Raw genomic sequence first — 285619 nt, forward strand, 5'->3', positions numbered from 1 at the left:
ATCCTCTAGAACAGGAGTTAAGGGTGTTTGTAAACTACCATGCGGAAGCTGAGAACCAACCTTAGCGCTCTGCATGAACAGCAAGTGCTCTCCACCGCCTAGGCATCTCCAGCCCCTTGCACCTTATTCTCTGAGATTATTCATCAGATCTGGAGGCTCACCAACCGGGCTAAGCTGGCTGCCCAGAATGCTCCCAGGATCCTACTGTGTCTGTAACCCCAGATTATATGTAGGTGCTGGGGATCCACACTCAGGTCCTCATGGTCACGTGGCAGGAACTTTACCCAATCAATTGTCCTTTCAGCCCCTCTCTCTGGTTTTTTGTTTCTCCTCACTCCTCCTTCATGGTTGTTGTTGTCTTACTATGCAGTTCTGGCTAACCTCTAATACGAGACCCTCTTGCTTCAGACTTCTCAATACTGGAATTACAGTTTTTTTTTTTTTTTTGAGACAGGATTTTTCTCTCTCTGTTTAACAAACCCTAGCTGTCCTGGAACTAGCTCTTGTAGACAAGGCTAGCCTTGAACTTACAGAGATCTGCCTGCCTCTGCCTGTCAAGTGCTGGAATTAAAGGCCATAAATACATATCTGAACATGCCCTCCGCTCACCTGTGCAAAGACCTTCTAGCCATTCCTCTGCCTCATTTTTAAAATTTGTTTTTAAAGTTAACGTAAAGAGGAATGAGTTTCATTGTGGCATTTTTGTTAATTCTCTCTCTCTTTACTAGAAACTGAATTTAGGGTCTCACACATGCTAGGTAGACCCTCTACAGATAAGCCATGCTCCCAGCCCCTCACTGGGGGATTCTAGGCAGGTGCTCTACCACTGAGCCACACCCCAGCCCCTCACTGGGGGATTCTAGGCAGGGGCTCTACCACTGAGTCACACCCCAGCCCCTCACTGGGGGATTCTAGGCAGGGGCTCTACCACTGAGCCACACCCCAGCCCCTCACTGAGGATTCTAGGCAGGTGCTCTACTGGAGTAATATGCCCTGCTCTCTTTTGATTTCTTCTTCTTTGAGAAAAGATCTTACTAAATTGTCCAGGCTACCCTTGAACTTGAGCCTCTTCTGCCTTTGTATTCCAAGTGACTATGTTAAACATCCTCTTGAACTTCTAAGCCTACATCTGAGACTGGTCAACCTTATTTCCTAAGTACCCCAGGGTCTCCCTTTCCTTCTTTCCTTTGTTCCCTCCCTCCCTCCTTCTCTCCCTCCCTCCCTCCCTTCCTCCCTCCTTCCTACCTTCCTTCCTTTGTTTTTGTTTTTCAAGACAGGGTTTCTCTGTAGCTTTGGAGCCTGTCCTGGAATTAGCTCTTGTAGACCAGGTTGACCTCGAACTCACAGAGATCCGCCTGCCTCTGCCTCCTGAGTGCTGGGATTAAAGGCGTGCGCCACCACCACCCAGCTCCCAGGGTCTTTCTTTTGCCTCTTCTGTCAGCAATCCCATTCCTTCCCCTTACTGCCGCTCCTGTCATGGCCTCCTCCCCACCATTTACCTGTAACCCTCTGGCCTTGCCCAGCTAGGGCCATGCGTGTGCCCACTCTGGGCCCAGCATAGGGTTTGGAAAGCAGAGGCGAATCGACCAGGCACTCTCTTGTCAGGTGATGTCTTGTTCTAGCTCCACTGATGCAGAGGGTGTGGGTGGCATTTTCTCAGTAATCGATAGGACACCAAGCAAACATTGTTCTAAGAAGAAGGAGGCCTGGCAGTGCGGGCACATCCCGGCCACTTGGGAGGCTGAAGGTAGAAGGATTGCATGTTCAAGGTCAGCCTGGGCAACAGCATGCCAATGCCAACTTGAGCAATTTAGCCAGACTGTCTCAAAACAAAAATAAACAAGGGATTGGGGATGTAGCTTAGCTCATCTAGCATGCGCTAAGCTACATGCTATACTTTCTAGCACTGGGTAAAAGTAAATTAATTAAAAGGATCAGGAAGGGAGCTGAGGAGATGGCTTGGAGGTTAAGAGCACTGGCTGTTCTTCCAGAGGTCCTGAGTTCAATTCCCACAACCACATGGTGGCTCACAGCCATCTGTAATGAGATCTGGTGCCCTCTTCTGGCCTGCAGGTACACATGCAGGTAGAACACTGTATACGTTAAAAAAAAAAAAAAAAAAAAAAGGATCAGGAAGCTGTGGACTCCCAAGATAGGAAAGCCGTGGGATGGAGGAGAGGACTTCTTATCAACGTGGGGACCATCTGCTCACATTGCATCTATGGTCAGCCAAGAAGCAGAGAGATGCCAGCCGTGGAGGTGCACACCTTTAATCCCAGCTCTTGAGAAGCAGAGGCAGGGGATCTTAGTGAGTTTGAGGCCAGCCTGGTCTACAAAGTGAGTTCTAGGACAACCAGGAATGTTACACAGAAAAATTCTGTCTTGAAAAGCAAAAAAAGAAAGAAAAAAAAAAAAGATGGGAAAGCCGTGGGAGGATGAGAGGCCTTCCCAAACTTGGGGTCTATCTGGTCATAGCCGGTCAGGAAACAAAGCAATGCCAGGCGGTGGAGGTACACACCTTTCATTCCAGCATTTGGGAGGCAGAGGCAGTTGGATCTCTGAGTTCAAGGCCAGCCTGGTCTACACAGAGAAAAAAACAAACCAAGAACAACAAAAAGAAGCCGAGAGACAAAGCTGCTGGCACTAAGCTCACAGTCTCTATCCCCCAGATCTGGGAAAGGTGCAGCCCACACTTAGGGCGGTCCTTCCCACCTCAGCTTGACCAATGTAACTCCTCACAGTCAAGCTCAGAGGTTGTGTCTTCGGTGAATCTGGACGCAGCTGAGTTGAAAATCTGTAGTGATCATAAACATCAAAGACCATCTTTCCCCCCAGCAGCTCCCTCGGGGGTGTTCAAAATTTCCACAGACAGACTGGATTCCCGTGTCTTCCGAACAAGGTCCCATAAAGCAGAAAGCTGACTTTTGGGGCTGGGGAGCTGGCTCAACAGGCAAAGGGGATTGCCACCAAACCCTGAGTTTTGGCTCCATTTGTACATGGTGTAAGGACAAACCAACTTCGGCAAGTGAAGGTAGGAGACTGGAGAGATGGCTCAGCGGTTAAGAGTGCTTGCTTCTGGTGCAGAGGATTGGAGTTCGATTCCCAGGACCCACTTCATTTGGGTCACAGCCTCCAGTAACTCCAGCTCCAGGGGACCTACAACGTCGGACTTCAGGCATCTACACTGCACGTTTCCCTACACGGGCACACACACACACACACACACGATTAAAATTGAATAAATGTTTTAAAATATTAAAATGGAATAAAATAATAATAAAAAGAAAGCTGGAGTTTGAAGATGTGAGGATGAACTCGGGGTGAAGATCCTGGACATGCTGGAGTGTCCCCATCTTGGGGTGTGGCGGGGAAGGGAGGGAGACAAGGACAGGGAGATTATTCCTAGAGACACAGAGTCCTAGGTGCTAAGGAGGATTCAGGATTGGCAGGCTTCTCAGAGGTGCACGGGGTAAGAGCCAGCAACAAGTAGACTGAGGGTGGGTGGGTGCTACCTGGTCCCGTCCCCAAGCGTCTCCTGTGGCTGGCCTAGCTGACAACCGCTGACAGAGGCGGTTCAATCTAGTCCAAGCTGTCTTCTGCTGGCTGGAAAAGAGATGGGGTGGAGGGGACACGGGGAGACGCTAACAGGAGAGAGGGGACCTCCCAGTCGAGCGATTGGCAGCGTGCTCCTGAGTCGTCCCCCACCCCACCCCGCTCCCCATATCCCGCCCCCGCCCCGCCCCCGCCACCATCTGCTCGGGATTTGCTATCCCGAGACTCCAGGCTAGGGGCTCCGCAGGCAGCGGATCTGGTCTGCTAAGGGCCCTGGTGCTGCCGGAGGATCCGACGCCCTTCCAACCTGCTGCGCCTCCTGTAGCGGCTGCCTGCGTTCCCGCGTTCCAGCCCCGGGTCGGGTGCTGATGGAACCGCGGTGATGTTCACTCTGGCCAGGCTGCTGGATTTCCAGAAAACCAAATACGCAAGGTGAGCAGCGGAGCTGGGGGCGGGGGTGGGATGGGGTAGGCAAGGGTCAGGGCTCTGAGGCCCCTTTTCCTGTCCCCACTGCTTGGGGAACTGGGCTTGATGCCCGGCTAGAACAACCTAGGAACCAGGCAGTATCGTCTTCATAACGGAGTGGAAATTGTTATCCCGCTTTTGCGCGCGGCGCCCCGGATTCTCCGCGTTTCCTTTCTCCCTTAGGCGAGGCGCTTCTTCGGTCCAGAGCACAGTTTCCATATTTGCGACCCGGTGAACATTAGGGAGCACGGGAGGTTAAAATGAGAGGATCCTTAGAAAGCACTTTGCGATGCCAGCAGGGCGGGGGAACTGCTCCATCCCTACGGGGCTCCGTGGGTAACATTTAAAAAGGGTTTTGCACGTACCTGGTGTCTACTCTCAAGGCAAGGCAGAGGAATAGATAAGTCCCCTTTTCAGGCGGAGAAACTGAGGGTCAGAATTCAGGAGGAGAGATGCTTATCCCAATCTCTGGGGTTCAAGATGACCCCTGGTTTCTTTTTCTGTTTTGTTTTGTTTGGGACAAATCTTACTATGGTAGCCCTGGCTGGCCTGAAGTCCTCTTTGTAGACCAGGCTGCCCTTTGACCTCACAGAGATCTGTCAGGCTCTGGAGTGCTGGTCATTCCTTATCGTTTTTTGTTTTGTTTTTCGAGACAGGGTTTCTCTGTGTTGCTTTGGAGCCAGTTCTAGAACTAGCTCTTGTAGACCAGGCTGGTCTCGAACTCACAGAGATCCAATTGCTCCTGCCTCCCGAGTGCTGAGATTAAAGGTGTGTGCCACCACTGCCTGACTCCTTATCGTTTTTTCGAGACAGTCTTGCTATGTATACCAGGCTGGCCTTGATCTAAATGTGTAGCCAGGCTTATGTTGAACTTTAATTCTCCAGTCTCAGCATCCTGAATGCTGAAATTAGGGCTGGAAGTCCGCATACCACACAAAAGTATATATTAATGGATACTGTGTATACATGATTTCAGGATGTAGTCCATCTGAACACATTATTTGTGAGATATTTTGCACTCTTTGTAGAAATCTGAAGTCTTCAATATCTAGTGTGCATTCTGATTTGATTTGACTGCCTTGAAAGATTGTTATTATATCTAATATTTTTTATTATGTGTGGGCTTTGTGTGCCCCAGCACACTTGTGGAGGTCAGGCAGCATCGTGTTATTGGTTCTCTCCTTCCAACTTTATGTGAGTTCCAGGGATTGAACTCAGGTCTCTATCTAGGCTTCTCCTTGAACTGCTGAGCCATCTTGTCATTCCCTTCATGTCCCCCCATAACCCAGGCTTCCCTGAAACTCACTATGTGTCCGGGGTCAGCCTGGCACAAGTGGCAATCCCTCTGCCTCAGCCTCCCGACGGTTGGGATTACAAGTGTGTGTTAGCATGCCTGGTAGCCTCTGTGGTGGCTGGAGAGGTGTGCCTTTGAGAAGGGATCAGATCTTAAGAGATAGAACTGTTTCACTTGAGTGAGTGCTCGTTCTCAGAGACTGGATGAGCTCTCCCCAGAGCTGGTTGTTACAGTCCCCTGGGCTTGCCCCTTCTGCACTCACGTGCAGATTTACCACCCCCGAACTGAAGCCAGCAAACGGACTTGGATGTTCCAGTCTCCAGAGCCTCTACTCTCTGTATCCTAAGATGGCTTCTAACTCACAGCTGAGGACGACCTCAGATGTCCCATCGCGCCGAGTGCTGGGTGAAGTGTACACCTACACACCCAGTTCACGCAATGCTGGAGACGAAGATCAGTGCCTTGTGCACAGTGGACAAGCACCCAGAGCTGTTCCCCTAGCCCAAGAACCTCTAACCCTTTCAGCTAGCCGGTCTCAGGTATTCCGTTACGGCAACAGAAAACAGACCAAGGGGCTGGGAAGAGAGCTCAGTTGATGAGGTGCTTGCCCCTCAAGATTGAGGGCCTGAGTCTGAACCCCAACACTCGAGCTAGAAAGCCAGATGTGGTGATGCCCTTGAAATCCCTGTGCCAGGGAGGTGGAGACAAGTGGCCCCCTGGAGCTTGCCAACGGTCCAGCATCTAATCAGGTAGACTCTAAGTCCCAGAGAGAGACCCCTGACTCCAAAACAAGGTGGGAGGCTCTGGAGGAAGGAGTGACCCTCTGGCCTCCACATGAACACATGTGTATATACTACCTTCCACGAATATGCATACATCCCCCCCCCCACACACACAAAGATAATGGGCAGACTTCGATAAGGTCGGGGAAGGCACAGTGGGTGTTTCTTAGTTCTACTAATGTTATCTCCTTCTTTTTTAAATTTTGGATATCTGGAGATGCTAGAAGAGGAAGTTTGGGTTCTTTTTATCTTATTATAATCTTTAAATTACATTTGTGTGTGGGGGGATGTGTGCCATGGTATTCACGTTGGGGGGGTGTCTCAGAACAGTGTGAGGATGTTTGTTCTCTTCTTCCACGACATGAGTTACAGAGATTAAACTGGGATTATCAGGCTTGGCAACAGCGCCTTTACCCACTGGGCCATGTTGGTGGCACCTGCTTTGGAGTCCCAGCTGTCTAAGAGAGAAGACAGATGAAGCTTCATTCCTTTGGCGATTTTTCAGTTTTATGGTCTGTATGGAGATGATAAAACCTATCTTTCTTTTGATATACAATTTTTAATCTGTTACACAGCAGGATGTATCCTGAAACTTAGTTCTTGGGGTTTTTCGTTGTTCGTTTTGTTTTTGAGACAAGGTCTTTTTCTCTAGACCGGGCTGGCCTTGGACTTTCAGAGATCTGCCCGCATCTGTCTCCCCAGTGCTGGGATGAGGGTCTTGCACCACCATGCTCTGAGGGCACACTTGTTCTCACTGTGACCAATAAGCCCTCCTCCCTAGACTGAGTCAGCTTTGGGTCCTCTCACACGGGGCACAGGGACATCTTTGGAGATGTCTACAGAAGTCTGTATCATGTGGCCACGGCTAAGGCTCCTTCTGCAGCAGTGTTGTCTCAGTTCAGTCAAGGCCACGGGAGGCTGCAGGTTTCTGTTTTGCCTGGTGGTCGTTAGACAACATGAACCAGCGATGGGCTGTGGCATCTTATTCACACTTTGAACTGGTTTGCCCTCTTTTTTAAGCTCCAAGCTTGCTGGGTTCCAGACTCACACGTGCATGCACGCATGTTTGTTAAACAAAGGAAGAGCAGTGCAGCTAGCCTTTGGGAATCCATCCGTAGCCAAGCTTGCACCGAAGCAGGGCCTTGAGCAATCCAGCCCCCTTTCTTCTGAGTTTGATCCACAGGACTCACATGATGGGAGAAGAGAATTGACTCCTTCGTGTTGCTCTCTGACCTCCCCACAGGCATAGTGCTACATGTACCCCTCGGCCCTCACCTCACACAGATAACTGTAATAAAAAAAACCCAACTAACCAGCAAGTCAGCTTGACCTGCTACTTTCCTTGTTTGTAGTAATTCCTTGCAGATTCAGGAGGATGAGGGAGGAGAATTGTTAGTTTAAGGTAGCCTGGGATCAATTGTGAATCCCTCTGTCAAAACGAAGCAGGAACAACAACAAAGAAAAACCAAACCCAACCCAAACCCAAAGAGCCCAGCTTATTTCCAAGTCCAGTTTAATAGCTGTCTGGAAACCCATATCATGGTTGTGTGGTGGTTCCTTTCATTCTCCCGCGCATGTGGGTTTTGGAACATTCCACTCCCGAAATGGCACTTGGGCACATCTGTTCAACTGTGTTCGGGGGACGGTTCATCTGTGGCCTGTATTACCCATTGTCGGCTCTGGGCACGGGCAGGCAGGTCCTGTGGTTCCCAAGTTCCAGGTCACATAACAAGCTACCCAGTGTGCAGTGACCAGGTCAAATGGCCCCACAGCGGAGTTCTTGCAAGGGACTTGGATTTCCTCCTGAGGTCACACAGAAACAAAGATAGGGTTCCAGTTTGTCCCACAGAGGGGTCCATGGGAAGGCTTGGAGCTGGTGCTTAACTCCATCCTTGCTGTGTTGTTTTGCCTGTCAGTGGGACTACTGGATGAGGTTGGTAGCGTCTTTGCGGCCCTGCTCAGGACTACTAAGATGTGGGCAGGGTGGGGGCATGCGGATTACTGGGCGGAGCACTTGCCTAGCATGCATGAAGCTTTGGGTTCCATCTGCAGCCCTGCATACACTGAATTTTATGGCTCATGCCTGCAATCCCAGCACTTGGGAGGTGGAGGCAGGTGAATCAGAAGTTCAGTGCCATTGTTGGCTACTCTATGTTGAGTTTGAGGCCTGCGTGGATTACATCAGACTCTATCTCAACAAACCAACCAACCAAACAAACAAACAAACAAACTGGAAAGACTCATATTCCAGTCAGAATTGTGGAGTTGTGGAAAGCTGTAAGTTCTAGAAGTAGTTTCCGGCTGGAAGATGATGGGTGAGATACCTGTGGTGTTTGAGATGAAGACAGGTGTTGCCAGGTATTGGTTGTTATACTTTTTTTGTGTGTGTGTGTGTGTGTTTATAGAACTGGTCACTGAATCTAGGGGCCTTGTACCTGCTAAGCAAGCACTCTATATATCTTCAGTCTCTTTTATTTTCATTTCATTTTGTGGTGCTGGGGACATACCATAAGCGTTGTTTATGGCCAGAGGTGCTCTACCCCACAGCCATATGCTTACCTTTTTGGTGTGTGCATTCCTGGGGCTAGGGGAGGGGTGTCAGTGGACAGGTGCACGTGTGCACATCCCAAGTGTAAAGGTCAGAGGACAACCTCTGCTGTTGGTCCTCAGGTGAGACAGGGTCTGAGGTTTTGGCATGTAGACCAGGCTAGTCCGGTCCTTGAACCTCCAGGGATTCAGTGATCTCTGCATCTCATCTTATTGTCCCCACTCCTGACTTTTCATGTGGGGTCTGGGGATCTGAACTCAGGTCCTCATACTTGCAAGGCAAACACTTTACCGACTGAGCCCTCCCTCCAGCTCTTTGTGACTTGAGTCTTGAGGCAGGGTCTACCTAAGTTGCCCAGGCTGACCCAGAACTCATTCTGTGGCCCAGGTAGGCCTTAAACATTCAGCGCTCCTGTCTCAGCCTCTAGAGTGGCTGGAGGGGTAGACCCGGGTCCCTGGGCTCTGCTAAAGTGGTGGTTGTTTATGTTGCTGTTGCTTGCATTTTTTTTCTATTTTCAGAGCAGTTTGGACGTAGTTTGTAGAAAGTTACTCTGTCAAGGTCAGTGGGGCTGTCTGAGAAGTTCTTTCTTCTTGGCAGGCCTGTGGGGCTTCAGCTGGTTTCTGTGTGTGTGGAGAGTGGGAGACGGGAGGTGGAGGTCATTTGCTTGTTTTCCTGTGTTATGGCAGATGGCCCTGCACAGGGTTTCTTGGGATCCAGATGAGAGGCTCGCTATCCATCACTTGTCGACTCCCCCCGACCCCGTCTGATCTTGCTAGTCATCCTGCTGCGGGCACATTGTCTTCCCCTTTGTGGGTGTGGGTGTGTATACTTGCTTGTGTGTATGTGTGAACATATGCACACATGTGGAGGCCAGAGGATTTTGGATCCTTGCCTTTCGCCTTGTTTGAGACTTGGTTGCCACTGAGAACGTTAGCTGCTCCCAGGCTTCTGCAGAGTCCGCTGTCTTGGCCTCCCATCTTCCTATAGGATTGCTGGTATTCACGGTGTGCTTTGCTGCACCCAGCGTTAGGTGGAGTCCAGGGTCTGAACCCAGGTCCGTATGCTTACAAGGCAGGTGCTTTGCCCACTGAGCAATCTCCCCAGCCCTGGTATATTTTTGAAATCCCCATTTGGTTTGCTTAAGCTGCTGCTTTGGTTTTCTGCTTCCCCCGCACATCACACCCACGCCAACCAATGACAATGGCAGTGCCAACCACAGGAAGAATAGTCTCCATAGCAGAGCACGTGCCCCATGAGACACAGGGGCTCGGAAACAGGCTTGGAGCTGCCCTTGCTACCCGTGCTTGGGTGGGAATTAGCGAGGCCCTCAGAACATGCAGTCTGCAGGTCACCTGCTTCATGAATTCACACTGCCTGGCATCTCCTGCTCTCTCTTGCGTTCATTCACTGCCTGGCATCTGTAGGTCACCCCCTTCATTCACTCTTACTGGCCAGACATTTGTAGGGTGCAGCAAGTATACAAATGGGGAACCACATACTGTATTCTTGCTCTGTAGCCCAGGCTGACCTGGATAGCTTCATCTGCTTGCTTCAGCCCCCTGAGTAGCTGGGATCACATCTCTCCACACCATGCCCTGTTAATTAACTTTTGTTCTTGATGTCACTGCGCCAAAATTATTCTGCTATTTATATAAACAATTTTCTCTTATATTTGAATTGTTAACAGCCCCAAACCTGAAACTCTGCTGTCAGATAAAGTAACACGAACGACCTGTGACTTTATCTTAACTAGAAACCATTGAATTAACTAAACTGAGAAAGGCTGCATCTCAGCTACCTTGGCCACATTTTCAGGGCACAGGATGTCTGGGGCTGGTGGATCCTATTCTGCATAGAAGAAATCTGGAACATTCCAGTTTTTGCAGACACTTCTTTTGGAGAGCAAGAGGATTAAAATGTACATGAAACTTATGATTTGTACCTGGAAGTCTGAGGCAAGAGGATTGCCCATTGGAGGTCAGCTTGGGCTGTACAGTGAGACCTTGTCTGAAAAGGGGAAGGTATGGGCCTCATGCATATTAGTCATGGGCTCTACCAATGAGCTTTATTTCCAAGGCAGTATTGAAAGTATTTAAATAAAGATAGTTTTTTTCTTTGATAATATGATTGGATCTTGGGAAATGGAACAACTCTGTGCAGAGTTCTGTATCATTTTAGTTGCTGGTGTGAAGAACGGGGGCTGGTTCTTTGATACCTGTATTAGATCAGAAGTGATCTATGAGTACTATGGTGTTCGCAGACTCTGTGTGCCCACCTTTTGGAAGTGATGGGCTGAGAGGACAAGAAGAGGAAGGTCCCTTTGCCCTGGAGTCTTGGAACATGATACCTTCTCAGGCAGGAACCCGGGGCACTTGTGGCACTCAGGGTATGAGTCTGTCACAGAAGTCAGTCTGCGTTCTTTTCAGTGTGTGTGTGTTTGTGTGTGTGCAGGTGCACGTGCAAGCATGTGATGAGAGGTCAATGTTGTGTCCTCCTCAATCACTCTCCATCTGTTTTTTTTTTTTTTTTCGAGACAAGGTTTCTCTGTCTAACAGCCCTAGCTGTCCTGTAATTTACTTTTATAGACCACGCTGACCTCAAACTCACAGAGATCCGCCTGCCTCTGCCTCCCAAGTGCTGGGATTAAAGGTGTACGCCACCACCGCCTGGCTCCATCTCGACTTTTTAGACAGGGTCTCTGACTGAATCTGAATCTCACTATTTTTACTACACTGACTGACCAGTGAACCCCAGGATCTGCCTGTTTCTTCCTCCCTCTAGTACTGGGATTGCAGGCATGTGCGACTTTGAACAACTTTCTATGTCGTGGCTGGGGATTTGAACTCAGGTCCTCATGCTTGCACAGTCAACAGCTTACCCACTGAGTCATTACCACAGCCCTCCACTCCAAATGGGCCATCTTAACAATTTTAAGAAGTGTGTGTGTGTGTGTGTGTGCCCGTGCGCACCAGAGCGCACACGTGTGAAGGGGGGAGAGAGAGAGAGAGAGAGCGAGAGAGAGAGAGAGCAGGAGAGCATGTGGTTCTCTCCACCATGCTTCTCGTGTGACCGTGCTGAGCATGCAGCTTGTGTGGCCTGCACAGACAACTCGACAGTTCTGTCTCTACCTCCAGTCTCACGGCAGGAGTGCTGGATGACATATTTGCATCTCCACATACCTTTTTGCGTGTTTGTTTTTTTAAAGGCAGGCTCCATGGATCACACTCAGGTGGTCAGGCTAACACAGCCAGCGCTTTTACCCTATGAACCATCAGGCCAGCTTTGTCTGCATCATTTTTAACGGCTCAACTCAGTGGCAGTAAGCACGTTCACCTTGTACTGCTACTACCTGCTTCTAGAACTTTCCATCTTTTTGACATGAAACTCTGCAGTCATTAAATGCTAAATCTCTGTTCTTCACCTCAGCCTCTGGCTCCCATCACTCTTTTTTTTTGTATTGTGTCCATCCCCCACCCCCATTTTCTTAACTCTTTAACCTCTGCAATGCTGGGATCGCAAGTGTGTGCCAACACACACAGCCTACTTTATCTCCCTATGATTTTAGCTACCTTGAGACCCGCACAGCAGTGGCATCGTGCAGTGTTTGCACCTGACCTGAGTACATGTAGTTCTGGCCTGGATTCCCTGCCTTTTTAAAGCAGAGGTGACATTCTACCATAGAGCTGTATCGGCAGCCATCTTTTCTTTGTAGCAGTAGGTACGTGGATGAGCCTGGAGATGTGGAGAAGCTCTTCCTGGGCCTGTCTAGTGTCCATTGACTCTGGAAGGCTGTACTGGTAGTGATGGATGTCACATCCCCAGTGATTCCCAGTACTCAAGGACCCTTGGACAGTTTTATCTGCACCAGTGGCAGTTGGTCCCCTATATCCTGACCTGCAATGCCCTCCATGGACCGGAAACTTTGGTGTTTACGGAAAATTATGTCTGCTTGCAACATGATCTCTGTCACCTCCTGTTGTCCCTGCTTCTCCTTTTCTTCCTCCACCTCATCTTCCCCCTTCTCCTCCTACTCTTTTTTTTTTAAATTTTTTTGAGACAGGGTCTCATGTATCCCAGGCTAGCCTCAAATTCATTATATAGTTGAAGATGATTTTGTTTCTTTTTTTAAATATTTATTTATTATGTATACAATATTCTGTCTGTGTGTATGTCTGCAGGCCAGAAGAGGGCACCAGACCTCATTACAGATGGTTGTGAGCCACCATGTGGTTGCCGGGAATTGAACTCAGGACCTTTGAAAGAGCAGGCAATGCTCCCAACCGCTGAGCCATCTCTCCAGCCCCTTGAAGATGATTTTGATCTGATCCCCCTACCTCATATACTTCTTCCTGAGTTCCCTGAGTTCTGAGAATTCTTTGAAAAAAGAAAAACTGAGTATGGAAGCTGGGCGGTGGTGGCGCAGCCTTTAATTCCAGCACTTGGGAGGCAGAGGCAGGCGGATCTCAGTGAGTTTGAGATCAGCCTGGTCTACAAAGTGAGTTCCAGTATCGTCAAGGCTACACAGAGAATCCGTCTCAAAAAACCAACCAACCAAACAAACAAACAAAAAACACCTGGGTGTGGAAAACAAGACTTTCCATATACTGGGCAAACTACTCCTTTTTAAACTTAAATCACTTCCAAAATTAAAAAAAAAAAAATCTGTTGGTCTGTCTGTCTCTCTCTTTGCGTGTGTGTGCATGCGCGCATGTGCGTGCAGAAGACATAGACAAGAGCATCTTTTGGGAAGGTCTGTCTTGTTTCTGCCATGCTTCATACTCTAGGCTAACTGGCCTGCCTGCTTCTAGGCAATCCTCCTGTCTCTGCTTAGTGCCTCTTCTTAAGGCTAGGCTGGCCTAACTCACTCTGTAGACCAGGTTAGTCTGGAACTCAGAAATCCGCCTGCCTCTGCCTCCCCCAAGTGCTGGGATTAAAGGTGTTTGCTACCATCACCCGGCTTACATGTGACTTTGTGTGTGGTCTTCAGGATTGTATGGCCAGTGCTTTTGCCTATTGAGCTATCTTACCAGCCACTCACTTAAAAAAAAAGATTTATTTATTTTTATGTATACGATGTTCTGTCTACATGTACACCTGCATGCCAGAAAGAGGACACCAGATCTCACAGATAGAGTCACCATGTAGTTGCTGGGAATTGAACTCAGGACATCTGGAAAAGCAGCCAGTGCTTTCAACCTCTGAACCACCTCTCCAGCCCCCAGTCATTTTTTAAAAGACAGGCTTTTAACTAAGTTGCCTAGGCTGCTCTTGAACTCACTCTGCAAGCCAGGCTGTCTTTGAACTCATTCTGTAATCAGGCAGGCCTTAAATGGTGATCCTCCTGCCTCATCCTTCCAAGTGGATGACTTGACAGACACGCATCACCAGGCCCAGTTAGACCTGAAGTACTGCAGACACCACATACATGGGTTCTCCACACATCATGGGTCCTCATTATAATTCATTTTTCCCCCTTCCTCTATAGCTCTCCACCTAGGCTGATGCATGTGTCTTCATATGCTTGCATGCATGCGTGTGGGAGTGCTTGTGTGTTGCGTGTAATGTGTGCGTGTTGGGGGTGGCGTGAGTGTCATGGCACATGCGTGATGAGAGGATGACTTCAGATATTGACCCTCACCTTCCATGTTGTTTGGGGCAGGGTCTCTCGTTCTCTTCTGTGTACTCTGGACTGCCCTACCCGAGAGCTTCTGGGGATCCCCCCATCTCTGCCTCTCATCTCACCATAGGAGCGCTGGGATTAGAGATGTATGTATCACTGCATCCAGCTTTGAGTCAGGCTTTACGTGAGTGCTGGGGATCCGAATTCAGCCCTCATGGTGGCGCAGCAAGCGCTTGCCCCGCTGAGCCACCTCCCCAGCCCTCCTTGATTCATTTATAACAGCAAACCCCAAGCCTTAGCTTGGAGCCCAAAGGTTAAAGACTGGGTCCCATAGACTGTGCCTATTTTCGTTGTTGATCTTAAGTAACTGGTCCCTAAATTACCCACACACTGGTACATGTGGCTACAGATTTGGGTCTCCCAGACCACTTGACTAATATTTAGTATGTTTATATTGTGTGGTGTTTGTGTGTGCATGTGTGTACACATAAGTGCCATGGCCTTCATGTGGAGATCAAAGGTCAACTCTCAGGAATCCGTTCTTCCTCCTGCAGGATCCAGGGATCAAACTCAGGTCGTCAGGTTTGGCAGCAAGCCCTTTTATCCCCTGAACCATTTTGCTGGCCCACATTCATTTTGACCATTTATTGTAACTGTGTACAGATGAAGAGCTGGGATGGGTTCCTAAGTCAAGGTAGCCCCTTTCTGTCCACTGTATCTCAGATCCATCCACAACCCAGACTGCCATGTTCTCAGGCTGAGGGTCTGAGCTCTGCAGCCCTGGGATCTGAGGACAGATTCCACCAGGCACCATGGGGCAAGAGGACAAGTGGGGAGGTCAGGGCCCATGGGGATTCTGCAGCCTGGATGTTAATAATTACCAGCGATTGCTCCTTCAGTTGGACGATTGTAGCTGGCAGTGTTGGTGCGAGAGAGGGAGGGGAGAGGCTGTGTCATGCTGTGAGTTGTCTGACCCACAGGGGGCAGCACTAAGAAGATGCCCACGGGAGGCTGGAGAGATGACTCAGTGGTTAAGAGTGCATACTGCTCTTGCAGAGAACCTGAGCTCAGTTCCCAGCACCCACGTAAGGCAGCCCATAATTTCAGCTGCGGGGGATCTGATGCCCGCTTCTGGGTTCTGGGGACACCTGTACTCATGTCCATTCGTCCCCAAATATATTTAATTTGATAATAATGATGATGATGTCATTCAAGGGGCTAATAAGATGCCTCAGCAGGTAAAGGCTCTTACTGCAAAGCCTAATGACCCGGGTTCAATCTCTGGTATCCACGTGGTGGAAGTCGATAGCTAACTCCTGCAAGTTGTCCTCTGACCTTCACACATGTGCCAAGGCACACATGCAGCCCCTCCACAAATAAATAAGTAAATAGATGCAAGAAAAATTTTAGAGCCAGGAGGTGGTGGTGCATGCCTTTGATCCTAACACTCAGGAGGCATAAACAGAAGGATCTCTGAGTTTGAGGCCAACCTGGTCCATAGAGTGAGTTCCTAGACAATCAGGGATATACAAAAAAACCCTGTCTCAAAAGCCCAAAAACAAACAAACAAACAAACAAACAAGCACATTCATGGGGTTGGGAAATGGTTCACTGGTACAGTGTTTGGTGTGTATGATAACCTGAGTTCAGATCCCCAACTGTCATGTAAAAACCAGGTTGACACATCTGTAACTCCCATACTGGGGTCGGGGTAGAGACAGAGACAGGAGGTTTCTGGGAGCTTGCTGGGCAGCCAGTCTAGCTGAAACAGAGAGCTGCGGGTCCAGTGAGAGACCTTGCCCCCCAAAAAATAAGATGGAGATTGATGGAGGGAGACACGTGATGCCTCTAAGTGCCACAGCACACATGCGTGAGCACCCATAAATAAACATGGACATGTGCACACACCACACATTTGGACAGCTTACAGTCCACCATTGAAGAATGCCATGACAGGAGCTCAAGGCAAGAACCCAAAGCAGAGACAGCACAGAGACAGTGCTTACTGGCTCACAGTCAACTTCCCTACGCAGTCCATTCTTCCCTCGGCAAAGGGACAGCTCCACACTGATTCTCTCCAATCAACTTGCATTAAGAAAATGCCTCAGAGACATGGCCACCATCCAATGTGATGGGAGCAGTTCCTCATCCCCTCTTCCCAAGTGTCTCTAGCTTCTGTCAAGTGGACAAAAACTAAGCCGAGAAGCTGGTAAAGTGCTCACCACGATAGCTTGAGGAACTGAGTTTAGTCTCTAGCGCCCGCATACAAATCTGGACATGGTGGCGTGTGTTTATAACCCAAGTTGGCAAGGTGGAGGCAGGCGGATCCCTGGAGTTCCCTGGCTAGCCAGGCTAGCCTACTCAGGTGGACCCCAGTCAGTGGGAGGTCCTGGCTCAAAAATCAAAATGGACAGCTCCTGAGAAGCAAGACTGAGGATTCACATCTGGCATACACACGTGTGTCTTTACACTCAAGTGCATACACACACACACACACACACACACACACACCATTCACCATTTTCCTGAGAAGCAAGACTGAGGATTCACATCTGGCATACACGCGTGTGTCTTCTTCACACTCAAGTGCATACACACACACACACCATTCACCATTTTCCTGAGAAGCAAGACTGAGGATTCACATCTGGCGTACACACGTGTGTCTTTACACTCAAGTGCACCCACACACACAGTAACTCTCTCTCACACACACATCATTCACCATTTTCTTTGTGAACAATTAGGTTTACCAATTATAAATCTAAATTTAAAATATTTATTTATTTACTTGCTTATTTATTTAATTTTGAGACAAGGGTCTCATTATGTAGCTCTGACTGTTCTGGAACTTATCATGTAGACCAGGCTGCCTCAAACTTAGGGAGATCCACTTGCTTCTGCTGCTGTGCTGAGAGCAAAGGTGCACACCACCAAGCCCGGTTAAGATTTATTTTCAAAATTATGTGTGTGTGTGTCCACGTGAATGCAACATCTGCAGAAACTGGAAGGCTGTTGGATCCCCTGGGGCTGCAGTCACAGGCATCCATGAGTCGTTCAGTCTGGGTGTTGGGAATGGAACTCGGGACCTCTGGGAGAGCACTGACTCTTAACCCCTGAGCCATCTCTCCAGCCCCTCTGTCATTGTTGAGATGGGGTCTTACACTGTAGCCCATGCTTGCCTAGAACTCACTATATGTCCCAGGCTCTCCTTCACTCACAGCCATCCTCCTGCCTCTGTCTCCTGAGAGCTGGCACTTCAGGCATGAGTCACCTCTGTACCTCATGTGTTCATGCCATGAGCAATTGCTGAGTGTGCCCGGCACAGTTGTAATCTCAGCAATCTCAGAAGTGGAGGCAGGAAAGTAGTGTGTGTCAGACCAGTCTCGGCTTGGGCCAGCCAACCCAAACCAACACAGAACAAAACGATCACTTGTCCGTGCCTGTGACGGTCAGGCTCTGTCCTGGCTGCTGGGCTCCAGGGCCAAGACAATTTCCTGCCCTCCCACAGTTCGCATGAGCATTTATGTTTGGCTAACAGAGCTGAGAAGTGGGGTGGGGTGGGTGCAGGGAGGGGTGGGTGTGGTAGAGCATGAACTGTGATGTCTTCATGGGCTACAGGGAGAGGTGAGGAAAGGTAGAAATGGTATACAGTAGGTGCCAACTAGTGGCAGACCAGTTTAGAGGGCCGCTGGACATGCTAGTGGAGCTGTCATTTCAACACTGGTCATAGTGTGCCCTCACCTCCCTCCTTCCTGTCCTCTCTGTTTCCAAGATAGGGTCTCGTTATGTAGCTCAAAATCACCTTGTAGCTCAAGCTAGCTTTCAACTCACCATGTAGCCCAGGCCAACCTCAACTTCATGATCCTCCTGCTTCAGCTTCTGGAAGGCTGTGATGATCTACACCACCGTGCCTAGTCGTTCTCCCTTCTCCCTTTTCTGTTGGTGTGTGTGTTATATGGATGGATGAGTGGATGAAGTGTGTGTGTGTGTGTGTGTGTGTATGTGTACACATGTATAGAGGCCAGAGGTGTGTGTATGTGTGTATGGATGTATGGATGAGGTGTGTGTGTGGATGTATGTGCATGGACATGTATATGTATGTGGTATGTGTATGTGTACATGTATGTGTGGGGTGTATTGTGTATTTGTGTAAACATGTATGTGGAGGCCAGAGGTGAACTTGTGATGTCATTCCTCACCTTTATTTTGTAACAGACTCTCATTGGCTCAGAACATGCCACACAGACCAGGCTGGCTGGCCAGGGAGCCCCAAGGGTCTGCCTGTTCTCGCCTCTTTGACGCTGAGGACATCCTTGGCTTTTCTTTACATAGGTCCAGAGAACTGAACTCAGGGCCCTGTGTTTGAAAGGCAAGCACTTCACCAATCCATCTCCTAGCCCTCTTTTTAAAAGCATTTTTAAGTTATGCATATGTTTGTGTATGTTCATGTGTAGGTAGTATATGTGGGTGCTGGTGCTTATGAAGGCCAGAGGTATCAGAAGCCCTGGAGCTGGAGTTACAGATGGTTGTGAACCACCTGATATGAGTGCTGAGACCCAAACACAATCTTAACCATTGAGCAAGCCAACCTCATCTTATTATCTATCTATCTATCTATCTATCTATCTATCTATCTATCTATCTTCTATTTATTTTTGGGAGAGGTTGGGAGAGGTTTCTCTGTGTAGCCCTGGCTGTCCTGGAACTTGATTTGAAGACCAGGCTACCCTCAAACTCATAGAGATCTGCCTGCCTCTGCCTCCCGAGTGCTGGGATTAAAGGTGTGCCTCCACCACCGAGCCTCGTTTTTGTCTTTTGAACACGTGACTGTAGCCCAGGTTGCCTTGAACTCACTTTTAAGCCAGGGTGGTCTTGACTTTTTGTTTTCTGAGACAGGTCACTGGCCTCATGTGTTTGGACAGGATGTCATGGTGGTTGGAGCATGTGGAGGAGAGCTGGTCACAGGAAGTAGAGAGAGACAGGAAGTGACCAGGAATAAAATCCTCTGAAGGACCCACTCCCAGTGACCTACTTTTCCCCAGATATATCCCACCTCCAAAACTGTCCATCATCTCTCAGAATAGCAGGCCATCTGGAGACAACACATTCAACACATGAGCTTGTGGGGACAAATCATATTCAATTCATAACGGAGTTCGTATAATGCAATATTATCTTTAAATTGTCTCAGGCTGTTTGGGCAGTTATTCCAAAATGCCAAAGACTGAACAACTAATGAACATCTGTTTCTAGAATTTCTTCCCTGGGGAAATGGGAGTAGTGCCCACCCCTCCTCGTAAGGTCCCAGTGACAAGTCAAAGTCTGAATCCATGGGTTCTCTCTGGAGAAATCTATGAGTTTATTGGACTTGCTTACAGTACATGGCTAAGGTTGCTTACAGGAATGTGGGATACCCCCAAAGCGCCCACATCAGACAATCTTTGCCAGCACGGATGGTGGCTTTTCCTTGCCTGTACAGATAAAGTCCCTTCAGTTAACCTCCCAGCAGGTCTACCCCAGCAGCTCTAGGACACAGAAGCCACTTGTAATTAGGAAAGAATGGCATCCGAATGACAATGAGGAGCAGCTGGAAGCTCAGGTGAGTGTCCAGTGATCCCTTGATGAGGGGATGCCAATCATGGTGGACTGGTGCAGCGGGCACAGCTCATCTGATGAAGGTAGTGGCTGTTTGCTTGAGGACCAAGTTTTACAACAGAAATTGAAGTCATAGATGGTGTCTCACATTTGTAACATCAGCACTCGGGATGTGACCCGGAGTTTGTAACATGAGGTAGATCAGGTATTCAAGGTCATCCTTGGCTATGTAGATTCAAAACCAATTTGGGCTATGTTGGACCCTGTCTCAAACACCAAAATAAAAATCAGCCACAATCCGAATAAATCGGAAATTTCCTCGAAGTGCCAGGAACTTTGAATTTGAGATCAGACTCCCAGCATGATCTGTGTTTCCCAGATTTCCGATGTCCAAATAGTTCTTGTGCCCTCACATAGTGCCAAGGCTGGAGAGAACTGGTATCCTCTGAGGAGAGCATGAATTCCACTGATGAGGCTCACACTCCTGACTTCATTGTCTCGGAACCCTTCCTCCTGATGCAATCTTATCCAGCTTGTACCGTATGAATTTGGCAAGGGGGCGTGAGCATTCAGCTCACGACACTGGGGCTCACCAGATTTTACAATTTCACTCGAAGGCCATCTGCCAGCTGTCTCTTCCAGGAGGGTTGGTTGGACCCAGGGTCTGGTCTATGAGCAGGCATTGATAGCCCGTTGGCTTCTGTTTGCTCAGAACTCTTCCTCAGTGCCCCTCCCTGCAGGATATTTGGGGAGCATTCAGTTGCTTTGTAAGAGGTCTCCTCATTTGGAATTTTGGAATAATGGGGTTGTTTCTCTGGATTCCAACAAAGCTGCTCTCTCTCTCTCTCTCTCTCTCTCTCTCTCTCTCTCTCTCTCTCTTCATGTGTGCATGAGTGTGCACAAGCCTGAGGTCAGTGTTTTGTGTCTTCCTCAGTTGCTCTCTACCTTATTTTTGAGGCAGAGTCTCTCACTGAACTTGGAACTCACTAATTTGGCTGGACTGACTGTCTCTATGCTCCTTTCCCCCAACCTAGCTGGGGTTACAGATACACCCTGCCTCACTCAGTTTTTTCATGGGTGTTAGGAGATTTAAACTCAGATATTCATGCTTGTGTGACAAGCACTTACCATCTTGGCCATCTTTCTAGTCCATCTTTTTCAGACAGAGATTCATGAGGCCCAGGTTGGTCTTGAACTCTCAGTGTAGGTCTTGACTCTGTTTCTCCTGTCTTCATTTCTGGAGTGCTGGGATTATAGGTATGTGCTACTATATCCAGCTATCTATCTATCTATCTATCTATCTATCTATCTATCTATCTATCTATCTATCTATCTATCATCTGCCTGCCTGCCTGCCTGCCTGGTCGTCTGATCTTCTGAAGTCTGGGTTTACCAGTTGAGGCTGGCCTTAACTTAGAGCTACCAGCATGCCTGGGTTTATTCTTTGTTATGTAGCCCAGGCTGGTCTCAAACACTATTTAGCTGAGAATGGCTGCTGATACTTCTTGGTCTCCAGAGTGGTAAGATTACAGGCAGGCATCCTGACACCCAACTTCTTACTTTTAATGAATTCGTATTTAATTAACTATGTGGCTGGTGGCTCTATAGCAGCACAGATGTACCACCCGGGGCTTAATGATATTCACAATTGACATTTTTGAAAAGAAAAGTGGAGTGCATGATGCATTTCATGCACAGCTCAACAGGAGACAAGACATCGATGCTTCCAACTACGTTACATTGATCGTTGGAGATAATGGTCAGCTCTTTTTGAGTATCCTGTTGCCTAGCAACCTCACATCCACTGGTCCCTCTGGCCATTAGTTATCAAGATCAGAATCAATTCTGTCAGTCATTAGGGTGCTGCAGTTTCCTGATTACCCCTTCCAGTAGTTTCTCTTAATAAAGAGGACCCTGTCTGCTTCCCCAGCTGTTACTTCCCTTACCTTTCATTGAGTATTTCAAAGTGGTTGAATCCAAGAAAAAGCCAAGACTGTATTTCAAAGAAAGATCTCAGAGGGAAACAAATCGATTCGAATGCATTTGGAGCATGGATATCCTTAGATGTAGGGATGCTACAGCTCTGTGAACCCCTGCGAGGGAGGGAGGGAAAGATGAGGGAGGGAGAAAGAGAGAGAGAACACAATTTGCTCCAGAATGTGTGAGTCTCCCAGGGAATCTATTTGTGGCTACCTTACTTGAGAGCCAATGCCTGGATTCTGTGGAGGGAGGGGGGTGAAATTGGACTGAAAACAAGCTGTTCCATGTATCAGAAAAAACTGTATTATTGTGTGTGTGTGTGTGTGTGTGTGTGTGTGTATAGGGGTGCAGCACATACATGTAGAGGTCAGAGGATAACTGTCCAGAGTTGACTCTTGACTTCCACCATGTCGGTCCCAGGATTAAATTAAAGAAGTTAGGTTTGGAGGGAAGTTCTGTTACCCACTGAGCCATGTCACTGGCCTCTGTATTTTTATTTGACACAGGGTCTCACTACGTAGTTTAGGCTGGCCTCAAACTAGTGATCTTCCTGCATCAGCCTCTTGAGTGCTGCGATCACAGGCATGTGTCATTGCATGTTGTGTTAACTAACCTCCCTCCCTCCTTTCCTCCCTCCCTCTCACACTCCCTTCCTCCTTTTTTCCTTCTAGACAAGATCTCAGGGATCCCAACCAGTCTCAAACTACCTATGTAGCTGAGGGTGACCTTGAACTCCTGATCCTCCTGCCTTTACCTCCCCAGTGCTAGGGTTACAGGCATGCACCACCATGCCTAGTTTTTTGTAGTTGTGGTGGGCTCCAACCGTGACCCTCAAGCATGTTTGGCGAGCACTACCCACCTAACCTCGTCCCTGACCGTTTGTGTACACGTCTTGTAAACCTCTCACATGCGTCTCAGGCTGACACCATAGCTTGGAGCTGTGGTTTGCGAATCTGTGCTGTGGCGTGGTGTCAGGGTTTTTCTTTGCCGGACTGAACTCTGTAGGGATCTGGACTTGGGGTCTTCAGAGCAGAGCACAAAGACCAACTGGGATGGACCCTCTCTTTGGAGCTGTGGGTGAGGCTGCTGGTGTGTACAGGCTAGGGAGCAGGACCTAAGTCTTGCCCTAAGTGAAACTCCCCTGGGTGTACCATTAAATCAGCAGAGCTATATTGGTGGTAGGGCACACTGCTTGCTGATTGCTAGTGGGGTAGGGGGAGAGTGAATGGACTGTCCTGTGTGCACCTCTGTGTTTCCGTCTGTAGAATGGTAGCGCCAAATTATCCTCCCAGTGGAGGAACTGTCTGTGACATGTTCCTGAAGGAGCTCAGCAGGGGGATTCCCATGCCTAGTACTGGAGCTTGAACTCAGGGCCTGCTGCAGGCTAGTCAAGTACCCACTGCTGGTTCATGCCTCTAGCTCCTCACTGGGGGATTCTAGGCAGGCGCTCTACCACTGAGCCACACCCCAGCCCCTCACTGGGGGATTCTAGGCAGGGGCTCTCCCACTGAGCTGTACCCCCTGCCCTTTTTACTTTTTATTTTTAGACAGGGTCTCATTATGTTCTCCAAGCTGATCTTGAACTCCCTTTGCAGCTCAGGCAGGCCTGGAACTTGCTATCCTTCTGCCTCAGCCTCCCAAGTAGTTGGGGGTGGCAGGCCTGCAGCTCTTGGCCTTTGCCTGGCCGTTTTGATGCCATGAGGAGTCTCAGGTGGCACACGCCCAAGGTCTGTTTCCCAGAGACGGAGCCAGGTCACTGTGAGCCTGTGGGAGGAGCTCTGAATATATATGAATGGACACAAAGAAACTGCCTGGGGCTCTAAAGAGAGGGAGCACTGCCTCCCAGGGCCCCACTTGTTCCTGGCTGTCCTTGGCCTCTGTAGGACTGACAGACAGAACTCCCTTTGTCCAGGAGTCTGGGCAAACCTCTTTAGTCTCTTGTCCAAGGGACTCAGGGTCGCCACTGGCAGGCACCAGCCCAGCGGGGGAGGGGCGATGACTGGAGTAACTTTCTCCATCTCTCTGGGGACCTCCACACCCTAGTGACAGGCTGGAGAGAGAGAGAGAGCCTACAGAAGCTGAGGCAGGGTCTCCCAGTCCCCCTCAGCCTCCTCTCTCCGTCAGTTCTGACCCCGTTCGGCTTGGTCAGGCTCCCATTTTTGTCTGTGGACGCCAATCTTCCATTGAAATTAATGGGAACACACCGGGTAGTACGCAGGCCACTCCGCCTTGCCCACTGCTCACCGTATTTCTATGTCCAGCCCTGATTTTTTCCAGATGTGGCCTGGCAGGTCCCCGTGTGGAGTTCCCATCTTTTACTCCCCTGCTCCTGTGGATGGGCATCCAGGGGGTTTCTGACAGTGATTTTAGCCAGCACTGAGCCCACCCAGCAGAAAAAAAAAACAAACTGGGCCTTTGTTTTTTAAAGTTATTTATATCCCCTTCGTGGTGTGTGTGTGTGTGTGTGTGTGTGTGTATGTGTGTAAAACACTGCCCCTGGAAGTGAGACATTTTATTTCAGAGCAATGGAGCTCATATAGCTAACAAATGGAAGTCAAAGGACAACGTCTGGGGGCCAGTTCTCCCCTTCCACCATGTGGGTCCTGGGGAATTGAACTCAGGTCATCAGGCTTGGCTTCGAGCTCCTTTATCTTTCTGACTTTTAGCCACCCTACCCCCTCCCAACATGTATATATTTTTTCTATCGGGTCTTGAGCACTGATTTAAAACCTGTATTTTGGTAATTAAAATGTGTCTGGCTTATTAGATTTTTGTTTTCTTTTTCTCTTTCTTTTTTTTTTCTTGTTTTTTTTTCTGAGACAGGGTTTCTTTGTGTAACAGCTCTAGAACTCACTATATAGACCAGGCTGGCCTCGAACTCACAGATCCTCCTGCCTCTTCTTTCCCAGTGCTGGGATTAGAACCATGCACCATCACTGCCCAGCTAGCGTCTATTTTTAAGTCTCATTAAAGTGCCATGGGTGTGGCTCTGAGGTAGTTGGCGTGAGGGTCTACCCGAAGTACCACCATCAATCACTATCAATTAACCAATGAATCAATCAATCAATAGGGCTGGGGTGTGGCTCCGTTGGTAGAGTGCTTACTTAGCATGTCAAAAGCCCTGGAATCCATGTCTAGTGCTGCGTTAACCAGATGTGGGTGGCACATGCCCAGCATCCCTAACCAGGTGTGGGTAGCACGTGCCCAGCATCCCATCTTGGGCAGCAGATGCAAGGATTGCTGTGATTTCAAGGCCAGCCTGGGCTATCTCTAAAAACTAGTGTATCTCTCGTCCTCTTTGCGTCTCGTCTTTCCCCAGTGTAGCTGGCAGTGAGGTCTGCCTGGCTTTCCCTCATAGCTCCTGCTTTTCCAGGTCAGCAAAGTGGCCTTGCCACTTAAAGACTGTGTGACTACCAGGCATAGTGGAGTACACCTGTCATCCTAGCACTGGGGAGGTGGAAGCAGGAGGCCTGAGCATCCATGGCTAGCCTGGGCTATGTAGTGCTATCCTATTTAAAAGCAAAACATTTAGGTTGTGGTTTCACTTGTCCTTACCTTGATGAATCGACTTCTCAGATGTGTCTGAAAAGACGTTACCTCCACGGTTGGGACTGGGGAGTTTGTTATCTTGTAATGTACTAGCTGTGCAAGCACGAGGACCTGAGTTCCGGCACCTGAAGCCAGGTTCAGAGTGTGTGTGCTATAATTCCAGTGTTGGGGAGACGGAGAATTCTGGGGCTCCCTAGTCAGCCAGCCTAGACTACTGGAAGAGTTTCACGATAATGAGAGACCCTGTCTGATAAACAAGTGGGGCCAGAGGACAAAGGGGTTGATGTGGTAGCATGAGAATCTGAGGTCAGAGTGCCTCAATCCAGGTAGAGCTGGACACACTAGTGTGTATCTGTAATCTTGGCGCTTCTGTGACAATATGGGAGGCCCAGAGAATCCCTGGAAGCCTCCAGGCCAGCTACCATGGCTAACACCATCTCAAACAACGAAGAGGACCTGCCTCAAGCAATGTGGAAGGCGAGAACCAGTGATGGAAGCTATCTACACATGCACGTGCACACACACACACACACACACACACACGAATGTAATGATTTTTTTAAGAAGCAGTTGGGACACACTGCTTGCTCGGTCACCTTCTGCGATCTGCTTGGTGATGGAGAGATGGAGTCATGGATAGTTTGTTTGGGAAGTCTCTGTGCATAGAAGAATTACAAATTGTCCACAGTCAGTAGGGATCATTCCCACAGGTTTCTCAGATGTACTGTTTTCCAACAATCCTTGCCCTGCTCTAGGATATTGCTCTGACTTTGCCTACACCTCGACACTTCACCTTTAAATATGCCAACCTACTTTCTCCCATATGCCCAGAACACTCTTCTCACTCCCCAAACCAAACTTTTGTTTAATCCTGGGACCTAATACCTGGTTACTCACCATGTTCCTCCTCCCTTCAAATAATTCTTAAGATCAAGCTGTCATTGCGGATCTGGCTACTGTGATACAAATGTGCACTTGTGTATTCCATTTTCTATGTGGCCTTTTGAGTTGGTTTCTTTCATTTAGCATAGCTTTTTGGGGGAGAGCTGCAGATTGAACTCAGGACCTTGTGCATGCTAGGAAGTACTCAGTGGAGTGCGCCTGTTGTCCTAGCCTAGTGTTTTTAGGTTCCCCTGAGCTATAGACTATGATAGTCCATAGTTTCCTTTCTTTTTATTTTATTTATTGTATTTGTTTGTATGTGGGGGTACACACCTGCCATGGAAACCTGTGTGGCAGTTAGAGGACCCCTTGTGGGAATTGGTTCTCTGTATCTACCATGTGGGACCCAGGAATCAGCTCAAGTCATCAGGTTTGGTAGCAAATGTTTGTTTGCGCCTCAGCAGCAGCCCGCCTCTGCTGCAGAAGCAGCTATGTCATCACTGCTGCAGCAGCCCATCTCTGCTGTGGAAGCAGTTACATCATCACCTTTTGCCAGGTGTCTTCTCACATGAGCTATTTATGCAACATGTGCACCCTTGCCAGGCACAGCTCTCCTCCCTCTCTCTCTTGCCTCTCTTCTTCCTCTGGTCTTTTCCCTGTTTTCTCTGTTTGTCTGTCTGTCTGCCTGCCTGTATCTCTTGTGTCCCAACATGGCTTTAACTCTTTTGTTTTCCCCCTTCCCCTCACCCAACAAACCTCTTTCACTAACTCTGTTGCTCATGGTATGTTTGCTTAGTGGCGTAATTGGGCAGGGCTTTCTGAGAGGTACCCATCTTGTCTTTCTTTTTTTTCTTTCTTTTTTGATTTTTTGTTTTTTTGTTTTTTGAGACAGGGTTTCTCTGTGACTTTGGAGCTTGTCTGGAACTAGCTCTGTAGACCAGGCTGGCCTCAAACTCACAAAGATCCGCCTGCCTCTGCCTCCTGAGTGCTGGGATTAAAGGCGTGCACCACCACAGCCTGTTTTTTTAACCCTTACAGCCACTTCTCCGGCCCCTCTCATGTATACACTCGCCTGTGTGCATGCAGTGGACTGTACATGTGACCATGAGCTAACAGAGTGACTGCAGGTGTCTTCCTCAGGACCTCCATCTCACTTTTCTGATCGTCTCATATTGAACCAGGAGCTCACCGAGTCTGCTAGACTGGCTGGCCAGGAAGGGCCTTCAGCATTCTGTACTCAGCTGCCAGTGTCTGGCCTTGGATTCTGGCTCAGTTTGGGAGTCTGCCAAGGGGCTGCAACCACACGGCCATCGGGGCTTCAAGGCTGCCCACAGAATGGGAAGTCTGTTCTCCAGAGATGGGAGAGAAGGGCTCAGCCTCCGCCTTTACTTTATCACAGGCCTGCTAAGAGTGCTGGAAATTTCTAGCTATCTTTCTTGGTTTGTTAGTTTCAAACAAGGTCTTTGTTATGTAGCCCAGGTTAGCCTTGAACTCCTAAGTCTGCTGCCTCTTCCTGCCCAGTGCTGGGACTAGCGCACTCAGCTTCCTGTGGTCTTGGGGGTGCTGCTTTGATGGTCAGTTTGGTTCTGAAGCAGCTATTTCTGATATAGTTTGTCTGTTAACATCAGAACTCTGGGGCTGGGGTGGAGAGTGACTTGGGAGGTCAAGTGTCTGCTGCACAAACACAAGGACCTGCATTCAGATCCCCAACACTGCCAGGCATGGTAGTGTACATTTGTAACCCCAGTCCTGGGGAGGCCAAGACTGGTGGATCCCTGGAGCTCACTGGTAACACCGAAGCCAAATCCGTGGCTTCAGGTTCAGTGGGAGACCCTGAGAACTCGGAGGAGAAGGTGAAGAGATTGAGGAAAACACCCAGTGTCAGTCTCTGACGTCCACGGGCACTCAGCACACATGGGTTCAGGGAGGAAGGATTTATTCCAGCTCAAGTTCAGGGCGCTCCCCGTCATGGCAGGCAGGTCAAGGCAGCAGGGCTTGAGGCAGCTGGTCAACTGTACCCACGATCAGGAGAATGGAGAGAGACAATGTTTGCTGCTGCTTACTTAGCCCCACCCCACTTTCGAGACAGGTTCTCACTGTATCTGACTGAGCTGAACTTCTCTGCGTAGCCTAGGCTGGCCCCCAACTCCCAGGGAAGTGCCTGTCTCTGCCTACAGGAGGGTTGGGAGTAAAGGCATAGCCTCTTTCTCCATTTATCCAGTCTAGGATCCCATCCAGGGAATGGGTACCACCTACATTGGGCGGGCCTTCCCCCCTCGGTTATTAAAGTCAAGATGATGCCCACAAGTATTGCTGGAGGCCCGACTCTCGGGTGATTCTAGACTCTGTCAGTTCGTCAGTTAGCACTATCATCGTGCCTAGCACACACAAGGCCTTGGGGTCCTGCTCCAGCACTGCAAAATAAAAGGAATTACACAGAAATAAAAAGGAACAGGGCTGCGGAGATGGCTCAGTTGGCAGGTCCAGTGACAACTGTGGACTGGCATCCAGTTCTCAGCACGCACATTCAAACTGGGAGTGAGATCAACCTCTCCATACATGTGTGGGCACACACACACAAAGTGAATAAACAAAGCACCTCCTAACAAAGCCACCGCAGCATGCTGAGTCAATGGAACAACCTGGCAGTGAAAGGAGCTTGTCGAGCATGGCTGCTGGAGTTTGAGCCCTGGCACCCGCAAGATGGAAGGAGAGAACCAACGCTGTTGTTTGCTGACCTTCACACAGACACCTTGATTCCAAGTCTCTCTCTCTCTAAAAATAAGGAAAGAGTATATAACAACACAGGTGAAGCTCGATTGCGTTATAATAAATGTTAAACCTGGCTTAAAGGCTGTGCATTGGGGTAAAAGAGAAAAAACAGTTGAGGAATGACTAAAATGATCTTTAACAAGGATTGTTTTTTCACTGTTGGGGATAGAAACCAGGGCCTGGTACATATTAGGCATGTGGTCTCCTGCTAAACCACACCTCCAGAACCTCACTGGCAGGGTGGGGGTGGGTGGGGAGTGGGGGGGTAGGGTGGGGTGGGGTTTCCAGGCAGGTGCTCTATTACTGACCCCACCCGCACCCCCTCACTGGGTAGGGTTGGGGATTTCAGGCAGGTGCTCTATTGCTGACCCCACCCGCACCCCTCACTGGGGTTCCAGGCAGGTGCTCTATTGCTGACCCCACCCGCACCCCCTCACTGGGTAGGGTTGGGGGTTTCAGGCAGATGTTCTATTGTTGACCCCACCCGCACCCCCTCACTGGGGGTTCCAGGCAGACACTCTATTGCTGACCCCACCCGCACCCCTCACTGGGGGATTCCAGGCAAGTTCAGTACCATGGAGCTGCATCCTCAGCCCTAAGGTTTCTTTCAGCACAGTCCATTTTTCTTTGGCAGGCACAATTCCTCTCTGGTTCATTTGCATAGACTGTTTGCTATTCCAAGCACAGCTCCCTTCCACCTAAGAGCGCTTTGTACTGTACTGACTCAGCCATTGCTTTTCTGAAACCGGGTCTCAAGTAGCTCAGGTTAGCCACAAATTCACTGTGTAGCTCCGGCTGCCCTTAACGTCCTGATCCTGACCTGGGGTTACAGGCAAGTGTTGTTATATCCAGCTGCATTATTTTCGTGTGATGGTGACTCCACGATCAAAACAATCTTTTCAAACCCCCAAAACCATGTTACAAAATAGGGAGACATTTTTATGTATACAAATGAAAACCCAAAAAGTGAATTTGTTGTCCTTTAAAATGCCCGTCTAGGGTTTTTTGAAGAAAAACACCAGGTCACAAGGAGTTAAGAGAAAAATCCATGGGTCTGTGGGGTGGTGGGAATGGCTTCCTGGACCTTTGCCAAGCCATGCTCCCCCCACCTTCAAGCCTTTCTTTTTTCCCCCTTCATCACCCTCCATTCAATAGCTGCAGCCTACAGGAGAGACAAGGGGAGTTTTGTAGAAGACAGAAATAAATAAATAACGGCCTGCCCCAGGTCGCCACGGCAACCATGACATCACCCTGGACCACATGGCCGGCACCATGGGTGGCTTGCCTGGAGTTAAAGGCGGAGGAGAGCATAGGGTGGCTCCTGGTGACAGGTGCAGGACCTCTTCCCCGCAGAGGGTGATAAGCTTGCTACCCACCTTCAGATCAGCTGGTGGCAGCATCAATTGTCACTGCTTCTTGGGGGTTTTGACAGAGCTAATGAATGCACCTTCTGCAGCAGGGGCCGGCGTCCTCTGTCTGCGTGAATGGAGTAGCTGACACTCAGGACTTGGGCACACAGTTATTCTTGCAGTTCTTGGAGGGCTGACTTCCAGGATCGAGGTGTGGGCAGGCTTGTTCTTTCTAGTTCTGAGGTCTCCTCTTCTAGGTTCTGGGACCTTTTGGTGACTTGGAGACATGTTATTTCCATCTCAGCCTCTGTGACAGGAGGCCATCGCTTCCCTGAAGCTGTCTTATATGACATCCTTTTCTATATTGTTCTGGGCCTTCTGAAAAATTATATTGTTGGTATTAGGACTTGAACCTAGGGTCTTGCATATGTTGAGCCACATCCCAGCCCCTCACTGGGGGATTCTAGGCAGGTGCTCTACCACTGAGCCACACCCCAGCACCTCACTGGGGGATTCTAGGCAGGTGCTCTACCACTGAGTCATACCCCAGCCCCTCCCTGAGGGATTCTAGATAGCAGCTCTACCATTGAGTCACACCCTAGCCCCTCCCTGGGGGATTCTAGATAGCAGCTCTACCACTGAACCACATTTCCAAACCTGTTTGTGCTTTTAGTCAGGACCCCACTGAGTTGCCCAGAGCTAACCTCAGCCTCACTTCTTGTCACCAGCAGCTCTCAAACTTGTGACCCTCCTATCTCATCTTCCTAACTAGCTTGGATTATAATAGGCCTGTACCATCAACATTGCATGCATGTCTGGTTTTCTTTTTTTCTTTTTAATTTAATTTAATTTTTTACGTGTATGAGTGTTTTGTCTGCATGTGTATGTCTCAGATCCCCTGGATCTGGAATTATAGACAGCTGTGAGCTGTCACATGGGTACCAGGAATTGAACTCGAGTCCTTTGGAAGAACAGCCAGTGCTCTTAACCGCTGAGCTAACTCTCCAGCCCCCGCATGTCTGGCTTGCAATCTGCCCCTGCCAAGGCACCCAGATCCTGGCATGGGAAACACTGGGAGTTGGTTGTTACGGCCGAGAAGCCCTGGGACTTTCAGCCTGGCATCTTAGTTTTCTCACCTGTCTGATGAGCTCAGCGCTGCCCTGTCCATGTAACAGTGGGATTGCGTGACCAGGACTGTGCAGTCGGGGTGGATGCTATGGAAGAACGGTGATCAGAGCAGCGAGTCACGGGAGCCGACATGGCGTCTGGAGCCATCGAGGTATCGTCATAAATCAGACACGGGAGCACCAGAACCGGCAACCTTACTCAGCCTTCGTCCCTGACTTGCCACACCAGCATTCCAGAAGCTAGCCTACAGAAGGCAGCCAATAAATGCTCTGTGGACTATGGTAGCAGAGACCAAGCTCGCAGAAAGTCCCCCATCGAAGCTCCAGCGTATTTACCAGCATGAATCCAGTATACAAAAATGTTCAATAAATGGTCCCTGACATGGAGACAGCGTAGAGAGGGTGCTCCACAAATCTCCATCTACTGTATCAGGAGAGTGCTGGCATACAGAAGATACAAAATCAATGTTCCAGGGACCTCACCTTGATCTAGCAGGTACTCAGGAAACCTCAAAGAATCATGATACACAGAGGTCTCTTTGTTCTGAGCTCTCCATTTTGGGGGAATGCACAGTTGTCATTGAGGTCGTGTGTGTGTGTGTGAACATGCATGGGGACCCCAAAGGAGGATCCTGGGTAGTTTTCTCTACCGGTCTCTACTTTGTTACCTCAAGACAGGGTGTATATAACGGTGTATATAACGGCCAGCGAGATGTCAGGATCTGTCTGTATGTCCTCTCTCCGCCCCAGTGCTGGTGTTATAGGAGTTACAACCACACCCAGCCTTTTTACATGAGTGCTTGGGATTCAAACTCAGCAAACACATTTCCGCCCTGAGCATTTCCTCAGCCTGTGGAACTGGGATCTTGATGTCTTTGGGTGGCATCTGCCTCCCCCTGGTGGAGGATGCTGGGCAAAGCCCCAGGGGAAACTTGAGAACCTGCGTGCAGAGAACATTGCATAGCTCGCTGCTTCTGTTTTTTGGGCAGAGAACCAGGTGTGCACAGGTGTTTCTATCTGTAGATTGGGGACACCTCTTCCTGGTCCCACCGACTCACAGGTGTCAACCAGGATAACTGAAGTGCCCCCCACTCTCACATCACGGTAGAGCCAGGCTCAGAAGCCAGCTGGGCTGGACCACGTTTTTTGCCACCTGGTGATGTCACTTCTCTGCTCCAAACTGTGCTGTGTGAGACTAAGGTGAGGCAAAGACATTTTGAAGATTTCACACACCAACACACAAGAAATGTTTATTATTTTAAAATGTTTATTTATTTATGAGACAGGGTCTCAATATGTAGCCCTGGCTGTTCTGGGACACCCTGTGTAGACCAGGCTGGCCCTGAAGTCACAGAGATTTACTTACTTCTTACTCTTAAGAGCTGGGATTAAAGGCATGAAGCACAAATGTTTATGTGTGTGTGTGTGTGTGTGTGTACTGCTGGTATTCAAAGAGGCTAAGAGGGCATCAGATCTCCTGGAACTGGAGTTCCAGGGGTTGTAGACTACATGATGTGGGGTGTTAGAATCTGAACTTGGGTCCTCTGCGAGAGCAGTATGAGCTCTTAACCCCTAACCCATCTCTAACTCCAGGAGTTTTTATTCTTAAGAGAAATTTAACTCTGAGAATATGGCTCAGTTGGTAGAGTGCTTGCACGGTTTGTGTTCCATCCCTGGCGCCATGGTGCACGTCTGTAATCCCAGCACTCAGAATCCTCCTGCCTCTACCCCCCCCCACACACATGCGGGACTTACACACGTGCACTGATTGCATCAGTTTATGAGGTGCTAAGAACTTATGGTGGTACTAAGAACTTTGCCCATGCTAGGAAAGCACTCAGCCAACTGAGTTGTATCCCCATCCCCAGTAAAGAAACATCACATTTAGGATCAGACATGAAACACTTGGCAGAAGAAGATGTTTATTACCTAGGGCTGAGGAGATGGCTCACTAGGTAAAGCACCTGCTGCACAAGCATGAGGACCTGAGTTCAAATCCCGGAATTTATGTAAATGGCAGGTGCATGCAATGGCAGAACTTGCAGTGGGAAGTTGGCATGTGGCTGAGAGGGGCAGACTCCAAGGCTCACTGGCCAGCCAGCTCTGAAATGATGAGCTCTGGGTCTAGTGAGTGACCCTGTCTGAAAAAAAGGAGAGGGGTACGATTGAGGCAGACACTCGGTGTTGGTTACTGGCCTGTGTGTACGAATACAAAAGTAAGCACCACACAAACACATACATGTAATCAAAAACCGTGAATACCCAGAAAAGGAGACAGAAGGAAGGAGAGAGAAGGAGGGAAGTTGCGTAGGTGAGAATCTGGAGTCTGGCTTCCTCATCCAGTCTTTCTGAAACTCTTTCTGCCTCTCATTGCAGGTTTATGAATGACCGAGTCCCAGCGCACAAGAGGTACCAGCCCACAGAGTATGAACACGCAGCCAACTGTGCCACCCACGCTGTGAGTTGACTTACGGGGTACTGACATGGGGACCCTTCAGGGTGAAGAAGGCACTCTTCTCAATCTATTGTGTATATTATCTGTGTATATACGTAGGTGCGTGCAGGTGCCCACAGAGGCCATCAGAGGGCGACAGATCCCCTAGAGCTGGAGTTTGGCAGGTGTGAGCTGCTCAGTGTGGGTGCTGGGGTTGAACTCAGGTTCTCTAAAAGAGCACGGAAAGCTGGACGTAATCGTTCAGCACTTTAGTCTCAGTGTTCTGGAGGCAGAGGCAGGAGGATCTCTGTGAGTTCAAGGCCAGCCTCTACATAGCAAGCTCCAGGACAGCCATGATGCAGGTGTGGAGAGCTGAGGACAATTTCAGGTACCAGTTCCCACCTCCCACTTTGAGATGGTCTCTGTTGGACAGGTGTAGACCAGGCTAGCTGGCCCATGGGTTTCTGGGAATTCTGTCATCTGACTGTAGAAATGCTGGGATTGTGTAGACATGCCAGGACCATGTGACCCAAACCACAGGAATCCGAGTTTAGAGCAGCGAGGTGTTGAGGAGGAGGACCAGGAATGAGAAGATAGAATGCTGAGATCCTCTCTCTCTCTCTCTCTCTCTCTCTCTCTCTCTCTCTCTCTCTCTCTCTCTCTCTCTCTCTCCCCACGAGGCAGAGTTTCTCTGTGTAACAAGTCTGGCTTAGATCAGGCTGTCCTCAAACTCAGAGATCCCCTGCCTCTGCCTCTCGAGGTCTGAGATTAAAGGTGTGCGCCACCACCATATCTCACATAGTATTTGCAGAAGGAAATGGGACAGAACCAACAGAGACCTATCACGCAATGGGGCAAAGTCAGCAGGGAGCTGATCAAGCAATATTTCACAAATGAGACACAAGGTATCTCAAGTAGTCCCAGACTGAGCACACAGTGGCCTTCGGATGATAAGAACAGCCCTTTCCATGGGGGAAGATTTAGATTCCCAGGATCTGAAATTGCAGCTCCCCCAAGACACAGCCCCCGGGGCCATTACTGACTCTGCCAAGTATGTTCATGGTTTTAGATTGGGAACTATGTTTCTTCTCTGTATATCAGTGCCCTAGGAAAGTCTGGCTTTGGTCTGGCTCCTGACAACTGCATCTGGTTTTATTTGGGTTCTCAGGATCAAAACTCCAGTTCTCACACTTGATGGAAAGGGCCTTACCGTTGAGTCACTCACCCTGTCCATGATGCACAAGTTTTAATTTGTAATCTTAATTTTATGTCTATGGGTGTTTTGCCCGGATGTATGTCTGTTCCCGGAGTGCATGCGTGGTGTCCACAGAGGCCAGACGATGAGCTCAGACCCCCTAGAGCTGGAGTTACAGACAGCTGTGAACCACTATGTGGGTGCTGGGAATTGAACCTGGGTCCTCTGGAAAAACAGCCAGTGCTCTTAACTACTAAGTTGTCTCTTCAGCCTCCAATAGGTACAGTTTTTATGTCTTATGGATCAGTTAACGTTTTTGAAAAATTAAAATAGACCCCATTCCTCTGAAATGAAACATTTCACTTCTTTAGTGGTGCTGTTAGCCCACAGGCTTGGTGGGCACCATCTTGGTATTGGGTAGCATGATCTGGAGAAAAGGAGGGAGTCAGTGCAGAGATCTTGGGGCTTGGTACTCCTGTGGCATTGTTCAAAAGTCTGAGCCTGGCCAGCGAAGAGGGCTCAGTTAAATGCTTTCTACACAAGCACGGGGACCTGAGTTCAGTTCCCAAGGCCTACATGGTGGAAGAGAACTGCCTATCTCTGATCTCCAATAGTGCACTCTTGCAGCGCTCATACACGCGTGCACACACACGCGTGCGTGCACACACACACACACACATTAAAATGTTTCAAACAAACAAGCAGGGTAAACAGTGCCTCAGGAAGGTTGCCTGAGGTTGACCTTTGACCCTCACACACATGTGCAAGGAAGTGTAACTTTATATTAAGTCATATAAAAAGCCTGCTGTGCTCCACATCACACGCCCCCTCCATCCCACGCACAAGGGCTGGGCCTAGGGGGTGGGGAAACCGCTCGGCAGCTGAGATCATTCGCTGCTCTCGCAGAGGCTCTGAGTCTGTTTCGCAGCACCCATGTCACGGGTGCCGTTTTAAGATAGCCCGCACGTCTTAAAATCATCTGGAGGTCCAGCTCCTTGGGACTCAGTGCCCTCTTCTGGCGTCTACTGACTCCTGTACTCATGTGAATAACCCCACCCCCACCCCCACGACACCCGTATACCCAAACTTAAAACTTAAATGCCTCTTTAGGAAATATATCTATTTTTTAGAAAAAGGCTGGCCCTGTTCTGTCTTCTCTCCCTCTAGTTCTGGATCATTCCTAGCATCCTCGGCAGCTCCAACCTCTACTTCCTGTCCGATGATGACTGGGAGACCATATCTGCTTGGATCTATGGCCTTGGCCTCTGTGGCCTCTTTGTGGTATCCACCATTTTTCACACCGTCTCCTGGAAGAAGAGCCATCTCAGGTACCCCCGTCCAACCCTCGGAAGGGCACATGGACGTACACTGTATACACGCATAGTCAGAGGCGAGCCAGTATTCACATTAATGGGTGTCGGGAGGTACCCCCACACATCCCCACAATGGCAGGCAGCCTGGACAGCTGTTGCTCTGGTCCCTCACAGCTGGAGAGACTGAGGCTGGAGGGGGGTGTCTACAGGGTGGGGTGGGAATCTCAACTCTGCCTCTCAGTCTCTCCCACTGGGGAAGACAAGGCTGTCCCCTTGTGTAACACCTGATTCTGTGTTACACTCGGTACAGCTCGTGTGCCAGGCAAGGGCCTAGAGATTGAAAGAACACACAAGAGACCTGGGTCATTCGAAAGGAGATCAGCCGAAAGCCGTTTATTCAACCTTGGGGAAATCCTTACCTAGCTGCCCTCCCACAAGGAATTCCCCCCCACGCAAGTGGGAAATTGCCACACCCAAGATGGAGTAAACAATGCCCTACAGCTAATCACCAGGTGGGGCGGAGGGAGCACAGGAACAAACAGAATGTTTTAGCTGGCTGACCAGAAACTGTCCTCAAGATGAACCCCAGGAGCAGGGGTACACGCATGGGCCCTACACCCACGTAGTGAGGTGGGTGCTCCCATGCTTCCCTGCCACACAGGGGCTATGACCTGCCGCCTTCTCTATCTGCCCTAGGATGGTGGAACACTGCCTGCACATGATTGACAGGATGGTCATTTACTTCTTCATCGCGGCCTCCTATGCTCCTTGGTGAGTGCCAGCACCCACCCCCACCCCGCCCTGCTGGCTTCCTTTTTCCTGCTTGAATTTCTGCCTGCATTCCGGTGGGTAATTGGTGACCACACAGACAGCGGAGTAGGTGGAAAGACGTACTCGTCCTTTTTCTTGTGCCAAGAAATACCCACTTATTGCCAGCTTCTCACGTATCCTTCAAGGGTTGCTATAGGCAAAAAAGAGCAAGTGTATACATCTGTGTATGCAAGTACTTATGTATACATTAGCATATATTAACATATATTTACAGATATAAATAGATGTCAATGACTATAAATCTATAGACACACTTGCACATATATGCAGATATGCATGTGTTTTTTGTTTGTTTTTTATCATTAATTTTTTTCGTGATGGGGGAGAGAAAGAGGGAGAGAGAGATGGTCTCAGGTTACCTAGGCTAGCCTTGAATTCCCTATATAGCTGAAGCTGGCCTTGGATTCCTGATCCTTCTGCATCCACTTTTACGATGCTGAGATCACAAGTGTGTAATACGGTGCCTGGCTTTTATATGTGTATTGAAAGTATTACTTATTGCTAGGTGTGGTGGCACACACCTTTAGTCCCAGTACTTGGGAGGCAGAGGCAGGTGGGTCTCTGTGAGTTTGAAGTCAGCAGGGTTACATAGTGAGACCCTGTTTTTTTAAAAAAACTCATTTTAAGATATGTTTATCTTTTTTTCCCCCTGTGATGCTGGGAATCAAATCAGTTCTCTGTCACAGAGAAACACTGCCTCTCTATGTTTCATACCTGTATTGTACATTATAAAGTGTTTATTTAGACAAGTGTGTGGCATGTACTGGCTACCCCAGACTTTCGGAGGCCGAGGCGGAGTTTGAGGTCAGCCCTGGCTGTATAGTGAGCCCCTGTCTCGAAAACAAAATAAAACCCAAAGCATCTATTTATAGTTTTGCCTTCTGCCTGTTTTCCTTTCGTGTGCACACACGAGCGTGTGTGTGTTGTACATGTGTCTGTAAGTGTTTTATGGGTGTTGATTCAGGCATCATCCCCTCGTTCATTCTTCACCTTGCTATGAGGCGGGATCAGGAGCTTGGATGACCACATTTCTTCCATACAGAAAGCAGAGAGCTACTGTGATGTGGGTGGAGCTTAGACTTTCTTTCACTCGTGCTAAGTAAACATCTGTCTCCCACACCTCTGCTGAGATGGCTTCTGCTCTGCCGTGTTGGCAGGTCAGAAACATCTGACTTCAGTCTCCTTGATCTGAGGCTTCAGGACTAAGGATCTGATGCCCTCTTCTGGCCTCCACTGGCATCTGCACTCAGTGCACCCCTCCACCCTACCCCATATTAATTTTAACAATTTTTAAGAGTTTTCTCCTCTAAGGAATTCATCCCAGAGAAGAGTTGAAGGCTCTGCACCACCAGTGTCTTACTGGCTTTTCTAAGCCTCTTGGTAAGGGGCTCAGGTCTCTCTGCATCTACATGGAATCCATCTTGTTGCCTTGCCCTTGCTTCAGACTGTGATAAGGAAGAAAGCATTTATTTCAGCTGGTGACTCAGGAGTACAGCCCTGCATGGCAGGAATTGAGGAAAACTGGTGGCACCCATACTGGAAGGGTCCCCCAACATCGGTGACCATAATTAAGGTCACCACGCACAGCCATCCCCAGAGGCCCTTCTAGGTGATTCTGAGAACTCATCGAGTTGACAGTTAGCACTAATCACCTCACTCACTATTCTTTTTAAAAATGTATTTATTTTTATTTTATGTGCATTGGTGTTTTGCCTGTGTGATACACCTCACATGTCTGTTAGTGTGTCGGATCCTGGGAATTGGAGTCACAGACAACTGTGAGCCACCATGTAGGTACTGGGAACTGAACTCAGGTCCTCTGGAAGAGTAGATAGTGCTCATAAATCCGGCCCTGCTATTCCTTTTGTTTTTATAAAGATTTGTTAATTTTTTATTTTAAATTTTATAAACTTTAGTATGAAAACTTGCAAAAATAAACTCACATGCCCAAACTGGCCATATCCTAAGTCTGCATATCTCGATGACTTATATGGTTAGAGTAGCCATCTTGGGATGGAGGTTGTGGCGCTTCCCTTTGGAGTTTGCACTTTCATTATCAAATATATTCTTATGCACGTATCTGTCACCCAAAACAAAAAGTCCACGACCGGGTCAGAACCAGAAAAGCTATAGGCTCTCTCCTCTTTCCTAACCCGTCACCTGCACTCAGCGCCTTCTCACCCTCGTCTTCAGCCCTGTTCTCTTTTCAACAAGCTCTGCTGGGCCCACGTGTCCGTTCATTTACAGACATACACATATGATTGTACAGGTGTTTACTTATTTTAAATTATGTGTCTGTGTGAGATGTTGTGTGCATGTGTACCACATATCATGGTTACTTGTGGAGGCCAGAAGAAAGTGCCAGGTCCCTTGGAACTGGAGTTACAGGTGGCTAATGTGGGTGCTGGGAACCGAGCCTGGGTTCCCTGCAAGAGCAACGAATCTCAGTGTCTCTGTCTCTCCTCCCCCCACCTCTGAAGATGGGTCTCACTATGTAGCCCTGGATGACTTGGAACTCACTGTGTAGATCAGGCTGGATCCCATCTGGGTCTGCCTCCCCAGTGTTGGGACTAAAGGTGTGTGCCACCATGCCTGGCACAGCAAATAGTCGTAACTCTCCAAACTCCAGCTTGCTGTTCTTGACTGACCTCATCCCTCCGACGTAGCTTCCGGGGATTCCCCATGTTGGTTCTGTCTATCCTCCTATTTTTAAAATGACCATGAATAGGGCCTTTAAGATGACTTAGCCAGGAGCAGGGGTGCATGTCTTTAATTTCAGCATCCAGGAGGCAGAGGCAAGTGGATTTCTGAGTTTGAGGCTAGCCTGGTCTACAGAGTTAGTTCCAGGTCAGCCAGGACTACATAGAAAGACCTTGTCTTAAACAAACAAGCAAGCAAGCAAACAAACAAAAACTAAAACCCCAAATAGATGACTTAGCAGATTGAAAGAAAAGGTGCGTGCACACAGCCCTGACTTCTGTAGACAAACCTGAGTTCTCGCCCGGGAAGCCACATAGTAGAAGAGAACCAACCCTCAATCCTCTGACCTCCACACATACACTATGGCAAATGGGCACATACGCACACATACACACACAAAGTAAATGTTAAAAAATTAAAAACCTGGGCTGGAGAGATGGCTCAGTGGTTAAGAGCATTGCCTGCTCTTTAAAAGGTCCTGAGTTCAATTCCCAGCAACCACATGGTGGCTCACAACCATCTGTAAAGAGGTCTGGCGCCCTCTTCTGGCCTTCAGGCATACACACAGATAGAATATTGTATACATAATAAATAAATATTTAAAAAAATTAAAAACCTACAGATGTACTCAAAATATTATATAAAATTACAAGAGTTGGGCATGGTGGTATGTATTAGGGTTCTTTAGAGAAACAGAACCAGTAGAAGTTATGTATATAAAAGTTTTGTATATAAAAGGGGCGAACTTGTGTGTGTGTGGTGTGTGAACATGTGTACATACACTCATGTGAAGGACAGAGGTCATGTGAAGGTTAGGCATCTCCCTTGTTTGAACTCCACTTTACTTTTTGAGACTGAGCCACAGGGACCCTCCCATCCCGCCTCCCTGTCACTGGGGATTATGTGTCCTCGTGCTTGAGTGACTAGCATTTTGCTGGCTCAGTCTTTCCAGCTGTGAGGTTTGCTTTGGTCTGGGTCTTTTGTCACGCGTTTAACTCAGACTGGCCTGGAACCAGCGACTCTCCTACCTCAGCCTCCTGACTGCTGGGATGACAGGCATATGCCATGGGTCTAAATTTGACAATTCAGTTTGCACGGCATTCTGTCCCTCCGAGGTGAGAGTCCTTGTCCTATCTGGGCAGCTATTGGGGATTGGGCTGCTCTGGAGTCAGCTTCCTGTGATAGGCTGGCCATGGAGTGCTTGGCCTTGGTGGCCCCCATCATGCTCTGCCCTTGGCTTTCTCTCTCCCAGGCTGAATCTCCGGGAGCTGGGCCCCTGGGCTTCCCACATGCGCTGGCTGGTCTGGATTATGGCCTCTGTTGGTACTATCTATGTCTTCTTCTTCCATGAACGGTAAGTCAGGACTAGGGGATCTCAGTTTGGGGAGGTGATCCTTAATTCTTCAGTACCAACTGCTCAACAGCCTCAAGCAGGTGAAGCCCCAAGATGACCCCCAAATTGTGAGGACATGGCCTTGCCCGCATCCTAACTTGAGGACCATGGTTGTATACCAGGTGCCATCCCCCAGAGGGACAGATCTGAAGCAGTGTGTGTGTGTGTGTGTGTGTGTGTGTGTGTGTGCGTGCGTGTAGGGGCCAGAGTTTAATGCTGACCACTGAGCCTTAGATCTTCTGTCTCTTACACCTCCCCCCCCCCCAGAAATGAGGTTACAGATGTGTGTGAGAATGCCTGGCTTTTATGTGGGTGTGGGGCTTTGAACTCAGGTCCTCATGCTTGTACAGAAAGCCCTTTACCAATGAAGCCATCTCCCCAGGCCTTGAGTGCCTCCCCTTCACCCGCTCCGCAGATATCATAGTAGGTGTTAGGAAGAGGGCTCTATTGCTGAAGCTCCTGTTGTTCAAGCATGAAGTACGGAATTCGATCCCCAGAACACACTTCAGTAGCTGGGCACAGTGAGTGCCCATCATCCCACTGCTGAAGAGGCAGAGACAGGAGGATCCCTGGGACTTGCTGCTCAGCCAGTGCTGGGTCCTGCCTGACATATTCATCCATGCTTCGGGGCGAAGAGTGTGGATTAAGAAAGAGACAAGAGACAGCAGATAGAGTTGGAGGGCAACCAGTGGATACCGTGGTCGGCCTCATGTTTATTTCTCATAGCCCTTATTTACCCTGATCCCTAAAGAAGGCAGAAGACAAAAGACTTCTTCACCAAGATACAAAGAACAAACAAAGTAATTACCTTTTGTTTTTGTTTTTTCAAGACAGGGTTTTCCTGTGAACAGCCCTAGATGTCCTGGAACTAGCTCTTGTAGTCCAGGCTGGTCTCGAATTCACAGAGATTCTCCTACCTCTGCCTCCAGAGTGCTGGGATTAAAGGTGTGCGCCGCCGCCGCCGCCGCCACCTGGCTAGTAATTACCATCTTAATACTCAAAACATCAAGTAACCACACCCGAGGTCAAACATCCTATAGTAGCCACACCTTAGGTCAAACCTTCCTTAACACAACCTTGAAGGAGCAAGAACAGGTCTGAGCTCTCTGATCTTTAGTTAGGGTTGAGCAGATCCACTTCTGTGGGCTCCCATAAGCCAGCTTACTCTACTTGGCAAGGTTCACGTCAGTGAGAGACCCTTTCTTAAGGTGGGCAGCACCTCAGGAATGACCCTTGAGGCTACTCTCTGACTTCCATACATATGTGCCCATGCTTCACACATATCTGGCCACACATGAGCACACACATCAAAACATTTTACTTCATTTTTATGTGTCTGTATGCATGTGTGTAGTTGCCCAAGGAGGCCAGAAGAGGGCGTCAGATCCCCTAGAGCTGGAGTTGTAGGTGGTTGTGAGCTGCCCATTGTGGGTGCTGGGATTTGAACTATATGTACTCTTTTTGGTTTTTCGAGACAGGGTTTCTCTGTGGTTTTGGAGCCTGTCCTGGAACTAGCTCTTGTAGACCAGGCTGGTCTCGAACTCACAGAGATCCGTCTGCCTCTGCCTCCCAAGTGCTGGGATTAAAGGCCTGTGCCACCACCTCCCTATATGTGCTCTTAACTGCACATATATCCTATCCAGATTCTTCCTTATGGCATCATAGGTTACTTGACCCACTCAGTGAACTATATCACCGGTCACCTGCCTTCCCTAGACTGTATTATCAGATAATGGGGAAAGGCTTTAAGAGGTCATGTACCCTGAAACCTTTTCTTCTGCTATGACACTGGACTGACAGTCATTAAGTGGGGAGGAGAGAGAAACCAGGGAAGCAACAGAAAATAACAAAGACCTGCAACCGCAGAGCCCAAGGGGCTCCAGGAGACAAACAATCCAGAATGGCATAGGGTTCGGTTCATCTAGCAGTCAGCACAACTGAGAATGACTGTTTGGGTCCTGTGGGAGAAGATGCTGGGATTAATTAGTAATGTCTGCCGTAGGCCACATATTGACAGTACCCATGTGCTTGCTATGTTTAAATTTGCAACCCATGTTCTACCTACAGTGTATACTGTAGAAGCTCAGAAATGGGCTCAAAGAAGAAAAGGGACTTGTCGTATGATTTGTGCAAGGTCACATGACTTCCATTACCCGCTGATGTTGCTGGGCAAAATATGAGCTGAGGAGTTTTACACAGAGAAAATCTCCTCTTCTTGCTGTGCTGGTCTTCAACATCAGAAAGTGGGGTGCCCTGTCCCTACTTGGAAGCTTGTCCTGAGATCACATGATCTGTCTCCCCAGGTACAAGCTTGTGGAGCTGCTCTGTTATGTGGTGATGGGCTTTTTCCCCGCCCTGGTCATCCTCTCCATGGTAAGTCACACTTGCCCAGCAGGAGGACTCCGATCACATGTGTGAGCTGGACCTGCCTCTCGAGACTGTCAATCAAGCCCCCTCCTCTGGCAGCAGGGGAAATGGGCTGAGTAGGTCTGTGGGTTTGCCTGACGGGACAGAGAACATGGAGAGCTCCCCTGGGAGCTGCAGCATATCTTGTGCCTAATTCCGAGGTTAGGTCTCCATATACCACGAAGGTGACTAGACAGCTCAGGCAAGTCACTGACCATGGTGCCCGGGACACGGTGCCTGCTAAGAAACACTGCATGTCTCAACTGCTGTGTGGTTAATATTCAGTGACAATACTCTTGAGGACTAGGGAAAACGTTATTGTGTGTGTGTGTGTGTGTGATGCCTTAGAGGTAGTTTCAGTACCACTCAAATGCTTTAGATTAATTTTTTGATGCTATGATCAAAAGCAACTTAGAGGGCCGGACTGGAGAGATGGTTCAGTGGTTAAGAGCACTTGTTGCCCTTGCAGAGGACCTGAGTTTGGTTCCTAGCACTTACATAAGGTGGTTTACAAACACTTTAAACGCCATGTGATCTGATGCCCTCTTCTGGCCTCCATGAGCACTACACACAAATGGTGCATATACTCCCCTCCCATATACATATATATAAAACTAAAAATGAAATGATTTTTTTTTGTTTTTTTGAGACAGGGTTTCTCCATAGCTTTTGGCTCCTGTCCTGGAACTAGCTCTTGTAGTCCAGGCTGGCCTCGAACTCACAGAGATCTGCCTGCCTCTGCCTTCCGAGTGCTGGGATTAAAGGCGTGTGCCACCACTGCCTGGCTATGAAATGATTTTTAAACAGCAGTTTATAAAAGAAAGAGTTAATTTGGATCACAATTCCAGGTTACGGTCCATCATTGAGGGGAAGCCAAGGCAGGAACTTGAAGCAACTTGTGACATCCACAATCAAGAGCAGAGAGAAATTCATGTGTGGCTAGTATTCAGCTTACTGCCTCTACTGTCATATGGTCCAGGACTCAAATCCAGAGAATGGCGCTGCCCATTCTTAGGCTGAGGCTTCACACATCAGTTAGGACAATCAAGACAACCTCCCACGGACATACCCACTAAACTACCTGATCTAGACGTTTTCTTGTGACTCTCCTTTCAGGTAATTCTAGATTGTCGAGTTGGCAGTTAAAATTAAGCACCGCACAGGAGCTTTAATCTCTAAGAGACGTTTTTATTTTTTTGAGAGAGGGTCTCCGATAGCCCAGGCTAGTATCAAACTCATTTATGTAGAGTAGGGTTGCAGGCAGGTGCCACTTGCCCAGTCTCCAAAAGACTTTGTTTTGTGACTGTTCAAGCTGTAGAAAGACAAGGATAGTGGAACCCAACTGACCTAAAGATGAGTAGGTCCTGTGTGTCAGTACAGATGAAGGGCATGAGTGTGGCGTCCAGCATCACCTTTGGCAGCTCACAAACACCTGTAATTCCAGCTCAGGGTATCTAGTGCCCTCTGCTGGCCTCCTTGGGTGCCCACATACTCATGACATACACACACAAACAAGTAAACAACTTTTTAAAGTAAAAAATAATCTTAAAATAAAAAGCTGGACATGATGCATGCATTTGTAATCCCAGCACTGGGAAGAATCTCTGAGCTTATTGGCCAGTCCGTGTAGCCTTACTGATGAGCTCCAGGCTAGTGAGAGACCCTGCCTCATAAAACAAGGTGGATGGTCGGGGGCTGGTGGTACATCTCTTTACTTGAGAGGCAGAGGCAGGCGGATCTCCGAGTTTGAGACTAGCCTTGTCTACAGCGTGAGCTCCAGGACAGCTAGGGCTACACAGAGAAGCCCTGTCCCAAAAAACCAACCAAACCAAAACAAAACAAAGCAAACCAAAACCGAAGGTGAATGAATGGTGTCCTGAGGAGAAATGCCTGAGGCGGATTTCCGTCCTCAATATGCGTGCACACATACTACAGAGAGGGGGGGGGAGAAGGAGGAGGAGGAGGAAGAAGAAGAAGGAGGAGGGGGAGGAGGAGGAGGAGGAGAGAGAGAGAGAGAGAGAGAGAGAGAGAGAGAGCACGAGCACACTCCCCCCACCAGGAATCCCGTTTTTCCTCTATTGCTAAAACTCCTCCCCCTGAGAAGATGTGCACAACGTCTACCCCTCCTTGGGTCCACCAGAGTCTGCTCTAGCTTACTGCAGGGCAGTGTGTGAGGGATTATGGGCAGGAGCATGGACGACTTGGAAGCAGCCACACTGGAAGGTTTGCATCACCATGCTTGATGACTCCCTGTGGCTATGGAGATGGAGTCCCCTCCATAGCCCCCACCCATATCTTCTAGTCCTTCTCAGGAACCCCAAGGCCGTGTGCAATTATGGATGAATTGGGAGGGATGGCTAGATACTCAGGTGAGGCTATGACCTCCCCTGCCCCCTCTTTCCAAGAGGGGGTATCAGCATTCAACAAGCCCAGCTGTGACGATCTTGGCAAGCAGGCCCAGCTAAAACTTCTGGAGATGGCGGCAATTTGGCTTGGAGGACAGCTCTGTGCAACATCCTCCATCCAGGTCATGGCATCCCCTTCTGCTGTCTGTCTCTATGGGCTTGGCTACTTTGGGACAGTCACGTTTTGTGGTAGCTGTCCTTTCGTGCCTGGCTTATTTCACTTAGCATTGTGTCCTTGGAGCTCCTCCACATGGTGGCTTGTGTCACAATGGTCCTCTTGTCTTTAAGGCAATGTAACAAGTAACATTCCATGGTATGGGTATACTAATCGACTCTGTGTGTGTGCGTGAGTGTGTGTATGTATGCATGCATGTGCGCGTGTGTGCGTGTGTGTATACTAACCGACTCTGTATGTGTGCGCATGTATGCGTGAGTGTGTGCGTGTGTGCATGCATGTGCGTGTGTATACTGTCTCTGTGTGTGCGCGTGTGCATGTGTGCATGCACGTGCACAAGTGTGTATACTAACTGACCCTGTGTGCGTGTGTGCATGTGTGTGTGTGTGTGTGTGTGTGTGTGTGTGCAGCGATGGGGACTGAACCCAGGGCATTGCACATTCTAGGTCAGTACTCTACTGTTCAGCCGCATCTCCAGCCCTCTTTCTCCCTCCCCTGGGGTCTCAGTATTTAGCTTACATTCTCCTTGAACTTGCTATGCCTCCCTATAAAAGCAACCATTTTGAGATTTTGGGTTTGCACTGTAGAGGCAGAACCTTGGATTTCTAATCCTGCTACATTTGCCTTATTCCAAGTGCTAGGCCTCTGAGGTTTGAGTTCGCTATCATCAATTGCAGATTTTGCAAGTTAATATGGAAAATTTGATGCCACAATATTGAGACTTCCTAGGGGACTTGGGGTTTGTTCGCCACTTGTATGTCTTTCCATGTGGGTAGCAGGGAATGATGAACTCTCCCTCTGACTTGTGTCCAATCCTTTTCTTCCAACAGCCCAACACCGAGGGCATCTGGGAGCTGATGACAGGAGGGGTCTTCTATTGCTTGGGCATGGTCTTCTTCAAGAGTGACGGGAGGATTCCCTTTGCTCATGCCATCTGGCACCTCTTTGTGGCATTTGGTGCTGGTACCCACTACTATGCCATCTGGAGGTACCTCTACCTGCCCAGCACACTGCAGACCAAGGTGTCCAAATGAGGTGACCCAGATTCCATGGGTCATTTAGATTTTGGAATCAAAGCATCATGGAAAGTGAACTGTGAACTCTAACCTAGAGCATAGTGCCAAGCTCTGCCTGCCTTTTCCTGGATGGAATTTTTTAAGGGTCTAAGGTCTCTTTCAGTGACAGCTGTACCCCCTTTTGAGTCTCCAGCAAGGAAGAAAACATTTAGCCATCTCCATGGAGAAGAAATTAATTCAGTACTGTGTTTCTACTTTAGACAAATGATTTTTTAATATATAACCAATATTAACATCTTCAGAAAAGGGCAAAATAAGGAATGACCTTCCAAGAGGTAATTTTTAAGGTCCTGAGAACCTTCCTTTCTGCTGCAGGGGAAAGTCACCTAGCATTATAGATGACACATGGGGAATATCCCTGACCATTGCAGGCATCATCAATCAATTGCAGCATTTACATAGTGATAGAATTCAATATAGTGCCCCAAGCAGACCTTACTAATTGATTCTGTGCTCACGATGGAACCTCTTGGCTGGCCTGGTGTGTTAAGAAACAAGATCACAGCAGAGTCGTTAGAAGTCACTATATGGAGGAACATGTTTATCTCTGGACACCATTACCTTCTTTTCCCCCTGTCCACCTTCAAGGAAGTTCTTGGTGTGGGATGTTTTGAGGCAGTGCAGGGAAACCAAGGCATCCATTCCCAACAGCTGCTCACACTCTGCTCTGCTCCACTATGGCTGGTCCATGGTTCTGGAGGTGCTGAGGGCTGGGATGAGGATGTTGCTACTTGGCCATTTCTTCTCATCTCACAGAATTTAGAGAAACGATGAAGCTGGGTTCACCAGAGGGCTTTTTCTTGGTGTCTGGAGATGGCTCTCAGAGGCCCTCCATTGGGCCCTCAGGCAGGGTCTTCGTCTATCAGAATGAATGGAACGTTTGCATCCCCAACCTCTGAAGTGGCATGAAGAACATGGCTGCCAGGGGCCTGTCCTCAGCCACCTCTACTCCTGGGCTAGCCTTGTCATAAGATGCCACCTGAACACTGGCGGAGTGCCGGAGCTGCGGGTCTAGCTCCTGACCTGAACTGACATCTCAGACTCTCTGGAAGAAGCTACTGGAAATCCAGGGTCCTGTTCAATGACTGCCAGCCAGATGGATGTGGGCGAGGGTGGGCCAAGACAGGGTGCCTTATACTTTGTTCTAGCACATTCCAAGGTATTTCAGGGCTTTGGCACCTGGAATCCCATATGTCAAAGCCAGTATTAAATCAAGTTTATGCATTCTTCAGAAAGATGGTTTTGAAGCCAGTGAGCTTTAGAATTGATTTTGTCTGGCCTGGCCTGCCTGTGCATATGAGTGCTGTGTGCATGTATGAAAGTGTGTGTGTGTGTGTGTGTGTATGTGTGTATGAAAGTGTGTGTGTGTGCATATGAAAGTGTGTGTGAGTGCATTATGAAAGTGTGTGTGTGTGCATGTATGAAAGTGTATGTACGTGTGTGTGCGTGTACATGTGTGTGTGTGTGTGAGAGAGAGAGAGAGAGAGAGAAAGAGAGAGAGGGAGAGAGAGAGAGAGAGAGAGAGAGAGAGAGAGAGAGAGAGAGAGAGAGAGAGAAAACAGACAGGGCTTCAGCCCCTGGAAACCGTCTTGGATACCTCTGTTCCATGGCTCGCTCCCATGTTTCCCCCAACTGGGGATGAAGGTTCAGAGAAGAGGACCAAGATGGAAAGAGCTGACTGCAGCTTGGGACCAGGACCCTCATAACTGACCTTCCTCTGGGTCTGAGGCTGTGGGTGCAGGGCTTGGGCATCTGCACCGCTGTGTGGGAACTCCCCAGGTATGACCCTGTTCAGACCAAGAAAATCGTCTGTCACTAGGATGCTAATGGGGACCAAGGAGACTCCTAGGAACAGTGATGGATGCCTTGGTCACTTTGACTTGGCACTCCAAAGTGACCACATGGCCCCTGCTGAGCTCTTGAGCTGAACAGCTGCTCCATTCCCTGTGCCCTGGGGCTGAACATTTGATTTGAATTAGCCCCAGACAGCTACCCCACATGCTGTCTCTCTCCCAACCAACTCCTACACATCCTTCAAAGCCAAAATACACATTGAGGAACTTGTAGATCTTGTGTGACTCTGGGTCTACCCTCTGCACCCCTCATACCCTGTGCTTATCTGGACCACAGCTCAGAGCCCTGTCTGTCACTGGCGTACTTAAGTTGCTCCTGGAGGGCAGGGCTGGCTTGCTAGACTTGTCATCAGACCTGGCCTTCCCCATCGCTGAGGGTTTGTGTCAATTCCCTGTTCTCTGTGACAGGTGTCCCCAGCTATTAAAAAAGTAAGTAAGACAACACCTTTTAGGGGGCTGGAAAGATGGCTCAGCAGTTAAGAGCACTGGCTGCTCTTCAGAGGACTTGGGTTTGTTGCAAGGAGGGGCTGCTTGTTCGTACGGGCGCCCGGCTAGCTTAGCCCCAAAATAACCACACAGAAACTGCATTAATTAAATCACTGCTTGGCCCATTAGCTCTAACTTCTTATTGGCTAACTCTTATATTAATTTAACCCATTTCCATTAATCTATATATTGCCGTGTGACAGTAGCTTACCGAGTAAAATTTCCAGCATCTATCTCCGGTGGATCCAGAGTGTCTCTCCCACTCTTTCCTTCTCCCAGTATTCTGTTCTATCTTCCTCGCCTACCTAAGTTCTGCCCTATCAACAGGCCAAGGCAGTTTCTTTATTCATTAACCAAGAAAAGCAACACACAGAGGGGACTCCCACATCATGGGGTTGATTCCCAGCATCCACATGGCAGTTTACAACCATCTCCAATTCCCGTTTTAGGGGTCTGATGCCCTCTTCTGGCCTCTGCAGGTACCAGGCATACATGTGATGCACAGACATGCATGTAGGCGAAACACCCACACATCTAAAGATAAATAAATAAATAGGGCTGTGTGAAGAAAGGAATAGAATAATAGATATCTATTATATCTATTATAATAAGGAGCTGGCAAGATGGCTCAGAAGGTAAAGGTGCTTGCTGCTAAGCCTGATGACCTGAGTTCAGTTCCTGGGGCCCATAGTAGGAGAGACTGGGCTTCTGTAAGATGTCCTGTTTTACACACACACACACACACACACACACACACACACACACACAAACACACAGTAATTTAAGATGCACCACCAGCCCATGTCCTAATTAGTTATGCTAATGTCCGCCTAGAATATGAACTTTGATAAAGACGGCACCTGTGCTGGAGGTCCAGCCCAAGGAATGAATCACTGATGGTGAAGTTTCAACTATCGGTAACACTTGGGAGCATCCAAAACAAAGGGGCCTTGGTCACTCCTCCTTCCCTTGCTCCAGTTCAAGACACACATGCATCATTCAGGAAAGAGGGTCTCCCAGGACCCCACTCCACTCCAGCCCTGACTCCAGATGTCACCGGCTATCACCAGAGCAGGAAAAGATATTCCCATTGGTCAGTGCCTCCACTTCTGCCGGAAGATCACCCTGGGTGATGTGCCAGGAGTGAGGGGGCAGAGAGCTTACTGAAACTGAAGGTGCCAGCACTCTGCTATCGTCATGCCCCCAAAGAGCCATGGAGACAGCAACATGGCTCCCAGCTGTGCACAGCTGGGAGAGCTTCCTTGGAGGGCTTGGTACAGACCAGGGCTCGGGGAGTTGAATCAGTCTCAGGCCAGAGCTAGAATGGAAGTGTGAGCAGGGCTGGGGGACTCTCTTATGGGGAAACATGGAAGTGTGAGCAGGGCTGGGGGACTCTCTTATGGGGAAACATGGGAGGGGAGCCCTGCGTGGTAGAGAGAGGAAACAGTGCTGGGAACTGCAAGCAGCCCTGGGCCTCATTGTCCAGAGCTGCCTTGGCTGTGGCTGGTCCTTGTGCAGCAGCACAGTGTGTGAGTGAGCATAGGGGCTTGCGGGAAACCCTCGGCCCAGCCTTTGCGGCCCACCTGATTCTGTGCTGTTCTCTGTCCCCTATTCCTCTCCTCACCCCTTCCTTCCTTCCTTCCTTCCTTCCTTCCTTCCTTCCTTCCTTCCTTCCTTCCTTTCTTTCTTTTTCCCTCCCTTCCCTTCTTTCTTTCTTTCTTTCTTTCTTTCTTTCTTTCTTTCTTTCTTTCTTTCTTTCTTTCTTTCTTTCTTTCTTTCTTTCTTTCTCTCTCCCTCTCTCTCTCCCTCTCTCTCTCCCTCCCTCCCTTCTTTCTTTTTCTTTCTTTTTCTTTCTCTCTCCCTCCATCCCTCCTTCCCTCCCTTCCTTTCTCCCCCCCCCCCCCATTTTAGAGACAGGATTTCTCTGTGCAATAGCCGTCACTGTCCTGGGACTCACTGTGTAGAGGAGGCTGACCTAGAACTCACAGAGATCCACCTTCTGGTATTAAAGGGATGTACCACCACACCCAGCTTTCTCTTCTCTTCTTTTGAGACAGGGTCTCATGTAGCTGAGGCTGGTCTCACAGAGCCAAGAGTAACTTGAACTCCCAATCCTCTTGCCCCTACGTCCCGGGGCTGGGAGTAGAAGGGTGCACAACCATGCCCAGTTTATGCAGCGCTGGGGAGGCAACCCAGGGCTTCATGTTTGCCAAGAGAGCACTCTTCCAGCTCAGACTATCTTCATCGCCCAGCTCTCTTTCCATCTAAATCTGCAAATGAACAGTGCAGGCTTCCCCAGAGCTCTGCCTGAGCCTAGCGATGGGGGAGCAGAGATGAGAGGGTACCCGGGGCTCACTGGCCAGCCAGTCCGGCTGAACTGGTGAGCTCCAGGTTCAGTGAGAGACTTGTCTCGAAAGAAAGAAAGAAAAAGGAGAAAGAAAGAAAGAAAGAAAGAAAGAAAGAAAGAAAGAAAGAAAGAAAGAAAGAAAGAAAGAAAGGTCCTACAAGATAGATCAGCCTGTAAAGGCTCTTGATGCCAACGGTGACCTGTGTTTGATCCCTAAAACCCACAGGCTGGAAAGAAAGAATCCATCCCTTTGCCCAAGATATCTGAGAATTGTCTCCCTCCATCGGTATAAATAAAAATGTGATTGGAAAAGATATGTTGGGGACTGACTGGAGAAGGTGCCTGACACTGACCTCTGCCTTGCCCTCACATGTGCGTGTTCAATGATACCTGCATACCTGTGTGCATGCACAAACACATTCATACCCCCAAAAATGAATAAATAAAAATAATTTAAAAATAAGAACCGAAGATGTGGGTTTGGGCACAGGGAGGTGTTTTATTCAGTGGGCAATTGGGGTCAGATCAGGTGTGCCACCGCCATTGGCTGTGGCAGCTCTCTCCTCACGAGTCCCTCCCCTTGTCCCAACAATTTTTTCTTCGTATTGGCTTCAAGATGGGGTTTAAATCAGTTTTGGCCATGGTGCACTGTGTGCACGCGCGTGCGTATGTGTGTGTGCCATGACACACACGTGTAGGTAAGAGAACAACTTATGGGACTTTCTTCTCTCCTTCTACCCCTGGACCCTGGGATTTTAAACTCAGATCACCAGGCCCTCTTCAACCCGCCTCTGCTCTCCTTTGTAGACTTGCTTGCCCTTTCTAACCACATTAGCTTTCCGTTGTTGTTACCAAACACCAGGCAAAGTCCAGTTAAAGGAGGCGAGATTTGTTTGGGCTCATGGTCTCAGAAGCATCAGTCCATGGTTACTTGGCCTTACAGTTTGTGATGAGGCAGAGCATTATGTGGGAGGGTAAAGGAGAGTGTGAGGGCGAGAGATTGAGAGAGATGCCAATCTATCATCCTCTCATTTTTCAGGACAACTCTTCCAACAGGTAGCGCCCGCCCCCTAACATCCCATTCAGCTGTGAACTGCCCCGAGGATGACTTCACTGATGACATCAGCACCCTCCTGCTCTATCACCTTTCAAGCCCCCCAACTCTGAACTCTCCTGGTCAGGATCACATGAGCCATTGGTGGGGGGCACTACATAGACAGATCGTGACACTAGAGTCACCTAAGAGACTTTGCGCCTGGCTCAGGTCAACACACTACTTCCAAGGTTCATCTATGTTGTAGCATGTGTCAGTACTTCCTTGCTACATTAATAAAAAGAAAATAATGATGACTATTTATCAATATGTGTCTGTGAGCTCAGACCCGCAAATGGCATGGCGTCTGTGAGGTCAGAGGACAAGTTGCGGAAGTCAGTTCTCACCTTCCACGTGGTGTATTGTCACAGCAATCAGACGAGAAACCAGTACACCATGTCACCCTGTGTGTTCCCACCAGCAAAGGGTAAAGGTTCCAACTTCTCTGTATCCCCACCCACCTTCTACTCACATACATATGTATATATGTGTATTTATGTATTTATATGAGTGTGCATATATATAACACACATACAATATATATGTTAGACAGGGTCTCACTGCACAACTCTGGATGGATGGGAACTCACTGTGTAGACTGGGCTGGTTTAAATTCACAGGTCCACCTGCCTCTGCTGGATTAAAGGCATACACCACCTTTAATCACACTATACACATTAGCTCTGCTAAAAATACTTCTTATTTGGTCTTTGACAAATTGATACATGTGTAGGAGTATTTTGATGAAATCCATCCCCATTTTCCTCTCTCTGGTCATTTAAGGTGCAGAGGGAATTTACCAGTGGCTATGCTCTCCTGCCTTACAGCTTCTCAGAAAGGGGCGTGACCTCGTGAACTACTCCCTCGTCCATGCTGCAACACGGATGGGCCAATCACATACTGCATTTTTATTTATTTTTTTTGAGACAGGGTTTCACTCTGTGGCCCAGGCTGAGTCAGTCCCTTCTTCAGCCTCTCACGTGCAGGTTCATAGATTCGTATCATCGGACCTGATAGTAGATTCTTTACCCAAATGCCAGTAGGACAGTCTGACCTCCTACCCATCTCCCATCTTTCGGGAGAAAATCGGGTTCTGCGTAAGAGAATTTCTGAGAATGAGGAGGCAGGCGGGGCAGATCCGAATCCAACCCCAACCAGTCTTAAGTCGAGCTTACCAGTCACAGATCCCCTGCCAGCATGCAGACAGTAACAGTATTGTAGGCCTCTGAATGTTTGTTACACACCATTATTACAGCATTAGCCGGCAGACACCACTGGTGTCTCGTTGTATCCTAATGAACTCTTCACACCAGCGTGTGTACACGTGAAGGGTGTATGGTTGTGTGAGTTCACGTGCCCATGTGTGCACACAAGGGACAGAGGAGAATGTTAGGTGTCTTGTTCTGCCACTCTTCATATTATTCCTTTGAGACAGGGTCTCTCACGAGTCTGGAGCTAGGCTAGAAGTCAACACATCCTAGTGGTTCTTCTGTCTCTGGTCCCCACTTCGCTGGGGTTACAGGTGCATGTGTGTCCACACTTGGCTTTTACATGGGTAATGGGGATTTGAACTCTGGCCCTAACACTTGTGCAGCCTTTGTCTGGCGAGCTACCACCTAGCCCCAGATGTTGCCTTGCTCATCTTTGCAACCCTCCATACCCTATGGGCTGCTGACGACAGGCAACGCAGGGTTATTAGCTGAACACGCCTGCTGATACCCGCTCTTCATCACTACTGGTCTTTCCAGGAGCCAGTTCTCTTTGTTTCTGTAAAGTCCATCATTTGGGGATACAGCCTAACCTGATGCCTACTTATCTCAGGGCTCAGTAAATCCTTTGCTTGACTGTTCCAGGGATCTGTCTCCATCTACTGGCCAAAGATGGCAGCTCAAAACTCAGTTTCCTGTGTGTGTGTGTGCACCTGTGCATGTATATGTGTGCATGTGTAATGTACATATTATTGGGTGAATGCATATGCATGTGCAGGTGCACAGCACTCATTTGTGAGTGGAGGTCAGAGGTCAACACCAGATGTCTTCCTTAATCACTATCTTGTTTTTTAAATTTCACAAATTAAATTCTTAAAATCTTTTTATTTATCTGTTTTTGTTTTATTATTTATCCAGAACACAAATCCACTTTTATTGATTTATATTTCATTAGTTTAAGTCTGGGAAGGGTACAGTGTCCCATGGATGGTGTGTCCATGACCTGTGCAGGAAGGTTGCTTCAGAATTTGCCATGAACCATGCCACTATTTCCATGGGCCCTAGTGCCTTTCCCCGGATCGCTCTTGTCTTGTTTGTTTGATTTCAAAAGATGCTGTATTGCTGTTTTGCTTTATACACAGGGCAATTCTCCTGCCTAAGTAGAATTCAGTTTCATCTTGAGCATGAACATCTTCAATTTTAAGAAGAGCGGTGTCCTCTCTTTGGTTTCTGGAGATTTTGCACCACAGCCTTCCAGACATATTTACCTTTTAGAAGTCCTGTTCCCAGCAGGCTTCCGAAGGCTTCCACAGTCGCCAAGATGGCAGAAAGAGGAAGGAGAGGCCCTAAACTTTTGACTTATTTTTTGAGGCATGGTCTGAGTATGTGACTCAGGCTGACTCCCTTCTTCAGGGTCTGACTGTGTAGCCTAGAACCATCTATGTAGACAAGGCTCGCCTCTGTCTCCTAAGTGCTGGGGTTAAAGGCGTGCGCCACCACATTTGACCGGTCGTACTTTTTTATTAAGCAAATTCCCTTACTCAAACTGTGTCCCATTTCCTCAGTGCCCTAATTCCTCCAACGAGACTCCACCTCCCACTTTCCGCTCCCTCCTGAGGATGCCATCTTATTATGGCTCTGCCAGGGGATGAATCAGTTGGGTGGGGGAGATGGTTCAGTGGGGAAAGCACGGAACAAGCGTAAGGTACTAAATTGGAATGCCCCAGACCCATGTAAAAGCCGGACGTCCAGGACAAGTGTCTGTAATCCCAGCACTCCCATGGAAAGATGGGAGGTGAGGATGGTGGTGTTTCCAGGCCAGCTAACCTGGAGTACTCAGTGGAAAAACCACAGAATGATTCTGTTTCAAATAAAATGGACGGCAAGGACCAAAACCTGGAGTTGTCCTGTGACCTCCATAGACACATTGTGGCATACATGTGCCCACATTCGCATGTATGAATGTGCTAACATGCAAAACAAGCAAACAGAAAGAAATGGTTAACTCATTAAGTCAGCACCCCCAGGATCTAGTCAATTACCCAAAGCTCCAGATCTGACTACGGTTTGCACTGAGGACCAAGCCCTCCTTACATAATCCCTCTTGGTGGGATCCACCCATAATGGAATGGTTGTTAAACTTTATCCAGAATGCCAGGCGGTGGTGGCACATCCCTTTAATCCCAGCTCAGGAGGCAGAGGCAGAGACAGGGGGGTCTCTAAATTCAAGACCAGCCTGGTCTGCAGAGCGAGCTCCAGGACAGCCAGACAGATTATCAGCCAGGGCTGGCAACCAGGGTTACAGCGTTGGGACTGAGACTGTGGGTAGAGGAAAATCCAGTCTAGCAGTTCACAGACTTGTGTGCACTGGTGTTGGCTGTTGGTAGGTGCCTCTCTTTTCACACAAAGTTGCTTGCAGGTCTTTCCAAAATGCTGATCAGCTTACCTCAGAGTAAGATTGAAGAGATGGCACGGGCAGATGCTACATCTTTCATTGTGTGAGTCTTACTATTCTAGTCATCCTGTTCAACAAGTGAGTCTATGCAGCGATGTGGGAACCAGGAAGTGTGGATCCCTGGCAGCCATCCTGGTGGTTCACTATCACATAAGCAACACTCGATTATAGAATTTAAGGATAAATTAAAATTATCTAGGTGATGAAAGCAGGTTTCATGGTATGAAAATTCAGATGCTGATATTCCTGTTCCCAGAACCCCAGAATGTTACTGGATGTGGGGCCTCTAAAGAGCCAAGTTTTAGGTTTTGCATTGTGGTGACAGATACCTGACAGAAGAAACTTAAAAGAGGAAGGCTGTCCTGGCTTATAATTTCAGAGACATCAGTCCCTGGCCCCGCGGCCCGGTGGCGAGCGAATGTGTCAGAGAGCTTTTCACCTCCTGGGGAATAGGAAGCAAGCAGACAGAAAATGGTCAGGCATGATAATCTCTCAAAAACCTGTCCCCATGACCAACTTCTTCCATCCGGACTCCACTCTTTAAAGTCTTTACAACCTTCAAAAACAACACTACCAGCCGTGGTCAAGACTTTGAAATGTAAGCCTGAGGTAGGCATTTTACATCCGATCCACTATGAGCTACAAATTGCCAGACACTCAGACGGTATGTAAACAAACAATCGTAGCTGCATCCCAATAAAACTTTATTTACAAAAATAGTCCGGATCTGGTTCCCATGTTGCAGTATGTATCTCTCTGCCAGAGATGGGTTTCGTTGCAGCGTGGGAAGTGGCAGAAAGAGCATCTAGGCCTGAATCCAGGCTCTCCTCCCAGCTCTGGTAACTGCCTCTCTGCCATGGTTTGTAGGAAATTATAGGGAAATATTCCAGGATGTTGTTTGGTTACAGCCTCTGAGGCTGGGGTGTGTGAGGAAGTTGGTGTGCATGATGCGGGGGGCCTTCTGCAAAGGTCTGTGGGAGTACAGTCAAGCCCCTTGGTCTCTCTGAGTCTCTACATCTTTAGGGGGAAGCTGAAAAGGAGGAACCTCATAAGAGCTAATGTAGGAATCGGGGCAGCTGGGCTGGGTAGAGCCCCTCAGCATATAGGGACGGGCAGAAGTAGTGGTCCATACATGTCTACCCCCTTCGCTTCTCTCAAACATGGGGTCACTACTCTATGGCAGCCGTTTTCAACCTATGGGTCTCGACCCCACAGGGGTTGCGCGCCAGATAGCCTGCATTATCCGATTTTTACATTATGATTCATAACAGTAGCAAAAGCACAGCAATGAAGTAGTTTCACGGGTGGGGTCACCACAGCTTGAGGAGCTGCAGTAAAGGGTCACAGCATTAGAAGGTTGAGAACCACTGCTCTACAGCGTTGCACTATAAACTGTCAACAGAAGGATGGACTCCTAGGGTTAGGGTCTGCAGTTGAGATCAGGAACATATCAGCGCTAAGTCAAAACAAACAAGTTGTTAGGAAGGCATTTGGGTCAAAGCGCCCAAGCTGATTAGGTCCCCTTTTGCGTGATTTTCAGCCAGTTTGCCATAATTTGACTTGCCTTTTAAAACTCTGGGTAAGGCCTGGGGAGGTGGTTCAGTTGGTAGAGCATTTGCATTGCATACATGAGGTCCTGGGTTTAATCCTTAGCACTACACAAACTCGGCATGGTAGTGCAAGCCTGTAATCCCAACACAAGGAAGGGGAAGGCAATAGCATCAGGGGGCAAGGCCAGCCTTGACTACAAGAGCTTGAGGCCAGTCTGGAATATATGCGATCCTATCTAAAATATAAAATAAAATAAAATTCTACAAAGAATACATTAAAATTAAAGAAATGGGGTAAATATTGATAACATACAATATATATACGTATGCAATTATCAATCAATCAATTAAAATATATTAAACAAAACAATATTCTGGTCTCCCTGTCCCTGGTCCATTTCATGCATGTTTGTAAATATCAAGGTACTCGTCCACCCTTGTCCATCCCTCCACTCTTGTCCACCCTCCACACTTGTCCACTATCTGGAGTGGAGGCCAACCACCACCTAGCCTACTTGACCATAGAGCACAAAGAGGACGGGTTAGCATCGGCCACGCCCATCTTGGCTGAGGCCCCGCCCCTTGAGATACACTGGCCCGTCGTAGGAGGCCACACCCATCCCGAAAGCCACACCTCTTAGGGACTCGCCCCTGCCGTTGGCTGCCAGAAGGGGACGCTAGCGCACAACCTATATTTCCCCGGGGCCAGGCCCGCCCCAGTACGTGTGACCCCGCCCACTCAAGGCTTCGTCTCTGCCCATTGGGCGCTGAGGTGTCAGGTTTCCGTTCACCTCTCCGGACTCCCCGCCCTCACAGACTCCGCCCCGGAGGCCCCGCCCCCTCGGAAGCCTCGCCCTGTCCGTTGCGCGGCCGGCAGGAGGCGCCTCGAGCCGGGCGCCAGCTCGGCTAACGGCGGGCGTGGGAGCCGCGCGCGGGGGACGCGGCTGACGGGCTGAGCTGAGGTGAGTGCGGGGCGCGAGAGAGAAGATCGGGGGAGGCCGAGAATGGCCCAAGAGGTGCCTCTGGGCTACGACGGGGACCCGCGGAGGGCGCGGAGGGCGCGGAGGGCGCGGAGGGCGCGGAGACCGCGGGCTGAGACACGGGTGGCGGGGCACGCGCTTGGGCGGGGTCGCGCTGGTCACGGTCCCCGCAGCGAGTCCCGGCGCGAAAGAGGCAGGCTTGCTCGGTTGCTATGGAAACCGGCGAGCGCACGGGGCCTGGAGTGGCCCGGGGGAGCTGCACCCGAAGGCCGGGTGGGCGTGGGTGGCGTGGACCCGTGGGATTCCAGGGGGAGATCCGGCCTCTGTCATTCGTGGTGGAGGGACCCTATAAGGCCTCAGTTTACCTGGCGGTGCCAAGGATATGGAATCTAACCCGGGGCATCCCGAAAAAGCTCAAGGAGGGAATCCCACACTCTCCCACCAGGATGGCGGTGACACCCCACGCCTACACCTGTCCCGCAGGAGTGTCGCCTCCCTACCCGTGTACCCGCGAGAGGCATTGTTTCCCCAGCTATTTCTGTGTCATTTGCATCCAGCCCTCCGACAAGTACTGCGCCTGAGACAGATGCTGGGCAGGAGCTCTGAGGCCCTCAGGGGGATCTGGCTTCTGTCCCTAGGGAGCCCTGGGATGGGGGGCCTGACAGGCTGCAGACCTGCCGGGCCAGCCTTTGTCGCCCGTTGAGTGTTTGGTTAATCTGAATTACCAAAAAGAATTTGATTACCGGTGTCTCGGTGCTGCGGGCCACCTCTTGTGCATTCCAGAGAGGAGCCTGTCCCTAATTCCACTGGGAGAAGTCAGTCAGTCCCCTTTTGCTAAGTGACTATCGCCGAATGGAACCTGATTGAATTATGCTCACATTTAAAGCCTCCCTCCAGCTGGAGCCATAAAGATAGGATTTGTGGAAGAGGGGAGGAGGATAATGCACCAAAGTTGACTGTTCATTTTTTTTCCTCCTGTTGGAATGATAATGTGTTCCACATTGTCCTGTTGGAACAGACATGTCCCTCCACCCAGTCAGCTGCCACTGACCTCACTGCCTGCCTAGTCGCTGTGACTTAACCTTTTTTTCTTTTTCTTTTTTTAAAAGCAGAAATGGGCCTCTTCTTGGAGAACAAGAGAAGGGAGAGTTTATGAGGCGGCTGCAGCAAGAGCCTTGCCTGTACTCTGACTCTCTGGGACCTGGGCTGTCCCCAAATGTTTGTGTGTCAGAGGCGAGCATTGGGCAGAAAAGGAAAAGACAGGTCATACTTCCAGAAAAACAGATCTGGTTACTCAGGGCGTGCTCTTCTCTGTAGGACTTTCCCTGGATTCCAAGTGGCCTTTTGAGAAACATTTTTGTCCTGTTTGGACAAACAGGCTGCACTCTTGACTCTGTGATTAGGAAGGGAAGTGGCCTGGGAGCAGGTGAGCACCCCCAGGGCCCACTCTCTTTGGTGGCTATGGCAAGGATGGCCATAAAAGCAAGCTTTCTGGAAAATCTATGAACATCTAAAGCTCAGCATTCACTGGGACTTTGAGGGGCTAGGAAGGGGGATGTTAGAGAGGAATGAGTCACCTCACCCAGTTTCTGCTGCCTCCTGCTCTTCATGATTTTCCAATCCGTCTTAGACAGGAGGGAGGGGCACCTATGAAGGTCCAGTCTGCATCTCGTGCTCCTGAGGCTCGAGGAGGGGACCTAGTGGTTATGTACTTGTGCTTTTCCCGTTTATTTCCTTTTTCTTTTTTTATGTATGTATTTTGAGATAGGGCTATGTGTAGCTTTGGCTGGCCTCAAATTCTTGAATAGCCACGGATGACCATCAACTTCTTAATTTTTTTGCATTGATTTATTTATTATTTCTCTATGTGTACATGTTTTAAATTTTTAAAGATTTTTAAGCCGGGCGGTGGTGGCGCACGCCTTTAATCCCAGCACTTGGGAAGCAGAGGCAGGCGGATCTCTGTGAGTTCGAGACCAGCCTGGTCTACAAGAGCTAGTTCCAGGACAGGCTCCAAAGCTACAGAGAAACCCTGTCTCGAAAAACAAAAACAAAACAAAAAAAAAAGATTTTTAATATTTAAATTTAATATTCTCTGTGTGCGTGCACATGCTCAGTTGGTGCTCAGAGGAAAACTTTTGGGGGGGTCAGAGGACCACTTTTATGAGTCCATTTTCTCCTTCCGGCATGTGAGATACGGGAATTGAACATCATGCTTGACAGCAAGCTCCTTAGCCATCTTGAAGGCCCAATGACCTTGAACTTCTGATTGTTCTGTCTCTACCTCCTGAATGCTGGGACCACAGGCATGTGCCTCCATGCCTAGCTTATGCAGTGCTGGGAATGGAACCTAATGCTTAATGCATGTGAGGAACATCTCTGCCTCTGTTACCCCCTTTGATAGCGTCTCTCAGCCCCAGTTGGTCTGGAACTCATGTTGTATCCCAGGCAGGCCTTGCCATGCAGTCCTTCTGCCATAGCCTCCTGAGTGCGGGAGTTATATATGTGAGCCATAGCAGCTTCCATTCTCCTCACCCTTTCTCTCTTGGCATTGTCTCATGGCGCCCAGGCTGGCCTGGTTAGCTGAGGATGACCTTGAGCTCTTGATCCTCCTGCCTCCATCTCCAGATTTTGGGTATGCACACCACCACGCCTAGTTAACATTTCTGTTCTGTTAAAGCAGTCCAGTTAGCTGTACAACCAGGGTACAAGATGCCAGTTCACTTCTGCATTGGATCTGGGCCTTTAAACACTGGGGTTTACTTTGTGACTCTTCTTCTGCTTAAGGACAGTTTGACATTGTGGTCTCCAGAACCCATGACTTCTAGGGCCACAAGCTTCAGTGGCTGGGGCTGCAGTGTTGCCCACCTGGGTTAGACTTTCGACAAGGAGGATCCTTCAGCACAGGCGTCCCCTGCGCTTCATGGAAGTGGCAGGGGGGACCAAGTGTTGTGGAGGCCGTGCCATTTGAGAATGTGTGCTGGTCTAGAGGCTCCCAAGGAAGGAGTGCGTATGCATGTAGAGGCCAGAGATCAGTCTTGGGAGGATCGCTCAAGAGCTGTTCACCTTGTGTTTCTCAGACACTGTCTCTCACTGGCTTGGGACTTTATAAACTGGCCAGCCAGGGAATCCCAGGGTTCGTCTTGCCTTCATTTCCTGAGACCTGGTGCACACGCCATGATGCTGGGCTTTTCACACCGGTTCGGGGGATCGAATTCTAATACCATGTTTGTGTGTGAAGACACTGTGATGCATGCTTTTCAGAAAAATGTGGGGTGAGGCATGCATGCAAGTGTGTTGGGATGTGTGTACCAGTACCTACACAAGCAGAGGCTAGAGCAGCCGAAGCTGGGAGCTGTCAGGAACGACCTCTCTCTTCCTTGGAAGCCTCTAGCCAATACACATTCTCAGAAGACACGGCCTCCACAACACTTAATTCTCCCCTGCTGCTTCCATGAAACACAGGGGACATCTCTGCTGGAGGAATCTCAGTGCCTGGAATCTGTGTGTCACCCCAGTGCTGAGGTTATAGGCATGTGCAGACATAACCAGCTTTTTATGTGGGTGCTAGGGATTCAAACTCAGGTCCTTATGCTTACAGAGCCAGCACTCTTAAACACTGAGCCATCTCTCCAGCTCCTTGAGAATGCTTTTGTTGTGGTTTAAGTGACAGTCCCATGCAGAGGAGCATAATCAGTTCTAGGCTTCTCGGGGTTGCCGAGGACACTTGTCTCAGGATCCCCGGGAAGAGACATAATACTTTGATCTCTCCCTAGCTTTCTTCACAGAGACCCAAAAAAACCTTTTGCATTTCAATTTTCTGGCCACTTTTCTCTGGACAGCAGCTATTTTTAGGCAAGTTCAAGTCTCCAGAGAGCTGGTACATCACTAAAGACTTTGTGGTGGGGAATGGGTTTTGGTGAAACTAGAGCCATCCTGCAGGACAGTTGCTAGTTTTGGGAGTTCTGGCTTGAGTGTTAAAGCGCTCAGGAGGCTCTGGAAGAGCTCAGACCCCTCCCACAATGCCCAGGCACCTAGGTCAGCTGGCTGAGGAGGTTTGGTGGCATGCTTTTCTGTCTTCACTTGTGCTGCTGCTGGCGGTGGGAGGGGCCTCAGAAAAAGAGTAGGAAGAAATCTGATTCTTAGTGTCAGTCTGGTCAGTTGCATTGTTTGGCTCCCTGTGGGGTCTTTGCTTTGAAACAGGATCTTGCTGTGTTTGTAGCTCAGGTTGGCCTCCAAAGCAAGAGTCTCCTGCCTCAGCCTCCTCTTGAGTTGCTGAGATTGCAAGATTACAGGTATTCACAGCAGCATCTGGCTTTCTGAGGGTTTGTTTGGCCTTGGGTTTTTGTTTGTTTTTGTTTTTGTTTGTTTGAGACTGGATCTTTTGTGTCCCACACTGGACTGCAGCTTTCTGTAGCAAGAATAATAAAAACTCACCCAAAATCTGTCTCTGGGTTTTTATTATTCATGCTACAGTTTTCTGTGTGGTTGAGGTTGACCTTAAACTCCTGATCTTTGTGCCTTCAACTCCCAACTGATGTAATTGTAGATGTGGACCACACATCTGCTTGAGCCCAGTCCTTTAAAAACAAACGAACCTTTTTTATTTTTATTTATTTTTTTATGGAGACAGGGTTTCTCTGTGGCTTTGGAGCCTGTCCAGGAACTAGCTCTTGTAGACCAGGCTGGTCTTGAACTCACAGAAATTCACCTGCCTCTGCTTCCCAAGTGCTGGAATTAAAGGCGTGCACCACCACTGCCCGGCCAAACAAACTTGTTTTTAACCATTCAATCATCTCTCCAGCCCCAAGAATCTTTTTAAAATTATTTTACATTTATTGCATGTGTGCACACACCACGACACATATGTAGAGATTGGAAGACAGGATTTTTTTTCTTTTAGTTGGTTCTCCCCTTCTTGTTTGTGGTCTGTGTGTCAGTCTGAGGTCACTGGGTTTGACGGCAGTCCTCTTAGCCTCCTGAGAGTCTTTTGAAGAGTTCCGTGGGTGGTTCTGAAGCCTTAAGCCACCACTAAAATCCTTCTCCAGCCCATAAAAATGTGGGTGAGTGGAGGCTGGGGACTTTAGCGGAGCTGACAAGCCGGAGTCACAGTGGCAGGTCGCTATGCTGCTTTCTCTGGGTCCTGAGTCATTAGCGGGTGTGTCCAATCTTTTGACATTGCAACGTGATATCATCTACAAAGCTGACACTTGAGCACGGTGCAAAATAAAACCACCAAAAAGCCTCATGTTTTAAATACATTTACAGTTTTGTGTTGTGTGTCATTCATAGCTATCATTGACTGCATATGGCCCCAGGGTTGCAGGTTGGGCACACTTGTTTAGAGGCTTCTAGAAAACACTCCTCCCTTGGCTCACCAGTCTGTCTCCCTTTGTTTGCAATGGAGGAGTGAGGTCTGGTCATCAAGAGATGAATGCATGCAGCTTTTCTCCTCATCCTTACTGGTGGCAGCGCCTCCAGTCCTCGTTTCCTTCTCTAGGCTCTCCAGACCTTCAGACTGTTTTGAGGGTGATGGGTAATTCCTTCTCTAACATAGGACATTAGGGGCTTTAGGATTAGGATTCTGCTACACACCTCTTCCTGCTCCCTGGGAGCTCCTAGGGAGCCAGCCTCTTTCTGAAGAGGGCCTGGTGGCTGAACATGGTGGGTGGAATGCATGCATTCCTAGGATGCTTCCACTGGTTCTGTAGGCGATCTTTGTTTTGTTCCTTGTGGCCTAGTGGCCTCGTGGACGTGCCAAGCTTCAGTCCTAAGGAAGTATCTCTTTAGTTGGGACTAAGCTCCTCTGCCGGGGGATCCCTTCCAGTCAGGACCAGTTGTCTCTGCCAGGTCATGGGGAGCAGCTTTCTCTTGGGGTTTGTGTTTCTAATGTCTGGTTGCTTGTTACCCTTGTATGTGTGTGTGTGTGCATGTGCGCGCGCGCGCAAGAGAGAGAGAGAGAGAGAGAGAGAGAGATATTCTTTGGAGACAGGATTTCTCTCTAAGCCTGGAGCTCGGTTGGCAGCTAGCAAGCCCCAGTAATACTCCTGTCTCTGTCCCACAAATTGCTGGGGTTATAGGTGCATGCATAGCCATGCCCAGCGTTTGACATGGGTACTGGAGATTGAAGTCAGGTCTTCATGCTTGCACAGCAGGTGCCCTTACCCACTCGGCCATCTCCCCAGTCCTAAGGCTTGTGATGTGATGTGTGTGTGTGTGTGTGTGTGTGTGTGTGTATGTGTGTGTGTCTGTCTGTCTGTAGCTGTGGTCATTTCCCCAGCTCTGCTTGTGTTTGGGATGACCTTCATCTTTTGTATAGACTGGCATAGAAGAATTGAATTCACAGCCAAGATGAATATGGCTTGTTTCCTTCTGTTACTTGTTTGTTGTTGTTTTTCTGGCGTGACATTGCTAGATTGTGAGCATATTCCCCAGGACAGAGAATCAGCCCTGCTGAGACTGTGCTGTGTCCACTTGCAGTAGCTGTTCCCTGTGCCCAACACTTCCCAGAAGCCACAGAGCCCTAGGCGGTTATAACTTACTGTGACTTCCTTGTTTCCCTTCATAGTGACTTTCCCTGAAGGCACTGCAGTCTAGTCTATCAGACCTGCTTTGCCCGTTGCTCCTCATAGGCTCTGACTTGTCAGCCCCACTGCTGGGTTTCTGGCTCCAGGTGGCGTGGATGCCAGGGTGGCCCAGGACCGTTGCCTCTGCTGGGATGGATTCGTGTCTCTTTTGTTCTTGATGCCTCTGGTACCTGGCCCTAACCTGTATCACTTTGTCCTCCCAGGCTCTGGCCTTCCCCCACCCATTGGCCGAAAGCCTCAGTGGTTATTCATGAGGACGCACCCACCATGTTTTATGGGACTCAGTTCATCATGTCTCCTCCCACCAAGAGTAAGCTGAAGCGACAGAGCCAACTATTGTCCACTATGCTGTCCCGGACACTCAGCTACAAGTATCGTGACCTGGACCCCACCTTCAGCAGCCTGGGCGCCAGTGATGATCCTGCGGAACTTTCCACTCAGCTCTCAGCCCCGGGGGTCTTGAAGGTGTTTGGAGACAGTGTCTGTACAGGCACCCACTACAAGAGTGTTCTGGCCACTGGCACCTCCAGTGCCCAGGAGCTGGTGAAAGAGGCCCTGGAGCGATATGCCCTGGACCCCGAATGTGCTGGCCAGTATGTACTATGTGATGTTGTGGGCCAGGCTGGGGATTCGGGACAGAGGTGGCAGGCCCAGTGCTTTCGAGTGTTTGGGGACAATGAGAAGCCCCTCTTGATCCAGGAGTTATGGAAGCCCCGAGAAGGCTTGTCCCGGAGGTTTGAGCTGAGAAAGAGGTCAGATGTTGAAGAGCTGGCAGCCAGGGATGTGGATACCACCACGGCAGGTGAGGAAGCAGGGCGGGGAAGGGTGGTTTGGAGGGGACAGACAGAGGGGACAGAGGACAGAAGAACACGGGGAAGGGTGGCTTGGAGGGGACAGACAGGGGACAGAAGAACACGGGGAAGGTGGGTTTGGTTTCACGGTGGCCAGTGTGTCTGTGGTGAATCACTAATGTCTTCAGAAGTCTGAATAACCTTATTGGATGAGTGCATTGACTATGGGACACTTGGTGGCCCATTTTCAGTGGCTTCTGCTACCTCTATAGTGTTGTAGGCCAAATCCAGCTCATTAATTCCAGAGACCCATGTGTTCCTGGTTGTTGGCCTGCCACAGATATCCCTTTTCAATTTGTCATGAATTTTTGAGTGGCTGCATAGAAAGACAGTGAAGGATCCTTCACAGACCCTCATGACATTACTGAGCCCAGAGGCCTCAGGTGCCAAGTGGCTGCATGAGGATATGTAGCAGGTGCCTTGGGTAGCCTGGAGACGGTTGGTTGTCACACTTCTTGTGGACTTTAGAAGTAGGGCAGCCTGGCTTGCTCTTGGCCTCAAGGATGTGGTTGGTGACTTGGAGCCCATTGCTTTATTATTCAATTGGGGGAAAGAAATTAGTCATTTTGCCAGAATTTATTTTTTTCTAATATCCAAGGTTAGTTTTTAGTTGACCTTTTGCAAAAAAACAAATTAGATTTATTTAATGTGTATGAATGTGTACCCTGGGAGTGCCTGGGAGTTATGGGTGGTCGTGAGCCACTGTGTAGGAGATGGGACTCAAACCCAGGGCCTCTACAAGAGCAACAAGTATTCTTAACTGCTGAGCCATCTCCCCCATACAAACATTCTTTAAAGTTGTAGGTCTCATGATGACAGCTGCTGCTTTTTTAAAATTTTGATTTGTTTCTGTTTTAAAAATGTGAGTACCTGTTTGTGTTGGGGAGGTGAAAGTAGACATCGGTGTGGAAGTCAGAGTTCAAACTGTGGGAGTTGGTTCTTCTACCTTGTGGGTCCCAGGACTCGAACTCAAGTGGTCAGGCTTGGTGGCAAGTGCTTTTACCCACTAAGCCATCTCACTGGCCCTGAGTGTGTGTGTGTGTGTGTGTGTGGTATGTGGATGCACACATGTTATGGTGCACTCAGGAAACAGCTTTGTGGAGTTGGTCCCTCTTCCCACAGTGGGTTCTAGGACTCCAACTCTGGCTTGTTAGATTTATGCAACAAGTGCCTTTACTCAGTGGGCATCTTGCTGGTCCCACACATCATTTCAGAGACCTCCTATAACCAAGTATGGTGGAAATGTACACACGCACGCGCATGCACACACACACAGGACCTTGGTATTAGTATGCGGAGCATCACTTTGTTTTGCATTTGCTTGTGTAATGTGTATGAGGTGCATGTGTAGGTTTGTGTACCCGTGTGTGAACACAGAGGCCATAGGAGGACTTCGGATATCCTGCCCTATATCATTCTCCTCTTATTTCTTTTTTTTGGTTTTTTGAGACAGGGTTTCTCTGTAGATTTGGTGCCTGTCCCGGAACTAGTTCTTGTAGACCAGGCTGGCCTCGAACTCCCAGAGATCCGCCTGCCTCTGCCTCCCAAGTGCTGGGATTAAAGGCGTGCGCCACCACTGCCCGGCTCCTCTTATTTTTTTAAGACAGAGTCATGCACTGAGCCTGGAGCTAGGTTGGTGGCCAGAAAGCCCCAGTGGTCCTCCTCTGTGTGACACTCACAATGATGGGGTTACAGGCAGAAGGCCACAGCTAGCATTTTATGTGATGCAGAGGATTTGAACTCACATCCTCATGTTTGCATAGCAAGCATTCTTACTCACTGAGCCATCTCCTCAGCCCCTAGAGCAACATTTTGTACATTCTTTTGCTCAGAGCAGGCCTGATGAGACCATGAGACCTTCTGACTGCTGCTGGTGCCCTGTGCCCAGGTCTGTGTGTCTGGGTGATGTGGACGCTGGCTGCTGTGGGCGCAGTGTGTGGAATTGTGTTCTGTCTACCTCATTCAGCACTACACACACGTGAGGCCAGGCCAGAGGAAGTTGTGCAGCTCACAGCCTCTCTCCCTTGGTGGCTATGAAAACCTTTCCAATAAAGAATCCATTCTTCATTGGCCAGGCTGAGTGACCCACTTGTTGGGCTGTAGGGGGTCATGTTACCGCCCAAGCAGGTCCAGCCAAAGAGAAGACTCTCCTGGCTGCCATCCTTCTCTGGGTGTGACCAAGGTGCCCTCTGGCCAGGGCAAAGGCTATGAGGATTGTGCTGGGTTTGTTGTCACAGGCATACCCGTGGCACTCCTCCTCCCACCTTTCTTTTCAGCAGTCCTGGGGATTGAACCTAGGACTTCACCCCATCTTAGCCAAGCACTCTAGCACTCAACTACAGCCTCAATCTTTGCCCATGCGTCTTACCTGGCATGACAGCACACCATAGAGCCTCTGCTTAGAGCCAAGTAGTGGGCTTAGGCCTAGGGAGATGCACAGGGAAGAGCAGGCCCGACAGACACATAGGTAACATAGCAGCACAGTGACGTGATGACAGACAGACCTGGCCTGGAACTCACAGAGATCAGTCTGCCTCTGCCTCCTGAGTGCTAGGATTAAAGAAAGGCATTTGTCACACAGCCAGGCTCAGCCCCATTCTTGTTCCCACAGTAGAAGCTGCTTTGGGCTTTTAGGAGCTTCTTTCAGGCTTAAGCATTAGAAGCTCCAGGATGGCAGATCCTGAAGCCAAGTGGTACTGGGAGCGGGAACTGAGGCTCCAGCTGGCAGTTCACCTGCTTCTTGTGAACCATTGGGGTGCTTGCAGTGCACCCATGGAATGCCCTTTGTTGTGTTTGGGTTCTGTTTTCCATAAACATTGCTTTTTTTGTGCTGTGACTTCCTGATTTTCCAGCTTATCAAAATACGGCTGTCTGTTTGAGAGGGAGGTGGAGGTGGAGCGCTGGGCTGGAGGGCAGCTCTTGGTAGTTTCCCAGGGGCTGGAATTTCTGTCCTGTGCCATGAGGAGAGGGCTCTGTGTCCTGTCGGTGAGATAAAGATGACAATCACTTACATTCACTGTGGGGAGGGTGACGGCAGGGCCATGTGGTTTTTGTCAGCACCTTAGGAAGCGTGAGGGATAAGGCTTGCTTATGGTCATGGGAAGAACAAGTGTGAGGTCAGAGGGACAGGACTGTTTGGGGCTGTGTGTGTGTGTGTGTGTGTGTAAGTAAGTAAGTGTAGTATTGGAGATGGAACTAGGGGCTTGCACATGCTAGGCTGGTCTCTACCACTGAGCCACACCCCAGCCCCTCACTGGGGGATTCTAGGCAGGTGCTCTACCACGGAGCCACACCTCAGCCCCTCACTGGAGGATTCTAGGCAGATACTCTACCACTGAGTCATATCCCAGCCCCTCACTGGGGGATTCTAGGCAGGTGCTCTACCACCAGCTACACGGTGCTCCTTAATCTTTTTTTAGTTCTTTTTTTTGTTTGTTTGTTTGTTTGTTTGTTTGTTTTTCGAGACAGGGTTTCTCTGTGGTTTTGGAGCCTGTCCTGGAACTAGCTCTTGTAGACCAGGCTGGTCTCGAACTCACAGAGATCCGTCTGCCTCTGCCTCCCAAGTGCTGGGATTAAAGGCGTGCGCCACCACCGCCCGACTCCTTAATCTTTTTTTAAATGCATGCACACACAGAGGCCAGAAGAGAGGGTTGGATTCCCTGGAGCTGGGGTTGCAGGTGGTTGTGAGCTGCCTGATATGGGTGCTAGAAACTGAACTTGGGCCCTCTGGAAGTACAGCAAATTCTTTTAACCGTGGAGCCTTCTCTGCAGCCCTCTATTTCCTTTTATATTTTATTTTGAGACCGGGTCTCATTACTTTTCCCTGGCCTTGCTCTTACTATGTAGTCTGTGCTGGCCTCAAACTTGTGATTCCCTACCTCAGCCTCCTGAGTAGCTGGGACAGCAGCTCTGTGTCATCAGCATTGAGCTGTTTCTCCTTCTGTCCTTCAATCCTTATGGAGAGTGTGGTTAGTTCTGATTTTCCACCTTCAACTTCCTGGACATCTTTGAGTGGGGGAAGGCCTTGCTGTGGCAAGTGTCTTGGGTACATTGGTGTGTGGAGCAGCTTCCCTGGCTCCCAGGCTGTCACCCTGCATTGTAATAGTAATGTCTCCAGATCTTGCCACACATCCAATGGTAGGCAGACCTGCCCTCTGTTGGGAGCTCAGATGAGACAGTAATGCGTGGAGTCAGCTCAGATAAGCAACTTTTGTCCACACCCAAGCCTCTTACCCTGGAGGCCAAGCAGGTAGCTTGGAGCCTACCTTCAGCCGTCAGGCCTGCTGTTTGTGACACAGGCTGCTTTGGTGGTTGGAGACCTTGGAAACTCAGTGTCTTGAGGATGGGGATGGCGTGGAACTACTGTTTGTCCTGGACCTCTTCCTGCTCAGCCTTAGATGTGTTTCCTTCTCGGGGCAGGATGCCTTTATTTTGCTTTGGCTGTCTTCTCCATAAAAAGGCAGGCACAGAGGGAACATTGAGATTTGAGGCCAGAGACACCGTGATAGCAGACACTGGACTAATGACCATAGAGCTGTCCATTAATGTCTGCTGCGGTACCTGGCGTTTATTGGTGTCAGTGAAATGTGTAGGAGTTTGGGGAGATGGCTCAGCCAGTAAAGCGCTTGCTTGCAAACACCAGGATACAGCTAGATTCCCAGCAGCTATGTAAAAAGTTGCACATAGTGGCATCTGCTGTAATTCCAGTGCTGGAAGATGGAGACAGGAGGACACTAGCGAGTCAGTCTAGGTGAAGCAGTTAGTTCCAGGTTCAGTAAGAAACTCTGTCCCAAAAAGTAAACTAGAGTGCAACTGAAGACAGCAGATGTCAAACTCTTGACTTCCACATACTCGCACAGATACTTGAACACACACTCATGTACGCATGCACACACACATTGGAGGAGAGAGGCCCTGTGGAGCTCAGCTTTCATGTGTACCCAAGATTCTAGGTTGGGCATTTTCTGGTGGAGAATGGGAAGTTAAGACATAGTCTACTCAGCTCAGTGTGACCAAGACACAAGACAGTTGCTTCTTGGAGGTGGTCAAGGTTGTCACGAATGCTTGGTTCAGAGTCTGTATTCTGTCATGAATTTTGTCACCTAAGGACAGGCAGGAGCTTGGGGACTTCCAGGAACATGCCACAATGAAGCCACTGCTTCTTCCGTATGCCAGTTGTGTCCTGTGTATTCTGTCCTCAAGAATTACTTCCTGTAGTAATTTACTCTTGGAATATTTTTCTTCTGTTTTTTTTAAAATGTTTTAATTTTTATTTTTTTAATGGTATTTTGCCTGCAAGTATGTCTGTGTGAGGGTGTTGGATATTCTGGAACTGGAGTTACAGACAGTAGTGAGTCACCATATAGATGCTGAGAATTGAACCTGGGCCTCTGGAAGAGCAGCCAGTGCTCTTAACCCCTGAGTCATCTCTCCAGCACCCTTCTTCTGTTCTTAATTAGATTTTTTTTGAGACAGGGTCTCATGTAATCCAGCTGTCTTTAAATTCACTGTGTTGCAGAGGGTGATCCTGAACTCCTGATCTTATTGCCTCCACCTTCCTAGTGTGCAGATGAGAGGAACACAACTCACAGCTTGAATCTGATTTTTGAATAATTTCTGACTTTGGGAGAAGGTGGGAAGTAGCTCAGTTGCTGTTTCTCTTTTCATCTGGGAATTGCTGCCTCTCTACCAAGTCTTATTTTTTTGCAGTGGGTGCTTGAAAAATTTGCAGGAAAAATTTGTTTCATGTGGTTTGATGAAAACCAAAACAATCAGCTTTTCTTCAGCAGTCTGAAATTACCAAAGGCATCAACTTACAAAGGCACAGGGGGCAGGGGAGGGACATCTCATCACACTCATGAGCCACTGCCGGAGATGTGTAGTCTTTGTACCAGGAGTGAAAGGCGTCACTGATGTAACATGTTTAAAAGACGAAATTTGAGACCAGTTGTGGAGGATGATTCGGGAGCTGGAGGGAATTACAGATCTTAAACAAATAATAGGCATAAGGGCAGTTTTCTTTGCTTTAAAATTTTTAAATTGCATTTATATATTTGGGGGTGCACACTATAACACAAATTTGTAAATCAAAGGACAACTTGTAGGAGTTGGTACTCCACTTCCACCATGTAACTCTAGGGATCAAACTCAGGCTTGGCAGCAAGAACCTTTATTTACCTACTGAGCCATTTCCAAAGATAAAGTATTGGGGATGGACATTGCAGTGGGTCTGTATGTGTCACAGTGAGTCACATGCGTGTTCAAGGTGACAAAGAAGGGAGCTTTTAATGAGAAAGCATGCTTTCAAAAGTGCATGAAGTTATCTGAAATGATCATCCTCCACTGCAACAGGCTGGTGGCCATCCAAGGAAAGATGCAGTTGTCAAGCAGATGTCCTTGAGACGTTTTTAATGGATGAGGTAGGAACAGCCTTTTTGAAGGCTGTTGTTCTGACAGAGTCTCCTGGATGGTTTTGTTATAACACACGCATATGCGTGCGTGCATGCGTGTGTGTGATGTCCTCTCTCCTAACCTCACAACTTTATTATTGTTAAGGTTTGACACAAGTGACTCCATTGTTTTTGTTTTTGTTGTTGTTCTTCAAGATAGGGTTTCTCTGTGAAGCTCTGGCTGTCCTGGAACTTACTGTGTAGTTCTGGCTGCCTCAAACTCAGAGATTCACCTGCCTCTGCCTCCCCAGTGCTGGAATTAAAGGCATGCACCACCACCCAGTGAACAAAGCAACTCTTAACATAGATTTTCCAGAACCCCTGACTGTTTCAGTGACGGTATGTAAAATTTTGGGAGGGATGTTTTTAAAAGTCCATTAGTCAGCAATTGTGTAGCCAGTGTAACCAAAAGACGCGTTTTGTGAACTCGCAGTCTCGTACACGCTGGAGGGGAACTCTACCAGCCCAAGCTAGTCATGAGCTGGCTAAAAACATCTTTTAAAAAATTTTATTTTATGTGTTTGCTTGCGTGAAAAAAAATATTTTATCTCTTTTACATGCGTGCCAGGTGCCCTCAGAGTCCAGAAGAGGGCATCAGATGTCCTGTGACTGGAATTACAGACTCTTGTCAGATGCTTTATGGGTGCTGGAAATTAACCTGGGTCCTCTGGAAGTTCAGCTAGAGCTCTTAGTCACAGTGCCATCTCTCTGGCTCCAGTGAATATTTTTAAAAATCTTTCTCTACTGCACAAAAATTCAGCCTTTTAAGTGTTTATTTTTGTGTGTGTACATGTGGTGTGTATATATGTTCATATATGGGTGCATCCATGCTCGTGGGTGTGTATGCATGTGGATGCATGACTCTGGGTCTCTTCTTGATTCTCTCTTTTGGTGAGGCAAGGCCTTCTACTATGGTCACTGCTCACCAATTCCAGCTAGTCTTGTTAGCAAACTTGTTCCTGAGATCCCTTGTCTCAATCTCCTGAGTGCTGGGATCACAGGAGGTTGCTGTGCTTGCCTGGATTTTGTGCATGAGTTCTGAGGTCCAAATTTCCTTTATGTCCTGAACCATCTTACCAGCTGTCTTGAAACTGTCCTAAGTATCCTAAAAACAATGCTGTGAATTTGGTAATAGAAGCAGACACCCCACACTTCCCATTAACTGTTTGAAGCATTCCCAATAGTAATATCCTTTTAGTTATGTTATTCCATCAGTATCATGTTAACATCCATTAGTTTCCATGGACTGTTGGTTCATTGATTTTTTTTTTGTGATATGCTCAAATCGTGTTAGGTATGCATGGTACCCCAGGTCTGCCTCTAGCAACAGAAGAAACTAGACCATCAAATACTTTGGCTTCTCAGCCGCTGTAGTAGAACACAAAGAGGTTGTGAAGTTGGAGATAGTTTGCAGCCTGCCACATATAATCTAAAAAGGAACTGTTAATCTTCCTAAAGCAATGAGATCAAAGTCAAGGCTCATGCAGCACTGACAGGATGGTTATTCAGGATATTGATCTGCAGGTGACTTGGATGAGAAGGCTGTTTCACTCTTGTTCATTTACTAGCAAATACTGAGTAGCTCCTGTGTGTTAGGCACTTGAGGTAGTGATGCATATAGAGCAGTTGACAAGCAAACGGATCTGGTTTTTAGGTATCTAGCAGCAGTAATGCTGAAGCTAAAAGCTCTCAGGGAGCTGGAGAGGTGACTCGAGTTAAGAGAGCTTGCTACACAGCCATGAGGATCTTAGTTTTGATCCCAGAATAACAAATTGAACTTGATCTTGTGCATGTCTGTAAATCCAGTGTTGTAGGGGATAGAGACACTCCAGAAGGTTGCTGGGGAATACTGACTGCCAGCCCAGTGGAAAACTCTGAGTTTCAGGTTTAGAGAAAGACTATGACTCAAAAGAATTAGGCAATACCTCCATTCCCACACAGGCACGCCACACATGTACACAAGGGTACGCAACCAACATACACACACACACACACACACACACATCTATCAGGAACCATAACTACAAATTGTTTGCAGGCTAGGGGTGCAGCTCAGCGGTAAGACATCTGCCTAGAATGTGTATGGACCTTGGCTCAACCCCCAGGACAGAAAAACGTTAGAAAGCCTGTATGATTTAGTTATGGGTTTAGAAAATTCTCTCCGAGGAGGCGAACTTTAAGCCAGCTTTTGTCAAAGATGTTAACACACTCACCAGGTGAAGAGCAGTAGGCAGTTGGTGAGGCAGGAAGAGCATTCTGGGCAAAGGAACAGTGTTGTTCAAAGACCCAGGGACAAGAGGAAACAGGTAGCAAGGCTGGGCAGGTGGCGTCTGGAAACTGGCAGTGCCAGAGAGTTACTTTGGGCTTTCGATAAAATAGGAGGCCACCAAGGCAGGTATAAGACCATGCTGGCTCCTGGGGCCAGGATAATTTGAGAAGGTCAGTAATGAGTTGACTGGAGAAGTTTCACAGTGGTGGCTTAGACTCCAGTTACAAGGTGGAGAGAAGTGGATGGAGTCCAAGTATTTCCTGCAAGTAGAATCATGAGTATTGGTAAGGGAATTGGAGGTTGAAAATGAGAAAGAAGGAGGTGCCAAGAATGAAACCCTGGATTCAGGGTAGATGGAGGTGCCATTTTTGAAACAGACTACAGAAAGAAACGCTTATGGGGGAAGAGTAACCATTCTTATTTATTTATGACACACATATGGAGGTCAGAGGACAACTTTAGGAATCAGTTCTCAATGCACTCTGGGTTTGGGGATCTCACTTAGGTCCTGGGCCTAGTACAGCAAATGCTTTTAACCCCTGAGCCATTTTGCTGCCCCAAGTGTTCTCTTGAAAAGGCAAAGTTTGAGAGATCCAAAAGGTGGCAGCAAAGCTGGAGTTATATGGTGTGGCCCTGATGCTTAGGAGAGAGAATCTGATTATAAAAAGATCATTTGTAAGAGGTATATTTGTTTATAGGTAGGCTGACCTGAAATTTACTGTGTAGTCCAGGCTGGTCTCAATCCCATGATCCCGTTTCAGCCTCTCTAATGCCCAGATTACATGAATAAGCCACCATGACTGGCTGGTGATATTAAAGCTGTGGAAATTGATAGAACATGTGGGTAGTGGGTGTTTATACAGTGAGGAGGGATGAGGGCTTATGCAGATCCTGGAGGACCTCCACTATCCAGAGGTCAGGTCATGGAGGAGAGGCCAGCAAGGTAAACTGAGAAAGGTAGAAAGAAAATGTTCAGAGATGTACGACAGTAGAAACCGGTATGGCGTTGTGTTGGCATGGATGACTAAACATGAGGTTTCTGTGGGTCAGACACAGTGAAGATCATAGGGTTTGTTGAATTGGGCAGCATGAAAGTAACCAAAGATTAGATTAATTCTGGAAAATACATGAAGGAGCTAGAAGTGACTGGGCAGTGGTGGTGCATACCTTTAATCCCAGCACTCAGGAGGCAGAGGCAGGCAGATTTCTGTGAGCCCAGCCTGGCCTACAGAGCAATTTCCAGGACAACCAGGGCTACACAGAGAAACCCTGTCTCAACCCTCACCCCAAAGAAGCTAGAAATGATGAATGAACATTAGAAATTATAGGTTAGTACCCCACTGCAAATAAGAGACATTTCTGAGGGTGAAGAAAAGAGGATCACTCATGGGAACTTTTGTGTGTCCATGTGTGTCTTATTAAATATGCACATATATGTGAGTGAGTGAGTGTGTGTGTGTAAGCTAGGGCACAACCTCAGCTGTTGTTCCTCAGGGACTGTTCACCTCATTGGTCTACAGCTCACCAAGCAGGCTTCTGCTAGTCTTCCAGTGCAGGGATCTGCCCTGCAATGTGCCCACCTTTTCTATAGGTTCCAGGGATTGAGCTTGTGCCCCCATGCTTGCACAGAAACACTTTACTGACTGGCATTTCCCCTAGATGAAGCACAACATCTTAAATGATTATGAAACTCTTAATTTCCTTGGGAGACATTTGTCAGTTTGGACAACTAAGAAACTTAAGCTTGGGCCTGGAGCAATGGCTCGTGGTTAACAGCACATGGTATTCTTCCAGAGGGTCAGAGTTTGAGTCCGGGCACCGGTGTCAGCTGCCTGTGACACAGCTGCTGAGGATTCTCAGGAGCGTTGCTGTTGGATACTGATGCTTCCTCACCGTAGCTGAAGAAGCAGTAGAAAGAAAAGCTGAAAACACAGTATCACCTCCAAAAACAGAGATCAGTTTTTAAAAAAACAAGATAATTGTGCTGGTTAGCTTTAACTGTCAGCTTGGCATAACCTAGAATCAACTAGAGAGAAAGTCCCTTTCTGAAAAGAGTGTAGTTTTATCAGTTTCAATTATGTGAATGCATGTGTGTGCAGGTGCGCAGAAGGCAGAGGTCCTGAATCATTGTGGTTTTGAGCTGGAAACCAGCCTCAGACCCTGGAAGAGCAGCACAGCAGCCGCCCTCCTCCTCCTTGGGAAGAAATTCTGCATGAGGAACTTTCTTGACTGGGTTGCCTGTGGGTGTGCTTGTAGGGGGCTGTCTTGACCATTCATTGACTCAGGAAGACCCAGCCCATTGTGGGCATTACCATCCCTAAGCAAGGGGCCCTGAACTGTATAAATAGGAGGAAGATGGATGACAGCAGCAAGCATGGGCATACTCATTTTCACTGTTCTTGACTGTGAAGGAGTATGGCTAGTGTTGAAAGGTTTTCTCTCCTTCCCTGTAACTGACTGTAACCTGGAACTGTAAACCAATTGAACCCCTTTACTTCTAAGTTGTTTTATTGGGGGGGGGGGTCAGTAACAAGAGTGAAACTGGATCAATAATGCTTCTAGTAACAAAAAGTAAGTATTTGTAAAATAATACTTCAGCTCGGGTTCCAGCTTAGCGGTAGAGTGCAAGGCCCCAGGTTTCATCCCCCGTACCTCAAGAATAAATGAAGGGGGCTTCAGTGGTGCTTCAACTGCAGACTGCATACACCTGGAGTGAGAATGGGCAAGTGGCAGAGCTGGCGTCACCCAGGAGAATGGGGAGGTTTATCGTGTATCTAAATGATGAGGACCCAGAGAATGTCGGGAAGAACATATTCCAAGCATAGGCGTGGGAATCTTCTAGAAGCCATGAAATGAAAAGGACTTATACTCTGATGCAGGAATTCCAGCGTGCCCTTATAAGATCAGCAGGATTACCTTGCACACACAGCAGTTTCGGAACTGCCGGACAGTGAGGCCGGAGATTTGGGTGTGACAGAAGACGAAAGGGCCATAGCTGGGCTTGATAGGAATTTTCAGCAGGCGCCAAGGAAACCAGAAATTGGCGCAACAGTGACACCAGGGCCTGGTGGGAGCGCCACTGCTACTGTGGGTCTAGCTGGAGCATCCTTTGGAACCTGCATGAGGATACAGGATCATGCATTTTTTCCTAAAACATGGTTTCTCACTACTGGGCGGGACTAGGCGTGCTTGGCTCTTCCCGAAGCCCCCCCAGCGCGAGAATCCCCTCCAATCTCGAGAGAGCAGCAGCGGCAGCGGCCGGTGCGCGTGCGTGCGCCGTCGGTTCTGGAACGCGACCGCTGAGGAGCCCGGCGCCATGTTGGCCCGGAGGGGTACAAGGGGAAGCGCTTGAGGCGGCGGGCTCGGAGCGGAGCGGGGGCCGACTGGGCCGGCCGGCAGGAGCCCGCCCCTCGCGCCTTCGGATCATGAGCCGAGCAGAGGCCATCGAGGTCGCGGTGGCGGGGCAGGTGCCCTGGCGGCGCGGGAGCTAGAGATGATGCCATTTACGGTGACCACCCAAGGAGCACAACAGCCGGCTCCCGCCCCGAAGCAGTACGGCATATCGTCCCCCATCAGCCTGGCCGCCCCCAAGGACACAGACCTCGAACTCACCCAGAAGCTGATCGAGACCCTCCAGCCCTTCGGGGTGTTTGAAGAGGAAGAGGAACTGCAGCGCAGGATTTTAATTTTGCAGAAATTAAATAATCTGGTGAAGGAATGGATCCGAGAAATCAGTGAAAGCAGGAATCTTCCACAAGCTGTAATTGAGAATGTTGGGGGGAAAATTTTTACATTTGGTTCTTACCGACTAGGAGTACACACGAAAGGTGCCGATATCGATGCATTGTGCGTTGCACCAAGACATGTGGATCGAAATGACTTTTTCACCTCCTTCTATGACAAATTGAAACTACAGGAAGAAGTAAAAGACTTAAGAGCTGTTGAAGAGGCCTTTGTGCCGGTTATCAAACTGTGTTTTGATGGAATAGAGATTGATATTTTGTTCGCAAGATTAGCATTGCAGACTATTCCGGAAGATTTGGACCTACGAGATGATAGTCTGCTTAAAAATTTAGATATTAGGTGCATAAGAAGCCTTAATGGTTGCCGGGTAACTGATGAAATTTTACATCTAGTACCAAACATTGACAGCTTCAGGTTAACACTGAGAGCCATCAAATTATGGGCCAAATGCCACAATATCTATTCCAATATATTGGGTTTTCTTGGAGGTGTTTCCTGGGCTATGCTAGTAGCAAGAACTTGCCAGCTTTATCCAAATGCAATAGCATCCACTCTAGTACGTAAATTTTTCTTGGTGTTTTCTGAGTGGGAATGGCCAAATCCGGTGTTGTTAAAAGAACCAGAAGAACGAAATCTTAACTTGCCTGTGTGGGACCCAAGAGTGAATCCCAGTGACAGGTACCATCTCATGCCTATAATTACACCAGCATACCCACAACAGAACTCCACATACAATGTGTCTGTTTCAACTCGGATGGTCATGGTTGAGGAGTTTAAGCAAGGGCTCGCCATCACACATGAAATTTTGCTGAATAAAGCAGAATGGTCCAAACTTTTTGAAGCTCCAAGCTTTTTTCAAAAATACAAGCATTATATTGTACTTCTGGCAAGTGCACCAACAGAAAAACAACATTTAGAGTGGGTGGGCTTGGTGGAATCAAAGATCCGAATCCTGGTAGGGAGTCTGGAAAAGAATGAATTCATTACTCTGGCACATGTGAATCCCCAGTCATTCCCAGCACCAAAAGAAAATGTTGACAAGGAAGAATTTCGTACCATGTGGGTGATTGGGTTAGTGTTGAAGAAGCCAGAAAATTCTGAAATTCTCAGTATTGATCTCACCTATGATATTCAGTCTTTCACAGATACAGTTTACAGACAAGCAATAAATAGCAAGATGTTTGAGATGGATATGAAAATTGCTGCAATGCATTTAAGAAGAAAGGAACTTCATCAGCTACTTCCAAATCATGTTCTTCAGAAAAAGGAAACACATTTAACAGAAAGTGTAAGATTGACAGCTGGGAGTGACAGCAGCCTTCTCTTGTCTGTGGACAGTGAAAACGGCATATCTGCACCTTCACCTACTGGCTCTATAAAGACAGGCCCACTGACTGGAAACCCTCAGGGCACACACAGTCCGGTTCTGGCTGTTATGACAGCATCAGTGACCAACATACAGTTTCCTGAAGTTTCCTTGCAGCATGTGAGTCCCATTGAAAGCTCGGGAATTGCCCTGGGCGAAAGCATTCCTCCAATTCCCTCACCACCTACCATTTCTCCACCACCTAAACCTACAATGTCCCGAGTGGTTTCTTCAACACATCTGGTAAACCATCCGTCTAGACCTTCAGGAAATACAGCAACGAACATACCCAATCCTATACTGGGAATCTAGAAGACATTCTCACCCGATAAGAAGAAAGGAACAAGAAACCCAACAGAAGGGAAGAAACCAGATAGACAAGTGCAGCTCAGACACTATTCAGACAGCAGCTTCTCTGTTGGCCTCTCAGGAACCACCTGGGAACAGATAAGCCCACTATCCCTGTTTTTCCTAGAGATCCTATTCCTTTTATTGAGAGTTCAATAAAACAGATCAAATGGATAGAAACTGCCTCAAAGGCCCTTACACAAATTCTTGCAAATTCATCTTGTTGCTTTCAGATGTTAAAGGAAAATGAGGGAACCAGTCTAGATGTGACTCAAAATAGATTCATACTCGGTTGGTAACTTTCTTTCCTGGCCTCATCTTGAATCGAATTCCAGATTAGCATTCAAAACCAAAAGTACTTTTACACATGCCTCAGATTGTCAACATGTCACTAGCAGTTCTAATTTCAAAGGACTGCTATTCAAAAAGAGGAAAATCCCCTCCAGCTATATTCATTTCTATCCATGACTGACGTTAGTATTGGATTTATGTTTGGTCCAACATAAACTATCAGAACCCCTCATTTTAGTGATGCACTTTATGGTAATTTTTCCATTAGGAGTAGAACTAATTTTTGACTTTCCATTTTGATGAATTTCTATGTTTTTTTCCTCCCTGAAAAGGTTTCTTTACTAATCTTGAAATTGCATGCTGTTTTTGTAGTAATATATCTCAGTTCTCAGGAGGTGGCTGCACCTTTAAAATGGAATGTCAACTCCTTGGGCATTTATTTGACAACAAAACCATAATTACTAAGTATTTGGTTTCTGTGAGACATGATCAAGAAATGGTATATGAGTTTTATCTAGAATTTTTGGGAGAATGTGTAATCAGGGATGAGGTATTTCCTCAGTTCCACATTCTTTTGTCCTTAATCATTTGTCCTCAAACAAAAAACCTTTTGCCTTCATCCTCTTATTTTTGCAATAAGCATGTATGCATGTTGTATCTTAAAAATCCAGAATATTAATAACCAAACCATGATGTGAATCCGAAAGTTCTGTGACCATATGGCACAAAACACCAGATTCTGAATCCATGGCTAATATCTCAGGAAAACTTGGGTCAGTGTTCTGTCTGAAACATACTGCTGATCGCTGTCTCTTGATCACCAGGGATGTGAGATTTTCTGTATCACAGAACATCTGCACTGGAAGAAAACTGGTTTCCAGTTTTAAATACATAGGCAAAAAGGCATTTTTGCTCCAAGAACCTTAAGCTATGTTTTATTTCTTAATGCAGTACCAGAATGGATCAGATTGTGTGTGTACAGTCATACAGAATAATTTTCACAAAGCACTCGACACCTAGCCAGCTTTCTACTCTTTCCAAATATTAGGAATACACAAAGTTAAAAGGCTGATTCTCAGTAAAGCAACAGAATTCCCATAAGTAGGAACCATGAGGACCAATGGCTATTGTTGAGTGATAGCCTAATCTTCTTAATCTAGACACAGCAAACAGATTCTCCAGGCAGCCGGATTTGTTTCTTCCCATCCCTCTAAGACTTTGTTCTTTTTTGTTCTGCCCATTTTCTCCCATGTCAAACCAAAATTGTTTACCCTAGAATATTCTAGAATTGTCTTTCTAGAATAATTTTCAGTGTTGGAATATAGTCTTTTCCCTTTTAAGCTATGCAGTGATTGAGACCTTCTGATACCTCGACTACCGAATCTCTTTCACACCTTCGCCCTGTGCAAGTTCACCTTGTCCTCCCACCAGCATAAGGCAGGTGAAAAGCACATGGCTTCAGCATTTCAAATAGCCGTGCCATGGTGTCTGGTTGAGATTGCCAGGCACAAATTTGGTCTCCTCATTTTGTTTACACATTGGAAAAATTTGTTTATTAAATGTTTTGTGTAACTATATCTCTCTTTTTTTAAAACCAAGCTGGAAACTTGGGACTTTCAAAGTCTAGTTTTTATTACGTGAATACCAGACTATTTTTTCATGTGATGTGCGTAGTGTCTCCTGCCTGGAGTTTGCTGTTATGTGGTATCTGTACTCCTTGTATTTTCGAGCACTATTTTGAAAGCAGATAATGTATTTCTCCATTACAAACACAATAAAAATAAATGCCAAACAACCTGGAACTATAACACTGACCAAATGTTTAAGTCTGATGTAAGAATTCAGATGTTCTCCTTTATTTTTATTTTTGCTTTTTTATAGGTCTGGGGATGGAACCCAAGGCCATGTATGCACAAGGCTAGTGCTCTACCATTGAGCTGTGTCCCTGGGCCCAGAACTTCTTCACTGTTCTGAAGGGGGTGGTGGGGCTGGTGACTTTTCCGACTTTATGGAGAGCTCAGGGTGTAGTCCCTGTGGAGGACATGCAAAGGGTTCAAATGTCAACTCAGGAAAAACTTTGAAAGGGAAGACGGGAAGTGAGGCATGGTGGTAATGCCTGTAAGTACAGTCCTTGGGGTGATGAGGAAGATGATGACTGGAGTTGGGAGTTGGGGACCCTCTGTTTATTGAGACCTGAAGGAGTGTGATGAGGGGTGGGAGATAGACCGCATAAGTGGATATTGTCACGGAGGAGGAGCCACAGCTGCATAAGTGAAGATTGTCAGCGTGGAGGAGAGGAGTATCTAGGAGGAGAGAAGTATCTAGGAGGAGGAGTATCTAGGAGGAGAGGAGTATCTAGGAGGAGAGGAGTATCTAGGAGGAGAGGAGTATCTAGGAGGAGGAGAGTATCTAGGAGGAGAGGAGTATCTAGGAGGTGGAGAGTATCTAGAAGGAGAGGAGTATCTAGGAGGAGAGGAGTATCTAGGAGGAGGAGGAGTATCTAGGAGGAGAGGAGTATCTAGGAGGAGGAGGAGTATCTAGGAGGAGAGGAGTATCTAGGAGGAGGAGGAGTATCTAGGAGGAGGAGGAGTATCTAGGAGGAGGAGGAGTATCTAGGAGGAGGAGGAGTATCTAGGAGGAGAGGAGTATCTAGGAGGAGAGGAGTATCTAGGAGGAGGGGTATCTAGGAGGAGAGGAGTATCTAGGAGGAGAGGAGTATCTAGGAGGAGGAGGAGTATCTAGGAGGAGAGGAGTATCTAGGAGGAGGAGGAGTATCTAGGAGGAGAGGAGTATCTAGGAGGAGGAGTATCTAGGAGGAGAGGAGTATTAGGAGGAGGAGTATCTAGGAGGAGAGGAGTATCTAGGAGGAGGGGTATCTAGGAGGAGAGGAGTATCTAGGAGGAGAGGAGTATCTAGGAGGAGAGGAGTATCTAGGAGGAGGAGGAGTATCTAGGAGGAGGAGGAGCTGCAGCCAAATGGAGATGATCATCAGTATTGGGTGGGGGAACTGTTGCTGAGGTTGAAGAACTGTACTCAGAATGTGAGGACATGAAAATTCAAACATGAAATGCAAGTGAGAAGAAACTGGCATGGTGACAGGACAGGAGGGCCCCAAAATTATGTTGGAAGAGACCATGATAGAAAAGTGGGGTGCTTTATGACATGCTTTCCCCAGATTTCTTAGCTCCAAAGGAAAATAGCGAACAAAACTTAACAGATTTCAAAGTATGCCATTATTGCACAGCATTTAAAATCAGTGTTTAATTAACACCAAGCCTGTGGGTAGCCTAGTGCCATGGTGCTGAACGTTTCTTCAGAGGGGCTGGTAGTGAGTAGTTCCAGCTTGGGAAGCCTATGGTCTCTGCCACGACCACTTAACTGGCTGCAGAGCGAAGAGACCGCTAACACCGCAGCAGATGGCTTGGGCTGGATTTATCACTATCCCTATCCCCAGCAAGTTCGTCACGATAATCCGATGGACATTTATCATATAGACCCCTCTTATTCAACAACTGGCCAATGCACACCATCCTCGGGTAACTACTGGGCATGTGTAAAAACGTGATAAGTCAGAAAGTAAGAGTCACCTGCTTCTAAGTATTAACATATAACTGCGGTATTATAAGTTACAAATCAGTAATAAGCCAGGGCTGGCAAGATGGCTCAGAAGGCAAAGGCACTTGCTGTCAAAGCCTGATGATTCTTGTTTGATCCCTGGAATCTACTGTGGAAGCAGAGATCAGACTCCCTCTGTATCTGTGTTCTAACTGGTTCAAGTGTACCCACATTCACACACACACATCTATCTCTCTCTCCACCTACCCCAAACACACACACAAGTAAGAAAAAAATTAAAGCCAGGTGTGGTGATGTATGCCTCTGATCCCCACACTCAAGGTGGAGATAGGAGGATCCAGAGTTCGAGGCCAGCTTGGGCTACAGACTGAGCTCTTCTCAATAAACAGCTACAATAGACAATAGCATGGGCGTTTCACTGAAGGCCCACACATGAATTTCTACTTTTTTTTACTCTCAGAGATCTCTGCATCACAATGTGGGTGCTGATATGCTTCATCTTGGTGATTGATCCACTTCCCCAAGGACTCTACACACTTGTTATCAGCAGTGAGCTATTAAAAAACAGTACTTTCCTTTAAATGGCATAGTGTCAGAAAAGTCCAAGACTCTTGTCTGATAGTAACCAAGAGACAAGTGCAGTCTTGATAGGTGATAGCCAAGTTAGAAACAGTGCGCAGAACAGCCAGTGGGGAAGGACTAGGGAGTCCACCTTCTCAGAGTAAGAACCTAAATATATGACATCAAACAAGTCATGGCTTCATGCACTCCTATGAAGATAAAGATGGATGGTCATGCTGAGGAAGAAAGCAAATCCTCCCAAAATATGTAAAGTGTGATGTGATTTATGTAAGGTAAATACGGCGTAAAACAGAAGAACTTAGAGTTTCACTGTGTTAACACGACTGGTGCCTTGGTTCTTCCCCGGAATCCCAACACTCAGGAAGCTGAAGCAAAAGATTCCAAGCTCAAAGCAAGCCTGGGCAGTTTTAGCAAGCTGCAGGGCAGCCTGGACACCCTGTCTCAAAACAGACCAAAGATCAAATTGTAGTCATTTCTTTCTGCTTGCTGTGATAAAATACCTTACAAAGCAATCCAAGGGAGAAAAGGGATATTTTGGCTTCCGGTTCAAAAGGAAGGCATGGAGGCAGGAGCAGGAGGCAGGTAAGCACACTTCATCGGCAGAGAATAGAGACCTGTGAATGTAAACTGCTACTTGGCTCCCTTTCTCCATGTCTACAGTCCAGGATCTCAGCCAGGGAATGGTGCCACCCACAGTGGGCAGGTCTTCCCACCTCGCTTAAAACAAGGTCAGGGGCCCATCTTCTAGGTGATTCTGGATTCTGTTAAGTCACACAGTGACCATCACAGGGATTAGTGCAATTAAAAATGTCAGTAAAACTTGAGCTGTTTGCCTTTTGTGAGGAGGGGTGGGAGAGTAGCAGACTGCAGGGGCCATGTTTATGGTGGGCGGGAGGTGCAACAGGATTTTGTTTTGTTTTTTAATCTCAGGAAGTTGCGAACATCCCCTTGTATGTGGAATGTTTTGTGGTTAGAAATGCAGTTGTTGAAGGTGTTGCTTTGCAGGCCCTTTGGAGATGAGCTAAGAGGAGCGACTGGCCAGGGAATCAATCACTGGAGTTGATACAGGTCTGGATCTCTTCACATCCTAGGTGCTACATCCAGGACTGCTCCGGTGGATCCCCCAACCCCAGAGCTCTGGGCTGTTCCCGCTGCAGACCCACGTCTGGTTCACACCCTTCCTCTTCAGGTTGCTAAGGGCAGGGTGATTTGGGGAAAGGCCAGAGATCTCCATGTATTAGTTAAGGAAGAGTTTATTTGGGCTCTCAAGTGCAGGGACAGTCCATTCTGGCAGAGCGGTTATGACAATGAGAGAAGACCTAACTGTGGCAGCAGGAACAGGAGGCAGCTGCTCACCTTGTATTCAGTCAGGAAGCAGAGAGAGATGAATGTCGGCGCTTGGCTTGCTTTCTCCTTTTTACCCAGCCCTGGAGTAGTGTTGCCCTTATCTGAGGTAGGCCTTCCCCGCTCAGTTAAACATCTCAGAGAAGTGTGTCTCTTAGGTGGCTCCGAATCCAGCTGCAGTGAAGCTTAACCATCACTCTCTCCACTCGGATGTCCCCCTCCCCCCAAGCATATCCCAGCAAGAGCGTCCCTCATTCTTCATCAATTGGAACTTACACATGGCCAGCCTGTCTGCAGTAGGCACAGGAAAATGGTGTCCCCAGAAGTGCAGGGGTTATAGTGTAAGGAATGAGTGCTGAAAGGCATGACACCCTCTGCATGTCACAACACACAAAAGTTTGAAGTCCAAGAGCACTTTTAAATACAGCTTTCCCAAGGGCCCAGCATCTTGAGGCCTGTAGGGCCACCATATTAATCCCCCACATTCCCAGAGTATTTGGCTTGCTTTCTGTTTTTGAAAGGCTCATCTAGGGCTTGCAGAGGGGCTCAGTGTGTAAAGTGCTTGCTGTGCAGACCCCTAGCACCCATGTAGAAGCTATGTGTTGGCAACATGTGTCTAGAATCCCAGCGTTCAGGAGAATCCTGGGGCTCACTGGCTAGCAGTCTAACTGGATTAGTGAGCTCCGGGTTTAGCGAGAACCCATGTTTCAGAACATAAAAAGAGCAGCTGTGGAGGATACTGATGATTGACCTCTGGCCTTCATTTGCACACGCGAGTATACACACACAGGCTCATGTGTTTGCTTGTGGCAATTATCACTCGGGTAATTTCTCTTTGAGTGAATCTAGTGTGAACTGACTAGCATTTATTATTCTGTGTGTGACGTGGCACATGTGGAGGTCAGGACAGCTCTAGCCGGTTCTCTCCTTCCGCTCTGTGGGTTCAAGAGACTGAACTCAGGACAGCAGGCTTGGCAGCAGGTCTCTTAGCTGCTAACGCATGCCACCAGTCCATCGGGTGTATTTATGATGGAAGGACTCTCTTTTGCCATCCGACTGACCACAATCATGAAATGACATCATCTTCTCGGGTCTCTCATATTCAAGGGTGGGGTCATTGGGTGACCACAATCCAACCCAGGACCCTAGTGATCCAGACCTGTGTTCCACATGCAAGATGCACCACCCTACCTCAAGGTCATCCAGTACCATCAGTTTAAGCCCTAAATCTCACCATCCCTAAATCTCACCATCTTAATCAGTTTAATGAGATGTGGCTGAGGGCTCTGGGTAAAACCCATAAAGTGCAGTTCTTTGTTTTTTGAGACAGAGTCCCTGTAGCTCTGGATGCCCTGGAACTTACTATGTAGTCCAGGCTGGCCTCCACCTCACAGAGATCCTTCTGTCTCTACCTCCTGAGTGTTGGGATTAAAGGTGTGCACCCACACGTTCGGCCCTTGAAGTGAAATTCTTAGGGAGTGCAGCAAATTCTCCGGCCCCTTTGGCACAGTTTTTTACCTTTCTGTGGACCTTCGAAATTCAAACTGCCTGCTCAATACCCCCAGCCTGCAATGGAAACAGACAGGCACAAGTAAGTAACTGTCAGCAAGGGCCAGGTGGGAGGTGGTACAGGGTTACGGGCCAGGTGGGAGGTGGAACAGGGTTACGGGTCCCACGTGATTTTCAAATCCAGCTAGACAGACTCCAGTCATGGTTCTTGTGTGAAGTTTCCAGGGCTGGGGATAACCTCTTGACCTTGCCCCCTGCGTCCCTCATGACAGCCACCCGGTGGGTCCTCCGTTCTATTCTGGGACACCCATCCTTTTTGGTGACAGCGTATTTGTCAACCAGGATCCTGTCAGGTTCTGTTTATTGCGTACCCTCTGACCTGTTCAGTCCTGGCCATCTCCACTGATAGAGTTTTCTCAAGAGCCATGGGATTTCCTGGGAATTCACTGCACTGCACAAACGCCACGCCCACACACATTTCTGAGCTCATTCCTTCTGTGTTTAGCCTCTACAAGCAAACAGTGCTCTTAAGTTTCCTTGAGTTCCTCTGGTCTGAGAAAATCCGTGGGAACCCCTCCATCCCTTGAAAGAGTCTCCTGTGAGGTTGAGTACTCTGAAGTGCTTTATTTTTTAAGATTTATTTATTCTTATTTTATATCTATAGATGTTTTGCCTGCGTGTACATGCACTACGTGAATGCCTGGTGCCAGCTGAGACCAGAGGGGGTATCAGATCCCCTAGAGCTGGAGGTACAGGCAGTTGGAGTCATCTGATGTTGGGTGCTGGATACTGAACTCAGGTCCTCTGCAAGAGCAGCCAGTGCTTTTAACTGCTGAGCCATCTCCAGCCCTGGCTGAGAACTGTGAAATGTTTGTTTACACATTTTTCTGTGTTGGATGGAGGTGGAATGTAGGGCCTTGTGCCTGCTGTAGCACTGAAATTCATCCCTAGGCATGCCTTTGGTCTTTCTATGTTTCTCCAGTTTCATTACAGGCATGTCCACACCCTCACTGGGCCTCTCTGTGCCATATTTGTTTGGGACAGTCCTTCTCCTTCTCCTTCTCCTTCTCCTTCTCCTTCTCCTCCTCCTCCTCCTCCTCCTCCTCCTCCTCCTCCTCCTCCTCCTCCTCCTCCTCCTCCTCTTCCTCCACCTCCTCTTCCTCCACCTCCTCTTCCTCCTCCTCTTCCTCCTCCTCTTCTTCCTCTTCCTCCTTCCCCCTTTTTGTTGTTGCTTTTCGAGACAGGGTTTCTCTGTGTAGCTTTGGAGCCTATCCTGGAACTAGCTCTTGTAGACCAGGCTGGCCTCGAACTCACAGAGATCCGCCTGCCTCTGCTTCCTAAGTGCTGGGATTGAAGGCGTGCGCCACCACCCGCCTGGTAGTTTCCTCTTTCCTTTTCCCTCACTGCAAGCAGCAGGCGGAAACCTGGTAGCAACTTTCACACTGTGCCTAGAAAGTTCCTCAGCTGTGCACTTGGGTCACCACTAACAAATCCACTTTCCACCACGGGCTCCCTTCCCTCTCTCTTCTTCTGCCTCCTCCCCTCCCCTTCCTCCCCTCCTTTTTCCCCTTCTCATCCTTCCCTTTCTTTTTCTTAGTCCCTCTCCTTCCCTTTTTCCCTTCCTCTGCCTCTTCCCTTCCCCCGTTTCCCTCCCTTTCTCATTTCCTCCTTCTCTGTCTCCCTTTCTTTTACTTTTTCTTCCTTTGGCTGCTGGGGATTAAACCTAGAGCCTCACATACTCTCTCTGCCCCAAGCTGTGCTCCAGCTCTCAGGACTCAGTTCAGTGAGCCCCCAGCCTGGACCTGTGAAGGACTTCCTTCCTGCAGTTTCTGTCCCACCCCATCACCCCACACCCCCAGCCTTTACTGGCAGCATTGTTGGTCTCCATTTCTGAGGCCTGCTTGCTTTTCCCATTCTCAGAGCTACCAGCAAGATCTTCACTGTCTCATCTCCACTGACTGCCTGTCGGGTAGGGCGGGCCTTTCTTTTCCCGCTCCTCAAGCTTCCAGCCTCCACCCGACTTCCAGCACCCTCCTGCATGCAGAGTACATGTTACAGCTGCATGTGGTTTCTGCATGCTAACATGTCTGTAATTCTTGATGGTGAAAACATCAGCTTGAGACTACATGCTCTTCCCTTGGTGGAGTCGGGGCACAGCCTCACCCCTGCCCCACCCAAGTCACACAGGGCCAGGTCAATACAGGTGTTGGTGGGGGACTTAACTTTCCTGCTGTTTGGAGGCCTATGTCCATCTCTACTCATGGACTTTCTACATCCTCTCTCTCTCTCCATCCTTCCCCTCACCTTCCTTATGGAGCTCCCCGACTTCTCCCCTGCGACCTGCTAAAGAAACCCCCGCAGATAAGAAGGAACACATGTGACAAGGACCAGACTGTAGTCCACATTTTAAGATCCACAGATAAGTGGCCTTGATTTATTAGCAAAGCCTCCTCCTGTGCTCCACGACCCGGGAATGACCTCAGCAGGGACATGGACCCCTGAGGATGCTGCTGAGTGAGAATCCCGCCCTCCCCCCTCCCTCACACACACACCTCCCATGCCACATGTAGCTCTTTTTGTTGTTGTTGTTCAGAACCAACTGGGGCAGCATAGTGAGTTCTAAACCAGTCTGTGTTACAGAGCGAGGGAATGAGAATAGAAGGAAATCTACTAAAATCTAAACATGGCTTCACACATGGGTTTCATTCTGTGTTAGATAGGTTTGAGCTTACACAAACTGGTATATAATAGTCAAATAGGTTTGGAGTTCAGAGTCTGTGTGTGTGTGTGTGTAAGAGAGAGAGAGACAGACAGACAGACAGACAGACAGACCGACCTGGGATGAATCTCCCAGGGCTTGCAGTTGCTCTGCCACTGAACACAAGCCAGCCTTTCACTCAGTGTGTGCTCAACTAGTGAGCCACGCCCACCCTCCCTGGGAGATTCTAGGCAGGAGCTCCACCACTGAGCTCTTCTCAACACAGAGTCTCAGTGCCATCCTCCATGCCGACTTTCTGTGTTCCCCGGATCACTTGAGCTTTCCCCGGTCTGTAGGCACAGATTCTGGGAATGAGCAATTGGAACCCCTGCTTGTTTTCCTCTGCCTCACATGACTGCTGTGTTGGAGATCTGTCTCAGGACGGACATCAGGTGAGCTGTTGCGTCACAGCTGCTGCCTAGCTCAAGGTGAACATGGGGTGCTTCCTAGTTTCAGAGGCAGGAGAGTGTACCTGGGAACCAGAGTAGATCCTGCCAGCGCGAACACTCACGGTGTCTCTCAGTATGTCGACAAGCATGTCCTCTCAAAGTCTGTCACCGCCAGTCAGATGTGCAGAGTTAAAGGAGGCTTTCTCACTGCTGCTTAAGACCAGGGAAACAGAATCCCGGCTCCCTGCCAACCCTCTCTTCTTCCTAGTTTGCCTTCCCCTGTGGCCCTGACATTTGACTGTGAGCTAGGTGTGTGTGTGTGTGTTTGGGTGTGCATGTGGAGGTCAGAGGACAGCCTCAAGTGTTGTTCATCAGGTGCCCCTGCCTTTTTTGTTGGTTTGTTCTGAGACAGGGTCTTTCGCTGGCCTATACCTTACCATCTGGCAGTGAGCCCAGAGGCTCTCTCTGCCTGTCTTCGCCTTCCCAGTGTTGGGATTGCAAGCACTCACTTCCTTGGCCTGCACTTCGTATTTGAGTTCTGGAAATTGAACTCAGCTCTTGTTATTTCAGGGCAAGCCCTTTGCCACCTGAGCTGTTTCCTCAGCCCCCAGTGCACCTCTAAAACGACCAGTGTAGTCCTGCCCCTTCTTGAGTTTTAAAGCTTCAGACGTTCTCTAGTGATATAGGCCGTTTGCACCTCCCCATCCAGCCACTTCCCCGTGCTCAGTGTCTCACGGCTTTAATTCAATTGTAGGGGTGGGGGATGTCTTTCAGTTGGTAGAGTGGTTTGCTCATCATGGAGAAAGCTCCGAGTTAGATTCCCCAGCACATCAATTGTGTGTGGTGGCAAAAGCCTGTGAACCCAGCACTTGGAAGGGAGGGGCAGGAGGATCAGGGTTCAAGGCCAGCCCCTCACACAGTAAGGTCAAGTCCGTTATACTCTCAAAGAGGGGGCAGAGCTGAGGCAGGTCTTGAGTTTAGGTCAGCCTGGGCTGCATAGTGAGACCCTGCCTCAAAATAATCAGCACGTCAGGGCTTTTGTTTGTATTTAATTCTTTATATACTGAAGATTGGACTATGCCAAGTGTGGAGGTCTGAATGAAAACGGCCCCCATAGTTCATATACTTAAATGTTTCATTCCCAGTTGCTGGGCTGTTGAGGAAGAATTAGGAAATGTAGCTGCTTTGAAGGAAGTGTGCCACTGGGGTGGGCTTTGAGTTTCAAAAGCCCATGCCAGGCGTCCTGTTCTCTCTGCCTCCTGCCTGCACGTCAGGATGTAAGCTCTCAGCTACTGCTCCAGCACCATGCACCTTCTGAAAGCATAAGCCAGCCCCTAGTTAAATGCTTCCTTGCTCATGGTGTCTCTTCACACCATGAAGAGTAACAGTAACATAAAACAGTAGCTAAGGCACCAAGGTTGATGTTTTTCTATTGTCTGAACTTTAGTTTTCTTTGTAATTGATGATGATCATTTTGGCCTCTGCTTTTTCTTGGCACTTAGCTCCAAGAAGAACCTAATTAATTAGTTAATTAATTAATTGAAACAGAGTCTTACTCTGTAGTCAAAGCTAGTCTCAAACTCATGACATTCCTCCTGCTTCAGCCTTCCAAATGCTGGGATTACATGCATGAGTTGCACCATGCCTGGCAAATTGCTTGTCAGTAAGTCAGTGTGTTCTCTCTCTGTGTGTGTTCTTTCTTCCTCTCTTTCTCCAAATTGTTCAGATACATCATCTTCTTTGTTTTAGATTTAATGTGTGTGTGTGTGTGTGTGTGTGTGTTGTACCAGAGATGCCGGAAGAAGCTAGAGTTTTACATGACTGTAAGCCACCTGATGTGGAACTGGACTCAAGAACAAGTGCTTTAACCACTGAGTCATCTCTGCAACTCCTGACACTATTTGTGTGTGTGTTTGTGGTTTCTGGCTCTTTTGAAACTATACATAGAACAGATTGGTCTTGAACTCAGAGACCTTCCTGCCCCTGCCTCCAGAGTTCTAACCCCTCTGTAGCTCCTACACTGAGTATTCCATCAGTTGCAGCTTCTTGCAGCCTGTGTTCCTTGTTTCTGTCAGGCTAGGTCTGCCTTAGCAAAATGATACCTGCCGTGTTTTAAAAGCTTTTATGATGTGATATCTCCCCAGCTCACAAGGTATCTTTTACACCCTTAAGGTCGCCTGTATTTAGTATCTAATTAAAAGGCATTTCAGCACCTTCATAGACTTCTGCAGTCATCACCACAATCAGTAGCTGTTACTCGCTGATGGTAGAGTCCTTTTCTACCTGGAGAGAAACTGAATAGATGAGGAGAAGCAGTGCCAGGCCTTGGAGACCCCAAGGTCCGGCTCACAGCTGTAAGCCTTGAGAGCTAGGCCTGTCGCTCTAGCTCCAGAACAAGAGTGCTCGAGTTTCCTAATGCTCCAACCCTTTTAACGCAGTTCCTATGTTGTGGTGACCCCCAAACCATATAATTACTTCATTGCTACTCATAACTCTAATTTTGCTACTGTTATGAGTAATCACGTAAATATTTTTCAGAGATAGAGGTTTGACAGGGATTGTGACCACAGGTTGAGAATCACTGCTCAGGATAGAGTATCACAAGCCCAGACACTCCTGAACTTCTGGCAATAGCAACGAGCAGCAGAGGGCAACATAAGCTGGTTTCAGCTCCTGAATGGGCCTTGGGTGCTGGGACTTCAGTCCTCGACAAGGCTGATGGTACAACTTTAAAGCCTAGAGTGGCAGAGATCTTTGGGTCTTTGTCTTGTTGGCTTCCAGGAACTCTATGGTTACCAAGGCCTGTTATTTCTCACCTACCACCACGCCTGGCTTTTTTTTTTTTTTTTTTTACGTTGATTCTGCTGGGGATGGAGCTCTGTGATCAAACCTATGTCTTCATGCTTGCACAGCAGACCTGGAAATTAACTTCCTTCTGGACATTTTATATACATCGTATGACACTGTATGTGATTTTTTTTGCATCTGACTTTTTTCACTCAGCTAACATATATATATGTACATAAATAAATACACACATATATGTGTAGTTACATTTATTTGCTTACTTATGTATGTGTATGTGTTACAGAGTGCATGTGGAGGTCAGAGGACAACCTGCAGGAATCTTTCTCTCCTTCCACTAGTCTGATCCTAGGGATCAAATTTAGGTCATTGGGGTTGGCAGTAAAGATCCCTACCCACTGAGCCACCTCACTGGTATTTTTGAGGCTTATCTGTGTGCAAAAGGCACGATATTTGATTTCTTTTCATTGCTAGTAGTAGTCTATCATATGGATGTAGAGTTCTTTCTTTGCTATTCACTAGTTGGTGGCCATTTGGTTGAAGAAGGAAGCTTAAAAGAAATCCCGCACTAGCTCAGAATTGAGAATAATAGAGGGTTATTTATTTAGGGGTAGACTCACAAATCACAATCCTCTGCTGGAATGGAGAACAGCAACCAAATCCCACAGCCAGAAAAGAGGCCAGATGTGTGCTTTACATCAGCATAAATATATAAGAGGCCACGCCCAAGTGGGCGGGTAACTTAAAGGCTACTGGCGGTAGGAATTCCTACAGCATTTGGATTATTCCACCTTTTCCTTTTCACATGTGAACTTTTGTGGTGTGTGTGCATGTGTGTATGGGTGTGTATAGACAGATGTTTCAGTGATTCAGAATGGCTGTCACTCGTGCAGGAGACCTGGGTTCTATTTCCAGCACCCACAAGTGGCTCTCAACCATCTGTAACTCCAGTTTGAGGGGATCCAATAACTTCTTCTGACCTCCAGGCATACAAGTGATGCACAGACTTTCATGCAGACAAACACTCATGAACACTAAATAACTAAATCTCTAATGAAAGAAAGAGAGGAAGGGGTGAGGCTGGAGAGGTGCTCAGCCATAAAGAGCATTTTCTGCATTCTAGAATAAGAGCTTTGAGCCACTAAACCATCTTTCTAGCCCCTCATTATACGTTTTCTGTACAGTTTTCACATACGGGTTAATCCAGTCCTCAAATGCTGTTGTGCTGGTTAGTTTGTCAGTTTGGTACAACCTAGAGTCACCAGAGGGGAGAAAGTCTCAATGAGGGATTAGGTTGGCTTGTAGGAGGTTGTCTTAATTACCTTAATTGATGTGAAATCCAGCCCACTGTGGGTGGCACCATTCCCTAGGCAGTGAGTCCTGAGCTGTCTGTGTAAAGAGCAGAGGAAACCTGGCGGTGATGGTGGCTGTGCACTCCTTTAATCCCAGCACTTGGGAGGCAGAGGCAGATGATCTCTTGAGTTTGAGGACAACTTGTGTTGCCAGATATTTGAGCAAATTGTGTAAAGATGTATTCCTGTTCTCCTTTGCCTGCCTAAGGCACCTGATTGATTTAATAAAGAGCTGAATGACCAATAGGTGAGGTTAGGTAGGATTTCCAGGCAGAGAGAGGAACTAGGGATGAATCTAGGTGTTCCAGGGAGATGCCAGCAAGATACAGAAGGAGTTGACATACAGAATTGAGGAGAGGTTAAATGTCACGTGGCAGAAGGTAGATTAATAGAAACAGGTTGATGTAAGGTGTAAGAGCTGGTTGGGGATAGCCTAAGTTAAAGGCCAAGCTGTCATAGTTAATAATAAGTCTCTGTGTCGTTATCTGTGGTCCCCAAAAAAATCCAACAACAACCCTAGCAGAGTGAGTTCCAGAACAGCCAGAACTATGTTGTCAGACCGTGTTTCAAAAAAACAAATTTAAACTGCATTTATTACCTAGAGAAAGGCTAATCGTGTATTAAGGAGGTTCTTATCACTATTCCTAAGTAATTCTTTTTAAAAAAAGAAAAACAAAAGTGTTTTGCTTTGAGACAGTCTCACTCCTGTGCTGACCCTGAGCTCACAAGTAGCTGAGGATGACCTTGAACTTCTGGCCCTACTTCTACCTCCGCAGGGCTGGGACTACAGCTGTAGGTCACTACACCCAGTAGGTGCTGTGCTAGGGATGGAACTTGTGCTTTCTGCATGCTAGGCAAGTTCTCTACCAATGGAGCCACATCCCCTGTTCATTCTTCTTTTTTTTTTTTAAATTTATTTATTATGTATATATTGTTCTGGGCACCAGATCTCATTATAGATGGGTGTGAGCCACCATGTGGTTGCTGGGAATTGAACTCAGAACCTCCGGAACAGCAGTCAGTTCTCTTAACCTCTGAGCCATCTCTCCAGTCCTTTTTTTTCTTTTTTTAAAGATGTGTCTGGCCTTGAACTCACAGATACCCATCTGCCTTTGCTCCCCTCCCCAAGTTATGGTATTAAAAGTGTGTATCGCTACACTTGGTTTTCACTTTTTTTTTTTTTTTTTATAAAAGAGTCTTGCTGTATCGCCTACACTGGCCTTGAACTCGCAGTCTCTCAGCCTTAGCCTCTTTCAGTCACGCATCACCACTTGTGTCTGGAAAGGAGTTTAGTGTGCATTTTAAATGATGTTTGCATCGAGAATTGCTTGCTCTAGTGACAGAGCTCCACGATTTTGCTGACTTAGAAAAGGGTATCCCAGCGACAGGGAGACTCCTCACAGATGACTCAGACCCAGGGATCCATAGCAGCTGTGGCTTACTGAAGTGTGTCCCCAGTTGGCACAAGCCACCCTTTAAAATAGACTTTTCCCCTCACGTTAGAAAAACCCCAGCGCCAGAATGCTGCCCCGCACATCCACCATTGTGGTAGCCTCATCTGAGTTCAGGGCGTTGGGCAAGGAATACTGACGGACTTCCTGGTTGTGCTGTTTCTAACCGTGGAGCCAGGGAAGGATGGGCAAACAGGACCAGGGGAGAGACCACTGAATGACGTGATGAGGGAAGCAAGTGACGTTCAGGAAGAGCTAGCTGTGCTGTGCTTTCCAGGGTGCTTGCTCTGATGACAGTGACCAGCTCTTGTTAGTGCTGACCCACCCCTGCTCCCCCCATCTCTACTGAGAGAGACACATTAGCCAGCAGCTTCTGTGGAAGGGAAAGCGGCCAGGCAGCCATCGAATGGATGATCCAGAGAGGTCAGGAGTAGCGCTCCTAGGGTCTTTCCTTGGGGGTACCCTGGTGTCACATCGCCATCCCAGCTGTACTTGGCACTCTGTTTCATCCGGAGTTCCGGTGTCAAAGGTACTGTTTCCTCCCACTCCCAGCTGCTTGCTCAGGTGTTTCCTCTGGGAGACCTGCAGAGCTATGTGGGTAGATGTCCCCTGGACACTTTTGCTCATGGACACGCGACCTTATGGAACACTGGGTCCTGTTCATCTTGCTCCTGGATCTGGGAAGTCATAGATTAGCAAATGCCAGGTTGGGGGCAAGGAGGGTCTCTAAGCATGTCCTTGTGTGGAAAAAAACAAAAACAAAAACAAGGTTTCTGAGTACCATGAAGGCGAACACACCAAGAGCCTGAGCATTTATCAAGTAGAACAGTGGAAGTGTCTTTGTGGAACAGCAGAGGTCTCTGAACTTGAGGGGGAAGGCCCCTTTGTGTGTGACATAGAATCTCACTGTGGCCCTGTTTGACCTGGAATACTCTTATGTAGACCAGGCTAACCTTGGACCCTTAGGGATCTGCCTGCCTCTGCTTCCTGAGTGCTGGGATTAAAGACCTGTACTACCACACCCATCTGAAAAATATCTTTACATTTATTCGAAGTTATTTATTTACTTACCTACTTGTTTGTTTGTGTGTTTGCCTGCGCACGTGAGTGTGCATTCCCACTCAGGCACCTGCATGGCAACGTGTAGAGGAAGGACAGCTTGTGAGAGTGTGTTCTTCCCTCCCACCTGTGGGTCCTGGGGAGCAAACTCAGATTGTTAGGCTTGGTATGGCAATTGTGTTTACCCACCAACCCATCTATCTCCCTGGCCCAGGCTTATGCTGTGAACACTTGTTTCCAAAGGTGGCTCTGTTTTCAAGACTAGAAGCTTTAGGAGGCAGGGCTCTGCTGGAGGAAGGCCAGTAGGGGCAGGCCTTTGGAGTTAGACCTGCTTCCGGCTCTGGCCTGTTCTTGCTGCTTTCTGCTCCTCAGCCTCGTGAACTGCTCCTGCTCCCTGTCCTCACCGCCAAGGAAGGAGCTGCTTACGTATCGTGCTCCATCCATCATTGACTTCCCAGCCACAGTGTATTGCGACCTCGGTCAGACATGGCAGTGACTGATACCCCAGGTTTCCCTGAGATCTACTAAGTCAGGACCTCTGATTGCCGTGAACTCAGCCACACCAGAGCAGAGGTGTGGTCCTCAGGAGATGAGAGCCTTGGCTAGACATCACTGCGACAGAAGAGGGGAACAGGTGTCTGTATTTCTTTGTCTCCGTCCTCTTTGACACATGGCAAGGCCCGGCATGGTTACCTGGGACGAGTAGTTTTCCATTCAGAATTGCCCTCCTGTGAAAGGCTTGAGCCTCTAGCCATTTAACTTACCTAGAGCGAGGATGTGGAAGATGGTGGCTTCCTCTGAGGCATTTCCCACTGTTTCCCTCACATTGGCAAAGTCCCCTGGTTGGCTGTAGGTGGCACCTGGAGTGACCTCGTTCTTGTCCAAGACTCCAGCTGTGTATGGCCCTAGAACATATGCCCATTTGGCTGCCAACTCCCAGAGCTCCTCCTAGGTCATGTGACACCAGTTCTGAGACCCTCCACAGCTTCAGAGTGTGTCCAGCCATGACGCCCAGCAATGCTGTCCATCGCTTCAGGATTGACTTGTGAGATATACTAGCTTACTGGCCGCTGCTGGCCTTCAGCCCAGAGGCCACATGGGGAGGTGACTGGTCAGGGCTGCACTTTGAGTTGATGTGTAAGTGCTGAAGCTCATGGGTCCACCCAGGGGTGCCGTGACCACAGCCGTTTCTAAGAATTCAGGGACTCACAGGTCCTCAGAACTGGTCTCCCTGGCCCTATGGTTTGGGCCCTTGCCTTCGTGCACTTGTCTGGAGGAGGGAAAAATAAAGTCCCATACAAGTGAGGGACCTTTAGAACAGTAAGATTCCATGATGCCCATTTGAAGAAAGGCCTTTAAGAGTAAAGAAACTCAACCAGGCATGATGCACAGGCCTGTGATTCCAATCTTCAGGAGACTGAGGCAGGAAAATTATGAGTTCTGGTCTGGCCTGATCTATGTAATAAGACCCTGTCTCAAAAAACCAAAAACTAAAAAGAAAAGGAATTAGGTGAATTTACTGACACCTTGGTATCTGCTACATTTGTTTAGAATTATTAAAGATGAAATAAGAAAGCCATGCAGAGAGGTATGGGTTTGTAATTCTGGTGCTAGGGAGGCAGAGAGATCATATAACTGTCCTCAAAGTAAGATAGGGGCTGAGGAGATGGTCCAGCATGAGGACCTAAATTCAATCCCCGGGATCCCTATTGGAAAAAAAAAAGCCAGTTATGGAGGCATGTGCCTGTCATCCCAGTGCTGGGAAGGCAGAAATAGGAGGATCCCATCACTTGCTGGCCAGACTGCCTACCCTGTTTGACAAGTTACAAGCTCCTGAGAAGTTCTGTTTAAAAGCAAGCAAGCAAGCAAACAAACAAACCCCCCCAAAATTAACAAGGTAGGACCAATGAGATGCTCAGTGGGTAAAGGTGCTTGTTACTATGCCTGATGACCTGAGTTGGATCTCTGGGGCCCACATGAAGAAGGAGAAAACTTGCTTCACAAAGCCAAAGTCCTGATCTCCATGTTCGTGTGCATGTACACATGCATACACATGTACACATCACACCACCAAAATACATAAACAAGTAAATAAATAAAAAGTGTTATGGACACCCTGTTTCTTCGAAAAACAAACAAAATAAAGCATGCATCTTATCATGTTACACAAGGCTTCCTATTAAATCCAACATGCCCATTACAGCATTCATTTCCATCCCACCCATGAGCTGTGAGTCCCCTGGGGCCTTTCCTGTATTGAGTGATGACCTGTGTGCACTTCTTCACAAACCAGGAACCATACCTGGTTCATAGGACTTGTAAACTGCAAGCCCGTGGTACTGAGCAACACGTCATCTCTCCTGCCAGATGCTCTTTCCACTATACCCTAGAGCGTCATCTGCAGTGTCTGCACACTGAGTCCAAGCTCCCTTTGGGAGGGCTGGTGCAAAGTGCATGTCCTTGTCCCATAGCAGACAACAGAGGAGGAGGGAGGCATGAGATTGCTGCTGAAGCTGTGAGCTGCTGGCTTTGCTGGTCTCCATGGTGTACGCTGCTGCAATGGCTGCTGCACGGCCTTGCCTGTCCAGGCTCCTGCATGCTTCCTGGTGAACTTGGGCACACATCCAACCACTGCCACCCAGAACGAAAGCCTGGCCTGTCATTCCTAGTCCCAAGCTGGAAGCTCATTGAGCCTAGTCGGAACCAGGGAAGGGGACCTGGGAAGTAGGGGGCAGGGAGCGGGGAGGTCGCTGCATTGGCACTGATATTGGCAGACAGGTTAGACAGGTGGGGGCTAGGAGGGGCACATCTGAGAGGGTAATGCTTTTTTCTCAAAAAGACAGGATTTCTGTCAGCTGTTAGTGTCTCTTGTGGGACAGCCTGTCATGGAACCTCAGGGCTTTCTGGGAGCCCTGGGAAATAAAGGGGAGAGGCTACCTTCAATTCAGCTGCTTTCTGCAACGCCAGAACTTCTAGAATGTCCCCAGGGAATTGCATCCTCTGCCATCATCCAGCCCTGGATTTGGGGAACGCTTTGTGGGGAGCATCATTTTGGACCTTATTTTCTTCTTTTCAATCTGGTTCCATGGTTCTTCAGTGAGGACAAATTGAGCATCTGGCATTCTTTACAGATTGGGGGCAGGGTGAGGCAAGACAGGGCAGGGGTGGGGCTTCAGCCCCACCTGCTGGGCACCTGTCTCTTGCTGGGCTGGCAAGCTGGGCTCTGCAGCGGGTAGAGCAGCCTCATAGCCTGACGCTGCGGCTGGCCAGCCTCCATCCTGCAGCCCTGGCCCCCTGCGGGCTGCAGATGCGCAGGCAGCCTTCTGGAAGGAAGGGCAGAGCTCAGAGCTCAACCACCAGCTCCCGGTAAGGTGTGCATCGCAGCCATTCCCGGGTCCCCTTCTGGCTTTTGTCTGGTTTTGTTTGTAATGGCTGGAAGAAAGGATGCTACAGATAGGGACAAAGCTGCATAGAGGGGACTCAGCAAAGGACTCAGGGAAGAAAGCGCCAGTATCAGCTGGGAACAGAGAACTGGGTCCCCAGGGTTCCATCCATCCTGCTGGGAGCTTTCCCAGCAGTGGTACTTTAGAGAACATTTTCTGTATTTGAAAGCATGAGGTTTTTAAAGTGTTTCATGGAGTGTAATGCTATTTCCCAGCAGCGTGTGCATGTGAATGTCTGTATGTATACAGAGCTGGGAGCACATACACCTGTGATTATGTTTTTGTACCTTCGTCTTGCACATGGGAGTGTGAAGTTCAGGATTTTTGTGCATGTGTGCTTGTGGCTGCATGAATATGTGTATTTTATGGTGCTTGTGTGTTACATTTGTTTATGCATGTGTGTGTGCATATATATTTGTGTACATTTTACATGCATTTATTTGTGTATGTGTATTTATACATTTATGTGCATATGTATATTTGGATGCATGTATATTTGCATTCTCTTGTGCCTAAATGTGTGTTCATATGTATGCACCTACTCTGGCCGGTCAGGTCATGTGGCCTCCGGAAGGTGGCAGCCATACTGTGACAGAAGTAGACCAGCAGGTGACTGGCAGCTTGGCCAGTTCTGCCTTGTAAAGTGACCGACTGGTTCCATCACCTCTAGCCAGAATACCCTATCCCCAAAGAGTTTACCCTGACCCACATAGGAGCTTGGAAGGACAGGGTAGGTGTGTCAGGGACAAGGCTCTGTGGTGGTGACATGCTGATCTGGGATGAGCAGTGCTGTGTTCGGGAATTTGTTTTGTAGGTTTGGTAGATGGGGGCCATAGTACAGGCTAAGGTATGTGATGGTCGCCTCTGAGCCACAAAGTGTGGAAAACTGGCCTACCTGCTCTGAGATTGCCTGTTGGGGCAGGCCTTCCTGTTACTTCTGCATCATCAAGGCAATGCCTAAACTTTGAAGGGACATGGGCATTGTCCAGAGACCTTAGACCCATCTCCAAACCTTTTGTGACAGAGCAATGACAGGTGTCCAAATGACTCAGTGAGATTCATAGTCTGGACAATCTGAGAATGAGTCGTGCTGAGATCTCTGACTACATTGCTTCCACTCTTTCTGTTCCAGGGATAAACGCCCAAGCCCGGAGGCTACAGCGTATCCGCGCCAAGGGAACACCAGCCCTCACCTCTGAGGCTACCCAACACTCCCCACCGACTCAACTGCGCCGTACAGTCAGCGAGACCAGCCTAAGTCCAGGACCCACACTAGCTGACGCCACCCAGGATCCGGAGGAGCCCACCCCTGATAGCATGCGGTACTCACTGTACCAATGCCCGCACCTGCTGCTGCTACAAGGCTACAGTCAGCAGCATGTGAGCCACTCCTAGTTCCCAGTAGGTCAGGCCTCACCCTGCCTCCAGCAGAGGCAGCTGTGGGAGAGATGGGAGGTGGGGTGCAAGGCCGTTTTGCTGCCTGTGTCCTCTGTCCAGGCCCCAGCAGGGAACAGCCACACAAGGGTGCTCACTGAACTCATCCCTCCTTGGGTTTCTGTGCTAAACCACTTTCCAATTTCTGTCTCAGGCCTCTGGGACAGGGATATATGGTGTGATGTGTATGTGTGCATGCACGTGCATGTGTGTATGTGTGTGTATGAGGGAGAAAGAGGAGAGAGAGGCAGAGAGAGAGAGAAGGAGGGAGGGAGGGAGGGAGGGAGGGAGGGAGGGAGGGAGGGAGAAAGAGAAGGGCAGGCCTGTCCTTGGCCAGGTGACAGTGGGAACTGATTGTGACTTGGTAACTGTGCTGTCCTAGCTGCTTGTTCTCATCCCCCTCCCCCGCTTTTGAAACAATGTCTTTCTATGTAGCCCAGGCTGGTATGAAACTCACTGTCACCCAAGCAGGCCTTGAATGTGATCCTTCTGCTTCAGCTTCCTTCCCAAATGCAGAGGTGATTGGCCTGTGCCAGCAGACCCAGTTCCCAGAGCCATTTCTTACTTCTTTATCTGATTCCCAAGAAGCCGGCTTTGCTTGCATCCTGTCGTCACTTACCTTTTCTTCAGTTCTCTGTACTTTTCACAGCATTCTGGGTTCCTGGGCTCAGTCTCAAGAGATGCCCCATGCTGAGCTGAGAACCGAGGCACAGGGTCTACTACACTGCTTGACTTGGGGAGTGTGGCAGCCCTCAGCTTGCGGCTCTCAGCCCTTGTCTCTTGATGGGTCTCTTTCGTGTAGAGAAGCCATGTCCTCTGGGATAGGCTGGGGTGGTCAGGGAAGGGTTGCCAAGGTGACAGGTTACTGGTGACTTGGGGTGGGTGGCAGGCTATAAGGAGTCCTGGGAACAGAACCTAGGAAGATGTGGCTGCCGGAACAGGGACACTGCTGTGCTGGTGCTGCCACGACTAACGTCAGACCTGTCCTAAGTCATCTGTCTGCTCTTTAGGATAGCCTGGTGTATGTGCTCAGCCGGGAGCGGCACACAGTGGGCCAGCGCACACCCTCCAGCAAACCCAGCATCAGCCTGTCTGCCCCAGACATCCTGCCCCTGCACTGCACAATTCGCCGCCACCAGTCCGCAGAAGGTGGACAGGCTGGGGCCAGGCTGGTGCTGGAGCCCATCGCAGGGGCGTCGGTTTCGGTCAACTTCTCTGAAGTGGGAAGGAATCCCGTGGTGCTACAACACGGCGACCTGCTCTCCCTGGGTCTCTACTACCTGCTGCTGTTCAAGGACCCTGGGCAAGCACAGCCACTGCCTGCCTGTGCCATTGCCCGCCTTGGGGCTGCACCACAGAGCTGTAGGATGTGTGGCGCGGTACTCAGATCCCGTGGGGTCTCTTCCTTGCCTTCTGCTGTGGTCCGGCGGCGGTCACTGCTCCTGGAGTTTGAGCCCGACATGGAGGACACACTGCTGCAGAGGATCATGACGCTGATTGAGCCTGGCGGTGATGACTACAAGCTGACACCTGCCTTCCTCCTCTGCCTCTGCATCCAGCACTCTGCCACTCACTTCCAGCCCGGTAACTTCAGGCATCTCCTGCTCAAGATCTCCAAGATGGTCCGAGACACCGTCTGGGTGCGTGGGGGTGATGGCTTGTGTCTTGACTGGTGCTACTAGATGGCTGGACTCCGCCTGCCAGAGTCGAAGGCCTGCCACTACTCTGATGTCACCACAGTGATGTCAGACTGGGAAAGGGCTGGTCTGTCCATCTACACCTCCATACTGGGCAGGCCACCAGGCTGGGCATTGTAGGCCTCAGTGTAGAATTTTGCCTTCAGAGTGAGTCTGAGTCTGAGCCCTGCCAGACCACTATCCACAGGCTCAGTGCCCCGTGTTTTCCACCAGGTCAGTTTGGTAGTGAGGAGCAGGACAGTCAACTGTTGGCACATTCCCTCCAGGTCAACCTGGGCCAGTAGACTGGGGGCGGGGCAGGAGGGCCGTGCAGAATTCCTCACTGTGGAGCCAGTCCTGTATATCTCATGGGGTTCTTAGCAGTGTCCATGGCCTCTCCCACTACAAGCAGTTCCCTCCCTGCCGCCCCCCTCAGGACTCTTCATAAAAGCCCAGCAGTGCCACCTGTTGGGCGGGTCAAGTAAAAGCACCGGAACAGGCTGCTTGGTGCGGTCCAAGGTATCAGCAGCTTTGCAGCTCCTGCCCTTAAGGTGACCTGACTCCCAGGGACCGAACGTGTCTCTGTTGCTCAGGGTTGTTAGAGGCTTTCACGAATCTTGCCTTTGCTTGTCTAGGAGCGTCTCTGTAGTCTCAGGACTCAGGGCTAGAGAGGTGTGGATCCAGGGGTCAGTCTAGTTAAAACAGCCTCAGCCTCAGTGAGAGTTCTGTCTCTAGGTAAATAAGTGAATAAGATAGAGCGTGGTGGAGGAACACACACACACACACACGAGAATACACTGTAACGTAACAGGAAGCATGACTAGACAGTTGTTTATAGAGTGTTTGTCCCATCGCTCCTAATATTTAAATGGCTGGTTGGGTGAAATGGAGACTGCTCTGTTTCTGTCATGAGGTGTGTGGATCACATTCAGGAAGGGGGGAGCAGAATCGGTGGGAAAGTCTTGTAGAGTGGAAAAAGCTTAGCTAAGAGGGAATAGCAGAGTCCCGGTGTCTCCGGCTGCCTACCGAGTTTTTCAAGGAGACAGAGTGATGTGTATTGAGGAGTGGCTTCTCTTTCCTTGTGTGTGTGTCTGTGTATGGGTATGAGTGCCTGTTCCATGGGTGCAGGTCTGAAGGTCAGAGGGTCAGAGGACAACCCATGAAATCAGTCCTCCCTTTCTATCTTTGCAGTAGAATTTGTTGAGGAGAATTAGGAGTTTATGAAACCACTAGGTAGGGTTAATATTTGTTATGAGACAAATTCCTCTCATTAAAGAATGGAAATATAGGGCTTTTATGTAATACAGTTTTTAGAAATAGGGCCCTAGGGTTGGAGAGGTGGTTCAGCACTTAAGAGCGCTTGCTGCTCCTGCAGAGGACCCACATCAGACAGTTCACACTGCCTGTAAATTCAGTTTCTGGAGATCTGATGACCTCTCACTGCCTCCAAGGGTACTGCACACATGTGGTGCACATACATGCAGATAATCAGATGCACACACACACAGAGACTTAAAAATAATTAAAGATTAAAAAGAAATAAGTTCATGCATAGTGGCACATACCTTTAATTCAAGCATTTGGGAGGCAGAAGCAGGTAGATCTCTGTGAGTTCAAGGCCAGCCTGGTCTACATAGCAGCCAGGGATGCATAGAGAGACCTGGTGTCAAAGAAAGAAAACAAAAGAAACAAGAAATAGGGGTCCATAATCTAGAAAATAAGAACTACCTTAAATTTTTTAAAAAGTTGCTGTTGTTAGCTTATGTGCTTGTTTGAGACAGTCTCCCATCCCAGGCTGGCCTTGAACTCTTCCTTCTTCTGCCCCATCTCCCAGATGGAGTGCTCAGTTTGCAGGTGTGTGTTTCTCTGCCTGCTCCTGCCTCTGGTAATATCTTCAGTGCTGGGAGAGCTGAAGTCATCACCTGCCCAAGCCTGCATCATTGCCAGATTTGAGGGTTCTGTGGGGAAACTCCCACTACCAGGTCTGGCTGCCGTAGCTCAGAAAAGTGATTCCGGGAGTCCTTTTAACATTAAATAAACTCGGAAGGATGTTCGAGGGTGTAGTGGCTCCCTGATCCCATAAGGCAGCCCTTAACCACATGGTTGCTGTAGTCAAGAGTACCACCTCACAGTGGGGCTTGTGCAGCCCACCTGCAGCTCTAAGATCCCTGCAGCATACCTTCCCCTTCTTCACCTTTGTGTGGCTTCTGGAGATAGAACTCAGGGACTGTGTGGCAAGCGCGTGTCCCACCGAGCCATCCCGCAGGCCCGGGATGATGTGTCTCTGAGTATATCCCTGTGCTCTCCTGTTTTCTCACAGTTGATTTTGTCTTTCTTTTTTTCCTTTATAGGAGAAAACCAAAGAGCTAGCGGAAAAGCAGGCGCAACTGTAAGTGTGACCTAGTTATCGTCCCCTCCCTTGCAGCATCGAGTTCCCTGCAGGCTCCTTGGGCTGAACTCCAGACTTCAGCTACTCAGCCACTGCCCTCCCATTTCTTTCCCCTAACCACCCTGGGAAGCTGTGAGGAAAATTCCCTAGGTAGGCCTGGTGGTGCAGGCACGTGACACCTGTGCTGTTTAGGAGCTGAGGCAGGAGGATTGCAAGCTCAAGGCTTGCCTGGGCTACCTAGTGAGTACAAGCCCAGCGTGAACAGCTAATACCCTGTCTCAAATTATAAAGTAAAAACAGGGCTGGGGACATAGCTCAGCAGTAGAGCTCCTGCCTAGGATCTCCTGTTGAGGGCTTGGGGTGTAGCTAAGCGGTAGAGCACTTGGCTAGAATCCCACGGTGAGTTGAAGAAGTACTTAGCATAGATAACCTGCCTAGCACTGGGGAGGACAGGGGTTCAATCATCAGTACTAAAACAACAGCAAACGCTCCACCATAGGTGTACCTGGAGCTCACTGGTAGAACAGTTGCCGAGTAACACACACACAAGCACATTAAATTACCCAGATCATCTTTAACAAGAGAGGAGTCTTCCCACAACTGATTCCCTAAAGCACCCTAGCCCAGCGTCCATGGAAAGCACATCTGGACACTTGCAGCACTGGTGGACCTGGTGGATCATTCTAGATAATCTGTCACCAGCATGCTGGCACTGAGGTCTGTAGCACCTGCCCCGCTGGAATTGAAGCTTTCATGAGATGCCCTCTCTTGGCGAATTGTCAGGGTAGCAGTGGCATGTCTGCACAGTGTATACAACGAGGGAGTCTGGGAACTTCAGCCTTGGCTCTTCCAGCATGCTAGTACTGAAAAATAATGCCCAGGGCTGGGGAGATGTCTTAGTGGGTAGAGTGCTTGCTTGACATGCAGGAAACCATGGGTTCCATCTTCAGCACCCCCAGAAACCAGGGGTTGGGGTGTCTACTTGTAATCACGGCACTCAGAAGTAAAGGCAGAATCAGAAGTTCAAGGTCACCGTTGGTGCATAGTGAATTTAAGGTCAGCTGAGATACATGAGGCCCTGCATTTAAAAGAAAAAGGGCCCAGACGGTATCTGTGACATGTATAAGTGTTTGCACACATGAATGTAGCCTATGAAGCCATGCTCTCATGCTAACTAACGCTCAGGCTGAGCTGAAGAGATGGTCTCAGAACTCAGGGCACCTAGGGAGGGGACTGGAATTGGGAGGCCAAGGGCGCCCCCTGCTGGTATCATGTTCCTATGTCAGAATCAGAGGCATGCCGTTGTTAATGGGTGTTTCAGGGTTGTCCAATGACCTCTTTGTACAGTAGGATCAAAGGACATACAGAGGGAGGATAGATGACCAGGGTCCTGCCATTCTCAATGACCACCAGATGGAGATGAGCTCAGGCTACCTCCCGCTCTTGTCAATGTTACAAACCAGAGCCAGATAAGGCCACTGACTGGGAGTGGGAGTCAGGACCCCTGGAGTCTGCAGCTGCTTGGGGAGACCAAGTGCTGCTTCCTGGCCTGTTGGGGCTCTATGCAAACTAGCTGGAAGCACTGATTCCAAGGGATGATTGACAGCACGGTAGGGCTCAGAAGAGTCGCAGAGGTATTGGTTCTGTTCAGTTGGGATGAAGGGCTTTGTCTCGAGACAGCCAGGCTTGAGGAAATTGAGGCGGTGTGGATATGATGGCAAACTGCTGAACATTCCTGCTGCACCCGGGAGTGCAGGTCAGACTAGAACCTTCCATCCCGGGGCCTATCTGCCTGGGTGGCCTAGGGCCTTGGCTTGACTGGGCTGAAAGAAGTGTAGCATGGGGTGGACCCTGCTTCCCCACTGACAGGAAGAACCAAGGCCTTCCCTTTAGCTTTACTGTTTCTGCTGTGTTTCCAGAAATTCAGTCCCTCACGCATGCTCATGGCTTTCTTTTCAAATTCCTTTTTTTCTTTTGAAAACACTGAATCAGTACAAGAACACAGAGCGGTGTGAACATGGCAGTCAGTCCCATGAACTCACGTCTGGGCTTAGCCTGGCCACAGGCTGCCAGATCTCCATCTGTCTCCTGTGTCTGAGAATTAGCGTTCCTCTGCTCTGTGGACGTGGGGTCTGCATCCCAGCTCTCCTCACCTGGAACTGCCCCCTTCCGGACCATGCCCTTCACATCACTGTGACAGAATAGCAGACAGAGCAGCTTAAGGGAGGGAAAGTGCCTTTTGGCCACTGAGGGCTGGCCCTGCACCCCCATGCTGTGGTGAAGCAGCCTCCTAGCAGCAGGGAGAGGAGGAACAGCCGCTCACCTTGGGGCAGCCAGGAATCAGGGGAGAGAAGAGCCTGTGCTGGTAGGCTTCCTCCTCCCCTCCCACTTTGTTCTGTACGGGTCCCCAGTGTGTGAAGTGGTGACACCCACATTCAGGGAGGGCCTCTACCCCATCTCATTGATCCAGCCCTTGGATTTCTGAGTTAGGAGCTCACTGTTCAGCCCAAGCTAATTTGGAACTCATTGTCTAGCCCAGAACTCAAGAGTATCCTAGCTCTGCCTCCTAAGTGCTGGGATCATAGGTGTGTGTCACCGCGCCTGACTCTACCCAACCTGCTTATCTGTGTTAAAGGACTCTTGTTGTTTCTGTGTACTGTGCCAAGCGTCCTTTAAAAAATACACTTTCCTTTGTAATTGGGTTTTAGAAACTCCCCTCGTGGTTTCAGAGTTCCTCTAAAACATTACCATCTTAGGAAGGGAGATGAACCAACTGGTCAAGTACTTGCCTGAAGCATGAGAACTCGAGGTCGGAGTTTGATGCACAGAACTCGCTGAAACAAACAAACAACAACAATAACAACAAAAAGCAGAACATGGGAGCATGCTTGTAGTCCCAGCACTGGACATGGAGAAGCAGGCCAGTCAGCCAGCCTCCTCAGTGAACCTCGCATCAATGAGAGATCCCTTCTCTAAAACAAAATGGGCAGTGCTCCCAAGGAACATTCCTGCAGATGGATCTCTGAAACAAACAAACACACACACACACACACACACACCATACTCATAGCCCACACATAACACATATACATACACTCCACACCGCAGACACACTCCACACCCCCATGCCATACTCATATCCCATACATAACACACACATACACACCACACCACAAACACACTACACACCCCCATGCCATACTCGTATCCCATACATAACACACACATACACACCACACCACAAACACTACACACCCCCACACCATACTCATAGCCGACACATAACACACACACATACATGCTACACCACAAACACACTACACACTGCCATGCCATACTCATATTCCATACATAATACACACATACACACCATAGGCACACTACACACCCCCACACCATACTCATTCCACACAACACACACATCACACCACAAACACACTAAATACTCCCACACCATACTCATATCACACACACACGCACGCACACACAGAAGAGCAGATGGACACATTTCTGACCCCAAGTCCAAGAGGTGGGTCACCACACAGCTGCAGACAGTCACCCCAGGATGACATCAGCCAGGGAGGGAAACGGTCCCTGCTGAGAGAGGGGAATCAGAAATAATGATTAGAGGGAAAAACACAAACACTGGTAAAAGAAAGAACAAGGCTAAGTCAAGATAAACACAGATTAGAAATGCAAATCACAGCACAAGGTGTCTTGGGAAATAATAGGGCTGGGACTGGAGCAAAACAAGTAATAAAGTGAGAGGCAGGGAGGCCAAGGCAGAGAAAGAAATGTTAGTATTTGTCATTGGGGAAGTTGGAGGATGTGGGGTGTGGGAGTTGTGGAGTGGTGGGGTATGTGGGAGGCGTAGAGTGTACGTGGTGTGGGGTGTGTGAGCGTGTGTGTGTTGTTTGTGATGTACATGTGTGTTGGGGGCGGGGTGCATGCACCTGCAGAGGCCAAAGGAGGCCATGTCCTTCTCTAGCACTCTGCCTTATTCCCTTGAGATAGTGTCTTTCGCTGAGCCTGGAACTCACTAATGTGTCTAGGCTGCTGGCCAGCAAGAGCTCCCAGGATCCTCCGTGCTTAGAGAGGCCGCCTTGGATCGTGTTGTTGCTGCCTGGGCTGTCTAGGCAGTAAGATATATGCGGGTCCACTTGGCAGTGTGGGGCTGCCCACCCCTTTGAGTCCCTGGGGGAAATTGAGGAAGGCAGTGAATTTTGAAAACCAAATGGAGTTGGGGTCCGGAGAGTTCTGACTGTGTGCAGTCTTGTACATGCCAGTGTCTAAGTTGGGCGGGTGGGGAACCAGCAGGCCCTCCATATTGGGCAGGCTATGCTAGGAGACCGCGGCTGCTTAGTAGCTAACACAGGAGAGATGGTCACCAGCCTCTTCTTCCCCCACCCAGGCGCAGGACAGAGAGGTCACCGTTGTTTGTGGACTAAAGTTAAATTAATGGCTGGGTAGAGCCTGGGACAGCAGGGGAGAGTTTGACAGCCCTGGGACAGCAGGACAAAGGTCAGACCCTCCCTTGTGACTCCCTCACATCACCCCATTTAGGCCCCAGATGTTTCCATGGGCGTGGCCCTTTCCTCAGCGCTCCAGGCATGTAGAAACATCAAATGCCAGGCGCTTGACTCCACAGTCATCAGCTTTGATCTTCTCCAGGCACAGGCTGGATTAGGGAGCTCCGTGTCTGCTCCTAGGCCTACATATCTGGATGCAGATATGTAGGTGGAAAAGCAGCCACTCAGAACTCCCCCAGTGAGGGACACTGAGGCCACCGGGGAGGCAGATCTTGGGGTGATCCTTCTGAGGGGGTGTCATGGCTGCAGACACACACACCTGGGTGGGATGGTCAGCAGATAAGGCTGTAGAGGCTTACGGGAGAATCTACCATCCTAAGCCTTAGGGGCCCAGGGCGGTGCACTGAGGAGGAGATGAATTGTTCAGGGCATGGTAGTGCCAGCATTTGGAAAGCTGAGGCAGGAAGTTCACTGGTTCAAGGCCAGCATAGACTACATGGCAAAATTCTGTCTAAATAAATAAATAAAAGTAATGCATGCATGTTGACATTTTAGTGAATTGTGAGGGCCCTAAAGGTAGCCCCAAACTCACAGGGGTCCCAAGAGTCTGGTTAGGACAATAAAAAGTAGATGCAAGTCACACTGAAGGATTGATACCCACACACATCTTGGGACTGGTGTGTGACACTGAGCAGGGGAGATGGTTTGAGGGTCCCCATTTGTGAGAGCCAGTAAAGGTCTAGAAGGACATCAAGGGAAACAGGTGCCAGTCATTGCCACTGCCCTCTGAAATGGGGACGCTTAGCTGGAAGGCGGCAAGCCTGAGATAAGTGGACCCTTGTCTCTGGCTTGCTATAGGAGGGGTTTGAGCTGCCCCTGTAACTCGCCAGGGTGCCAGATACCTGGTAGCCCCTTGACCAGTGCCTGGTTCTGTTTTCATTACCCAGAGTAACAGTGCCCCCATGTGGATAGCACACCAAACTGCAAAAGGGAGTGTGGGAGCTAGAAATGTCCTTCTCCCCTTACAGACCTCAGAAGATGACCTCCAGTGACTATCCACACTGGAATTTCCTAATGGTTACCTCCAAGTCTGAGGAACATGCTTTGCTTTCCACCTGATTTCTCTTCTCATGGTGCTATGGATTGAACCCAGGGCCTTGCACACGCTAGATCATGTTCTACCAGGGAGCTATTCTCCTCAGGCCCTCACTGATGGTTGGCAAGTGTTCACTGCTGAGCCATATCCCCACTGGAGGATTCCAGGCAGATACTCTACCACTGAGCCACACCCCAGCCCCTCACTGGGGGATTCTAGGCAGGTGCTCTACCACTGAGCTTCATCCTTACCACTGTTTGCTGCCTCTTGAGTCATCAATCAGCTTCCCACATTCTTTTTTTTTTTTTTTTTTTTTTTTTTTTTGGTTTTTCGAGACAGGGTTTCTCCGTAGCTTTTTGGTTCCTGTCCTGGAACTAGCTCTTGTAGACCAGGCTGGCCTCGAACTCACAGAGATCCACCTGCCTCTGCCTCCCGAGTGCTGGGATTAAAGCTTCCCACATTTTTGACGCCAGTCTTTTATTAGGTAGTATCTAACTAATCTCAGTTCAGTCAGCCTTGTCCTCTGAGAATTCCCTTATTAAGGAATCAGTTTAAACTATTTCTTTGTATAATAGCACACTTATACTCAGGTTTCTTGCCCCAAAATCCACGGATAGTGAGTCCTCACACATACCCCTATGTGTGTATCTATGTGTATGTGTGCCATAGTGTTCACAGCTACTCCTCATCTGCTTCCAGAAGAAGAACTGTGAAGACAGCCTTCAGTAGGCTCCTGACTTTGGGGAAGTTGACAGAAGTACTTGCTTTTGCTAGTATCCCATGAGCATGACTGTCCCCATGCAGACAGAACCGCAGACTCAGCTCCTCATCTGCACCCAGAGTAATCCTTTAGTCTTTCTGTCTTGGTAGCCAGGAACCCATCTCCTGGGCCAGCTTCCCCATGGCCGACCTGGTTCCCGACCTTCAGCACATCCTGTTTTGGATGTCAAACTCCATCGAACTCCTGTACTTCATCCAGCAGAAATGCCCGCTGTACATGCAGAACATGGAGGAGGAGCTGGATGTCACAGGTATGGCCCCTGCGGTGTGCCATGAGAGCGGGCACAGCAGTAACTTTATGCACATGTGCCTGTACAGTGTGGAGCTTTCACGGTCCCTAGGCCAGTCATTTAGGGATCACAGATGAGGCCAGCATCGGTGATTTAGACTGATCTGATGTTCTAGGGCCTGCTGTATGACACTTTGCTAGTCTGTGTTGTCTGTATGTTCTGTTCTGTTTGTGGGAGGCTGAATGTGTGCACAGACCACTTGGAGGGGACACATGAACATACAGTTAACCAAATGAGGGGTTTAATCCAGAAAGGAAGAATGCCACCAATCATAGCTTAAGATGGTAGAGCGCATCAATTTCAGAGATGGAAAATATGGGCAATGTGCCTTAAATTAGCATTTCCAAGTACTCAAATTCCCAAAATACTCGAGGAGAGGTGGTTCTGCTAGAGGGGATTGGGGTGGGGTGGGGTGCGGTGTGGTGAGGGCTCTATAAAGATAACGCTGTGCGCTGTGCTGGGGAAGTGGCTAGGTTGGTAAAGTGCTGGTTGTACAAACAAAAGGACCTGAGTGCTGTCTCTAGCTTTCAAGTAAAAAGCCAGGGGTGATGGTGTGGGCTTGTTGTCCCCATGCTCATAATCCTGGAGGGTAGGAGGCTCCCTGGGACTCACTGGCTAGCCGGCCTGGCCAAAACAGTGAGCCCCAGACACCAGGGGGAGACCCTGTCTGAGAAACCAAGGTGGATACCCCCAAGGAATGACACTGGATGTTGTTTTCTGGTCTGCAGATGTGTGTATATGCGAGTGTGCATGCACATGAACACAGATGCGTGTGCATGGATAGATACAAACACACAAAATTGCTCAGAAAAAAAAGGAGGGTAGCTCAGTTAGTAAAGTTCTTACCATGGAAATAGGAGGATCTGAATCACATACTCCCATCCCCCAACACACACATAGTGGCACATGCTTGTAATCCCAGTGCTGGGGTGGGGGTGGAGACAGAGGATCCCTGGGGCTCATTCAAGTTCTAGGCCAAAAGAGAGATCCTGTCTCAGAAAACAGGGTGGACAGTTCCTGAGGAAAGGCACCTGAGGATGACCTCTGGCCTCCATATGTACTGGTACATTACACCTACACATGAACACCCCCCCCCCCCGTACACACACACGCACACGTACTCACACGCACACCAAACAGATAAATAAAAGGTGGTGGTGTGAGGCTAGGCCTTGATGCCCTAGGCAATTTCACTGAGGATTCTATGCCTGGGAGGTTCTGACAGAGCCAGAAGCTCATGACGACTGTGGTGGTTCCCATTCCTGACCATGCACCTGGGGACCTGGGGCCAGAGCTTTGCTCTGCCGTGGCATCAAAGCCACTCTCTCTCCTGTGTCATTGTGGACCTTGGACTGTGTAGGTCTAGCCCCCTGGCACTGTGGGTTCAAGCTGTAGTGGAGGTGGTGCTCACTGCGTCTGTGGAGTGTCCCCATACCCCCTTTGTGCTTGCCTATAGCAGGTGAGGCGGGGTTTCCTCATTGCCTGAGGGACATCTGCTCCTGGGGCACCTGGGGCTTTTTGCCCCTGGTTCTCCTCCTCTCAGTGTCTACCTGGGATGTCTCAGGTCCACACCTGGAGTGTACTGTGTACTGTTGCCTGTTTGCCTCTCCTGTCAGCCTGCTCTTTGCCCTTGCACCCTGCAGTGAGGTGGATCTGGATCTTCACGTGGATAACTCAATAGCCCTCCAGGCCTGGGGTGGAGTGTGCAGCAATTTGGGTTCTTTCCCTTTTTTGTGGTGTAGTGTTGTTGTTTTGGTTTGGTGTTTTGAGACAGAGTCTCACTGTAACCCTGCTGCCCTGGAACTTGTTGTGTAGATCAGCTGACCTCAAATTCACAGAGGTCTGTTGGCCTCTGCCTTCTGGGTGCTAAAAGGTTTCCATTTTCCTGAGAGATTCTTCTGACTCCACAGTCATGTGACAGCTTCCCAAGGGGCTGCTGTGCAAGCCTTCTGACCTGTGTCATTAAACAGTTGATCCTCAGGGCTGGGTTGGGCTTGCTGCAGTGGAATAGCCAGCTCTGGTGGAGAACACAGCATGGAGACTTGGGTCTCTTAACCCAGACACTCAGGAGACTGAGGCAGGACCGTTGTAGGCTCAAGGCTAATCTGGACTACAGAGTGAGTTCATGGCCATGCTGGGTACCTTGTCTTAAAAGAAAGGAGCCCAGTGATAGAAGCCTGCATGACCTGGAAAGAAGAGAAGGAAAGAAGTGGAGAGGATGGAAGGAAGGACAGACTTCTGTGCTCTGTCTCAGGGACATAGGAGCATGTGAACACATGTGTCTGGTCTTCTCCGACTGCCCTGTGTGACTGGCTAAGCCAGTTTGGGATCGCTATACCTCGAAAGCCAGATTGGGAGTGTTGGTGTGCCAGGCAGAGCCCTCAGTGGGGAGCTAGACAGCTGGGGAGTCCTGGCTGCTACTGACTGGGTGGGTCCACATGTGCAGGCTGTGCGGGTGACCCCACCTTGTGACCCCTTTCCCTGCAGGCTCCAAGGAATCACTGTTCTCCTGCACACTGACGGCCAACGAGGAGGCCATGGCGGCCCTGGAGGAGGTGGTGCTCTATGCTTTCCAGCAGTGTGTGTATTACCTCTCCAAGGTGTGTGCTGCCACCTGGCTTCCCAGGGCCTTGGGGTAGGAGGGAAGGGACTGACAGCTTCAGCAGGGAGGAAGCAAGCACTGGTTCCACTCTGGCCCTTTCCCATACCAGGAGTGCCACCACGGTACAGCCTTGTGGTCATCGGTCATGGATCCTTTTACAGCACTGCTAAGTGACTGCCATGTCCAGCCTGTTTGCACCTGCAGCTCCCGTCCTTGCTTCTATTAGTCCCAGAGGCGGCTCCCGCTGGGCCTCATTCTAACCGATTGCCTAAGACTGGAACAGAAGCTTGTTAGGTTGGGGACTCCTGGGTCAGTCCCAGCATCCCTGTAAGTGGCTTTTGGGGTTCTTTCTCTCTTGGCAGTGCCTGTATGTCTGCCTCCCGGCCCTCTTGGAATGCCCTCCATTTCAGACAGAGCGCAGGGGGAGCTGGCGCTCAGGCCCTGCTCTGCCTGAGGAGCTCCGGCGCGTTGTGTCCGTGTTCCAGGCCACCTCGGACCTCCTACAGCAGCAGCAGATGCACCCTGAGGTGGCCTCCCAGATGCTAGCTTACCTCTTCTTCTTCTCTGGCACGCTGCTCCTCAATCAGGTGCTGGACAAGGGTGAGTGGTGCTTGGGGCTGGGGCCTGGGATCCTTTGGGAAAGCTAATTGTGCTCCAGGGGTGCTGTGGCTGGACGCTAGAGCTGTGCTTGTGGACGCTAGAGCTGTGCTTGTGAGAAGATGGCTCTAGACCCAGGGTGAACAAGAGCTCGGAGCACGCCTTGTATGCTGCTCCAGTACCCGCCACCAGACTGCAGAGGGGCCAGACTAAGACAGTGTTACAGGATCACACTGACACTGGCCCTTGGCCCTTGGCCCTGCTTTACTGAGTTGCTGTTTCTCCATCACCTGCTGGAACTCTGGATATCTAACAGAGCGGAGCCACATAGGATGATGTAGGGTAGGAGAGGTGGGGGTGGTGGCTGTCACAGGACCTCTTCTCTTGTGCCCTGCCTCCTCCATCTGCTTCTACCTCTGACCCCGAGAGGGCATGGCTAGTTGGCATTGCCTTGGAAACTGAGATAGGTGTTGAGGTGGCCTGGAAAGGGAGAATGTGCTTTGGGGACCCTGGTGTGTCGGTCTCATCCTTTCTTCCCTCTCCAGGGCCCTCTCTGAGTTGCTTCCATTGGCCCAGGGGTGTCCAGGCCTGTGCCCGCCTGCAGCAGTTCCTGGAGTGGGCCAGAAGCGCTGGCCTCGGAGCACCCGCTGAGCGTTTCTTTCGGAAGCTCTCCTGCACCTTGCATTTACTGGCCACTCCCAGTGCTCAGCTGATACAGGTAGGAGGGCACTAAGGGACAAGTGCAAAGAAGGGCATGTGACCCTAGGGTCACTGGCTTACAAACCAACTTAAGGTGGACTGGACTCTATACCCAGAAAACCTCACATATTCCCTAGGTAATCCACAGAGTTACTTGGTTTCTCAACTGTCCCCATCCACACCAGGCTGGGTAATCTTATAGGTGCCTATGGGCAGTCCCTGGACCCTGTATTGGTCACTCTGTGTGTGACCAAGATGAAGGGCCTGAAGAGAAGGCCATGATCTATGTGCCCCACTGGTCCCTGTCTAATCAGACAGGTTCGTAGCGTGGGTCAGACATTTGGGTAGGAAGAGAGCGAGGGCTCAACTCACAGTGGCTGCTGTCAAGAACCTGCAAGTTGATAGCTTCTAGAAGATAGGACAGCCCATCCAGCCCAGAAACACAGCCTCATTCCCGTACCCATGAGGAGCTGAACTCACCACAGATGTGAGAAAGTAGGTCTTCCCCTAGAGCAATGGCTCTCAACGTTCCTAATGCTGTGACCCTTTAATATAGTTCCTTATGGTTTGGCGGCCCCCAGACATAGAATTATTTTATAACTGTAGTGTTATGCTACTGTTTGTTACTGTTATGAATCGTAATGTAAATATTTTTGGAGATAGAGGTTTGCCAAAGGGGTTGTGATCTACAGGTTGAGAACCACTACCCTAGAGCCACCCCAGTCAGCCCTGTAGGGTCGCGTCCTTGTGTCACTCTGTCCTCAAGTTCATGGTCTACCACCACAGCAGTAGGAGACCAGGTCTCTCGCCCTGCTCCTCCACATGAGGCACCTTTTTCCTCAGAGCCTTTGTCCTGATGGCTGATGGAAACTTTGCAATGATCTCTTCTCGTGTGTGGACGCTGACCTGGTCCTGAGATGGTGAACAGATGGGGTGGAACAGTCCAACATTAAATCTGCCCTCTGTGGTCCAGGGACATGTGTTCAAAGCTCACTGGGTGCCATGGCTACAGTGTCAGCCCCACACAAAGCCCTGGGCATGCTTGGGACAGCCAGCTGGTCAAAAAGAATAGTCTCACCAGGTGTGGTGGCTCATGCCTGTGATCCCAGCACTCTAGAAGCGAAAGCAGGAGGATTGTTGAAGGTTTGAGGCTAGCCTGTGTCGACCGCCTTGACGGGTTACTCTGTCTAGGGTCTGTAACCCTCCTGGCTGGTCAGTTATTCCAGGGTCACGGAGAGGTACCACCTGAAAGACATGGGCCGATAAGAGGAAGAAGGCCAAGCATAATTCTTGTCAAAGCCTCCGTTTATTAGAGTCATGGTTACAGCTTATATAGCCCCTGGATGAGGAGCTTGGGGGACTGGGGCACGGAATCTTGCCACGTGGTCCACGCCCATCACGTAGGCCAAGAGGTTACAATCGGTCAGGTCACGATTCCTTGGTCAGGAAGTCACAAGTTGACCCACCTAGTTCTCTAGATAGTTTGGAATGTGAAGCGGGTTCCGTTAACAGATAGCTCTCTATTAACAGTTAATTTGGGTGTGGGATAGGCTTTGTCAATAAAACTATTCTCAATATAATTGGGAAGTGAAGCCCTCTGCAAAACTCCTCACGGCAGTGCTTCCTGTAAATTTTGGGGGGACATGGCTCCTGACAAGCCTGGACTACACAGTGAGTTCCAGGCCAGCCTGAACTACATGTGGAGAACTTATCTGTTTTAAAAAGTTAAAAAAGAAAAGAAAAGCTGTCCTTTCTGCAGACTCACACCCGCATCTCTGCCCCACTGACACCGATGACAGTGGCGCTCTTTCCCGTTGAGACTCTGGTGTCACCCTCGGCTGCACTGCAGCTGACTGAGTGGTCAGCACTGTGCCCCAGGTCCTTCTGTGGAACGCAAAACTGAGGTCACACAGTGAGCATATGTGGAGACGTGATTCCAGACATGGCCCCTTGTGTTCTTTGTCCACTCCACAAGCATTTAAAATGTCCTCTGCTAGGAACTGTACTTTTTAAGTTATATTTCTTTGCTTATTTGTGTGTGTGCATGCACACTTGTACATAGTGAGTGGGCGGAGTTCAGGGCACAGCTTCCTAGCTGTCTGTTCTCTGCTTCTACCGCAGAGTCCTCGGGATGGAACTCAGGCCTGCAAATGCGAGCAGGAGCCTCTTTTACCTGCTGAGACATTTACCAGTCCCAGGGGAAATGCGCTTTACATGAAGTTCACAATGTTGGGTATGAAAACTGGTTTAATTTTTTCACTACAAAGTGAAAAATTTACCATAGAAAACTCAGGTGTCTAGACATGTCTGGCAGCTAGAGCATGTGAATTTAGTTTGCTTCCTCCCAAATATCACTGTCTTAGTTAGGGCTACTGTTGCTGTGACAAACACCATGACCAAAACAACCTGAAGAGGACAGGGTTTATCTGGCTCATACTTCAGCACTGCTGTTCATCACTGGAGGAAGTCAGGACAGGAACTCAAACGGGGCAAAAACTTGGAGTCAGAAGCTGATGCAGGGCCGTAGAGCGGTGCTGCTTACTGGCTCGCTTCCCTTGACTTGTTCAGCCTGCTTCATAAAGAGCCCACGATCACCAGCCTGAGGACAGCACCACCTACCGTGGACTGGACCGTCCCACATCAATCACTAGTTAAGAAAATGCTTTATGGTTGGATCTAACAGAGGCATTTTCTCAACTGAGGTTCTCTCCTTTCAGATATTCTAACTCGTGTCAACTTGACATAGACTAGCCAGTAAAACCACTGACTTAGTCAGGGTTTCTACTACTGTGAAGGGCCACCATGATCACGGCAACTCTTACAGAGGAAGACATTTAATCGGGACTGGTTTACGGTTGCAGAGGTTTATAGTTCATTATCATTATGGCCGTATGCCAGCAGACATGGTGCTGGAGAAGGAACTAAGAGTTCTGCATCCAGATTGGCAGGTAGCAGGAAGAGAATGCTCCACTGGGCCTGACTTGAGCATCTGAGACCTTAAAGCCTTCCCCCAGATACTCAGTTCCTCCAACAACAGCTTACCTACTCCAATAAGGCTAATAGTGCCATTCCCTATGAGCCTATGGGGGCATTTTCCTTCAAACCATCGCAATCACTAAGCTTTTTTATTTTCTTTAGCAGTACTGGAGATGGAACCCAGAACCCTGTGCATGCTGGGCAAGTATTAACCACTGAATCATGCCCTCAGCACCTCAATGAGGGATCCTAGGCAGATGCTCTACCACTGAGCCACACCCCAGCCCCTCAGTGGGGCATTCTAGGCAGGGGTTTTACCACTGAGCCACACATACTCCAGCCCCTCACTGGGGGATTCTAGGCTGGTGCTCTACCACTGAGTCACACCCCAGCCCCTCACTGGGGGATTCTAGGCAGGGGCTCTACCACTGAACCACACCCCAACCCCTCACTGGGGGATTCTAGGCAGGGGCTCTACCACTGAACTGTGCTTCCAGCCCGCAAAGAGATTTTGGTAAGTACAGCCCTTAGATGAAGTGGCCTGGGATGACTCTACCCTTTTTCAGAGAACAGCTTGCATAACCTGATGAAATTCAAGGTCATTTAGTTGAAGGTCTAGAAAACCACTGGAGGGACCTGGAGGGACAGGGGAATAGATCTGTAGTATGGAACCGTAAAGAGTTGAATGGACTCACACAGGTGGGAACACACACACAACTAAAAATCACCCTACTCATAAAGGAAAACAGTGGTCTGGGCTGTGTTCAGTGGTAAAGCGCTTACGTAGTTCATGCAAGACCCGGGCCTTTGTTCGAGCTCCTTGATCATTAGCTGCTTTGTGTGGACAAAGTCTGTCGTGGTCATTCTGCATGTGAGAGTCTGCAGAGCTGGGAGCAAGCCTTGGGAACAAGCACCCCAGCTGACCCTTGTCCTCTGTTGAGCTGGAACAGAGTTCATGCTTTGGGATCCTGGGACTCAGCTCATAAGGAGCCGTCAGTGGTGGTTCGAGAGGCCTCTGGATGGTCACTGTTTATTGTGTTGGCTCCAGACTGTTCTTGGGGCTGGTCACAAGGGTATTTCTTTGAGAAAAGCTGAATTGTGCATTTCAGATTTGTTCAACATGTGTGTGTGTGTGTGTATGTGTGTGTGTGTGTAGGTCACAGGACAGCCAGCCTTGAATGTCATTCCTCAGGTGCATTTTTCACCTTTTGTTTGAGACAGGGTGTCTCCTTGGCCTAGCACTTTGCCGGGTAGGCTAGGCTAGCTGGCTAGTGAGCTCCAGTGATCTGCCTCGTCACCCCACACCTAACTTTCCATGGGTTCTACTGATCCAGCTCAGGCCCTCATGCTTGAGAGGCAAACACTTGAGCTGGGGGCGGGGGCCTCTCCCCATTCCGAGGCCTGTGCGATGTCTGAGTAGGGCTACGTGCAGAAAGGAAGCAGCTCTGACCCCTGGACTCTCAGCTGCTCCTGTCTGCATGGCTAGATACTTGTCCATCCCACATGGAGTCCTGGAGGCCTACTGTGAAGACAGCTAGTCCAGGCACCTGGTGGAACCTCCGTGAGGCGGAGGGGGGTGGGCTGTGACAGGGAGGGTGGGTGTGACAGGGAGGGTGGGTGTGACAGGGAAGGTGGGTGTGACAGGGAGGGTGGGTGTGACAGGGAAGGTGGGTGTGACAGGGAGGGTGGGCTGTGACAGGGAGGGTGGGTGTGACAGGGAGGGTGGGTGTGACAGGGAAGGTGGGTGTGACAGGGAGGGTGGGTGTGACAGGGAAGGTGGGTGTGACAGGGAGGGTGGCTGTGACAGGGAGGGTGGGTGTGACAGGGAGGGTGGGTGTGACAGGGAAGGTGGGTGTGACAGGGAAGGTGGGTGTGACAGGGAAGGTGGGTGTGACAGGGAAGGTGGGTGTGACAGGGAGGGTGGGTGTGACAGGGAAGGTGGGTGTGACAGGGAGGGTGGGTGTGACAGGGAAGGTGGGTGTGACAGGGAGGGTGGGTGTGACAGGGAAGGTGGGTGTGACAGGGAGGGTGGGCTGTGACAGGGAAGGTGGGTGTGACAGGGAGGGTGGGTGTGACAGGGAAGGTGGGTGTGACAGGGAGGGTGGGTGTGACAGGGAAGGTGGGTGTGACAGGGAGGGTGGCTGTGACAGGGAGGGTGGGTGTGACAGGGAGGGTGGGTGTGACAGGGAAGGTGGGTGTGACAGGGAAGGTGGGTGTGACAGGGAAGGTGGGTGTGACAGGGAAGGTGGGTGTGACAGGGAGGGTGGGCTGTGACAGGGAGGGTGGGCTGTGACAGGGAGGGTGGGTGTGACAGGGAGGGTGGGTGTGACAGGGAAGGTGGACTGTGACAAGTGACAGGCTTGTTCTGCCAAGAGCCAGTAGCAGGTATCTTAGTCTTGCTCGCCACACAAGAATATGGAGTCCATCCATATTCTTTTTTTTAAAAAGATTTATTTATTAATTATGTACACAGCATCTGCCTGCATGTATCCCTGCAGGCCAGAAGAGGGCACCAGATCTCATCATAGATGGTTGTGAGCCACCATGTGGTTGCTGGGAATTGAACTCAGGACCTCTGGTAGAACAGTCAGTGCTCTTAACCTCTGAGCCATCTCTCAGCCCCCATTCATATTCTTCATGGTCCTTGCTTCTGAACCCTCTAAAAAGAAAACATCCTTAGCCCGAGGGCTTTATTCAAATAGGCCTCAGACTAGCCAGCAAAAAGCAACTGCAAAGGAAAAAAGATTATTTTTATCCTCGTGAGAGGAAGGGAAGAAATAGTGTTCATAAATAATAATGTGTCTGTAAATAAGGTAGCAAGGAGATTTCTTGGGTCAGGCACAGTGACACACACTTTGTAATTCCTATACTCTGGGGGCGGAGGCGGGAAGGTCATGAGTTGAAGGTTGACCTTAGCTTCACAAAGGGACCCTGTCCTTTTAAAACTGTTTAGTAAAGATCCCCCCCCCCCCCGTATGTGTGTCTGTATAGATGAATGAATGCATGCCGTGTGTGCAAGTTCCCACAGAGGAGCGTGCTGGTCCTCTGGAACTGGCATTACTGCTGGTTGTTAGTCATCTGATGTGGGTACTGGGAACCGAACTTGGATCCTCTGGAAGAGCAGCAAGCACAATTAACTGCTGAGGCATCTCTTCCAGCCCATTAATTTTTCTTAAATTACATTAATATACTACATGATTATTTATTGTGTGTGAGTATGTGTATAAGCAAGCACGTATTTGGAGGTCAGAGGACAACTTGCAGGAGTTGGTTCTCTCCCTCTACCGTGTGGATCTTGGAACTTCCACTCAGAGCTTGAGGTGAGAGGCATCTTTACTGGCTGAGCTGTTAGCTGGTTTAGAACCCTGTCTGAATAAACAAAACCAAGCAAGAATGCTTATAAGTTAAAACTACAGGAGCAGAAGCGAAAAGGCCCAGTGGCAGGGTAGGAAGTTAAGAGCGAAGGAAATCTTCCCAAAGTGGCTGCCCAAATACCAGAGAGCAGAACCCAGAGGGAGGAGCAGGGAAGATGTGATTCATGGGTGGTTCCTCCCTGACAACCTGGGGACAAACCACTGAAGTGGGAGGAAGACCTCAAAAAGAAACAGCCCTTCCCCCTGTGAGTCTTGGGCTTGAGGGGTGTGTGGAGTGGCTCCCAGCAAGAGTGTGGCCCTGGAGTCAGTTCCTGTCCCTTCTCCAACAGCCCTGCCGCTCTGGCTGTCCCTGGGGCATAGACTTTTGGATGGCCACAACCCAGGCCTGTGACTGTTGGCAGGAAAATCAAGCCATGGTGAGAGAGGAAGAAAAGACACGAAAACTAAAGCCAGAGCAGCAGACTGAGGCAGAGAGAATGGGGGGGGGGGGTCTCGGGCTGACTCTACCCTGACCCTGAGGGGCCACCCAGAACTTTGGCACCATGAACCACCCCACTCTCCCCCGGACTCTGAGAAGGGAAACTTTTATTTTTTATTTTTATTTATTTATTTTTTTTTTGAGACAGGGTTTCTCTGTGTAGCCCTGGCTGTCCTGGAACCCATTATGTAGACCAGCTTGCCTTGAACTCAGAGGTCCTCCTGCCCCTGCCTCCTGAGTGCCACCACCAGCCCTCCTGGGCTAGGAGACTTCTGGAGAGCCACCTGGAAGTCTGAAGTCCGCCTCTATATTCTGCAGCCCAAGACGCCTGGCCTGGAATTCAGGGCCAGCTCTGTTGCCTGTGAAAGAGGAGGAACTTTGGCCGGGTGGTGGTGGCGCACGCCTTTAATCCCAGCACTCGGGAGGCAGAGGCAGGCGGATCTCTGTGAGTTCAAGACCAGCCTGGTCTACAGAGCTAGTTCCAGGACAGGTTCCAAAACCACAGAGAAACCCTGTTTCGAAAAACCAAAAAAAAAAAAAAAAAAGAGGAAGAACTTTCAGATCAAGGTTGTGGTCCACAGGGCCTTTGTCATGAGGCCATAGAGGACTTGTGCCACTGTAGAAAAAAAGGGGTGAGCACCAGGCTTGAGAAGGAGAAAGGAGGGTGACCAGGAAGCCAGGGGACTGCTAGGTGTCTGGCCTGGCTTTTGTTAGAGGACCACCAGGGCTTACACATTTCTGGTTTGTTTTCGTTATTGTTAGCCTCGACGGGATTCAGACTTCTTATGTAGCCCAGACTGGGCTTGAACTCCTGACACTCCCATTGCCACCTCCTGAGAGTGCTGGAATTACAAGTGGGCACCACTATACCTGGCTGTCCCTTTGTTGTGTTTTGAGAGCAGTTCCTACCCTGAGCTCGGTCAGCTCTCCCTGCGCCTCGATGACGCTGTTTGTCCTTTACACGGTCTGCACGCTTCCTTCCCGCTCCCCGCTCCTCTCTATCCATTCTCCTTGGTTTCTTGAGCCAGGGCCTTACTTTGTAGCGAGGCCAGCCTCTCCACTGTGGATGAGGTGGTCAGTGTGGTGTCTGCTGCTCCATCCTCTCACTGACCTCCCTGCTGTCTGCATTGCCCCCCAAACCTTACCCCTCGCCTCTGGAATGAAAAGACCAGGGGGAGGGGCTAGAACCCTGCCATAGGAGGAACTCCTGTGGGCAAGGGACTGCCTCATGCACCTGGAGGGCTTTGACCAGAGCTCCTTGTCCCCAGATGAGCTGGGCCACCCTGCGGGCCACATTCCCTGCCCTGAGCCCTGCTCAGCTGCACCGGCTACTGACTCAGTACCAGCTGGCCTCTGCCATGGGCCCTATGAGTGCCTGGGAGCCAGGAGCCCAAGACAGCCCCGAAGCCTTCCAGTCAGGTGAGCCTTCCCAGCGGCCAAGCCTTGGACTGTGGTGGTGGTAGTGGGGACAACTCCCAAGCTCAGGAAGCACAGAGCAGCCCACTGAGGTGGGGACACAAGGGCCCCTACAACATGGCACCTCCACCCAGGATCCTACTGTGCCTCCATCTCAGAGTCAATGTCCCTTTGCTCTTAGGGCTTAGGACTGGGGCCCAGCTGGCACCCAGATGGTCAGAAAATGAACAGCAGGGTGGGGTTTCAAAACCTGCTGCAGACATTCCTCAGCTCTGAGTATACGCGCTGCTCACGCATGTGTACAGCAGAGGTATATACGTGTATGTGTGCGCACATTTCCCTTTGTAAGTCACACACATCTTCCTTCATAAGCATGCATTCACAGTATACCAACGCAAAGAAAAGTGCAGGCTGGCCAATGGTAGGCTTCCCACCGTCTTCCTGTCACCTGCCACACTGGCTGGCCTGGGCCTAGAGGATGCCTCCCAGTTTACTAACTGGTATTAGAACACTCCCCTAACACCATGCACCAGACTCTGTGCTGGGAGCTCAGAGCTGGCATCACAGAAAAGTTCCTGCCTCCATCCCCATCCAGGGCCTGCACACACTAACATGCCAGTGTCCATATGTATATGTCCTAGGGATACATGGGTGTGTGGGGGTGATCTGCTCAGGCTAGAGCCTAGTCAGGATCCAGAGAGACGAGGCTGGGGCTCATCCTGCTGAGGTCTTGCTGTCTTAAGGCCTCAGTGGGTGGGTGAGGACCTAGGATGGATGGATGGAGAGAGGGAGGGAGGGAGGGCAGGCAGGCCAGGTCCCAGCATCTGCATTTGCTCCACTGCAGAGGACGTTTTGGAGTCCTATGAAAACCCGCCACCCATCGTTCTGCCAAGCCAGGGCTTCCAGGTGGACCTGGAGGCCGACTGCCTGGAGGACAGCACCTACCAGCACCTGCTCTACATCCGCCACTTCCTGTGGGGACTGCGGGGCCAAGGCAGCCCTGATGGTGGGCCTGCCCAACCCGAGGGCATCGAGGTAGAGTGGGGCAGGGATGTTGGCAAGGAGGGACTGGGTCACTCAGAGCAGCCTGAGACTTGCAGCTGTGAGCCGAAGTGAGGCAGCCTTCTGTTGGCTGTCAGCAGAAGCATGTACAGTTGTCTAGAGTGGGCTGAGGGATGCAGCAGGCATGACCGCGAGATCTCAGGGCTCCATTTGAGAGGAAGGTTTGCAAATGTCTTCACCCATTCTTCATGCCTGGCATGGACTGGCTGAACCTGTATCCTCCGGGGTGGCTTGTCTCTGTCTCTTCTGGGGTTCTCTGGGTTCTGCCCCCTTCTCTGGGGTTCACCTTTTGCCCACCTCTCTTCCCAGGGCCTGTACCACACCATTCCTGAGGGGCATCCAGAAGGCCCTGACTGCCCCCTGGCTAACAGGGACTCAGGCAGAGGCGCTGTCGAAACTGCCCCTGCCCATTCTCTTCCTGTCACTGGAGCTCCCTGGGCACAGGGCCCCCCTGGAAGACAGACTACCCGAGGGGACCACAGGGGCTCCCAGGCTGGCTCTCTGCACACTGACTCCTCCTGCCTGCTCACTCCTCCCAGCACACCACTGGGCCTGGAGCCTGGAGGCCCCGCCTGGCCAGAGACCAGTGGCCACCGTGGAAAAGCACTCCTCGAGGGGCAGACGAATGGACCAGGTGGCCCTCCTGGTATGGTTCTAGAAGGTGAGGCCTGGCCTGCTCGAGACTGGGTAGCAAACCCTGCTTGGGGTTCCTTGGGCTGTCCTGTAAGTGCTGATCAACAAACTCCTTAGTGTCTGGTGAAGGACAGTCTGGGCAGGCGCACACGCATGCTCTTAGGATTGAGCACATACCAATGCGCGTGTGTGCACAGTGGGGCCCTCCTGGCCCCGGGAGGACTCTTACCATTGTGTCCTGATTCTCTGCCAAGTCTGAAGACTCTCGCAGTGGGCACTCGATGGAGCAGGACAAGGCCAGCTGCCTGCTCAGGTTCTGGGGCTGGGGTTCAGAACTGTTAGGTCAGGCCCTATCCCCACCCAGACACAAGCTCTGTTGATAGAGAGGGACAGGGCCTCAGGGTGGGCCAGTTAGTCTGGGTCCTGAAGCAGGGTCTGGATGCAGTGGGGGCCTCGAAGGATAGACTTCCAGTTGCATCCTGGTGAAGAGATGGGAGTGTGTAGGACAGTGAAGAGGCGGCAGGAGGCCGGGCTGCCCATGTGCATTGGGTCCATGACCTCAGGAACACGTCCTGTTGAGGGGGCCTGTCCCGTCCCTGGCTTGCTGTCATGTTTGTCCAGCTGGTACCTTCCGTGGGCTCCAGCAGCACTTGCTGTGCTCTGGTGTGTGGGACATCTCTGCCCTCCCACAGGTCCCCTGTGTCCTGACTCTGGGAGTGAGTGCTGGCCTCCAAGCCCACTGACTCCTTATTCCCCCCCTCCCCACCCACCCAGGAGACACTGTTGAGGCTGCTGCTGAAGCTCCTGCTGAGGCCTCCAGCCCCAGCTCCAGCGCCGAGGACTTCTGCTATGTGTTCATGGTGGAGCTCGAGCGAGGCCCCTCGGGGCTGGGGATGGGCCTGATTGATGGGATGGTGAGGAGCCCTGACCCTCAGCCCTCTCGTCCTGTTCTTGTAGACAACCCCTCTACAGTCTGACCATAGTCAGGGCCAGTTAGAAATGCCTGTTCTGTTTCATGGGCCTGCCTTTGGGAGCACTGATGGGGCACACAGGGACCGTGATTTGTGACCTGGCTGTCTCCAGGCATGTTCACAGGGAGGGGTGTGCGGTAGAGGGTCTTTGCTGGGGAAAGCATGTGTCAGCACCAGAGGCATCCTGAGACCCCTGCTTCTTCCTAGCACACACCTCTGGGGGCCCCGGGACTCTACATACAGACCCTGCTTCCCGGGAGCCCCGCAGCATCTGACGGGCGGTTGTCACTGGGAGACCGAATCCTGGAAGTGAACGGCAGCAGCCTGATGGGTGTGAGCTACATGAGGTACATGCCATACCTGGCCTGCAACACAGGACTGGCAGAGCGTGTGTGTGGGGGGGTGCACCTGCAAGCCAGTCCTGCGTTCTGAGGCGGGGAGAGGCAGAGGCCATGGCTGCTGCTGGCTCTTCTGCACCATCTCCACCTCTTGATTTCAGGGCGGTAGATCTGATTCGACATGGAGGCAAGAAGATGCGATTTCTGGTGGCCAAGTCTGATGTGGAAACCGCCAAGAAAATCCGCTTTCGCAAGCCCCCTTCCTGATAGACCAAAGGACCTTTGCCCCCGCACCTGCTTCCTGTATCCTCACCAGGTGCCATTGACACTCGCCCACTGCCCATCCCCGAGCCCCACACTCCCCAGTCCAGCCAGTCCTGGGTTTTAAAGTTTTAAAGTTCCTATGTTGTGGCCTCACGTTGAGGACACGTGTTGATAGTGTTGTACATCTTAGTGTATATTTATTTATATGACAGATGACACGAAGTTGTGACATTTCCTACAGAGCTTTTATGTTTAAAGACTTTAATGGAGAATTGAGATTCAATAAACTATGTTTCGTATTCTTATAGTGGGGATGCAGGATCTGCACTGTGGTACAGGACACATGGACAACACTGAGGGAAGTCAGTGGTTTTTGTGACCAACCCTTCCAGCCAACATAGGAGAAGCCTTGAGTGGGCCTAATAGAGATTGTGATGGATATAGTTCCCCACTGCTCCCGGTTGCTTCTGGTTCTGGGAGTTAGACCCAGGGTTCTTGATGTGTTAGGTAGGCACTTTACCACTGAGCCATACCCCAGCCCCTCACTGGGGGAGTCTAGGCAGGTGCTCTACCACTGAGCCACACCCCAGCCCCTCACTGGGGGATTCTAGGCAGGTGCTCTACCACTGAGCCACACCCTGGCCTCTCACTGGGGGATTCTAGCTACCCCTGAGCTACAACCCTTAGCCTCTCTTTTTATATTTTGTTTTGCAACACTCTCACTGAGTTGCCCAGGTTGGCCTTGCTCCATAGCCCAAGCACTGTGAGCTGTCTACAGTCCTGCCTCAGCCTCCTCAACAATTGGAATTACAGGCCTGCTCTTCTGAACTAGGCTAAGAATGGGGTTGACTGACCACCCTCTAACCCAGGATTGCAGCTCCTTTGCAGCCAGAACACAAGAAACACAAGCCGGTGTGGTGCGGTCTTTTGGTCCTTTCTTTGAGACTGCCTGGGCTGGTGTAGAACTTACTGTGGAGGATGTAGCACAGGGTGGCTCCCAGACCACTGCAGTCTTGCTTCAGCCACCAAGCAGCAGGATCCCCATGCCTGCCTCCATCATTTTAAATCACATTGCTTAGTATCTCTCCGAAGAAAGGGATCTGGAGGCCTGGAGAAGACTAGATAATTGAGCCAACCTATTCTTGGGCTCAAGCCAGGCTTGAGCCTGCTCTCCTTGCTCAGATGGCCTCCACTGGTCCCCACTTGTCACTGATCAGCAAGGCAGGATGTTGAACTCTGAGCTGGGGCCCAAGACTTTCTTCCCCGGCCCACGTCCCTTTACACTGTTGGGAAGCCAGCCAGGGTCTGGGCATGCTGTGTTCACAGCTGGCACCTGCCCACACTGGGTGTCAACAAACTTGGCCTCACTGGACACCTTCAGCGGGGTCAGTAGCTCTATCCATGTATTTAGTGTGCAAAAAGCTAGTGGAAGAACTTGGCCAGGTCCTCATCTTTTAAGAGTTTGGGAAGTGTGTGTGTGTGTGTGCATGTGCACAGCACCTGTGTTGAGGTAAGGGGACAACCTGAGAAACAGCCCTCACTACCCCCTTGTTTCAGACTGGGTCTCTCTTTGCTGCTGTATGCACTGGGCTGGTTGACCCAAGAGCCTCCAGGATTCTCTCTCCTCCCATCTAGCTGTAAGAGCACGAGGAGTAGACATGAGCTACTGTAGCTGGCTTTGTGTAGGTTCTGGGGATTCAAACTGGGGCCCACATGTTTGTGTTGCAGCTCTCTCCAGCCCAAGGCCTGAGCCAACTGCAAACACCCCTCACACGAAAGGGACCTTTGTGGAGGGCAGCCCATGTAGCAGGGTCCTCTGTTGGCCCTGTTACTTGCTCCAGTGCTTCTCTATGCTGCCTCTCCTGATTGCCACGAAGAGCTGCAGTGCACCTGCTGCAGGGCCTTCCTACTGCTGCTGTCGCTGCATGTTTCCACCCTGCTTGGGCAGGCAGCCATAACTCGATGATGCCCAAGATGCTGGATAAAGTGTATTTCAAAAAAATCCTATATTTTTATTGATTTATTTTATGTGCATGGAATGAAGTGCACATGTATGCATGGTGTGCATGTGATGGTCAGAGGACAACTATGGGAGTTGGTTCTCGCCACCACGTAGGTCCCAGGACTTAAACTCAGGTCAGCAGACTCAGCACAGGAGCCTTTACCTGCTGAGTCGTCATCTTTCTGGCCCCCAAATTCAAGATTTTAAAACATTTATGTATGTATGTGCTTGCATGCGTTTCTGTGTACCATGCACATTTGGGAGCCCTTTGAGAATAGAAGGTACCAGATTCATAACTATTGGAGTTCCATGTAGTTGTGAGTTGCCATGTGGGTGCTGGGAACCAAACCTGATGGAGGAAGGTCATTGATTAATTAATAAAGAAACTGCTTGGCCCTGGTATGTTAGAACATAGGTAGGTGGAGTAAACAGAACATAATGCTGGGAAGAAGGGAAATGAGCTGAGACGCCATAGCTCTGCTCCCCAGGGCAGACGCGATGAAGCTCCGACCCAGGATGGACATAGGCTAGAATCTTCCTGGTAAGCGCACCTCAAGGTGCTACACACATTAATAGAAATGGGCCAGGCAGTGTTTAAAAGAATACAGTTTGTGTGTTGTTATTTTGGGGCATAAGCTAGCCAGGTGGCCGGGAGCTGGGTGGCAGGAATATAGCCTGCAGCTCCCTCAACACAAACCCACGTCTTCTGCAAGAGCAATAAGTACTCGAACCATTGAGGATGAATAACACCAAGGACACCATAGGACTTCTAGACACATCAGGACTCACAGAGACTGGAAGCATGCATAGGGCCTGCACAGATCCAGACCAGACAGGGCTAACTCCAATTAACAACCATTCACAAAAGAAAAATTAGCTTCTCCAAGAAAGTTCCATTGGGTATACAACCCACACTTCAGATGGCTAACACAAACTCACAGGTACTTTAAGATTTTTTGTCTCAAACTGCTTTCTTTGGGCTCCTCCCCTTACTGGTGTATGCACACATATGCATATGTCTCTTGGCCTTTTTATATGTCTTTTATCCTTTTTTTTTTTTTTCTAAGACAGGGTCCTCTGAGTAGTCCTGGAACTCTCTGTAGACCAGGCTAGCCTAGAACTCAGAGATCCTCCTGCCTCTGCCTCCTGAGTGCTGGGATTAAAGGTGTGCACCACCACTACCTGGCTCTGTTTGGTTTCTTAAGGGAGAAAGAAGATGTGGACTTAGAAAGGTAGGGAAGTAGGGGGATCTGGGAGGAGGTAAGGGAGGGGAAACTTATCAGAATAAATTGAGTGAAAATAACTATTTTCAATTAAGAAATATTTTTACCAAAGGTGGTTTGATGAGACGGCTCAGCAGGTAAGAGTACTTGCTGCAAGCCCGACAACATGAGAACAGTCCCTAGGACAGAACCGACTCAGAAGCCATCCTCTGACCGCCACACGTGCTCTGCGCGTTTAAATTAGGTGGAGAGCAACCGAGGCAAACACCCTGTATGCCAATGCCTGTGCATGCACGTGTGCACATACACACACACGACTTATGTGTGCATGTGTCTAGTCAGGTATTCATGTGAAATAAGATCACAAGAGTTCTAAAAGCAGGCGTGACTGCAAAAGCTTCACAGGTCCCATGAGAGCCTGGGAACTGGGTGCTCAGGCCAGCCCTGCCGTCTAGCCACGATAAGATGGGAAAAGCCACTGAGCACGTGTGACCCTCACCCCAAGTGGCTTGCCTCTGAGAGTAGCCAGGGCAGCCCCTGCCATCTGAGTGGGCACTTAGCTTTGGCTGGTGCCCACCAGGAAAAAGGCAGTGTGTTTTCAGACCTCTGCTCTTGTTCATGCTGGCAAAGCTTTATCAACTCTGTGCAGTGGAGTCAGCTGAATTTCACTTATGACTATGAAGGATGCCAGTGTTCAGAGCTGGAGAGATGGTTTGGTGGTTAAGAGCACTGGCTGCTCTTCCACAGGACATGTGTTCCATTTCCAGCACCCATATGGTGCCTTACAACTCTGTAACACCAGTTCCAGGGGGTCTGGTGCTCTTTGACCTCTGCATGCAATGCATGCACATGGTGCACTGACATAGATGCAGGCAAAGCACCTGTGCTCCTGACTTAAGGGCATGGCAAATACCACTGTCCTCTGCTCCTGCTCTAGGGGTGGCTGCCCTCACAGGCAACAGGTGGCAACAAACAGACACTGTGGGTCACTCTGGGCACATTGGCCCAGTCCCAGCTCGGAGGAGCATTGGTCAGGGCACAGCAGGTCTAGTGACAACAGAGGTTTCCCTGAACATGAACCTGGATATAAGGTCCACACATTATCCCTGTGGCCTGGATAGGAGCACCCCATGTTGTCACAGACCTCAGCTGCTGTCTTAAGCCTTACTTTTCTTAGAGAGCTCTGATCCCACACAGGGAGAGCACAATGCAAAGCCCAGATGCAGAAAGCAAAGGGTGGGGCTATGGGTAGGGTCAAAGGCTTGCCCAGTGATAGACTAAAAGCAACAGCGCCTCCTAGTGGCCATGTACTGACAGTACCTGAGCAGTTCCAGCTATGATGTTCTCTAGAGCAGCCCAACCCAGGGCTCAAGGAAACTGCAAAAAGACTCAAGCAGAACCCTGCAGCCCTGAGCACCAGCATGAAACCTGGGCACTTCTGCACAGGACTGGAAGTGCCCAGGACTGCGGGAGCACGTAGGAGCCCTCTGTACCTCCCCACATCCTTCAACTACGAAGCAGCATAAATAGGCAACACCGACTGCAGGTGTACCCTGGAGACACGGCATCCTCATGAGTACCTGAATTTATCTGGCTTTTAAAATGTCTTGTGTGCGCAAGAAGACATAACAAACACATCTTCTGGGAGTTGGTTCTTGTTCTCCCGCTGCTCTGCATACCCCAGGCTAGCAGGCCTGTGAGCTTTGGACTGATGCAGTCTCTGCAGGTGTGCACACACCAGACACCTGGCTCTCCACCTGGGATCCAGGGGTCAAACGTGGGTATCAGGCTTCTATGACAAAGCCTTTAATGTGCTGAGTCGTCTTCCAGGCCCAATTTCTTCTGTAGTCCAGGCAGCCCTACGAGTTACTGCATACCCAGGGGTGAGCTTGAACTTCTGACCCTGCTGCCTCCACCTCCCAAGTGCTGGGACTGTAGGTGTGCACTACAATGCTTGGGTCACGCTGGACTTTGTGCACGGAGGACACACTCCACTGGCTGAGCTACAGCCTCATCTCCTGGTCTTGTCACTTCTGTCACATCCAAGACACCAGAGCCAAACATGATTATCTCCCAGTCTGAGGACGGCAGAACGATCTTGGCTGTACACAGCACTTAAAGGTTTATTTGGGGAAAGGCAAGATGGTTTAGTAGGCAAAGTGCTTGTCACCGAGCCTCACACCAGCCAGGACCCACACGAAGGAGAAACTGAGTCACCAAAGCTGTCTTCTGATATCCACGTGTGTTGTGTGTGCATAGCACCTACACACAAGCACTAAAATTCTTTGTGTGTGTGTATAGTGTGCGTGCTTTGGTTTCTCTGTGTAGCCCTGGCTGGCCTCAGCTCCAGAGTGCTGGGATAGAAGGCATGCGCCACCCCTGCCCAGCATAAGCAGCTTTATGAAGCTTATTATTGGTCCTGCACTGCTCCCGCCCCAACTCTAGAAACGAGTTAACAGCAGTGAGTAGCCAGGCCGCTTCTGCTCAGCCTAGGAAAAAGCGCTCAGCCATCTATCACATGCTCAACGCTGAGTGTGACCAGCCACAGGGACAAAGCTGGATGACGCATCCCCAGGAACTAGTGACCCCACCTTCAGGGCCATGTCCACCTTCCTCCCCACTCTCCTCCAGTCGTCCCAGCTTGCAGCTCAACTCTAATATCAGGCTGGCCACACGGGCTCTTAAACTGTAGTCAGTGTTCAAGTGGTGACTGTCCCTTCTTCAGCCTGGCAAGAGGCCAGCCTCCTTCTCCACCAGCCGGCTGACGGTGCGCAGGGCCAGAGGCAGGGCTGTGTTGGTGTCTCGGTGGTAGCGAGGCTGGCACACACCTGCAGTGGGTGTGAACACAAACTGGGCCACACTGGGCATCTTCAGCAGAGTCAGTAGCTCTGTGGCCCGGGTACGGATGGCTTCTGCATCCTCCTCACTGTGCACGGAGCTGGTGGCTGGGTTCTGGGCCAGGGTCCGAATTTTTGACAGGAACAATGACACCCTGGGGAAGAGAGGGGCTCAGCTATTTAACTGCCAAGGACCAGCCCCCTAACACACCCAGATGGCTGCCCTGATGGGCCCCTACTCTGCGCTCCCCAGCTGGATACCTTGGGATCAGGTCTTGGCTCCGGGAGGCCAGCTTGGTCAGCGTGGTCATGAGTACAGTGACCACCTGTGGGGGACAGCAGGGCAGGTCGGCCGAGGGACGGGACTGGGTGACTTCAAACAGCAGGGCCTCCAGTGCTTCAAAGAACTTGTTGATCTGCTCCACTGTGCATCTCTTGTCACAGGTCACTGACAAGTACTCACCAATGGCCCATACCTAAGCCCAGAACAGAAGCTTAGCACACAACAGGGCTTCCTGTCCAGTGGTGGGAGGGTGGGCATGTGCTTACCACACAGGTGAACATGCTGGCTCGGCTGCAGATGCTGCTCACGCTCCCCACAAATTCCAGAAGCTCTCGTGACAGCTCCACCACCAATGATGGCTTCAGCTTGCACAGCACCAGAAGCTGGGAGCTCAGCACCCTGCCAGGAGAGCAAAAACCCTGTGAGGCTGTGTGCTCAGGGCAGATCTGAGCCCGGCCAATCTGATGGAAAGAGCCAGAAGCACCTGGTGGAAGTCAGGGAGATAAGAACTGTCACCTGTTGAGTCACTCTACTGGGGACATGACTGTCTCAAACCCAGGCTACTTGAGAGAGGGGGAATGCTGTGAGTTCTAGGACAGCCTGCACTGGAGTGAGCCCTGTCATAAAACTGAGGAGGAGAGCCCCTGCCTAGAATCCCCCAGTGAGGGGCTGGGGTGTGGCTCAGTGGTAGAGTACTTATCTAGGATTAAGGTGGCCTTAGGTTTAATTCCCAGCATGGGTGCATATCTACGTGAGAAGAAATGTTCTAAAGCAGTGTTTCTCAACCCGTGGGTCATGACCTTTTGAGCTGGCATATTAGAAATCCTGCATATCAGATATTTACATTAGGATTCATAAGAATAACAAATTTACAGTTATGTAGTAGCAATGAAAATAATTTTATGATTGGGAGGTCACCACAATATGAGGAAATGTCACAGCATTAGGAAAGTTGAGAACCACTGCCCTAAAGGAAAGGGAACTTGGTGGACAGGAATCTCTGCAATAGAGACGTGAGCCCACCATTCAAAGGACACAGAGTCTCAGAGGAGGACAGATACCAGAATGTCCTGAATGGGAGACGAGCTGCACCTTGGGGAGGAACTGGCGGGACAGGAGCGTGCTCAGACTCCCAGCTGTGCACAGGACAGGGGGCACAGAGGTGTGTGTGCCGCAGCACTGGTGACCCTGCCTACCTGTGCACACTGGCCTCATACTGAGGGACCTGGTAGAGGGAGTCACTTCTGTCTAGGAGCAGCAGCGCCAGCTGGTTGATCAGGGCCCCATCAGCAAACTGGGATCAAGAACAAGAGACAGGTTCAGTCCTCGGCAGTGGCGCTATTATCTTCTCCCCTCAGGGAGGAGTGAGGCCACAAAGGGAAGCATGACTTATTCTCCTCATTCACTGCCTACCTTCCCCAGTGCCTGAAAACCAGGGGGAGGACCCAGAAACCCCAGCCTCCCGGCCCTGCTACTGCGCTACATCTTTCTCTCAGGACCTGCTCTGCAAGGCATGGTGGTGACACCTTTAGGCCCAGCACTTGGGAGACAGAGGCAGGAGGATCTGAGAGTCTGTGGCCGCTCTAGTTCACATGGTGAGCTCCAGGCCAGCAGTTTATACAGAGAAGCAGTGTCTCAAATATGAAAACAGAAACAGAAACAAAAACAAAAAAAATCTAAGCCTGTTCCCCGAGGCTAAGATTCTATTTTGTCTAAGTGACCTCAAATGGCCCCACTCTGTTACTAGCTGCCCTCAAGGGGTTCTGAGGGCTTCCACTCATCCAACCTGGGAACATGCAGTCAGGAGCAAAGCACTGGGCTACAGGAGCTCAGGGGGCTGGGCACAGGCTGTTTTGGCTCTAGCTTGCGCTGCCAGCCCACCCCATCCTGAGGGCTGAAGGGTGAGTAGCCCTTTCCTGTCTCTCTTACTGAGACCCATGGAGGGTGCTGCAAGACAAACCGCCTGTGGGTCAAGGCCAGTGCACCACACTCTGGCCTGGGTCCTCATGACTATATGAGGTCTATAGGGGAAGGGACCTGGGCAGTGGGCTCACCTGGGTCACGGCTGAGAAGAAGGCCTGAAGCAGGATGGGCACCGCCTCCGAACACTGGGTTACCCGGGCACAGCTGGCCATGGGCTTCAGCAGCTGGTGAAGCGGTGTCAGTCTGGGGACAGACACAGTGGGGCTACTGAGGGCCTGCCCACTTTCCTTCCTGAGTGACCCTACAGCAGTCAGAAGCAGGGACGCTGTGCCCAGCCAATGGTAGTCACGGCTCACGTGTTCCATAGGGCTCAAGCAGGCCAGGAGATGGCAAGGGCCCCAAGACAGCAGAGCCAGGGACACAGCAACAAGGGCCTGCAGGCCATTCCTGGTCCTCTCAGTCCCCAGAATATGCTAGGCCTTAGTTTCCCCTTTGTAAAGTAGACTGTCCACAGCACCAGCTGAGGGCTGGGTCAATGGGTGGGGCCCAGGCTGAGTAAAAACACAGCGTTTTCTCTGGCACAGAGTCCTACATCATGTTCGGTGATTGGCCCAGGTTTCCCACCTCTCTGTGGAGCCGCTGGCCTTGGTACGAAGCAGGTGACGGAAGAGTCCCTGGAACTGTGGGTCCCGGAAGGCCTCCAGGCAGTTGGGAATCCTGAGGGAGACATCCCAAAGCGGCCTTTCCGATGGGGTCTGTGAGGACCTAGGAGGACAGAGGCTCGGCTGGGACACTACTCTCAGCACAAGCCCACCATGGTCCTATCTGGCCCAGTGCCAGGGGCACCTGCTGGAGCATCGCAGGCTCTCAGGGCTGGGGAAGCACTCTGGGTCGGAGAACATGGGAGACTCCCTTGCTGAGCATGAGTGCGCCGAGGAGCGCTGGGGCTCAGGGGCTGCTTGGGGTGGGTGGCAAAGCGAGCAGAGATGCACTGTCTGTGGTCTGGTGCCTTGCAGGGGCCCTGGTGCAGGGGGATGGGAGCCGCGAGGAGAGCAGAGCGAGGAGAGCAGATCTGGTGCCTGGCTGCACAGGAGGGGACAGGGCTGACCGGGGCAGAGTGGGACCACCTGAGCTGTAGGTCCAGGGCAGCAGTCAGGCAGGGCAGGTCAAGCAGTGCGTGCAACATCTCCACGGCGGTGCCAGCATCCACCAGAGCCGGGAGGAGGACCACGAACTCGGCTGTGAGGGGAGGGCTGTTCCAAGCCAGGAACTATGGAGGAGGAAGAGACACAGTGGCTCAGACAGGGCAGGAGGACGCTAGCTGGCCATGGCCTTGTCCAATGGCCTCCTACTGCCCACTCACACAAAGACACTCCGTTCAGACAGGGGCAGCTGGACTCAGCCCTCCCTGCCCCCCCACTGCGTATCTTTGGCTGTTTCGAGGGTCTCACTTACTGCTATTAAAGTGCATGTGCACAGGTACATACGAGTGGAAGCCAAAGGACGTCGTGCAGGAGCGGGGCCTCTCATTTTATCACATGGGTCACAGGGAGGGAACCCCAACTGTCAGCAGCAAGTGTCTGTACCAGCTGGAGCCGTCTCTGGCCACACTTGCTATTCTATTTTGTCTTTTGCAGCCAATTTTGTGGCAGTAATGACGGCAGCCATTTCTGAATTACTCCTGTTTTCTTTAGAAAAAGGACCGAGTTTTGGGGCAGGGAGACGGCTCAGTCAGGAAAGTGCTTGTTGCACAAACACGAGGACCTGCACAATGCGGGGGATAGCAGTGTGCACCCAAAATCCCTGGGGAGGCAGTCAGCAGTTACTGGGGCCGGCTGGGCATTTAGCCTGCTCACACCCGTGAGCTCCCAGTAAAGAGATTCTGTCTCAAAAAGGGGTGGGGTGAGAAGGGCAGGGCAGAGAGATGATGTATTTGGCAAAATACGAGGCTTTAAGTCCAAATCCCCTAAACCCATGTATAGTTGGGCTGGGCAGCACACACTCTAACTCCAGCACTCCTAAGTTGAGGAGGCGGGCACAGGAGAATTCCAGGAAAATCACCAGCTGGCTCGTGTGTACAGTGGTTAGCGGCTAGAGACCCAACCTCAAACAATCAGGTGGAGGGTAAGGACGTAAGGATCACAACACAGGTGTATCTAGACTCATATACATGGAATACATGAACACTCAAGTGCGCACGTGCGTACACACACATAGAGACACACACACGCAGGACTGGGTCTATAAATGGTTCTAACAGGTAGACTGTGAAGTACAAGTTAAAGACACACGATGGGCTGGGGAGATGGCACAGTCAGGAAAGCACTTGCTGTGCACACACAGGAACCTTGGTTTTATCCCCCAGAACCTGAATAAAATTTCCAGGCATGGTGGGGTGGTGTATGCCCTGCCCTGGGGAAGTAGAGACAGGGTAGCCTACTTGGAGAGGCCCCATTGTTTGAGGAACACCACCTAAGGTTGACCTCTGACCTCTACAAGCACATACATATCCCCCGCTCCCATAGATCCATCCCAGGACCACACTGATGAACTGAATGCACATGCGCCCGCTACAGTACTGTCGTGGATCAAGCAGGCACGCTGCACACACCTGCAATTCAGCACGCAGGAAGCTTGGCTTCCGGGAGCAGAGGTGATGTGGGAGTGTCATATCAATCTGTTGATTTCATTGGTTAAGTAATAAAGAAACTGCTTGGCCCTCATAGGTTAAAACATAGGTGGGTGGAGTAAACAGAACAGAATGCTGGGAGGAAGAGGAAGTGAGCTCAGACTCGACAGTTCTGCTCTCTGGAGCAGACGCCATGCTCCCCTCTCCTGGCCAGACGCGATGAAGCTCCGACCCAGGATGGACATAGGCTAGAATCTTCCTGGTAAGCGCACTTTGGGGTGCTACACACATGAATAGAAATGGGCCAAGCAGTGTTTAAATGAATACAATCTGTGTGTTGTTATTTCGGGTATAAAGCTAGCCGTGCAGGAGCCAGGCAGGATGAAAAGCAGGCCCGCAGCTCCCTACTACACAGAGGGATCTCAAAACTGAAGCTGGCCAGCTCCAAGTCAGTCATCCATCCATCTCTTGTCTATGCACGACTTTAGATATTGTTTTAGGTGTATGCGTGGACTGCCTGCATATATGTAGGGCACTGTGTGCATGAAGTGCCTGAAGACACAGCAGAGGACACCAGGTCCCGTGGAATTAGTTACATACAGATGGTTGTGAGGCACCATGTGCTGGGAACAGAAATTGGGTCCTCTGCAAGAGCAGCCAGTGCTGCTAACCACTAAGCCATCTCTCCAGGCCCAAGGTTTTTCTTTGTGCTGTTTGTTTTTGAGACAAGGTGTCACGATGAGGCCCTGGTCGTCCTGGAACTTGCTTATGTAGACCAGGCTGGCCTTGAACTCTTAGGGATCCTCTCACCTCTGACTCCTGAGGGCTAGGATAGGGGCCGACACATCCAGCTTTGTGTGCTTTTTGAGACAGGGCGTCACATAGCCCAGGCTGTAACTGAAGCAGGCCTTGAACTCTTACTTCTGATCCCTTGCCTCAGCCTCCCTTGTGCTGGGATTACATATATGAAACACCATGTCTGTATCTCATGTGGCTGTCTGAGATGATGCTGTCTGTATGTTATGATATATGGAGATCCCTAGTCCTAACACCTCACCTTGTGTCCCAAACGGAGATCAACTGAAAAGGGGAGAAGGCCTGGGCCCACCCCCAAAAAAGTCTACACTTGCCTTGAACAGACTAGGGAAGCTCAACCTGAGGAGGCTGAGGAAGTGGGGGTCGAACTGGGCCAGGTTGCGCGTGCAGAAGCTTGTGACCTCAAAGGCCAGGGTTGGGCTGTAGAAGCGCTCGGAAGGGAGCCTGCTGAGCAGGTGCTGGTAGATGACTTCCGCATCCACGGTGGCCGCCTCCCCTGAAAGACACCAGAGGCCGCCAGGGCATCAGGCTCTGCAGCAGCAGTGTCTGTGTGACTTGGAGTGAGTTCTGCTTTAGCCAGAGCTCTGTGTGGCAGAGCCACAGGGCTGGATGTGTCTCCTGTAGATGGCGCTGCCTCCCTGAGACCACAGAGCACAGCCCATGAGGACACTGTCAGGAAGGCAGCAGGCCTCGACTTCTGACTTTGTGGGCCCATGGTAGAGCAGAGTCCTGCTTGGCCCAGAACTGTAATCTCAGCCACTCAGGAGGCTGAAGCAGAAGTATCCCAAGTTTAAGACCAGCCAGGGCAACTCTGTGAGACCCTATTCCAAAATAAAGAGAGCGTACGTGTGGTGCACACCCTTTTAAATCCAGCACTTGGGAGACAGAGGCAAGTGAACCTCCACGAGCTCCAGGTCAGCCGGAGCTACACACAAGGGCCTGTTTTAAAACAAGAAAGTAAAACCACATCAACCAAGTAAAAACAAAATTAAGCAATTAAAATAAAAAAGAGAGGACTGGGGATTAAACTCAGTGGTAGAGCCCCTGCCTAGAATCTCCCAGTGAGGGGCTGGGGTGTGGCTCAGTGGTAGCACCTTGTCTAGCATGTGAAGGACCTGGGCTCCATGCCCAGATTGCCAATAAACAAACAAAACTGTAAGTGTGACAGCCTCTGAGTGCCTGGAAGAAACTTGCCATGTACCCAGACTCACCATGGTTCAGGAAGAACTGGGCAAGGGGCACCAGTGCCCGCTCACTGCCAGGATCTTCACCTAGCCTCCTATGCAGGGCCTTCAGGCAGGAGAGGGTGCGGTAAAGGAAGGAGGGGTCCTGCCGGCACAGCACGTCCAGCACCAACACAGCTTCCACCAGGCACTGCAGGGACACCGAGTTGTGTCAAAGGGTCAGGCAGCACCTGCCCCAGCACCCTGCAGGCTACTTACAGCTTTCTGTAGGTCGGAGTCCCCCTTCCTCAAGGCTCCTGGAACAAAGAAAGTTGACTTGTCTCAAAACAGCCCCATAACAAGGCAGCCTGTGTCCTACAAGTTTGAGGTCAGGACAATGAGCAGGCATGTGACAAGACAGGGGGCAGGGACTGGTGCCCATAAGGTGCGGACAAGATGGGTGGACCTTGGATGCCAGAAGCGAGGTGCTAGGCACACAGATAGGGCCTGTTCTCAGACACAAGGAGGCTCCGGATCCCACAGTGATCTGAGACCCATGGCTCTTCTTTTCAAGATTTTATTTTCAATTTCATTTCATGTGAATGGGTGTTTTTTCTACGTTATATATGTGCACCATATGCTTGCTTGGTGTCTGAGGAGGCCAGAAGAGGGCATCAGATCCTCTTAACTGTAGTTACTGTGGAAACCATGTGGGTACTTGGAACCAAAACTAGGTCCTCTGCAAGAGCAGCCAAGTGCTCTTAACTGCCGAGCCACCTTTCGGCCTTGCTTTAGGGGTTAGTTCTTTTAAAGCAGACACTCAGCTAGGTTGGCTGCCTTGACCCCACCCTGCAGGGAAATGTGTTGGTAGCCTGGGGACTCACTCCGGTTACTCTGTTCCAATAGGCGCTGGCAGTACTCAAAGGCCACCTCTCTCAGCCTCTCCCGAGGGGGCAGCAATCGGCTGGCAGTGGAGGCAGCAGAGATCACAGACAGGGTGGAGCCCTCCAGCTCTGACCTGTCATCTGTAGGAGAAAATAACCCCTGGTAATCTTGTGTGGATAGGCAGGCTGGGCAGATGACACGCTCCAGTAGCTTCCCAGAGTGCTCAGGGTTGCCCAAGTCATCAAGTATGAAGCTGTTGTCACCAGGGTTAGATGCACAAATTTGTCTGGACTATTGTTGGTTTTATGCTTGTTTTTACTGTATGAAAACAGGGTCTTGCTATGTAGCTGAGGCTGGTCTCAAACTTATAATCCCCCTGCCTCAGAGTCCCAGGTGCTGGCATGATAGGTATGGATCCCTACACTTGGTTTAATTTTGTGTTTTTGAGACAAAGTCTCAAGACAGCCTGGGTTGTAGCTCAGGCTGGCTTCAAACTATGTAGCTGAGACTGGCCTTGAATTCCCCAATCCTTCTGCCTCTACCCCCCAAGGGCTGGGCTCGTGGGCACACACCACCATGAGCAGCTCAATCTGACTATCTATAAACCAAGTCTGCAGCTGGGACAAGATCAGATAGGTCTGTGAATAGCTGCCTTGGATGATCCGTCTGGCTCTCTGGGACACCTCATGGAGACATCAGTAGCTTACATGGGCACTGGGCTGTGTTCTCAGCTCCTCCTGGGGTCAGTGGCCCTCTGCTGCTGGCCTCCAAACTCCGCACACTCCTTGTTTGGCCTACAGACACCTGTGGTTTTTGTCTTGCCCACACCTTACCCTCACCCAAGCCACAGCGTGTCTGTGCTCTCTACCCCTCAGTGCTCTCTGTCCTACCCTGGGCACACCTGCATCTGGACTGCCTGGGTCCTCAGGGCCACTGTGGAGCAGCCATTTCCGAAGCATGGAGAAGGCCTGCATGTTCAGCCACTGGTCCTCTGTGAAGTGCTGGCCCGTGGAAAGGACTGTGAAGAAGTCAGAAGCCACTGCTCCATCCACCTCTGTGATGGGACTTGGCTGTGAGAGGAAGGACAGGGCTGGGGACAAGCCTGGGGGACTCATAAAGCACACAGGAGCACAACAATCATGTTCAGGAGGCTGTGAGCTCCACCATGGCCCAGGGACCTGCATTTCCTGCCCTCTCCGGCTACAGCCTTGTAGAAAGCACCTACACTCCTAGATCCAGGCATGCCTGCCCCAAGACCTAAACACACGGGACAGCTCCAGCTCAGATGTGTGTCTTGCATCCTCTGTAGGCACTGAGCAGGAGCCACGCAGGCTGAGGAGCTGTCAGGCTCAAAGTGTACTCCCCATCCTGGACTTTACCTACTCCACAGTAGAGAGCAATGAGAAACCTTACTGGAACCAAGGGGAAGGACAAGCAGCGTCCATAGGAACCTGCCTGGTGAGACTGACTCGCTGTGTGGGGTGTCAGTGCATGGGAGAGAGGGAATGAGCACTATCAAAGACAGTAGCATTGCTTTGTTTTTCGACAACATCTCATGCACACCAGTGTGTTCTCAAACTTGCTACATAGCTGAGGATGACACAAATCCTGATTCTTGTTCCCGCCTCCTCGGTTCTGGGGCTGCAGGTGTGCACCACATGCATTCATGTGGTTCTGGGGCTGCAGGTGTGCACCACACGTGTTTATGTGGTTCTGGGGCTGCAGGTGTGCACCACATGCATTCATGTGGTTCTGGGGTTGCAGGTGTGCACCACACATGTTTATGTGGTTCTGGGGCTGCAGGTGTGCACCACATGCATTCACGTGGTTCTGGGGCTGCAGGTGTGCACCACACATGTTTATGTGGTTCTGGGGCTGCAGGTGTGCACCACACGTTTATGTGGTTCTGGGACTGCAGGTGTGCACCTCACGCGTTTACGTGGTTCTGGGCTGCAGGTATGCACCACACACATTTATGTGGTTCTGGGACTGCAGGTGTGCACCACACACGTTTATGTGGTTCTGGGACTGCAGGTGTGCACCACACACATTTATGTGGTTCTGGGACTGCAGGTGTGCACCACACACATTTATGTGGTTCTGGGGCTGCAGGTGTGCACCACACGCGTTTATGTGGTTCCGGGGCTTGAACCTAAGGCTAAACACATGCCCTACCACCCGGGCCTCATCCTCTCATCCTCAGCTTGTGACAGAGCTTTTGTGATTTCAGCTCCCTGGGACCCCAAAGCAGCTGGGACTCACCTGCCGGGTCCTGGGTGTAGAGAAGAAGCCGCCTGAGTATGGAAGGCCTTGCTGGATGCTGGCATAGCGCAGCCAGTCCACTAGCCTTCTGCTGAGCAGGTTGGTCTGGTCTGTGGGGATGGGAGGAGGTGCAGTGAGGGAAAGTTAGGTCTCCAGATTCCCAGGTGATGCCAAATCTGCTCTAGAGAAAATGGGGCTCAACAGAACCCCATACCATGGGTACACCCTGGGAAGCTATGCATGATTCTCCAACAGCTCTAACCTCCTTCCACCACACCCTAGACTACAGTCACTGTGGGAAAGGAGCCACGAAGGCCTTTGGGGAAGAACTGTCCAGTACCTTCCACGAGGGTGCCTGGGGCCAGGCCAATGATCTTGGTCAGGACGGGGAGGAGGTGCCTGACGCTGGGCCCCTCGGGCTGCCGGTTCTCAAGGATCTTGAAGATGCGCTGACTCAGACAGCTGATCTCTCCTTTTCTGTCTCCCTTCAAAGTAGGACAGGAAGCTGCATAAGGACCTGGGTTCGATCCCTGGGAAGCATACTGCAGCTGCTCTTTAAGCTCAGAACATCACACTGGCAGTCCCGGCCCTGGAGTCCGACTGAGCTATCAACAGAGACCCGGAGTGTGTGCATGGGGGGCTATGCACATGAGACAGTCATTAGACCATCCAAGGGGATGGACTCTGGACAGAGTGGATCTCTGCAGCACTGGACACACTGAGGGACAAACCAGTTTGCTGTATTCCTGTGATCCCAGAACCACAAGAAACAGATGTCCCCCTTCCCCCCGCCCCCAATGGTGGCAATTGTGTTACCTGGGCTAAGAGTACAGAGGCCACAAGACTAAGCTGCCGGGTGTTTTGGGTGTGATCACAGGACAGGGCCAGGTCATCAAAAGGTGACATCTCTCTCAAGATAGCGGCACAGAGGACCCGAAGCTGCTCAGGATTTGTGGGCAAACAGAGGGTGTTCTGCAACAGGCCCATACACATCTTTTCCAGCCTGGAGGGCGAGACCCCACCAGATGACATGTCAGGCCTGTGGCGGGTACGCTGACACCCCAGGGAAGATGGCTGGAATCTGTCTGCTGGATGTACAGGGTTTTCCCAGCAGTGCTGTCCACTCACTGTCGGGGATACTTGGTGGCTGAGACGATGAGGAAGAGCCTCTGTAGGGCATCCACGGCGGCTGGCCCTGGAGGTTCCTGCAGCAGCTTAGTGACCCGGGTGCAGAATCGCTGCAGCTCCTCATCCTGTATCTCCCTAAGGAAGGAACGAGGCCACGGTGCTGCCCTGAGCCACAGGCACGTCCCCCACTGGGGGACTATCCCTAACCAGCACAGAGAAAGCAAGCAGCAGCCATCCAGGTTCACAGTGCCTGGGAGGGGTGGAGTGCAGACAGGTTCCTCCCCTGGAACTGAGATGTAGCACCCCCAGTTTCCTAGTGACACCCTTTACCAAAGGCCATGTGGCTGACCTTGTTCTGCTGTTCCAATGGCAAAAAAAAAAAAAAAACAAAAACAAAACCAAAAAGCAAACAAACAAAAAAAACCATACCATTTTAAGTCCCCCCCCCCCCCCGTTTTGAGACAGGGCCTCACTTTGTAGCTCAGGCTAGCCTGGAGTCTGCAGCAATCCTCCTGCCTCTGTTTCCAAGTGCTGACATTTCAAGAGTGAGCCAACACATTCAGTAAAAGGTTTTATGAGTCTTTCAAAAGTCAGGAATCTTTAATCCAAGTTGCCTCTTCCTCTCCCCCAGAGAGCCTAGCTATACAGCCCAGGCTGAACTTACTACATAGCTCAGACTCAACCTCTTCATCCTCCTTCCTTGTCCTTCCAAGACCTACAAGTGTGCGCGACCACACCCTGCTTTCCCCGGTCCCTGCCTTTATTGGCAGTGATGAAGTTTGAAGCCAGGGCCCTACACTTAATAAGGAAGCAGCCACTCTACCTCTGAGCGCCATTGCCAGCACTCCCAAGTTGCCCTTCAAACATGCTTCAGTGAACCTTTTGAGAAGGGGATGTAAAAGCTTCTATACTGAAGCGCAAAGATTACAGCAGAGTGTAAGGTGAGCCTGATATGTCACTGGCTTCAACTGAACATGCCGAGACCAAACTAAACATCAGAGCAGAACTCAGTTTCCCAGCTTCTATTCCAAGCTTAACAGCAAGGAAAAGAGGGCTGGGACCGCAGCCCGGCAGAAGGGCACTTGCTTAGATGTGTGCAGCCCTGGATTCCATCCCTAACACCACAAAATAAAGGCCCACAATGAGGGAACTGCCCGGTGCGGTGGCACACACTTTTAATCCCAGCACTTGGAAGGCACAGTCAAGTGGATCTCTGTTGTATTTGAGGTCAGTTTGGTCTACAAAGCAAGTTCCTGGGCCACATAGTGAGGCTCTGTCTCAACTATCCCCCCCCCCAAAAAAAAATCTGCATGACGGGCCTGTGGGTGCTAAGGAGGGCCCCCAACATCCTAAACCATGGCTGACAGCCCTACTGTGGTCTCCAGATGGGATTGACAGTTTGTATGCTGCCCAATTTTGGACCTGCCTGTCTAGGGCTTGAATTTGGTTCCTGGGAAACAAAAAGAAAACAGCCTCCTCTCAGCAGTCACTGCACGTCGCTGACGGCTGTAGGATGACCTCCAGTAACCTTCCCACCACCCTAGCCTACTTGGTTTTTCCAGGATCCACTCAGTCACACTAGGTTCCTGCAGAAGAGGCTGGGTGAGGAAGGGGAGCAACTGGCCTGATGACAGAGGACGAAACGACTGGAAGAGAGATGCCATCAAGTGAGTACAGCTGCAGCACAGCTTTACAACACTGACCCCATTCTCCCACAGCTCCCCACTGCTCCTGGGGACCCCTCCCAGGACAAAAAGAATTTCAATGAGTCGCTTTTCATCACCTGTCCCAGGACCCGGAGCAGAATCTGAGTGGGAAACGTTATTTTTGTGCTGGCACGAGGCGGTCATACGCTGGCCAACACTTAAGTCCTCATGTAACAAACACTCAGCTTAAAACGGAGACTATCCTGCCTACTGAAGGAGGGCGGTGGGCCAGTGGGCGGATCGTGGCTCGGTCACCGCCTAGTCCTAATGGATCTTAGAGAATTATCTTGGAGTTTTTTTGGTTTTGCTTTTTTTTTTTTTTTTTTAAATTTGTTACATTTATTTATGTGCAGCTGGGGGTGCTCGAGTGGAGATCAGAAGACAACTTGAAGGAATTGATTTTCTCCTTCCTCCACGTGGATTCCCGGAGTCTAGCTGAGGCTATCAGGTTTGGCTGCAACGGCGTTTACCCATTGAGCCCTCTGAGTTCTGTCCTGTTCGCAGGCTCCAGACTTTAAAACGCTCGTTCAAGCTTTTGTTCTCTGGGATTCCAGAGACCTTCTCCATCCTAATCCTTCCCCACAAGTGGCCCAGCTCAGAGTCCAGATTTGTCTGTTCCTTTGCTTTTTAAGTTTACCAAATGCATCAGATCTGGGTTTCTGATACTCATTTCCTCCGTTTGATGGAGTGCCATCAAGTCTTGGACCGGCTAGTTGGGAAGGATGGCGCAACCTAGGCGCTCAATGCAGGACCAGCGCAGCCTGGCACTAGACACGATGGAGGACTTCTTAGGTGGGTCGTGCACCTCACACTTCACGCAGGCCGTCCCGGGCGCCACACGGGGACCCGAGCCGCGCAGCGAAACCACCGCCTCCCCGCTCCTCCCTGGCTTTGTCTCACGCCCCGTGTCCCTGGCCCCAGATCCGCAGACCTGGCCTGATGCAGCAGACTCTCCGCGCCCGCCGAGAACATCCTGGCCGCAGCTCGGAGGCCACCCGCGACAAAAGCGTTGTCGAGGACTTCCGGACAGCATCACATGATGGGTCATGTGACCAAACTGCGTGCGTGCGTGCCTCTGCTTCTCTCACCCCTCCCTCGCCATGGCTGCGTCACGTGGGAGAACCTGGCGCGAGAGCGGCCGACTTCCGGTGCCACATCACGTGGGAGGACCCTGCTAGTGAGACTTCCGTTATGCGTCATGTGGGCGGGGCGGAGGCCACGAGCCAATGAGTTGCAGCGCGGAAGCCGGTTCCGGGCCAGCTCCGGGGCATCTGTCCACGTCACCGTCAGCCATGGAACCCTACAACCGTGGTTCTTAGAGCCCAGAGCTCTTGGTCCCGGAAGAGTTCCTTTTGATCCCGGAACTGCTAGTGGTAGGTTTGGGATCTGGAGAGAAGACTAGGAACGTAGTGTCTGCCTAGAATCCCCCAGTGAGGGGCTGGGGCGTGACTTGGTGCTAGAGTACTTTCGGGCCTGTGTGAGGCCCTGGGCTCCATCCTCTCAGCAAGACAAACCTGTGTGCCAGGGGTTCGTCATTTTCCCTTTCTCTACACATGCATGCACACCCAGTAAACATTACCATGGATAATATTTGACCTGCTTCTTAAAATCTGTAGCAGGTTATTTGAAAATCTCATTAGTGGAAAGTAGTTGAAGTAAAAACACACACACATATACATATACCTATTATATATATATTATCTACATATCTATTAGGGCTAGAGAAATGGCTTAGTCAGTATATTGCTTGCCATGTAAACATGAGGACTACAGCTTGAGTTCCCAACATCACATAAAAATAGGTACTTAACATACACAAGCATACACATGCATGAATGCACTTTAAGTCACTCGTGTGACAGACACATTTTTTATGACCTCTGTCAGAGGCACTCTTGCTACAAAAACACCCAATGTCTTGCTAGCCTGGGGTTCTGGGGTCAGGAGGCTGTGGCATCTCGCACTCATTTGTGTTGAGAGGTAGGTGCCTGTTTCACGTGCAGACAAAGGAAGCTGATGGTAGACGGAGGAGCTGTCGTGGGAACTTGGACCCATGTCTGTCTGGCTCTTGCCAGTGCCTAGTGCCTGTGACCTAGAATAAGCAAAATGTTAGAGAGAAATGGGCAGGAGCGGAGGCGGCTCCGTCCTTGCGAGCGTGAGAACCTGATCACCATCCCTAGGTGGCTGTGGGAAAGTAAAGCACACTTGTGATCCCAGCACTGGAGAAGTGGAGGCAGGAGGAGCTCTGGGTTTTGCTGGCAGGCCAGCTAGCTTACTTGGCAAGTCCCAGGCCAGTGAGAGACCCTGTCTCAAAAGACAAGGTGGGGCAGGGAAGATGACTAAGTGTGTGAAAGTGACTGCCACACAAATGACAAGCTGAGTGTGGGTCCCCAGAACCCACATAAAAGCTACAGAATAGGGGTTGGAGAGATGGCTCAAAGGGTAAGAGCACTGGATGCTCTTCCAGAGGTCCCGAGTTCAATTCCCAGCAACCACATGGTGGCTCACAACCATCTGTAATGAGATCTGGTGCCTTCCTTGCCAGCAGTACATTGGATGCTTAATAAATATTAAAAAAAAAGCTACAGAATAACTTTAATGCTATGTAAATAGTGTAAGCATTTGTGATCCCAGCACACCTACAGCAGATAGGAGGAGGAGGCAGGAGAAGCTCCTGGAACTAGAGGGCCTGCTAGCCTGGCTTATGCAATGGCAAAGAAATTGTCTCAAACAAGGTGGAAAGGTGAGGGCGGGCACCTGAAGGTTGTTCTCTAACTTGCCCACGTCTCCTGTGGCCTGTGCCTCCACATATTAACACACACATCACGTGAGGAACAAGAGCTGAGGTTGTCCTCTGTCTCCACACAAATGCACACACAGGTGCACACACATACACACACACAGGAAGTCACACCCAGGAACATGTACTCAGAAGAGAGAAATGGAGTTTCTCACCCGACTGAGGGTCAGATGTCTGCTAGGGCCATGGAGGCAGCCATGATTCAGGTTTGAATGAGAATGGTTCCCATTGGCTCACATACTTGAACGCTTTGTCTCGGGATGGTAGAACGGTGTGGGAAGGATTAGAAGGTATGGCCTTGCTGGAGGAGGTGTGTCACTGGGGTCAGGCTTTGCAGTTTCAAGAGCCCACAGCATTTCCCAGTTAGCTCTCTTTGTCTTGTCGCTGTTTCAAGGCGTGAACTCTCAGTTGCTGCGCTCCCTGCGTGGTCAGGCTCTCACCCCCTGAACTGGGAGCCGCAAAGTAAATGCCTTTTTGTTTTTCATAAGTTTCCTTTGTCATGGTGTCTCCTCACAGCAAAAGACCGAGTAACAAGACACAGACCACCTGCAGACACATCCTGGCCCAGCTGTGGGCCTGTGTCATGAGACAGGGAGACACGGGCTAGCTCCTCCCTACCATCTGTGAACCATCTCTATATTCTTGGAGCTCAGATGACAGACACCTGCAGGGCTCTACCTGGACTGGACACCCAGGAACCCCCAGAAGAAGCAGAGTCCCCAGCCATTTCCCTTTCACCTCTGAAGCAGCTGGGGGTCAAGTCTGTCGCTCCAGGAGCAGGGGTGTATATCCAGGCCATCTGTTGGGCTGTCGCTCCAGGAGCAGGGGTGTGTATCCAGGCCATCTGTTGGGCTGTCTGCCCTCCACAGTCACTCATTCAGGGACCACTCACACCTTTGGGTACATATCTTTAATATATAATTTTTATTTCTGGTTATAGAAACAAATGCTAAGAGGAGAATACAGAGCTTCCCCACCCACATACAACAATCGAATAGATAAAAGAACAGTTCAAATGGATGAAAAAGGAAGTAGAAATTTTCCACTGTTATAGCTTTAAAACATTAATGTCTAATAATAGTTAGAAATCACATTCAGGTGTCAAACTTTTTTTTTTTTTAAAAAGGATGGTTCTGTTATAAAAAATACTGTATCCCATTTGAAATAAATGCCCAGGTGGTGCTGCTTGGGATGTGGGTTCACAGGTCTTTCTGATCCCAACCATTACCCCTGCCTCCAGAGTGAGACCTTCACCCACTGAGGTGGGGCACGTCCCATCTCTGGAACCAGGATTCCCAGCGCATAGGATACCACTGCTTTTAAAGCACTACGTGTTAAACATATCATGGAAACGCTTTAGACAGCCACTGTAAAACAGACAAACCACACATGCGCGCGCGCACACACACACACACACGCTCCCTGAACACCCTCCCCCCCAATTACTTTTACAGAATTATCATTCGGTTAAGAAAAAGAACGACCTCACTATTGGCTTTAGCCCCTCCCTCACACGTGCACAGCTGCTGTCTCCCTCCCCAGGACACAGCAGAATTCAAGGGGAGACATGGAAGACAGTTTGGGTCTCTCCTTCCTGCCCCCACCACCTTTGCCCAGCCCAGGAATCAAGCTAAGGTATCAGGGATCCCAGATGCCTCCAGGAAGGATGTTATGAAGGGAAGATGGGAGAGAGGGACCAAAATGAAAATGTTATTTTTTTTTTAATTCCCAACTTTACCAATTAAAAATAAAAGTTCTAGACCAGCAATTCAGACTCAAGAAGCCAGGGTGTCATTTGGATACATACAGGACAGAGAACATGAATACTTAGTGGATCGGGGCTCGCTCTAGCAGGGTCAGCACAGCCCTAGGGACAGTGCTGAGGTTCCTGCCGGCAGCAAGTGCTCCAAATGCAGGGACATGGACCAAGCCTGGCCATTGGCCACCTCCAGCTTCTCCTCGGCTTCTGCGACCCAGGTTCCTCCACACCGCCCCTTCACCTTGTGAGTAGTCAAAGGAGCAAGGATTCAGAGGTAAAGCAGCAAGCTCTTTCAATCCTTCAACTCTCATGAGGTGGGGGTTGGGACAAGTGAAGGTTGGTGGTGGTGGGGGCTGGCGGTCCTAGGAAGCCTGTGTTTGGTGGTTGAGCCTAAGAACAGAAACACACACACCACTTTTCGTGGTGAGCCAAGCCCTCTGAGTGAAGTGTCCTCCTGGACAGAGAGATGTCCATGCTCTTTTACCATGGCCTGCACTAGCTCTGAGGATTAAGATGGAGGTGAGGCAGCCTTCAGCTTCCAGTCCTGCCGGCTCACCTCCGCCTAGCTCCTGCCGTGCTGCCCTCTGGGTGGACACTTCTCTCCAAGAAGTTCAGAGGATCCTCTGTCCTGCCTCACGCCTGAGTGGCGCCCCTGGACAAGGCATGTGGTTGGCTTCACCTGTGGGACAGCCCTGCCAGGGTGTAGTTCTAGACTGTTCCCTGCAGCAGCAGAGCTAAAGCCTGCCAGAAGGAAGCTCAGAGCAGCAGAAAAGAGGAGCGGAGAGACAGATGGGAGCAGCAGCCAGGACCACTCCCAAGTAGAGAGGGCGGTGGTGGCACATGCCTTTAATCCCAGCACTCGGGATCTCTGTGAGTTCGAGGCCAACCTGGTCTACAAGAGCTAGTTCTAGGTCAGGCTCCAAAACCACAGAGAAACCCTGTCTCGAAAAAAACACACACACAGAAGTAGAAAACTATTTTCCCTAAATAAAGTCAGTGAAATGTGAAATGGGTCTGTGTTTTATTTTGAAGGAAATGCCTGAGGTTGGTTCACAGAACTCCACTTGCCAAGCAGCTGTGACTTCGGGGGTAGCAATGGGGAGGGCAGGGAGAGGGAAGTAGTAACCCGAGGATGACAGTCCCTTGGACAGTCCCAAATTGTTCAAACCACAGGCCGTGGGAAGAGGGTGTTAGTGCTAGTCTGTGGCCATCTAGGGCACACCTGCTGTGTCACCAATGCAGCAGCCTTTGGTACAGAAAAAACAAAAAACAAGGAGCACTAGGCCATGGTGGCACTTCATAAAGCACTTCAGGAAGCTGAGACGGGGATTACAAGTTCAAGGCCGGCCTGTGCAGCTTCATGAGACCCTGTCTCAAGTTTAAAAAATCAAAAGGGCTGTGAGCTGGCTCAGTGGTAGAACAGCCCTTGCCTAGCATGTGCAAGGCCCTGAGTTTACTCTCCAGCACCGAAACAAAACAAAAACCCAGAACTCAACAAGCAGGCGATGCAAGAGCCACCCTGAATTCAAGGCCTGGAGCAAGGGACTCACAAGATGAAAGGGGACATTCAGTCGGGAGCAGGACTGAGGTGGCAGGTGGAAATTAGGAGGCCTTGGCCTTGTCTGTTCCCAGCTCTTACCTGCCTTCTCCAAGTCAAAGTGCGTGTTGGAGGCCCTGCTCTGGAAGGAAGCCGGGGTCAGCAGCAGCCATCTTTGGAACAACTTGACTTATCCTTTGTAATATTGCTTCTAAGCGGAGGTATTCTGAGAGACTGGAGGTGAGGTGCTAGTGACAACTGCCCTGTCACCCTGAGCCAGAACAAGAGGCTACCCTGTCATCATTGTGGTGACTTTACCACTAGTGATCGGGACGTGATGTTCCCACACAGGAATCTTTCCCCAGAATAGAGACTCACTCACTTTCTGACTTACTCTAGAGCAAGCACTGAGCTATTCAGATGGACAGGAAAAGGCTTGGTCAGCAAAGTGGGGGGGGGGGGCACACCCCAGAGTAGGCAACATCACGTGGTGCAATATGAAATCGGAGGGTTTTGAGGAAAAGTGGGAAATTCCATCCCACCACCACTTCTCCATGGGAAAGGTTTCTTCCTTGCATTTAACTAAGTCTTTGACCACGGCCCAAAGGGGAAGACACTGACCCCATCACCTGGCTGTGCCCATTTCCAGCTCTCCCAGATTATTGTGAAAGAGCTTTCCCTTTTAAGGGGAAAGATGGGTGACACCTATTATTTCAGATCTTGGCAAGCCTGGTGTGGGACAGAAGGAGGAGGCGGGAGATCTCTAGATTATAAGGATGTAGAAAGCAGGGGAAGGGTTCATGGGCTTCCTCATGGACAGCGAGTCTGAGTCGGATACCCCGCCTTGCACAAAGGCAAGGCTCCAGGAGCTGTTGACAGACATGTTTATCATGTCCTGGATGCCAAGCTGAGGTAGGGGAGGAGACAGAAAAAGCAAGAAGGAGGGAGGGATAGATAGGAATAGAAGGGGAAAGATAAGGGGCGGGAGGAAGGGAAAGAGAAAGAGGAGGAAGGAGGAAAGACTGGCAGGGGAGAGGAACACAGAGAGCGAGCAGGCAGGCAAGCTCTCAGGCAGGGTCTCTTCGCTTCCGGTCACCATGGTGACATCCTATGCTTGCAGCATTTTGTGAGTCTGGCGAGTCCCAGATATGAGGCAGAAGACTGAGTGGACATGCAGACAGCCAGGCACCGGATCTGCCAGGGAACACTCACCAAAACAAGGCAAGCTCAGATAAAGCTGTGCCAGAGACAGGAGCCGCTGTGGGCCCTGAGGAACAGGTCACCAGGCATCACATCTGTGCCTGAACTGTTCTCCAACCCCGGGGCTTGGTGGGGTCCTCCAGGGTTGCCAGCCATGGTCTATACAGTGGATGGTCATGGCCCCTAACCCAGGCTCTGGCTTCCACAGATAGCTTCCCAGAGCTCACGGGAGCATGTTCCAGCTGGCTGTGGATTCCTGCTCTGAGCACTGGCTATTCTGGGTTAATGGCTGTGGGCAAAAGCTGGCACAAGCCGGGTGCTACCTGGTAGATAACCAAATCCACTTCTAGAGCAATGACACCAGGCTAGCCTCCTCCTTTCTAGCTCAGGCTTCCCAAGCAGGGGCATAGGACCCTCTCCTCTGCCTTAAGGTCATGTAGGACATCGGGACAGCGTGTGCTCCGCTCTCCCCTCCACATCCTTCCACACCTGTGCTAATGGTGAGAGGATCCGCTACAGAGGATGGAGACCATGATGTTTCAGCAGCCAGGAGAGCAAACTAGTCAGGGCCATTCTGAGACCTGATGACAGATGTGACGGATGGTGACCCACAGTTCCACGCAGGAGCTGCACACAGTGCCTACCATGACAATCCACAAATAATCTTAATCTGCCTTGCAGGGTGACCATGCGCACACAGCCTTGGAGTAAACGGTAACAGAGGGGAAGATCGGCAGATGGCACTAATGTCCCCTGTGGTCTCAGCTCATTCCCGCTTCCCTAGCCACATGCTCACACCAGGCACACAGAGAACAAGTTCATGCCAGGCACAGGGAGATGTAGGATAGAGCCGTTTGATACTCTAAGGGGCAGCTCCACCTGGAAAACCCACCCCCAGCCACTACTACCCCAGCCCCACCTCTCGGAAACCTCCCAGGCGACAGACAGGCCTACAAAACAGAGCTCTCCTCCAGCTTGGCGTTTAGTACTACAGAAATGACTGGGGAGCTTGGGAGATAGCTCAAGAGGGCTAGGCAGGCGCTCTGCACTGGTCCTTGGCGTGTGTGGGGGACTGGTGGCTTCAATAGTGGCAGCCATAGGGTGGAGCCCAAATTCATCCAACCCAATCACCTGCTCTCCGTAGCCTCCAGGTCACTGACTGGCAACTCTTCCAGCAAAGGCAGCTTGTACGGCTGTGGCCCCTCCTTCCTTGGGGTTGCCTGCTCTTTGCTCATGGGGCTCTCTCTGCTCTTCTGACTGGGCCCGGGCAGAGGAAGAGGCCAAGGGTAGCCCGACTTTTCTGGGGCTCTCTGTCCAAGTTGTCACTGTCGCTTATGGCCCACCATCCAGGAGGACCAGCACTGAGCTCCTGGTTGCCTTGAAGTCCTGCCATGCAGCTGCTGCTACTGCTTCCGCAGAACCATCTCTCATCCCCAGACTGTGGAACATTCAATGTCTCCTACTCCTGTGACTCGCTGTGTTGAAAGTGCTGCTGGTAGCTTGTGTAGGCATGCAAAGGGACCTTCTCTGGGGATCCGAGTCCTCGGCTGGCCCCATACTTTGGTTCTTGCCACACTGTAATCAAACTTGGCACCAACTGCTGTCCAGAGAGGTAGCTTCCTTCTCAGTGGATAACAGCCAGGAACAGCCAGGGACACCCGGCTTCAGGTAGAAGAGAGGGCTTCTATTTGCAAACTGGACACATCTTGGGGTGCTCAGGAAACTGGAATGTGTGAGGGGAAGGCAGTGTGAGCAGACCGTTGCACAGCGCCTCCAGCTGCCAGAAACAGGATGCATCCCCCGCTGTCTTCCACTGGTACAGACCAGTATCCTCCCTGCTGAGCAAGGGGCTGACTGATGTCCCCTGAAGCTGCCCAGGTTTTCCTGGATATCCTTTGTAGCTTGCAGCTCTGGGCTAAGCCAGTACTGTGGGAATGGATGCCATGGGCCCTGGCCCTGGGCTGATTTTCCAACATCAATGTGGGAGCCGCTGATCCTTCTTGGAGTTATTGGGGAGAGCGGCATGTTCACCAAGGGCTGGTGTGGGTGAGTGCCTGGAGCTACTCAATTGGCTACCAAAGGGAACCCCAAAGACATGTGAACCCTTCTGTATGTCTCAGGTTTGAGATGAGCTCAAATTCCATGTTTAACTATAAGAATTATTTTAGGGTCCAAAGCCAAAGCAGACCTCTTGACCCCAATTAATGCCGCAACCTAGGTCACTTTTGGGGCGAGGACTGCCTCCCAGTCTGTGGCTGGGACGTTCTCACCACCGTTCTCTGTTCTCTGGTCTATTCCTGCTCAGTTACAAACAGGAAATCTGTGGGTCCCAAAGAGAGCAGCCTGGGTTTGCACTGTACTTCTGTCCAGTCCTGGGGCTCATTCTTCTTGAGGGTGCTGGCTGGGATCGGTTCCTGAGGAGCTGGGCTAGACCTTCTCCCACAAGAACTAGGGAGAGGCGATGGCGTGAGGGAGGGGTAAATAAACACACAGAACCCCCAGATTCATACAATCAAGTTGTCTGAACGTGTTTATGTGTTTTGTTTCAAACCATGGGAGGACAGGAGATAAAAAGGAAACTGTCCAGGTGTGGCGACCACCCTCATGGCACACGTGCTGCAGGCAGCTGTGAGCTTCTCTACTCCGTCCTCGAGTGCAGCAGCTGGTCACCTGGGCACCTGTGGCCTGAGTCCCACTCCACCTTCCTGCAGGTGACTTCACTCGCCGGTACCTGGGCCCTGGGGGCCAGTGGCTGCCATTGCTGTGGGCTGTGTGGTAGCTGTCCCACTGGGCTCCTCTACCCGGGACCTCTTGATCTCGGGCTCCCCGCTAGAAGAGGCAGACGTGGTAGTGGAGGCTGCTGGGGTTGATGTGGCATTAGTGGCCACCGAGACGGGTGCTGATGGCTCCTCAGACCCTACCTCACATACCCGGGTGATGACCACTGGTGTGGATGAACTCGCCTGGGCTGCCAGGAGCTGCAGGGGGCTGGTGAGGGCTGGTAGCAGGAAGAAGAGGTTACTTAAGGGTTACCACTAACTGGTTACAGCCACAGTGCTGTCTCTGTCATTCCTCACACAGGTTATCTTTTCCCTACCCATGGCAAGTCTGAATCAGATACCCCACACCCAACTCAGGGCTCTTCTCACTTGCTGCTTCTGTCACCTGAGGACATCCCTCCCTCCTCCTCTTCCCCTCTATGATGCCTAATTTTGATTATCACCTCAGTGGAATTCAGAAGTGCCACAGACTCAAATCTCTGGGCATGTCTGTAAGGGAGTTTCTGGGTTGTGACTCCATCCTATCTGGGTTCCCAGACTAAATAAAGTAGAAAGCGAGTCAAGGAATGGCTTCCTCTCCCTTGGCTGCCCGACTGTGCCACGCCTTTCCAGCCAGGATGGGCTGAACCTTCAAAGGGAGCCAAAAGAAACCCTTCCGTCCTGAAGGTGTTTTTCAATAGCACAAAAACCTAAACACCAGACTCTGGCACACAGAGGCCCAGCCCGTGGGGGCTACCAGACCTCCTCTGACATCCCCTGTCACCCTAGGTGACGTCTGATTTCCTTGCTATGTGTTCTTGGAAGGGAAAAGCAAGTGCCCGCCTGAGCTGCACTGCCCGTGGGCAGGTCCCTGGCACCTAGGGTTCGGGCTGAGGGCAGGCTGGGGCCTCACCATAAGCGTTGCCAGTTAAGCTATTCGTGGGCACAGCATGCTTTCCGTTCTGAGTGACAGCCCGCACTGGAAGATGGTGCTGCCCGATAGTCACTGGCGTAGCTGGCTGCAGGATGGTGACCGTGTGTCCAGGGACTCCTGGGGCCATCTGGCTGGTGACCGTCTGGATAACTCGGCTGGCTGCAGGGATTGTGGCAAATGCTATTGTGGGTTTCTCTTCCAAACCTGTGGGGCAGGCAGCCAGTGAGAACCACACATGGTCCCAGCCACCGAGTTCCACCAAGGCCTCAGCATGAGGTTGGCTGAGAGGCTGGGGAATGGGGTGCCACTGGGAGAAAGGGCTTCCCAAGCCTCTCCTTGGAGATATGTTTAAATTACCAGAGTTTAAAACATGCTGGGTGTGGAGGTAGGAGGAGCAAGAGTTCAAAGTTATCCTTGGTTACACAGAGGTCAGTATTGGGCTTCACAAGACTGTCTCAAACACCAAAAACAAAATAAAAATAAATAAAACTATATATATATATATATATATATATATATATATATATATATATATACACACACACACACACATATATATATACACACACACATATATACACACACACACACCTTCAACTGTAACCAATACAAATTTAATCTGTGAGACAAAATGTAGTATTTGGATTGAAACAGATTGCTTTTAGGGCTGCGACCTTCTCTTTCACCAGAATGTCATCTCTAAGACTCTAATTATTATTACTTTGTCATTGCTAGTGACTAGGGAGAGAATCTAAGGCCATGGGCATGCTGGGTCTCTGCCAATGAGCTACATCCCCAGTCCCACTGCCACTAACCCCTATTTATCTATTTATCTATCTATCTATTTATTTATTTATTTATTTATTTATTTAAGACAAAGTCTAGTTAGGTTATTTATTTATTTATTTATTTATTTAAGACAAAGTCTAGTTAGGTTACCCAGGCTGGCCTAGGGCTTGCTAAGCCACACAAGCAGGCCTCCACCTCCCCAGTAGCTGGGAAGACAGGTCTCTGACACCAGGTTGAGCCTGTTTCCATAACGATGACCATAAAATACAAAGTTAACATTGAATCTAAGTTCCCAGTGTGAATAACGACTAAGAAGTAATGCTTTCTAGAAAGTTCTGGGGCTGCCTTTCACAGACTGGGTATACTGTCAACAAATACCCCATAAGCCCCCTAGGACCATGTTTCTTTTTGAAGTAGGCAGGGGTGCATGCCTGTAATCTCAGCATTGCTGGGCAAGGTGACAGTGAGTCTGAGGCCAGCCCAGCAAGGACACAGACTGCAACACTGGCAAAGTAACCAATAAATAGGGGCTGAGATGGCCCAGTAGTTAAGCGTACCCACAAAGTGGCTCACAACCATCAACTCCAGTTTGAGGGTATCTGACGCCCTCTTCTGGCCTCCTCAGGCCCTGCACACACTGGTATAGACACCGAAGACAAAACACCCATCCACAGAAGATAGTACTGAAAGCAGAGCTTTAAACAGACAGACAGACAGACAAACACAAATAAATAAGGGCTGTAACCTGAATGTCACCTTGAATGGAAACAAAAGTCAAGCAAAAAGCATTGTGCTAACCAAGGAAGAAGTAAGTGTGCAGAGACAATCCACACTGCCTTAGAAAGACCCGCTTCCCTTTACTCACTGCCTCGCTTAGTGGGCTCTGAGCCTGCAGCCAGGCTCACACTGCCCAACAGTGTGCGGCCACATTACCTCTCGTCTCATTGCCCAGGTCCAACACGGCTGTGCCTGCTGTGTCGTGGGAGCCTCCAGCTGAGCCCTGGCTAGCGAGGATGTACCCGTTGGCTGAGTTGGCAGAGGTGGTTACCACCCTCACCATGGTGACGGTGGGGGCCTGCTGCACCACATGGATGGCGTGGCCTGAGGGCTGTTGTGAGGTCACTATGGAAGCTGGCATGTAGGCGACAGGCTTAGCCACTAAGTTGGAAGGTCGGGGAGGGACAGCCATAATCACCGGCTGGGCACTGACAGGGGAGCCTGTGGGATGACACAGGGGACAGTGATTTGCGTGGATGCCGTCCAGTCTGTCACATCCAGGAATAAGATGAACATAGATGTCTTACCTGGGGCACTCTGGGAATAGCGATACTCTGGAACAGAGGCTAACTTTGACCCTAAGTCAGGATCATGTGGAATGGGGGAGCCCTCCCGAGACAGACACTCTGGGGTCTGCAGGCCACTGGAACGAGGGGACATCAGTCCAGGGTGGGTGGGCGAAGCTGGAGCACTCCTGGAATGGAGAGAAGGGTACACCAAGGTGGTGCGTCAGTATAAAAGCAAAACAAACAAAAACGAATACCCCCCACTCCCACACCTCTGTTAACCGATTCCTAAGATACATCCCATGTCCACCCCTACACCTAACTCAGCGATTCCTGGAATACAGCCCACCCTACCCCCACCCCCACCCAACAACTCCTCACACATCTTCGCCCCCTACTTCCTGGAATCCACCCAATCTCATGTGTCTGCCCCACACTTCCAGGGGCTTCTCTCTTATGTCCCTAAGGTTTTCCCAGATCTAATGTTCCCTGTTGACAAAGACCTAGCATTGCCATTTCCATTCAATGGGGAACTGGGTGGGTAGGTGCTCCATTAAACAGGGCTGAAGGGTGGAGAATAGATTGCCTCCTAGCAACTGTACGTCCTGTAGCACGCACTGCCTAAAAGGTCCTGCCACCCTCCAGGAGCAGCTCAGCCTATGTCAAAAGAAAAAGCTTGTATCCAGGTATGACAATGCAGGCCTGTCATCCTTGCTACTTGGAAGGCAGAGGCAGGAGAATCTTAAGCTCAAGGCCTGCCCTGACAACTTAGCAAGATCCTGACTCAAAATGAAAAATGAAACAAACAGGTGTGGCTCAGTGGTAGAGCCCCTGCCTAGAATCCCCAGTGAGGGGCTGGGGTGTGGCTCAGTGGTAGAGCCCCTGCCTAGAATCCCCAGTGAGGGGCTGGGGTGTGGCTCAGTGGTAGAGCCCCTGCCTAGAATCCCCAGTGAGGGGCTGGGGTGTGGCTCAGTGGTAGAGCACCTGCCTAGAATCCCCAGTGAGGGGCTGGGGTGTGGCTCAGTGGTAAAGCCCCTGCCTAGAATCCCCAGTGAGGGGCTGGGGTGTGGCTCAGTGGTAGAGCCCCTGTCTAAAATCCCCCAGTGAGGGGCTGAGGTGTGGCTCAGTGGTAGAGCCCCTGCCTAGAATCCCCCAGTGAGGGCTGGAGTGTGGCTCAGTGGTAGAGCCCCTGCCTAAAATCCCCCAGTGAGGGCTGGGGTGTGGCTCAGTGGTAGAGCCCCTGCCTAGAATCCCCCAGTGAGGGCTGGGGTGTGGCTCAGTGGTAGAGCTCCGCTAGCAGTATTAGGGCCTTGGTTGAATTCCCAGTACTACAAAAAGCCCAAACTGTTATTGGATGAGCACATGACTATGTTATCTTGATGGGGAAGTTCAGCCAATCACATCTGACTAGGGTGTGGCTGCCTGGAGCCCAGGTAGATGGGGGGTGGGGTGGGGGGAAAAAGATCCGTTTGGACTTTGGACCTAGCGTGAGTTTCCCTGTTTTTCTTTTTTTTTTTTTCTTTTTTAAATATTTATTTATTATGTATACAATATTCTGTCTGTGTGTATGTCTGCAGGCCAGAAGAGGGCACTAGACCTCATTACAGATGGTTGTGAGCCACCATGTGGTTGCTGGGAATTGAACTCAGAACCTTTGGAAGAGCAGGCAATGCTCTTAACCACTGAGCCATCTCTCCAGCCCCGAGTTTCCCTGTTTTTCAATTATTAAATTATATCTGCTGTTTTGAGCTGGTCTGGTTATTTTCGCATACCGATCGAATATGCCATCACTAACACTTGACGCCCAAGAGCCCTTTGAGGCTCTGGCCAGTTGGGGCTGTGTGGCATTCATTTGGGTATAGATACCTGCATCTTTGTGCGCCCCCACTCCGCGCACCTACGAGAGACCAGTGCTGACACAGGCATCCCTATCCCTGAGAAACCCTTCCTGGCTCACTGTGACACCGAGACAGAAGTGCTAGGCTCTGCTTTCCTACAGATGCGGGACTCCTGCCACTTGCTGGTCGCCTGACCTATGCTGAGAGTGACCACAGGCAGACTCCACAGCTATCCATACAAGTACAGGTCCCTATGAACCCCACGTGGCCAGAGAGCTGTCCAAATGGCATTTACCTGTCAGGCAAATGCAGCGCCCAATGGAGCTGTTGGTGGTGGTGAGTGCATCCATCCGTCCTACCTGCCAGCAGACAAGCTGTACTCCCCACATAGCTCCATTCATGGTCCCCAAATCAGCAGGACCCCCAGCCTTTGAACTGGTTATGGTGGCTCAACCTCCTGCACACACTGCACAAGTAGGCAGTAACTGCCTCACTAACTGTTCCAACCAGCACAGAGGTCTGAGAACTGGGCACACAGAGTGCATGCCTGAAAGCCCAGCAGTGATGGAGGTGGGTCTTGTATTAATCTGTGGGCACACAGAGTGCATGCCTGAAAGCCCAGCAGGGCTATCATGAGTTCAAGGCCAATCTGCCCACAAAGTGAGAGACCTTGTCTTGAAACTGAAAATCAGAAAGATAGAAGCTTAATGGTCTAAGAACCCAGAAAACAGACCAAGTTCTCAAGTGCTAGGTCCCTCCCACTGCTGTGACGCAGGAAATCTAGCTTACCGTGAGGACAGAGGTCCGAAGGGGGTGCGGAAGCAGGAGACGCCTCTCTGTCTCCGCTTTCGGAATGCCTGTTCCACGAGTTTGGCTTCAGAGGCAGGGTCTATTCGCCAAAAGGAGCCCTTCCCAGGCTCCTCCTGGGATCGAGGGACTTTGATAAAGTAACGGTTAAGAGAGAGGTTGTGTCGGATAGAGTTCTGTAGGAGACAGAGAGAGACACCTGTGGGTCACAGCCATCAGAAGACAGACCTTACAACAGACGCAGCAGGAACTGACGTCAGGCATGTGGCTGTAGGTGACCACCCCTCCTGGGGAACAGAACAGGTGGGGCACAAGGTAGCTCCTTCTATGCAATCCACACAGTAAAATGCACCCGTTCTTTCAGAAGAAACACACAAGTGTGCAGGATCTCGTTGGGCATGGAGAACAGATGAGGCTCACCAGGCTCAAAGCACATCCGGATCTCTGGGTGTGCGAGCTTACATCTGTCTTCTCAGTACGTGCTGAGGCAGGAGGATCATGAGTTCAAGGTCAGCCTGGGCTATACAGTGAGCTCTTGACTGAGAGAAGCTCCTTGTGGGGCGGGGATTGTGGCTCAGTTGGTACAGTTTGCCCCCGGCAGGAAGCCCGGGACTCTGTCCTCACAGCACCATGTAAACAGATGTGGTGGAGGCCGAAGGAGCAGAAGTTCAAGGTCATTGCTGACTATAAAGAAAGTTCAGAGCCAGCCTGGGCTACCTGAGACCTTGCCTGAAAAGAAAAGAAGCAACAGCAACAAAAGATTCTTCTGGATAAGCTAGCTAATGGAAAATGCTAATCACAGACAAGAGAATAACATGGCGTAATCTGTGCCCATTGCATTAATGAAGAGATCTCACAGCCTCCAAGAAAGATAAAATGCATCAAACTCATGCATGTGGACGGCTGCACTAGTGATGGGGGCGGTGGACTGCTAAAGTCACACGGTGTTAAAATGCTCAGGAAGTACAGACACCATCAGTACACAGGTGTGGGACTGGCTCAAGGCTGATCCCAGCACTCGGGAGGCTGAGGCAGGATGACTGCCATGTTTTCAAGCCTAGCCTGGAATACAACATGAGACATTGTCTCAAAACAATTAAAAAAAAAAAGTTGTAGCCAGTCTTGAAGGAAAAGTAGCAAAATCAGATCATTTTAGGGCTGGGACGTGGCTCAGTGGTGTGTATGCTTAGCACGCATGAAGCCCTGGGTTTCATTCCTAGCACTGAACAAACGCAGCATGGTGGTACAGGATCACAATTCTCAAACTTCAGGAACAGGAGGTCATCGTTGGCTGCATAGGAAGTTTGAGGCTACACGAGACCTTTTCACAGAAACAAAAGAGCAGCAGCTCTTAATGGCTCTGACACAGCACAGAGGCACCATGGTACTGAGTGTCACATGGGAAAACACCAGGCGTCTCTTCATTGTTTGTTCATGTGAAGCACTGAGTTTGTATCTGAGTCTCCACACACAGCCCAGGCCCCCAGGCCCTCACCTGCCAGCCTTTGTCGGCAGTCCTGTAATAGGGGTAATGTTTGGTGATGTGGGCGTAGATGCCACTTAGTGTTAGCTGCCTGTCCTGTGCCGAGGAGATGGCTTGCACGATCAGCTGCGCATAGGAGTACGGAGGCTTTGACTCGTCCTGGAGGGAGGGTTCACAGGAGTCAGGGTTACAGAGGGAAATGGGATAGAATCTCTCCCAGCCAGGCCACCCACTCCTGACACAGATGATGCTGTCTTCAATGAATCACACCCGGGAGCCCGCCTCATCCATCAGCGTGTTCGCATTAAACTCGGAACATGGTGGACTGCACCCGTTCCCAGCAACTGGAAGGCTGAAGCAGGAGGATTGCCTCCATTCTGAGGTTAGCCTGGATCATGGCTGAGATCTTGTCTCAAAACCCTACAATGACAACAAGAACTCAGGACAGTGCCCTCTGGCCAAGTGTGATACACACCTGTGGTCCTAGGACTTCTGAGTTTTAGGCCAGCCTCAGCTACATGAGTCTTTCAAAAAACAGAAAGCAAAAAACAAAACAAAGAGGGCCTAGGGAACTGGCTGAGTGCACAAAGTGCTCCCCATGCAACCATGGAGATCTGAGTTTGGACGCCCAGCACCTATGCATATGCCAGACACGGTGTCACACGTGTGATCCCAGTGACTCCCTGACTGCCCAGTATAAAGGGCGAGCACCATACTCAGTGAAAACAATGTGGAGAAGGGCCGAGAAAGACACGCGTGGGCCAGCACAGCTGCACGCCTATGTGTGTGCAGGCAGACTCGGGAGAAACGGAACAGAAAAGAAATGCCAAGCCCCACCTCACAGGAGGAAAAACAGGTTTTGAATCAAAACTCTGAAGCTCTTATTCCCCAGCACACTGTCTGCTACCCAACGGACAGGAACAACGACACATGCTTACAACAGCAAAAAAATGTGGCTGGGCCTGGGTGCAGGCCTGTCATTGCACCTACTCAGAACGCTGAAGCAGGAAGGTCACGGGTTCAAAACCAGCCTAGTGAGACTTTGTCCCAAAATAAAAAGTAAAAAGAGGGTAGCAAATTGCCCCTGGGTTCAATTCCCAGTACTGTCAAAAGAGGGTGGGTAGAAAAGAAAGAAAAAGGTGTCGCTGTCTTAAAGACTATTCTTAAACTCTGACAGTCTCAGCAGCACTGGCTGCAACAAGTAGGAATTGGGTAGCTGACAGGACTCCAGCTCACCACAAATGGTCACGCGCAACCATTTGGGAAAGAGCCCAGTTAGATCCTTCAACACAGCCATGTGCTGCACCCTGGAGTACCCCGTGTGAGCCACCCTCAGGACCCCTACTGCAAGGTCTTGGTCACCATGACAACATGTCTGAGGCTCAGACCTTCGGGCTGTCCCCACCAGACGTGTCTGCTTGCTGCTCAGAGGCGGCCTTTGCTGCAAACTCCGCGGCCAGCTGAAGGTCTGATGTCACGTTCTGGACGAAGCGGTAACCGGATGACCCAGCTCCTCGAGGACTGGCTGGACAGGAGTTGGGGACGCTGAAGAGAAGAAAAAACACACCGTTTAAGACCCTGGGAAGGAGGACTCTGGGTAGGGACACTCTTTCTGGACCACCATGGATGATGGAGGGAGAGTATTACTTCTGCCTTCTGGTAATATCGCTGGGTGGGACCAGCTTCAGAAAAGTCAAGAAATACAACCAAGAACTCAAGAAATGACAAACATGCATCACTCTCTCCTCCAAGGTCAAGACCAAAGCTGCAGGAAATCAAGTCCCTAGGCCATGAGTTCCTAAGCAAGAAAGCAGTAGCTCTGATGGCTTCAGCAAAAGCAAGCTGCTCCTCCACTCCAGGCTGTAAAGACATGGCTAGTGTGGCCGTGACCACAAGATGGCGCCCTAAGAACAGGCGTGGATGGTGAGTAACTCCACACAAGGACACAGCCGCTGGAGGAGAAGGCAGGGGCCTGCTGGCAGACTCGGGAGGAGGCACACAGAGTTCTCAGCCCCAAGTCATCAGTCTCACTGTGACCTGCCACTGACGAAGCCAGCACTACTGTGGCTCTGCAAGACAGGACCTGGCCGACCCCGCCTGGACCCCAGGACTGAGGTTGGCTGGCTGATAGTGAGCTAATGAACTAAGACAAGCTTGAGAAGGCCACCGAGATGGCTCGGCACGTGCAGATGCTGCCAAAGCAGACCACTTGAGTTCAACCCAGGGCCCACACGGTGGGAGAATCTAACTGCCTCCCACAGGTTGCCCTCTGATGTCTACATGTCTCACGCACACACACGAATGAATGAATAAAGTGCTGGAGAGACAGACCGACAGTTAAGAGTACACACTGCACTTGCAGAGGACTGCAGTTTGAACCCTACACCCCTGTCACATGGTTCATAGCCCCTCTTCCTCCAGGGGCTCTGACACCCACTTTCGGCTTATGTGAACACCTTCACTCACATGCATGAGTCCCAACCCCACAAGATCTTTAAAATAAATCCTTTATTTATTTTTTTTTTTTGTAGCCATAAAAGCATTTATTAAAAGGGGAGAAAGGGGAGAGGGAGGGAAAGAGGGAGAGAGAGGGAGAGAGGGAGAGAGAGGAAGAGAGAGAGAGAGAGAGAGAGAGAGAGAGAGAGAGAGAGAGAAAGAGAGGGAAAGAGAGAGAGAGAGAGAGAGAGAGAGAGAGAGAGAGAGAGAGAGAGAGAGGAAAAGAGAGGGAAAGAGAACCAGAGAGAGCGCGGCCACGCTGAAGAAACAGAAGGAGAGAAGGCAAATAATAATAATAAGACAAACTTTGATTCTCTAACCAAAGTTCTGGTAGTAAACATTTTTCACCTTAAAACAAAGAGCAGCGAGAGGGCTCAGTGGGTAAAGGCTCCTGCCTCCTGAGCCGGGTGGTCTTAGTTTGATCCCTAGAATTCACACGGTTGAAGAGAACTCACTCCCACAAGCTGGCCTCACTCCACATCTGCACCATGGCATGCATATGCTCAATACACACACACACACACACACACACACACGCACACACCAAATAACTACAACGAAATGTAAAAGTTAAAAAATAAAGCCCTTCGAACAGGGAAAAGTAACCAAACACTGAAGAAGGGGGGAGGGATCCTGTCAGAGTCCTGCACACTGCCCCTGCCGTCACTGCAGAAAACCTGTGGCTTCTGGAGGACAAGTGGCAGGACACCACTCTCTTCCACTGACTGATGCTCCTTTGGCTGTGGGAAACACTCAGAAAGGACACTGCTCTCCAGCACGCCTGTCCCCTCTCCCATCTTCCCACTTCCTCCACAGGGATGTCTCCCGCTTCCCAAGCTCACCTGGGATACACCTGGGCTACTGCCTCCACCTGCACAGTGTCTTCTCAGGCCTGGGATGTCACCCCATGGTAGCTGCTGGTCCATCTCCCTCTTTCTGGGAGCTACTCAGGACTGAGCAAGGGACCAGCAAAAGCTTGCCCAGACATAGGAGGAGGAGGAATTCCTTCTGGGGTCTCAGTCCCTCTGTAGGAAAAAGGGGCGCATGCCATACATAACCCTGAGACCTTTAGTTCAGGGAGTCTCTTCTCCTTTTGACTACCTCTAATTTTGGTAACTTCTGTGCTTGCATTCTTCTGGTAGGCATGCTGGCCTCCTCCCTTCCCCATGTCCTTATGGCCCAGCTGAGGCCTTGATGCATAAAGTTCAGTCAGCAAACAAGTAAGTGAGACACCAAAAGCAGGGAAGCAAAAAGAAACTTTCCCTAAGGTTCCTTTAAAAAAAGGGTTGGCGGGGGCTGGAGAGAGGGCTCAGTGGTTAAGAGCATTGCCTGCTCTTCCAAAGGTCCTGAGTTCAATTCCCAGCAACCACATGGTGGCTCACAACCATCTGTAATGAGGTCTGGTGCCCTCTTCTGGCATGCAGGCATACACGCGGAAAGAATATTGTATACATAATAAATAAATAAATAAATAAATAAATAAATAAATATTTTTTTTAAAAAAAGAAAGAAAAGGGTTGGGGGGGACCCTCATAATGTAGCTCAGGTTGGTCTCAAACCATCCTCCTGCCTCATTTTTCTGAGTGCTAGAAATATAGGCATGGGCCAATACATCTGGCTTGGATTTAATTCTCTCTTTTTTCCCTTGAGTTGGGGTCTCATTATGGCCCAGAAATTCCCATGAGGTCATGTGTGAGGATTCCCAAGCATGCACACCATATTAGCCTGGATTTCATACAAACTAAGCTAAAATACAAACCCAAGTACAGGGTGGGAAGGCTGAGAGACGAGTTTACTTCAACATCCATACACTCAAAAGTCAGCTTTCACTGTGTATAGCATAGTGCGGCTTTCATCCCAGTTCTCCAGAGGCAGAGGCAGGCAGATTTCTGTGAGTTCAAGGCCAGCCTGGACTACAGAGTGAGTTCAAGGCTAGCAGAGTTACCTAGTGAGACCCCATCAAAAACAAAAACAAAAAAAACCCCACCAAACAATCAAATAAATAAATAAATAAAGTTTTAAAGACCAGGTTTCATACCAGACTTGGAGCAAAGGCATGGTCACAGGGAATGTGGCTTGGGTGAGTGCTGTCGCCAGGGACTCATCAAGTAGTAGATGCCGCTGCAGTGAATTTGGTACCCTGCCCCAAGCCCAGGCCCATTAATACCCTCAGAGTTTACCAGAATGACAGAGACATCAGCTCTCTCTGGCGACCATGGGGCTGGGAAGTCACCACGGCACAGCACATCTCCTAGTGATAGGCCGCGGACACCAGCTTAGGTGGAGGTGAGTGAGGAGAGCTCATCTCAGGACACTGAAAACCTTGTGTGAGGTCATGGAGGTTGCGGAGCATCTATCCTGTGTAGCATCTCACTACAGTTCTGAGGGCACAGGGTTAGGGTGAGCATGAAGAGCAACGCCATGCTGCCTGTTGCTGAGGAAATGAACACCTTTGCTCCCAAGTGCAAAACCTGGAGTCAAGATCTTCATGGCCCACAGGATGGCTTAGGTGAACACAAGGCTTGTCAAAGCCATCTTAGAAACATGAGTCAAGGGCCAGACTGGATGGTGGCAGACATGTCATCCCAGCTACTGGGGAAGCTGAGGCAGGAGGACCTCAGCTCAAGGTTGGTCTGGGGTACAGAATGAGGTCAAGTTCAGACTGAGAAACTTAGTGAGACCCAGTACCAAAATAAAAAATCAAAACATGGTTAGAATATAGCTCAGTGAAGGGCTGGGGTGTGACTCAGTGGTAGAGTCCCTGCCTAGAATCCCCCAGTGAGGGGCTGGGGTGTGGCTCATTGGTAGAGTGCTTGTCTAGCTAATGTGAGATTTTGGATTACAGGTTCATTACACACCCCTCCCCTGGGAAGCAACCTCTGCTTCTTGAGCCTGGCTCATGCTAGTGACCTATGTGGCCACAGCCGGGGGTGCAGCGAATGCTTCAGTCTTGCAGCCTGTGACGGTAATTTCCCAGCAGCACCTCTAGAGCACACGTGCTTCTGATCAGTCATCTATTCCCGACCTCAGAGCAGCCTGTTTCTCAATACACAACACTGAGCCATCCTTGCAAGCCGGCTGCAAGGAGAGAGCTGCGCCCGAGACGGGCCACCCAGCTGCTGGCGCTCACGTCTCAGAGCTGTAAAATGACCATTGGGAGTCAGGTGAATCCCAGACCCTGAGCAGGGCTTCCTAGTCTCTGAGAACACAAAGTGTGAGGGTTCTCAACTTTCCTGAGCTGCGACCCTTTAGTACAGTTCCTTGTGCTGTGGCGACCCCAACCTTAACGCTATTTCGTTGTCACATCATAACTAATTTTGCTACTGTTATGAATCATAATATATGTATCTGATATGCAGGATATCTGATAGACTCCTGTGGTATGATTGTTTGATCTCCAAAGGGGTACCAAAATAAACCTGCCCCTAAAATCCTGTCCTCACAGAAACAAAGTAAAACCATGAATGAATCTGCAAGGCTATCCTGCTCCCGTGATGAGACAACTCGGGGGAATTCCAAGACAGCACGATAAACACACACTTAATGTTTAGATGGTGCTTTCTGTGCCCAGACAGGGCCAACCCCTCCCTTTGGGGACCCTGGGACTTATTCCAAGACAGACTGACTGGCTCTACCTTGGAGGAGCAGACCCATCACTTGGTGGATGGGGTCTGAACTTGGGGACTGTCTCTACCTAATAAGTTGTCGGCCAGTGAGAGCCCTGTCTCAAACAGACCACAAACAGAAAATCAAGGACTGTCCCAGAGGAGTGACCCCAAATCATTCTATTTCCACACAGGAGGCACACAGTGGCCAGGGGTGTGTGCACACTTTGGAGCCAGTGAGAAAGCTGAAAGGCCCTGAGCGTCAATCAGCTCCTAGGGACTGGCCTGGCCCTGGCCTCTTCCAGCAGCAACCTTGATAATCTCACGCTGGCCCTGTGACAACCTGGGCCACACCCTGGAGCTGGGCTCAGAAGTTGCTTCTCTTGACTACCCAGACACGCAAAGAAACTACACTGCCTGGTGCAGGCACCCGGGGTTCCCAGCAGGTGTGGGCAGCCTGCAGAGGCTGTTGTTTTTCCTTATTCTCTTTCTCTTTCTTTTCTTCCTTGCTTATCTGGGGGGTGAGGGAGAATGTTAATTTTCTCCATATTATTCCAATTTTAGCAAATGTGCTTCGCTTGTTTCTCTAGCTGGCCTTAAACGTGCCATGCAGTTGAAGGAGACCTTGAATTTCTAATCTCCCCTGCCTGTTACTGTGAGCAGACTTCAAGCTGAGAAGAGAAACCTGTGCATCCCAGCCTGGCCTGGCTCCAGATAAGCTGTCTCTTAATCACACTGCTGCCCCTGCAGACACCTCAAGCCGACACCTGGCAGTGCCGGAGACAGGGACCCTCTGATCACTTTCTTCCAGTGCCAGCTCCACGGCCACAGTGGAGACTCTAGAACTGCTGTTTAGGGGATGGCACTGTCAAAATAAAAGTGGGGAGATTTCAGTCTGTAAGAGCTACCAGGGCCAGGGCTGTGAAGGTGGCATGGTTGCTACGGTTGCTAAAGTACTGGCCACATAAGTATGAGGATCTGAACTTGACATCCAGAACCCATGTTAAAAAGCTGACCATGGTGGCTGGCACTTGTAATCCCAGCTCTAGGGAGGCAGAGACAGGAGGAGCCCTGGGACTCACTGGCCAGTCTCATAGTGAATTTCTAGGCCAATGAAAGACCCTGTGGGCACCAGAGGAATGGTACCTGAGGTTGAACTCTGACCTCTCCACACATGCGTACAAGAACATGCACCCTACCCCCGCCCCATGAGTCTGGGCACAGGCTTATCATCCCAGCTACCCAGGATGCTCAGGTGAGGCCTATTAGACTGTACAGTGAGCTCAAAACCAGTCTACACATACATGAGATGGTCTCAAAAATAGAAATCAACCAAATTTAAAACACATAAAACAAAGGGCTATATTCGAGGATAAAGTGCTTGCCTAACATGTGCTAAGTCCTGAGTTCAATTTCTAGTACCTCAAAATTAAAAAAAAAGGGACCAAGTCACTCACCATGCTGGCCAGATTGTCCTTTAAAAAATGTCTCTCCCGGAACTTTCTTTGGAACTAAATGAAGACTATTCCTTAATAAAACAAAGAAGCAAGGCAGGAAAGAGAAGCCATTTAGTCAGGAAAGATTCCCGTTCCTTCCAAGCAGTCCCTGGATGATAAGGCTTAGGGTTAGAAGGGCCTGGAGCCAGGTCCTGGCTGGAGGAGGTAGCAGCCTGCCAAGAAGGGTGCAGGACACAGAGCACATTAAACCAAACAGAAAAGAGGAATTACAAACTCTAAGAAGGGGAAAATAGAACCAAAGTAGCAGGAAGGAAGTGGCTGGGCCCCATAATTATGACGCAGCTGCAATATGAAGATGCTGACATGTGTAGGTCCAAGAATGATGTAATGTTATTAGGCAGAGGGAGGAAAAGCAAAATCCTGCATGTCCCTGTAGGAAGTCCAAATATGACCTCTAAAACCAAAGAAGAGACTGTCACCCACACCTGTGACTCAGAAGGATGCTGACAAAGCAAGAGGGGTCTGGGGGAGTCCTCCACCATGGGAGTGACATAATACCCCCAGTCTACGGCTAAGTCTGAACAAACAAAAGGACAGGGAAGGGACATTTCCAGAGGCAAACATTTCAGACTTAGCTTCAACAATGTTTGTGTTCTGTGCAGGTGAGATGGCTCAGTGGGTAAAGGGGCTTGCAAGCAAGCCTGACAACCCAAGTTCAATTCCCAGAACCCACATGGTAGAAGGAGAGACCCACCTCCTGAAAGTAGTCGGTCCTGACCCCACATGTGCACCATGGTGTGCTCATGGATGTGCACGTGTGCACACACACAAATAAATTCATGTTTAAGAAAGAATATGTTCTCCTAAGATAAATGCCATGCTACTTAAGTCCCGGGAGCTACTTGAAAAGATTAACTTTGCTTCTAAAATTGTACAGAACCCAAGGTGGAAAACACCCACACATTAGGTACTCCTTGAAAAAAAAATCACGTATACAGGATGTGTGTGTGCGCGCATGTGTGTGCACGTGCATGCATACGTGGAAGTCAAAGGATGACCTCAGGTAGTGGTCCTTGTTACATACATTATAAACAGGCTAGCTGGCCCCTATGGTATCCATCTCTACGTGGATTCTAGAGATCCACACTCAGGCCCTCACCACTGACCCATATGCACAGCTCAGTATCAGCTCCCTTTATGCAGACCTAACACAGGAGGGGAGCAACCACCCCACAGTTTTGCAGGGTCTGTGCTTTGCAAGGGCTTCCCACCACTGGGAGATCTAGCAAGGGAGGGCTGCCCAGTGCACACACTGTAGACACAAGTGGCCACACAAAAGCACACAGCAGGCTTTCCAGACACCACACAGGAATGCCGAGATGCACCCACTGTGATCCCAGAGAATTGGGGTGATCCCCAAGCTTTGGCTCAGACTCAATGTTGCAGCACCCCAGATGGTCCCAGAGGAGATGCAAGCAGCAGAGAGAAGTCAAAGGAACACGGAAAGCCCCAAATCTTCTAGTGAGGAAGAACCAATTTCCCCCAACTTTTCAGATGGGAAAGGAAACAAGGTGAGGCTTATAGGTACAGACAGGAACAGGAAGCAGCAGACCTCAGTGTCTATGAATATCCAGACCCAAACACTCAAAGTCGTCTTGAAGCTCTCCTGAAATCACTGGAAAGGTTAAACAAGCTGTAGGAGGAACCAAAGTCTGCCAAGAAGACTAGCATTCAGGAGGCTCCTTTTCTGGGGCTTGTGTGCAGAGCCCTCCATGAGTTCCTGCAGCCGCAGACAGCACAGAACCCCATACCCACTGCGCCCTACATTCACACCTTCATGATAAAGTGCCCTCTCTTCAAGTAACAGCGGAGCTTGCAGCTAGTCTTTGGTGCATCTGAATCCTTAGCCTAGTGAAACAAGATTATTTGATTTCTCCCCCCCTCCCCCCCAGTACTGATGCACTTGTGCAGGCCAGGTGCTCTACCCCAGAACTCTATCCCCAGCCCCTATTGCAGATCTGGTAGTCCAGCCACCCACTGGATACACTGGGCGGAGTCATACCTGAAGGCGGAGCTACTTGGAACAGCACTCAATTGAAAACTTGTAAGTTGTTCATTTTCTGCAACTTTCCACTTGATATTTTTGGACTGTGAGTAACTGAAACCACAAGCAAGTGAAACCAAGGCTGGGGGCGGGGCAGGGCGGGGCACTAGACTTCTAATCCAGACTGGATGCCCTCTAAACGCAGAAGATCTCTAAGAGCAAAAGAGACCCAAGTTAGCCGACAATCAAATGGAACTGTGCTAAAGATCCCTGCAGTCGAGGCGTACACTTCCGGCTTCCACCTCACCACTGCTAACCTTTGCTGTTTGTTTATGTGTAAGGGGAGGGCTGGCGCTGCACGACATGGGAGAACGTTCGGGATTCAGCTGTGTGGATTCTGGCAAGGCCGCTCTCCAGGCTTGGCAGCAAGTACCTTTACACACAGAGCCATCTTGCCAGCCTTTCCATCTTTATTTTCGAGACAGGGTCTCTCACGGAACCCAGAGCGCCCAGATTTAGCTAGACTGACTGGCCAGTGGGCCCCACAGCACTGAGGTTACAGATGTGACGCTGGCTCAGTTTCTACTTGGGCACAAACACAAACAAGCATTTTACTCGTGGAGCGATCTCCCTTGCCCTATTTGTTTGAGACGAGATCTCATTATGCAGTGCAGGCTGGCCTCAAATTTGCAATCTTCCTGCCCCGGCCTCCAGAGTGAAGGGATTACTGGCAAGTGGATCCACAGGTTTTTTCATGGCTGCTGTAGCAGTTTGCTTACTTGTGCGCCACCCCACAAGGCGTCTGTTCGACTTCAGCAGCCTCGACAAACGACTACCTCCTTGATTTCCTAAGATCACTTGCTTTTCACAGATAGGTCAAAACACTGTCGAAGCCGCAATGTCTTTCAAAGAGCTCATTCATTTGCTGGGCGGAGTCCTGCAGACAGGGGAAGGGGCCCCACCCCCACAACCGCTCCCCCTCCCCCGCCAAAAACACCCGCTGTACACACCACTCAAAACCACAGCAGAACAACCCGCCTGGGAAACACGGAGCCGCCCAGGCCGGCCAGCGAAGCGGAGCCAGGCTCGAGTGGGGGTGGAGTAGAGGCAAGGGGACATTTGGGGCAGGTACCAAACCGTGGGATCTGCTCCAGGGAGGGAGGAGCCCCAGATGGGAGGGAGGTCCCCAGGTCTCAGTGCGTACCGGCCAATAAGGACCCGTTAGCAAAACTCACCAAATTAGGAAAGCTGAGTGAGCAGGGCGGGACCCACGGCTGCTGGCTGGGAAGTCAGGCCCTTTCCCCAGCCCGCCCCGCCCTGGATCCTGTGGCCTGGGAGAGGAAGGGCAGGGCGTGTTTGTAAACATGAAGGCTCCACCTCTACATAGAAACTCAAACTGAAGAAGTCTTGGCAGGCCGGAACCTCAGGCCTCCTTTACAAAAGCTCAATGGGATTCCACAGTGGGAAGATAAACGGAGTCAACAGAGATCTTTCTTCGGGACACTTAAAGGCCCAGGGAGTCTGGGGCGGGTCCCAAATCACCTTCTCAACAGGTGACCAAGAATCCAGTCCCCTCCCCAAGGGGACCCTGCTGGGAACGCTGAGTAGACAAGAGTCTACTCCCTCCCAGCAGTATCAAGAACGCAGTAGACATAAAGACCGGACTTTAGGGGTCACCAAAGCACTGACTGCACCTACTGCCCCACCTGACCCACCTTCCCACAACTTCCGTAACCAGCTGGCTGTGGCTTGGTGTTTGAGCTGAGGACGACACAGCTTCCTCCTGCCTCCACTTCCCCAGAGCTGGGATTGGCATGCACCACTGTGCCTAGTGTTATGCGGGGTGCTGGGGATACACCCAGGACTTCCTGTGTGCTTGAGAAGAACTCTACCAACCCGGCAACACCCCCATTCCCCACTGTTTTTATCTGGACAAATGCAGGATGATCTCTGAGTGTGAGGCCAGCCTGGTCTACTTAGTAAGTGCCAGGTCAGCCTGGGCTACACGGGGAGATCCTGTCTCAAAAGCAAACAACACTAAATATAATCCTATTCAATCCCAGAATCTTGGACTGAGTACTGGATACTGAACCCAGAGCCTGCCTGCCTGCCTGCCTGCCTGCCTGCCTGCCTGCCTCCCTCCCTTCCGCTCAGGCTGGCCTCAAACACAGCTTTCTCTGCATCACACTTTCAAAGTTGCCCCACCTGTTCTGCACGTAGACATTTTGCGACTTTTAGTAGATTTGCTGTCTAACTAACAGGTTACAGCTTTCTTAACTGTCTGTGCACCATGAGCACTGAGGACAAGTGAGCAGGAAGCACATGGCAGAGGGACTCTGGAGGAAACATCATGGTCTTTCACAGGGACCAAATAGTTTACCAACCATTCACTCCTGCAGTCCCAGCACTTGGGAGCCTGAGGCAGAGGACTACTGCGAATTTTAGGTCAGTCTTGATTACATATTGAGTTCTGGACCAGTCTAACTATAGTGTGAGACCCTGTCTCAAAAACCAAATCCGGGGTTCAGATAGCTGCTCAGAGAGTAAAGGGGCTTGCCATTAAGCCTTACCACCTGAGTTTGACTGAGCCCCAGGATCCACATGATGGGAGAGAAATGACTCCCAAAAGCTGTCCTCTGACCTTCACATGCCCTCCCCCAATAAACGAATACATAAATAAGTCAATATAATTAAAAACAAACAAATGAAATCAAAACCAATCTCACACATATACACACACACACACACACACACACACATCCCTGCTGCTCCGACTAGCTGTGAGCTCTAAGGAGGACTTGTGTTGGGACCCCATGCACATGGAGTCTGGGTGTTAGGACAGGGCTATGCAGTGACAAGGCTGAAGGACAAGTGGCAGGTGCTGAGCACAAGAGCTGTTCGCTCTCACCACCACCTTCCTGAGCGCTGAGCCCTTACTGCAGGCTTCACAGGGACGGGAGACACGTGGCCTGGGAAGCTGCTATGATGAGCCCTACCAAAGACATAACACATCACCTACATGGCCAGGACCACACTGGGGTTCTATGCCTGAGTTCTGCGAGTTCCCAGGCTGCACCTCTCGCTGGTGTCAAAAAAAGAGGACGCCTACTCCAGACAAGGGACCCGTGTACATACACTTCATGGAGGAAACAGGTTAAGTTCACAAAGGCAAACCAAGGGTTAAACTCCCCCCATACACACACACACACACACACAGAGTGTGTGTGTGCTCATGCTTACAGTAACACTCTTAACCATGTTGGGTTTCCACCAGTAAGAAGAACATCCTCAGATGTAGGCCCCTGACCATGAGCCTCAAGAACCAAGAATCAAAAATCCCTTATGTATAAACTTAAAAAGGGGGTAAACTCCAGCCAGGTGTGACATCGCACACCTATGATCTTAGTTGGTGACCGAGGTAGGAGGATCGAAAGCTCCCGGCCAGCCTGAGCACCAGGAAGCTTCCACGTCTATTAACCAAGTGGCTCAGTGGCAGCTGCCTAAAATTCCTTTACCCAGGGTGTTGGTTTCAGTAAGAATGACTCCCAGCTCCTGGAGGTTCAAGAATTTGAATGCTTGGTCCCAGCTGCTGGAATGTTTAGGGAAGATTAGGAGGTGTGTCACTGGGGGCGGGCCTCTAGGTTTCAAAGTCCATATTAGGTCCAGTCTCTATGTCTGTCTCTCTCCATCCACCTCTGCTACTGCCCTAGTATCTGCCTGCCTGCCTGCCTGCCTGCCTGCCGCCATGCCTCCCACCATGACAGCCAAGGATTCACCCTCTGAGACTGTAAGCAAGTCCCCAATTAAATGCTTTCTTTTATAAGTTGCCTTGGTCTTGGTGTCTCTTCACAGCAAGAGAAAAGTAAGTCACTAAATGTGCTAAATCTGGCTTTGATTCCTAGTACTGGAATGGGGGGAGGGTTAAATAAAGAGATAGCATTAAGTATAACTCCGGTGAAAAAGAAGGTATAACTTTGGAGACCTAATGAGGTTGCCAATAGCAGGGACCCATGGCCATGGCTCAGAGACAGCACAACCCTGGCTCTGTTGGAGAATAGTTCTCAGAGGTCCCCCAAGGAATGTGTTACACCTATGCCACAGTCTCAAGAGTCCTGGGCACTATCTGCCATCTCCACAGGGCTGGCCTGTGCCATGAGTTGAGGTGGAAGCCACAGGGCTCAGGGCACCACGGCCCCAGCACCTGATGGGGGCACAGCACTTTTAGAAACATAAGGAACATGAGAGGCAGTGAGAGGGAAATCTGCTTCACTGAAAAACCTCCTGCCAGAATCTGACCTCCCTTCTCTATTCTGAGATAGGGTCTTGTGTAAACCAGGCCGGCCTTGACTCACTATTAGTAGACATACCCCTGTATCCAGAATCCTAAGTACACACCACAACACCCAGTTTAGGATGTACTGGGGTCTGAACCCCAAACCTACACACTCTTCCCACAGAGCTACATCCCAGCCTGTTTGCTCTTGAGACAAAGTCTCTCTCACGAAGTGGCCAGGATGTCCCTGAATGTCTGGCTGTGCACTGGAGATCCTCCTGCTTCAGTCTTTGGAGCACTGGGTCACACATCCATTTGCCAACTTGCTTTAGGAGGCCCCAACTCACAAATCTACAACCTGGACAGGTGGAGACTTGAGGGCCTCCCAGAGTCTACTCCATCTCGAAGTCCCTGATGCATTCAGAATCTGAGCACGAGAGGTTGCTCACCTGATGGTGCCGGTCGGGGAAGGGATGGGGCTGACGAGGCTCCGGAGGTCCGGCTCCGGAATGTGGATCTTCAGTGGAGAGATCTGAGGGTAGAGTGGCCGCAGGGGGGATGCTGGGGCCTCCTCCTTATGGTACAGGGACGTGAACTGGATCTTGATGGCCGTGCTGGGGAACCGGAAGGTGCATCTGCAAAGGGAGGACAGTGGCTGGTGAAGCACAAGGTCACTAGGCACAGGAGCTGAGGTCCCCCCACCCACACGGCAGGAGCAGCAAGAGCCTTAAGCTCCACACCCCGGGACACAAATTTGGGCTTACTCTGAGTCAACTGTACTCACTGTGAACAAAGGATATAAATACCCCAACAGGTGCCGTGAGGACAAACCATGGAGCCTCCATGTACCAGGGCAGTAATGGTGACAATGAATGTGGTTCCTGACCCTTGGGGGCAAATAGCTAAATGGAGCCTGTGCACAGAGCTCATCCACTCATTCATTCATCCACACATGTATTTACTCCTCCAGGAAATCAATAAACAGTTAAAAGACCCTGTTCCAGCTGAAAACAGACTCCACTCACTGATTCATTAGAAGACAGGGTCTCACTATGTGGTCCAGCCTGGTCTGGAACTTGGGATCCTCCTGTCCCTGTCTCCTGAGTGCTGGGATGACAGGCATGCACTACCATGCCCAGCTTATGCGAGGATTTCAAAAGAGAGACTCCTTCAAGGTATAATCAAATGCCACCACACAAAGGTAGAGGGGTGCCCTAGAGACATTGGCTGGGGGAGGGGGAGGGAGGGAGGAAAGGAGAGAGGGAGAGGGAGAGGGAGAGGGAGAGGGAGAGGGAGAGGGAGGGAGAGAGAGAGAGAGAGAGAGAGAGAGAGAGAGAGAGAGAGAGAGAGAGAGAGAGAGAGAGAGCACGAGAGCTCTATTGGCTTTTCACTTTACAAGCCCAGAGCCAGGCACGTCTGAGTGACAGACAGACAAACTATTCTGACGCTGGAACAGCCAGGGAGGCCCTAGCACATGCTCAGACAGGTGAGCGAGGTCCCCCATGGCTAGGACATGGGCATTATTTGCTGAGCACATCTAGTCTCCAGCTTTGAGTGTGCGTGTGGAGGCAGAGGCTCACACTGAGTGTCTTTCTCAGCCGCTCTCCACATGCATTTTCAAGGGTCTCTCTCTGAACCTGGAGCGCTCCATTTTAGCTAGACTGGTTGGCAGCTCAGGATCTGCCTGTCTCTGTGCTTGCACACGTATGAAATAAATAGATACAACTTGGGGTGTGGGGGGAAGAAAACATAATTCGAGGCCAACACAAGCCACACAGTTCAGGAGAGCCTGAGACACACAACAAAACCTGTTCTCAAAAACACCCCGATATGATTTCTACTCTGTTTAGCATCTCACAACCCAGGAACAGCTGTCATCAGAAATTTGGTTTGTGTAAATTTGTGCGGGGGCACTTGTGGACACGTGCACTGGGTGGGCAGACATTACCTCGGGTGCCATTCCTCAGGCACTGCCCACCTTGTTTGGGGGACCTCAGGCTGGTTTATTTGCCTAAGCTGGTTGCCAGGGAGCCTGAGGAATCTTTCCAACTGTAGCTCCCTAGCACTGGGATTATAGACTATGCCACCATACCTTTATTATTATTATTTTATGTGAGTCCTAAGGATCAAACTCAGGTCCTCCTGCTTATGTGGTAAGCATCTTACCCACCAAGCTGTATAACCCAGGTTCTCTGTCAGTATTTGGACTTTGGAAAGTTCATCAGTCATTTTTCTAAGAAGTCTCCTCAGGTCTGAGCACCGTTAGTCCTGCATGCCTATAAGCTTTTGCATACCATCTAGTGCATGTCTGATGATGTCAGAGTGTCCAAACTGGGCACCTAGGGATGGAGCCTAGCTGGGGGCTACTGGTGTGTAACCTGAACTGGCTAAGAGTAACTTGAACTTGCTGGGCAGTGGTGGTGCACACCTTTAATCCCAGCACTTGGGAGGCAGGGACAGGCAGATCTCTGAGTTTGAGGCCAGCCAGGTCTACGGAACAGGACAGCCAAGGTTACAGAGAGAAACCCTATCTTGAAAAGCCATTTAAACAAAAGAAAGAAAGAAAAGAAAAAAAGAACAAAAGAAAATGCCTGCACTGAACAAACATGGTACATGTGTGTATGCATCTGACATACCTGGTCAACCCATGTTACACAGGAAGGTTGTCATGGCAACAAATTCCTCTCTCTGGTTCATTTGTCATGTGTTTCTTCCTCCCTCTCTACCCAGGGAACAGGAAGATAATGGTACATCTCGATCTGCTGGGAGGGTCCAAGGAGCCCAAAATCAAAAGGAGTCCGTCACCTTAGCATCATCACGGCGACTAGAGTCTGTGGCTATGGACCATGCCTGTGGTCATAGCACGGTTTGGGTGTGACCTGTGGACCCTTGGCTGAGCTCAGGCTGAAGAACTTCAGCTAATTCTGGAGAGCCTGAAGGGCTCCCAAGGCCTTCCTTCCCTCCACTCAGACCCCAATCATTGGGTACAGCCGAAAGACAAATACTCAGAGTGGGGTTTGCTACGTGGATGGGGATTACCCAAGAACACAGGCAGCCTCTTTGTCCTTCCTCCCTTGGCACCAACAGAAGGGACTGAACAAGAGCCATCTCCAAAGGAGCTGCCAGTTGAAACCACTATCCCTTTAAAAAATAGCGTATGTATGTATATGAGAGAAAGAGACACAGAGCTAGAGATAGAGACAGAGAAAGCGAGAGAGAGACAGACCATGGATGCCAGAAGAGGCTCGGATCCGGTAGAGCTAGAGTTACAGGAGACTGTGCGTTGCCTGATGTGGGTGCTGGGAATTGAACTGGGGTCCTCTTGAAGAGCAGTGTGTGCTCTTTCACCCCTGAGCCCCAACAGCCAAGAATCTAAGAGCTGGAGACACAACCGAGCAGTAGAGCCCCTGCCTCGAGTCCCCCACTGAACAACCAGTGTAGGGCTTCAGAGGGAACAGCTGTGTACCCTGCAGGCCCCACATTCTATCTCAGCACTAACAGAGCCCAAGGCGAACGTGTGTGTGTGTGTGTGTATATGTGGACGGAGACTTTCGTAAAGCAGCCTTCCTCCCCTCCCTTCCATTCACGGTGCAGAGGATCATGTGTCTCCATATTAGAAACATCTGATTTGACCTGCAGCATCAAGGGAGGAAGGGAAGGGAGAAAAGGCCTGTTTACTAAAAACTTACCCAGCCCTAACTAAGGTCCTTAGGGGCACCACACCCCACTGTGAAGACAACCCAAAGAAACACGTTCAGTGACAAGCATCTTCAGGTTGCTTTCCGGAACAGCTCTCAACTCAACTCGTCCAAAATCCAACCCAAGGCAGTCACCCTGTCACCAGGAACTGGCAAGAGCAAACAAAGTGCTGGCCAGCCCCTCGGCTTGGCAGAGCTGCCTTCCCAGGGCACGCAGCGTCTTCTGTCACACCCTCCCTGTAACACCCCACTTAGATTCAGGGGCCCCGGCTAGTCTTAGTTTCTTCTTCTGATGTTTATCTGTAGCTCAGGCTGACCTTTGAACTTCTCATCCTCCTGCTTCAGGCTCCCAAGTGCTAGGATTACAGGCATGTGCCACCATACTCAGCTTATCTCCCCCCGCCACACACTTTTTTTGTTCTTTTGAGACAAGGTCTTCTATGAAGAACCAGCCTGGACCTCTTGGCAATCCCCCTGCTGCAGTCCTCCAAGTAGCTGTGATTTACAGATGTGAGTAAACATACCTGGCTCCTAGTTTGAAATCTGGGGAGCCGTTTGCAATTTAAGTATCTTCAAGAAGGTGTCACACATTGTCCTGACCTGCCATTCACAATGCCTGTCCTAGCTTGCTGAGGTCAAGGGGCCTACCAGATAGGATCCTCCCTGTCCATCGTGGCGTCTACCATAGAGACAGGCTCTCAAGTCAGCACCCACCCGGGGCGGGGGGGATTTTCCTGTTTTTTTTTTTTTTTTTTAAGAAGGGGGTCTCTCTTGTAGCAAAAAGAAAAAAAAAGCCCATGATGAAGGAAAACCAACAGTAAACTGTCCTCCAAATGTAAAGGCGACAGAAAGCTGCCTGGGCTGGTTGGGTTGGGAGGTGGCATGGTCGCTGAGGACATGAACAAGAACTATTTTAGCAGTAGTCACTCAGTGGGGAGATTTAAATGACTAGCTATGTGGCAGGTCAATTTTTTAAAAAAAAGATTTACTTGTTCATGCATTTTATGTACATGAGTGCTCTGTCTTCATGCATACAAGAAGAAATCTGACCCCACTAGTGATGCTGTGCGCCACCATGTGGGTGCTGGGAATTGAACTCAGGTCCTCTGGAAGAGCAGGCAAGTGCTCTTAACCACTGAGCCATCTTTCCAGCACCTGTGGCAGGTAAATCATACCAAAGTTCTTGCCTGCGGGTTCAGAGGCTGAACACGGAGTCCTGCCCTGTCTGGAGGCAAGGGGCTAGGGTGATGGTGTGGTGAGAACACTGTATCTAGCATCAGATCTCAGTACACAGTTGGCTTCATCATTACAGCCTTGGTTAGAGCTGGCAAGGTGGCTCAGAAGGAAAGGGGCTTGTACAGCAAGCACAAGAACTCGAGTTTGCTGTCTCTAATTCCAGTGTTCCCCAGGGGAACAGCGGTAGGGGAAAGGCTGCTGGCCAGCTGGCACACATGAATGACCAGACACAGTGGGAGGAGAGGACTAACACCTGAGGTTGTCCTCTGATCTCCATGCATGTGGCGTGGTACACATATGCCTGCATTCACAGGAACACACACACACATGTGAACACGCGCACACCATGCATGTGGCATGGTACATATGTGTCTGCACTCACAGAACACATACATGTGAACACACACCACACATATGGCATGGTATGCATATGCCTGCACTCACAGGAACACACGCACATACATGTGAACACGCACACACCACATGTGTGGCATGGTACACGTGTCGGCAGTCATAGGAACACACACATGTGAACACGCACTAGGGCACCATGCACTTCTCTGCAGCCCTGGCAGAACCTGAGCTTTATTGGGTCTCCTTGCTGCAGTTCAGAGCCTGGTGACCCTGTCTTTGAAGGAGGAATCAGGTAACCTGCGTCTTCCCCAAACCTCCTCCCCGGGAGCTGCCAAGCTGTGGGAAAGTAAGGATGGAATACCGAGCTCTTACTGACTTGAGACAGTTAACTTCCTCTTGGCCACAGAGACAAGGAAGTACACTAAAAAGCTTCTGGCAAAGTTTAAAAAATGAACACATCTCTCGGCTACACAGTCACTCCCCATTTCCGTTCCTCTATCCCAGGAGAACAAGGACTTCACTTTCTGGGAGGGACAGTGAGCTGGGGGAGGTGGGGCCTGCAGGGGACACCACACAAGCACTGGGGAGGATGTCCCACTCTGAAAACAGACTCCTGGACTGAAATGCTTGCCATGACTTCCCACATGTGAGGGGTGTCTCAGACACGGGGGGGGGGGAGTGATGTTGGCTACCCACCCATGGGAGCAGGGGCTCAGGCACCCCACTCTGCGGTGTGAACACCCCAGGGAGGGCAGACTGTGCAGCAGGAGGGAGCAGTGCATTCCTGTCAGTGTTCCAGAACTCAGAAAGTCAAGGTAGGAGGATCAGGGCCACAGGGAGTTTTGGGCTAACTTGGACCGCAGAGAGAATTCAAGGCTAGGCTGGGCTTCAGAATAAGACTCTGCCTCAAAAAACAAAACAAAATTTAATTTTTTTTTATTTTATGCTTTTAAAAAATCTTATGTGTATGGTATTTTACCTGCACATATGTCTGGTGCCTCTGGAGGCTAGAGGAGGGCATCAGATCCCCTGGAACCGGAATTATAGCTGGTTGTGAGCTACCGCATTGATGCTGTGTCTCTGGACGAGCAGCCGAGACCGCTCACTAAGCAGCCTGTCCCGTCCTACCTCTACATTTCCCCGCTGTGGTTTTTAAGACAAGGCTTCTCTGCCTCTCGAGTGCTGGGATCAAACATGTGCACCACCATGCCTGGCCTTAAATTTATTTTTAATAAGGAAAAACATGGTAACTGACACATGAATTTTCTAAAGCAACCACTTGAAAAGGCCTTACAGCATAAACTTGTCCAGTAACAATGGATCAGTGAGAGACAGAGGAGGCCTCTGAAACAAAACCAAGATCCACCTTGTTTGGGGAATTTTCAGAACACCAGATTTTCCTTCAAATACAAACTGGACCAGGACTGGTGGCACACAACTGTAATCCCAACACTTGGAAGGTGGAGGCAGGGGGATCAAAAGTTCAAAAGCAGCCTCAGCTACATGAGCTCCTGTCTCAAAAAACAAAAACAAAAAACAAAGGGGCTGGAGAGATGGCTCAGAGGTTAGGAGCATTGAGGTGGCTCACAACTATCTGTAGTGAGATCTGATAGCCGCTTCTGGTATAAAGGCATGCATGTAGATAGAGCGCTTGTATACATAAAATAAATAAATCTTAAAAAAACAAACAAACTAACAAAACAAAAGCCAGAAAAGGGGCCACTGAAATGACTCAGTAGGTAAAGGCCCTTGCTGCCAAGGCTGATGACCTGAGTTTGATGCCTGGAACACACATAGTGAAAGGAGCGAACCCATTCCCGAAGGCTATTCTCTGACCCAGGCACAGACACGCACACTTAAAAATATTATTAAAAAAATCAATACAGTGCAAAGTGGCCCAAAGAACTCTGTTATGTTTAGAGGCATCCCTATGGGAGGGAAGGGCTAAAAAAACCACTTTCTAGAGTGATGTCACCATGCCATGAAAGGACGCCGGACACCTTCCAGCAGCGGACACCTTCCAGCAGCTCGGTTAACCACAGTGAGCTTCCTACAAAGTACTTGCAAATGTGAAAGATAAGGAGACTAACACAGAAGTGTTCAGGTCTCGACCCACCAGGGATACGAGGACTATTTGCCACAGGCTGATGAAATCAAATGAGAGGATCAATGACAAGGCCGCAGCTGACAGCCAGATCTGATGTCAGGCAAACCTTGTTTGAAAAAGAGCTGGAGCCCTTGGCCCCCTCACCGCACTGCACAAATGGGGTGTGTGGTGCATGCTGGGAATCCCAGCACTGAGGTAAAAGCAGGAGAATCGGTTCAATACATTGAGAAACCTGAGGCCCCTCCCAGGTCACTGGACCTTTGTGGAGCTACAGATATGAGCCCAAGTCTCTACCAGTGAATGTCATTTCAACCATTCTCACGAAATGACAGTCAGGGAGGAACATGGCAATGGCTTGCAATGTGGGCTTCCCAGCAGCCTCCACTGCTGTAGTTTGTCCCCTAAAGGCCATTTCCTGTAAGGAACAAATGACTCTGGAAGGGGGAAAAGCGTGGTAATAAGAGCTCTCAGAGGCTACGTGGGGCCACGTGCCTTTGACCCAGTGAAGTACTGGCCTGGCCCAGTTCTGTGTGAGAACACCTTAAGGAAGGGAGAGAGGGCAAGAAACTCTGCAGGGGGCTGGGCACAGAGACCATGACGACACAGGAAGTTCCCCCCATTCCCTTTATTTCATGCTCCGCACAGCTTCAGTGCGCTCCCCAGGGTGTCAGAGGCTAAAGGCCTCACCTTCTGTCTATGCCAAGGATAACCACAGCTGGGCCAGGAAGTGGCTTGAGACAGGACCTCACAAACCTGGGTTAGCTTTGAACTCTAAGTAGCTGGGGATGCCTTGGACACCTGATCTTCTGTCTCCACCGTCTTGAGTGCTGGATCTCAAGTGTACACTCCACATATAGCTCATGAACACTGGGGTGGAGCCCAGGGCTGTGGGCATTCTAAGCAGCATTCTACAAACTGAGTCAAGTCCCCAGCCTACGGCGAACAGCAGTGCTCACCTACCAAGCTCCAAAGCAGAGAATTCTCACAATTTCTACTGTATTTCATGTAAAAGACCTTTCAGCTGACGCTGGGGAGGTGGGTTAGCACGCTGTGCTTGTTATGCAAGCTTGAGGACCCAAGTTCAGATCCTCCCGAACTCACACTGAAAAGCCAGGCACTGCAGCGCACTCTGGAACCCCAGCACTGGATAGGCAGAGATGAGAGGCCAAACGGGCCGCCCAGGTCCCAGTAAAAGACCCGGTCTCAAACACTCAGGGCGGAAAGTATAATATGAAGGAGGATACCTGGTGTCCGCCTATAGTCTCTACCCATGTACACACGCATGCACAGCCTTCCCGTTGTGCAGACAAATAAGCACAACCTATCATGGTGCTGAGTCACAATGCAAAAGGGAAGGTACAAGAAGACTAAAACCAGGGGGGCCTATGCATCCAGGCGGATGACAAAATTGCCTCGGATCAGCAGAAGCAAGAGCTCCCAGCCACTGGTCTCCATTGGTTGCAGGGTGAGACAGTAACAGAACCATATTCCCCACCCCCCACCGCCGAAAACTATACCAGGCTGGGGCCAAAAGCAGGCAAAAAGAGCACCTGAGGGTAACGGTGTTTGCTAAGCAAACCTGACAACCTGAGTTCAGTTCCTAAAAACCATCACATACAGGTGGAAGGAAAGAACTGGGCTCTAATCTGTGCTGTGGCAAGCACACCCAAGCGCGCGCGCACACACACACACACACACACACACACATACACGTGGTAGGAAAGAACTGGGCTCTAATTTGTGCTGTGGCATGCAAACCCAAGCACGCACACACACACATGCACAGGTGGAAGGAAAGAACTGGGCTCTGATCTCCACACTTGTGCTGTGGCATACACACCCAGGCATGCGCGTGACACACACACACATGGGGGGGGCACAGATTAACCCAGCATTTCCAAAGTACACACACTGGCAGGTCACTGTGGCTAGGCTTAGTGCTGGTGTGAGGTGTCTTGTGCTGCCTTCCTGGGGAATTTGTGGTCACACCAGTAGCTTCACTTTTGATACCCAGGCAACAGGCTGGTTCTGGGGAATCTGTATTTTTAGCCTGCCCTTTCCCCCAAAAGAGAATCTCCTCCAGAAAGCATGCTTTCGGGAACATTTACAAAACTTCCAGAGTTGGTGGCACCCAGAAGGTGAAAGCCTGGTGTGGTGGTCTATGTCTAACAGCAACCCCGGCACTCAGAAAGTCGAGGCAGGAGGACTGTCATGAGTTTGAGGCCAGCTCAGGCTTGAGACTGTAGTTCAAAACAACTGTGAAGATTCAAAGCTCGGGCTGAGTGCGCCTCTCAGTTGGAAGAGTGCATTAGCACGTAGGCAGCCCTGGGCTCTGAACCCAGCACGGTAGAGCCCCAGCTAAGGGACAGTCACAGCCCCAACAACATGGAGAAGGGGAGCTGACTGCACCTGACACCGCAGAGAGTGGGGCTGCATCAAGAGCATTTGTTGCTTTCTCAGGACCTGGATTTGATTACGAGCACTAGCATTGTGGCTCACAACTCTGTATCCCCAGTGCAGTGGGGATCTGCCCTATTCTGACTTCCAAGGGTACCAGGCACACATGTAATACACACACACAGGAAGGGGCTGGAGAGATGGCTCAGGGGTTAAGAGCACTGACTGCACTTCCAGAGGACCTGGGTTCAAGCCCCAGAACCTCACCTATATGGCAGCTCACAACTGTCCGTAATTCCACTCCCAAGGGACCCAACACCCATGGTTTTAAAAAAAAAGAAACAAAACAAAAAACAAACATACAGGCAAAACACTCATACGCAAATCATATAATTAAAGACATCTTCTTATGTATGTAGCCTTGGCTGTCCTGGAACTCACTGGAGCAGGCTGGCCTCAAACTCCCAGAGATTCGCCTTCCTCTGACTCCCTAGTGCTGAAATCAAAGGAACATGCAACCACACCTGGCTTCATACACATAATACTAAAAACTGAAGCAAACCCTGACACACACAAACCCAGGTTAACCTAGAATGAATATGTATATGTTTAATAGACTCATTTAGATGATAAATCAGGAACATTTGGCAGACAGGAAGAACCCAGCCCCCCAGGTACATTGTGGGCATGCAAACCTGAGACTCAAACTGAGGACACAGGAGGGCGCAAAGAACCACAGATGGCTCCAGGGCCCTCCACCACAGCACAGCCGCGTCCCCTGCTCCTCCCATGAGGATGATGAGCTGCTCTGGTGGAGACTAACCTTTGCCTTGGTGCTCAGCTCCCCACAAAGTCAAGTCATCTTATTTTAGAACAATTAGCAACATCAAGGATCTTCTGCCCAAATCTTGAGTTTCATGTAACAACGACAATTAAAAACTAGCATTTAGCTGTTGGGCCTTGTGGTGCAAACCTGTCAATCCAAGTACTTGGGATGCTGAAAGGGGGGTGGTTAATTTAAGAGCTGCCTGGGATGATAGCCTTTGAGTTTAAGGGCAGCCTGTATAACTAGTGAAATGCTATCTTGAAACAAAAGCTAGAGTGCAAGGGTGTGTGAGTGAGTGTGTGTAAAAATAGAGATTCTGTGAAAGAAAGCTTGTTTAGCATGTGTGAAGCCTCGAGTTCAATCTCTAGTACTATAAAAACTAGTATTTGCTATTATTTGCCTGTAATATCTGCTGCGAACACACACACATACAACATAGACATGCGTGCACTGAGCTCTGTAAACTTGTTAACACCCTAAACATTCTAGCTCTCTGGATCCCTTGGCTGCATTTTCTAAGTAAACATGCATTTCAGAACATTGCAGGAAAAGCCACCACTCTTGTAAAGCCGGGCCACCAAAGAAGGAACCAGGAGGAAGCATCACTGGAGCCTCAGATGGAGGAGCTAGGGCAGAGACAAGCTACTCTCCATTCTGGCAACTTCCAAAGGCCCAGGACCAATCTGTCCAACTTGGCTCAGGAAACCCTTTTGGGAGCTGAATGCAAAGCCAGGAAGAGCCTCCCGGAAAGGGCCAGGCATCTTCACACAGCCAGCCCAGAGGGCGGCCAGTGGCAGAGCCTGTCAGTCTGGAATGAGAGCAGCATTTCCTGGAACAATAATGTTCCAGGCGAGCCACATGATGGCTTCACCTCTTAGCTCAGCATCACAGGCCAGACACAACTTTTTGCTGGAGACTCCTTCTCTTCCCGTGTCCCATCTAAAGACCAAGAAGCCTTTGCTATTTAAAAAACAGCAGCTCCATTGGTCCAAACAAGGCAGAGCCCAACTCAATATACCCAGGGAGCTTTCTCTCTGTAGCCCTGGGCCAGCCAGGCTTGTCTTCCTAATAAGGAAAGGACAGCCAGGCCCAATAAACTGCCCAGAGCCCAGACTTGGCCCAGCCCAGCGCAGGAGCTGGAACCCAGGTGGGTGGGACAGGGCTGGCTGTTCTCAGTCTCTACCTACAGCCCCACCCAGTCCTATCTGGCATTGGTAGGGGAAGTTGGCTAAGTTCACCAGTATGGAAGAAGTTGGGGTCAGGAAGCAAAGAAAGCAAACGTGTTCCTGGGAGACAGCACCGCCCTGTTGGCAAAGGTCCACAGACAATAAGGAAATGAGTTTCATTTCGTGGAAACAAATCTCATCCCTTCACTGCACCCCAGCAGAGATGCAGTGGTTCTTGGGGAGCTGAGGCAGCCACAGTCCATGTGTGTATGTGCATGTATAAGTATATATCTGTGGTGTGTGCACATGTGTGTCCAAGAGGAGATGAGAAGGGGATGATGGGTGATATGCTCCATCACTCACCATCTTATGCCCTGGAGACAGGGTCTCTCACTGAACCGGGAGCTACGGCAAGCAATCCTCTTTCCACTCACCACATGGCTGGGGTACCTGCAGCCAAGCCCAGCTTTTCTACACAGGGTGAATGCAGGGGATTTGAACTCAGGTCCTCAGGCTTGCATCACAAGCACTCCTTGTCACTGAGTCACCTCCAGTCCCTCAGATCCTGCTCATTCCCGCTTCAGTGGAAAGGGAAGACGGAGTGGGGGCTCTGGGTGCTCCTTTGGCTTGTGGGGAAGCAGCAACCAGCTTCCATCCCATTCCAACTTTCAACAGAGGGAAACTGAGTCACAAAGAGCAAATGTTCACATAAAAGCCAACGAAAAGCTGTCCATATGCCTGTGACTACAGCACTTGGGAGGTGGAAGGAAGAGGACAGATGTTCAAAGTCATCCTTTGGCAACATAGCAAGTTCAAGGCCAGCTTGGGTTACATGACACCCTATCTGAAAAACAAAAGTATAAACTCGCAAGTCCTGTGTGTACAACTACCCGCCAGGACAACTGAAGTTCTGCCCTCTCCAGTTCTCCTCTGTGTTTCCCCACATCTGCTGGTGCCACACACTTCTGACCATGTCCTGAGCAGGTCCCCTGATCCATCTCTCTTGGTACTTGCCCGTCCCTGAGGCTGACATCGCCTTCCCTGGACAGTGTATCCTTGTGCTCCATCTTGCTCCCTGGACTTGGTCCTCTACTAGCCCAAGGGCCTGTTCCTGCTCCCGTCACTCCTGCCCCTCCCCCAGGTCCAGGGACAAGCACTCACCAGTGTCTCTTCCACTGTCATCTAGGAGCCCTTATGGACACAAGACTGGAACTACTCACATACTTAATATCTAAGAGAGATGGCTCAGCAGGTAAAGGCACTTGCTCGGCAAGCCTGGTGAACGGAGTTGGCTCTTCAGAGCCCCACAAAGGTGGAAGGAGAGAACCAACTCCATACAACTGTCCTCTGACCTCCAACCCAGGGCACCCCACTGCACTAAAAAATATTCAAATTAAACTTTTGAGAATCGATGTTTTGTAATTTTATACATTTTATTTTAAAAACCTTACAAATAAATAAAAACATCACACACCAAAATTAACCAGACCCAAAGTCTATGCAACTTAACCAACTTCTGTGCAGTTAGAAAGGGATCAGAACGAGCGCTGTGACCTTCACGTTATTTTACACTTCCAGTTTCAAGTGTGTTTCATGCACTTACCCACCACCTAAACCAAACAATGTGTGTCAGAGTCAGAGAAAGAGTGTCTCATTCTCCTTCATAACTCATTCCACTGCTATCCGGTCCTTCCTCATCGTTTATGCTCAGCCTCTCCTGTTCTCTTTTCTTTGTGTTACATGGCACCCACACATACATTAGTTCCCATATATGAACATGTTGGTGAGATAAGGGAGAACACAGGAGCATGCAGCACTTTTCTTTCTGAAATCTGTGACCTTGCTGAATAGTACACATTAAGTCCATCCATTGCCCTGCAAACATTTTAAACTCTTCCTTCCCTTCCTTCCTTTCTCCCTTCTTTCCTACATTTCCTTCCCTCCCTTCCTTTCTTTCTTCCTTCATTTCCTTCCTTACCTTCCTCTCTTCTCCCTTCCTTCCTTCCTTCCTTCTTTCTTTCTTTCTTTCTTTTTTTTTTTTTATGTGTTTTGAGACAGGGTTTCCTCTGTGTAGCCCTGGCTGTCTTGGAAATTGCTCTGTAGACCAGGATGGCCTCAGACTCAGAGATCCACCTGCCTCTGCCTCCTGAGTGCTGGGATAAAAGGCGTACGCCATCACCACCTGGCTTAACTCCATTTTTCTTTAGAGGAGAATTGTATTCCAGTGTGTTTGTGTGTGCATGTGTCTGCACCAAATTTCATTATCCATTCACCTTTTGATGAACAAGTAGGCTGATTCCAGGTCTTTGCTACAGTGAACAGAGCAGCAATAAACATGGGGTCACAAATATCTCTAAAATAGAGTATACAATTCTCTGGGAATGTGCCCAGGAGTTAAAATAGCTGGGCACTAGTTTTTAAAGAAGTCTCCAGATTAATTTCCACAGTGGTTGTACTAATTTCACCACCACCAACAGTGGATGAATATTTAAGAAAAGTTCAGGGACTGGAGAGATGGTTTAGTGGTTAAGAGCATTGGCTGCTCTTCAAGCCCTGGGTTCAATTCCCAGCACCCATATGGCAGCTCACAACTGTCTGTAACTCTAGTTCCAGGGGATCTGACTCCTTCACACCAATAAACATAAAGTTAAACAAATTAAAAAAAAAAGTTCATTGTGTCACTTAAGGGTTAATGACAGGTGAAAGTTTGAGACTAGGACTAAAGCCATATAATCCAACCACAGTATGCATCAGTACACAGGCCAGCGTGGCTGGGAGCCCATGCCTGGCAGACTCTAGTGAGGCCGTCTAGCATGGGGACTCGCTATGGCAGCAGTGATATTCAAGACGACTCACGTAACAACAACTCACACACAGCAGACATAGACACACCTTACAGCAGTGGCAGCAGCACCAGCATGCACAGAGGGTAGAAATTACAGCTAGCGATATAACCACTGCTGCAGATACGTGGGGCTGTTCACCTCTCCTAGCCCAACGCAGTCCAGTCTGATCCTATCCACTGAGCCTGGGGCACATGCCTATCATCCCAGTGACTGAGACGGGCCTGCCTTGGCCACAGGGCAGCTTCAAGGCCCTGTCTCAAAATGAAAAGTCAAGAGAACATGAGGGGTATAGCTCACAACAGCAGAATAGCTTGCCTAGCCTGTAGGGGCCCTTGGGTTCAATTCTTAGGACTATAAACAAGTCCCTCCCAGAACACTAGCAGGTTGGGAAAGGTGTGGCCATTTATGAAGCTTTAGAATATTCAGTGTTGCCTGGTGGTGGTTGAGCACACCTTTGGTCCCGGTACTCAGGCAGGGCAAGTTAGATCTCTGTAAACTCAAGACCAGCCTGATCTATAGAACTAGTTAGTCTATATATAGAACAACTAGGGCTACACAAAGAAATCCTGCCTTGGGAAAAAAAAAAAAAAACAGTGTCTGTATGGCTTTGGGGAAGGAACAACACAGAAAGAAACAGGAGTCAGGAAGCAAGGGTCCTGCACTGGCAGGAATCCCAGGGGATGGCACAGGTGGAACTGTGCCCTTAGATCAGGAGCACAGCGTGGGAGCAGCGACCAGCAGTGCAGCAGTGAAGTCCCACGTGAGCATGTGGCAGGATGAAGCAGGTGACCAAGGGCAGCTGCTGGAGCACAACATCTAAGTCTTGGGCATTAACCTGCATCCTCCTGAGAGGAAGCGAAAGCTCAGACAACAAGAGGGGGCGCTGCTGGTGGGAAAGAGGTCAGGACCTCAAGGTAGCCACTGTGAACTCTGCAAAAAGTTACTTGAAGATAAAAATCTAAGAGATGGCTGTTCTTAGAGGACCCAGGTTAACTTCCAGCACCGCCATGGCAGCTCACAACTGTTTGTAACCCAAGTTCCAGGAGATCTCAAGGGTACCAGGTGTAGAGATACATGTAGGCACAATACTCACACACACAGAATTTTAAAAACAAAACAAAGCAAAACATTTTTTAATATCTCAGTGAACAAATAGAAGCTAAAAGAACCTGAAGGGAAATCTTATAATCAAAAATTATAACTTGAAACCTCAAGAATGAGCAGCCCAGAGAGTTGGGAGTGTGGCTCAGTGATAAGAGTGCTTGCCTAGCAAGGAAAAGGCCTTGGGTTCCTGCAACACCAAAAAAAGGAACAAAAATGGCTGGTGAGATGCCTGAGCACAAAGGGGCACTTCAGCCAGGCCTCATGGCCTGAATTCAATCCCTAAAACACAGAGTGGAAGGAGAGAGCCATGCCCTCAAGCTGTCCTGACTCTACATATGCACTGTGGTGTGCGCATGCCCAAGAAAAAAACCTAAGGAAGGAAGTAAAAGGAAGTCATGAGTTTGAAGCTAGTTCGACAACAGAAAAAAAGAAACTGAAAGTGCTATAGCCATGGGCCACAAGGACATAACTTCAAGGATTTACCACCCACAGTCAGACCTTAGCAGAACAGAAAATTGGGGAGCGGTGTGTGTGTGAAAAGTAGTCCAAGAAATAGTGGCTCCAAACCTTCCCACAGCTGACAACAACAGAAAAGACTGAGCACAGACTGAAGATCATGAGTGGATAAACCCAAATGACCCAGGCAGGACTGTCTTTGAGGTAACCCCAAACAGTCCCCAGGACCTGTGGCTTACGAGGTGCTCTCAGGCTGACATCAGAGAACTGAATGCTGCTGCTCAGCTCACTGTCCATTCAGCATGGAGCCTGTGGAATGCTGTCACCCACAGGGTGGGTCTCAGTTAACCAACCCACTGCAGGAGCTCCCTTGGAGACAAGACAGGCCTGTTTCCATTGTGATTCTACTGCTTTTGGTTTTTCCTTTTCAGACAGGGTTTCAGGCAGCCTAGTTTGGTCTTGAACTCTCTTTTTGCCAAGGATGACCTTGAAATCCCCATCCTTCTGCTTCCACCTCCCAGGCACTTCAAAGACAGACACACATCCACTACACAGGGTTTACACGTGTGAACTCTGTGCATTCCAGACTGCCTTCTACTAAGTAAGCCCTCCAGGGGCTCTAAAATCTACTAAATTGACCCCAAGATTAACCATCACACAGTCCAGGCCACTCAAGGGTGTGTGTGTGTGTGTGTGTGTGTGTGTGTGTGTGGTCCCACCCATCCCAAGGCCATCTCTACACCCACTCACACCTCCTGCAGGTGTGAAGCTGGTCACAAATGGCTCTCCAGGGGAAGATGGGAAGCAGCGATCTGATTCTCTGAGGAAGGCCAGCAGGCTGAAGCTAGAACACCTGCCTTGTACCCGCAACTTTAAAGCCATGGGAATAGCTGGTGTCATCAGAAAGTGTTCCAGTTGCTGTGCTGCCTATAAGGTCTATCTTGTGCAAACAACATGGTCAGCAAGGGCTCCAGGGTGTGGCCCCCTCTCCAAACAAAATGGGGCCCTCAAGATGGCTTTCAGGGTAGAAGCACTTGCTAGACAAGCCTGATGACCCAAGTTCCATCCTGGAACTCAACAGGCAAGGAGAGAACTGACTCTCCAGAGTTGTTCTCTGATCCCCCCATAATAAATAATAACAATAATAATAAAATAATAACTTAAAAACCTCTCAAAACCAAAGCACACTGCTAGGAGATGATTCTATCAGTCACGCGAGCATGAGGACCTAAGACCAAAAGAACTCCTGTAAAAGTCAAAACAAAACCCTAGAGGAAGTTGGCCCATGCCTGTTACTCTAACACCAGGAGAGTCAGAATGGAAAGTCCCTGGACAAAAAAAGGCGGGGGGGGGGGGGGGGGGAGCGGGGCAGGGGGGCGGGGCAGAGGACTGATGCCTCAACAGTTAGAGGTGCTCAGTGCTCTCGAGAGGACCTGAGTACCCCAGCACCCAGGTCAAGACGCTGATAACCACCTATAATTAAGCTACGAGGGAGCTCACAGCCTCTTCTGGCCTCCACGGGCACTAGGCACGAGCACAGCACATAGACATACATGCTGGCAAGACAACCACACACATAAAACACATTTAAAAGGGGGTGGGGCAAGTTTCAAAAGGAAGGACAATGGTCATGACACTCTGCCTCTCTAGGTAGCTGACTGACCCTAAAATCTGTGTGTGTGTGTGTGTGTGTGTATCTGGGGTGGGATGGGAGGCTGGACTAGCCTGGGCTGGCTTCAAACTCACAATATCCTGCTTCAGTTTCCTTGGTCAAATACTAAGGGGACAGGCATGTGTCACAGTGCCCGGTTCTGAATTCCAGTTCTTTTCTGTCTTAGTACCGAGGGCCAGTGCACTCACACTACACATGAGGGACATTTCTCATGGGGAGAGGTGACACAAGCTTGGAATCCCAGAATTGGAAGGCCGAGACAGGAAGGTGGCAGTGAACCTGAAGCCAGCCTGGGCTACACAGTGAATTCCAGGGCAGCCTGGGCTACAGAATGAAACGTTGTCTACAATACAGAAAAGGTGGCTGGAGAGCCAGGAGATGGCTCTGCAGGTAAAGGTACTTGCTGCCAGACCTGATGGCCTGAGCTTGACTCCTGGGTCCCACAGGGTGGAAGGACAAAAGCCATGTTTTGTTCTCCAAAGGACTCACTGTGCTGGGTAATAGGAGCACATGAGTTTGCATTCATGCAGACACATATAGCACTGCACTGTGGGCAGCAGAGACAGGAGGATACCTGGACTTCCTGACCACCAGCCTAGTAAGGGACCCTGCCCCAAGGAATATGACTGAAGACATATATATGATGTAAATATAATAGAGCAGGCACCCAAGGTCCTTCTGGGGCCTCTCTGAACGCACAGACATACATACTCACACATGTATACTCACATGTACATGTCCACACACACTACAGAGATGTAATTAAGATGAAATACAAACCAGAAAGAAACTGTTTTCATTACTTTGAATTACATAATGTACTGTGTAATGGATACTTTCCTCTGTCCCTGGGGTGGGGTGGCTGGGGGATATAGGGACACAAGCATTAGGACCTGAGTTCAGGTCCTCTTGGCAACCAAGTCAAAAGCCAGGCACAGCAAGATGCGCCTGTAATCCCAGGGCTGGAGGCAGAAACAGGAGGATCCTTGGGGCTCAGAAAAAAAGAAAAGATGGCGGGGACGACTAGTGCTAGTGTGAACGCCATGCGGGATGGGACCACGGTTTGGTATGCTATGCAAGCACTCCACAAACTCGTGTCTGTCCCAAAATGCTGTGTTTTATTTTCCGAGGCAGGTCTCACTCTGTAAACAGGCTAGCATTGTACCTGCAGCCACCCTGACTCAGCCTTCTGAGCAATGGGACGAAAGGCATGTACCTGCATGCCTGCCTCTAAGTAACATTTCTCATCCACTTGAAATAAATAGAACAGACAGGAAGGAGCCACATGCCACACTCCAAACCTGCAGCAGCCTTGCCCATGCAGCTGTCGGTAATGCTACCGCAGCTGTTTATCCAGGGTTTAATCATCAATGGACACGAAGGTGCTTGGAAGTATAAACAGTGCCAAGTCTCCAGCCTGACAGCTCAGCAAAGTGAAAGGGTAGCAGGCCTGGAGGCTAGAAAGGCAGATGGACGGCACAAGTCAATCAGAGACCAGAACATTCTTAAGCCCACAGCATAAACACAGGGTCTCTGAAAGCAGTCTTACTGTCATCCAAGTTGGGCTAGTAATTCTCTCTACTCAACTACTCAAGAGCCCGAAGCAGGAGGATACAAGTTCAAAGCCCAGAGTGTGGATGTAGATCAGCTGATGCAGTGCTGGCCTGGCATGCTCCAAGCCCCAGGCTCCATCCCCTGCACTGTACAAATCAGAAATGGGAGCTCACACTGGTAATGCCAGCATTTGGGAGATGGAGGCAGGACAATCAGTTCAATGTTGTCCTTGGCTACACTGAGTTTTTTGAGGCCAGATTCCAAAACAGGACGGAGGTGAGGGGCTGGTGAAACGACTCCGTGGGGAAAAGATGCTATCAAGCCTGACAACCTGAGTTCAGTGCCCTAGTCCACACGGAAGGAGAGAACTGAATCCTGAAAGTTTCTCTGACATGTGCACGGGTGCCATGGCACACTTTCACAACCCCTCCCAACACAGAATGCATGCATGAGTGATAAAACCAGCCAGCCAACCAACCAACCAGCCAGCCAACCAACCAACCAGGAGCTACATGGAGTCAGAAAATATGAGCAGCGATCCTACAAATATACCAGTGACACAGAGAAAGGAAACCTAAGCTGTAGACCTGCTGTGACCTCATGTATGAACACCGGGGCTCCTCCAGGGTCCAGTGTCTGTTAAAGGTAGCTTCAATGTGTGCACAGTGACCTAGAACCTGTGCCTCCCACGCTGCTGCAAAGTGGCTCTGCCCTCAGCTCCTCTATTTCCTTCGTACAGGAGCAATGCAGGTGCAGCTGCCACACCAAGAAGAGCACACAGCACGGCCCTGGCAGTACCTGAAACCCAAGGAGCTGCAGCGAGATGGTGTGGTGAGTAAAGCTTCCTGGAGTCAAAGCTGATGGCTTGAGTTCTTCTACCCCTAGGACCCACATGGTGGAGGAGAGAACGGACTCTCACGAGTTGTCTTCTGTGTCTTGATATGAACATGGCCAATGTGTGCACAAAAATACATACAATAAGCAAATGGAATTTAAAAAATTAAATACCCATCTGTAACTCAAGAACCCACTGGAAGAGACCCTGAAGCCTGATACAGGGTCTTTACAGGCAGGCAGAGAGGCAAGCCTGCAGATTCTAGGCTCACAGGGCAGCAGCTGCCTCTTCCGCTGAGGGATCAAGTTTAGGGTGGCAAAGCTATGGTCCCAAGTCAGCAGTCAACCGCAGTCCTTGACACATTTCAGAACTGTAACCCCTTAACTCCTCCTACTAGGAAACAAAGACTTCTAAACACTGGCTGCTTTCTCTTTTTTGTATTACAAGACAGTTTACTATGGAACTACAGGCTGGCCTCAGAGTTACTATGTAGCTCAGGCTGGTCTCATGTCTTTCTGATACTCGTCATCCTCCCAGCGCAGGGATTACAGACCTGCCGCAAAGTAACCAAGTTTGAGAGTCAGGGTTAGTTTAACCTAGCCTACCCCTGAGGGAGTGCCTTTCTTCACATCTATTCTGCCTGCGGGCTGACCGCCCACACCAGCAGCCATTGATAAGATCTGATCAAAGGCAAAGGAAGCCTCCAGTTCTCCAGAGGGAGGAGACAGCAGCTGGCAGCCAGAAATGTTTACAATGCAGTGGGGGACTCCAGCTTAGAGACCTCTCCACCAGCCTAGATAAAAACCCAAACAAAACAAAGGAGCCTCTATCAGTCAGCACCTAGGAATTTGAAAGAGCCTTTATTTGGTTTAAACTTCTGCTCTCCTAGGGCACCCCGGGGGATCACAGGCAGTTCCACAGGGGACTTACGCTTGATTAGCCCTCTGCTAGTCTTCCTGAACCCAAATTTCAAAGAGCCCCAAGTCTGAGAATCAATACCAAGCCACGGTTCTGCAGCCTTAGCAAGACAGGATGCCACCTGGACCCACAAAGCTATGGACGAGATGGCTCAACGGGTAGAAGCTTGCAAGCTGAAGACTTGCGTTAGATTCCCACAACCCACATGACTCCTCAAAATTGTCCTCTGATCTCCACATCCTAACCGTGGTACCTATCCCCTCCTCATACAAGAAATAGAATTTAAAATAAATAAATAAACGGAATCAATACAAAATTTCTTATTTTGAAAGATGAGAAGAGTCAGGAAAGACAAACTGGCAAGGAGAGGCACAAGGAATAAACAGATGCACAGCTGATATGATGCCCTATGCTTGTAATCCCAGCATTTGGGAAACTGAGGCAGGAGGATTGCAGTGAGTTTGAAGCTAGACTGGACTAAATGAGACCCTGTATGGGTGTGGAGGGATCTATTTTCAACAGCTGTCAAGCCATCTTCCTCTCCTGCAGACACCTAGGTTTCTAAATAGATTTTAATACTATGAAGGAGCAATTACCCATTTGGGGAAACTGGGCCATAAAGCAGATTAATAACGCTGACTAATCGCTTGGGGAGAAGCTGGCTGAGCTCCTCAGGATGCACTAAACTGGTTTAACCGTTATGTAAATCACATCCTTGGTCCTGTGATTTATCCCTGATGGCCCATTAGTCAGCATGGTTTGCTCTGCAATAAAAACAGCTCCAGAAGCCTGCAGGCCTGTAATACCAGCTACTTAGAGGGGCTGAAGCTGAAGATAAGTTCAAAGCCAGCCTGGGCAACTTAATAAAATCTTATCTCCAAATAATAATAGTAAGACCTGGGAGCACATTATTGGTAGAACCTTTGCTTAGAATCCCCCAGGGAGGGGCTGGGGTATAGCTCAGGGGTACAGCACCTGCCTAGAATCCCCCAGTGAGGGGCTCTGAATTCTACCTACAATACTAGTGGGGAAAATCCTAGCTAGAGACTGGTGCCAGTGCCCACCTCTGCTCCCCCACATGTTCAGCATACCTAAGGACCCTCCTATACAAAGTGGGTACCTGGATATCACAGCCCAGAAGTCATGATTTTTCTAAATTTTTCACATCCTCTAACTTGCTGTTTTTCTGGTATCACATCTATTAGAGACCCATCTCCACATGGCATCTCCATAAACAGAGGCAGAAAGCCCGTGGGCTTGTGTTTTAAATGTCAAGTGGCAAGGGCAACAGAGTTTAGTTTGCTGACCTCTGAGGCAGCTGAGCTATGATCTCAATAGCTTTTCCCCATGCGTCCTGAAGCACAGAGGACAGACACCGGAGGCCTGGGCACAGCCTTGGGGAGCAGGAGGACAGGGTGCCACGTGTTATGGTGGCACTTCTTATAATCCCAGCCTGGGGGTGGGGGTTGAGGCAGGAGGATCATCAGATAGATGTTCAAAGCCAGCCTGAGCTATACAAGGAGACCCCATTGAAACAAAAAACAGTGTAGAGGGAGGTAGCTCTGTGGTAGAGTGTGTTTAGCCCTAGGTTCAGTCACCACCAACACACACACACTACAATGTTATGACTCAGTGGGCAAAAGGTGTATGCAGCCAAGCCAGATAACCTGAGTTTGAACCCTGGGATTCACATGGTGGAAGAAGAGAACAGATACCAGTAAACTGTCCTCTGACACCCCCCCACACAAAAGTAAGCAAATAAATGTAAAACAATAACAAAAACAAAAACGCACAATGGAACTGGACCCAGCCACACTCAGAATGGCCAGTTTTGTGGGGGTCAAGGATGCTTGAATGGACATTCCCAGGAACAGATATAACCTCCCAGCCTAGCACTCCAGTAACTTCTGTCCACATGGTGGATAGGTAACCCGCTAGCACCACCGTGGAGCCAACTCAGACATACTCTGTTCTCTGCTGAGGGCACCATTAGCTGAGCCAGTGAGGGTTTGTAGTTGGTGAGAAGGGATCACAAAAACAGGCATGCATGTGTGTGTGTGTGTGTTGATGGTGTGATTTGAACTCAAAGCTGCATGCATACAGGTAAGCACTCTATCCTTAAGCAACAGCACAACCCCTCACTGAGGGGTTCCAGGTAGGTTCTTTACCACCAAGCCACACCCTAGCTCCTCACTGGGGGATTCTACACAAATCCTTTACTGCTGAACCACACTCAGGCCATCACTAGCAGAAGCTAGACAAGCATTCTATTGCTGGCTTCTGGCCAGGAACAGTCTGGCTCACACTACCCAAAAGACACCCATCACACATTTTACCAACACTTAAAATCAAAGAAAGGGGCTGGGGAGAAGTCTTGGTTAGTAACGTGCTGGTCACGCAAGCATGGGATCTGAGTTCAATCCCGAGAACCCATGCAGAAGCTGGGCATCACACCCCTGGGATGTCAGTGCTAGGGAGGTAGACAAGAGTCCCTATGGCTCAGTGACCAGCCAGTCTAGCCAAACAGGTGAGTTACAGGTTCAGTGAGAGACCCTGACTCAAAAAGTAAAACAGAAAGGCACTAAGGAAGATACATGATGACAACCTCTGGCCTCCCAGGTATAGTGTGCAGCGCGCATACACACACACAAACACACACACACACACACGATATAGCACATCTATTGTGAGATGGGAGGCTGAGACAGGATAACTCGGCCAAAGCTCATATGCCTGGCAGTCAAGGATACAAGCAGCAAGCTCGCCAACTGGCACAGTGCCCTTCCTTCTCAGCGAAGCCCCTGGCATACTCCAGGGGCAGCAGCTCCAGCCTGTACAGCTCCGCTAGCCCTTGCACACACTCCTTCTTGACTGAGCTCCCTGAGTTTTAGGGGACAATGGCTACTTGCTGTCTCTGTAGGGTAGAGGATAGCTACTCTTAGTCTCCCAGTCTCTCTTTGTCCTTTCTTTTGAGACAGGGTCTCACTTATGAACCCCAGACCAGCCTGGAACTTGACATCCTCCAGCCTCAGTCTTCCAAGTGCTGGGATTTATAGGCCTGCACCATTGCACCCAGCTTCAAGGCACATTCTTTGACTTTGTTAGTGAGCACACAGGGCGGGGATAGCTGTGCTCCCAGGACTCTGGCCACAGGACCCCACACCACCCCAAGTGTGAACAGTCTCAGAAACCCTAGACTTTCATCTTTACATCCTACAGGCCCCACAAATGTGCCGGACAGTGTAGGGATAAGCCACACCCATTAGGGGGCGTGTTCGCCTCGGGCTAACGTTTGCCGGGGCGTGATCCCAGCAGCCCCTTTTCTCTGCCTTCCTGTTCTCTGCAGGAACCTGTGGTCCTATAAGTCTATTTCCCCATTAAAGCTGTATATATTTTTAATCTGTCTGCATTCATTTACGTTGTTACATTTTGGTGCCCAACATGGGGCTTAGCCAAGCCAGGCAGGGAGCGGTTAACTGCTCTGGCCCGAGTAAGTCTGAAAGAAGGGGCAGACCCACCGTAGGCATAAGGGGCCGAGTGGGGGGTCGTCGCTCTGCGACTATATCGTGGCCTGGAGTGGGGGAAGGGAAAGAGAGCAGGGAGCGCATGTGAAAGCTAGCAGGCTATGCTCGCCCAATCGCACTTCCTGAGCTCCAGAAAGGCTGGGAAAGATGGAGCTTGCGCCCCCCCCCTGTGCCGGGGCGGGGGCAAAATAGGCTGACGTTGGACGCCAAAATGTAACGACGTAAATGAATGCAGACAGATTATAAAAATATACACAGCTGCCGGGCGGTGGTGGCACACACCTTTAATCCCAGCACTCGGGAGGCAGAGGCAGGAGGATCTCTGTGAGTTCGAGACCAGCCTGGTCTACAGAGCTAGTTCCAGGACAGGCTCCAAAGCCACAGAGAAACCCTGTCTCGAAAAACCAAAAGAAAATATATATATATATATATATATATATATATATATATATATATATATATATATATACACACACAGCTTTAATGGGGAAATAGACTTACAGGACCACAGGTTCCCGCGGAGAACAGGAAAGCAGAGAAAAGGGGCTGCTGGCAGATTTATCAGTAAACATTAGCCCGAGGCGAACACGCCCCCTAATGGGTGTGGCTTATCCCTACAGGACAGAGGAGAATGGGCAGGAGCAGAGGAAGACACAAGCCAGCCTCTCCCAGGGCTAGACAGCCGGGTTCCTGCCTCCTGAGCCAGCCTCCCAGTCTCTGGAATAGGGGCACCAATTCACAGCAAGGGTGAATTCTGTAATTCTGCTAAGGAGGTAGTGTACCAGTGGTTGAGTAGTTGGACCTGGGCTAGTCTATGAAGCCAGCACTGAGTTTTCTAAATGTGTGCTCACCCAACCTTCCCGCAGCGTTTGCGAGCTATCAAAGCCCAGGAGGTATTTTCCCCACATGCTCACTGCTCTGTGCCTGTCCCTGACACTTTTCCCTCCTTGGTTAAACCCTAGGTCATCAAACCGCACAGAACTATCAATTAACTGGCTTGTTTAGGAAGGGTGTCCCTGTGTGGCCCAGGCATCTCCCTGACCACTTCACAAACCTCCATGATCATGCCTGACTATTCCCACTTTTAAGCAGGTACAGTACTCTCCTTATGGTACTTCTTTGTTTTGTTTCATGAGATTGGGTCTCAGGGAGTCCAGAATGTCCTCGAATGCCATATTATGTAGCCCAGGATAATCTTGAATTTTTGATCCTCCTGCCTCCACCACCAGAGTGCTGGGATTAGAGGTGTGTACCCCCACATCCAGTGTATGTAGTGCTGGGGATGGAACCAGGGCTCTGTGCATGCTAGGCAAGCACTCTATCAACTGAGCTGTGTCCCTGACATTGGCACCATATTCTGATGTGCCAAGGGGTTTGTGGCTGGTGATTAAAATCTCAGTTGAATTGCCACTTCCTCAAAGATGCCTACCCTACCCGCCCTGAAATCCCCGTGAAGAGCAGACAGGGCCTGCATTTCCTGTCCCAGAAGCACGTGCTGGGGTGGACTCAGTTGCCCATGTGTGCATCCTTGGCAGGCAGGGGAGGGTGATGGAACACAGAACCATTTCAGAGTCTGCTCAGTTCCCACAGAGAGCCTGTCTCGGAGTCACCACACTAGGAAGGTGGGGACAGAGTCCTGGAGTCTGACCTGGAAGAAGGCAGACAGTGTCCACCCCAGAGGACACAGGATGCACAAGGACGGCAGGCGTGAGCTCATCAGGTGAGGGCCTTTGCTATGTGACTTGAGTAGAATCCCTGGAACTCATGTAAAGGTGGAAGGAAAAATCCACTTCAAGATTATCTTCTGCTCTCCATACACACACCCACAGACAGACAGACAGACAGACACACACACACTCAACAAAACAAAAACAAAGGGCTTGATAATGTGCACACGCGTAAAGCAGCTTGATCTCTCAGTGGTAATCAGAAGCCAACCATGCATGTGTTTAAGATGCCTTCAAACACACAGGAGTCAAGTCTGCTTCCCTCTGGCCCATGTTCCCTTCACAAAGCGCCCATTGGAAGGAACCCTCTGGACCGGCCTGGCTGACTGGACGCTACTGCGGCTGCCTTCAGTCTCATCTCCTTTCCACCCAGGCCCCAAAGTCCTGGGGCCTTTGAAAAGCTCTTCAAAGGAATTCGGGGTAAGCCTGCGATTGACTTTTCAAATCCCCTGCACTCCAGTCCCCACCTCCAGATAAGCTGCTCCAGAACCAGCAGGAAGCAGAAAGGCCTTAGGCTTTGATAGGCTTCCCGCTAGGAGCTTGGAGAAGGTCAGCTTTCTACCAAGCAGTCCAAGAATTTGACCTGACCCAGGACAGACACCCTGACAGCTGTCTCTCATGGTAGCACACTGAATAGCCTAACATCCAGACCAGACCTCAGCATGCACACCCAGGTCACAGTTCCTGGTGCATTAGTGCACGGTGGCAAGAGTGATGTGGGCAGGGGAGCGTTGCACTTTCTACACAAACCAGACGCCCACAAGAGTATTTCTAACACCCCTTCACAGTAGTGTGCCCATTCCACGGATGGGGCTAACAGAGGTTCTGAGGTAAGGACCCCAGTTCACCCAACGAAGCCAAATCTTCATCCATCCTGCCTTCTTTTTTATGACAAGGTCTCCCACAGGCCAGGTTGGCCTTCAACTAAGTAGCTGAAGATGGCCTGATCCTCCGGTCTCCACTGCCTGAGTGCTGGTTCTACAGCAGCAGACTCTGCCCGGAGAATGAGGTGCTGGGGACTGACCCCCGAGTCTAACACATACTAAACAGGCACTCTACCAATTGAGCTACAGATGGTTTAATTTTTCAGTTTTTATTTTATTTTTGAGACAAGGTCTTCATACCTGCCTAGGCTCTGCCTCTGTCTCTGGAATGTTGGGACTGTGGGCATGTACCATCACCACACCTGGCTTTAGCCTGAACCATTTTTGTTTTTTCGAGACAGTCTTGGTGCACGTGGCTCTGGCTGGTCTGGTAGACAGTGGGCCTCCAACTCCTGATCCCTTGCTCTCTCAAATGCTCAGCTGGGTTTGCAAGCACCAAGGGAAGCCAGGTGTGGTTATGAATGCTTGTAACCTCAGAACTTGGGAGATGGAGTCAGGAGGATCAGGACATCAAGGATAGCCTGGGCTACAACATCAGGTTTGAAGGCAGCCTAGGCTACAAGACCATGTCTGGAAGGAAAGTGAATTAACCTCAAACCACTTCCCAGATGGCCTCCACATTCAGCTCTCCCTGCTGACAAGGTTTTGCAAAGTGCTGACTGGCTGTGTGCCAGGCACACCAGCCTATACTCAGGCCACAGTGGACAACACTGGGTCCTTTAACAAGTGTCCAAGCTTAAGTGTGCATCAGATGCATGTAACTGCAGGCATCACCAGGCTTGGTGGGTGCCATGGGACCTAACCAAGGGCATCCAGGAGAAAGTGGCTACTTCTTACCGAAACTGGGTCTTGTTCTATAATAGCCCAGGCTGGCCGTGGACCCCTGGGCTCAAGAAATCCTCCTGCTTTTTCTTTGTGAGTAGCTGGGACATCAGATATGTTACATTGTGGGGCTGGAGAGATGGCTCAGAGGTTAAGAGCATTGCCTGCTCTTCCAAAGGTCCTGAGTTCAATTCCCAGCAACCACATGGTGGCTCACAACCATCTGTAATGAGGTCTGGTGCCCTCTTCTGGCCTTCAGGCATACACGCAGACAGAATATTGTATACATAATAAATAAATATTTAAAAAAAAAAAAAGATATGTTACATTGTGACTGAACAGGAAGCAAGCTTTTGGTTTGTTGGTCTTTTTTCCTTTCCTCCTTCTTTTTTTTTTCTAAGGCATGGTTTCATGTAGCCCAAGCTGGCTTTAACTCGCTCTGTAGCTAAGGGTAACCTTAAATTCCTTAAATTCTGCTTTCACATTCCAAGTGCATTTGCTACCAAGCCCATTTTAATACATCATTTTTAAACAATTAATTAATTGGGTATGTGTGTATTGGGGGGTGTTGGTTGTGCAGGTCCGTCTGATGTGGAGGTCCGAGAACAACCTTGGGTGTTGGTCCTTTCCTTTCTACCTGATCTGAGACAGGGGCTCTTCAGTACTGTACAAACCACGCTAGCTCATGAGCTTCTGGAGATGCTCCTATGTCTGCCCCCCATTTCCCATAGGTGTGCTGGGGTTATAGAGCCCCAACTGCATCCAACTTCTTACACGAGTTCTGGGGATCTGAACCCAGGTGCCGGAGGGTGCAGCAAGTGCCTTTATCCGTTGAGCCTTCTCCCCAGCGCAGGAAGCAGATTTTAAGCCATGAAATCTGCATTCGCTGTGGAATGCCTCCACGCAATCCTTTTCCAGCTGCCTACAAGAAAGGAGTCCCTTCTCCCAGGCTGTTCACCCAAACAGGTTTTGGAGGTCCAGCCCACTCAACCAGAACAACCAAAAGAAACAGTGGAAGAAAGAGACAAAATATCATTGTTTGCAGATAAAGACTAGGAAACGCATGGGGGTGTGTGTGTGTAAAACTGTTACTAAAAGCAGGTAAATGTGACTACAAATACAACATAAAACAGATACAAAATATCCTGCACTGGGCTAATAGCCAAAGATCACTTATTAACTGCAAAAGAAGACACAGTAACTACATGATGAAGAGAGAGCGAGCACTCCTGCAGCTGGGAACAGCCACATTCCGAGGAGGTGTGCCCACCCCTTCCTTCACAGCCAAAGAGGCTTGTACTGATTCAAATCATCATCTTTATCAACCAGAAAAAATTGAAACTGAGGGCAATCCTATAAAATACATGGTCTGTTCTCTTTTTTGAAAAAATGTAATGCAAGGAAGAGTGGGGAAAAATGTATAGCTCAATAAAAAAATTTTTTTTTAATGTCATGGCCAATAAAGATTAAAAGGCTGAAGATCTGTTGTGGGTTACAGGGACTGAAGTACGTGACAATAAACATAACACTCAGGCAAAGGTGGCGCAGGCCTAATATACCAGGAGCACAAGAGGGACATTCAGCAGTATGTTTCCTGGCTAGGGTTCTGGAGGTCCTGAGGCTCAATCCTTAGTACTACAAATGAATGAATTTCTCTCTCTCTCTCTCTCTCTCTCTCTCTCTCTCTCTCTCTCTCTCTCTCACACACACACACACACACACACACACACACACACACACACACACACACAGAATGAGAGAGAGAGACTAGATCCAATGCCAGGGTCAGCTGAACACAATTGGTCTATGGGACTCCAATCCTCCCTGAGATCTACACATTTACTGGCTGCCTGTGGAGGACACATCTCCTTCAGTGATGCAGCCACTGGAAGGGGCCCAAGCTCTTGTAAACAATCCCTCATCCACACTCAAACAGAAAATCCTAAGGAAACTCACTGGGTCACCACAAGGGGAAAAAAGGGCACAAAAGCAGAAGGCAGACCAGCTGTGAAGAGGAAGGATGATCCCGAGAAATGGAAGATGAAAAGAGAGGGAAATGGAGGGTTAATAAGACCAAAATTCGTTATATGCATATATGAAGATGTCATAACAACATCCATTAAAATGTCCAGTTGATATGTGCTAATAAATAAAACAGCCGAAAAGATTGCTATACAGCTTACTGGGTCAGTTTCCTATCAACATCAACTTCTTGAAGTTCTATAAAAAATTTTCACTCACAGAAAATGTATGTTGCAATATTAAGGGGAGAAAAGAGGCACTGGCCGCAGAGTGCCTCACTCTGCACACACAGGAAATGCTTGAGGACTCAAGGCCCACATGGAGAAATCCTGGCAGATGACTCCAGGGAGGGATCGCTACTCACCCTACAACTGTCTGCGTAAGCTCCTGTGTTTCCAAGCTCATAACTTTGAAAATAAACTGGTATTATAACATACCAAAGAAACACACAAACATCCAAATACCTACCTTCCCTATATGTGAACACAAATCATCTATAAACGCTGAAAACAATGTGTCAGCAAGATGGCTCAGAGAAAGGGTCCTGCGGCCTGCCATCAAGCCTGGGACCCACAAGACGAAAGGAGACAACTGGTTCCCGAAAGCTGACCTCCACAGACTTGTTTCTCTGCTGACACACACTAAACTAAATGTAATCATAGAAAAGTATATTTTTAATAAAACAACAACAACAAAAAGAAAACAACAGGGGAAAAAGATTCATTTGTATCCCCAAACCAAATACGTGAAATACCTGGGTTTAAGTGTGACAAGAAAGTTGGGAGCTGTGTATAAAGAAAGCTGGTACTTCAGGCTTTTGAGTCTCAGTTTAATTAACGTCCTACCCTGAAGGGAATGAATGGTGATGGGGTGGAGTCAGGAGCAGCTGAGGGTGGAGCCAGAAGCAGAGCCAAAAGGGCCTTGTCTCCAAGGCCACAGGGCCCTCAGCTAAGCAACCTCAGCCAGTTCGGAAACCCACAGGCAGTGTGCACTGATAATATTGTCTCTCTGTTTTAAATAGGGTCTCACTTTGTAGTTCAGGCTAGCCTAAATTCACATCCTCCTCCCTCGGCTTTCCAAGTATGGGGGTTACAGGCAGGTACTATCCTGCAGGTGCTACCCTGCCTGCCTTTAAAACTTTACTCACAAACATAGGCAGCTGGCAAGGCTTTGGTCCCAGGCTGCAGCTGGCTACCCTCTTCTCAGATAGACGGGCCAGTTGCTCAGTCAGTGAGCTGCTGTTTCCTTCTGTCTGGGCATGCTGCCCTTTCCTGGAGAGGCCAGGAACAGAGGCCTGCTCACAGTCATAAGTGGAAGTGAGATCGGTTGCTCTCTTCCCTCTATCAGCCACCAGCCATGCTGATTCCGCTGAATTGCACAGGGCAAGCTGGGGCTGGTGCAACCACCAGATGCAGCAAGCTCTGACCTCAAGAGACTCTTAAGCAACAGCCAATACTCATCCCACCACCTACTCACCTGCCGTGGCAGGGCAAGGGCACTGTGAGAGCTTGCCAGGCACCTGGGCACGGTGGTACACACCTATAACCCAGCACTTGGAAGACTGATAACGGAGAATCCTAAGTTCAAGGTCAGCCTGATCTACAAGAAAACCTACCTAAAAAGGAAACACACACACACAACAGTAGCAACAACTGCTTGTTAGGTAAATGCACCTAGCACGGCAGGCTAAAAGAGACAGGCAGACACACAATAGCCACCTACCTGTCAGTCCTACCATCTGCAAGGACAGGGATGAGATGCTGAGGAGTTGGACTCCGATGGAGTTAAGATGCCTAGGATGAACAGTGACACCACCGTGAGAAACAACTCCTGGCTCGAGAGACGGCTCAGTAGGAAAGGGACTGCCATGCAACTGTGAGGATCTGAGTTCGAATCCCCAAAGCCCACATAAGACCAGGCATGGACAGGAGGCACCTCTAATTCCAGAGCTCCTGTAGGGAGGTGGGAGATCTAAACAGAAGAATCCTCCACTGTGACAGGGATAAACTGGTACATTGCAGCGCTCAGCAGCCGGGAGACCTGTGGCCCTGAAGCTGCACCAAGGACTCTGGGGGACAGCCTGTACCTATGGCTGCTCAAGTGTAAATGAAAAGCTGAACAGAAAAAATAAAAACCAAGCAAACAAAAACACCAGTGTCAGTGCTCAATGCAGGTAAAGAAGGTTCTAGATTCTCCAGGGCATCCCTTGCCAGTAAATCTAGGGTAAGGGAATGGGAAATGTGCCCACGCTGTGATTTATAGACAAAAACGCCCAGGAAAGGGAGCTGAGCATTGAGCAGTGTTCTATGTGCTGGGACTAAACCAACGAGCCAGCATTTCTTGGCTGATGTGGCTGAAACCAGAGGCAGCTGGATATTCCTGGGGGAAGGATGTTTTCCTCCAGCTTCATTCCCAGAGCAGGGCCCGACCTGGAAGGCAGACTGGATCTGCGCTTCCCAAGGACAGAACGAGGAGCCCCTCACCTCCACAGGGTCCCCTTTTCTGCAACCTAGGGCCAAGGTGGCTGGCAGATGGCGCCCAGCCTCACTCCTTCTACACCAGTCCCAAGTGCCTTACAGCCAAGGTCTCTTGGTAACACAGGAGGCTCCTCATGTGTCACACGCATTGCCAATCACACGGTAGAGCGGCACTTCTGAGAGGGCTTTCTGGTCCCAGCACCCTGTATTGCCTGTGAGGCTGGTTTAATCTGCTGCCCACCACAATCACCATGCAGGAACACACAGCCTCCTACACAGCTGTACAATTTCAACTATACACAAGGAAGTTATATATTTTCTTAAAAAATAATTTCAGTGCTAAAGACTAAATCCAGCATCTTCTATGTGGTAGGCACATACACTACCATTGGGCCACACCCCCCGGTCACTCACTGTGGGATTCTAGGTAGGTGCTCCACTACTGAGCCACACCCTCAGCCAGGTCAGGCAACACGAGACCCTGTCTCAGAAAGAACAACAAAACTCTGCTGCATCAAAGGCTTGTTCCTATTAAGATCTACATTAAAAAAAAAATCGTTGGAACTGGAGAGATGGCTCAGTAGTTAAGAGCACTGCTCTTTCAGAGGACCCAGGCTTAGCCCAGCACCCACATGGCAGCTCACACCTGTCTGCAACCAAATTTACACAAGGAACTTAAGGCTAAAATGGCCTTTCTTTATTCAGTAAAATGTAGAGAAACTGCATGACTCACTCCAAGATTTCTCCCACCGCCAAGGTATGGTGTCATAAACCCACGAGTGCCAGTGAAGGAGTGAGCCCCAGCATGAGACACAGTGAGGGTTTGAACTTAGAGCGATCACTGAACACCAGGTCATGGATGCGGCTCAGGTTCTGCACTGCAATGAACCCCAAAGAAGCCACTTGACAATTCCTGGTGAGAGATAAAAGCCAGGCAGGCACGTGTATCTGGCAAGTCACTCAAATGCTCCTTTGGTTTCCGGCTACGGTGCTGTGTGGCCAAATCTTCCCCATGTCCTCCAGCCAAAATAACATAACGCAGCAGACTGAGAGCAGAAGCAGCTCGGAGTTCAGCTGGCTCGTTACGTCAGACGCTCAGGAGGCTTACAATAAACTAAATAACTGGCTGGTGAGATGGCTCTGCAGGTAAAAACACTCACTCAGAGGCCTCTTGACCAGAGTTCTATTGCCAGGACCCAGGGTAGGAGAGAAGCAATGCCTGGAAACTGTCCTCTGCCCTACATGTGTGTGGTGGCATGCCAGTCTGTACAAACACACGCACTCACACACAGTCACACACACTCACACAGACACACACACACACACAATAGTAATAAATAAAATAAATTTAAAAAAACTCAAAAGATCCAAAAGTGACAATACAACCACACAACGCACCTTGTTCTAAATGGGATGCTTCATTGAGACAGGCTCTTCTATGAAGCCCAGGCTGGCCCACAACTCAAAACCCTCCTCCAACTACTCAAATGATGAGGCAACCGCTGTGTTCCACCACATCTGGCCAAATATAGGTTTTTTCTTCTTCTTCTTCTTCATAGAAAACGTCCTTTTGGTTTTTGCTTGTCTGTTTTGTTCTTCGAGACAAGGTCTCGGTATACCTTGTTTCAGCCTCAAACTTGCTATATACCAGGGATGTCCTAGATGTCCTAGAACGTCTATTCCTCCCACCTCCACCTCTCCAGTGCGGGGACTCGGGATCCGGCCACTCCCTGCTCCCTTGCACACGTGTGCTTTCTCTCTCTCATTAACCAGCAACATTTTACCAGGAAAGCTAGAAACTTGGGAGAAATGACACTTTGAAAACCAATTACAGAATCTCTAAACCAGTTATAATAGGGCCCATTTCCAGGAATTAAAGTTAAAGCATTTTTTTCTATAATCCTCTCATTTTAATATGAAATGCCTTAAATGTAGGGTAATTATGGAAATGAGGCATGGATGCAATTTGAGTTGTCATTAATTTAGCAAGTTTATCCCCCGACATTCACAAGATGCAAAAACAGCAAACAGCAAATCACTCGGTCTCCAAACCCGGCTCCTTTGCTTTCATTTCCACTTTTTTTTTTTTTGGTTTTTTTCGAGACAGGGTTTCTCTGTGGTTTTGGAGCCTGTCCTGGCACTAGCTCTTGTAGACCAGGCTGGTCTCGAACTCACAGAGATCCGCCTACCTCTTTTTAAAGCAGAGCTGGGTCTTCTTCCAAAGCATCAAAAAAGAACTCCCATGGCATCTCTACATGGTCTGTGTCAGCTCGAAATGGCTTCCATAAGCTCGGTACAAACTCAGTGAGGATACACTACGTGACCAACATCTTTCCCATGGACCGCTCTTCAAAATTATACATCATATAATGACTATATGTGTTAGATGGATGGATGAGACAGACAGACATGAAACGCTGGCTGTGGTGGTGCACATCTGTGATCCCAGCAGTCAGTCATCCTTAACTACAGAGGACACTGAAGGCCAGCCTGGGTTCCATAAGACTCGATCCTCAACAAAAGAGAATCTGCAAAAGTCTCATTCCTTAAGTAATAAACCCTGAGCCCTCAGTGCAAACTGAACAGATTACATTTTTAATGCAGAATTGTTGTGCCAGTACCTAATTCACTACATCCCCACATACTTTCTTGTTTTAGTCTTCTGTAGTTTTAGCTGGCCTTGAACTTACTATGTAGCCAATGCTGGCTGTGAACTTCTTTCTGATCCTCCTGCCTCCATCCACTAGATGCTGGAATTACAGGTGTGCAGCCCTGGAACAGAACACTGGGTTGTGCACACACCAGACAAGAACACACTCACTGAGTTGAGGCCCCAGGCCCCCGTGGACCTTTTGGAAGCAACTCTGTAACCAGATCACAGTACAGTGGGCTGACAACCCTGACAAGCAACAGCAGGTGGTTCCCAACAGACAGAAGCAAGCCTTCCTGTAGAAGGGTTGGTCTATCAGTCCTGATCTTGTAAGTGCTCAGGCAATAGTTCTCCCTCTCCACCTCCCAGCATGCTAAACTCCAGCCCTCCTCCCTGGAACCCAACAATCACCCCACCCCACACCTGTTCTCAGGCCTTTCATTTGGATCTTCCCCACTCCAAGGTCCCAGGACCAGTGTTGCTGTCTCCTTCCAGGTGGCATCTGCTGCCCTTCCAGCTATAAGAGTCTGAACCTCAGCCGGGCGGTGGTGGCGCACACCTTTAATCCCAGCACTTGGGAGGCAGAGGCAGGTGAATCTCTGTGAGTTCGAGACCAGCCTGGTCTACAAGAGCTAGTTCCAGGACAGGCTCCAAAGCCACAGAGAAACCCTGTCTCAAAAAGCCAAAAAAAAAAAAAAAAAAAGAGTCTGAACCTCTAATCTCCTTCCTTCTGTGCTGTGCCAGGGTCCCTTCATGCAGAGACTGGATAAGTAAAACCCCAGTCCCACACTCTCCAGCTTTGACCCCTGGACAGGCTGACCTGACACCCTCTCCCATACTAATGGGCAAGAAAAGCTGAGCACCAACACCCATTCCTGCCTAACCTACCCCATCCAGCAGCTCCGGGGGGGCGGGGGGGCGCCAGGGTGGAAGACTCCAGAAGAGGAATGCTGGGACCAGCCCTGGAGAAGTTCAGCAACAGAAGTCAGAGGAACTGTCCATCTTCACTAAGTCAGGCATCTTCAAATGGATTTCAGCATATCGTTTAGCTGCTAGCTAGCTGCTCAATGACTTAAAACTAATTGGCTACTGCCAACTGACCAGCTGTAAACAGCAAAGAACTATCATGTTTCTTTTTGCTAGGTCTGAAGCAATTCCTTGGGTAGCAAGGTGGTCATTACAATTGGTTATAGTTTTATCAGGATGCAAATCTGATGACTGTGATCTATAACATACACCATCAGTCCTGTGCCCTGAGGCACAGCCCCTCAGTCCCTCTGACTACCAGATGCTGGCATCCAAATAAACCATGAAGATTCCTAGTGACGACTCAGGGAGCTCGGGCAGCGACTGGCAAAAGCTGCTAACAGTGCCACAGCCTGTCACCCCAGCACTTGGGGAAGCAGGAGGCCAGCCTGAGTCACATGGTGAGTTCACGGCTGCCCAACATAAAGGGGTGTGGGGGTGTGGGGGTGTGGGGGTGTGGGTGAAGAGCTCAGCCAGTAGAACCAAACAAACTGAGGCTGATCCCTGGAACCCATGTATAAAAGCCAGGCTTCGTGGTACATGCTCATGATTGCAGCAGTAGGAAGGCAGAGAAGGGACAGTCCCCAGGGCTCCATGGCCAGCTGGCCTAGCCTACCTGGTAAGAACCAGATTCAGACTTGGGAGGCAGAGGCAGGCGGATCTCTGTGAGTTCGAGACCAGCCTGGTCTACAAGAGCTAGTTCCAGGACAGGCTCCAAAACCACAGAGAAACCCTGTCTCGAAAAACCAAAAAAAAAAAAAAAAAGAAAAAAAAAAGAACCAGATTCAGTGAGAGACCCTGCCTCTAAACACAAGGTGGATAGCTCCTGATAAACAATGCAGGAGGCTGTCTTCTGACACACACACACACACACACACACACTCACACACTCACACAAAATCTAATCAAGAAGACAGTTTGTCTCCTGACTGCTGTACCAAAAACCAGCTAAGTGGCAGTTTTGACAAAAAAGAAAAGATAAAAATCAAACTGGAATTTGATCCAATCTCTGGGTTTGATGATCCAACACCCATTTGCGTACAAAAAAGAGAAGGTCTGCTCCTATCTCTCAAATTCAATTTGAAGAGGAGCCGTGGGACCTGCAAGGTACAAATGACCCTGGTCCTTCCAGGGCCCCTCAGCAAGAGTGCGAAGAGCTGGAGGACACACATCCTTCCAGGCTGGGGAGGTGGTGAACGGGAAAATGCTCACTGAGGAGCACGAGGGCTTGAGCGTGCCATCCAAGACACTGGCAAAAATCAGGGTGGGCACCGGGTGGTGGTGGCGCACACCTTTAATCCCAGCACTCGGGAGGCAGAGACAGGTGGATAAACTCTCTGAGTTTGAGACCAGTCTGGTTTACAGAGGGAATTCCAGGAGAGACTCCAAAACAACAGAGAAACCCTGTCTCACAGAAAAAAAAAAAAAAAAAAAATCAGGTGGACTTGTGATCTCAGAGCTAGGGAGGTAGCAGAGAGGAGGAGCCCTGGGACCCGACAGCAGCCGGTCTAGCCTAATTGACGAGCTCCGGGTTCTGTGAGAGATTCTATCTTAAAACAAGAAGGAAAGAAAGAAAGAAAGAAAGAAAGAAAGAAAGAAAGAAAGAAAGAAAGAAAGAACATAAAACTCCTGAGAAATGACACCCAAAGTTGATCTCTGAGCCCTGTACTACTCACACACATGTGCGCATGTGCCCCATACATAGTTATGCAGGCACACGTGCACACAAGAGATAGAAGACAGACAGACAGCCCCATGCCTGGACCTTATTTGGACTTTGCTTCTAGCAAATCCTGGGGGAGAAATCAGAACATTGAGAAGCAGTGGGATTCTGAGTGAGTACTGCCCACAGGACAGCTTACTATTTCTTTTGTAGGTGAGATGAGCCACCATGGTGACCTTCCTCTCCTTTTAAAGGATCCTTATCTTTCTCAGGGCAACGCGACACCTACAATTTGCTTCTAGATTAAGCATAACTGGGGAGGAAGATACGGAGTAGCAGAGTAGCTGTAAGATAGTCACTGTGGATGCTGGTGCTGGGCACATGGAAGTTCAGTACTCAGTGTTTTTATTTTTTTCTTCAGCAGTGGGAATCAAACTTGATCCCTTGCCAGTGGAACCAGGGGACTTGAAGCAAGCACTCTGCTGTGGCACTGTAGCAGGAAGAGCTAAGAAGGGGTAAATGCATCTTTCAAGTTCAACAACCAATTCCAAAGCAAACAGAAAAAAGAAACATATAGACACCATCACCAACACAGACACACATACACTTGAGAGCAAAAGTACAGAAGCCCACTCAAGAAGAGGGTGAATCAAACTCAAGACACAAATGCGACCTGGTGATGTAGGCCTGTTATCCCAGCTATTCTGCAGAGTTCAAGGGAACTGTGGACTACTTAGTAAGAACTTGTCTCAAAATAAAAAATGAAAAGAGGGCTGGAGGGTGTGACTCAGTGGTAGAGCAACTACCCAAAATTCCCCAGTGAGGGGCTGGGGTGTGGCTCAGTGGTGGAGCACCTGCCTAGAATCACCAGTGAGGGGCTGGGGTGTGGCTCAGTGGTAGAGCACCTGCCTAGAATCACCAGTGAGGGGCTGGGGTGTGGCTCAGTGGTGGAGTGCCTACTTAGCAAGAACAAAGCCCTAGGTTTGCTCCCCACTACACCTCTGCCTGTAGACGGCAGCTGTGGGTGGTTCTCCACCCAAGGATCAAACACCAGCTATGTGAGGAGACACTTTCCCCGACAACAGCAACTGAAAGTACTGAAGGTTTGAAGATAAACTTCTAGCAACCATTGGGGCTGGATTCTGGTTTCTCTCCTGTGTGGGAGATGCCTAGGAGAATGTGTGGTGTGTGCAAATGTCACCCATATGGCTGTCACTGTCATCTATCCTGAGGGTGGAGTAGAAGGCAGCTAAGGATGGTGCTGCTTTGGGAATCAGTGTGGGCGTCCACAAGGGACAGAACTGCCAAGCCTGGAGCTACTGGGGCCTGCTGAAGGCAGGCAATGGTTAAATCAACAAAATTCTAATGCAAAACAGGCTAACAAAACAAGAGATAGGCACAGAAAAAAATTGCCATTATTTCAAGATCATTAATGAACTTTTCATTTCAAGATAAAAATTGGGGGGGTAAATAAAAAAGCGAGCTTTGGTGTTGGAGAGTGGTCTCTCTGGTGGTGAAGTGCCAGCATGAGGACTTCAGATCCCCAGCACCCAAGCAAAGGATGGGTACACAGGCGCGCGCGCGCGCACACACACACACACACACACACATTCATACACACAGTATACCCACAACTGCCTTGCTCTGAACTCACTGGAGTATCTGGATTATTTTCAATGTCAACATGCTGAAACAGCACTCTAACCCCAAACTTGACAACATCCTGTCCTATCCATGAGACCATTTCTTTTGGAGCTCCCTAGGTCAAAAACCACGGGAGACCCCCAGAACTACTCAGCTGGCCTGCTGACATGCTTTTCTGAAGTGGGACAGATACGCCATGCATTGCTGGTTTTCCTTCCGCACACTGGCTATGACTCTGCACAGAAACACTCCCCGAGTCAGACACACGCAGCTGGCCTGGGGAGACGGCTCCACTGGGGTTTGCCACACAGGCATAAGACCCAAGTTCGATTCTGAGAAGTCACATAAAGAAGCTAGACATGCTGGTGAGGGATCACAATCCCAGCGCTCAGGAGGCAGAAAGAGATAGCCCTGGGACTTGCTAGCTAGCCAACCTTGACATCCAGATTCGGTGAAACACCCTGCCCCGCAAAATAATGGAAAGGCTAAACGAAGAAGACATTCAAAGTTGACTTCTAGTCTCTACACGTGAACATACATCAGGAGAATGGGTTGTGTGCACACGCACACACTCTGCAAGGGCTGCAGGGCTCAATGGTAAATCCCTTCCCTGCCAGCTAAGCCACCATGCTCAGACACGTACCCACTGCACATGCCAGCTCCTGAGAGACAGATTTCCAGGCACTGCACCCAACATCATTTCAAAAATAGCAGCCTTGGCCCTGATCAGTAGATGAGCAGGACCCTGTGGTTTGAAACTTTGCCCACCATGGGGAGACAATCCCAAGTGAAAGAAAGTCTTCTATTCCAAAGGCAGGAGTGGGCTGGGGAGAAGTCGGAGAGTCAGAGTACTTGCTGCACAAGCAGGAGGGCGTGAGTCTGGATCCCAACACCCATATAAAAAGCCAGGTGTGGTTTCCTGCGAAGCTGCAACCCCAGTGCTGTGGGGGTGGAGACAGGAGGATGACTGGGGCTTGCTGGCTGCCAACCTAGCTCCAGGTTCCATCTGAGACTCTTCCTCGGGGGAATAAGGTAGAGAATGACAGAGCAGGACGCCCAGTGGCCTCTTCCTTTGACTTGTGCGTGTGCAGCCACATCTCTAACAATACAGTAAGCTAGACTCTGGCAGGGGTGGTTGGGATAAGAACCCTAAGAAGACAATGGGTTGAGGTGTTTCCAGAACCTGAGTTACAGGAAGAAGCCTGAGGAAGATGGAGAGAAAGATCATCTGTCAAGTTCTCAGGCCCAGGAATGCAGTTAATGACCCATTGAGTGAACAATTGTTCCTCCCAGCAATCTGGCTTTATTTTCTTTCGGTGGTGGGGATGGAACCCAGGGTCTTGTATGAGCTAGGGAAGCAAGCGGTCTACCACCCAGCAACAGTCCAGCCCTTGTACATTCAACAGGGACACAGCTTTCCGGTTTTGGAAAAGAAGGTGACATTCCTTCTCACACCTTAGTAAGATGAGTCACTGTTAGTGTTCAAAGTTATTCAGTCAGAATCTATAACATATCTGGACCCTGGGAAGGTGGACATACAACGGCAAGTACTCCAGACCTGGGAACGACCCTGGCAAAAACTCCACACTCAGGGAGCTCATAAATGTGAGTAACGAGACAGACACTCACATCTGGCCATGAACCTTGTCAAAGGAATACCAGTGAGAGTTAGAAGCAATTACTGAATAGAAAAAGAAAGTGCTGGGAAGGAAGCAATTAACATGGCTTTCCCCTAGTACATAAGATCTGAAGGTGCTGGACCTCGAGGGTGGCAGGGGACTAGGAATAATGGCAGTTTGGAAGAGGGTAAAGTAGGCATGGTGTCAAATGTCACAGGAGCAGTGAGCCTGGGACCTGGGACGAGCTAGGGGTCTGTACTTCCTACCATGTTCTGGGGGTAAATAGAGGCACAGCACTTCCTGCCCAGATACTAGATGTAAAGCCACTGCCTCCAGACTTGCTCTTAACAAACACCTCCCAGGCAGCTCCCTGGACCATACACCTCCCAGGGAACACCCTCCCTGGCAGGGGTAAGGAAGCTCATCAGTCCTTCCAGGTCCAGGCCAAGGAAGTGAACACTGGGGTCCTGACCTATGAGAGTCAAGGACAAGGAGTGTACCTAGATTACTCAGACCACGAGGGTCAGAAGTGGCCCTGGTGGATCTGCCTAAATGGAATCAGGGTTGAGGGCCATGGGGGGGTATCTATGGCAGAGTTCAGGCTGAGCGGGGTCTCATGCTGCCAGGGGAAAGCTAAGGATCAGGGAGTGACCCTAGAAGAGGGGAGTGTTTTGGGGCAGGAAGAATCTGGGGTGACCCAGAGAGTCCAGACTAGGTTAGATGGAGATCAAGGTGATTTAACATTCTCAAGTCAACAGGGGTCAGAGATGACTTTTGTCTGGAGGTTTAGGTGAGATTATAGGTGTTAGGGGTGGCCCTAGGGCTCCCAGGTTAAGTAGAGTCAGGGGTAACTGCTCCTGGCTGGTAAGGTAAGGGTCAAGAGTGACCCCAGGTATTGGGGGCAGGTGGGATTAAGGGCAACCTGGGTTCAGAAAGTAAGGGACCAGCATGGGAGGGGTGGAAGCCAGATGGAATAGAGGAGTGGGGGGGGGAGGAAGGGGGGGTTAGCACGAACCCCAGTGTTTAGGCCTGTCCAGGGTTGGAGTGACAGGGGGTTTCAGGATGAGTGGGGTCTGAGTTTGGTCCTACCAGTCAGTCAGGGCCCACCCAGGGATAGGGGCCCTGTGAGCTAACAGGGGGTCAGGCTTAGCTGGGTCGTGATTAACATCACAGGGTCAGAGCCAGGTGAAGGTCGGGATCACGGGGATCTTAGGGTTCAGGCTTAGCTGGATGGAGAAACGTGGTAGCCAGGTGGTCGGACCAGGTGGGATCAAGATCAATCAGTGTAAGCAGGGGTTCAGAGCTAGGTGGGGTCAAGAATGGGAGATGTCTAGGTAATCAGAGCCGGGTGGAGTCGAGATTGGAGAGGCCAGTACCTGGCAGGGTCGAGATGGGGGAGGGAGTGACCAGGGGCTAGGACCCAACAAAAAAAACGAGATGGGATGGGGAGGAAGGAGCGACCCAGAGGCCAGGCCAGGAGGAGTTGAGTTGAGGGGGTTGACCAGGGGTTCAGGCCGGATAGGGTCGAGATCAGGGAGTGACAAGGGACCAAGCCGGGTGGGGTCGAGATCAGCGGGTGGCCAGGAGGTCCAGGCCAGATCCGGAGAGGGGTGACCCGGGGGATGGCGCCGCACTCACTGTTGGGGCAGCTGAAGGGCTGGCGCTCCCCGCCTCTGGAAGGCCCCGTCCACGAAGACACCGTTCTTGCCGAGGCAACGCAGATAGAAGTGAGGTTCCTGGAAGCTGAGCTGCAGGTGGCGCCGGGAGATGAAGCTAGACAGGCCCATGCTCAGGTCCACGGATCCCTGCGACGAGTTGCGGCCGATGGTGACGCTGGGCTGTCGCATCAGAAACTCGAACTCCCGGCCCTCCAGGCGCGCTAGGGCGGGCCCTGGGCTCTGGCGCACTGAGGCGGCGGCGGCGGCCACCAAGGCAGGCGCGGCGGTGGTGGCAGTGGCGGCGGTGGAAGGCACCGGGCCGGGATTGGGGCCGGGACCGGGCACCGCGGGCACTGCGGGCGCCGCGGGCGGCCCGGGCGGAGGCTGCGCCGGCGGCGGCGGGGATGCCGTGGCCGGGAAGGCGGCGGCCGCGGCCGCGGCGCACAGCACAGGGCTGCAGGGAGCGGAGCGCAGCGCCAGAAGGGCGCGGGCGCCGCTGTCCTCGCCGACTTCGGCCATGTTCGCGCAGCTCCGAGCGGCTCCGGCGGCGGCCGAGGAGGCGCGGGGCGGGGCAGGGCGCGCGGAAACCCGGACTGGATCACAGCGCGGAGCGGAGCTGGTGTGCTGCAGGACCCCTGATGCTGCGCGCGCAGCTTCCACCTCGGGGAGGGCGGGTACAGAGAGGCCGAGAGTCAAAGAGCCCCCTCCTCCCGTTCCGAAGTGCGCGTGGTGGTGTTTGACTCACCACGTTTTTAGGGGTGTCCTACTGAGACTGCAGGTCAAAGTTGCCCTTGGATGCTTGTGATGGTCTCAGCTAATCGCCGATAGCTTCTGCACGGCTGTTCTTTGTAGTTTCGCTTTTTTCTTTTATAAAGTTGCAAATTACATTTTATTCATTCATGTATTTACTTGTGACTCACCATACTTTGTGTGTGTGTGTGTGTGTGTGTAGGTTGGGGGGACACCTTTCAGGTCTATTCTCTCCTACCCTGTGGGTTCTGAGGATGGAATTCAGGTCGAGCTTGGTGACAAGAACTTTTACCTACTGAGATATCTTTTAGTCCTTGTTTTGTTGTTGTTTGAGACGCTATCTCATACCCAGGCTGGCCTGGTTTGGCTACCTAGACCAGGCTGGCCGCAAATTCATGATTTTCCTGCTCAAGCATTACAGGTGTGTGCCACCAAGCCTAGCCCTTTTAATTAAGTAATTAATTAACTAATATTTCATACAGGGTCTCCTGCTATGTAGCTCAGACTGGCTTCCAACTGGTGACCCTTCTGGCTTAGGCTCCCAGAGTCTTAGTGGAGTCACAGGTGTACACCACCACGCCTGATTTCCCTTGTTCCTTTAAGGTGAACAGCTCTGCTGCTTCCTAGAGACTATGGACACCCTGGAGATGGACGGTAGTTGAAACATTAAATGGTAAATTTGGCAGCATGTGCATCCCTTGAGAACTTCAAGGTTCTGCACTGGGATGCTAATTCAGTCAATGCTTCCTCCAGGAACACACACACACACACCCGCGCACATACACGCACACACGCACGCGCGGGTTTTCTCACAATTAATGACTATGAAGGAGCTGACACAGTTGCTTGGTAAAGTGCCCGATTCATTCATACTCCAGGACTGGAGTTCATTCCCCAGTACCAACTTCAAAACCCATTGAGAACTTCTGTAATTCCAGCTCTTTAAGGTGGAGCCAGACAGATCGCTAAAGTTCATTGGCCAGCCTGCCTAGCCAATCAATGAGCTCCACGTTCACGGGAGCCACTGTCTCAAAACAAAAACAAAAACAAAACCGAGAAAACAACTACAAAAAAAGATACAGACTGTGGTGGTGCACCACTTTGATCCCAGCACTCGAGAAGCAGAGGCAGGCTGATCTCTGTGAGTTCCAGGCCAGCCTGGTCTACAGAGCGAGATCCAGGACAGTCAGTACTGTTACACGGAGAAACCCTGTCTTAAAAACCCGAGAGAGAGAGAGAGAGAGAGAGAGAGAGAGAGAGAGAGAGAGAGAGAGAGAGGGAGGGAGGGAGGGAGGGAGGGAGGGAGGGAGGGAGGGAGGGAGGGAGGGAGGGAGGGAGGGAGGGAGGGAGGGAAGGAGGGAAGGAGGGAAGGAGGGAAGGAGGGAAGGAGGGAAGGAGAGAGAGAGGAGGGGGGAGGGAGGGAGGGAGATTTATACACTTGTGCATTCAAGTGCACGCACACGCACACAAGAACTTTTTAAAATGATCATGAGAATAGAGACGTAGGTCCTGCCCTCAGTGAACTTCAGGACTAAAGAAGAGACTGATATGAATTAAGGACCCACAGAAATCAATGTCATGCTCACAGTCATACAGGGTGTATGTTGACAGCAAGCATGGCAGAGTGTTGGGGCTGGGGCCAAAAGGAAGCGGGAGGGGGCGGGTCAAGGACAGGTAGAGGGGAGATTATGAGAAACGTCCCTGCCTACTGAACTCCCATTCTGAACCCAAACAGGGGAGCCTGTTATAAAGCTTCTCAACCTTCCTAATACTCAGACTTCATAACTGTAACCTTGCTACTGTTATGAAGTGTAATGTAAATATCCGATATCCGGGGGAAGGGGTGGGAAGATGTGGGTTGTCACAACCCACAGATTGAGAACCACTCTCAGGAGGGTTACAATGAGAGAGAAGAGTATTTGAGAGGCAGGGGACAGAAGTTTCTTGGTTTGGGTTTAGGTTTTGCTTTGTTTTAGCTTGGTCTGTTGGGTTTGTTTGTTTGTTTGTTTGTTTGTTTGGCCTCGGGCTCTGTAGCTGAAGTTGAATTCCTGGTCCACCTGTCCCCACCTTCAAAAAGCTAGAGTGACAGGTGTGTACTAGCTCACCTTTCTCGGGTTCTCATTTTCACGCTTTTCAGTACGAGCGTTAAATCCAGGGCCTCGTGCATGCAAGTGCTTTGGCACTGAGCTATGCCCCACCTCTTTAACATAATATTTTATTTTATTTTATTTATTATGTGTGTGCAGGTCAGAGAGAAGCTCTCTTCCACCACATGGGACCTGGGGAATAACACTTGGATCCTCAGCCTTGGTGGCAAGCCCCCTTACCTGCCAAGCCATCTTGCCAGCCTTCTACCGTGACTTCTTATATTTTCCATTTTTAATCAGGTTCCACCTAGTTCCCCAAACTGGCTTTATTCTCACGCTGCAACCCAGATAGATCTTGAACCTGAGATGCTCCTGCCTCAGCCTTCACAGTAGCTAGGCAGGATTACATGCCCAAGTCACCAGACCTGGCTCAGAGACATACCCTGGGAAACTGTGGCAAAGGAACCTGATTGAGGGGAGGACAGTGAGAGCAGGCTGAGGAGCCTCTTCCCCAAGTGAGGATTCTTGAACCGGAGTCCAGAGAATGCGCTGTCACTGGCTGGGGCTGGAACGAAGTGTGGGAGGAGAGCTTACAGTCAAAGAGTGCGCGTGCTAACCCCTGGAAGTCCTGTACTCAGGAGGGATGGACACAAGGTCACCGTGGCCATGAAAGAGCAACCAATTTATCTGAACGAGATGAGTGAAGGGTTGTGTAGGACCCCAAGAGCCATGAGAAGCACAGCCATGTGCTTGTAAAGGAGTCACCCTGGATGCCATGGAGTTGAACTAAAACAGTGGTCAAAGTGGCTGTGGGTGCTGGTTAAGAAACTGCCAGACAGGGGCTGGAGAGATGGCTCAGTGGTTAAGAGCATTGTCTGCTCTTCCAAAGGTCCTGAGTTCAATTCCCAGCAACCACATGGTGGCTCACAACCATCTTAATGAGGTCTGGCACCCTCTTCTGGCCTTCAGGCATACAAGCAGACAGAATATTGTATAATAAATAAATAAAATATAAATAAATAAATAAATAAATATTTAATAAAAAAAAAGAAAGAAACTGCCAGACAAAGTAAGGCAGGGTTTAAGGAGAAAGATGGGGGAAAGCCAACAGTCCCAGAAATATTTGAACACACACACACTTTTTAAAATATAATTTACTGTTTTTACTTGAGCTATACATATTTTCCCACTCCCCTTCCTTCCTCCCCACTCCCCATCTGCCCCTCTCCCATGCCCCCCCCCCACTCCCAATTTTCTCAGATCTTGGCTTTTTCTCCTTCCTATGTAGACCAATGTATGTCTTTCTTAGGGTCCTCTTGGTTATCTAGGCTCTCTGGGGTTGTGTACTGTAGGCTGGTTATTCTTTATGTCTAAAAGCCACCACTTATGAGTGAGTGCATATGATATTTGTCTTTCTAGGTACAAGTTACCTCATTCAGTGTGGCTTTTTCTAGTTCTGTCCATTTGCCTGCAAATTTCAAGATGTCTTTTTTTTTTTTTTTTTTTTTTTTACCGCTGAGTAGTACTCCATTGTGTAAATATATCACATTGTCCTTATCTGTTCTTCAGTTGAGGGGTATTTAGGCTGTTTCCAGGTTCTGGCTCTTATGAATAATGTGGCTATGAACAAAGTTGATCAAATGTCCTTGTGGTATGATTGAGCATCCTTTGAGTATATGCCCAAGAGTGGTAGTGATGGGCCTTGAGGTAGACTGATTCCTAATTTTCTGAGAAATCTCCATACTGATTTTCAAAGTGGCTATACAAGTTTTCACTCCACATCCTCTCCATCATAAGTTGTCATCAGTGTTTTTGATCCTGGCCATTCTGACAGGTGTAAGATGGAATCTCAGAGTTGTTTTGATTTGCATTTCTCTGATGGTTAAGGATGTTGAGCATTTCCTTACATGTCTTTCAGCCATTTTAGATTCCTCTGTTGAGAGTTGTCTGTTTAGGTATGTACTCCATTTTTTAAAATTGGGTTATTTGTTCTTTTGATGTCTAGTTTCTTGAGTATATCCTTTTCTTTACAGAAGCTTCTCAGTTTCAGGAGGACCCATTTATTAATTGTTTCTCTCAGTGTCTGTGCTGCTGGGGTTATATTTAGGAAGTGGTCTCCTGTGCAATGTGTTCAAGTGTACTTCCCACTTTCTCTTCTATGAGGTTCAGTGTGTGTGTTTTTTAAGATTTATTTATTTGTTATGTATACAGTGTTCTGGCTGTATGTATACCTACATGCCAGAAGAGGACACCAGATCTCATTACAGATGAGTGTGAACCACCATGTGGGTACTGGGAATTGAACTCAGGACCTCTGGAAGAACAGTCAGTGCTCTTAACTGCTGAGCCATCTCTCCAGCCCCAGCGTGATTGTTTTTATGTTGAGGTCTTTGATCCATTTGGATTTGCGTTTTGTGCATGGCAATAGACATGAATCTATTTGCATTCTTCTACATGTTGACATCTAGTTATGCCAGCATCATTTGTTGAAGATGCTTCCTTTTTTCCATTTTATAATTTTAGCTTCTTCGTCAAAAATCAGGTGTTCATAGGCACACACACAGTTTTTAAAGTTCAGCATAAGACAGGTTGGTGGCACACACTTGTAATCCCATTGATCAGTAACCAGAGGCAGGGGAATCTCCTAAGAGTACTCGGTCAACCCAAGTTCCACAGTGAGAGTCTGCCACAAACAACCACAAAGGGCTTGGGCAATGGCTCAGTCACTAAACTGCTTGCTGTGAAAGCATGGAGGCCAGAGTTTGATTCCTAGAACCTAGGAGACAGAAAGAGAGAAGCCCACATGGTGCCACGTGCTTGTCATCCCACCACAGGGATGGTGGAGACAGGGGGATGCCTGGGGCTTGTTGCCAGTCTAGCCTTACGGAGACCCTGTCTTATAGAAGGCGGATGTCATTTCTGAGGGTGACACCTGAGCTCTTCCTGACTCCATGTACATGCGCACACACAAACACCCATAGTGTACCTGCTCTCACAGACAACTTTTACCACCAAACACTGAATCCCATTTCTGGGCATAGCCCCAAGAACTGAACACAAGGTGTGAGGGAGATATTTACATACAGGAAAGCTGTGTTCGGGACAGCTCTACTGACAATAGCTAGAATGTGAAATGAAGTCAAGAATTCAAGCCAGCTGGTGGTGGTGCACATCTTTAATCACAGCACCCAGGAGGCAGAGGCAGGCAAATCTCTGGGAGTGGTCAGCCTGGTCTACAGAGTGAGTTCCAGAACAACCAAAACTGCACAGAGAAACCCTGTCTTGAAAAAAACAAATAAAAAAAGAATTCACACACACACACACACACACACACACACACACTGTACATACATCTAAGGGAATATTAGCCTGAAAAGGGAAGGAAAATGTGCTACCTGCTGCAATATGGATACATCTTGATGATACAACATTGAGTGAAATAAGCCAGACCTGAAAGAACACAGGGTCTAACGTAGCCTAGGCTGGCCTGGAACTTACTATGTAGCTGAGGATGACCCTAAAAACTTCTGGTCCTCCTGCCTCTACCAACTGAGCCACATCCCCACCCCAGCTCCTACAGTTCCACTTATATGAAGCCCAAAGACTGGTCACGTTCACAGAGGCTAAAAATAGAATGGTGGGAGGCAAGGGTGTGGAACAGGGTATAGTGTTTCAGTGGGGACAGAACTTTATTGTAGAAGGCTGGAGAGTTGAGATGGACAGTGTTGGTGACAGCACAGTGTTCGTTTGCTATCTGGCTTTCCTTAAGACAGAGTCTTACATTGGTAGCTCAATCTAATCTATCTGAAATTCTTGTAGCTCAGGCTAGCCTTGAATTCAGGGTAATCCTTTTGACTCAGCCTTCCCAGTGCTGGAATTACTGGCCACTGTGCCTGATGGTTGTACCACAGTGTGAATTTAAAATTTTAGTGTGTGTGTGTGTGTGTGTGATGTAGGTACACCCGTGAATGCAGGCATGCACCCCACCTCACCCCCACCCAACCTGTTCATGGGACACTAGGAGTCCTGCTCTATTACTGTCTGCTTTGATTCCTTGAGACACTGGACCTGGAGCTATCGTGGTGGCTAGTAAGCCCCAGCCATCTCCTGCCCAACCCACTATAGTACTAGGGTGGCAAGTGTGTGTCCAGACATACCTAGATTTGGTGCTGGGGATTTGAACTCAGGTCCTCATGTTAGTACAGCAATTGCTCTTACCCACCGAGCCATCTCCTTAGTCCTAATGTGAATATTTTAACGCCACTGAACCACACACTTAGAAGAGGCTAATTTGATGCGTGCCTGTATATTTTACATCAATAGAGCTGCAGGTAAGGCTAAAGAGGACAGGAGGAGTGTGTTGGGTCCTTTAAGGATTTGGGAACTGGATGTAGTGGTGTATGCCAGCCATCCTAGCGTTCAGGAGGCAGAGGCGGAAGGATAGCCAAAAATTCAAGGTCAGTGTGGTCTGGCACACAAGACAAATCACAGGAGCTGAGTCTGAACACAGAAGGGGCTGAAGCAGGAAAAAAATAAAAGATAATTTTTCCCTCCCTCTCTCCATCTCTCTCTCTTTCTTCCTTTCTCTTCTTCCCTCTCCTCTGCGGGGAAGGAAGGAATGGCATAGTAATGATATCAGCTCACCCTGACCTTGGCAAGTCTAGACGTCTATTTAAGTGTCTGTGATTCCTTTTTCCTTAAACAGCGATCCATTGGCTATATTGACAGCTACCATAGAGAGGGCAAGAAAAGAGCCCGTTTTTAAAAAGGGCCCTTGAACAATGAAATGTGGAAAGCTGAATTCTTCTCTGGATCCCTTTGGGTCTAGAGGACCTGCTTAAGCCGCCTGACAAAGCGTGTACTCTATAAAGAAAAGAGAAAAGGCCTGCTGCCAACAAAAGAGCCCCCACAATACCCAGCACCTTACCTTCAGAGCTCACAGCAGGGGCTGGAAGAAGTGGACCTAACTCCAGCCACAAGAAAACTGTAGTGTATTGGCAAATATTAGTTAGTTAGTTAGTTACACTTCTTTGAGATAGGATATCGTGTAGCCCAGGCTGGCTTCAAACCCAGTATGTAGCCAAGAAGGACCCTGTACTCTTGATTCCCCCCCCCCCCACCTCACATCCACCTCCTCAGGGCTTGGATTGCAAGCACACAAGCGCCACACCCTTGAGGTTGTAAGTTCATGAGGTGCAAGGACTGGAATCCAGGATTTTGTGGGTGCTAAGCAAGCACTCTACCAACTGTCCTGTGCTCCCCCAGCCCAGGGAGTTGTTTGAGGCTGGGTCAGCTAGAGAAATCATCCCAAAAAAACAAAAAAGGCAAAGAATGTGAGCAGGCTTGTCTTTGAGGAAGATATTTGGTTAGCGAGCAGGCCCATGAGGGAGGAGGTAAAAGCACTTGCTATGCAAGCCTGGCCACCTGGGTGTGACCCCTAGGGGCCACATTAAAAAAACCTGGTGTGTGAGTGTGTGCCTTTAATCCAGGCATTCCTAGTGAGATGGGAGGCAGAGACAGGAAAGCTGGCTAGCAGCTCTCAGACTAGCCAGGAAGCAGAAGAAACAATAGAAAAATTTCCTTCCCAGGCTGGAAGGTGAGAACTGACTCCTGAAAAATTGTCCTCTGAGCTCCACATGTGTGCTATGGCATGTGCACCTGCATGCACACAGGAAACACACACACACACATTTTCAAAAGAAATAACTACAATAACAAAAATAAAAATCATCTGAAAAGATTCTAGGGCTGGTTCAGTGATTAAGGGCACTGGCTATTTCTCCAAAGGACCTGGATTCAATTTCCAGCACCCACATGGTGTTTTAAAACCATGAGTAACTCCAGTCTCGGAGGATCTGACGCCATCTTCTGGCCTCCACAGACATTGCATGCGCATGGTGCAGAGATATACATAGAGACAAACGGCTCACATACATAAAATTTAAAAATAAGTAAAATCTAAGCAAAAATTATTAAAGGTCATTAGGAGGTCAATTAAAATCACAATGGCTGTTACTCCACATCTCTCCACACTGCTTTCCAAGCCCACAAAACCGACATCACTCATAGATGACGAGAATGTGCAGTAACTGGAACTCTCCCACGTTGCTGATGCAATGCACGGGGGCAGTACCGCTTTGAAATCAGCTTGGCGGGTTTTATTTTATTTTTTTAAGATTTATATTTATTTTAAGCCGGGCGGTGGTGGCGCACGTCTTTAATCCCAGCCAGCACTCGGGAGGCAGAGGCAGGCGGATCTCTGTGAATTCGAGGCCAGACAGGAACCAAAAAGCTACGGAGAAATCCTGTCTCGAAAATAAAAAAAAAAAAAAAAAAACAAAGATTTTATTTATTTTATGTGCACTGGTGTCTCGCCTGCCTATGTTTCTGTGTGAGGGTGCCAGGTCCCCCAGAACTGGAGTTACACAGACAGTTGTGAGCTTCTTGACAGTTTCTTATAACTACAGCCGACGACTGAGGAGATAATGAGTAAGAATGTTTTCTGTGTAATCCCGAAGACATGAGTTTGAATTCCAAGTACTCAGCAAAAAATTGGGGTGTGGCCCTGCTTACACCCATAACCCCAGGGCTGCCAGGGCAGAGGTAGGAAGGTACATGGGGATTGACGGCTCCAGTGCAGCCCCAGGTTCAGTGAGAGACCCTGTCTCGGGGGGATAAGGCGGAGAGGGATGGAGCAGGATGCCCAGCACCTGTCTCTGGCCTCCGTGTGTTTACAGGCACACGTTCTTTCACACATATGGCCATATGCCACACCACACACACACACGCACACACATGTGCGCATACACAAAAACAGCATTCAAACAAAATGTGTACTGAAGCCAGGTCTGGTGAGGGAGGCCCGGAGTCATGTAGGAGGCTGAAGCAGGATAGCAAACTCAAGGACACCCTGAATAACTAAGCCAAAATCTGTCTTACAAAATTAAAAGAGGGCCTGGCGGTGGTGGCGCACGCCTTTAATCCCAGCACTTGGGAGGCAGAGGCAGGCAGATCTCTGTGAGTTCGAGACCAGCCTGGTCTACAAGAGCTAGTTCCAGGACAGGCTCGAAAACCACAGAGAAACCCTGTCTCGAAAAAAAAAAAATTAAAAGAGGTAGCCCAGCTGTAGTGGTCTCCCAGCTCTCGGGAGGAGGAGGCAGGCAGATCTTCTAGTTCAAGGCCAGCCTGGTCTACAGGGTGAGTTTCAGGCAGCCAGAGTGACACAGGAAAATCTTGTCTCAAGCAAACAAACAAGCGAAAAAGTTAAAAAATGTGGGTTGGTGGTAGAGCACATGCCTAGAATCCCCTAGCGAGGGGCTGAGGGCATGGTTTCGCGGTGAACTACTTGCCCTGTCTGGATTCTGTCACAGTACAAAAAGAAATGAAAAGAAAAAGAAAGAAAACTAAAGTTAATACAACAAGCTGAAGGCAAATTGCAATTACTATTAATTTATAATTACAATTACTATTCATTCATAATCACTCCAAACAGGAAGAACCCAACTGCATCTGAACAGGGAAGTGAATTACCAAAGTATAACACCATATTATGCAATGGAATATTCTTTGGAAAATATGGGCTCACAGAACTACATGGATGAGTTCCAGGGGCACCCCTTGTGGTTCTGTGACCTCCTGGTAGAAGCAAAACAATAGGGCCATAAAGGAGTGATGGGGAGCAGCTGGAGGTCTGGGGACAAGCTGACCACAAAGTGACACTTAGGAGCTGGCAGGTGGGGTAGAGAGACGAGCATGATGGCAATTATATGCCTTTGGATAGTCATTAAGAAGAGAACTGGGTTGGAGATGTAGCTTTGTGGTAGAGCATTTGCCAGGCATGCACAAGGTCCCGAGTTCAAGTCCCGGCACTACCTCTCCTCCTCTCCCCAGCCCCACAGAGCTTTGCACGACGAGGAATTTTCCCGGGGCTGGGGATGTGACTCAGTAGGTAGAGAGATCATGCCAGACGCATGAAATCCTGAGTTCCTCCCCCAGAATAACATAAACCAGGTGTGGTGGTGAGCAGGGGAAGTGGAGGCAGGAGGATCAGGAGTTGAAGGACAGTTTTAGCCACATGAAATCCTGTCTGGAAGAAAGAAGAGAGAGGGGGTGGGAGAAAGGAAGGAAGAGGGGGAAAAGGAGAAAAAGCAAACAAAGAAAAAAACTCTCTCACACACACAAACAACTTTACTTAAATCTCACCTTCACTTAACATATTTTTTTAAAATATTTATTTATTTATTATGTATACAATATTCTGTCTGTGTGTATGCCTGAAGGCCAGAAGAGGGCACCAGGCCCATTACAGATGGCTGTGAGCCACCATGTGGTTGCTGGGAATTGAACTCAGGACCTTTGGAAGAACAGGCAATGCTCTTAACCACTGAGCCATCTCTCCAGCCCTTAACATATTTTTTTAGAGGATCTGGAGTGTTTGTATTGACAAGGCTTAAGAGCTATGCTATCAAGTCCAGATTTCGCTAGCCACAAAGCACAGCTTAAAATGCCATTGTAATTAAAACAGAACACAATTCTGTTTTTCCACTGGCATGAGCCCCACTTCAAAGGCCCAGCAGACACCTGGGACTAGTGGCCTCGTGGTCAGGGCCCAAGAAGCGTGTCATTGCACAGAGTCCCCTGGGACTGTGCGACCCTCCCTCCTTCCATTTATCCTTTTTTTACTCCTTTACTCTCTATCCTCCTCTTTTATTCCTTTTCTTTATTTTTATTTTTGAGATAAAATCTTGTATAGCCCAGGCTAGGCTCCAGGTTGCTATGTAGCCAAAGATAGCCCTGAAGCTCTGATCCTCTTGCCTCCTAAGTGATGAGCTGGCAAGCATGCCCGCCATACAACTTACATGGTGCTGGGGATCAAATCAGTAGTTTGTGTGTGATGGCAAGCATGCTACACACTGAATCACGTCCATCTCTCCCCACCCCTTCTTTTGAGACAGGGTCTCATTGTGTAGCCGTGGCTGGTCTGGAGCTCACTGTGTAGATCAGGCTGAGGCTGGCTTCAAGCTCACAGAGATCTGCTTGCCTCTGCTTCTGCCTTCTGAGCGCTGGGTTTAAAGGCGTGTGCCACCACAACTGGTTCTCTTCCTTACTTTTTGTCTGCATCTGGTAGGTTGGCCCGGAGCTCAGGGCACTCCTGTCTCTGGATTGCAAAGCTGTTTTCTTCAGAATGAGGCATTCCCTTGTGAGGGGCAGTGGGGAGACTCACAAAACTCACAGGAGTGGTCCCGGACTCCCCAGCACCACTCTTCCTTGACAGAGGTTACATAAACAATGAGTATTCCCTGGGAAAGAGGACGCACTTCTGTGGTGTAGCTACCTGCAGCTGGCATTGGGAGCCCAGGGGTGGGCTGGGGTGGGCCTTCCATGACGCAGCTGCCTGAGCCACCCAGACACTTATGAGGACCCATGTTTCTGTGAGAACCCCCTCACCCAGGCTCCCGTGAAGGACCCCTCTCTCACCCACACTCCCGCGAGGGACCCCAATGAACTCATTGTCTCACTAAGGGAGACTTGGATGAAAGGGTTTCTTTGATCTGTTGTCAGTATCCTGTCTGGTGTGATTGGTGATCTGTTCAAGACTTCCTGGGGGAAGACACTCAGTGTGATGCGATACTTCCTGAGTGCTGGGATTACAGATATGGCTTCTGAGGATCTGAACTCTGGTCCTCACACTTGTGAGGCAGACGTTTATCCACAGAACCATCTGCCCAGCTTCTATTGTTGCCTCTTTGAGGGTAGCCCTGCATGGCCTGGAGTTCACCATCCTCCTGCCTCAGCCTCTAAGTGCTAGAATTACATGCATGTACCACCATACCCAGCTTTATCAATTTTTCATGTGTGCATGTGATGTGGGATTACCCTCTGTATTCTATGAATGTGTTTTATTACCATTGGTTATTAAAGAAGTTGTTTTGGATGATGGCTAGTAGAGTAAAGCCAGGTGGGAAATCTGAACAGAGATGAGAAAGTAGGCAAAGTCAGAGAGATGCCATATAGCTGTTGAAGGTGACAGATGCCAGATCTTTACCAGTAAGCCACAGCCTTGTGCCGATATACAGATTATAGAAATGGGATAATTTAAGATGTAAGAGTTAACGAGAAGCCTGAGCTAATAGGCCAAGTAGTGTTGTAATTAATATAGTTTCTGTGTGATTATTCTGATCTGAACAGTCAGAAAATGAGTGAGAAATCTCTGTCTACATGTATGTGTGTGTGTGTGTGTGTGTGTTGCTAGGGATGGGACTCAGAGCCCTGTGCATTCTGGACAAAACACCCTGCCAATGAGCTGCACCCTCTGCTTGAATTCTCCATGTTTAGCTGCCACTCAATACTCTCACCCTAGAAGGCATGGGGAGCTGAGGCCAATGCTTCAGCCTTCTTGTTGACCCCCTCCTTTTCCTGTCTGCTAGATGTCATGTCCTGCTGTTATTATGCCCTTTTCAGAACCTTCTGGCATGTATGGTATTACTTCCTGACTGTTCAGGGAGAACCCTAGGATGTCACGCCACTCAAAAACTAGGTTATCATTTCTGAAAAGGACTGACTAGTGAGTTAACTGCAAAAAGCAGAGGCCAAAGTGTGTGCATATGTGCCCTTGTGTGTGTGCATGTGTCCCCTGAGTGTGTGCCCCTGTGTGTGTGCATGTGTCCCCCTTGTGTGTGCCCCTGTGTGTGTACATGTGCCCCCCTTGTGTGTGCCCCTGTGTGTGCATGTGTCCCCTGTGTGCACATGTGCCCCCTGAGTGTGTGTGTGCGCCCCTGTGTGTGCCCCTGTGTGTGTGCATGTGCACCCCTGTGTGTGTCCCCCAAGTGTGTGTGTGCATGTGTCCTCCTGTATGTGTGTATGTGTGCCCCTGTGTGTGCCTGTGTCCCCCGAGTGTGTATGCATGTGTCCCCCTGTATGTGTGCATGTGTCCCCCCAATGTGTATGTATGTGTGCCTCTGTGTGTGTGTCTGTGTCCCCCAAGTGTGTGTGCATGTGTCTCCCAAGTGTGTGTGTGTATGTGTGCCCCTGTGTGTGTGCCTGTGTTCCCCGATTGTGTGTGCATGTTTGCTCCTATATGTGTGCATGTGTGCCCCTGAGTGTGTGTGTGTCCATGTGTGATGCTGTGTGTATGTGCATGTGTCCCCCCAAGTGTGTGTGTGCACATATGTGTATGCATGTGCAACTCTGTGAGTATGTACATGTGCCCCCCAAGTGTGTGTGTGCATGTGTCCCCTGTGTGTGTGCATGTGTCACCTATGTGTGTACTTGTGTGCCCCCAAGTGTGTGTGTGCACATGTGTGCCCCTGTGTGTGCATGTGTCCCCCGAGTGTGTGTGTGCATGTGCGACTCTGTGTGTATGTACATGTGTCCCCCCGAGTGTGTGGGCACACCCTCCCTGTGTGTGTGAGACAGAATAACCCCACACAGAAACACACCTTACCCAAGCAAACAACCAGGAAATCCTTCTGCTTGGCTTGCTTCCACATTGTGGCTCACTCGTTTTCCTTAAAGTTACCCTGAATGTGGAAGGCAAGTGAATTCCTGAACACTGACTTAAGAGAAGCGATGTCTGTCTCCAGCAGCTCAGGGTGTGTGTTCAAACTGAGGCCTGAGGGGAAAACACCCTTGCCAGAATACTTTGGGACTCAGAGGACAAGAGAGAACAGTGTGTCAATGTTTTTGTGTGACAGTTATCTTCAAAATGATTTTTTCCCTTTCTTCTCCTTTTTTAGCTTCAAAATCTCAACCCTCCTGCCTCAACCCCTCCATACCACGCAAAGCTTCAGAATCTTCCTCTCCTTTTCCCTCTCCCAGCCTGTGTGTGTGTGTGTGTGTACGCGTGCGCACATGCGCACGTTTATGCATGTGCCTTTGGCATTGGGTATCCTGGAGCTGTAGTTACAGGCTGTTGTGCGCCATCTGCTATGGGTGCTAGGACCTGAACTTGTGTCCCCTGCCAAGAGCAGTTCCTGTTCTTAACCACTGAGCCATTTCTCCAACCCAGCCCTCTTTTCTTTTTGAGATTGGGTCTTGATCTGTAGCCTAGGCTAGCCTGAAACTCTCAACGTACCTGCCTATGCTTGTTGTGGTGGGAGAGTAGGTACGGGTCACCACACTGAACCAGCCAGGCACGGTAGCATTGGCCTTTAATCCCAGCACTCAGAAGGCAGAGGCAGGTGGATCTCTGTCAATTCGACATCAACTTGATCTACATAGTTAGCTCAGACCAGTCAAGGCTACACAGTGAGTCTAAGAAAAAACAAACGAACAATAATACTTTCTTCCCTCCCTTCCCATCCTCCTCTTCCCTTTCCTTCCCTTTCTTCACGTCTCATGAAGCCAGGCTGCCCTTAAGTCCACTCCTCCTGCCTCCACCTCCCAAGTGCTAGGATTATAAGCATGAGCCACCCCATTCAGCTACCCCACAATTTTTTGTTTTGTTTTGTTTTCAAGGCAGGATTTTTCTGTGTTACAGCTCTGACCCTGGAACTCGCTCTGGAGACCAGGCTGGCCCCGAATTCACAGAGATCTTCCTTCCTCTGCCTCCCGAGTGCTGGGATTAAAGGCGTGTACCACCACCCGGCTAGCTCCAAAATTCTTAGGCAGTAAACATTTCTCATTTCACTGTCCCCGTGGGTCAGGGATTCAGGAATGACCTCGTTAGGTGGATCTGGAAATGAGTTGAATTAACATGTTGGCCAGGGCTCTTCACTTCTGAAGTTTGCTTGAATCTGGAGGCTCTGTCTGCAGGCTGTGTTATTTTTTGCAGGGGGCATGTGATCTCTCCACATGCCCTATTGAGCTTCATTGTGGCAGCCAGCTGCTGACTCCGGAGTGAGAGATGCAAGCAAGAGTGAAGGGGGAGACTTTAGAAAATGGCTCAGTGGGTAAAGTGTTTGCCACACAAGTGTGAGGACCTGAGTTCAAATCCCCAGAATACCCATAAAGCCAGATATGGTATGGTGCATCTGTAACCCCAGTGCTGCTACAGCAAGATAGGAGGTGAGACAGGAGCCTCCCAAGACGTCTGACGACAAGTCATCCTGTGGTTCTCACCAGTGGACAACAGAGAGACTTAGTCTCAGACAAGGTGAAAGGTGAGGACCAGCACCCTAGGTTGTCCCCTGACCTCCACAATTATGCCTTGCCACATGTGTGCCCACCCTTGTACACAAACATATACCTATAAACATATCACACACATATGTTCATATATATACGAGAGAGAGAGAGAGAGAGAGAGAGAGAGAGAGAGAGAGAGAGAGAGAGAAAGAGAAAGAGAGAGAGGAGAGACAGAGAAAGATAGAGATAGCCAGAGAAACAGAGAAAGAAAGGGGTACAGGTCTTTTATGACATAGCCTCAGAAGTCAGATTCTGTACTGAGCATAGTGGTTTGTGCCTGTCATCTTAAAATGCACTCGAGATGCTGAAGCCAGAAGGTCACTCATGAGATACATAGTAAGTTTCAGGATAGCTTGGGCTAAAGAGTGAGACCCTATCTCGGGGAAGGGAGGGACATGTAGAAATTGGACTCTGCCATGACTTATGGTACCATAGTGGTTCTGGAGGCTAGCCCAGCTCATTGCGGGAGGACATGGATGTCAGGAGGGGAGTCAATCCATGCAGGGTCCATGTTCCAAGCATTTGCTCAGCACCCAGACTCATGCTACTGCTGCCAACAGTGAAAGCAACCCAAGTAAGCCCGTGCTCAGCTTAGGTGGAGACGTGAAGAACACTGTGTTGCCCAGGTTGGTGCAAGTCCCATAAGCGCAGTGGTACAGTGGCTCCCAGGGCTGGAAGTTTGGGGAGCAAGGACTAGAAGTCCATCCGCAGTTCGAGGAGATCTGAAGCCTTTGTGGATGCCAGTATGTATGTGGGTGTATAAACTCATACCTCCCCACACACCAAAAATAACCAAATAAAAAATTAAACTAAGAAAAAAGTAAAGAATAAAATGAAAATGTCAGTGGCATCCAACTGTGATTGCTTCCCTAAGATCTATTTATTTCTATATGCATTGATGTTTTGATGTTTTGCCGGCATGAATGTCTGTGTGAGGGTCGGATTCTCTGGAACTGGAGTTACAGACAGGTGTGAGCTGCCATGTGGGTGCTGAGACTTGAACCCAGGTCCTTTGGAAGAGCAGCCAGTGCTCTTAATTGCTCTTAACTGCTGAACCGAACCATCTCTTGAGACCCTATATTCTTGTTTGCTTGTTTTTGTCTGAGACAGGGTTTCTCTGTAGCTATGGAGCCTGTACCTGGAACTCGCTCTGTAGACCAGGCTGGCCTTGAACTCACAGAGATCTGCTTGCAGAGGCATGCACCACGGCCATGCGGTAGATTCCTATTGTTTTAAGTGAGAAAGTTCTGTTGTTTGTTTTTAAATATACATTTATTCATTCGTTTATTTTTGTGTGAGCATCCATGTGCCATGACATCATGTGGAGAGCAGAAGACAACTCCTTCCGCCATGTGGATCCCAGGGCTCAAACTCAGACCATCAAGCTTGGTGACAATGTCCTTTACCCATCTCACCATCTCAGCCTGTCGACCTATTTCTTTTAACCTACCCCCCCCCCCCTTAAGCATCTATGGATGTTTTACCTGCATGTGTGTCTATATTATGTGTGTGCAGTGCCTGCTGAGGCCAGAAGAGGGCACTGGACCCCCTGGAACTGTAGTTACAGATGGTTGTGAGCCACCCTGTGGGTGCTGGGAATTGAACTCAGTGTTCTTAACCACTGAGCCATCTCTGCAGTCCAACCTTTCTCTGGTATAAGTCAATGAGAGTTCTCTGTGCTGATCTATGTGTCTGTCTTGTTCACTCTTGGTTTGTGCTTTATCACAATGGGGCCTAAGAGGAGACTACTTGCTTCCTCCCATGGTATATGTTCCCACCACTTTTGGGAGAATAAGGTTGATCTGTGACCATTTTATTCTGTGTTTTGATTTTTTTCTTTCTATTCTATTCTATTCTTTTTCTTTATTTTTAAAAGATTTTTATTTATTATGTATATCGGTTTCTTCCTTCATGTATCCTGCAGTACAGAAGAGGACACCAGATCTTATTACAGATGGTTGTGAGCCACCATGTGGTTGCAGCCAGTGCTCTATTCCTCTGAGCCATCTCTCCAGCCACCTTCTTTTCTTTTCTTTTTTTTTTTTTTTTGGCAGGGTTTTGTGTAGCCCGGGGTGGGGGGGGGCGGCTTTGAGTTTGAGGATGATCTTCCTGTCTCCACCTCCCCGAGTGCTGGGCTTGCAAGCCTCTGCCTCTGTCGGCATGCCTGATGGGTAGGTGCTGAGGACTGAACTCAGGGATGCATGCATGCTAAGCAAGTGCTCAACCAACCAAGCCGCACCCCCAGCCTCCCTGCGGGAGTGTGAATGCCCCCAGGGGTTCTGAGTTCATACCGGCTCAGGGAGTCCTAGACAGGGAAGGGAACAGGGAACTGCTGGTGGCTGACGGGCACTTTGGTTTTGAGCCATGGAAATCAAACGCAGCCAACCTAAACAAAAAGGGAATTCATAGGCCTGATACTGGATAGTCACAGAACAGAAGAGCCAACATCTAGGCTCTGGAAGAGGCAGGAGCCAGGGTTGCTGTGAGATTTGGAGCAGCAATTCCCAGAGCTGGCGGCGGAGGAGGCCCTTCTGGGATTAATCAGTTCCGAGGTTTCCGTCCCTTGCATCAGTCTCTAGGGGAGAGAGGCCGCTTGTCTCAGTGGAGGTTCCGGGCCCAGACCCCTAGAAAGGTAGAAAGTGGACGGGCGCCTTGGCACGCAGCTCCTCCGGGCTACACGCAGAGGGCTGGCCCAACCTCAAAGCAAAGTCTGGTTGCTGTTAGCTGAAGGAGGAGGGGCTGCTGAGCAGGCAAAAGTAAAGGCTGGCCACAGCCTTGTTCTGACTCGATTCCCTTGGTGACCTGTGGGGAGCTCCGTCAGTGTGTCTTTTGTCTTCGTTTCTAAGACTTTCAACTTCATCTCTTAAAGCCTTTAGTGGTGGGAACATTTAAAAGACACAAAAGAGCTGGGTGAGGCGGCTCAAGCCTGTAATGTTAACACTAAAGATGTGAAGGCAGGGGCATCCAGAATTCGAGGTTTCCTTTAGCTACACAGCCAATCAGAGGCCAGCCTGTGCTCCATGAGGCCTTGTCTCAAACAAATAACGAACCAAAGGAGTAGGGACTAGGACGGCTCTGTCGGATAAGAGCTTGCCATGCACCCCTAAGGACCAGAGTTCAGACTCCCGACATTCACAGGAAAGCCAGGTATGTGTGGTGTGTGTTTGTACTCAGAGGAAGGGGCTGGCAGATCCCTGGAGTTCACTGGCCAGCATCCTTGTCAGATGGAGCCTCAGAGAGCAACTGTGTGTCAACCAAACAAACAGCCAGGCAGAGTGAGGAGGTGAGGAAGATACTCCATACTAATCTGTGGTCTTCACACCTGTCAGGAACACACATGTATACCAGAGGGCCACCAAGATGGCTCAGTGGGTACAGGCACTTGCTGTGCAAGCCTCATGACCTGAATTCCTTCCCCACAACCCACAAAACAGAGAAAGACAGGTGTCCTCTGCAAGAGCAGTACATGTTCTTAGAGGCCCAGCCATCTCCCCAGACCCCGCCCCATTTCATTTGAAACAATCTCCTCTCTTTCCTTCTTTCCCTCCCTCCTTCCCTCCCTCCCTTCCTCCTCCCCCCCCCTCTGGCTGAACCAGGAGCTCACTGATCATCTAGACGGGCCGGCCAGAGAGTCCCTGGGATCCACCTGCCCCCATCCCCACCCCAACACTGAGTTACAGATATGTACCATCTTGCCTGGCTTTGACATGGGCGCTGGGGATCAAACTCAGGTCCTCACGTTTGTGGGGCAGCACTTTGCCCACTGAGCCATTTCCCCAGTCCCTATTGGCTGCTTTCTAAGAACACGTTTTGGGACTCCTTCATGTTGCATGTGTTAGCAATTAATCCACCATTACCTGAGACTGCTGGGCTAATAGTCCACACATTTAAAAATTGGTCCTCTTCACAATTTCTGACGTATAGAATGCACTTTAACCTCCCTCTCATTGACCGCCCCCCACCCCAGTAAACACTTCCATCTCCCCAGATCTCTCCTGTTTCTACTTGCTGATTTCCGTCTTGGCTCATTGCATTTAAGTAGGTTCGCTGACATAAGCAGGGGCTGGGGGTAGGGGGTGGGTAGTCACTTCAGCAAGGACAACTTATCATGGCTACTCCACAGACGAATATGGCCACCACCACCAGCACCCCAACCCAGCCCCAGCCACCACTAACTGTCAATAGCCCCTGAGGGAAGAATGAACCTCGTGAGCCCTTCTCCCGTCTTGCTCAGATCTTGTGCAAGAAACCACAGCTTGTTTTGAGTTTGTGAGCGCAGCAGACATGTCCAGAAGATGGTGCTTCCACAGCTTCCCCCTGCTGCTGCAAGGGATGCTCCAGGTGATCCGGCCCAGGAGCTTCCCACGATTCTCCTGTCTCTGCCCCTCGGCTCGGCTCAGGAGTGCTGGGACTGCACACTGCCTCACTGGGCCTGTTAGCTAGGTTCCAAACATCAGATGTAGACCCGCTGGCTTACATGAGTGCTCTTAGCCCTTGAACCATCTCCCTGACTTCCCACAGATTTCTAAACCATCCACCCACCGCTGCTAGACAGACACATGGATTGCTTTCCAACATTGGCTTTGTGAGTCACGCTGTGGAGCCTTCCACATGTGTTTTTGTTTCTCTCTAGCAGACTCCTCGGGGGTGGGATGGCTAGGTTACGTGCAAAGTGTATGCTTAGCATTAAAGAAATAACTGGACGGTTCTCCCCACTGGCTGCAAGCTGTGACATTCTCAACTACGAAGGAACAACATTCTCTTAATCCCGTTGAGTCTATTTCTCTTCCATTTTCCATTCCCCCTGTTTCAATTTATTTAAGAAACTGGGTCATTTGTCCATTAAGAGGTTCCCACAGTCTGACTTTGATGTTATGTCACAGTGTCTGAGTTCAGCTAAGCTACACACACACACACACACACACACACACACACACACACACAAGGTTTCTGGTAACTTACTCAAACCTATGCACTCAACAAAATAAAAGTAGATTTAGTAGAAGGGAATTGGATAATTTGTAAATAATGACCGGAAACTTTAGAATTAATCTATGGATACAATCAGCACAAAGCATAACCCCCAATGTCTCCGGACAAATCTAGCTGTTACAGTTCTGAGCCCAAACAAAGAAAGGAGAACCTGCATGACCAGATTCATTGTCTGTAATATAAAAACAAGACGAGCTTTGTCTATTAGTGTGAGCCTGGAATTCTCACTGCTGGGGAGACAGATGCAGGAAGATCAGGGGTTCAAAGTCATCCTCTGCTCCATGCTGACTTCCGGACCAGCCTGGGCTACATAGCCAAGTCTTTCCCCCAACAGAAACAAACCCAAGCAGCACTGGATGAGCTGAAGCCACACCTTTTGTGCCCAGTATTTGTGCCACAGGTTATTAATACTTGGGTTTCCATTTCAACTTTTTTTCCTTTTTGAGACAAGGGTGTGTGTGTGTGTGTGTGTGTGTGTGTGTGTGTGTGTGTAGCTTTTTCTATCTGGAACTATCTTTGTAGACCAGGCTGGCCTCAAACTCCGAGATCCACCTGCTTCTACCTCCTGAGAGTTGGTATTAAAGGTGTGCGCCACCATTGCCTGACTGTCAACATCTTTTCTTATATCCACTACGTCCTTTATTTCTGTGCTGAGGAAGGGCACTGAGTTTGTTTCCCCTGGACTCACATGCTGTGGACGTGGGGACAACCAAAAGTTGTCCTCTGACCTCCAAGTGTGAAACACGTCACAAAGCCTCCATAAACAAACAAAATTGAACAAAATAAATACAATCTAAAAAGAGCAAACATTTGTCTCATCCCAGGTGTAGTGGACACCTGGACTCCCAGCACTTGGAAGGCCACAGCAGGAGGACCCAAGGTCAAGGCCAGTTTGGGATACAGAGTAAGTTCTGGACCAGCCTGGGCTACAAAGTAAATTTGAGGCCAGCCCTGGCTTCATAAGGAAACCTTCTTTCTTTCTTTTTATTTAAGATTTATTTTCTTGCCAGGTGAAGGTGGCACACACCTGTAATTCTTGCACTAGGGAGGCAGAGGCAGGGGGATCTCTGTGAGTTTGAGGCCAGCCTGGTCTACAGAGCGAGTTCCAGGCCAGTCAGAGCTGCTATATAGAGGAATCCAGTCTCAAAAACAAAGGTTTTCTTTTTGTGTGTATGCATGTGTCTATGCACATGAGTGCAGTGCCCATAGAGGCCAGAAGAGGGCGATGGCTCTACTAAAGTTTTAGAGCCTTGTGAGCTGCCCTCTTAGGTAAACTGTAAGAGCAGCAAAGATAACTGAGTTACCTTTCCAGCCTGAACCTGTTTATAAAACAAAACAAAACAAAACAAAAAACGAAAAAACCTTCAAACAGTAGAGGTTCTTGCTCACTTAAAATATACTGCTGATTCAAAGTTCACATTTCCCACCAGAAGCTGAATGACTGTGATATTCTACATATACATAATAATCTGCAAGAGCTGCGGAGTTCATTAGACTAAGAGGCCCAGGAGGGCAGATCCATTCTGGCTCTCTATAGTGTTGGGGCATATTATTTTCAGGTGTGTGACTTTTGTTTATGCTGCATTTGTTTAACTCTGTGAAGCTGTGTTACTGTGCCCGTCTAAAACATCTGATGGTCTAATAAAGAGATGAACAGCCAATAGCAAGGCAGGAGCAGGAATAGGTGGGGCTGGCAGGCAGAGAGTATAAACCAGGAGGAGAACTCTGGGAAAAGAGGAGCAAGAGAGCAAGAAGAGAATATCAGGGGCTGGCCACCCATGGAGCAGAAGGAAAGAAAGGTATGCAGAAATAGAGAAAGATAAGAACCCAGAGGAAAAAGATAGACGGGTTAACATAAGAAGAGATGGCAAGAAACAAGTCAAGCCGAGGCCAGGCATTCATAAGTAATAATAAGCCTCTGTATGTATGACATATTTGGGAACTGGGTGGCAGGCCTCTCAAAAAGCCAAAATAAACAGCACTCTAGTTCCAGAGCCCCTGACCGTGACCTGGGCTTACAGTGGGCACTCAGGAAGCTCTGTTGGACGGGTGCTTGAAGAAGAATTTCAGTATTTACGTGAAATGTAGGACTTCCTTTCTTCCTTCCTTCCCTCCCTCCATCCTTCCCTCCTTTCTTCCCCTTTTTGTACACTTATTTATATTTGTGTGTGTGTGCACGTGCACATGTGTCTCAGTGCAAATGTAGAGGTAAGTCAGAGGACAGCTTGCTGGAGACATTTCTCTCCTTCCACCATATTATCAGGGATTGACCATGGGTCATCAGGCTTGGCAATGTTGCCTTCACTCCCCATCTCATCAGCCTTGCCTGCCCTGTTTTGAGAGGCTCTTTTGTGTGCATTTGTGAGTGTGGAGTATACATGTGTGTGTGTGTGTGCGCATGCTCACACGCACCTGTTCCTGAACATGAAGATGAGAACATCACTGTTTTCTTCTATTGTTCTCCACCTTAACCTTTTGAGGCACAGTCTCTCCTTGAACCTGGAGCTTACGCTCTGCATCTGGGCTGGGAGTCAAGAAAGCCCAGTGCTACTCAAAGGTAGATAGTATCTCTGTCCTACCTTTGGTGCTGGGTTACAGGCCTGGCTTCTTACCTGAGTACCTGGATCCAAGCTCTAATGAGGCCCAGTGCTCCTCCTGTCTGTCCCGTCTTTGGTGCTGGGTTACAAGTCTGGCTTCTTACATGAGTGCTGGGATCCAGGCTCTTGTAGTCATGTTGGTGCAACAAGCCCTATTGAGCTCTTAAGCACCCTTAATGGCTGAGCCGTCTATCTAGTCTCTCTGCGAGGCTCCTTTAAGAGACCAGGTCCTGGGGCTAGAAGGATGGGTCAGTACTTGAGAGCTCTTGCTTTTTCAGAAGCTTGGTTCCTGCATCCACATGGGGTGAATCCCAGCTGCCTGAAGTTCCCGCTCCGGGGGATCCAATGCCCTCTTCTGGCCTCCATGGGTACTGCACTCATATAAATATATACATACCCTATGCAGTTTTTAAACTTTTTAAAAAAATATTTATTTATTTATTTATTTATTTATTTATTTATTTATTTATTATGTATACACTATTCTGTCTGTGTGTATGCCTGAAGGCCAGAAGAGGGCACCAGACCTCTTTACAGATGGTTGTGAGCCACCATGTGGTTGCTGGGAATTGAACTCAGGACCTTTGGAAGAGCAGGCAATGCTCTTAACCACTGAGCCATCTCTCCAGCCCCAGTTTTTTAACTTTTAAGTGGATGTTTTACCTGCATTTAAGTCTATGACCTACGTGTGTGAGGTGTCTGCAGAGGGCAGAAGAGGGCACCAGACACCTTGAGATGGAGTTACTGATAGCTGTGACCCACCATGTGGGTGTTAGGAATCTGACTCGCATCCTCCGTGAGAACAACCAGTCTTAGTAATCAACTCACGTCCTCTGTGAGAACAACCAGTCCTCATAACCACTGAGCCATCTCTCCAGTTTCCTAAAATAAATATTAAAAAAAAACCCAGAACATAGGTCCCTGTCTGTGACCTTTTCCCTGGGGCTGGAAATCACTGTCCCTGGGAACTTTTCCTTATCTGAATAACTCTTTCAGTTAAAACTTGGTCTTTCAGGACTGCATCCTAGGCTCCCCCAACACAACAGAACAAAGGGGCTCAGGCTATTTCCAGAAATACACACACACACAAAGAGAGAGAGAGAGAGAGAGAGAGAGAGAGAGAGAGAGAGAGAGAGAGAGAGAGAGAGAGAGTCATTTATATGTGAACAAGTCCTGAAAAAACTAGCTGTTTTCAGTACTGGAGATGGAACCCACAGCACAAACATTTACAGCTGAGCCACACCCCAGCCCTCACTGGGGGACTCTAGGCAGGTGCTCTACCATTGAGCCACACCCCGGCCCCTCACTGGGGGACTCTAGGCAGGTGCTCTACCACTGAGTCACACCCCAGCCCCTCACTGGGGATTCTAGGCAGCTGCTCTACCAGTGAACTACATCCTCAACCCTTTTGTTATTTTTTATTTTGATACAGGGTCTCACTAAATCATCTAGCCTGATCTTGAAATTGATCTGTGGCCTAGACAGGTTTTAAACTTGTGACCAATCCTCCTGCCACAGCATCCTGCATCTCTGGGATCACAAGTCTATGGTCATGGCATTTTTGGCTTGTAGCTTTGTGATGCACAGAGAATCACTGAGGTCTCTTTAGGTAAGTGTGGGCTGCTCGTGTGCTGGTGTAGGGGTACAAGTCAGAGACTGGGAACAGATACCTGGGGCTTCAGGGGCTTCCCTTCCTACGTGGCCATTTATAAATGACTTGGTCCTCCTGCATCTCCCAGATTCTCAGTTCCATGTAAGGATGCCATGTGATCAGGAAGCGGAAGTATTCCCAGTGTCTGTAAGTTCACAATATACATATTGTTTATTTAAAACAGAAACAAATGTTCAACTATGAACAACTCTCCAGGAATGATAGCATGTGCCTGAGATCCCAGCACTTGGGAGGCTGAGGCAAGAGGATTGCGAACTCAAGACCATTACTGAGTAATAGCGAAACTGAGGTCGGCCTGAGTTATCCAGAAAGATCCTCTATCCAAACAACAACAACAATAACAGTGGCCAAATGTAGTTATCCAATATCAGTTTTAATGACTTAACATAAAATTACAACCAAAACTTAATTTCAGAAAAATGGGAGGGTCGGCCACATGGCTGAGTGGTTAAAGTAGCTTGTCGCCAAACCTGACATCTTGAGTTTGATTCCTTGGGAGAAAGAGAGAACCAATTCCTCAGACTTCTGTCTGTGTCCTACCATCACCACATAAAATAAATAAACAAAATACAATAAAAATGTAAAATAAATTAAACCTAAAAAGGAGAGGAGCTTAATGACAAACCTTCAGAACCGGGAATAGGAATGAAGGCCCCACTTGCAGTGGGAAGATGGTGTCGGAGGCGAGTGTATTTCACACGGAGGGCAGCAACATCTTTTTCCTTACCATTTCCTTTTGTAGTTTTGAGAGAGGCTCCTACCACGTAGCCCAGGCTGGCCTTGAACCTGAAGCCTCAGTTCCCTCCTCTACCCTGGATGTTGGGATTACGGATGTGAACACCACACATTTAGCCCTGTTTTGGAGTGAGCAGAAAGCCCACAGAGTTGCCCACTTCTGGGAAGAAGCATGTCTCCCCAGGAAGGAAGTAGAATCTGCGACAGCCTAGCCTCCAGCTTGGCTACTGGCCATTTAGAAGGAGCGGAACTGTGCTAAACACACAGAGTGCTGGGATAATTGAAAACAGATGAGGTGCAGCCTCTTGCTTTGACGGTTCTTGCAAAAAAAATAAAAAGTGCAGCCTGTAACAATCATGTGGTGTGGGGAAGCCGCGCTAGGCAGGCGAGGTTTGCCAAGGGTGTCTTGTATCTACGGGTCATATTTTCCCCAGCTCTGTAGCCTAGTGATGCTTCAGGGAGGGGAGGACAAGTTGGCTAAGAATCTCATAAGGTTTAATTTTAAAAATTAACTCTAGATGACATCATTAACATCCCTTTTGGGGGGGTGAGGGTATAAACATAAATGTGTACACGGGTAGGAGCAGAGTCTTCATATAGGAAGAGGGAAGTTCAATTCAGAAAATGCCTCCACTAGACTGACCTGTAGGCAAGCCTGTGGGGCGTTCTTTCTCTCTCTCTCTCTCTCTCTCTCTCTCTCTCTCTCTCTCTCTCTCTCTCTCTCTCTCTCTCTTTCGTTCTCTCTCTCTCTTCTTTTTGAGACAAGGTCACCCTATCCAGCTCGGGCTTTCATGGAACTCTCTTATAGACCAGGTTGACCTCACCCTTAGAGACCTGCTCTGCCTCCTAAATGCTAGGATTAAAAGCATGCAGTCGCACCTTGCTAGCATTTTCTTGACTAATGACTGATAAGGGAGGTGGTCCTGCCATGAGGTATAAACCATTAAGCAGTGTTCTGCTATGGTCTCTGCTTCAGTTCCTGCCTCGAGTTCTTGCTCTGAGTTCTCTCCATAATGGATCATAAGCTGTAAGTCAACTAAACCTTTCCCTCCCCAAATGATGGTTGGTCATTGAGTTTTATCACAGCAATAGAAAGCCAGCTCGGACAGCTGACAACCAGCAAGCGCCAGTGATTCTCCTGCTCCATCCTCCATAGCACAGGAGTTACAGGCACACGTGGCTTTTCTATGTGGGTGCTTGGGATTCAAATGCTCACCCTTTTTTCTTCTCAGTTAGCACTCTTATCCACTGAACCACCTCCCAATCTCCCCTGACCTCTCTTTTAAACGTATATCAATGCTATGAAACTAAAACAGCTGTCGATGTGAGGGGGCGGTAGCGGGGCTCAAACTCTGAGTTCTGAGCATGCGCAGCAACCATTACCAAATGTACTCCCTCAGCTGTAGTTGGCAAAGCCAGACAGAGTTATACAGATTCACTGGCTCGAAAGCTCCCTACCCAGTCTCTCCCTAACCCAATAACATTATGTAGCTCTTTCCTCTGAAATGAAACCTTCTCTTGTAGAGAGAAGGGGCAGAGGCGAGAAGGCTCGGAAAACTCAGAGGAAACTTGTATGACTCAGGAAGCTCAAGAAACTTAACATCACTCATGCGACTCCTCCCTGAGTCTAGAGAAGTGGTAAAGATCGTGAGGGAGAGAAGACTCTGCAGTGGAACTGCCTGCAAGCTGCACAGGGAGCTTCGGACGCTCAGCCTTTGAGCCACCCATGCTTGGAGTGGATTTTTTAGATATATAGCTGCCTTTCCTCTGAGTCTCCCATACTCCCTGAGGAACCCCATGAACTCATCAGTTCCCCCATGAGACTTTGGTGAAGCGGTTTCTTTGGTCTGTCATTGTGTTCCCCCCTCCCAATGTCACACAAGACAAATCAGTAGTCCCATTTATAGTCCTGAACATCAGAAAATAGACCCACAGGCACACAGATCATTTACCTGTGAAGTTTATCTGCTGTTCCTCCCAGACACAAATCATTGTTCAAATGACAAATTTGGGGAAGCTTGTCCTAAGGAAGGCCAGTGTCTGAGAAACCCTGCCCTCTGGTCAGAACTCGGATGATGGCTGAGTGACCTTAGATATGTTGTGAGTGGCTAGTGGTGGCTGGACTGGCAAGGGCAAAACTCACCCTGCCTGTCTCCCTAGTTAGCAGAACTCTGATTTCGCCCATAGTTGTAAAGGGCTCAGAAGACCACTACAAGGGCTGGAGAGATGGCTCACCAGGTAAGAGCACTTCCTGCTCTTACAGACAACCTGTCCTATGAAACAATCCTCATTCCCAGTTCCGCAAAGGGAAATTTCTGGCTCTATGTTGAGCATAGCAATTGGATGAAGCAGTGTACTCTAGGTATAGATACTAGGAGGGGACATAGTAAAGAAGGCAGGGAAAACTGAAATTAAGGAACCTGGATTTCCTAGAGAGGAGGGGTTTGCCTTCTGCTGGTGATTGTGGGGGTGACACAGGCAGGGATTGTGTACCCAAAGTACAGAAAAATGGCAGGCAAGATTTAGTTTCCATAAAGGAACTGATGAAGCAAGGGTAAGTTTTGTAAGGATGACAAATTTTGAGGGACAGGAAATAGGTAGAGAGTCAAAGGGACGAAACAGGAAACAGAAAGGCTTTCCTTCCTATCCAGTCTTCCTACCATTAGCACCACCCACTGGAAGGACCAAAGAGTTAATTGGATGAACAAGGAATAAGACTATAGGCTCGGCTCCAGGAGTGCAGAAGCAGCTACAGAACAGCGAGTTTGGAGCTGGGAGAGGCTGTAACTTACTAACTGGTGTGATTCCCTGTCTCTGGCCAACGTTGGTGGTTCTTAGTGTTCTTACCATGCAACTCAAATGATGTTTAATTTTGGCTTTTATGCTTTGCCTGCACATGCGGTGGCAAGAGCTGGTTTTTCCTTCCATTATGTAGGTCCCAGGGATCAAACTCAGGTGGTCAGGCTTGGCTGCAAGCTTCCCACTGTTCAAAATTGCATGCCTAGAAGTAGGCCCATGGTGCCATACAATATGCGGGGTTCATTTTTTAGACAGACTAATCCTCAAGGTCATTGTGCTGCCCCGCACCTGCCTGTAGTCCATCAAAGTTCCCCTTGCTGTCTGTGAATCACCCCCACCCCAGGAGGGTTCTAAATACATCACATTCTGGTTCTCACAGATACTTACACGAGTTCATTGTTCTTGAATAGTTTCACATTTGGATGTCTGTTTTATAAAGTGCTTATTTCAGAATTTGGCCCATTTTTCCATTGGGTCTTCTAGGTTTGTTTGCTTATTTGTTTTTCTGTTACTATGGTTGTCACCTGGCAGAGCTGAGAATGGAACCTGGGGTCTTGGGCTTGCCAGGCAAGTACCCTGCTGCTTTCTTAGTGACAGGATCTGAAGGACTGGAAGCCAGCTCCTTGCTGGCAGTGATGTGCTGTTAAAATGGACCTTCTGCCATCTTCTTCCATGAGTTTGATTTTCAGTTTTTTGTTGCTGTACTTTCATAAAAGATTTTAAAAAATCATTTATTGTGTGTATGACTCTACACATGTTCATGTATATATGCACAGGTGTGCATGTGTGTGCATGTGCATATGTGTGCATATGGAGGCTGGAGTCACTCCAGATATTTTTCCTCAGGAGCTGTCCACCTTGTTTTTTAAAAATAATTTATTTATTTTTATTGTATGCACACTACAGTTTTGCCTGGATGTATGTCTGTGTTGGGTGTTAGATCTTGGAGTTACAGACAGTTGTGAGCTGCCAGTGGGGTGCTGGGGATTGAACCTGGTCCTCTGGAAGAGTAGTCAATATTCTTAACTACTGAACCATCTCTTCAGCCCCCACTGTTTTTGAGGTAGACTCTTTCACTGGGCCATGCACTTGCTTAGGCTAGACGGGCTGGCCAGAGAGCCCCAGAGATCCAGCTGTTTCCATCTGCCCAGTGCTAAGATATCAAGTATGGGCCACCAGGTCCCACCTTTTGTTGTTTTTAAGTGTGGGTGCTTGGGATCCAGGTCCTCATGCTTGTGCAGCGAGTGCTGAGCACCATACAGAGTGACAAGCAATGCATAGAACGCTGGGAGCAGTAGCTGTGTGGGCACAGTGGAGGGTGAATTTCTTCAGATGGCTGTGTGGGCACAGTGGAGGGTGAATTTCTTCAGATGGCTGTGCAGGCAGAAGGGAAGGAGACACAAAGTCTCGAGCTGCTATTCTTTCTGGTACACTGATTACATGTGGTGTTTGGGGAAGTGGGCAGTCACACCCATGTCTTGTGCAGTCCTTTAGAAGGCCTAAGAGTTTTGACTGAAGTCACATGATGCCAGATTGCTCTGAGCCCTTACTGAAGTGTATCAGTGAGGAAAAGGCCTTATTAAAGATGGTTGTTACCAAGCAACAGCTGGGATATCAAGGACGGGATAAGAAGAGCTTAAATGGGGAGGGACGATGTTTGAGAGCCATTCTGGCTTCTGTGTAATTTCACCTTAAAACACTGTGTCTCTCAGTGAGAATCAGCATGTGTTCACTGGAGGGAATCAGGAGCGCAGACACAATGAGAAATGTATCTCCAGCCTCATTGGTGGCAGCATGGGGACTTTTGGATGGGCGTGGCAGGGTGTTCACTTGCTGTTTGACCCGGCACATGCTAGGATAGCCCGTTCACACACCTGGGTTGCTTAATTTGTGTGCCAACTCCGCGGCCCTGTGAACTAGTAAAACCCTATTTCTGAGTGTTTTTCTAGAACTGACTAGTGTTTTAGATTACCTTTTATGTGTTCTTTGAGTATTGTATACATGTGCCAGGGATGATGGCTCATGCCTTTAATCCTAGTCCTTGGGAGACAGAGGCAGCTTGGGCTACATAGTGAGTGCACTGCCAGACAGAGACACATAGTGAGACCCTGTTTCAAAAAAATATTATGTGGTGTGGGAAATCCTTCTATGTATGTGTTGCTTATATTGGTTAATGAATAGAGAATCTGCCTTGGCCTGTGATACAGAGTACAACTAGGTGGAGAAGACTAAACTGAATGCTGGGAGAAAGAAGGCAGAGTTGGGGAGATGCCATGGAGCCACAGAGGGGAAGGACATGAATCACCAGCTGGAACCTTGCTGGTAAGCCTCGAGTCTTGTGGTAAAATATAAAATAATGGAAATGGTACATTTGATTCTATACACTGCTAAGCTAAAGCAACATACACATTTTAAAGGTATCATGACTTCAGAATTTGAGACTAAGGATATGTTGCTTTGGAAAAGAGATTCTTCTTTTGTTTCCACAGAGGATGAGAACCTCTGAATTGCTTCCAGACTAATGTGGTTTGATGGACAAATACCCCCCAAATGGTTGCTGTGAACACCCCTAAAAACTACTTTGCCCAACAAAAAGCAGGAAGCAGTTTGGAGAGAACTACACCCAAATTCTCAAATATTGTTTATAAATGTTTGTTTCCATTTAAAGGGGGATATGCTATAGAGATTTGCATTGGTATGGATCTTGGTTTATTGATATAAATTTAAGATCAATTTTGTTATATATATATATATTTCTGCTCTTGATTAAGATATTGTGTTTGTCCAAATCATTTAAAAATGTAATGTATAGTTAAAAAATACAGATTAATAGATATTCATCTATAATAGTCACGCTTCTAGTCATGTTAGTTAGGTTTTCTAGATATATAGAGATATATTTCAGTTAGTAAGATATTATTCAAATTTTTCAGAGACCTTCAGAATATGGCATTTAAATGTTTTAAAAATTTAGTACTTTTAATGACAATGAGACACATCTGTTCCTGGCAGCACCAATCTACTTCAAGAGGAAGATGGGTATCAAAGAGGCTCCTTATAGAGTTCGTTAGCTATTTGGGCAAGAAACTGCTCTTGCCTGGACTGCTTGATGGTACACTGTGTGAACTAAACATGCAGGACCCACAGAGAGATGACTGCTAAACTTGCCTAAGGGTGAGACCATCCTTCAAGTTTCCTGCTTCATAAAAGAGTCTGCCAGACATTCTGCAGGACACAGAAGAAAGCAACTGATGGACTTTGTTATTACAAGGCAGAACAGATCTTCAAATTTCATGCTTCGTGAAAAAGTCTGCCGGATACTATGGGCCTGTGGGCTAAAGATTGGATGCCCACAATGATACAGAAAAACTGGGTGACTGTCCAGGTAGCAAAATGTCTTTGGTAATTCCAGAGTTTTAAAAGTTACTTACAATACACTTGCTGTTTACTTAGGTAATATTATATCCTTCTGGAGTCTTTGAGGGAGTTAAAAAATAGTTATAGTTTTCCTTAGTTATGATAAAAAAGTAAATCTAAATATTGTAACTATAATTCTTGCTTAATAACTGTTTTGTTATGTCATTTTACTATGTTAAAAACTTCCTTTTATTTAAACAAAAAAATGGTGTGGGAAGTCCTTCTGTATATGTGTTGCTTTTATTGGTTAATGAACAAAGAATCTGCCTTGGACTGTGATAGGGCAGAGAAACTAAACTGAATGCTGGGATAAAGGAGGCAGAGTTGGGGAAATACTATAACAGGAGGAGCAGGCTGCTTGTTGTCCTGGCCACCCAGCTAGCTTATACCCAACATAGCCACATAGAAACTGTATTCATTTAAACACTGCCTGGCCCATTAGCTCTAACTTCTCATTGGCTAACTCTTATATATTAGTTTAACCCATTTTTATTAATCTGTGTATTGCCACGTGACTGTGGCTTTCCAGCAAGATTCTAACCAGTGTCTGCCACTCTGCCCTTCTTCCCAGCATTCAGTTCTGTCTACTCCACCTACCTAAGTTCTGTGCTATCAACTAGGCCAAGGCAGTTTCTTTATTCATTATCCAATGAAAGCAACACACAAACAGAAGAAACTCCTACACCAAGATGCCATGGAGCTGCCAGAGGGGAAAGATGCGAACTGCCAGCTGGAACCTTGCCGGTAAGTCACGATCCTCATGGTAAAATATAGAATAATGGAAATGGGTTAATTTTAGATGTAAGAGCTAGCTAGCAATATGCTTAAGTGATTGGCCAAGCAGTGATTTAAATAATATAGTTTCTGAGTGATTATTTCGGGAGTCTGGGCAGCCTGGAAATGAACAAGCGGCCTCCACCTGCAATCATGTATCTATCTAATATATCCTCTCCATTCTGGCTCCCCTATTACTCCTACTGCAACAAACCCCTTCCCACCTTCATTCCCCTTCTGCATACCCTTTCCCTATTTTTTTGTAACTCACTGTTGTGGTTTGAATATGAATGGCCCTAATAGGCTCATAGACTTGAATGTTTAGTCGTTAGGGAGTAGTACTACTTAAGAAGGATTAGGGGGTGTGGCCTTGTTGGAGGAGGTGTGGTCTTACTGGAGGAAGTCTGTCACTGAGGGAGGGCTTTGAGGACCCAAAAGCCTAAGTCAGGCCCACTGGCTCTCTCTTCCTGCTACCTGTTGATCAAGATATAGAACTCTTAGCTACTTCTCCAGCACCATGTCTGCCTATACCCCACCATGCTCCCTGCCATGGTGATAATGAAATAAACCTCTGAACTGTAAGCGAGCCCTGATTAAACGCTTTCTTTTACACGAGTGCTGTTGTCATGGTGTCTCTTCACAGCAACAGAGCAGTGACGAAGACACCCACTGGCTCTAATTATTGCTGCCAGCTGGAATGCTGACCGATCTGGCTGGCTTGTGAAGGAGATTGTAGCTGAAGTGCGTTCATGAGCACAATAGGCATGTCATGTCCAGAAAAACAGCGTCTCACGCTCTCCTCCTCATCCTCTGCCTCCCACATCCTTTATCCCTCCTCCCCTGTGATGCTCCCTAAGCCCTCAGGAGGTTGATGTGGACATTCCATTTAGGGCTGAGGATGCAACAGTTGCTGACTCTCAGTGCTCGGACCAGTTTTGAGCCTCTGCATCAACTGCTGCTCATTGCAGAAGGCTTTCCTAGCGAGGGCTGAGCGCAGCACTCATCTTGGAGTGTATTAGCTACTCTTCTATTGCAACAAAACACCATCACTGAGGCAGCATACAGAAGGAAGGGCTTATTTGTCTTACAGTTCCAGAGGTCTAAGAGGACGTCATGGTGGGGGACAGTGGCAGCAGGCTCCCAAGAAAGCCATGGCCCAGCCAGCCTGTGGGAGGCTGACCAAATGCTACCTCATTGGCTCATGAGACTAGCATGAAATGAATTTCCCAGGTATTGGAGACTTTGGAGCAATCCCACTTGTATATGAGAGACGTACTAGGAGAGAAGGGATTCGGCCCAGGAATCGGCCTGAGCTGATACATGTTCAGGGCAAGAGCCTAGCTCTCCTCTCTTCTCCAGTCTCAACTACCTGGCAAGACGAAAGGAGCGGGCCCAGCTTGACTGCATTGCTGAAAGGGAAATGATGGGGTGCAGAGAGGGCTCGGCAGTAAGAGCACTTGGTTCTCTCGCAGAGGAGCTGAGTCCTGACGCCCACACTGGGCAGCTTCCAGCCCACCTTCTAGATGGGAGTCAACACTGTCTTCCAGACTGTGCAGATACTGTGCTCACATGTAGACGTGCAAACACAGATACATAAATTTGCTTTAAGAATAAAACGAAGTGAAGGGCAGAGGATACTGATGTTGGCCTTCAGTCTCCACACGCACACGGAGGCTCACCTCCTTACTTCCCCATAACCCTCCAGACGCCAAACATGAGATCAGTTGATGACTGAGCAATATAATATTAGTTATTAGTTAACACGGACCATGCAGGGAGCCGAAGACAAGCTGCGACTTAAGGTCACATCTGAAGTAAGGAATGGAACTTTTGTTTCCATTTATTTTATCTTTCTCTAATTTTTCTTCTCTCTTTAGTTCTTTAGGAAGTGGGATTTTTTTTTTTTTTGCCTTTGCTCGTATTGTGGACCTTAAAAAAAAAATCATTCAACCAGGTCTTTTTGATTTCTAAAAGGACAAGGGAGGGGTTCTATGCAGGCGAGGGCCCTCACTCATCCACACGGCTTTCCTGGAGTTCCCAGGGCTGCTGGTCACGTCCCACACCCCCCACCCCCACTCCCTTCCTTCCAGCCAGACTTCTCTTGTTTGTTTGTGTGAGTCTGGGAGGCCCAGACATCTACCCTGTTGGCAAGAGAGAGTACTTGTGGGGCTGAAATCTTTCTGCTTGGATCTCTGCAAAGTTCTTCCTGCTTAGAAAAGAGGTTTTGTGTGTCTGCTCCCTCCCCATTTTTTGGCCTCTGAGGCACCAGGGAGTGATTAATAGAAGGGCTACCTCGAGATTTCAATAGGGCCCAGCACGAGCTCCCGGGGCCAGCAGGGCCTTTGTTCCGCAGAAATCTGTGATAAAGCCCTGATGGTTGCCCGCTCGCAATCCGAGGTCTTCATTCTGTCGGTGCCAGGCCAGTCTCACGACCTGAGCAGCTTGCGAAGGTCGGGGCTGGAGTCGGGGCACCAAGATTTCTTTTGTGAGAGTCTGCAGTGGGAAGATCATGCATGAGGGCGGAGCTGGTTGCCGGGCGAGTCTTAGGTGAGGGCGACAGGAGGCTTCTTCCCTGGGTGTCTGGTGACGGAAGTGTGCCAGAAGAGACTAAGGCCTGTGAATCTGTGAATGGGACGCAAGACACCGGGCTCCGCCGCTGCTAACCTCAGACAGGGTATGAGGTCCACAACAGAAGCTGCGGCGCAAGAGGGACCTTGGCGGGTTGGAGCTCATGGGAAACAATGAGATTGAATGGCATTAGACAGGAAGGGGACATTCATCAGCAGGTGGGATGGGTCCCTTGGGGGCCATCAGAAGGTTATTATGGCCCCATGAAAGCAAGGATCAAACGGAACATTTTAAAATTCTCATTTTTATAGTGCCGAAGATTGAACCCAGGGCTTCCAGCAAGCCGGGCAGGTGCTCTACCACTGAGTCGCACCCCAGCCCCTCACTGGGGGATTCTAGGCAGGTGATCTACTGCTGAGCCACACTCCAGCCCCTCACTGGGGGATTCTAGACAGATACTCTACCACTGAGCCACACCACAGCCCCTCACTGGGGATTCTAGGCAGGTGCTCTACCACTGAGTCACACCCCAGCCCCTCACTGGGGGATTCTAGGCAGGGGCTCTGCCACTGAGTCACACCCTAGCCCCTCACTGGGGGATTCTAGGCAGGGGCTCTACTGCTGAGTAACAGCCCTATCTTCTTTTTACTTTTCTTTTGAGAAAAGGTCTCACTAAGCTACCTGGGCAGGCCTTGAACTCCCTCGGTCACCTGGAATTTGCTGTCCTCTTGCATCAGCCTCCAGGGTAGCTGAGATGTTAGACCTGCACCACCAGCCCCAGCTCCTTCTTTGACTTGGTTCCATGTTGGCCTGTAGAACCTCAGAGAATCCTGTCTGTGGCCAGGGTGGGTCTCCTCCCTCACCTGCTGTCCCGTGTCCTCTAGGAACACCCTCAAGGAAGTGTGCTTTACTTATCTCCTGGACGGCTCAGCATCTACACCCTCTTTGTATGTGTGTGTCCATGTGTGGGGGTGTACACAAGCCTACAAGTGTGTGTGCGTGTGCCCTAGTTAAGGTTACTGTAGTGGGGATAAAGCACCATGACAAAGCAAGCTGGGGAGGAAAGGGTTTACTTAACTCACATTTCCACAGCATTGTTCATCATCTAAGGAAGTCAGGACAAGAACTCGAACAGGGCAGGAACCTGGAGGCAGGGGCTGATGTAGAAGGTGTGGAAGCTAGTTACTGACTGTAGTTGGATTTTCTTTGGGTCGCCATTCTGCTCCCAAATAAAGACACAGAGACTTATCGCTATGAATGCTTGGCCTAAGCTTAGCTTGTCCCACTAGCTCTTTTAACTTAATTTAACCTGTTTCTCTTCATCTACAGTTTGCCTTGGGGCTTTTTACCTTTCATTCTGTATGCCCTACTTTCCTGCTTCCTCTACGTCTGTCTGACTGGCCCCTGGTGTCTTCCTGGTGTCTCTTTTTCTTTCTTCCCTGAGCCTAAATTCTTTTTCCTACTTACTCTCCCTGCCTGGAAGTCCCGTCTATACCTCCTCCCTGGCTATTGGCCATTCAGTTCTTTATTAGACTAATATGGTGCCTTAGGCAGGCAAGGTAAGACAGCAATGCTTCTTTACATGGTTAAACAAATATTCCACAATATAAACAAAGGCATCACATCTTTACACAGCTAAACAAATATTCTGCAACAACTGGCTTGCTCTTCATGACTTGCTCAGCTTACTTTCTTATAGAACCCAGAACTACCAACCCAGGGGTAGCATCACCAACAATGGCTGGGGCCCTCCCCCATCAATCATTAAGAAAATGCCCTACAGGCTTGCTTATAGCCTGAGGCATTTTCTTAATTGAGGGCCCTCTCCACTCTGATGATTCTAGCTATGCCAAGTTGACGTAAAACTAGCATCATGTGTAAAGAGACAAAAGGACAACCCCAAGTCTCAAGTGTCCTTCCTAAGGTGCTGTCCACCTAGTGTTCATTTTGGGACAGTGTCTCTAATTGTCCTGGAAATTACCTAGTATGCTAGGCTGAACAGCCAGGAAGCCCTAAGGGACCTGCCTGTTCCTGTGTGCCTAGCTCTGGGATTATAAGCATGATTCATAACACCAGGAGGCTTTTTAAAGATGGCTCTGGGGACTGAACTGAGGTCCTCAAGCTTGTAAGGTAAGCATTTTATCAACCGACCTATCACCTCAGCCCGAACTTTATACGCTGATCAGTACAAGAGTTTTGAGCTGCTCGGTCACTCCGTCCTTAGAAAACTGGGTGGTTCCCCTACTCCTGGGGAGCAGTCACTGTGTTGATGCTGAATTTAGGGTCAGTGCCCCATCAGAACAGCTCAGAACTTGTGGACTCAGGTGGCCCTCCTGCTTCAGCCTCCAGAGTAGCTGGTGTGTGCCCCGGCTCAGATTTTGCATGCAGAAGCCCCAACTCCCAGTTTCCTGCATGAGAGCACTTGGAAACGCTCTCTCCGGAAGTGGTCCAGGGAAGGTGGTGGCATTAGAGTGACTGGCTCCAGTGGGGCCAAATCTCAACAGGGAAGAGGAAAATGTCTGTGGTGCCTGTCTCCTGGTCTGTGGTATTGGTCACAGTGTCCCCGTGGACCACAGTGTCCACTGAAAGCGGTTCTGAGGAGTATGTGACTACATGAAAAGCAACTGGGGCCGGGCGATGGTGGCGCACGCCTTTAATCCCAGCACTCGGGAGGCAGAGGCAGGCGGATCTCCGTGAGTTCGAGACCAGCCTGGTCTACAGACTCCAGGACAGGCTCCAAAGCCACAGAGAAACCCTGTCTCGAAAAACCAAAAAAAAAAAAGGAAAAGCAACTGGGGCCGGCACAGTGGAGATCTCATGGGATTCAGCCATGGCAAAATGCCAGCCATGGTGCCTCTCCCACCGAGGACCCAATGTGGAATCATGTGGTTGCTGGTGGATGGCTCCACAGAGGGTCTTTATAGTGTTATACATATGACAGACTTTTTCTGGAGGGATGCAACACACACACACACACACACACGCATGCACACGCACACACACGCACACACGCATACAAGTCTACTCACCCCACATTCCAAAAAAGGAACCCACAACAGACTATAGTAAGAACCATACCAAAGTTCAACCTGGTGAACCAATGATGAATGAGTATTTTATTGGGGTCACTGACAGCAGCATGGGTGAGGGGTCGCTTACAGGAGCAGGGATGACTCAAAAGCACACTCCTACTAGAAGATGACTGGCAGGCAGCTCCACTGAGAAACCTTGCAGTTTGGCTGATCAGTCCCCTCCCCCACGGGCTGTTTCCTGCTTCTACAGAGCTGAGGAAGGGCCTGCCACAGTCTTCCTTACGACACTGTTCCACCTCTGGAGTGTCAGGAGCCTCTACCTCCCTCCTGGAGGGAACAGCTTTAGAACACACACGCCAATGGTGAAGCAAGTGAGACAGAGGAGACAGTTAGATGGAGTTAGACAGGAAGGGAAGCTGGGCATGGCAGCTCACACCTGCAATTCCAGTACCCAGGAGAGAGAGGCAGGAGGATTTTGAGTTCGAGGTCAGCCTGGACTACATAACAAGATTCTGTGGTTCAGGATCCTCCAAGGCCTGAAGATAGCCAGTCAAGGGTGAGTCTCATGATTACTTAGAAGTGTGGGAGGGTGGGCCGTCCACCCATTCCACAGGGGCCATTCAATCAAGGTCAAGCCACCAGGCCCTTCTCTGGTTACAAGGATGTCACATGGCCACACTTCAGGATAGTTGCAACTAGGTGTGTGTTTTATTTTGAGCCATGGTCTCATATATCCCAGCTTGGCCTCTCAAGCAAGGTAGCTGAAGATAATCTTGTACTTCTGATCCTCCACGCTTCAGTCTCCCAGTGTGAGATTAGAGTGTACCCACCAGTCTCCCAGTGCTGAGATTAGAGTGTACCCACCAGTCTCCCAGTGCTGAGATTAGAGGTGTACCCACCAGTCTCCCAGTGTGAGATTAGTGTGTACCCACCAGTCTCCCAGTGCTGAGATTAGTGTGTACCCACCAGTCTCCCAGTGTGAGATTAGAGTGTACCCACCAGTCTCCCAGTGTGAGATTACTGTGTACCCACCAGGACTTGTTGCTTCATTTCGGCGGGGTTCCCCCGATACAGTCCAATCCAGCTTGGAATTTAAGATCCTCCTGGCTCAGCCTCCCAACTGCTGGGATTAGGGGTGTGTTACCAAGCCTGGGATACTCGTTCACCAACTCTGTAAACGTCAAATCTTTTTATAACAGGGTACAAAGGGCCAGTGAGAAGGCTCAGTTGATAAAGGTGCCGACTGATCTGAGTTGAGTCTCCAGGACTCACATGGTAGGAGGAAACAGACTCCAGCAAGTTGTCTTCTGACCTCCACAATAACTAATAAATGGTTAAAGTATTAGGATAGTGCAAAAGTTTAAAAAGGCAGCAACCTAAGAACCAATAAGCTATTTAACCATCACATAGAGTGTTTGGACAGCAGCCGAGTCTTCAGTAGGATCTCATAAGCACAATCGCGAAGATTAAGTGCTATAATAAAGCGCCTTTAATATTTTAATAACTTCCTCTTCGAACCGTTCATTATTGAGTGTGTACTGGGCCTTCAGGAACCTGCAGGCAGTTGGCCGCACAGGCGGCGCCCTGCAGGGATCGCCGCAGAAGGACCGCTCCTCCATTCCTCCATCCATTCATCCTTCTCCGAGGCGCCGCCCACCCCGCAGCAGTCGCCGCCCATGTGATCGCGGACCACCGGTCCCTTTCCCCGCGTGGGTCAGGAAACCGCAGGCATGCACAGCCCGGACACCGGAAGGCACGGGGAGAGGCGCTCTGCGCGTGCGCGTAGGGCAGCAGGCGCCACCAGGGGGCCCTACGGACGCCGTGGGGGGAGGGGCGCGCCGCCGCGCGGGACCACGTGCGCACCACGTGGCGCCCGGCAGTCCGGGGGCCGTGGCAGGGTCGCTCCGTCGGCCACCCCACAGCCCGCGTGGGTGGCGGAAGCCGTTCTCCCCGTCTGCTCCTCCGTGCCCACTGACCTCTGACCTCCGACCTCACTGCCTTAAGGTTACCCCTCGCAGCCGGTGGCGCGGTGTGTTTATAAACAGACCTCCCGGTGGCAGCGAAACCCCGGATCGCTGGATTCCACCTCGGGGGAACGGAGCCTCGGCACATGCGCACCCGCGGGTTCACCCACGCCTGCGCACTGAAGCCCAGCGCGGGTGACTGTCTCCGCCCAGTGCATCCTTGCGTAGTGCCGGGTGACTTTTCCGGGAAGTGGGGCCCGGAAGGTTAAATACTGACCTCGCATGAGTCAGAATCCTGCCTATGTCCCTTGATCATGGTGTCCCCAGTGGACACAGTCAACCTGGCAGCCGAGGACACCGAAGAATCCGATCAGTACAACATAAGGAGCACGCGCATATTACATATTTTATTTCAAAAGTGGGAGGAAATTAACATTACATGATGAACCTTGAGGACGTTGTGCAAAAAGTGACACACAGCTGGGGGGGGGGGATGCTGAGGTAGGATGACGAGTTCGAGACCAGCCATAGGCTGCATGAGTCTGCTTAGAGTTCCTGGAGTAGTAACGGTCCTAGGAAATAGAAAGGTGTTTTCGGGGGATTAGGAAGGGGAAAATGAAAGTGTTTAATACCGGCAGAGTACCTTCTCGGGACGTTACGAAAGTTCTGGGTGTGGGCGGTGGAGAACAGTGTGAATGTATTTCGTGTCATTACTGTTCTTAGAAACCAACCATTAAAATGTCCAGAGTGCTTGCTTAGTGTTACACCCCAAGGACACATAAGACCAGGCATGGTGGTGCATGCCTGTAGTCCCAGTAATCCCAGCATTTGGGGGAGGGAGGCAGGAGGATCATAAATTCAGGGCTAGTTTGGAGTATAGCAAAAGAGCCGTTCTGCAGTTCCTTACGTGAATTTCATAGTCGCACTGGGAAAAGGACAGTGCACCCTTTCTGTGAGCTAAGACACCGCCACTGGGCTCTCACCATTGTCATTGTGGATCCTGCCAGCTCTAAACAAGATCCAGTGTCAGCCCCTGTTAGATGAGTCCGTACCTCCCCGACACCAGCCTGGGACAGCAGCCCCTCTTCTACACCATCTCTGTGGTGCAGTCATTTTATAAATGTTCCTATAAGGAGGTAGGCGACCCACACAGGTAACAGTCTACTCTGGTAGAGGCCATTGTTATTGAAGACAAAGGAAAAGGTCAAGTGGGGACTGCCAGAAGGGTGATTTTAATTAAAATTTTATTCATTTTTTAGATTAAGAAAATAAATTTATTCTCTCATATATTACATCCTGACCACAGTTACTCCTCTCTCCTCACCTCCTAGTCCTTCTCACCCCTTTCCCCTCCCTATCCACTTCTCCATTTCCCTTCAGAAAAGAGCAAACTTCCCAGGGATAGCAACCAAACATGGCATATCAAGTCACAATAAAATTAGGTGTCTCCCCTCGTATTAAGACTGAATGAAGCAACCCAGTAGGAGGAAAAGGGCCCCCAAATCAGGCAAAGGCATCAGAAACAGACCCCCCCTCTGTTAGGAGTCCCACAAAGACAGCAAGTTACACAATTATAACATAGATATTCATCCATTTTGTGTGTGTGTATCTTCCCAAGAAGGTGTTTCTGTCTCCATTAAACATTAACGCTCATTTCCTTTCGCTAGTCCTTGGTACCTACGTACTGTCCTACTTCCAATGAGTGTGTGTGTGTATGTGTATGAGCACATATGTGTAATATTGCATGTATGAAGGTCAGAGGACAACTTGAAAAAGTCAGTTCTCTCCTATCATAGGAGTCCCAGGGGCTGAACCCAGGTTGCCATTGTCCCTACCTGTGGAACATCTCACTGGTCTGTGATCTGACCTTGATCCTGAGATGGTGAAGTGTTTGCTGAGCCTGTTCCTCTGAGCTGATGCCTGTGTTATGTGTCACAAGCAGACAGCCGAAGGAGGACTGGAGTTTTTCCTTGGGGTTTCCATGGAGAGAGAAACAACCAGTCTACAAAGCCCTAGGGCTGGGAACACCTGTGAGTTTGAGGGACAGGCAAAAAGGTCAAGTGGAGGGACACATGAGGAAGAGGGTGGTGGTGGGATGCGGGGCCAGCAAGAGGCCCTGATATATGCGTGACAGAGCACCTCAATGTTACAGGTTAAAGCCGCTCTGTTGGAATCACAGGTTCACGGCTGGGGAGTTTCTTAAGCATCTTATAGAATGGTTATCAGATGTGGGTGTTATCCAAGATGGTGCCTTCCCGTGGTTGGCTGGTGCTGCTGGGTGTCAATGGGGAACTAGAAGGGATGTCAGGAAGGTCTCCCTGTGACTTTTTCAGTGTGGCGATCTTAGTGGTTAGACTGCTTTTCCCCCCCTTCACTGTGTGTGTTCTGTGTGTGTGCGCATGCAAACACACGTGGAGGCTAGAGGTTGAAGCCAGATGTCTTCCTCTTTTTCTTTCCACCTTAGTTTTTGAGCTAGATTATCTCTGATCAGGAGAGAACTACCCTCACGGTCTGGGTAGGCTGACTGGTCTGGGACCCCCCCCCCCGCCTGTATCCCGCTCCCCCTCCGTTTCAGCCTCTCTAGTGTCCAGCTGTACTTTACATGGTACTGAGAATTGAACTCAGGGCCTCATGCTTGAGCCATAAGTGCTTTACCAAATGAGCTATCTCCCCAGTCCCTTTCTCTGCCTCAGTTTTGAGATGGGATCTCACTGAGTTGCCCAGCCTGGGCCTTGGACTTGCTCTGTAGAATAGGCAATTCTTGAACTTTCAATTTTCCTGTCTCTGTTCCCTCCAATAGCAGGGATGATCATTGGACCTGGCTTTATTTATCTTATTCATGGTTAGATTTGCAGCCTCCAGTGAAGGCCCTGGCCTCCAGCCATCACTCTGTAAGTGCTTGAGGCCCCGGTGAGTAGATGGATTAAATGAGGAATCCACTCCACAGGCAGGATGAGACAACTCAGTAGGAGGAAAAGGATCTCAGGAGTAGGCAAAAGAGTCAGCGGCCACATCCACTTCCACTGTTAGGAATCCCGTGAGAACACCAGGTCACTCAGTCATAATGTGCATGCAAGAACCTGGGTTGGACTCCTACAGACTCCCTGATCTCTGCAAGCCCCCATGAGTCCCAGTTAGTTGATTCTGTGGGCCATGTTCTCTTGGTGTCCCTGACCCCTCTGGTTCCTCTTACCCTTCCTCCCCTCCTCTGCAGGACTCCCTGAGCTCCACCTAATGTTTGGCTGTGGGACTGTGCCATCTGTCCCCATCAATTGCTGGATGAAGTCTGTCTGGTCTCTTTGATGAGGATTCTGCTAGACTCCAGTCCCAGAATACTCTGCAGGCAGGACAAGCTGTAGGTCAAAGGTTTTGTGGCTGGGTTAGTGTCCCAATCCTTCTACTTGAGGGCTTGCCTGGTTACAGAAGACGGCCAGTTCAGGCTCCATGTCCCCATTACCAGGAGTTTTTGCTAGGGTTTCTCTCATCGATTCCATGGAGTTTCCCTTAAACTAGGTTCCCACTTCGTCCCTGAAACGCCCCAGAGTTTCAGTCATTTCTCTCAGTATTTACTTCCCACCCCACTTGACCCCTCCTGTTCCCAGCCCCACCCACCCCAGTCTACTCTCGAAATCTCTTCTATTTCTCCTTTCCAGGGAGATCCTTGCCTCCTCCTTAAGTCCTCTTTGTTACTTAGCCTCTCTGGGTCTGTGGCCCATAGCATGATCACTTTTTACTTTACAGCTAGTATCCACTTATAAGTGAGTACCTACCAGGTTTGTCTTTTTAGGCCTGGGTTATCTCAGGATGATATTTTCAAGTTCCATCCATTTGTCTGCAAATTTCATGATGTCATTGTTTTTAACAGCTGATTCGTACTCCATTGTATAAATGTGCCACATTTTCCTTATCCATTCTCTGGTTGAGGGACATCTAGGTTGTTTCCAGTTTCTGGCTATTATGAATAAGGCTGCTATGAACATAGTTGAACAAGTGTCCTTGGGATAGGATGGAGCGTCCTTTGGGTATATGCCCAGGCGTGGTATAATAGCTGGGTCTTGAGGTACATTGATCCCCAACTTTCTGAGAAACCTCCATATTGATGTCCAAGTTTTCATTCCCACCAACAGTGGAGGAGTGTTCCCCTTGCTCCACATCCTCTCCAGTAAGATCTGTCACTTGTGAGGGAATTTCTTTTTTTTCTTTCTTTCTTTTTTTTTTTTGTGAGGGAATTTCTTAATCTGATTATTTGAAACATGAAGATACACCCTAAGTCTGGACCAGGCCACTGATGGCAGTCCACATAAAAGTACTTAGGAGAAGAAAACCTTGCTTTCTACCCCACTGTGTGTGACAAGATAAAGTCCAAGTTTAAGTGAGCATCTAGAAGGATCTTGGGTGTTTTAACACCACTCATGAGTGCATCGTGTGGACTTGTAGCCTGTCTTACAAAACAGGTGGGAAGGACTGGGGATGGTTCCGTCGGTCCACAGTTTGCCTCGCAAGTGTGAGGGCTTGAATTCAGATCCCCAGAACTTAAACTGAAGGGCCAGGCCCAGGGTTGTGTGCCTGCAAACCCAAGGATGTGAGATGAGAAGTAGAGACAGGAGGATTTCCCCAAAGCTAGTGGGCCATCTATCCTGCCTTGGGAAAAATTCCAGGCCAGTGAGAGACACCGTCTCAAACAGAAAGGTGGGAATTGCTTGAGTGCCAACAAAGTTGTCCTGTGCCTCTCTACTGAGACACACATACATGCACACACAAACACGAGCGTGCACACAGAAGTTCTCTGATCTGACATGGTGTGAGCTGTACAGAAAACCACAAGGAGCGAAAAGATGGGTGGGTTCATAGTGGATAGAGTGGGTGGGGAGGGAGCTGGAGAGATGACTCAGCAGGTAAGAGCATTTCCTGGTCTTTCAGAGGACCCAGGTTCAGTTCCCAGCACCCACATGGTGGCTCTCAACCATTTGTAATTCAAGGTTCAAGGGATCTGATGTCATAAATCCTGGCCTGTTGTGGAATAAAATATTTGTTTAACTATGTAAAAATGTGTTGCATTTGTTTAACTAGGTAAAGATGTGTTGCTGTTTTACCTTGCCTGCCTAAGGCACCCAAGTGATCTAATAAAGAACTGAATGACCAATAGCTGGGCAGAGGAGGGACAGGCAGGGTTGGTGGGCAGAGAGAAAAGGGGAGCCAGCCAGCCAGAGACCAGTCTGCTAGCCACAGAGGAAGCAGGAAAGTAGGGCATACAGAATGAAAGGTAAAAAGCCCCGAGGCAAAACACAGATGAGGAGAAACAGGTTGAAGTTGTAAGAGCTGGTGGGACAAGTGTAAGGTGGGGCTGAGCATTCGTAACTAATGATGTCTTTGTGTCGTGATTTGCGGACTGGTGGTCCAAGAAAGCCTGCTGTGCTAGCCTCCAGGCACCAGACATATGCTTAATAAAGTCAGTAGAAGCTCAGCCCGTGTGGAGCTGCATGCATCCTGCTCTTGCAGATGACCTGAGTTTGGTTCCCAGCACCTGTATTGGGCTGTTAACCTCCTGTAACTCCAGCTCCAGAGATCCAGCTCCATCTTCTGGTTTCTGCGGGTACTGCACCCATACATACATACTCGTCTCCCCATATATATGCATAAATAAAATCTTTAAAACGGTGAAAATGGAGACAGGGTCTTCTCTTCCATCAGGGTAGCCCACCTTGCTTTTTGAGATGAAGGTCTCTCATTGGTCTTTAATTTAATCCTGGTCAACCACCCTCAGGATCTGCCTGTGTCTTACTCAGTGCTATTATGGTAACAGGTGTGACTTTAAGTGAGTTCTGTGGGTCTGAACTCAGGTCCTGAAGCTTGCATAGCAAACATTTTACCTGCTAAGTCATTTTTCAAACAAATCTTTCTGAATTATCTTTTTCCCTCTTAGATATGTAAAGTCCCCACCCCTCCCAAATTCTCAAAATGAAATTGAGAATTTTGGTTGGTTAAGAAGAAGCCTGGCTTACCGTTTTGTTTGTTTGTTTGTATTTTTGTTTGGTTTTTGAAATAGAATCTTACAGCTGGGTGCAGTGGCACGTACCTTTAAACCCAGCACTCAGGATGTCAAGGCAGGCAGATCTCTGAGTTCGAGGCCAGCCTGGTCTACAGAGCTAGTGTCAGGACCGCCAGGACTGCACAGAGGAACCCTGTCTCATTCCTCCCCCCACCCCAAAAAGAGAAAGAAATAGGATCTTACTATGTAGCCTTGGCTGATTTGGAACTCTCTATGTAGAACAGGCTGGCCTCAAACTCACAGAGATCTGCCTGCCTCTGTCTCCCAAGAGCTGGGATTGATTAAAGGCGTGCGCCACCAAGTCCTGCCTCTGACCCATGTAGTAACTGGCAAAAAGAGTAGCTCAGAGCCGGGCAGTGGTGGTGCACGCCTTTAATCCCAGCACTTGGGAGGCAGAGGCAGGCGATCTCTGTGAGTTCGAGACCAGCCTGGTCTAGAAGAGCTAGTTCCAGGACAGGCTCCAAAACCACAGAGAAACTCTGTCTTGAAAAAAGAAAAAAAAAACAAACAAAACAAAACAACAAAAAAAAAGAGTAGCTCAGACATCTAGGACTGTCCGTAGAACTTCCTGATTCTTGTTGTTTTAAATTTTTATTTGATTGTGTGTGAGGTATATGTCCACATCTGTGTGCTCCTGTGTGTGCATTTGTGTGTGTGTGTTTGTATGTAGACTAAATAAAAGCCAATGTTAGTGTCTTCCTCAGCCACTGTCCACTTTATTCTTTAAGATAGAGTCTGTCTCTGAAGCTGGAGCTCACTGATTCAGCTAGATTCACTTGTGGGTCCTTCAGACTGCTTTCCCAGTGCTGGGATTACAGCCATGTAATCAGACACCTCTCTCCCGCCCTGCTGGTCACAAATACCCAGTGGCCTCTTCCCAAATAATTGACTTGGAGGCTTAATATTACTTATTAATGTTCAGCTGGTGGCTCAGGCTTGTTACTAACTCTTATACTTAATCCATAATTCTTACCTAAATTTAGCTCCGTGGTTTGTACCTTTTCTCAGTAGGGCATTCTCATCTTCTCCACATTTGCTTGTGACTCTCTGACTCTACCCTTCCTCGGTCCAGAATTCTCCTAGCCTGGCTCTTGAGCTCAAACTCTTCCTGAGGGCCAATCAGCTTTTTTATTAGCAAATGAGAGTAATACGCACTCATAGTGTAGAAAAGGATTGTTTTACAGCACAGCAATGCACACTGCATGCAGTTTTTTTTTTTTGCAGGGGGGAGGGTAATGGGGATCCAAACTCAGGTCCTTGTGTGTGCATGACCCACACTTCACTGACTAAGCCATTTCCATGACTCCATACCTTTTGTTGTTGTTGTCCTAAAAGTCAGGAGTTGCTGTGTAGCTGACCTTGAACTCTCAGTCTTGCTTCAGCCTCCTGAATGCTGGGATCACAGGTGTGCTCTACTAGACCCGGCTTGGGTGCATAAGTATGTGAATCATCTTGGTGTCATATGTTTAGGCTGTAAGTTGCAGCCGAGAAGCTAGAGCCTAGGAGACATGACAAAGACAATGACGTCAGCTGATAGAATCTGTGACTCAGAGAGTGGACTATCCGGGAAGAAATGTAGGGACGGGTTTTCTCTGTTTGCAAAGATATCTGATAAAACAGTGAGGTGCACACAGCTGCCTTCATAAGCATGGACACTCCTGGAAAGATGCCAAGAAAGCTATGACCGCCAGTATTCCTGCAGAGGGATGGGAGTGGGGACGTGTTGCCGGGCTCTGATGCGTGCCTTTTGAATTGTGTTCTGTGTGTGTATATTTCCCACTCCAAAGGATAGAAGACAAGAGCTGTAAATAGGCTTACCTCATTGAGCCTTCTCATTTTATCATTTTATTTTATTTTAACCAGGGTCTTGCGTAGTTAAGTGTGATCTCAAACTCACTGTGTAGCTGAGGATGACCTTGAACTTCTGATCCTTCCCACCTCTGCCAAGTTGGAGACTGCATTTTGAGCAAACTCCCTGATGTTGCTGGTGCTGCCTGGATGACACATTTTGCATCTGGAGTAGTGAACATCTCCTAGGTGACACTGGTGTCAGCACTGTTGCTGGTGCTGGTTTTGATGCTGGTGCTGGTTCTGATGCTGGTGCTGGTCCCGATGCTGGTGCTGATCCCGATGCTGGTGCTGGTCCTGATTCTGGTGCTGGTCCTGACACTGGTGCTGGTCCTGATGTACTGATGCTGGTGCTGGTCCTGATGCTGATGCTGGTCCTGATGTCCTGACCCTGATAGTGATGGTGATGTAGATGTTGCTGCTGCTGCTGCTGTTGATGCTGAGTTTCTTGGTCCTTGGACTAATGTCCTAGTTTGATTTATGTTGCTGTGATAAATACCATGACCAAAAGAAACTTAGGGAGAAAGGGTTTATATCATTCTTAAAGATTATATTTTATCAGTGAGGAAAACCAGGGCAGGAAATAAAGCAGGGAAGAATTCCACTAGGGAAGAAATTTGGAGCAGAAATCTTGGAGGAACTTGCTCATTGAATAGAGCTCACATTAAGCTACCTTTCTATACAGCCTGGACCCACCTGCTTGGGGATGGTACTGCCCACTCTTCCCTCTGACTTAGTCTGTTGTTTCTCCAGCTACTAGAACATGAAACTAGTCATGAGTGGGCACCTGGGCTTCTGACCTCTGTCCCTGGTGGCTTTGGGAATTGGTGTTTCCCTTCTTGTTGTTATTGCAAGTGAAGAGAGAATAGCTATAAGCTAATGGTTGTCTGTCTGTAAGCTAATGGTTGTCTGTCTGTAAGCTAATGGTTGTCTGTCTATAAGCTAATGGTTGTCTGTCTGTAAGCTAATGGTTGTCTGTCTGTAAGCTAATGGTTGTCTGTCTATAAGCTAACGGTTGTCTATCTATAAGTTAATGGTTGTCTGTCTGTAAGCTAATGGTTGTCTGTCTGTAAGCTAATGGTTGTCTGTCTATAAGCTAATGGTTGTCTGTCTGTAAGCTAATGGTTGTCTGTCTATAAGTTAATGGTTGTCTGTCTGTAAGCTAATGGTTGTCTGTCTGTAAGCTAATGGTTGTCTGTCTATAAGCTAACAGTTGTCTATCTATAAGTTAATGGTTGTCTGTCTGTAAGCTAATGGTTGTCTGTCTGTAAGCTAATGGTTGTCTGTCTATAAGCTAATGGTTGTCTGTCTATAAGTTAATGGTTGTCTCTATTCAGATCTAAAGCCTGGTCAGGCTTACAGTGCCCTCCCTCTCTGTAAGCTGAGTCTGCAGCTGCTCTGCTTACTCTGAAGAGGCCCTGGTATCTGGAGGAGCAGAGCAGGTCCCCTCAGCACCTCTTCTGAGTCCCACCCTAGCCAGCTGCAGTCCCCTCGGCAGCTGCTCTGCATCCTATAGACTTCCACCCTGACCGTCAGCTCCCAGGGTAGACAGGAAGGAGGATCCAGAGGAAGGCCCGTCCTGAGGGATTCTCTGAGTGCAGCTTGGAGGGATGTGGCGGGGATACTGGTGTGGGCTGGAGAGGGAGAACACTCATTTAATCATTTGATCACTAGGGCTCCACGCGTATTGATCTCCTCCTGCTGTGTGACAGGCAGCCTGATAAGTGCTGGGGACATAGAATCAGTGCAGAAAACAAATGGTGTTTAAGCATTGCCCAGATATGTGAGGTCACCACTTAGAACTACCCGCAAGGGCCAGGACCAGATCTAAGAAAAGCTTCTATTTCTCTTTCTTCAAAGACAAGGTCTTGCTCTGTAGTCCAGGCTTGCCACAAACTCACACAACTGTTCTGTCTCATCCCCTTTAATGATGGGATTTCAGGCAGGGGTCGTTACCTTGCCTAAAGGGGGTGTTTTAAATTTTTATATACTTATTTTTAATTGTGTATATGTTTGTGGAGTATGTGCTCATGAACACAGGTACTGGCACATGGAGGTCAGAAGAGGTCATCAGATCCCAGGGAGCTAGAGTTACAGATAGTCATGAGCTGCCTGCTGTAGGTGCTGGGGACCAAACCAAAGAGAAGAGAACAGTCTTAACCGTCACAGGATGGGTTAAATGGGAGGTGTGTGTGTGTGTGTGTAACTGTCACTAGTTTGGAACTCAACAGGTCGGCTGTCCCAGAGGCCTCCACCTCCCCACCACAGGGCTCACATGTTCACTGTCACGCCGACTTAGAAAATCTAGGTTCTTGGGGTTGAACTCAAATGCAAAGTCCATGTGTGGCCCACTGAGCTAGCCCTATGCACCCCACACACTGTTTTTGAGCCAGGGTCTTGCTGTGTAGTCTAGGCTGCTTCCTCAAGCTCACACCAGTCCTCCTGCCTCAGCTTGCTGGGATTATAAGCCCTAGCTATTACTCTGACTGAGAAGGTTTTGATTTTTTTGTTTTGTGTTTTCCTCCTTTGTCTTTTTGTGGTACTGGGGGTTGTGCTCAGAGCCTCATACATGCTAAGCAAGTGCTCTGCTACTGAGATGCATTGGTGTGTTGCTGTTGTTGTTGTGTGTGCACCTGTTTTTTGTTTGTTTTAAAGATAGAGTTTAATATAGCCAAAGGTGGCTTTAAACAACTGTGTAGCTCAGGATGACTTTGAACCCCTATCCTTCTGCCTACTCCACCTCCTGAGTCTTAGATTTACAGGTGTGTGCCCCACGTTTGATTTTATGTGAAGCAGGCCCCAGGGATCATCTAGCTGCCACCTTGCTCCTCCTTAGGAGCACTGGGATTACAGATGTGAACGACCATATCTGGCTTCAAGGTGAGCTTTGAGGATCTGAACTCGGGTCCTTACCCTTGTACCACTGCATCATCTTCCCAGATCCATTTCTATATCCAAAAATTAAAACCACATTAATTTATGCTTATGTCTGAATGCATATGCCGTGTGTGCATGTGGAGGCCCGAGGATAATTTGTAGGAATCAGTTCATTTCTTTTACCAAGTGGGTACCGGGAATCAAACCCAGGCCGTCAAACTCGGTGGCAGGCGCCTTTCCTACATAGGTATTTTACCAGCCTCTTATTTATCATTTTTAAGACAAGGTCTCACATAGTCCAGGCTGTCCTCAAACTTGAGATGCAGCTAAAGATGACCTCTGCCTCCTGAAGACTGTGGTCAAAGAGGGTTCCATCATAGCTGATTTTACCAAGTGCTGGGGCGGGAGCCAGAGCTTTGGGCACGCTAGGCAAGCACTCTACCGGCTGAACTGCACCCTGGTCTCCATTTCTGTTTAAAATTGAATGCAATTAAAGAGTCCTAGAGGATTTAAAGATACGTATTCTCCCCTCCTCCCCGTGTGTGAGTGGGCACACATGCTGTGACACGCATATGACGGTCATAGAACAGCTGGAGAGAGTCAGCTCTCTCTTCCTCTGTGTAGGTTGTTAGGCCTAGTGGTGAGCACCTTTCCCAACAGAGCCTCTCCCCTGTCCAATTTCTGATTTTCGAGATAAGGTCTTGATCGGTAGCCCAGACTGGCCTTGAACTCACAGTTGTCCTCCGTCTTCCCAGCACTGGTTCTTCCTTAGTTGTGAGGTCAGAGTTCCAAGCAGCTGTGAACCCCCAACTCCTCATTTGCTTGAGACACTTTCCTTGACCTGGAGCTAGGAGGCTGGCAATCAGTAAGGCTCCCTTCCCCCTGCCATCCCCCATCCCAGTTCCCTCACAGAACTGGGATTCCAGCTTCTTCGGTGGATGCTGGGATTTAAACTCAGATCCTCGGGTTTGCTCAGCAAGGGCTCTCACCCACTGAGTGACTCCCCAGTGTCTTCGTTTCCCCCTCAAGTTTCTTTTGTTCACCAAAACCTGCCTGGTGTAGTTTCCTGGAATGTGGCTTGTCAAAATGTCCCAGACTTCTTGAACTTGAAAGCAGCCCACATCCTGGTGAACCATTACGAACACGTCACTGGTCTTCTCGTCTGTAATCTCTCCCGCTGGGGCCATCTACTCACTGCTCTGTGGCTCAGATAAGCACATGTTATTGCTCTGCTGAAAAGCCTCCAAAATCACACAGACAAGAATCACACAGACTCGTGGGGGCATTCACAGTGCTCTGCCGATTGGTCTAAGCCTGTCTTTGTCACCTTGTCACCCACTACAGTGTCACTTTCTGCAGAACATCAGCGCTGATCCTCCTTTGCTCCTTTGTGTGTGTGCACGTGTGTATGTGTATATGTGTGTGTGAATGTGTGTGTATGTGTGTGAATATGTATATATGTGTGAATGTGTGTGTAGATATGTGTTTGTGAATGTGTATGAATATGTTTGTATGTGTGCATATGTGTGAATGTGTGTGTATGAATGTGTGTATATGTGTGTTTGTGTGTATGTGTGTATATATGCGTGTTTGTGTGTGTGTGTGTGTGTGAGAGAGAGAGAGAGAGAGAGAGAGAGAGAGAGAGAGAGAGAGAGAGGTGAAATCAGAGAACAATGTTTTGTCTCCTTTTGAGACAAGGCCTCTTACTGGCTTGGATCTTTGCCACATAGGCCAGGCTAGCTGACCTGTGAGCTTCCAGGGACCTGCCTGGGGGACCCAGCTCACTGTCACTGGAATTAAAGGTACATGCCATGGCACATGGGTCTTTATGTGGTTCCCACACTTTCGAGACAAGTCTTTACTAACTGAGCTGTTTTGTAGCAGTTAGCTGTCATCTTAAGAGCCAAGTTAGCAAGTCATTCTCAGCTCTCCCACGATCCTTAGGTTCATCACCTTAACGGCTTTGACCAGTCTCTGTATGAATGGATGGCTTCTCTGTCTCTAGAGCCCCAACCTCTTCCACACCAGGGACATTGCCTTCACCCTGTGTGACCTCAGAGGGCGGTTATTACTGTGTAGGTGGACTGCAGGGCAGACATGTTCTGGACTCAGACACTTGAATTCTTTCAAAGGAGGGATGTGCTAGTTTAGAATAATCTAATCCGTATGGATTTCCAGTCCCTCCTTCCTCCTCCCGTGCTCCCTCCCCTTTTCCTTTCTTTCTTTGTTATGTTGGAGATGGAATCCAGGACCTCACATGTGCTAGACAAACACTCTACCCCAGCCACTCACTGGGGGATTCTAGGCAGGGGCTCTACCACTGAGCTACACCCAAGCCCTCACTGGGGGATTCTAGGCAGGGGCTCTACCACTGAGTCAACCCCAGCCCCTCACTGGGGGATTCTAGGCAGGTGCTCTACCACTGAATCACACCTCAGTCCCTCACTGGGGGATTCTAGGCAGGGGCTCTACCACTGAATCACACTCCAGCCCCTCACTGGGGGATTCTAGGCAGGGGCTCTCCCACTGAGCCATGCCCAGCCCTCACTGGTGTAGTCTAAGCAAGTTCTCTCTCACAGAGCAACATTTCTAACCCTCTTCTTACTTTTTATTTTTGAGACAGTGTCTCACTAAATGGTCCCGGCTGGCCTTGAACTCACGCTGTAGATCAGGCAGGCTTTTAACTTGAGATCCTTCTCCTTAAGCCTCCCACAAATCCGGGATGACAAGCTTGTGCCACTAGGACCTGCTGTTATTTTTGGGTTTTAGCCCATGGCCTGGAGAGATGGCCCAGCAGTTATAACTCGCAGATGACCCTGGTTTGATTCCCAGCGCCCACATGGTGGCTCACAACAATCTTGATGGGTTCCAGGGGGTCCAAACCCTCTTCTGACCTCTGTGTCTGTGGTGGTGCACTGCATACATGCAGGCAAAACATTCACACACATAAAATAAAATCAATCAATCTAAAATGATGTTTGAGCTTAGCAGAGTGGTGTACCCAGAAAACCCTCACACTAGGGAGGCTGAGACAACAAGGTCCTGAGTTAGAGGCCAGACCGGATGATATAGCAAGGTCTTGCCTCCAAAAAGGTTTCCTCTTTCTTTTCTGCAGGGTCCTGTATACCCAAGGCTGCCCTCAAATACGCGATGTGAATGAGGATGGCTTTGAACTTCTGATCCTGCTGTCTCCACGTCTTCAGAGCTAAGATTACAGGCAAATATCACCACGCTTGCTTAGTTTTCAAAAGAGAAAGAGGATTAATGAATTGGAATGGACTTCTTTTTTTCTCTGCTTTCTATTTTAAACATTTAATTACTTGTGTTGTGTGCATTCACATATGTTCCTCGGAGTTCAAATGGGGCATCGGGGGAGAACTTGTGGGAGTGGGTTCCCTCCTTCCACAGTGTGGTTCCTGGGGGGATCGAACACATGCCGTCAGACTTGGTGACCCACAAACTTTAGAGACTTTTCCTATCTCTGCTTCAGCCTCCTCCTGGGAGCACCAGGATGACAGACGTGTGCCCTGCCGTGTCCAGCTTTTATGTGGTCACAGGGGATCTGAACTCACGCCCTCAGGCGTGCACGGCGAATGTTTTGCTCACTGAACCATCCCCCAGCTCCATACTTCGGTTTTTTGAAAATGACCACATGATGGAAATGCCAGGGTTCCAGATGCTTCCACTACTGTTCATTGTCTATCAAACACTACAGCCGGAAGCGAGCAGGCCTGTAGCACTTCCTGCTCTGTGTCTGAGGTGGACCTGATTGCTTGTGTCAATGTCAGGGCCCTATATGAGTTGGCAGGGCGTGTGGACCCCATGGAACCCCCGGTCTCCAGTTCAGCACAGGGGCTGTCTGTGATGGAGGACGCCTGTCCATTGCTTCTGGTTATGAGACCAAAAAACGCAGCTTCTCTTTGGAATCAGGGCGGAGCGAGGAGCTGGCACACCCTCCAAGCAGAGACTAAAAGGAATGTTCCAGGCGTGCACCTGGAACCTGTGGCTCAGCTTCCAGGCAAGGGTGTGGCTCGCCTTCCACACCAGTGACTGATTATAACCGCAGGCACTCCGGGGACGTGCCCTGTGACCAAGGCGACTCGGCGAGTTTGGTTTTGGTTTCTCCTCCTCCTCTCCTCCTCCTCCCTCCGCTGTGCGTGCAGGCACACACACCCATAACACACTCGCAGAAGTTAGAGGAGGATATCAAATGGCTTCCCCCATCATCCTTCCACCTCAGTGCCTTGAGACAGGGTCTCTGCCCGAGCCGGAAGCTCACCATTTTGGATAGGCTGGCTAGCCAGGGAGGTCCTGAGATTCACCAGTCTCCACCCCCAGTACTGGAGTTTCTGAGCATTCGTGGCCATCTCCTGTATCCCCAGCTTTGTAGGGTGCTTGGGCTTGAACTCAGATCCTCATACTTGCATGACACGGACTTGGACCTACTGAGTCATCTTTCTAGCCCAAGTTTGGATAAACTCTTTTTCTCATTTATGTATATGTGTGTATAATCATATGTGTAGGGGTGACCACAGAAGCCAGAAGAGGGTGTTGGATCCCCTGGAGCTGGAGTTTCAGTCAGTCGTGATCTGCACAACATGAGTGCTGGGAATGACACTTGGGTCCTTTTCAAGAGCAGTGTGTGGTCTTAATTGTTGAGCCATCTCTCCAGCCCCTGCTCCTTATCTCTTGAGATGGGATACCTTTATCCATCTTTCTCTCTCTATCTCCCGGTCTCCGCCTCCCCCAATCCTCTCTCCTGGGATTAAGAAACCCCAGGCCAGCGCCTCTGTGAACTCAGTCTAATACTCAGCGTATAACTTCCATCCTCATAATGGTTATGAAGGCTGCTGCAGTGCCGGCCATCAAATGAGCATTCAGTGGGGTCGAGGAGAGGCTTGCACAATACCATTCTTTTTCTGGCTGCGACTCCCCTGTTTGTTTCCAGCGGGGAGGGGGATGGCAAGTCCAACAGAAGGTCCAGGGCTCCCTACAGGTACCCAGGGAGGAGTGCTGGGGGAGCTAGAAAGTCCGTGGTGACAAGGGAGGTTTGGGGAGCTGGAGGGGCGGGGCCTTTTCCTACTGGTTGATGCTGGCCGAGGACGAGTAGCCCACGCCTTTAGCGAGCAGTGAAGCCCACTGCAGAGCAGTTAGGATGAGGCAAGTCAGGCAGCCTCCAGTGCAAGTGCTAAACATCGTCAACCAAAGCAAGAGGGTCACAGCTGCCCATCTCCCACGGGCCACCCCCCCCCCCGAGGGATTCTAGGCAGGTATCCTTCCACAGAGTCGTGCCACAGTCACTCCCTCACTGGGGGATTCTAGACGAGGGCTTTGGTAAGACCTCAGGTATCATGTGGTGAAGACGAGGAAGGATATTATTACACGGTAGGTGGCAGTCTTTTTCACCAAGGATAACGGCCCACCTAGCACCCCGTGGAAGGTACAAAGGCTCGTGTCCACGGTGTCCTCACTACATGGTACATTCAGTGGCTACCAAGGATGAGAGCTGCTTGGCTCAGTGGGGGCGCCAGCCATAGTCAGCTTTGTCCCTGCTACTCACACAGCGCAGCGAGCGGCATCTCGGTGTCTCCCACGCGCTGTAATCCCACTGAGAAGTGATCTCGAGGACCCGTATGGTTCTATCAAAGACCACTAGGGGGAGACAGTGAGGTGAAACCTCTCAGAGGTTGGGTGTCCTTCAACTGCTTTGAAAAAAGGAACTATCAGAGGGTATGGAACTCTGCTGACCTCAAAGTACAGCTGTGGGCACCCCTGGATGGGTGGGGAGGGGCAACACTAGTCCCGCAGAATGTGTGGCCTAAAAGATGCCCCCATGGATTTCTGTAGCTGGAAGAGTGGGTATGGGGGGCTCATCTTGAGTAGGAAAAGTGTATTAGTTTTTTGTTTTGTTTTGTTTTATTGGCTGTGACAAATGCCGCTTAAGGAAAGAAGGGTTTGTATGGCCCGGTTTGGGCGCTGTCTTTCCTGGTGAAGAAGTCGTGGCTGCAGGCACATGAGGCAGCTGGCATCCGCAGTCAGGAAGCAGAGATGAATGCTGATGTGGTCAGCTCGCTTTTTCCGGCCTTTCTGTTCATTCCGGAATCCCAGCCCAGGGAAGCGTGCCGCCGATGTTCAGGGTGGGTCTTCCCACATCAGGTAAGCCTCCCCGGAAAGACCCTGATAGACAAGCCCAGTGCTGTGTCTCCTACTGGATTCGGAGTCTCATTAGTCCACAGCGAAGTCTAACTCTTACGAAGGGAATAGTGGGGGATTCCTGCCCGGGACATACACCCCATGGTGTCTTTGTCACTGGACTGTGTGCCACTTGGGATTGGCTGCGTGGGAGGTCTCAATGCCACCTTTGCTGTAAATACAGAAAGATGAGGTTAAGGGTGACCCCCCAAGTGTCCTGTCTCTACACGGTCATTTTGCTGTCTGGCTTCATGGAACCGGGGATTGCCCTTGTATTGTCCCAGGGTGTGTTCACATTGTGCTGATTTACTGGGCTTCCACCAGACTCCGTGGTGCGCAGATTGAATGACCTTGGGCTCTGGGCCTTTGTAGTGTCTGTGAGAAGCTCTGCCTTGCCCTGTGCCAGCAAGTGAGCCATGTGTGGTACATAAAGAAAAGAGTTCCTGGGTGTCAGCAAGGACTATCTTTTTTTAAATTTAAAATATTTTTATTTTATTGTTTTTATTAAGCTATATATTTTTCTTCTCTCCCCTCCCTTTCTCCAGACTATCTTTCTTAGCTATTGTTGTCTTGGTCTTGAGACGCACGAAGGACAAAATATCAGAGTTTATCAAGTTGAGGGCATGACTTAGCAACACACTGCTTGTCTAGAATCCCTCAGTGAGGGCTGGGGTGTGGCTCAGTGGTACAGTACCTGTCTAGCATGAGAACCTGAATATATAATCTCCCCCCGTCTCCCTACCTATCTATATTTTAAAACGAAAAGTTACCAAGATTTATACAATAACATAAAGTTATTCAACTTTATGCCATCCCATTATGACCTCACAGGCTTCCATTCTCAACCCCTCACCCCACAAGCCTCTATTTTCCATCCTCACAACTTTTGCTGTTTAAAGGATATTGTATAAATGGAATACTATAGAGTGCAACCCTCCAGACTGGCTTTCCCTGCATTCTGTAGAACTCCCCTGTGGACTGTCGAAGTTACTGTGTATGTCATGTCATGTCTTTTCTTTTTAGGGCTAAGTAGCATTCATGGGGTGATGCCTCAGTTTTAATGGAGAGCATTGGGTCATTTTCAGTTTTTGTTTATTATGGACAAAGTTCCTTTGAGCAGGCGTTTGTATGTGTGTGCATGTGTGTGTGTGTGCATGCGCACGTGTGTGGTGTCCCAGTGAGTTTAACTAGGCACAGCACTTTCAGGAGCGTGTACAGATTTTACTGTGAAGCTGACAATTATGATTTCCAATACAGGTTCATGCGTTTCAACGTCTGTTCCCCAGCAGGTGGCGCTGTTTGGGAAGATTGTGGGACCTGTGGGAGGTGGGACGTGGCACGGACAAGACTTGAGGATTACAGGTCTCTGTTCCACTTCCCATCCCGTCTCTGCTTCCTGTTTGGCTAAGATGGAGGAGGTGAGGAGTCCCAGCCACCTGCTCCCATTTCCACGGAACCGCCTTGCTTTGTCGGGTCATCTGTCCCCCCGTAATAATACATAAGCTTATGCACAGTTTTCCCACTAAACCTCAGTCCCTATCATGCCTTATTGCTCCCCAATCCCACGATGCTGCCAATGGCAATAAAAAACTCAATGTATGATGCCCACATAGTGGCCAGTTCTCTCTTTCCAGCTGTACTGATCTGTGCCCCCTGTCTGAGGTGTGTGATGGTTAACAGGTGACAGGATCTAGAATCTCCTTGGAGACACACCTCTGGGCATATCTGTGAGGGAGTTTTCAGATTAGATTAACTGAGGTGGGAAGACTCACCCTGAATGTGAGCAGCAGTGTTCCCTAGGCTGAGGTGTTGGACTGCATCAAAACAGAAAGCAATCTGAGCACCAGCATTCCTCCAGCTTCCTGTCTATGGGTACAGTGTGACCTGTCGCCTCACACACCTGTCATCCTGCCTTTCCCGCCATGAGGGACTGCGCCCTCAAATGGCGGGCCAGCAATGTGAGCCAGCAGAAGCCCTTGTCTCGAAGCTGCCTCTGTCCCGTGTTTTGTCACAAAAGTGAGAGAAGTAACTGTAGTGGACTTTTCCTTCCTGCCCACTGGTTCCCAACTAACTGACATGGAGACTCAATATAATTATAAATGCTTAGCTTATTACTAGCTAACTCTTACAACTTAACCCATTTCCGCTAACCTATATTCTGCCATGTGGCGTTACTTTTCTTTCATCCTGCACCTTCTGTTTTCTCTCTGTGTCTCTCTGGTGACTTCCCTGACTCCTCACTTCTTCCCAGTGTCCTTAGCCTGCTTTCCCATCTAACCCTATCCTGTCCAGCTGTTGGCCAGTCAGCTTCTTCTTCTCTTTTTTTTTTTTTTTGGTTTTTCGAGACAGGGTTTCTCTGTGGCTTTGGAGCCTGTCCTGGAACTAGCTCTTGTAGACCAGGCTGGTCTTGAACTCACAGAGATCCGCCTGCCTCTGCCTCCCAAGTGCTGGGATTAAAGGCGTGCGTCACCACCGCCCGGCCCTCAGTCAGCTTCTTTAGGGATCCAACCACAGCATAATTTACACAGTAGACGGAAGGATTATTCCGCAGCAAGTAGCTGATACAATGTTACAGGCACACACAATTGTGACCACAGCTTTGACACTAACAAGGTCTTGAACTCAAGCTGATCATGGTGTCTTACTTTCACTTCTGTTACTTTGATGGAATACTCAGATAAAAAAGGAACTTAGCAGAGAACAGGGTTTATTTTGACTCAGGATTCCAGGTTACAGTCCAGGACAGCAGGTAAATCAAGGCAGGAACTTAAAACTTAAAACATCTAGCCACATTTCAGTTCGGAGCAGAGTGAAATGAGCGATTTGTGCATGCTTGCCCGTTCACGCCCAGCTCATTTTCTCCACTCATACAGCTCAGGATCTCCATCTAGGGAATGGTGCCACCCACGTGATGAAGACAGCTGGGACTGGAGAGATGGCTCAGTGGTTAAGAGCACACACTGCTCTTGCAGAAGAGTTGAATTTGGTTCCCAGGACCCATGTCAGATGACTGACAACTGCCTATGCCTCTAGTTTAAGGGAATCTTCTGGCCTCCTTGGGTGCTGTACCATGTGCACAACCCGCACACACGTATACACATATCTAAAAATAAAAAATCTTTAGCAACAAAAAAAGACAATTCCTCACAAACAAGTGCACAGGCCAACCTGATCTAGATAATTCCTCCATGAGACTGTCTTCCCAGGTGACTCTATGTTGTGTTAACAGCCAAAACCAACTGTTACTGGTGGTGAAATTGGCGACTTTCATATCCATTACGCTGGAGTGGAAAACTCACATGACCAGATCCTGTGGGACCTTATGGTTACAGGGCACACGTTTGTTCTTGGCCCCGCCCAGAGGTGGAGCCTTAAGAGCTGATATACAGCTAATGGCAAAAATGCATAAAACCCGAGAGAAGGTGGCAGTGGTGGCAGTTGGATGAGCATGTGTGAGTGAGTAGAGCTTCCAGAACTTGCTCAGGAAGTACTTGGTATCCCCAGAGGTCCAATCAAGGCAGGGTTGGCAGGGTGAGGTTGTAAGGCCGAGTCTAAGTCAAGCATTCATATCTGCCTGGCAGGGAGTTGATTTTAAATGAAACTGATTAGTTTCAGTCATGGGCTTTTTAGATATATAGGTTTTTTTTTTTAAAAAAATTTTTTTTCATCTAGAGGTTAGATCAACTAATCATAAAGAATGGCTCTTGTCGTTGAATGACTCAGTGGTAGAGCCCCTGCCTAGAATCCCCCAGTGAGGGGCTGGGGTGTGGCTCAGTGGTAGAGCCCCTGCCTAGAATCCCCCAGTGAGGGGCTGGGGTGTGGCTCAGTGGTACAGCACCTGCCTAGAATCCCCCAGTGAGGAGCTGGGGTGTGGCTCAGTGGTACAGCACCTTCCTAGCATGTGTGGAGCCCTACTTTAATCTTCAGTGCTGAGACAACAATGACATCAAAATAGAAAGGAATTCTCTGAGCGTCCCGGTTATGTCTGAATCTCCGCATGGACGGTCTTCCTAATGCTGATCCGGTCCTTAGGTCCATCCTTTAGACATATTTTAGAGAAGAACAAACTGAAGCCTGAGGGTAAACAGTTTGCCCCAGTGCTCAATAACTGTGGAACTCAAGCTTTGAATTCCTCTCTTCAGGTGCCCAAACATCATCGGTCTTAGAAGCAGAATCCCTCCGGCAGGGGAGATGTCAGTGGGTAAAGTACTTACTGTAAAAGTGTAACAACTGGGGTTCGGATCCCCAGAATCCATATAATAGCCTGCTGGGTTTGGTGGGTCTGTCTGTTACCCAGCCTAACAAGGTGAAGAAGGTGAAGTTGGGGATCCATCCCCAGAGCAAGCTGTCCAGGGAGACAAGCCATATGAGTGAGCTCTGGGTTTGAGTGGGACTCCCTGCCTCATAGGACAGGGTGGAAGGAGATGGGTGGAGGACGATTCTGGACATCAACCCTGGGCCTCCTTATGCACGGACACCTGTGTGCAGTCAGTTCCATGTCAACTTGACGCAAGCGGGAGTCATCAGAGGGAAGGGGGCCTCGATTGAGGAAATACCTCCAGAAGGTCAGGCTCTAGGCAAACCTGCAGAGCATTTTCTTAATTGGTGATTGATGGGGGTGGGCCTGGTCCACTGTGGGTGGTGCCACCCCTGGGCTGGTGTTCCCTGCATGCTATAAGAAAGCAGGCCGAGCAAGCTGTGAGGAGCAAGCCAGTGAGCAGTACTCCTCCATGGCTTCGGCATCGACTCCTTTCTAATTAGTTTGAGCCCCTGCCTTGGCTTCCCTCACTGGACTGTGACTCCGGATACATAAGCCAGACAAACTCTTTTCCCTCTGTGCTTTTGGTCATGGTTTTTCTTCACAGCAATAGTAACCCCAAGACAACCTGTGCACATGAGCACATACACGTGTGTACCCCACACATGTACAGCAACAAAACAACCCATACAAACACACAAAAACATGCATTACCCCCCCCGACCTGAAAAACAAAAAAACAAAAAAAAAAAAAAGGAAAGAAAAAAAAAAGCTGAACTCGTAAGTGGAGGAGTTGGGTCATAGTTACAAAGGTGTTGTTACCCTACCTGGAATGCTCCACACCTTTTTGGAAGATATGGGTCCTTTCGAAGGCCATGAGCTTTGAGATCCCACAGGCAGAGCATTTGTGAAGTTCCCCCCTCATAACCTGGCACCTTTCACAAGATTCTGGGGTTCACTGTAGCATACCTGGAAATGGGAATCCCCACTTTAATTGGGATTCTGCCACCTAGCGTTGGATCTGAGTTCCAGGTTTGGAGATGGTAAGGTGCGTGGGGATTCAGTCGAGTTGGCCCCTTTGTCTCTTCATTCCCTGTCTGGAGCCACCATTCTGAAACCAGCAGCCTTGATGTATACACGCCTGACTTCTTCAAGTGCGGCGTCTCAGCTCCTCTGGGGTTCCAGCCATGGCAGAGAGGCGTCCTGGCCCACTCTGCAGCCAGAATAAGTTCAGTCTTGCCCTGACTTGGAAGGCTTAACCAGGACATTACAGGATCTTCAGCCCTTGCAGGGGTGTGGTGAGGTTCAAATTAGCTATGCATGAGAAAGTGCTTAGGAGGGATTAGATAGTGTGTAAACTCGGTACATTTTCTTTCTCTCTCTCCCTCTGTGCATGTGTGTATGTGCATGCCAGTCCATGTATGTGTGGGCATGGAGACCGGAGGGCAACCTGAGTGTCCTTGTTTTGGCAGCACCCACCCCTTTTCGAGGCAGGGTCTCTCACTGGCAGGGAGCTAATAAGGACCTCAAGTCAGCTGGTTACTGAGCACCAGGGATCTTCCTGTGCCCACCTCCCCAGCTCTGGCGACACAAGTGTGTACCACCATGTCTGTCCTTTTCACATGGGTCCTGGAGATGAAGATCGTGTCCTCATGCCTATAAGCCAAGCACTTTATTGACTGAGACATCTTCCCAGTCCAGGAAACACGGAGTTCTGTGATTACAGGGGTGGCAAAGCAAGCCGGAGAGGGAGGCTGCCGGGAAGGTGCGTCATTTTTATATCTGGAATGGAAACCAGAGCCAAATGCTTGTCTCTTCCTGGCTCCACTGCCTTTGCAGGGACTGGCTGGCTGAGGGTGTGGCTTCATTCTGACATTTTGGC

The 285619-nt window shown here is 49.5% G+C and overlaps 5 protein-coding genes across 12 annotated transcripts; 3 read left to right on the forward strand and 2 right to left on the reverse strand.

The window, feature by feature from the left end:
* The first annotated feature begins 3746 nt into the window (after positions 1–3746).
* Positions 3747–48682, forward strand: Mmd2 (monocyte to macrophage differentiation associated 2). 2 transcript variants are annotated; one of them, XM_057765452.1, is made up of 7 exons: positions 3749–3984; positions 33895–33976; positions 36315–36475; positions 37157–37231; positions 41244–41345; positions 43688–43757; positions 47201–48682. In XM_057765452.1, the coding sequence occupies exons 1-7, from the start codon at positions 3935–3937 to the stop codon at positions 47402–47404; spliced, it is 744 nt and encodes a 247-aa protein (XP_057621435.1). In that variant the 5' UTR covers positions 3749–3934; the 3' UTR covers positions 47405–48682. The 2 variants fall into 2 exon arrangements, with proteins under 2 accessions (XP_057621436.1, XP_057621435.1); XM_057765453.1 differs by lacking the exon at positions 41244–41345 and having other exon boundaries at positions 3747–3984.
* Positions 48683–59311: 10629 nt separating this feature from the next.
* Radil (Rap associating with DIL domain) lies at positions 59312–130000 on the forward strand. Of its 3 annotated transcripts, none has more exons than XM_057765757.1 (15): positions 59312–59400; positions 66209–66807; positions 102724–102971; positions 104036–104665; positions 107053–107090; positions 113586–113746; positions 116273–116385; positions 116750–116987; positions 117530–117702; positions 125780–125930; positions 126772–126962; positions 127299–127650; positions 128397–128536; positions 128801–128940; positions 129093–130000. In XM_057765757.1, exons 2-15 carry the CDS (start codon positions 66273–66275, stop codon positions 129196–129198), a joined length of 3216 nt encoding a protein of 1071 aa, XP_057621740.1. In that variant the 5' UTR covers positions 59312–59400; positions 66209–66272; the 3' UTR covers positions 129199–130000. The 3 variants fall into 3 exon arrangements, 2 of the variants coding, with proteins under 2 accessions (XP_057621740.1, XP_057621739.1); XM_057765756.1 differs by lacking the exon at positions 59312–59400 and adding an exon at positions 65164–65294; XR_009056866.1 differs by lacking the exons at positions 59312–59400; positions 128397–128536 and adding an exon at positions 65164–65294.
* On the forward strand, positions 79068–80996 carry Papolb (poly(A) polymerase beta). Its single transcript, XM_057765764.1, has one exon. It carries the CDS (start codon positions 79068–79070, stop codon positions 80994–80996), a length of 1929 nt encoding a protein of 642 aa, XP_057621747.1.
* Positions 130001–130029: 29 nt separating the features above from the next.
* Ap5z1 (adaptor related protein complex 5 subunit zeta 1) lies at positions 130030–150755 on the reverse strand. Of its 5 annotated transcripts, none has more exons than XM_057765760.1 (17): positions 148984–150755; positions 146347–146481; positions 146035–146221; positions 145559–145703; positions 145219–145328; positions 143858–144026; positions 142956–143096; positions 142351–142388; positions 142120–142282; positions 141223–141404; positions 138591–138733; positions 138088–138180; positions 137595–137706; positions 136737–136834; positions 135807–135939; positions 135519–135733; positions 130030–135412 (listed from the first exon to the last, which is right to left on the reverse strand). In XM_057765760.1, exons 1-17 carry the CDS (start codon positions 149022–149024, stop codon positions 135142–135144), a joined length of 2376 nt encoding a protein of 791 aa, XP_057621743.1. In that variant the 5' UTR covers positions 149025–150755; the 3' UTR covers positions 130030–135141. The 5 variants fall into 5 exon arrangements, with proteins under 5 accessions (XP_057621743.1, XP_057621741.1, XP_057621744.1 ...); XM_057765758.1 differs by having other exon boundaries at positions 138088–138228; positions 148984–150751; XM_057765761.1 differs by having other exon boundaries at positions 138088–138228; positions 146347–147992; positions 148984–150749.
* A 1003-nt stretch (positions 150756–151758) lies between these two features.
* Foxk1 (forkhead box K1) lies at positions 151759–222617 on the reverse strand. Its single transcript, XM_057764073.1, has 9 exons — positions 221982–222617; positions 179566–179751; positions 166630–166786; positions 165254–165400; positions 163741–163934; positions 161135–161301; positions 160764–161048; positions 159021–159245; positions 151759–158346 (listed from the first exon to the last, which is right to left on the reverse strand). The coding sequence occupies exons 1-9, from the start codon at positions 222518–222520 to the stop codon at positions 158066–158068; spliced, it is 2181 nt and encodes a 726-aa protein (XP_057620056.1). The 5' UTR covers positions 222521–222617; the 3' UTR covers positions 151759–158065.
* Between the last annotated feature and the right edge of the window lie 63002 nt (positions 222618–285619).

The sequence above is a fragment of the Chionomys nivalis genome, chromosome 3 (genome assembly GCF_950005125.1).
Source record: "Chionomys nivalis chromosome 3, mChiNiv1.1, whole genome shotgun sequence".
Taxonomy (NCBI): domain Eukaryota; kingdom Metazoa; phylum Chordata; class Mammalia; order Rodentia; family Cricetidae; genus Chionomys; species Chionomys nivalis.

Bases quoted from the DNA above. Each gene is read 5' to 3' on its own strand.
- Mmd2 (XM_057765452.1), top strand. From the start codon at position 3,935: ATGTTCACTCTGGCCAGGCTGCTGGATTTCCAGAAAACCAAATACGCA. The intron at 37,232-41,243 runs GTGAGTGCCAGC...TCTCTCTCCCAG, and splicing joins GCGGCCTCCTATGCTCCTTG to GCTGAATCTCCGGGAGCTGG. The intron at 41,346-43,687 runs GTAAGTCAGGAC...CTGTCTCCCCAG, and splicing joins GTCTTCTTCTTCCATGAACG to GTACAAGCTTGTGGAGCTGC.
- Radil (XM_057765756.1), top strand. From the start codon at position 65,272: ATGGGGAGCAGCTTTCTCTTGGG. The intron at 102,972-104,035 runs GTGAGCCACTCC...TCTGCTCTTTAG, and splicing joins AAGGCTACAGTCAGCAGCAT to GATAGCCTGGTGTATGTGCT. The intron at 128,537-128,800 runs GTGAGGAGCCCT...GCTTCTTCCTAG, and splicing joins TGGGCCTGATTGATGGGATG to CACACACCTCTGGGGGCCCC.
- Papolb (XM_057765764.1), top strand. From the start codon at position 79,068: ATGATGCCATTTACGGTGACCACCCAAGGAGCACAACAGCCGGCTCCC.
- Ap5z1 (XM_057765758.1), bottom strand. From the start codon at position 149,024: ATGTTCTCGGCGGGCGCGGAGAGTCTGCTGCATCAGGCCAG. The intron at 145,329-145,558 runs GTACTGGACAGT...CCATCCCCACAG, and splicing joins CCCAGGCACCCTCGTGGAAG to ACCAGACCAACCTGCTCAGC. The intron at 144,027-145,218 runs GTGAGTCCCAGC...TTCCTCTCACAG, and splicing joins CTACACCCAGGACCCGGCAG to CCAAGTCCCATCACAGAGGT.
- Foxk1 (XM_057764073.1), bottom strand. From the start codon at position 222,520: ATGGCCGAAGTCGGCGAGGACAGCGGCGCCCGCGCCCTTCTGGCGCTG. The intron at 161,302-163,740 runs GTAAGCTAGATT...TCTCCATTCCAG, and splicing joins TTCGGACCTCTGTCCTCACG to GAGTGCTCCAGCTTCGCCCA. The intron at 161,049-161,134 runs GTAAGACATCTA...GTCATCCCACAG, and splicing joins CTATTCCCAGAGTGCCCCAG to GCTCCCCTGTCAGTGCCCAG.